Source organism: Ovis aries, chromosome Y (genome assembly GCF_016772045.2).
Source record: "Ovis aries strain OAR_USU_Benz2616 breed Rambouillet chromosome Y, ARS-UI_Ramb_v3.0, whole genome shotgun sequence".
Taxonomy (NCBI): Eukaryota; Metazoa; Chordata; class Mammalia; order Artiodactyla; family Bovidae; genus Ovis; species Ovis aries.
Window position 1 is genome coordinate 2,009,873 of NC_082741.1, and position 288,358 is coordinate 2,298,230.

At 44.0% G+C, this 288,358-nt stretch overlaps 1 protein-coding gene and 1 long non-coding RNA gene across 7 annotated transcripts; both read right to left on the reverse strand.

The window, feature by feature from the left end:
* Positions 1 to 45,486: 45,486 nt before the first annotated feature.
* On the reverse strand, positions 45,487 to 173,904 carry LOC105605322 (uncharacterized). The gene is made up of 7 exons (XR_009598983.1): positions 141,033 to 173,904; positions 132,242 to 140,663; positions 130,766 to 131,571; positions 121,195 to 129,927; positions 114,399 to 114,462; positions 51,386 to 51,477; positions 45,487 to 48,379 (listed from the first exon to the last, which is right to left on the reverse strand). It is a non-coding gene; the product is annotated as an uncharacterized LOC105605322 (long non-coding RNA).
* Positions 173,905 to 194,798: 20,894 nt separating this feature from the next.
* On the reverse strand, positions 194,799 to 218,995 carry LOC101117055 (zinc finger protein 160-like). 6 transcript variants are annotated; one of them, XM_060408623.1, is made up of 5 exons: positions 218,933 to 218,995; positions 216,432 to 216,490; positions 209,718 to 209,800; positions 204,060 to 204,186; positions 194,799 to 196,843 (listed from the first exon to the last, which is right to left on the reverse strand). In XM_060408623.1, exons 3-5 carry the CDS (start codon positions 209,730 to 209,732, stop codon positions 195,435 to 195,437), a joined length of 1,551 nt encoding a protein of 516 aa, XP_060264606.1. In that variant the 5' UTR covers positions 209,733 to 209,800; positions 216,432 to 216,490; positions 218,933 to 218,995; the 3' UTR covers positions 194,799 to 195,434. The 6 variants fall into 6 exon arrangements, with proteins under 6 accessions (XP_060264606.1, XP_060264607.1, XP_060264608.1 ...); XM_060408624.1 differs by lacking the exon at positions 209,718 to 209,800; XM_060408625.1 differs by having other exon boundaries at positions 200,326 to 209,800.
* Between the last annotated feature and the right edge of the window lie 69,363 nt (positions 218,996 to 288,358).

The following is a 288,358-nucleotide window of genomic DNA, read 5'->3' on the forward strand; positions in this document are numbered from 1 at the left end:
TTCTTATTTTTTGGGGGGTACATGCTCAGGAAATACCAGGGGGAAAACCTGAGATCTGACTCGACCTTGCCCATCAGAGCTCTGCCGCATGACCTTGTCACGGGTGGAATTCCTCACGCTGGCTCCCGGCACCTTGGAGAAGGGAAAGGCTACCCACTCCAGTATTCTGGCCTGGAGAATTCCGGAATGTATAGCCCATGGGGTCACAAAGAGTCGGACACCACTGAGGGACTAATATAATAAATATATACAAAATTAAAGGAGGTTTCTTTTAAAATTCTAAATTTAAAATTCAGAATTTTAATTTGACATGATGACGCCTGGTTCCACCTGAACTTAACTTTTTTCAAACCTTGAGCTAACCAATGCATTTTCTCATAGAAATGGTTTTCTTAAGCTATGTGAACAAACTACGTGTTTACCCTAGACTCTGATTTCTCCAGGTCAGTTCCACTTAAGACTCAGAGCTGATAAGGGCTCAACAAACCAGTAATGTTTTACTCACAGATTGTTCTCCTAATGTATGTTAATGAAACTATATTTGCCTATAAACCTGCTTTCTTTGAGATTCAGGCCAACTGTTTAATGGCCCGGGATGACTAACCAGGTGCCAATGTTATCTCAAAATGCAGGTTGTGGGTGAGAGGCCTGGTGCCACTCTCTGAGTTCTGAGACACTTCATTTCTCTAAATAACAGCGTGCTCATAGGTATATAACATACTGCTAAGGTCTAGCAGGGGGATACTCTTTCTGCCCTCTTCTAATGTCTATGTCAGAAGCTTTCTCTATGTTTTTTACACTTTATTGAAACTTTATTACACAAAAGCTCTGAGCGATCAAGAGCTGGCCCCGGATTGAATCCTTCTTCTCTGGATGCTGAGAATCCTGGCATTTTTCATAGGTCAGCAGCAACCTTTCAGTCGGGAAGATCCCCTGGAGATGTTATAAATCATAAAGGAAGAAAATATGAAAAAGTAGACAGCATATTAAAAAAGAGACATTTTTTACCCACCAAGGCCCATCTAGTCAAGGCTATGGCTTTTCCAGTAGTCATGTATGGATGTGAGAGTTGGACTATAAAGAAAGCTGAGCGCTGAAGAATGGATGCTTTTGAACCGTGGTGTTGGAGAAGACTCTTGAGAGTCCCTTGGACTGCAAGGAGATCCAACAGTCCATCCTAAGGGAAATGAGTCCTGAATATTCATTGGAAGGACTGATGCTGACGCTGAAGCTCCAATACCTTGGCCACCTGATGCAAAGAGCTGACTCAGATGAAGAGATCCTGATGCTGGGAAAGATTGAAGGTGGGAGGAGAAGGGGGCGACAGAGGATGAGACAGCTGGATGGTATCACTGACTCAATGGACATGAGTCTGAGCAAGCTCCGGGAGTTGGTGATGTATGGGGAAGCCTGGGGTGCTGCAGTCCATAGGGTTGCAAAGAGTCGGACACGACTGAGCGACTGAATGGAACTGAACTGAACAGATACATACACCAGCATTGGAGGCCGTTTCTTTACAGTCTGAGCCAGCAGGGAAGCCCATACAATGATTCGGTTAGTTCAGTTCATTTCAGTCGCTCAGTCGCGTCCAACTCTTTGTGACCCCATGAACCGTAGCACGCCAGGCCTCCCTGTCCATCACCAGCTCCCAGAGTCCACCCAAACCCATGTCTATCGAGTTGGTGATGCCATCCAACCATCTCATCCTCTGTCGTCCCCTTCTCCTCCTGCCCTCAATCTTTCCCAGCATCAGTGTTTTTCTCAAATGAGTCAGCTCTTCGCGTCAGGTGTCCAAAATATTGGAGTTTCAGCTTCAGCATCAGTCTTTCTAATGAACACCCAGGACTGATCTCCCCTGGGATGACTGGTTGGACCTCCTTGCAGTCCCAGGGACTCTCAAGAGTCTTCTCCAACACCACAGTTCAAAAGCATCAATTCTTCGGCACTCAGCTTTCTTTATAGTCCACTTCTCACATCAACTTAGCGCTACATTGGAAACTAACACAGTATTACAAGTCAACTATACGTTGATAAAGTAAATTTTAAAAATGTAAAATGAAAATGTGTTCTCTATATTGGTCAATTCAGACAAATGTGAGCGATGTCAGGTGTATTCTCTTCTTCCCCTACTTGGTGTGCATGTATGTATGCTCAGCCATGTCTGACTCTTCTGTGACCTCAGGGACCTTAGCCCCGCCAGGCTCCTTGGTCCACGAGGATTCTCCAGGCGAGAATATTGGAGTGGGTTGCCATGCCCTCCTCCAGGGGATCTTCCCAAACCCAGGCATGGAACTCCTGTTTCCTGCTTTACCACTGAGCCACCATACTGTATTCCAGACAATTTCCTTTTGCTCTCTTTCTTTTTTTTTTTTGCCAGAAAAAGTGAATAGTTTTAGAGTTCACTCTGGAGAAGCCTCTATTTAATCATCCACATTAGCAGGACTAATTAGACCCTTCTGCAGGAGAAGCTCCCAAACCTCTTAGTAGAATTTACCTTCGAGAGTTATTCATGACATGGCATTAGCATTCCAAACCGGTGGTATAATTCTGCCAAACTCCCAAGCTTTTATAGCTATCATGTCTTTTTATCTGACTTCCACTTTCTTTCAGTAAAGAAACTGAAGTAGGATTTTCTTGGAGACGTCTAAAACCCATCCAAATTGATAATCTCTGAATGACTCGGGTTTGAGATGAATAAGAACCAGGGTCTTTATCATGCAAAGCATGCCAAATCTATTCATCTTCAGAGAGTATTTTTTAGATAAAAATCCAGTAGAGGCTTTCATAAGTTTTAAGCGTATGGGCTGGGCTCATTAATATGTTAAAGTCTTCACATCATTCATAGATGCTTGTCTTGTTTTAAATTGGAGTATAACTGCTTTATAATGTTCTGTTAGTTTCCATTGTACCACAGACTGAAGCAGTCAACATGTACATATATCCCATCGCTGTTGAACCTCCCTTGCACCCTGCATCCCACCCCTCTAGGTCATCACAGAGCACCGAGCTGAGCTCCCTGAGACAGCTGAGCCATCTATTTTACACACAAAAATCTCAGTGCTATTCTCTCAGTTCATCCCACCATCTCCTTCCCTTGCTGTGTCCACAAGTCTGTTCCCAACATCTGAGTCTCTTGCCCTGCCCTGCAAATAGGTTCATCAGTACTGTTTTTCTAGATTCCAAACATATGTGTTAATATACAGTGTTTGTCTTTTTTTCCTCTTACTGACTTTCTTCACTCTGTATAACAAGCTTTAGGTTCATCCCCTTCAATTCAGCTGACCCAAGTGCATTCCTTTTTTATGGCTGAGTAATATTCCACCATGCGTATGTCCCATACCTTCTTTGTCCATTTATGCGTCAATGGATATCTAGGTTGCTTCCCTCTCTTGGCTATTGCAACTAGAGTGTCAGTGAACATTTTCATTTATATATACCCTGGCTTTCTCAGGGTGTATGTCCCACAGTGCTGCAATTGCTGGGTCATATGGTAGATTGGGGTCTGAAGGCAAGAATCTAACCAGTCCATTCTAAAGGAGATCAGCCCTGGGATTTCTTTGGAAGGAATGATGCTGAAGCTGAAACTCCAGTTCTTTGGCCACCTCATGAGAAGAGTTGACTCACTGGAAAAGACCCTGATGCTGGGAGGGATTGGGGGCAGGAGGAGAAGGGGACGACAGAGGATGAGATGGCTGGATGGCATCACTGACTCGATGGACGTGAGCCTGAGTGAACTCCGGGAGTTGGTGATGGACAGGGAGGCCTGGCGTGCTGCGATTCATGGGGTCGCAAAAAGTCGGACACAACTCAGCGACTGAACTGATGGTAGATTGATACAGCTACTGTGGAGAACACCGTGAATGTTCCTCCAAAACCTAAAAATAGGTCAACCATATGGCCCTCTTCTGATGAAAAGGAAAGAGACACTCTTATTAAATAGCACAGAAAGAGCCTTTATTTTTTCAGTGAGTCATTATGCCAGCAAGTCTTTCTCCAATTTTCCTCTCTCTTTCATTTTGTGTGGTAACGAAAACCATTAGTTTGCAATATGTAACGGGTCATGAAGAGAACAATCAGAGAACTGAGATAATTTTGCCTAATGACAGAAAACGGGGGGAATGATTGAAGTTTTAAAATATCATGCAGAGAATAGCCACTTCCACATTCTTAAAAGTTGCCGGAATCAGAAACCAGGCCAGGATTAGTGGGAAAGTTGTACGTTTTAGAAATATTTTTAATAGAATGCATAGTGTTTTGTTTTTTTAAATGTGTGCTTGTAGGGTGGTTATTGTAACTTCCTTTTGGACATCTCTAAAGCCTTTATTGATTGTGGTTTAGTTGCTCAGCCGTGTCTGACTCTTTTGCAACCCCGTGGACTATAACCCACCAGGCTCCTCTGTCCACAGGATTCTCCAGGCAAGAATACTTGCAGTGGGTTGCCATGCTCTCCTCCAGGGGATCTTCCTGACCCAGGGATGGAACCTACGTCTCCTGCATTGGCAGGTGGGCTGTTTACCACTGAGCCACCAGGGAAGCCCCTAAAGCGTTTGCCTCATCAATGAGTTGGTCATTCATGCAGTCAGCCAAGGAAAACATCTGAAGAGTTGCTTTCTGTCACATTGTCCGTTTTAGCAAAGAGCAGTGCTATAAGGATCCCAGTTCAATTTGCCTTTCAGATACATAGTGCATATTTTTAGTAGGAATGTCCATCACGGTATGCAGAAATTTTTTTTTTCTCCCCCAAAACAATGTGCTATCTAAGATTCAGATGTAACTGGGTGTCTTGATTTTTATCTGGCAATTCTTTGTTTTTACAACTTAAAAAATATTAGCTGGTCGACTAATTATCTGGGGCTGAGCTGGGACTTTGTCGCGGTGTTCAGGCTTTTCTCTAGTGGTGGTGTGTGGGCTTCTCATTGTGGTGGCTCCAGAGCGCAGGCTTCTGTACTTGTGGGACACGGGCTTATTCGCTCTGCAGCATGTGGGATCTTCCCCGACCAAGGGTTGAACCCGTGTCCCCCCTGCATTCGAAGGTAGATTCCTAACCATTGGACTGCCAGGGAAGTCCCCATTTGGCAGTTCTTGCTGTCTTTCTTGCAGGGTGCCATGTTGCTGAACAGACCAATAAAGCTGTAATACCCAGTTCAAAAATTCTGTGTGGGGTGTGTGTGTCCCTAGTCTCTCAGTCCTGTCTAACTCTTTGTGACCGTTTTGACTGTAGCCCGTCGGTTTGGGTTTTTATGTAACGGCTTAGGGAAAACCCAAGCAAACTTTTTGGCCAACGCAATATATCTGGTTTTTAAAAAAATTAACAAAAATGTTTTTTAAAATTATGAAAATATGAGACACATATTTCCAAAGGAGCCTTGGAAAATACAGAACAAAGTTACCTATAGTTCCGCTGTATATTGCAATCACTTTTTTTCAAGTAGACAAATTAAGATTTGTAGCTGGCGTTTCAATATCAAATTCTCAAAAATTAATAGAATGAGTATACAGAGAAGTTGAAGGATATAGTCGGCCTGAAAAGCACCATGAACTAATTCAGCACTGTTACGATTTTCACACAACAGTGGGGTACAAATTCTGTTCAACTTCCCGTAGACTATAAACCTAGAGACCCTGGAACATATCCAGGGACAGAAAACAAGGTATAAAACTTTCATGGTCTGAAAGTACCAAAATCACACAAAGTCGATTCTCTTATCATGGCGGAATTATCTTAGAAATCAATATCAAAAGATATTTGAAAATAACCCACATGTTTTCAAGTTGTGCTGGTCAATTTTATGTCAATGGGCTGTGAGAGGTACCCACAGTATCTAATCTCTGAAATGAGTTTTCTTACATGCTATGTTCTCCTGGTAAGGAGGACTGAACGTCTTTATCGTGATCATGTCTCAGAAACGTACACACCCCTGTTTCAATGCAATATGGCTGCCTGAAGAAAACATCATTTTTAAAACATTTTATTTTAATTTTTAAAATTTATTTTAATTGGAGGTTAATTACAATATTGTATTGGTTTTGCCACACATTGACATGAATCAGCTGTGGGTGTACATGTGTCCCCCATCCTGAACACCCCCTCCCACGTCCCTCACCATCCCATCCCTCAGGGTCATTCCAGTGCACCGGCCCTGAGCGCCCTGTCTCATGCATCGAACCTGGACTGGCAATCCGTTTCACATATGATAATATACATGTTTCAATGCTATTCTCTCAAATCATCCCACCCTTGCCTTCTCCCACAGAGTCCAAAAGACTGTTCTTTACATCTGTGTCTCTTTTGCTGTCTCACATACAGGGTCATTACCATCTTTCTAAATTCCATATATATGCGTTAATATACTGTATTGGTGTTTTTCTTTCTGACTGACTTCGCACTGTATAATAGGCTCCAGTTTCATCCACCTCATTAGAACTGATTCAAATGTGTTTGTTTTCATGGCTGAGTAATATTCCAGTGTGTATATGGACCACAGCTTCTTCCTCATCCATTCATCTGCTGATGGATATCTAGGTTGGTTCCACATCCTGGCTATTGTAAACAGTCCTGCGATGATCACTGGGGTACACGTGTCTCTTTCAATTCTGGTTTCCTTGGTGTGTATGCCCAGCAGCGGGATTGCTAATTGTTTGTATGTAATGCAAGATGGGTGCTAATGCTTCCACTTGGGTTTAGAGAAGTAGAATGTGAGGGCTCAAATGTTGCTGAACAGTGGTCATAAAGTCCTTGCTATATATTGGTAAGAAAGTGAAAGTGTCAGTCGCTCAGCTGTGTCTGACTCTTTGCAACCCCATGGACCGCATGTCCTTGGGATTCTCTAGGCAAGAATACTAGAAAGGATTGCTGTTCCCTTCTCCACCGTATTGGTCTGCTGCTGCTAAGTCACTTCAGTCATGGCCGACTCTGCGACCCCATTGATGGCAGCCCACCAGGCTCCCCCGTCCCTGGGATTCTCCAGGCAAGAACACTGGAGTGGGTTGCTGTTTCCTTCTCCAATGCATGAAAGTGAAAGCGAAAGTGAAGTCGCTCAGTCATGCCAGACTCTTAGCGACCCAATGGACTGCAGCCTACCAGGCTCCTCTGCCCATGGGATTTTCCAGGCAAGAGTACTGGAGTGGGGTGCCATTGCCTTCTCCGAATGTATTGGTATATTTGCATATCATTTTTTTTCAGGCACATACATATTATATACATGAACAGATAATATGTATCTGTGTCTATGTATGTATATACAGGTAGTCAGACATGCATGCATACTATTTATCTTTGAGAAGTAAACATATGTACATACACATATGCTGACAAAGATCCGTCTAGTCAAAGCTATGGTTTTTCCAGCAGTCATGTACAGATGTGAGGGTTGGACCATAAACAAGGCTGAGCACTGAAGAATTGATGCTTTTGAACTGTGGTGTTAGAGAAGACTCTTGTGAACTGCATGGAGATCCAACCAGTCCATCCTAAAAGAAATTAACTCTGAATACTCATCGAAGGACTGATGCTGAAGTTGAAACTCCAATACTTTGGCCACCTGATGCGAAGATCCGACTCATTGAAACAGACCCTGATGCCAGGAAAGATTGAAGGCAAGGATGAGATGGTTAGATAGCATCAGTGACTCAATGGACATGAGTTTGAGCAAGTTGCAGGAGGTGGTGGAGGACAGGGAAGCCTGATGTGCTACACTCCATGGGGTCGCAAAGACTCAGAGAAGACTTAGTGACTGAACAGCAATATATTTAGTCATACACGCAGGACACATTGTCTATATATGCGTGTCATATATTGGAATAAATAAAAGAATTATAGAAGATATATATTTTTGTGGAAGTAAAAATAATCCAGGGAATTTAGCTCCTTCCCCCATTAAAAAATAAGGAAATGGGGACTTCCCTGCTGGTGCAGTATTTAACACTCCCTGCCTGGTGGGCTGCCATCTATGGGGTTGCACAGAGTTGGACATGACTAAAGCGACTTAGCAGCAGCAGCAGCAGCAGCAGCTCCCAATGAAGGAGACACAGGTTCAATCCTTCACCGGGGGACTAAGATCTGAGATGCCAGGCAGCACAGTCAAAATATTAGAAGAAGAAAAAAGAGCTCTGGAAATAACTAGCTGCAAAAAGTCATCTCTGAAAATCCCATGGGCAGAGGAGCCTGGTGAGCTGCATTCCATGGGGTCCCGAAGAGTCCGACACCACTGAGCGAATTCAGTTTTGCTTTCCGCTTTCATGCATTGGAGAAGGACATGGCAACCCACTCCAGTGTTCTTGCCTGGAGAATCCCAGGGACGGGGAAGCCTGGTGGGCTGCCGTCTATGGGGTCGCACAGAGTCGGACACGACTGAAGAGACTTAGCAGCAGCAGCAGCAGCAGAGCGGTAGGGGAACTCTGCTTAGTATTCTGTAATAAACCTAAATGGGAAAACAATTTGAAAAAGCAGAGATACGTGCATATGTATTTCGGAATCCCTGTGGTGTGTTCCTGAAACAACACAACGCTGGTAAATCAATGATACTCAAATAAAAAAGGAAAAATTTCTAAAGAGCATCTCACGCCACTTACAGAGTTATGCAAGCCAAGTCTTTAATTTTTAAAATCGCTTGGCCTAAGACGATGTTCAACACGAGCTGAACAAGAGAAAGACAAAGACGCGGAGCCTGCAAAGATCAGGCAGAATAAGTGAGATGAGTTTGGGTATTCGTAGTGAAACTGCACCCTGCCCCGCTCCCCTAAATGCTAGTCGTAACGCATGCTACATCCTACAAGCCGGAACACCTCCCTCTCTTTTAGGAGACACAATCACGTTTGGTCACATCTGGAGGAAGAGCGATGGCAGAATGCAGAGTGTTGTTCTCTTTCCTGCCCAGCGGCGTATAAAGTGGTGGCTGACTCTCTAGCCTGCCGTCTGGGATGTAATCCATTAACAAACGACATTTTTTTTTTTTCTTTTGCAATGTACAGAATCTTCCTCGATTCTTAAGCCTTCCTGCCAGAAAGATCTGAGTTGTGATATCCACGCCGCAGTGTGCGTGTGACAACTTCACATGGGCTGTTATGGAATTTGAGCAAATTAATCAATCCTTAACGACGCGGCTGAAGGCAGCCCATCAGAGAAATTCCCGGTGTGACTTCCCCTTCCGTGTCCTTCACCTCACTGCAAAACGCTTTTAAACAGCGTTCCTTCACCTCACTGCAAAATGCTTTTAAACAGCCTTTGTTGGATATGGGGTGAAAAGACAACGTGAAATGTAATGAGGTAACCCTAGAAAACTTCTCCAGACCAACATGCGTGGTTTTCAATTATGGGATAGGGCAGGCTGAGACGGTAAAGAATCCGCCTGCAATGTAGGAGTCCTGGGTTCGATCCCTGGGTCGGGAAGATCCCCTGGAAAAAGGAATGGCTACCCACTGTAGTGTTCTTGCCTGGAGAGTCCCATGGACAGAGGAGCCTTGTGGGCTACAGTCCATGGGGTCACAAAGAGTCGGACACGACTGAGCGACTCACATACACACACACACACACACACTAGGTAAGTGGACATGAATTTCTACTGATTTCCCAAAGGATGTCAGAAGGCTAGAAGGATCTCGATGAGCCTTCTACATGTGAGGTTCCTTGAGAAACATCTCCAAGAATAAGGGAGGTGTAGGACCTGCCTCATGGTCCAGTGGCTAAGACTCTGAGCTCCCAATGCGGGGGGCCTGGGTGGCACCCTTGGTCAGGGAACTAGATCCCAAGGGCCCCAACGAAGAGTTCGTAAGGCACAACTAAAGGTCCTGTGTGCCACAACTATAGGGGGAAAAAAAATAACCCACATGCGGCAGGAAAAGACGGAAGATTTCCACACCACAATAACACCCAGAGTTGTTTTTCAGTTGCTCAGTCATGTCAGACTCTTTGCGACCCCAGGGACTGCGGCATGCCAGGCTTCCCCATCTTTCACCATCCATAGTAAGTTAAATAAATGAATAGTTTAGAAAAAATAATAAAGATCTATTTTTAAAACTGCGAAGTAAAGCTACAGGAACACAGGGAGTGAGAGGTACTTGAAGCCCAAACATTTCTGCGGAGACGCATGGCTCTGTGTGGCAGCCAGCCTTGAAAAGAGAGGCATCAAAAGTGTGCAAATATACCGCGGTCCGGCAGTCAAGGAAGATAAAAGGTCAGACATAATCCGCCTCCACCCCCCACCCCCAAGGAACTCCAAATAGGCACCGACGTGATGAGGCTGGAGTACTGCAGAGAAGCTCAGCTAATGTTTTCAGAGACTCCTGAGGGTGCAATAGAAAAAGTAAACAAAGGCAGCCTCCACACAGAGAGCCAAGCGCCCTGAGGATGTTTTATAAGGAAGAGAGATAAGCCCTGCTTCTAGCCTAACAGACAGAAATGCCAGGAGAGTGTGTTTATAAGAAAGGAGAACAGGCAAATCGAACAAACAGTCCCTTGAACTGATTTACAAAACAGAAAGAAAGTCACAGACTTTGTGGATTTATGCTTACTAGAGGGGACTAGGGGGAGAGAGAGATTTGGAGTTGGAGATGGACCAAGTCAAGTGTCAAAGGAACTAGTCAACTAGAACGTACTTAGATATGAGCGCACACTGAAGCGTGTGGCTCGGTGAGCCGTGCTGAAATCCAAGGCTAATCTCTGCAGGACTGGCTGCCTGGCCTGCGTGTGGGCTTGTGCTGAGCAGACCAATGGCTGGTGGGGAGCCCCAAGGAGAGGATGCTGACCCAGCTGATAAGCCCAAATCTCCTCGGTCTTCAGCCAGGGGCTGAGCATCCTGCAGTTCCCTGGGACCCAAGCTTTCAGCATGCTTGGCGGACCACCCACGCCCGGGTAGCCCTGAAGGTTCAGGAAGTCGGTGCCAATTAGCACACCAGCAGCTCAGGGACTCTGTGGGTGTGATAGGACACTCATGTGCTACGGCTGGACGAGAAAAATGTAACCCATTTTCTCTGCCCTTGGACGCCCTTTCTCCCTCCACTGCACTTTTTGTATCTGCATTAGAAGTCAACCAGATCTGAGATACAGGAGATGTGGGTTCGATCTCTAGGTCAAGAAGATTCCCCTGGAAGAAGAAATGGCTACCCAGTCCAGCATCCTTGCCTGGAGAATCCCACGGATGGAGGAGCCGGAGGGCTACAGTCTGTGGGGTCACAGAAGAGTCAGACGTGAGTGGACACACATTCATTCTTTCCATTGGCAGAAACACCTGCTCAACCATAAAGAGCAACATTCTCCCGGAATCAAGAAGTTGTTGTTTAGTCGCTCAGCCTTTGCGAGGGGTTGGAACGAGTATGGATGGATGTGATTTGGGTTTTTTTTTTGGCTGCACTGTGAGGCTTCAGAGATCTTAGGCCCCCGAACAGGGATGAAACCCAGGCTCAAGGCAGTGAAAGCCGGAGTCTTCACCACTGGACTGTCCCTGCCCTTGGATTTTTCAAAAGTAAAAGGCAGGGAGTTTCCTGGTGGTCCAGTGATTGAGAATGTGCCTGCCAGTGCAGGAGACACGGGTTCCAAGTCTGGTCAGGGGGATCCCACCTGCCACAGAGCAGCTAAGCCCATGCACCAAAATTATTGAGCCTGTGTGCCTAGAGAGTGTGCTCTGCAACAAGAAAAGCCACAGAAATGAGAAGCCCACACATGCAGCAGAGAGTAGGCTCCACTGCTGCCCTGCAAATAGAGAGACAGACACAGAGAACAGACTTATGGACCTGGGGGGAGGAGAGGGGAGGGTGCGATGAATGGAGAGCGTAACCTGGAAACTCACATCAGTTCAGTTCAGTTCAGTTGCTCAGTCGTGTCCGACTTTCTGCAACCCCAGGAATCGCAGCACGCCAGGCCTCCCTGTCCATCACCATCTCCTGGAGTTCACTCAGACTCACGTCCATCGAGTCAGTGATGCCATCCAGCCATCTCATCCTCTGTCGTCCCCTTCTCCTCCTGCCCCCAATCCCTCCCAGCATCAGGGTCTTTTCCAATGAGTCAACTCTTCACATGAGGTGGCCAAAGTACTGGAGTTTCAGCTTTAGCATCATTCCTTCTAAAGAAATCCCAGGGCTGACCTCCTTCAGAATGGACTGGTTGGATCTCCTTGCAGTCCAAGGGACTCTCAAGAGTCTTCTCCAACACCACCGTTCGAAAGCATCAATTCTTCGGCGCTCAGCCTTCTTCACATTCCAACTCTCACATCCATACATGACCACAGGAAAAACCATAGCCTTGACTAGACGGACCTTTGTTGTGTCTAACTCTTTGCAACGCCATGGACTGTAGCCTACCAGGCTCCTCTGTCCATGGAAAAATCCAGGCCAGAATACTGGAGTGGGTAGCTGTTCCCCTCTCCAGGGGATCTTCCCAACCCAGGGATCGAACCCAGGTCTCCTGCACGGCAGGCAGATTCCTTACCAGCTGAGCCACAAGGGAAACCCATAAAGCTACTCATACTCCAGTACAAATTAAAAAAAAAAAAGCTACCAACTCTGCAGAAGCCACAGAGTTATAAAGTTGTGTCTCATGGAGAAAACGACGGTAAATGTTATACCTAGAACTTGGAAGGAGACAGACTTCGTGGCGTTGCTAAGGTGCAAATTTCTGAATGGAGATGTCAATGTATCTGGGTGTTTCTATAAAAAATCTTCCTCCCCCTAAAATTTAAGCGTCACCAATCGTAACGCAATACAATTATGCATTTTCAAAGGAAGGGGGAAAAATCGAAACCAGAATCTGCTGTGCTTGGGAGATGAATAGCACTCTTCTAAATCATTGTTTTCCGGCCAACAATTAAAACTGTAATGACGATGTCAGCCAACAATACTTAAGCCGTAAAGACAGACGCACGTCAGAACCTCTATCATGCGGTACATGTGGGATGAGCTGGAGCTTAAAACAAGGAATCAAGAAATGATTTATTAGGGATCAAGAAAGAATAAAATTCAGGGGATTGTGCCTTGCATCTGGGAAACTAGAAACAAATGAGGCCAGCTAAATCAAAGAAAAGAGCGGCAGGGTTACACAGAAGAGAAGAAAGAAAGGAAAAATAAATGAACACAAAGCTCTTAACATCATTGTGCAGAGGATTTAATTTTGCCTCTAAACCGAGACGAATTCTGCAAAAGCTGAGATACTGATGGGATCACACTTTGGCTCTGTGACAGTCATGGAATACACATGAGTTTATTTGAGCAAATAAACGAATAAACTGACCGTGACAGCTTCCTTCGTGGCTGTAGATAGCAATGAAGAGCAAGCTGAATCTGGCTTAAAGGCTCGGTGGGGGTGTGTGTGGGGCTGGGGTGGGGTGGCCTGGAGCGGGATCTGGAATAGATTTCCTGTGTTTACACCCTCAGTTCTCCAAGCAGGCTCTTTGACATTCCTTGACCTTCCTTTTGTCATTAAAAAATGAGCAGATTAAACGCACGGATGCACAGGCTTCTAACAAATGGAGACGTGTGTGGAATGCACAGAGGAGCTGACGCAGAGCACGAGGTCGAGCAAGGTGAAGTCTTAGGGAAGCGTATTCCTTCATGTTGGGGAAGATCGAGGTGGGAGGAGAAGGGGGCGACGCGGTGGGGGGGGGCGGGGATTAGATGGTTGGATGACATCACTGACTCAGTGGACATGAGTTTGGGCAAACCCTGGGAGATGGTGATGGACAGGGAAGCCTGGTATGCTGCAGTCCATGGGGTCGCAAAGAGTCAGACATGACTTAGAAACTGAACAACAACATTGAGAGACCTCCCCCCCCACCGCTGGCCCACCCCACCTTGGGGTATTACGTATCCAGATTTCCATTCCAAACTGACAAATCCTCCGGGTTGAATGGCATGGCAAAAATAGTAGAGAGGAGGAAATGGAACATATACAGCCTTGGGAAAACAGCTGAGAGTGGTTTAAAGAGAAACACAGAGGCTTTGGTGGGCCTGCGTTTTTACTGTGGGAGTGAACACAAGGAAGCAGATTTAACATCTCACTGGCCAAGAGCTGTAATATAACCTCTGATTCAGCTGTCGAGAAAAAGCGCATTTTCCATCGAGTCCAGCAAAGGGGTAAACACATTCCTCCAGTCTGTAGTTTGCATTAAGCCAGGGGTCTCCCAGCCTCCAGCACCTAATACCTCATTATCTGAGGTGGAGCTGATGTGTTAATAACAGAAGTACAGTGCACGATAAACGTAATACCCCCGAGTCACCCTGAAACCTTCCCCTACCCCTCCCCGGTGCGTGGAAAAATTGCCTTCCACGAAACAAATCCCTGGCGCTGCAAAGGTTGGGGACCTCTGCTCTACGGTATTAATCAAACAACTGGTTTTTTGAATTTTGCTTCCAGTGGACTCTCATGGAGACAGGATGTTAAGGAAATACGTTCCTTAAATAAGCCACGTATGGTTTCACCTGTGACAAAACTTGGCAGTTAGCCTTTGACCGTGGTGCCCATTTTCATCCAGGAGGGATTTGGTCACTTGCCCGAAATGGACTGAGATCGTTACATGTGCGTAGAGAGTGAAATAATATCTAATACTTAAATAAGTGTAAGTGATAGTTATTTCATCTGTTTTGGCTCACTCCTATGAAAAAAAAGTGGAGGTAGGCATAAATTAGGACTTTGGGATTGATGGTATATTTGCTGCTGCTGCTGCTGCTGAGTTGCTTCAGTTGTGTCCGACTCTGTGCGATGCCATAGACAGCAGCCCACCAGGCTCCCCCGTCCCTGGGATTCTCCAGGCAAGAACACTGGAGTGGGTTGCCATTTCCTTCTCCAATGTAGGAAAGTGAAAAGTGATAGGGAAGTGGCTCAGTCTTGCCCGACTCTTATAAAACAACGAATAAGTACCTATCGTATATTACAGGGAACTCGACTCACTATCTTCTGATAACATATAATGAAAAATAATGTGAAATATATATGTGTGTGCTAAGTTGCTTCATTCGTGCCTGACTCTTTGCGATCCCGTGGACTGTAGCCCACCAGGCTCCTCTGTCCGTGGGATTCTCCAGGCAAGAATACTAGGGTGGGTTGCCATGCCCTTCTGCAGGGGATCTTCCTGATCCAGGGATTGAACCCACATTTCTTATATCTCCTGCGTTGGCAGGCGGTTTCTTTATGACTAGCCAAACCTGGTATATCATGTGTTTAAGTCACGTCATACTCTTTTGCAACCCAGTGGACTGTAGCCCACCAGGCTCCTCTGTCCATGGGATTTTCCAGGCGAGAATACTGGAGGGGGTTGCGTATACATATACATATGTATATATTTATACGCACACTCAGGTATATAGGCTTCCCTGGTGGCTCAGCTGCTAAAGAATCCGCCTGCAAAGAATCGACCTGGGTTCGATCCCTGGATTGGGAAGGACCCTGGAGAAGGGAAAGGCCACCCACTCTAGTTTACCTGCCTGGAGAATTCCGTGGACCGTGTAGTCCATGGCGTCGCAAAGAGTCGGACACGACTGAGCGACTTCACTTTCGTATATATGTAATTAAATCATTTTGCTGTCCTCCTGAAGCTAACACAATAATGTAAATCAACTATAGTTCAATTTGTTAAGACAAGAATTCTTATTTCCCGATTAGCCGGTAGAAGATGCAATCAATTTAAATCACCTGCGGTACTACAAATTTGGGTTCTTCAAAAGCAGAGTTTAAGCTTTGTCCTTTTTTTGTATGTAGATGAACTAGTTACCCAGCATACGAGAAGCTGAGCCATAAACTGCATTTCCAATGGGAGCATTTCATTCTTATTTAAAGGAAATAATGGAAACATCATAAATGGAGGAGGAAGGGAAAAAAAAATAAGACGAATGCTAATAAGCCTTCAGCTATGTTGTCTGTTCAATCAGCTAACAGCCAGACTTTGTAAAGTATGATTTTTTTTAATAATGAAATTTTTTTTAGATGTGGACCATTTTTAAAGTCTTTATTGAATTTTATACAATATTGTTTCCATTTTATGCTCTGGTTTTCTGGCCTTTGGAGAAGGAAATGGCAACCCACTCCAGTATTCTTGCCTGGAAAATCCCATGGATGGAGGAGCTTGGTGGGCTACAGTCCATGGCGTCGCAAAGAGTCGGACACGACTGAGCGACTTCACTTTCACTTTCTTTCTGGCATCGAGGCACGGGGGATCTTGGCTCCCCATCCAGGGATCGAGCCTTCACCCCTTGTGCTGGAAGGGAAAGTCTTAACCCCTGGACCACCAGGGAAGTCCAGTGACTTCCTATGAAGATAGTCTTTACGTCTGAATCCCTCTACTGTTTGCTTCTGGTCATACCCTCTTGCTTCCCTGGTGGCTCAGATGGTAAAGAATCTGCCTGCCAGTGCAGGAGACCTCGGTTTGATCCCTGTGTCAGGAAGATCCCCTGGAGAAGGGAAAGGCTACCCACTCCAGTGTTCTTGCCTGGAGAATCCCATGGACACAGAAGCCTGGAGGGCTACAGTCCATGGGCTCGCAAAGAGTCAGACATGACTGACTGACTAACACTTTCATTTTTCATACCCTCTTAGATTAGGCAAGCACTTGTGTTTCTTGTTCTAATTTTCTTTCTTTTTTTTTTTTTTATTTTTGGTAATCTTCTGGAAAAAGAATAGGCTTTCCTAAAACTCAATACCTCATGTTGTTAAAGGCTGTGTGGTTACAGCAATTAAATTAAATCCAAGAAAAACGTAAAGATTGTAAATTCGGTGAACGTGAAAGTGAAGTCGCTCAGTCGTGACCGACTCTTTGTGACCCCATGGACTGTAGCCCTCCAGGCTCCTCCGCCCATGGGATTCTCCAAGCAAGAATACTGGAGTGGGTTGCCATGCCCTCCTCCAAGGGATCTTCCTGACCCAGGGATGGAACCCAGGTCTCCCGCATTGCAGGCAGACGCTTTACCATCTGAGCCAGCAGGGAAGCCACAGTGTATATATGTCTATCCTAATTTCCCAGGTCAGCACACCTCCCCACCTTTACCCAACCTTGCTGTAAATTTGGTATATTAAGATAAAAGGGTTCACATCAGGTATGTTGTAAATCACTAAATGGAAACGCTTTTTAATTAAAATATAACCAGGCCCACTTGGATGGCTGTAATCACTAAGATGGAAAGTCACAAGTCTTTCCAGGTGTGGAGAAATGGGGACACCTCCACTTCATTGGTGGGGATAGGAAAAGTCAGCTGCTGGGGAAACCAGCTTAACTGTTCCTCGAAAAGTGGACACCGTGTGTGAAGGAGGAGGGGTGGGACGAAATGGAGAGAGTGGCCGTGACATATACACACCTCCGTGTGTAAACCAGACAGCGAGTGGGAAGCCGCTGTGGAGACCGGGAGCTCAGCTTGGGGCTCTGTGATGATCCAGAGGGGTGGACGGGGCGGGGGCGGGCGGCGCGCAAGAGGGCGGGGACAAATTCATACATATGGCTGATTCACGCTGTTGTACAGCAGAAACCAATACAATATTGTAAAGCAGGTCTCCTCCCACTAAATAAATTAAGAAAAAAGTTACACGTAAAAGTAATATATAACGCGCCAAGTCTGCTCTCATATATATGCCAAAGAAAAGCTGAACACAGGTGCTCCAGCAAGCACTTGTAAAATGGTCATGAAAGCATGGCTCACAGCATCCAAAAGGCAGAACCAGCCGACATGTCCGTCCACGGAGGAGTCGATTAACAAAGTGCGGTGCATGCGTGGAATGGAATGTTGTTCAGTCGCAGAACAGGAACAGCTCACACAGGCTATTGCACGGATGGACCTTGAAACTATTATGTGACGTGAAAGAAGGGTTTCCCTGGTAGCTCAGTTGGTCAAGAATCTGCCTGCAGTGCAGGAGACCCTGGTTCGATTCCTGGGTCAGGAAGCTCCACTGGAGAAGGGACAGGCTACCCACTCCAGTATTCTTGGGCTTCCCTAGTGGCTCAGACTGTAAAGAATCTGCCTGCAATGCAGGAGACCTGGGTTCCATCCCTGGGTTGGGAAGATCCCCTGGAGAAGGGATGGGCTACCCACTCCAGTATTCTTGGGCTTCCCAAGTGGCTCAGCTGGTAAAGAATCTGCCTGCAACGCCAGAGACCTGGGTTCAATCCCTGGGTTGGGAAGATCCCCTGGAGAAGGGAAAGGCTACCCACGCCAGTGTTCTGGCCTGGAGAATTCCATGGACTGTGTAGTCCATGGGCTCACAAAGAGTTGGACACGACTGAGTGACTTTCAGTGTGAAAGAAGCGAAACACGCAAGGCAAACAGCGATAAGGTTCCATGTATGTGAGATGTCCAGAATGTATGTGAGATGTCCAGAATTGGAAATACAGACAGAAAGTCTGCTAGTGGTTGCCAAGGGTCACACAGGCAGGAAAACGCGGAGTGACTACAAACAGACTTTACTTTTGGGCTGATGAACATGTATTGCGTTGGCCAAAAAGTTTGGTTTTGGTTTTCCATATGGTCTTACAGAAAAAAGTCTCAAACAAACTTTTTCTGGTCAAGTATTTTAGGACTACAGAGAGATGGTGGTTGCATAAATGGATGGTACTAAAAACCATTTTTTGGAGTAATTATTTTGGTTTGCTTTCAACTGAGGTATAGCTGATGGTGTACAATGTTATATGTTTCAGGGGTACAGTGTAGTCATTGACAGTTTTTAAAGTTTATGCTCCATTTGTTGGAGAAGGGAATGGCAACCCACTCCAGCGTTCTTGCCTGGAGATTCCCACAGACAGAGGTGCCTGGCAGGCTACGGTCCATGGGGTCACAGAGAGCCAGACACGACTGAGTGACCGAGCATATATATTCCATGTATAGGCATTATACAATGTTGCCTCTATGCCCTGTACTGAACAATACATGCTTGTAGCTCACATTTTACACACAGTAAAAATGAAAGTTGCTCAGTCGTGTCCGACTCTTTGCGACCCCATGGACTGTAGCCCACCAGACTCCTCTGTCCGTGGGATTCTCCAGGCAGGAATACTGGAGTGGGTTGCCGTTTCTTTCCCCAGGGGATTTAACCCGAGCCAGGGATGGAACCCAGGTCTCCCACACTGTAGGTGGATTCTTTACCATCTGAGCCACCAGGGAAGCCCAAGAATACTGGAGTGGGTAGCCTTTCCCTTCTCCAGGGGGTCTTCCCGATGCAGGCATCACACCTAGGTCTCTGGCACTGCAGGCAGATTCTTACCAGCTGAGGCACCAGGGAGGCCCTTAATACACAGACGCTTCGCCGTTGCATTTAATGCGTCACGGTCCCTTCTCCCCTTTCCTTCTCCGTACTGGTCAACTACTAGCTTGTTCTGTGTTATTTATGAGCTTGCTTCTGGTTTGTTATAGTCAGTAGGGTGTTGCTGTTTAGATTTCACGTATAAGTGATATCACGATGTTTGTTTTCTGTCTGCTCCCTTCACTTACTAACATTATCTCTAGGCCCGTCCCTGTTGCAGCCGATGGCATTGTTTCCTTCCTTGTTATGGCCGAGTGCTAGTCCACTGTGTGTGTCTACCATGTCTCGGTTCATCCATTCCTCTGCTGATGGACATTCAGGTTGCTCCCACGTCTTGGCTGTTGTGAATAGTACTGCTATGAACGTTGAATTGCGTGTTATTTTTTCCAGTGAGCGTTTTCATTTACTTTGGATATAAACCATTTTCAACATTAGAAAACCAAAGTTGCTCAGTCGTGTCTGACTCTGTGCCACCCTGTGGACTGTGGCCTATCGGGCTCCTCGGTCCATGGAATTTTCCAGGCACGAGTACTGGAGTGGGTTGCTATGTCCTCCTCCAACATTAGAAAAACATTTTAAAAGCATGCAATGCAGAATTGTGTTGACTATTTTAGTCTGCTCTCTTCTCCCAAGAATACAGTGTAAGTAAGTTGAACAAGAGTAAAATCTGGTCATATTGAAATGTCTGCAAATAGTGGAAAATAAAAAATAAGAGGGAAGGCATGGCAGGGAGCTCTCATGAACAATAAACTTGCTAATTTTAAGTAATTGGAATCAGTGGAAAAGAGGTCTGAAAAAATTGTATTTGGGGATAAAAATCATTCTAAACCCAGAAAACAAAGCATATTAAAAAGCAGAGACATTACTTTGCCAAAAAAATCTTCATGTAGTTAAAGCTATGGTTTTCCCAGTAGTCAAGTATGGATGTGAGAGTTGGACCATAAAAAAGGTTGAGCACAGAAGAATTAATGCTTTTGAACTGTGGTGTTGGGGAAGACTCTTGAGAGTCCCTTGGACTACAAGGAGATCCAACCAGTCCATTCTAAAGGAAATCAGTCCTGAATGTTCACTGGAAGGACTGAAGCTGAAGCTGAAGCTGAAACTCCAATCCTCTGGCCACCTGATGGGAAGACTTGACTCATTACAAAAGACCGTGATGCTGGGAAAGATTGAAGGCGGGAGGAGAAGGGGTTGGCAGGGGATGAGATGGTTGGTTGGCATCACTGACTCAATGGACATGAGTTTGAGCAAGCTCCAGGAGTTGGTGATGGACAGGGAGGCCTGGCGTGCTGCAGTCCATGGGATCCACAAAGAGTTGGACATGACTGAGCGGCCGAACAAAAAAAAAACACATCAATGAATCTCAGAAAGAAGCGCTTGGTCCTGATTTCAGCAAGGGTTTGGCTTTGCTGTGAGAGTTGAAGGAGAATCCCGAAACTGGAGATGAATAGCCCACGATGGCAGGGTAACTGAGAAACGGAGATGTGTGGACCCCAGTGCATCCAGAAAGGCCCGGCATGATTTCAGAATTCACCCCATGGTTCTCATCGTCCTGTTTTCTGAGAGTCAACAATGAGGACTCGTGCGTGTAAGCCCTGATGTCACCATCAGTGGTGTGTTATGGATGGCCACAGCCGTGGGTCTGGTTTGAATTCCAGTAACATTCATAATGGAAAGTGATTCAGCGCTGGGAACTTGCCCGCCCAAGATACTACCCCAGTCCCAACACTGCCCTGCCTGTCAACGCAGGGAGTCCCTGACAAATTACACCAGCCCAGACTCTTACGTGTTCCCAGGCTTTTAATGGAAACCGAAGCCCGTGGAGACGCTTGATGGATTCACACGGCATATCTTGGCGCCTTGGTGCAGCTGACTGTGTCTCAAATCTTTGCATGGAGAGATGTCACCCCCCAAAATCAGTGACCCGGCCCGAAACGGGAAGAGGTGGTTAAGACGCCGGAGCCCGTAAAAGTTACAAATACGGTTCACGGAGATGAGTCTCTGCTGAGAAAACTGTGAATTTCAGTACCGTGTGTGTTTGTTCCTTTGCTCAGTCGTGACTCTCTGCGACCCCATGGGCTGCAGCCCACCAGGGTCCTCTGTCCATGGGATTCTCCGGGGAAGAATACTGGAGTGGGTTGCCATGCCCTCCTCTAGGAGATCTTCCCAACTCAGGCACTGAACCCACATATTCTGCATCGCAGGTAGATTCTTTATCAGTGAGCTGTTATGGCCAATTCAACCCAGTTCATCAGAAAAGGTCTGAAAATGTATTTTCTGATCATTTCAACATGCATTCGCTCTATCACCAATGAAAGAGCATGGTTTATTCATTTATTTTCGTGTAGTCAAACTGTCACTAAGAATTTAAAGTGCTATTACCTTGAAATGTATCTAAAGTGTCTTGCTTTGCCAAAGATGTTACACTGATTTTTTTTTTCTTTTCACCTGGGAGTGAGAATAATTTGCCCTTTCATTCTGCCATTATCTTTTCTGTTTTCTGAAGTGCTACTATATATATATAAAAGTTGATGCTGTGGCTTATCTGGTCATCATCTCTACAGAGATAATTTACAATACAGTTGACCTCCCAGAGGTCAAGATTACCTGGAAAAAAAGTAAACTGAAGAGACAGTTATAATCACCCGGCGATTCCAGTGGTGCAAACAGCGTTAACAGAAAAAAAACATTCTTAGAAGTGAAGTTGCTTTTTCTGGTTCAGAGTTTTCCATCCACCTACAGGTTTGATGTGAAATGCTCTTGAAATATCACGAATTCAGTAGGATTTGGGGGCAAAACAACAATATTGCTATTAAGACAATATGCTGTCAGTTTTGTTTTTTTTTAATTCATCTATTTGAAGTGTTAGTTGCTCAGTTGTGTCCGACTCTCTGCAACCCCAAGGAAGTGTAGCCCGCCAGGGTTCTCTGTTCATGGGATTTCCCAGGCAAGAACACTGGAGTGGGTTACCATGCCCTCCTCCACAGAATCTTCTCAACCCAGGGATTGAACCTGGGTCTTTTGCATGGCAGGCCATTTCTTTACCGTCTGAGCCACCAGGGAAGCCTAAGCTCCTTTGCCTTACTTGACTTTGCTGGGCCTTAGTTGAAGCATGTAGGGGTCTAGTTCCCTAAACAGAGGTGGGACCCAGGCCTCCTGCATTGGGAGCAGGGAGTCTTAACCACCAGGAAATTCCCAGTGAACAGTTTTATGAGTTTCAAACTTGATTTGGATATCAAAGACATTTAAGAAGCCAGTTTTCTTAAAAAAAAAAAGGCTGAATTTTCCATACAAGCTGATCTAAGGGAAGTTCACTGAGTAAATAAATACACAAGATAGAGCAGACATTTACAAAACAATGATTTGTGGGAATGCAGAAGGTATTGGACAAGGTGGGAACCCAGGGGATGAGGGTTTGATCCCTGAGCTGGGAAGATTCCCCAGGAGAAGGAAATGGCAACCCACTCCAGTATTCTTGCCTGGAGAATCCCATGGACAGAGGAGCCTGGTGGGCTACAGTCCAGGGGGTCACAAACAGACAGAGATGACTGAAGCGACTTAGCAGGCATCACAGAAGGTATCATTGGGAAATGGACCCCAGACTTTGGTTCCATGGGAATGGCCCAAACATTTTGCAGAGAACTCCTCCTACATTTAATCAATGTAATTGCTCTGTAACATGTATTCTTGCCAGTAGAGAAGCAAAATAGTCACACTCAGATTCTTATAAATTATTTTACTGGTACCCTCCCAGGCTTGATCCTCTAGGGAAAATATTCTGTGAAGATGACCTCACATGTTCAGTATTGAAATTCTAGCCATTGGCATTGAATTTCTTCCTTTGTACGTATGTTGCACAGCGTGTCATTTAGCATGGAAATCTACTTTCTTTATTGTGGGTTTATCCTTTAAAATGAGTAGACGTTAGATCGTAATTGCAAAAATGCTACGATTAATTAGTTCTTTTTTGTCCTTTAAAGTCTTTTATTTGGGTAATCATAATCATTAATCTGTTCCGACAGAGTAATTGTTGTCGTTAGATTGTATTCCTGGAACTTCATACAGCCTAGCGGCTTGGATTATTCAGCAGTTTCCTGATAATTAACGGCTGCAGATTGAATCTGGTTATCGCCCTGGTTTGGCAGTGTTTTGGTTTGGGTTTTCTTCCTGAACGAATGACCTAGGCAGCTACATTTGGAAGCAGAAATAGAAGCAAAAGAATCAACTCAGTGTTTCAGTAGCTAAAATGTTTCTGGGAGACAATATGCAATGGTTGTAGATTTTAAGATGCCTTAAGTAGAGTCTTGAAACAGACAAGGAAGTCTGAATTTTAACACATGGGTGACTTTTCTGTTGTAGCCTAGCAAGATACACGTGACTTGCATTTTTCTTTTTGGCCGCCCTAGGTCTTTGTTGCAGAAAGTGGGCTTTCTCCAGTTGCAGCGAGTGGGGGCTCCTCTCCAGGAGTGATGTGCGGCTTCTCATGGTGCTGTCCACTCTTGCTGTGGACCATGGGCTTTCAAGCATGCAGGCTCAGTTGCCCTGTGGCACCGGCTTCGTCCCTGACCAAGGATCACACCCGTGTCCCCTGCAATGGCGGGCAGACGACTCTTAATCACTGGACCACCAGGCAAGTCCAACTTGCATTTTTCTCTAGATGAGTGAACACCTTCAAGGGCTGCTTTGTACTTCGGCAACCTGTGTGCTGCCCAGAGATTCCACTTCTAAGGAGGAGAGTGTCTGTGAGTGTGTGTGTGTGATTTGTTAGAGATGCCACGGGTGTTATTTTTTTTTCCATGCATCTTACATTTCGGTTAACTGAACTTCCCCACCACTTTGCTGTTTTAGTTACATTGCTCAGTCCTGTCCGACTCTTTGCGACCCCATGGACTGCAGCACGCCAGGCCTCCCTGTTCATCACCAACTCCCAGAGCTTACTCAAACTCATGTCTGTCGAGTCGGTGATGCCATCCAACCATCTCATCCTCTGTCATCCCCTTCTCCTCCCGCCCTCAATCTTTCCCAGCATCAGGGTCTTTTCCAATGCTTCAGTCCTTTGCATCAGGTGGCCAAAAGGATTGGAGTTTCAGCTTCAGCATCAGTCCCTCCAGTGAATATTCGGGACTGGTTTCCTTTAGGATGGACCGGTTGGATCTTCCTGCAGTGCATTTTTTTATGCCTCGTTTCATTAATGCGGGTGTGCGGCACTGATCTGTGGAGACAGCTGCAAGTGAAGCTTGAAAGGTGCACAGGACAGAAATCAGAGTTCTCCAAACCGATGACGTCACCACAACTGGAAGGCGTGGGGTGAGAGGAGATTACAGAGGTGGAGGGAGGCAGGGAGGATTTCTCACATGTATTGCATTTAAGGAGACACATGCCCTCATTAGAACTTAAATGAGGATGGGCGCTCCTCTGTTCTAGGGAACGATCCGGAAGCACACACTGGGGAGATCAGCAGATAAATGTTTCAGCCGTTTCTATTATGCTGTTGTTTATAAATGATCATTTTCACCCATCTTTACCATGTTGATTGCTTTCAGTAGGTAAACCTCAAAGTCACTCCAAACAGAAATGAACTTGACATATGGAATGAACAAGCGTTAGAGATTCTCTTGACGTGTGTATGTGTGTGTATCTGTGTGTTATTTTGTTATTGTTGATTTATAAGACTGTGAGAAGGATGAGGGAAGGGATAGTCAGGGAGTTTGGGATGGACATGCACACACTGCTGTATTTAACAAGGAGAACCAGCAACAACCTGCTGTCCAGTACAGGGAACTCTGCTCAACACTCTGTAATCACCTTATGGTCACCAGGGGGAAGGATGAGGAAAGGGATAGTCAGGGAGTCTGGGATGGGCATGGACACACTGCTGTCTTTAATGTGGAGAACCAGCAAGGACCTGCTGGGCAGCACAGGGAACTCTGCTCAATGTCATGTGGCAGCCTGGATGGGAGGGGAGTTTGGGGGAGAAAGGATACATGTGTATATATGGCTGAGTTGCTTTACTGTCCACTTGAAACTGTCACAACACTGTTTATTGGTTATAACCCAATAAAAAATACAAACTTAAAAAAAAAAAGTACTCTATAGACTTCGACAAATATTCTTTTATCCTCAGCCCTGGGCTTTGTTCTTCTCTGTACTTAAAGGCAACCACTTCTGTGAGGCTGGGGTTCACTGTTCCTACCCCTGATTTTATTAGTTTAATTGTAAAATTTAGATGCATTTCTGTGCAACTAATCTATAAGCATTTGTTGACTTAACAGTTGTCTTCCAGCATCTAACTATGTTAGTAGGATTGTATCAATTTGTAGTTGACACACACACATATATACTAACGGGGATAAGTATTATAAGAGATGCTCATTTTGGAGTGGTGGTTTACATTGAATTGTGTTCCTGCCACCCCTCAAAAAAAGAAAGATCTTCTGACATCCTAACCTTTAGTAGTTGCAAATGCAACTTTAGTTCACACTAAGGTCTTTGCAGATGTAATCAAGTTAAGCTGATGTCATTAAAGTTGACTTGAATTCAATCTGGTCTATAAAAAAGGGAATGTTAGATATAAAGATGTATTTTGGACAAAAAAATGTCATTAGGGCTTAGGCAAATGTTACTTTTTCCCTGTTTCTGTTTAAATTAGTTTTTATTGGTGTATAGTTGCTTAATAACGTCAGTTTCCATGGGATTCTCCAGACAAGAATACTGGAGTGGGTTGTCATTAACTTCTCCAGGGGATCTTCCCGACCCAGGGATCGAACCCAGGTCTCCTGAGTGAGTTGCAGGCAGATTCTTTACCGTCTGAGTGACCAGGGAAACCCCTACATTAGTTTCCATTGTACAGCAAAGTGAATCAGTTATACATATATCTCCCATTTTTAAGATTTCCTTTTCGTTTACGTCACCCCAGAGCATTGAGTAGAGTCCCCTGTGCTATATAGCGAATGTGGAAGCGGCTCAGACGTGTCCAGCTCTTTTGTGACCCCATGGACTGTAGCCCGCCAGGGTCCTCCGTCTAGGGGATTCTCCAGGCAAGAATACTGGAGTGGGTATTTCCTTCTCCAGGGGATCTTCCCAAGCCAGGGATCGAACCCACGTCTCCTGCACTGCAGGTGGATTCTTTACCACTCAGCCACCAGGGAATGTGCCAAAATCAAGTGAAATCTTAAAAAAAAAGAAAGAAAAACGGTGATACAGGGGCTTGCAAAATACTGATGAATTGATAATGAAGACTCACAGTCTTATTCCTAATCAGTCTAGCACCTCTGTCCATTTTCATTACACTTTAATTTTAATTCCTGCAGAAGCCTTCCTCTCATCAGAATGGAGAGAGGAGAGCTGTGTTGATCCATCCCCAGAAGAAAAGAGTTGGCACCATCCACCCCCAGAGGGGGGCAAAAGGTGTGAAATTGAGGCGGATCGTTTACAATGAAGTCATTTTCACATCTCTTGATGCCGCATAATTCAAACCCTCTATGTGTTCAACTGGGTATTTTAATCTTTAGAGCCAGCCGGGGGAAAAACACGACCTCTTAACAGCAAATCTTCAGGTGCTAATGTTCACCTGTTGGCCTGAAAACGCGTTCCTTTTTGCTTCAAGCAGACAATTTTGTGGCAGGCAATCATTTCCATCTCAGGCAGGAGATTGAAAAATAAAAACTGGAGATGAGAGTTTTCCATGCGGCATCCTCGAGGTGTGAGGCGGTCATCCTGGGGAACGGGATATTTTACGGCTTGTGTTACCCTGCCCTTTTCTACACCCGCGGTGTTTGGATTCCCTGCCACGTGGCTCTCAGGCTCAGATCCCAGTGAAGGTGGATTTTTGCCCACACTTTACTTTTGATTGGTGCATAAGGGCAAGCAGTCTTCCTCGCGGTTTGCCAACTACTCAAAAGTCTCCAAATGGGGATGGCAAATCGGTTGATTTCAATCTGAAAGGAGTTTTGTGTAAACCCCCACCCATACTCCTCCCATGCTGAGAGCATCCAGGCTTTGCTGGCAAGTTATCAGAATCTAAAGCTTAGTTCCCTGTGTATCTATAGGAGAAAAGGGAGTTCCCTTCCTTGGTTCCTTTCTTAAAGGTCTCCATTAGCACTTGTGTAAACAGTTTACCGGCCTGCCCCGAGGTGGAGGGGGTGTGTAAACAGTTTACCGGCCTGCCCCGAGGTGGAGGGGGTGAGGGACAGTTTGCTGGAGGAAAAAAAAGATTCCTGTAACTTCCTATTCTTTTTGTTCAGTTGCTCAGTCTGTCTGACCCTCTGTGACCCCGTGGACTGCAGCACGCCAGGCTTCCCTGTCCTTCACCAACTCCCGGAGCCTGCTCAAACTCATGTCTGCTGAGTCGGTGATGCCATCCAACCATCTCACCCTCTGTCGTCCCCTTCTCCTCTTGCCCTCAATCTGTCCCAGCGTCTGGGTCTTTCCCAGTGAGTCAGCTCTTTGCATCTTTTAACACGGATGAATTGGCCAGTGCTTGCTGGTGCTACCAACTCGAACTTGACCTGCTGGTAGTACACCGGTTTATGGATCCTGTAGACAGAACGTGGCTTCGGAAAGCTGGCAAGTCTACAGAGTGATCACGGATCACCGGATGAGTTTGGGAAGGGTTGGAGTAAAGGCTGGAAGCCCGCTAGCCACGGGCTGAAGAGCACGTGGCTTCAGGTCTTCCCATGGTTTCATTTGCTGCTTTCAGGTTTAGCACGCAAGGATCCCTGATTGTCTGGATATGCCCTAGCTCGCTCATCTCTTCACCCACCGAAGGATGTCGCCATTGCTTCCAGATTTCGGTGGTGATGAGCAAGTCTGGCGTCAGCGTTCCTGTGTGGAACATATACCATGTTTGTGGCGTATTATATCCAGCTGAAGTGCTGAAGTTGATGTCATGTCTCAGGTGTCCTGCACGAAATCCACAGAGGGAAAATATTCTCCTGATATGCCTAATTAAAATATAGGTATGTGTGTGTTAGGCACTCCGTTGGGTCCAACTCTTTGCGACCCCTTGGACTGTAGCCAGGCTCCTCCGTCCATGGGATTCTCCAGGCAAGAATGCTGGAATCGGTTTTAATTTCCTTCTCCAGGAGATCTTCCTGACCTCGGGATTGAACCCACGTCTCCGGCGCTGGCAGGAAGATTCTTTACCCTCTGAGCCACCACAGAGGCCCCAAATACACACAGCTGATTCGCTGTGTTGTACAGATGAAAATAAAACAATATTGTAAAGCAACAAGAGTCCAAGAAAAATTTTCAAAAAAATAAAGAAATGGATAAATAAAAAATGGATGCAGTCAGTGATAGAACCAAAAAAAAAAAAAAAAAAAAGAGGCTTGATGGCAGGCATTTAAAAAATGCTTCCATATCCACAATGCCTAATACAACGTATGTCATATTTTCGATGTTAAATTTTATAGACGTTAAACATTACATGACTGACTGATACGAGTTGAAAATTATTAAGAAATTTTACACACTTTTAAAAAGGATAGAAGGCTGAAGGAGAAGGGGGTAGCAGAGGACGAGATGATGGGATGGCATCACTGACTCAATGTACATGAGTTTCAGCAAACTTGGGGAGATGGTGAAGGATGGGGGGGGCCCAGCATGCTGCGGTCCATGGGGGTGGAAAAGCGTCAGACACGACTTAGCAGGTGAACACCACACACATATACATACACACACACATACATGTAATATATAGAATCTATCCAACTTTTGCTTTAAATAGAAAGCTGGTTCCTTATGATGTGAAAAACGAAATATTTAACAACAGGTTATGTGAATACGTTTGTATGTACCCTTCTGCCACGGACTGTCCATCTTGGGTTTAATTCATTGTGTTCACTTCTCTGGGCATCATAGATATTATAATTTTTAATTGACCCTTTTGTAAAGGGTTGTGCATAAATACAGAATTATTTAAGTCATGAGCAACCTATAATGAATGATTCAGTCTTTTCGCCTCACAGCTATTCCTGTGTCTTTTCGAGACCACACAGAACATCCCTGGTGGTCCAGTGGTTAAGGAAAACAGTGTTAGTTGCTCATTTGTGCCCAGCTCTTTGTGACCCCATGGACTGTAGCCTGCCTGGCTCCTCTGTCCATGGGATTCTCCAGGCAAGAATTCTGGAGTGGGTGGCCATTTCCTCCTCCAGGGGATCTTCCCAACCCAGGGACCAAACCCGGGTCTTTTGCATTGCAGGCAGATTCTTTACTGTCTGAGCCCCTCAGGGAAGCCCCCAGGGGTTAAGAATCTGCCTGCAAAGGCAGGGGATATGGGTTCAGTGTCTGGTCTAGGAGGATCCCACATGCTGTGGAACAGCCTACCCACGTTGACTATAACTATGTTGCCTGTTCTTCATACAAGAGAAGCCATCTCAGTGAGAAGCCCGCCCACCACAAGAAAGAATACCCTCCACTCTCTGCACCAGAGAAAACCCACACGCAGCAACAAAGACCCCGCACGGCCAAGAAAAACCCCCCAAAGCAACCCACATAGCACCCCCCTGATGACTGCCTTAGTGCCAAAGCCCCATTCGGGTTTTCAGTCGACGGTTTTGACAGAATCATTAAGGGCTTCTGATTGTCAGGTATATTTAAACATCTGACCCACTGCTAACTATCAGTTAGGACTCTCTCCATTTCCCCAGGCTGTCACTCTTGCAAGTTACACTCCACATTTCGTCTCGTAAAACATTCAACATGACGCAGAAAACCCATCCGGTCCTTTTAAACAGATGGCTTTGAAGAATGTTCCCTATTTTGTATTCTGTGTATATATATATATATATATATATATATATATATGTATTTGCTGCAAGCCTCCTGGGACACTTTGACCAAAGCGGGAAAATGACCCATCTGAATCGACAGGCAGGACACGTTTTCCTCTCACCGTCGTGAGATTGCTTTTTGGAAACTGGCTCGCTGGCCACGTGGATTGTCTCCTGTGCGAACAGAAGGGCTTCCTGCCAAACCCAAAGAAGGGCAGAGACCGGTCAGACCAGGGCTATCCCCAAGTAACAGCATTATGCCAAAGATGCCTGCACATGCTAAAGGAAATGTCAGCGGGACAGGGAAGACGGGCTCGGGGTCTCACCTGTTGATCAAGCGAGATGCAAGCCAGAGTAGGCACTCTGAGCTTCTGAAGCAAAGGGCTCCGTCAGTCCACGCCACGCTGTGAATGGCATTTGGGGAAAGAGGCGCAGAAGTGTATGGATACATCACATCCTACCATCTTGCTTCTTCAAAAATGGACAGCTGTACACGCCGCTCTCAGCTACAAATCGGTACTTGCCCTGGACACTTGCAGGGATTCCCTGGTGGCTCAGTGGCAAGGAATCTGCCTGCAGTGCAGGAGATATAAGAGAAGGGAGTTTGATCTCTGGGTTGGGGAGATCCCCGGAGGAGGAAATGGCAACCCACTGTAGCTATTCTTGCCTGGAGAATCCCGTGGACAGAGGAGCCTGGCGGGCTAGTCTGCTGGTCCATGCAGTTGCAAAGAGTCAGACATAACTGAGAGACTTAACAACAGCTCCTTCACCAAAATCACCTCTACCCGGACCTCCTTCCCGACCCCTGCCTCTTGGGAGCCACTTCTCAGAGCTACCCGAGGTGCTGTCTCCCGGGCTATAGTCCTCATTTTGCCCCCAAATAAAACTTATTTCAGAATTCTCACCTTGTGCATTTTTTAAAAGTTGATATTATGTATGAAATAGATAACAAATGAAAACCTACTGTAGAGTGCAGAGAAGTCTACTGAGGGCTCTGGTGACCTAAATGGGAAAAAAATCCAAAAAAGAGGGGATATATGTATCAGTTCAGTTCACTTGGTCAGTTGTGTCTGACTCTTTGTGACCCTATGAATTGCAGCACGCCAGGCCTCCCTGTCCATCACCAACTCCTGGAGTTTACTCAAACTCACGTCCATTGAGTTGGTGATTCCATCCAACCATTTCATCCTCTGTCGTCCCCTTCTCCTCCCACCTTCAATCTTTCCCAGCATTAGGGTCTTTCCCAATGAGTCAGCTCTTCATATCAGGTGGCCAAAGGCCTGAAGTTTCAGCTTCAGCATCAGTCCTTCCAATGAATATGCGGGGTTTATTTCCTTTAGGATGGACTAGCTGGATCTCTTTGCAGTCCAAGGGACTCCCAAGAGTCTTCTCCAACACCACAGTTCAAAAGCATCAATTCTTTGGTGCTCAGCCTTCTTTGTGGTCCAACTCTCACATCCATACATGACTACTGGAAAAACCATAGCTTCTACCAGACAGACCTTGGTCAGCAAATAAAGCAAGAAAAAATTTTAAAAAAGAAAACGGAGCTCCCTGGGGCTGGGAGCTGTGGAAGGCTGAGGTCTGCAAAGAGAAAGCACTGCCAACTTCAGCAGCCAACGTGGAAGAGGAAACCTTCCTCCTTTGTGTTCACTCAGCAAACAGAGGGTACACACAACTCAAAGGGTTGTGCCTACCGAGAGGATAAAACGGACCTGCAGACAGGGGTGTGGGGTCCTTGTGCTGTTGGTCACCTTGAGACAGAGACACGGACACCACAGGCCCATCTGCACTGCACTTTCTTGCACGTGGAATTTGTCAGGAAAATCCCACTGTCCACCGTTTCCCTTCCCTACGAGTTCATACCCATCTTTTAAGACTTGCTAAAGGTGTAGCCTTCCCTCTTAGCTCAGTTGGTAAAGAATCTGCCTGCAATGCAGGAGACCCCGGTTAGACTCTGGGTAGGGAAGATCCCCTGGAGAAGGGAAAGGCCACCCACTCCAGTATTGTGGCCTGGAGAATTCCATGGACCATATAGTCCGTGGGGTCGCAAAGAGTCGGAGGCGACTGAGCAAGCTTCACTTTCACAGCCTTCCCAGGGAAAGCCTTTCATAACATCCTCTGCCCTAGAAATGGCTCAGCGGCTACTGCAAACTGTGATCCTACCACTTGATGTGGCGTTTGCATTTGAGGACCTTCTCGCTGCTGAGTTTCTTTCTGTTTGGTAAGAAGGTAGTTGATCTTGTTTGTGCCCCCGCTACGGCTTGCTTGCTGCTGTGAGTGGGCTTTCTCTAGCTGTGGTGCGTGGAGACCACTTTCAGTTGCAGAGTTCAGGCTTCTCATTTTGGGGGCTTTCCTTGCTGCAGACCTCGCGCTCTATGGTGCACTGGCTTCAGTAGGTGGAGCCTGTGGGTTCAGTAGTTGCAAGCCCTGGCTCTAGAGCAGAGGCTCAGTGGTCGTGGGGCCTGGGCTTAGTTGCTACACAACATGCGGCATGCTTCCAGAAAAGGGATTCAACTGTGTCTCTGCACTGGCCAGTGGAGGAGCCGCCTGGGAAGTCCCTGATTCTGTATCTTTATAAGACATGTTCTTGTTTAGTCGCTATATTGTATCCAACCCTTGGGACCCCACAGACAGTAGCCCGCCAGGCTCCTCCATCCATGGGATTATCCAGATGAGAATACTGGAGTGGGCTGCCACGCCCTCCTCCAGGGGAGGTTCCCCACCCAGGGATCGAACCTGCGTCTCTTACGTCTCCTGCGTTAGCAGGGGGGCTCTTTACCACTGAGCCAGTAGGGACGTCTCTGCATTTGTTTCTTCATAAGACTGCCGGTGAGTGAAAATCAGAGGCATTCCAGGAGCACAGTGTGCCTGGCTAAGAAAGCTTTGAAAGCTGAGCTCGGTGTGATAGGGAAGTTAGACGGTAGCACTGCTTATCACAGAAACACTCCAGAGAAGTGTGGCTTAGCAAATAAATAACATCTTTCGGAAAGTCTCCAAGGTGATCAGGATGCAGAAGAACGCTCTGGACCTCATGTTATCGGTCTCAAAAAAAGGAAGTTTCGAGGAATGTGCAGTTGAAGATTATAAATGAGGATATATATATATATATATATATTTACATTAAAATGTATTTATTTATGGGACTTCCCTGGTGGTCCAGTGGCTAAGATTTCTCCTTCCAGTGTACAGGGTGTAGGCTTGATCCCTGGACAGGGAGCTAAGATTCCATATGCCTCTTGGCTGGAAACCAAAACATAATAGAAAGCCAATATTGTAACAAAGTCAATAAACAATTGTTTTAAATGATCCACATTAAAAAAATTTGTTTTACATTTATTTATGTACTTATGTCAATACACATAAATTTGTGTACAATGTATACTAGTATGCACACACAAAATATATACAATACATAGAATATATACAATTTATAGTATATAAGGTGTATCATAATATATCTGTATAATAAAACATATAGTATAATTATATTAATTCAAATAATATGCTTCTATATTATATAAAATGTATTACTTTATTTTATACAAAATATGACCTATTATATATTATATTACAATATATTACATATAAATAATATGTGGGTTAATATATGTTATATATTACATATACATTGTTCAGTCACTCAGCTGTGCCCAACTCTTTGTGACCCCATGGACTGCAGCCCGCCAGGCTCCTCTGTCCATGGGATTCTCCAGGCAACAATACTGGAGTGGGTTGCCATTCCCTTGTCCAGGGGATCTTCCCGACCCAGGCATCAAACCTGGGTCTCCTGCATCAGCAGAGAGGTTCTTTACCATCTGAACCACCAGGAAGCCCATCTATGAGATGGTGTAGGAGCAAATATTCTTCAGAATATAAAGTTTCCCATATACTTGTAAAGGGCTTCCCTGATGGCTCAGTTGGTATCTTTCTCCGCCTGCAGTGCATGAGACCCCAGTTCGATTCTGGGGTCGGGAAGATCCACTGGAGAAGAGAAAGGCTACCCACTCCAGGATTCTGGCCTGGAGAATTCCATGGACTGTATAGTCCACGGGGTTGCAAAGAGTTGGACAGGACTGACTGACTTTCACATACTGTAATACAATATCACTCTGTTTTAAATTACTGACATGTCTCAGGAAAATAACCAGGGAAGATTTTCAGCTTTGAGATGCTAATGTAACATAGAATATCAATGAACTTCCAAGATTCATAAGTGTGCAGTGCACTTGTATTTGTGTATTCTATGATAATGTGAAGCCACTGTGTAGCATGGGTTTCCAGCATTTAATATGATCCCTTTAAAGCACCTATACCCAGCAAAAAAAAAATGGTCAGGAGAGCTAAACAGACGTGTCTCCAAAGAAGACCTACAGATGGCCAACGGGCAGTTGAAAAGATGCTCAACATCACTAATCATTAGAGAAATGCAAAAATACAGTGAAAAAACCCCCTCACACTGGTCAGAATGGCCCTGATCAAAAAGTCTACACAGAATAAACGCTGGAGAGGGTGTGGAGAGAGGGAAACCCTCCTACAGTGTGGGTGGGAATGTGAATCGGTGCAGCCACTGGGGGGGACAGTATGGACGTTCCTGAAAAAAACTAAAAAATCAAGTTACCGTGTGATCCAGCAATGATTATTCACTGACGTCCCTTTGCATAAGTGAACAGGTTCATAAAATATTCAAAATTATGTGAATTGGAAATGCTAATCTCTACCATCTTTTGCTACTAAAGAAAACATGCAAGGATCAATCACACCAGAAATAGAGGGCGTGTCATTAATACGAGGAGAATACATTAACACATTACATTAATACATTAATACGTGGATAGAGTGTTGTCTTCAGTTGGAAGCAGCGTGCGGCGTGCATGAGATTAGCTGTTGTCTCTAGAGCAGAAGCCAAGTCACAGGTACCTTTGAGCCACCCCAGATGGCGATCAGAGCATGGAGAACCGATAATTCCCAAGTCCTCTGCCAGCAGGTCTCAGAAAACAGTCTCTTCTCACCAAGCACAAAGGCAGACTTGGATCCATGCCCACTTCTTTCTCCTGAGTCCATCCCAACCTTGCATTCACCTCACCGGTCTCTGTTATCTCTGAAGCATCACATCATACGTTATTTTCTTCACTCCAAAGCCCGTGCATTTTTCTCTCTGCCCAGAATAAAAAAATCAGCTTGGCTTACCGTCTACATGCTCTTTAGACAGTGGCCCAGCTCCTACAAGAACAAGGAGGGCGTGTCACACGTCACCATTGCCATTTTCACGTGGGAAATTTGTTAACATTAATGTTTGCTGTGATATAGTTGCTTTACAAAAGCGTGTTAGTTTCTGCTGTATGGCAAAATGAACCGGCCACACACATACCCGCCTCTTTTTTGGATTTCCTTCCCATTGAGGTCACCATGGAGCGTTGAGTAGCGTTCCCTGTGGCGTACAGTTCTCATTAGCCATCTATTTTATACAAAATATCTCTTCAGTTCAGTTCAGTTCAGTCGCTCAGTCGTGTCCGACTCTTTGCGACCCCATGAATCGCAGCACGCCAGGCCCCCTGTCCATCACCAACTCCCAGAGTTCAGTGTAAGCTACAGTTCATCTCCCCCTACCCCTCTTAGTCCCCCTGGTGTCCACGTTTGTTCTTTTCATATGTGTCTCTATTTCCGCTTTGTAAAGAAGGCCGTCTGTACCAATTTTTTCAGATTCCACATGCACGTGTTAATATACGATATTTGTTTTTCTCTGTCTGACGTCACTCTCTATGACAGACTCTGGGTCCATCCACGGCTCTGTATATATGTGTGTTTTAAAAATAATTTGGATAATAGTAGTCTTTTTGTTAATTGTAGGGTAACTGCTTGATAACGTTGTATTGGTTTCCGCAGGACAACGTCGATCAGCCGTGTGCACATATACGTCCCCTCCCTCTTGAGCCTGCCTCCCACCCCCACCACTCTATATATGTATTTTTTAAAAATTTTTATTTTTACTTTATTTTACTTTATAATACTGGTGCACAGTGATGACCCAGAGAGATGTTATGGGGAGTGATGTGGGAGGGGGGTTCAAGTTTGGGAACGCATGTACACCCGTGGTGGATTCATGTCAATGTATGGCAAAACCAATACAGTATATATGTATTTTTATGATAAGATGACATACCTTCGTCACCCTGTCCGTGCATGCTGAGTCGCTTCAGTCATGTCGCACTCTCTGTGACTCCATGGACTGTAGCCCGCCAGGCTCCTCTGTCTGTGGGATTCCCAGTCAGGAATACGGGAGTGGGTTGCCATTTCCTTCTCCAGAGGATCTTCCTGATCCAGGGATCAAACCCGGGTCTCCCGCATTGCAGGTGGATTCTTTACCGTCTGAACTACAACGAGTACAATACGAGCAGTTTTCTTATCACCATGAGCAGAATTTCTTGCCAATATACTGGGTTGGCCAAAAAGTTTGTTTGTGCTTATATATAACATGGAAAACCCCAACAAACTTTTGGGCCAACCCAATCCTTAGTTTTACGGATTTAACACTTAAAAGTCATTATTCTGAATTTGGAGGAAAGATAGGAACTAGATTAGAAAGTGTATATAATTAATCATCCTTAGTGCAAAGTTACCTTTAAATTAACTTGGAAAACATAAATATTATCTGATTTGATTCTGGCCATAGCTCACATCCATCTGTCTTATTATTGGAAAAGACCATGATGCTGGGAAAGATTGACGGCGGGAGGAGAAGGGGACGACAGAGGATGACATGGTTGGATGGCATCACTGACTCCATGGACGTGAGTTTGAGTAAACTCTGGGAGTTGGTGATGGACAGGGAGGCCTGGCGTGCTGCGATTCATGGGGTCGCAAAGAGTCGGACACGACTGAGCTGCACTGGGTCTTAGTTGCTGCACGGGGCTCAGCTGTCCCACGACATGTGGGGTCTTAGCCCCCTGATCAGGGATGGAACCTGTGTCCCCTGCATTGGGGATTGTTAACCACTGCTCTCCCAGGGAAGTCTCTATCCTTCTGTTTTAAAGAGAAAATGTGTTTGGTGTCAGTGTCATTTAATTTAAGTGTCATTTAATGTTTTAGGGACCGTAATCGAGGTCCTGAGTTTAGCGTGTGTGCAGACTTGCCTGGTGGCTTGGACGGTAAAGAATCTGCCTGCAATGCGGGAGACCCGAGTTCCATCCCTGGGTCGGGAAGATCCCCTGGAGAAGGGCATGGCAACCCACTCCAGTCTTCTTGCCTGGAGAATCCCCGTGGACAGAGGAGCCTGGTGGGCTACAGTCCGTGGGGTCACAAGGAGTCGGGCAAGACGGAGCCACTGAGCAGGTAGGTGCCTTCAGGCCACTGGTGAAGAGGTGCGGGGGCAGGTGGACCAGAAAGACTTGAAGGCACGATGGTTAATTCTGCGTTTGTGCAGTAATTTTGCAGGTGTGTGGTAGGGACCAAAAAAGGAGGCGTCGGGCTCATGGAAGGTGGAGGTGGCTCTGTGAATTGCTTTGGGGATGGAGGAGAATGTAAGCGCTGACGATGGAAACATTGCCATGTTCTCATCAAGTAATAAATGAGCTGTCATCGTTAACAGACCCCGGCAAGGGTTGGTCTCTCAAGCAGGATAAGTAAGAAAAGCACATGATGGCTTGTCCGGGACTAATGAAGCCGAGAGACTGAAGCTACTCCATCATCCCGTTTTCCTAGTACACCTGGCTTCTCTTGATTAAAAAGGCGTTTATCTAACGATCCATTGCGAACCATTACCAGAAATGAAGAACGGGGCCGTTATTGAGGGAGAGAGAAATTGAAAGGCATTTGAGGAAGGAATCTTTTCTTATTGTAATAAACCCCGAGAAAGCATTGATCTTTAAAGGAAAAATTGTTGGTTTTGCAGCTGGTGCCGAGCTGTCGAGAACAGTTATGGAGAGAATTATTTAGCCAGATTGCCAGCACTCTGTGCTCACAAAGTCAAGACATTTCTATTTCTTTTATCAAGTAATTTTTTATACAAAAGAGCACCTCCATGATTGGGATAATGCTGAAAGAAAGTTCCATGTTATTAAAAAAAAAAGGTGCTAGGATTACTATGAAAGAATCCATTACACAATTGGTACCTTATTCCAGAATATGACAGTGTGTCTGATGAAAATGGCTGGTTGCAGCTGTAAAAATTACCTTGCTGTTTTCAACCAGCACTGTGGGGGAGGAGACATATTCTACACCCCAGACTAGTTCATAATATTACAGGTTGTTACTGGATGATTAAACAGTTCTCTGAAAGATAAGCACCAAACATACACTTAGCCAAAAAACGTTAAGAGAAGTTTGAAAACAGAAGAAAGCGGCAGAATTAGACATCTGGAATTAGGTTTGTTGTTCAGGTGCTCAGTCGTGTCCGACTCTTTCCGACCCCATGAATTGCAGCACGCCAGGCCTCCCTGTCCATCACCAACTCCCAGAGTTCACTCATACTCATGTCCATCGAGTCAGTGATGCCATCCAGCCATCTCATCCTCGGTCGTCCCCTTCTCCTCCTGCCCCCAATCCCTCCCAGCATCAGGGTCTTTTCATATGAGTCAGGTCTTTGCATCACGTGGCCAAAGTACTGGGACTTCAGCATCACTCCTTCCAATGAATATTCGGGACTGATCTCCTTTAGGATGGACTGGTTGGATCTCCTTGCAGTCCAAGGGACTCTCAAGAGTCTTCTCCAACACCACAGTTCAAAAGCATCAATTCTTCGGTGCTCAGCTTTCTTTATACTTCAACTCTCACATTCATATATGACTACTAGAAAAACCATATCTTTGACTAGGCTGACCTTTGTTGGCAAAGTAATGTCTTTGCTTTTTAATATGCTGTCTGTGTTTATCACAGCTTTTCATCCAAGCAGCAAATGTCTTTAATTTTCATGGTTGCAATCACCATCTGCAGTGATTTTGGAGCCTGAGAAAATAAAGTCTGTCACTGTTTCAACTTTTCCGCCTTGTATTTGCCTTGAAGTGATGAGACCAGGATGTGATGTGAGAGTTGGACCATAAAGAAAGCTGAGGGCCAAGGAATTAATGCTTTTGAACTGTGGTGTTTGAGAAGACTCTTGAGAGTCCCTTGGACTGCAAGGAGATCCAACCAGTCCATTCTAACGGAGATCAGTCCTGGGTGTTCTTTGGAAGGACTGATGCTAAAGCTGAAACTCCAATACTTTGGCCACCTCATGCAAAGAGTTGACTCATTGGAGAAGACCCTGATGCTGGGAGGGATTGGGGGCAGGAGGAGAAGGGGACGACCGAGGATGAGATGGCTGGATGGTATCAGTGACTCGATGGATATGAGTCTGAGTGAACTCTGGGAGTTGGTGATGGACAGGGAGGCCTGGCGTGCTGCGATTCATGGGGTTGCAAAGAGTCGGACACGACTGAGCGACTGAACTGAACTGAACTGAACTGAAGCACTGTGCTTGGTGAAAGAAGCCCATCACACAAGACAGAATGCGTTTGATTTTGTTTATGTGGAATGCCTTATGTACATATGAGAACGTATAGACACAGAAAATAGGTTAGTGATTGCCGTCTGGGAGAGGGGGTATAGAGCAGGCAGGGGGAGGGACTGCTAATGGGTAAAAGATGTCTTTTCAGGGTGAAGAAATATTCTGGGATAGATGGTGGTGAGGTTTGCACATCCTGAATCTACCAAAAGACCACTGAATTGCAAACATTTTCAAGAGTGCCTTTAAAAAATTGTATTTTATTGAAACATGGTTGATTTACAATGTGTTAATTTCTGCTCTCAGGCAAATTGAATTGATTACACATATATATATATTAATACCTATATATCTGCAGTTTTCATATTCTTTTACACTGTGGTTTATCACAGGACATTGGATATAGTTTCCTATGCTATGCTCTTGGTAGGACCTTGTTTATTCACCCTATATATCATAGTTTGCGTCAGCTAACTCCAAACTCCTAGCCCATTCCTCCCCCAATCTCCTTCCGCTTGGCAACCACAAGCGTGTTCTCTGAGACCTGGTTTCTCTCAAAGGTAAGTCCAGTTGTATTATTATTATTTTTGATTATGCATGTAAGTGATATCGTATGGTACTTGCCTCTTGTCTTCACTTAGTGTGATAATGTCTAGGAACATCCAGGTTGCTGCAAATGGTATTACTTCATTCCTTTTTTATGGCTGAGTAATATTCCATTGGGCTTCCCTGGCAGCTCAGCTGCTCGGGAATCCACCTGCAATGCGATACAATATTCCATCGGATATATGGACCACGTCGTCCTTACTCATTCTGCTGTTGACGGACACTTGGCTTGCTTTCGTGTTGTACCTACTGTGAACAGTAAGACTGTCTTTCATGACACGTGGATTGCCTCTGAACAAAAGCTGATAAGACACATGAAGCGTTCTTACCTAGCACCAAAGCTGAGGACAGTGTCTGCATGTTTTGATGGCTACATCTGCAGGTGGAAATGAACACTAGTCCCTCAGGCATGGCCAACTCCGTGTGACCCCATGGACTGCAGCCCACCAGCCTCCTCTGTCCGTGGCATTCTCCAGGCCAGAATGCTGGAGTGGGTTGCCACTTCCTTCACCAAGGGGATATTCCCAACCCTGGGATCAAACCCACCTTTTGTGTCTCCTGTATGGGCAGGTGGATTCTTTACCACTAGGGGCACCTGGAAAGCTCCAAAGCTTTCAAAACCCAACATTTTTGGTTTTGGTCCTCAAAGTGTGGTCTTTGAATCAGCAGCATCGGAATTTGGTCGGGGGTGAATTTCACGGTTGTATCTCAGCTCGTGAATCAGAACCTGCAGTTTGGCAAGACTGCAAAGGGATGATCCGCACATTGATATGTATATTTAGAAAGCAATGGACTCAAGGGACATGAGCAAACTCCAGGAGATGGTGAAGGACAGAGGAGCCCGGTGTGAAGAGTCCATGGGGCCCCAAAGAGTCAGACACGACTTAGTGAGTGAACAAGATCAACAACAGTGGATAAGACTCTATGCTTCCAGTGCAGGGGATGGAAGTTTGATATCTGGTTGGGGAAGATTCCCCCATGCCTCATGGCATGGTGGAAGACTATATATGGGCCTCCCAGGTGGCTTGGTGGTAAAGAATCTGCCTGTCATGCAGGAAACGTGGGTTTAACCCTGGGTTCCCTTCTCATGCCTTGAGAAGGGCCTGGCAACCCACTCCAGTACTCTTGCCTGGAGAACCCCATGGATGGAGGGGCCTGGCGGGCTGTAGTCCACGAGGTCACAATTTGGACACAACTGAGCGTGCGTGCGTGCGTGCATGCGTGCGTGTGTGTGTGTGTGTGTGTGTGTATCTCCAGGGGAATTCCCTGGTGATCCATTAGTTAGAAGTCTAAGCTTTCACTGGTGGGGTCAGGAACCCAGGGGGCTTCCCTTGTGGTTCAGCTGGTGAAGAATCCACCTGTCATGTGTGAGCCCTGGGTTGGGAAGATCCTCTGGAGAAGGGAATGGCTACCCACTCCAGTGTGCTGGCCTGGAGAATCCCATCGACAGAGAAGCCTGGCAGGGCTACAGTCTATGGGGTCGCAGAGAGTCAGACACGACTGAGCGACTTTCACTCAATTTACTTCAGAGAACTAAGATCCGATGAGCCGTTAAAATAAAAAAAAGCATCTAAAAACAAACACAATTTTGAGCAAACTATTTAAAAGAACTCACCCTCAAAGAATTCCAATATATCCTGAATACAGCCTCTTTGTGACCCCATGGGCTGCAGCCTGCCAGGCTGTCCATGGGATCCTCCAGGCAAGAATACCCTCGGGGGTTGCCGTTCCCTCCCGCAGGGGATCTTCCCGACCCAGCGTTTGAACCCGGGTCTCCTGCACTGGCAAGCAGATTCTTTACCATTTAGGGACTCTAAACGTGCAACTGTGGACTTGGAGGTAAATAATCTTAGGACGTGTTAGTGGTCTCTGTGTTGGTGGCTTGTGTGTGAATTTGACAAATTTCAGTATTTATGAGTTGCTGTATTCTGTGGAATGGAGATAAGGCCCAGGGCCCTTCTTCATTCCAAAGGGGTTTTGATCAAAGAAATGGAGTGTGTAAAAACGTTGCATAAATTCTAGCATGAGCTGAAGACGACTGGTGTTTTGTTAACAAGAATACTTCAAAGTGAATTGCACCTTTGTGGAAAACACTCCAGACAATGATACTGTCATCAACTGGCAACTGTTTCTAGTCTTTCTTGCTCAAAGCAGGCTTGGACACAGAGTCTTGTATCTTTTTGTGTGTTAATTTGGATTATGAAGCATTGTCTGAAAATGTTATTTTCTCTGAGGCTGATTGCCTCGTCTTTCATGGTGTTTACATACCGCCTGGCACTCAACGTCCCATGGATGGGCTTTGCCAAAGAGAAACACAATTTCAATAGAATTTTAGAATCTTCTTGTTGCATAATTTTTGGACAATTTTTTGAGTCTTACTGTTTCAAAATAATTACGCCATCCTCACCCCCTCTTCAAGCTTCGTTGAACAGTTCAGGCAGACATTTGTTGCCATGTGTTCAAATTCCCTCATCCTAACTTTCTGTGTTGCTACTATTTAATTCATTTTGCCCTTACCATCTGTTTGTAGTTGCTAACCGGTTTTATTAGAGAAGTCTTACAGGTATTACCTTTATAAACTCGTGTTTCAGTTCAGTCGCTCAGTCATGTCCGACTCTTAGTGACCCCATGAATCGCAGCACGCCAGGCCTCCCTGTCCATCACCAACTCCCAGAGTTCACTCAGACTCACGTCCATCGAGTCCGTGATGCCATCCAGCCATCTCATCCTCGGTCGTCCCCTTCTCCTCCTGCCCCCAATCCCCCCCAGCATCAGAGTCTTTTCCAATGAGTTAACTCTTGTGTCCAACTCTTTGTGACCCTGTGGACTGCAGCCCGCCAGGCTCCTCTGTCCATGGGATTCTCCAGGCAAGAACACTGGAGTGGGTTGCCATGCGCTCCTCCAGATAAGCTCTTTAATTTCTCTTTAATTACAAGCTCTCTTTTATTGAGAACCTACTGTAGAGCACAAAAAACTCCACTTAATGCTTTGTGGTGACTTAAATGGGAGGGAAATCCAAAAAAAGAGGGGATATATACATACACGCGTATAGCTGATTGACTTTGCTGTTTGCTAGAAACCAGCACAGTATAAAGCAACCATACTTCAATAAAAATAAACACAAAACCAAATGTAGCTGAATCTCCAAAAAATTATCTTTAATTCAAGTACAGCTGACGTACAATGTTGTATACATTTTAAGTAAACAATATAGCGTCTCACAATTTTTAAAGGTTGTGCCCCATTTGTAGATAGTACAAAGTAATGGCTATACAATATACACAGTATTGTATATCACTGGTACCCCACTCCAGTGCTCTCGCCTGGAAAATCCCATGGATGGAGGAGCCTGGTGGGCTGCAGTCCATGGGGTCGCTAAGAGCTGGGCATGACTGAGCGACTTCACTTTTCACTTTCATGCATTGGAGAAGGAAATGGCAACCCACTCCAGTGTTCTTGCCTGGAGAGTCCCATGGAGGGCAGAGCCTGGTGGGCTGCCGTCTATGGGGTCACGCAGAGTCGGACACGACTAAAGAGACTTAGCAGCAGCAGCAGCAACATATATATACACATATACACACAATATATACAGTGCTGGCTGTATAATATATACAATATTGAATATATTATATATATTATATATATAATATCGACTATATAGTATATAGAAAACAATATACCTTTGTAAGTTATTTTTTAATCTACTAGTCTGTACCTCTTAATGCTCTAAATTCTTATATTTTTTGAGAAGCTCCGCTTTACCTGTTCTGAACATAATCGCCTATTCACGCTGTGTGAAAATACTGAGAAAGCACAAATGCTCTGAACGATAAATAATGTGGTTTTATATAATATGTGGTAATGTGAGCAGTGGCTTCATTCAGCCATTATGGCAGAAATACTTTGAATCTCTATAGTTTATGTTCAATTGGTAAAGAATCCGCCTGCAATGCAGACACACACGGGTTCGATCCCTGATCGGGAAGATCCCCTGGAGAAGGAAACGGCAACCCACTCCAGGATTCTTGCCTGGAGAGCCTCACGGACAGAGGAACCTGGTGGGCTACAGCTTGTGGGGTTGCGGAGAGTCAGAACACGACTCAGTGACTAACACCTCCCTTTATATATATATATATATATATATATATAAATATATATAAATTTTAATCTAAATTTACAGGTATATACCCCAGAATGGAATTACAGGGTCATATGGTAGCTATATTTTCAGTTTTTTAAGGACCCTGCATGCTCTCGTTGAGTCACCAAGTCATGTCCGACCCTCTTTGACCCCTGTGGACTGCAGCACGCCAGGCCTCCCTGTCCTTCACCTGCTCCTGGAGTCTGCTCTAACTCGTGTCCGTTGAGGAACTGCCAAAACTGTTCTCCATAGTGGCAGAGCCAGTTTCTATCCCCATCAACAGTTTAGGAGGGTCCCTTTTCCCCCCACACTGTTTGGCATTTGTGTGTGGGCTGGTTGATGGTGGGTGTGAGGTGGGACCTCAGGGTAGCTTTGCTCTGCATCTCTCTAATAATGAGTGACGTTGAGCATCTCTTCACGTGCCTGTTGGCCATCTGTACGTCTTGTTTGGAGAGTGTATATTTATTGGTTCTGCTCATTTTAAAAAATTATTTTTTTGAAGGATAATTTCAATAAAACATTTGAAAATTTAAACATTTCATTTGAAAAGACCCTGATTCTGGGAAAGACTGAAGGTGGGAGAGGGGGACGACAGAGGATGAGATGGTTGGAGGGCATCACTGACTCAATGGATATGAGTTTGGGTGAACTCCAGGAGTTGGTGATGGACAGGGAGGCCTGGCGTGCTGTGATTCATGGGGTTGCAAAGAGTCACACAAACTGAACTGAAGAATAATTGCTTTATAGAATTTTGCTGTTTTCTGTCAAACCTCAACATGAATTAGCCATAGGTATACACATGTCCCCTCCCTTTTGAACCTCCCTCCCACCTCCCTCCCCATCCCAGCCCTCTAGGTTGACACAGAGCCCCTGTTTGGGTTTCCTGAGCCAAACAACAAATTCCCCTTGGCTCTCTATTTTACATATGGTGATGGAAGTTTCCATGTTACCCTCTCCATACACCTCGGCCTCTCCTCTCCTCTCTCCATGCCCATAAATCTGTTCTCTATGTCTGTTTCTCCATTTGCTGCCCTGCAAAAAAATTCTTTGGTGCTATCTTTCTAGATTCTGTATGTATGTGCTCAGTTCAGTTCCGTTCAGTTGCTCAGTCCTTTGCGACCCCATGAATTGCAGCACGCCAGGCCTCCCTGTCCATCACCAACTCCCGGAGTTCACTCAGACTCACATCCATCAAGTCAGGGATGCCATCCAGCCATCCCATCCTCTGTCGTCCCCTTCTCCTCCTGCCCCCAATCCCTCCCAGCATCACAGTAGAATACGGTATTTTTCTTTCTCTTTCTGACTCACTTCACTCCATATTATAGGCTCCAGGTTCATTCACCTCATTAGAACGGACTCAAATGTGTTCCTTTTTTATGGCTGAGTAATATTCCATTGTGTATATGGGACCACAAGTTCTTTATCCATTCATCTGTTGATGGACATCATCCTAAAATTGGGTTCTTTCTTTTAATGTAGAGTTGTAGGAACTGGGTACATACATTGGATATTAACCCCTTACTGGTTACAACATCAGTAAATACACAACCTGTGATGTAGGTCGTCTTTTCATTCAGTGGACGGTTTCCTGTGCTGTGCAAAAGCTTTTAAAACGCAAATTTGAAAAGATATCTAAACTCTAACGTGGCACTAGTGGTGAAGAACCCGCCTGCCAATGCAGGAGATGTGGGTGGTTCCCTCCCTGTGTCGGGAAGATCCCCTGTGAAGGAAATGGCAACCCATTCCAGTATCCTTGCCTGGAGAATCCCACGGACAGAGGAGCCTGGCGGGCTACAGTCCGTGGGGTCACAGAGAGTCAGATGTTACTGAGCAACTAAGCACAAAATACTATAAACGAACACTCTCCGGCACCAGCGTGGAAAATTCCACCGACAGAATTTTCCTACGGCAAAAAGATTATAAACTGCTTCTGCAATCGTAATAAAATTTTGGAGTAAGTTTTGACCAGAATTAATGGTCTTGTGAAAATGTACAATCAATTCATTATGTTACAATTTAGCTTAAAAAAAAAAAACCCCAAATAAAATGCCAAGTTTCACGCCAGGTTTTAGGTTTCATGCTCAAAATAAAGGTCTTTGTATACTATTTGTGATACTCTTTCGAGCCACAGGTATAAATCACAGGCTTGTCAAGAAGGAGCCGAATGTATGATTAAGGTAGGAAGAAAAAAAGGCCATTAAAAGTTCAAGACCGTCTCAAATGAGATTCCTGACAGAGGATTTTCTAGAAGTCAGTTAAATTTTATTGGCTCTATTATCATCTTTATAGGAGCTGGGAAACCTCTCGAGAAGTGAATTTAAAGTTGATTCTTTTGCTTGTAATAAAAAATAAAGAACATCCTATTTCACCTAAGGGGATGTCTTCAAAATGACTTTTAAAGTAAGAATCATAAAAGTAAGGAAAAAGAAAACCCAGGGAGGTTGTCCACATCATTTTTCTTTTTCAGAAGGAATTCTATCATTAATGCTCTTTAATAAACTTGGGACCTGTCCGTTGCCCTGGAGAGATGGGTAGGTTTGTTACCTAATGAGGAAATGTTAGTCTCTCCGTCGTGTCCGACTCTTTGCGACCCCAGGGACTGTAAACACCCTGTCCGTGGGATTCTCCAGGCAAGAATACTGGAGTGGGTTGCCATTACCTTCTCCAGGGGACCTTCCCGGCCCAGGCATCAAACCTGGGTTTCACTGCAGGCAGATTCTTTATCATCAGAGCCACCAGGGGAGCCCAATGTCTCTGGGGAGAAAACGCCCGCATTCAAATCTACAGAGAGTGAGCGGCAACTCTGCCTTCTGATTTGTGGAAACACCCTTCTCCACTGTTCCTGCCTGCACACGCTGCTGCTGCAAACCCCATAACCTCTTTCTGCCTGCAGGGAGCTCACGGGTGGCCATTCACACAGGCCTGATCGGAGCCCAAAGCCCCGTGATTCATGGCCTCCGCCGTGTCAGGGCTGACGTGGAAATGCGGATGGTGACTTGTCATTTTCAGCTTCAGAGCTGGAGCTGTCTGGCTAAATGGATTTCTGACTGTTCGTGGCCTCGTCTCTGGCTGACAGGGAAGGCTGCGTTTTGTGGGGTTCCCCACTCCCCGTCTCTCCTTGTACCCCAAGAAATGGATGAGTGTGTTTGTCTCTTAAATGCTTTAGAACAATGGGCTGCCTCAAGTCTCCTTGCATGCATTTTCCCTGAATATGATATTTTTCCCCCTCCCCTCTGCGAGTTTATGGTGACATTTTCTTTTTAACAGTTAGGCAATAGGTAGTCGTTTCTCTGAATTCACTGATACATATAGACATATATAGATGAGAGAATAAAAACTTATTTGGGGTTATCAATCAGTAGCGGATATGACTTGATGGCTTTTTTTCCCTCTTCTAGGGATCTGTGACGGAGAAGGCAATGGCACCCCACTCCAGTACTCTTGCTTGGAATATCCCATGGACGGAGGAGCCTGGTAGGCTGCAGTCCATGGGGTCGCACAGAGTCGGACACGACTGAAGCGACTTAGCAGCAGCAGCAGGGATTTGTGGAATTTGCATTCCTGGCTCCGATGTTGAAGGCTGAAGACAGATGCCAAAGGTGCTTGAACTTGCCCGGGGTCTACACCATTAGCTGTCGTGGGGTGAGAGTGGGTTGGTTCACCACGGACTCTGCACAGAACACGTTCTGTCCAAGTGTGTCTCCCTCTTCATCCTTTTCATTCACTGCACAGGGCTGACCTTGAGCTTACACAGTCTCATTTCTGGTTTTCCTCTCCTTTATTCTTGTGTGTATGAACACAGCGGGTCCAGAGACCTTGGGTATTTGCCTGTTCAAGTATGGAAACTTGCTAAGTAGTGCATACGCAAGACATGCATCTTGTTTGGAAAAAAGAAAAACATATATATACCATTCTCCATATTTATTTTACTCAAAAATGATATATTTCATACATACTGTACTATATAATACAGAGTAAACAACTGGATTGGGTAGGTAGATAATAAATAATACATGTTACTTATTACTTTATTTTAAATTGTCATATACACATGTGAGGCAAAAAATAAGACAACGTAGGGACTTCCCTGGTGCCCTGGTGGTTAAGACTTCAGCTTCCAATGCAGAGGGTGCAGGTTCGATGTCTGGGTCAGGGAGGTAAGATTCCCCCATGCTCTGTGGCCAAAAAGAAAAAATACCCAGAAGCAATACTGAGCAATATTGTAACAAGTTCAATGAAGATTTTGATTAAAAGAAAAAAACAGTTAAAAAAAATGAGTGTGTTAAGAGCACGAGGGGCATCAATGAATGAGAAATACACACAGGAGTAGTTTCAAAACGAGTTATGTTAGGAATATTCTTAACCTCATACTATGTCTTGGAGCAGGAAATGGTACCCACTCCAGCATTCTTGCCTGGAGCATCCCATGGACAGAGGAGCCTGGTGGGCTTCAGTCCATGGGGTCGCAAGAGTTGGACACGACTTAGTGACTAAACCACCAATACTGGGTCTATTTATTGATTCATTATACTGTGTCTATTTATTGATCCATCTGTAAAGAGAAAGACAGGATGCTTTTGTCTCTTCCCCTAATGTAATGTTATCAGGAAGTGAGGCGGTGATGAGGGTGTAGCCTCCACGAAGGGGACTGCTTTCCTCCAAGTGAGGACCAGCCTGAAGACACCATCTACAAACCAGCAAGATGTTCACAGTGAATCTGTCTTTGCCAGGATCTCGGACATCCAGCCTCCAGAACTGTGAGACAGTAACACCTGTTTTTCATGTGTGTTTACTCGCTCGGTCTTGGACTGCAAGGAGATCTAACCAGTCCATCCTAAAGGAAGTCAGTCCTGAATATTCAGTGGAAGGACTGATGCTGAAGCTGAAACTCCAATCCTTTAGCCACCTGATACGAAGAGCTGACTCACTGGAAAGACCCTGATGCTAGGAAAGACTGAGGGCAGGAGGAGAAGGGGATGACAGAGGATGGGATGGTTGGATGGCATCACCGACTCAGCAGACATGAGTCTAAGTAAACTCTGGGAGTTGGTGACGGACAGGGAGGCCTGGGGTGCTGCAAAGACAGACGCATTAATCTACACTTGCCTCAATGACAAAAATAATGTAATTTTGACTTGTTTTCATGATACGAGATTATTATGAAGGATACAAAGTGTACAGTTATTTGGAAGGCCTGATTTTTTCAAACTGTGGTAATCCCGTGTTTCCATTTTCCAACACCACTACTAAACTAACATCATAACTTCATCTTGGTTCTTGACCTCATTTTTTTTTTAATTGGAGGATAATAGCTTTATGATGCTGTGTTGGTTTCTGCTGCATAACACTGTAAATCGGCCACACGTATACATATGTCCCCTCCCTTGTGAGCCTCCCACCTGCCACCCACCCCTCTAGGTCATCACAGAGTTCCCTGTGCTATACAGCAGCTTCCCACTGAGTATCTATTTTACACACGGTAGAGTATATATGTTAGGGCTGCTCTGTCAATTCACCCCCCCCCTTCCCCCATCGTGCCCATTCTAAAGTGCTCAGAAACTTTAGGGAAGTCATCTCTCCCCCCTCAGATCCTGTTTTAATTCTTCATTTCAAAGAGTTGCAGAGGAATTAAAAATAATGAAAGTGAGACTTTAACCTCGCCGCAAAAGAGCTGAGGCAGCAGGTGAAAAGAGCTTGATTTTCATTCTCTAGGTAAGAAGCGAAAAAAAAAAAAAAAAAAGTTCAGGTTTTGGGGAAGGGGAAGGACATGGTTACAATCCATCTTTCTTAGTGAATGCAGGCTCCCTAAGCAGACATCGGCAAATGAAAAAGGAACTGCCAGCCCAAAGCGTCAGAATATCAAAAGACCACATTTACACAGAGTGAACTGAAGACATCTGTTGAGATCCTCTAAACCGAAAAGCAAGGATTCAATTTTTCATTTGCAACCTGACATGGGAATTTCAAACTCATCAGAGAAGCAGTAGAAACGATTAAAAAAAAAAAAAAGATAAAGACGCAGATGATGCTTCTGCAGAGTCTGACTTATGCAGCTACTGCTATTATCTTGAAGACAAAAACTGACCTTGAAAATGACAACCCATCCCATGGCGAATTTTACTAAGCCTGGTAGAGAAGTTCGACTTACCTGGGTAAGACATGATACAGTTCGTTTTCTCTTTTACTCAGTTAACAGATACTGAGTAAGACTCTCCAATGTGCCAGAGGCCATGAGAAATAGCAAAATTCATACACTGGGTCCCCCAAGAGAATAAAAATTCAGTGGAAACACAAAATATTCAGTAAAGGATAAGCCAGATGTGGTGAACTGTGGTGTTGGAGAAGACTCTTGAGAGTCACCTGGACGGTAAGGAGATCCAACCAGTCCATCCTAAAGGAAATGAGTCCTGGGTATTCACTGGAAGGACTGATGTTGAAGCTGAAACTCCAATACTGTGGCCACCTGATGCAAAGCGATGCTAGGAAAGAGTGAAGGCAGGAGGAGAAGGGGACGACAGAGGATGACATGGCTGGACGGCATCACTGACGCGATGGACATGAGCTTGAGCAAACTCTGGGAGTTGGTGATGGACAGGGAGGCCTGCATGCTGCAGTCCATGGGGTCACAAAGAGTCGGACACGACAGAGTGACTGAATTGAACTGGAGAAAATCACGAACAGTAATAGCCAGGGAAATGCAACAATCCGAGGGAAGAAATGGATGCAGCTTTGGTGAGGAAATTGTTCTCTGGCTGAAGACGCAAGGAAAGCAGTGTGCGAGACAGGCTTGCCACCGTCAGCCCAAAGGATTTCAACCCTGAGGGTAAACGTGATGGAGCTGTCAGAAGAAGGGGGACTTAGGGAGGAGGGGCTGGAATTGGGGACTGCGCTGGTTCCTCTATTCTGCGACCTGCAGGAATGGAGAGGCTGCAGGCGCAAGCTGGTCAGAAACCACCTGAGAGACTTCGGGAAATGCGAATCTTGGGGAAGCTGGGGAATTAGGGAAGAACCTGCCTCTAGGTGTTAGCTACAGCTAGGGAGACAGTGGGGGTTCAAAGCAGGAAGACAATGAGAACATCAAGGCTTCGAAAGAGGTCTGTTGTATCGCCTGAGCCGGCTGCTAAGTCTGTGGGGGAGAATGTGGACTCGGGTAAGGCTGAAAGCATGGATCAGTCACGAACCTGATGCGGGTCCTGTTCTCATGTCTCTGCCTGTCTTCGCTGCTTCCCTCTGTCTCTCCGTCATCTGCTTCTCCATTGCCTTCTCCTTCTCCCTGGGGAGAAAAACAACCAAAGCTTTGTGTCTGGAGCTTGGTGCATCCGAGCTCTTCTCAGAAGACCAGACGACCTGGTGGGTGACAGTGCGAGGGGTTGTGCAGACTCAGACACAACTGAGCGCGCACCGAATGGGGAGACCACAGAGTCAACCGATTTTTAGGAAATTAGAGGGGCTTCGGAGAGAGGCCACTGCACGTGATAAATGAGAAACGAACTGATATAGAGACGGGACTTAGAGCATAGAGTAGACACAACCGTCAGGACGTGGGTGTAACCCAAGTGTCCGTGGGAGAAGAACGGAGAAGGAAGATGTGATACACATATGCCGTGGATTATTACTCAGCCATGCAAAAGGATGAAATAATGCCACGTGCAGCAGCGTGGATGGACACAGAGAAGTCATACCAAGTGAAGCGAGTCAGACAAAGACAAACATTATATGCAATCAGTTTTACGTGGAATGTAAAATATGATACAAATGGTCTATTTCAGGTCTGCAGCGCCCAGCCTTCTTTATGGGCCAGCTCTCACATCCATACAGCTGACTTCATGTTCTCCCCAATACAGCTGACTTTGTGTTCTCCTCATTTGCTCAGAAATAGACCCATAGACATAGAAGACGATTTTACAGTTACCGAGAATCACAAACTTATGGGTTACTTCCAAGGTAACTTCCAAGGTTACAAAGTTATGATTGGCATTTCCTCGGAGGAGGAAATGGCAGCCCACTGCACAGTTCGCTTGCCTGGGAAATCCCATGGACAGAGGAGCTTGGCGGGGCTATAGTCCATGGGGTTGCAAAGAGTCGGGCATGACTTAGCAACTGAGCACTGAGCAAGTAAATAACCACCACAGATGCTTACCAAAGGGGTAAGGGGAAGAACAAGGGATTCGGGAATAACACACACGCACACACACACGCACACACACACACACTACTATATATAGAAAAAGCAAGAAGGATCTACTGTTATAGCACAGAAGTTATATCAATATCTTATAATAACCTATACTGGGAAAGAATCTGAGAAAATGTATACATGTATAATTGAATCAGTTTGCTGTAAATGGAAATTTACAAAAACTTGTAAATCAACTGTACTTCAATTTTTCAAAATGCACGAGAATGGACGTCTTGACCTAGAGACAGGGTGGAGGGACCGGAGTTCCAGAGCAAGTCAATTGAACACGCTCTGAGCGCGCACGCACCAGATGACCAAATGCGGAGAACACAAAGTCAGCTGTATGGATGTGAGCGTTGGACCATAAAGAAGGCTGGGCACTGAAGAACTGATGCCTCCCAACTGTGGTCCTGCAGAAGACTCTTGGAGTCCCTCTGAACTGCAAGGAGATCCCACCAGTCAATCCTAAAGGAAATCAACCCTGAATATCTACCAGAGGGACTGACACTGAAGCCGCAATACTGTCGCCACCTGATGGGAAGAGCTGACTCTTTGGAAAAGACCCTGATGCTGGGAAAGATTCAAGGCAGGAGGAGAAGGGGATGACAGAGGATGAGATGGTTGGATGGCATCACCAACTCAATGGACATGAGTTTGAGTGAGCTCCGGGAGTTGGTGATGGACAGGGAGGCCTGGTTTGCTGCAGTCCATGGGGTCGTAGAGAGTTGGACACGACTGAGCGACTGAACTGAACTGAATAATAAAGAAAGAAACAATGCCATTTACAGCAACATGGGTGAATGTAGGGATTATCATAGTTCAGTTCAGTTCAGTCTCTCAGTCGTGTCCGGCTCTCTGCAACCCCATGAATCGCAGCACGCCAGGCCTCCCTGTCCATAACCAACTCCCAGAGTTCACTCACACTCATGTCCATCGAGTCACTGATACCATCCAGCCATCTCATCTTCTGTCGTCCCCTTCTCCTCCTGCCCCCAATCCCTCCCAGCATCAGAGTCTTTTCCAATGAGTCAACTCTTTGCATGAGGTGGCCAAAGTACTAGAGTTTCAGCTTCAGCATCATTCGCTCCAAAGAAATCCCAGGACTGATCCTGGTTGGATCTCCTTGCAGTCCAAGGGACTCTCAAGAGTCTTCTCCAACACCACAGTTCAAATGCATCAATTCTTCGGTGCTCAGCCTTCTTCACAGTCCAACTCTCACATCCATACATGACCACTGGAAAAACCATAGCCTTGACTAGACGGACCTTTGTTGGCAAAGTAATGTCTCTGCTTTTCAATATGCTATCTAGGTTGGTCATAATTTACCAGGGGAAAATGTCCTGGAGAGGCATAAATCAGGAGTTTCAGATGAACACACACACGGCTGTATATAAAAGAGACAACCAACAAGGGCCTACTGTACACAGCACAGGGAACTCTGCTCAACATTCTGTAATAACCTGAGAGAAGAGTCTTAACGAGGATGAATATATGTATATGTACAATGGAATCACTTTGCCACAGGCCTGAAATTAACACAAGTCAACTTGCCGTAAGTCAACTGTACTCCAATAAGGAGTATGAGATGATAAAATGACATTACGATAGTCCAATCAGGCAACATTTCAAATGAAATTGTCCGTAGAATTGTTTTTAATCCCTATGCAGACACGTACTGCTGTCAACTTAAAACAAAAAGGAACAAAGCACAGCCTAAAGGGTGAGAATCATGTTTCACTTGGCAGTCTTTCTGAGGACTTAAGCGCAGGAAGCACCATCTCAGGCTGCTGGCATGGACTGCTCCAAAGAGGCCAGGGAGGAGCCAGGAAATATGCGAGTTTTTGCAACAAAGACCAGGTCATTGGAACATCAAAAAATTACTGTTAATTAAGGGGGGGGGCAGTGGGAAACTCAAGTTAAAGATGTCTGGGAAGATGCAAGAGTCTGGGCTCACTGAAATTATTCCCTACATGTGCACCTCAGCTCTCTGGGGCCAGCACCCTAATTTTCTCCATCATGAATCCCCTCAGGGTACCAGTTAGCTGCTGGCCTGTCAGCTGTGCCATCCTTTGTTTACTGATAAGGCAGAGGACATTCTTTATCTCTACATAAATGCTAAGCTCTTTACTTCCTTTTTAATTGAGAAGACACACACACACTTTCCCTGGCAAACAGATGAGGAAAAAGTGGAACCAGTGGCAAATTTTATTTCCTTGGGCTCCAAAACCACTGGGGATGGTAAATGTAGCCACAAAATTAAAAGACGCACGCTCCTTGGAAGAAAAGGTATGACAAATGTTGACAATGTATTGAAAAGCAGAGACATCACTTTGCTGACAAAGGTCCACACAGTCAAAGCTACGGTTTTTCCAGTAATTGCGTACTGGTGAGAGCTGGACCATAAAGAAGGCTGAGTGCCAAAGAATTGATGCTTTTGAACTGTGGTGTTGGAGAAGACTCTTGAGACTCCCTTGGACTGCAAGGAGATCCAACCAGTCCATCCTAAAGGGGATCAGTCCTGAATATTCTTTGGAAAGACTGATGCTGAAGCTGCAATGCTTTGGCCACCTGATTCGAAGACCTGACTCACTGGAAAAGACGCTGATGCTGGGAAAGATTAAAGGCACGAGGAGAAGGGGACGACAGAGGATGAGATGGTTGGATGGCATCACCGACTCAACGGACGTGAGTTTGAGCAAACTCCGGGAGTTGGTGATGGACAGGGAAGCCTGGTGTGCTGCAGCCCATGGGTCACAAAGAGTCAGACACGACTGAGCAAGTGAACAACAATTAGAACACACACACACACGTGTATATATTTCAACTTCCTCTCTGCTGCTGCTGCTGCTAAGTCACTTCAGTCGTGTCCGACTCTGTGCGACCCCACAGACGGCAGCCCACCAGGCTCCCCCGTCCCTGGGATTCTCCAGGCAAGAACACTGGAGTGGGTTGCCATTGCCTTCTCCAATGCATGAAAGGGAAAAGGGAAAGTGAAGTCGCTCAGCCGTGTCCGACCCTCAGCGACCCCATGGACTGCAACCCACCAGGCTCCTCCATCCATGGGATTTTCCAGGCAAGAGTACTGGAGTGGGGTGCCATCGCCTTCTCCAAACTTCCTCTCTAGACTATCTTTTAGAGAATTTTTGAAGCTTCAGAGAACACTAAACACAGCTATGCCTACAGCTAAATTGCTGAAAGTAACGGGGCTAATTTTTCTAAAGTGCAATGTGACATCTTAATTGCTTTTCTTGGTCCGAGATTACTCACGTCTGCCATCGCCACACTCAACCTTCTTTGATGGAATAAAATCCCACTGCCTGAAATCCTCCATTTTCTTAAGGCAGCCGGTTCCCTTGACATGTCTTTTTAATGAACGGTTATGATCAGAGCCCATGTAATTCAGTCACTGTTTTCAAAGAAGAAAGTTTAATCTAATAACTTCTTATTAAATTTTCAGTTCTCGCCGAAGCACGTTTGAAGGATATTCAAGGTAAACCATCTCGTGTCAGAATTCGATTGCTGGTTACCTTCATCCGTTGTTAATGAAAATTTATTTCAGGCTAATAACACATCCTGCTGTCTATTGTATTGTGGAGGAGGTCTGCACACGAGCTTTTTGGATATGCTAAGTTTATAACCGATAGTTTATCCTTGCCTAATTTCCAATGACAAGTAGGTGCAGCCCTAAAGAAGAAAATTGCATTTAAAATCACTTGGTTGTCTGATTACACATATACAAAAAAAAAGAACCAACCAGGTGATGGTTTAGACTTGGAGCTAAACTAGAAATGGGTCAAGTCTACCGAAGCTGGACTTTACACTGCCAGCATTTAACTTGCCATGTCTTAACCTGTCTTGCTTTTTCTGTACCAAGTAAACAGATTTACAAAATTATCAAGTGACACAGCAGTCTATCCGTGGCAGCGGTTGGGAAATAAAACTCTTTTGGGGACATAGCTAATCATAAGAGAGATGATGGGGATGGTACAATATTGATGATGTATGTTGGGCTTAAAGTACCCACTGGTTCAATATTGTAAAAAAATCCAATTTGCAGCCTGATGAAATATACTTGTGAACAAAGACAAATGGTGTGTCACTCGCCTTGAATCTCCGATGGGCATTTCAACCCATCCATTTTTTAAAAGATTTTTTTTTTTTTGGGTGGGGGTGGACCATTTTCAAAGTCTTTCTTGAATTTGTTACAATATTGCTTCTGTCTAGGTTCTAGTTTCTGGACTGTGAGCCATGTGGGATCTTAGCCCTCTGACCGGGGAACGAACTTGCAGCCCCAGCATTGGAAGGTGAAGTCTTCCTCATTGGAGCAGCAGGGAAGTCCCATTCCATCCATTCTTGTCTGCACCGTCTTGCATTGACATTCCTAATATCCTACGGCTTTGTGTTTTTTTAATGCCCCCCCTGTCCCAATGCTCACAAAGATGGCTTCCTATTTTCATCTTTCTGTGCTAATGTCTATAAGTCTCGGGAGGGTAGGGGGACTGAACGAAGACTACACGGTTGTAAGCTAGCGGAACAGTCGTTGCAAGAGCAAAAGCCGGACTTACATGAGCCATATTGCTATTTTGGGAGAAACCCGTTATGCCGCTGGACACGCTGCAGATTGTTGATCCTTGCACACACTGGCACAGTAGGAATATGCAGTCATTTGCCTCCATCTGGGAGAGGGGCAAAGACACTTCCCTACGGCCTAGGTAGTGTGTGTGTGCGTGAGTCCTCAGTCGTGTCCGACTCTTTGCAACCCCATGGACTGTAGGCCACCAGGCTCCTCCGTCCATGGGATTTCCCAGGCAAGAATACGGGAGTGGGTCGCCATTTCCTCCTCCAGGAGATCTTCCTTAGGCTTGGGTAGCAGTTCATCTTATTTCTAAACAATATTTGCCTGTGACACCATAAACTACAGCTTCTGACACATTCTTCGGGCAGAATCTTGAATCTGCAGGCACTGAAAAATGGAATTCTGTCACGGGTGCTGATCTGCTTTGGGCCTCAGTGAGTTATTTCCCCTTGGAGGCTTTAAAACGTTGTCCTAAGATGTGGTCTCAGAAAGAGGAGAGCTTGCCGGTAAGAAGTTTTATGAAATTCATAGATGCATACCAGCACCCAGCAAATACTGACCTTAAAGGCGGTGTAACCTCACTCTATCATTTTAGAAGTACGGAAAGAACAGGCTGCAAGGAATGGTTGGTGGTTCTTAATATCTGGGGATCACGGAGCCTCTGAGCATCGGAGTAAAACTACGAACCTGTCCCTGAACCGCTGCATTTGTGCACCAAACAATGTACACTCTCTTCGGGGCTCAGGGCAGGGTCGGGGGGACTTGTTAGAGAATTTTATCACTGACTCGGGAACCCTGAGGTTGGATGATTCGTCAAGGGTCACTCAGGCGGGTCTCATGAGATATCCTTGGAAGAAGAGTCTTTGGTTGGAACGGAAGCTACGTGATCTCAGGAATATGCTTCCCGGGTGGTTCGGCAGTGAAGAATTCACCGCAGATGCAGGAGACGTGGGTTCCATCCCTGCGTCGGGAAGATCCCCTGGAGGAGGGCATGGCAACCCACTCCAGTGTTCCTGCCTGGAGAATCCCATGGACAGAGGAGCCTGGCGGGCTACAGTCCAGGGGGTCTCAAAGAGTTGGACATGACTGAGTGTGTACACATGTGTATATATATACACATATATAATATACACATATATATATATACACATATAGCTCAGGGATAGACAGCCATAATGTACGGCTTCATTACTACTGGTCCCCATAGCGTGGATGGAACCTTCAAACTCTGTCCCAAATATTGACACACTTACCTCAAACACGCTCATTTCCAAATGACTGTTTAAAATTTATAATTGGTTTGGGATTTTATATAAAATTTATAAGCAAATTGGGATTTTCAGAAAGTCCTAACCGCTTGCTTTGGGTGCTTATTTTTGCTTTCTTCTTTATTTTCTGTAGGCGATTACATTCCTAGAGTGTGTCATTAAGAATAAAAAAATAAATTCTATTTTAACCAAGAAGAGGTCACCACCTCCTGGGGAGAGCAGGATACAATATCTAAATTAAAGGCCTTTCCCCAAAGACCCTGAGGGACATTCTATTCCTCAAATCTGAATGTGCTTTAATATTTTTAATATTGATATTAATGTTAAATATCAATGTTAACATTCAATAAGAGTTAATAATAATCAATAAACATTAATATTCATGTAATATATACTATAAATAACATTAATATTTACAATTATAACATATTAATAAATATAAATATGTCATAAATATTATATAAACATTAATAATCAATAATACACATACTACTTTAAAATAACCAATACTTAAAATCAATATTTTATAAGTTTGATAATAATTAACATTAATATCATTAATATTGATATTAGTATTAAATATCAATGTTAAAAATCAATATTTAATAATAATCAATAATGAATAAACATTAATATTTATGCAATATATACTATGTAGCATTAATGTTTATAATTATATAGATATTAATAAATATATTTCATAAATATTATATAAACATTAATAACCAATAATATAAATACTATTTTAAATAACCAATAATTAAAATCAATATTTTATAACAATTTGATGGTAATAATATCAGATATTACATTGATTGATGTTCTCATGTTATTCAAAGAGGTGAAAATGAAAACTCTGCTAGTCAATATCAATCTGTCTCACGCCAAGGGCTTTTCCGGTGTCTCAAGACGGTAAAGAATCTGCCTGCAAATGCAAGAGATGTGTGTTGGATCCCTGGGTCAGGAAGATCCCCTGGAGGAGGGAGGGCAACCTACTCCAGTATTCTTGCTTGGAGAATCCCATGGATAGAGGAACCTGGTGGGCTATAGTCCATGGGGTCACAAAGAGTCAAACATGACTTAGCGACTTAAAAGCAACAGCAACAACATCATGTCAAAACCTGTATACATCTTTCTGAGAATGGGACATTTCATATTACTTCAACCAAAGGTACCCATCATTGTCACTATTCAAAAGGGATGTCAACCAAGGAATTGCCCTGAGACTCTCAGGGACAATCTATTATTATTATTCTGCATCATTTCTGCCAAGGTCTAGAGTCTACCCTTTAGAAACAAATGCACAATATGGGACAAAAGTCACTGGCTGCCTGTGACCTCACCTCTCACTCTGGACAGGTCTTCAAGTCTCTCATTCTTACAGATTACTTGCATGGTATATAAATATACCACTTATATTCAGTCGGTTCAGTCGCTCAGTCGTGTCCGACTCTGTGACCCCATGGCCTGCAGCCCACCCGGCCTCCCTGTCCATCACCAACTCCCAGAGCCTGCTCAAACTCATGTCCATCAAGTCGGTGATAACATTTACATTAGTAAATATTTGTATCTATAGATATAAAATCCTTATATTTTAAAAATGAAGTTGAATATTCAACCAATGAAATGAGTCACTCCACTTTCGCCAAGAACTTACTACATCTTCAGTAGTAGCAATAATGTTAACCGTTCAGTGGTGTCTGACTCTTTGTGACCCCATGGACTGCGGCCCGCCAGGCTCCTCTGTCCATAGAATCCTCCAGGCAAGAATACTGGAGTGGGTTGCCAGTCCCATCTCCAGGGGACCTTCTCAACCCAGGGATTGAACCAGGGTCTCCTGCATTGCAGGCAGACTCTTTACCACTTGAGCTACAGGGAAGAACTTAATACTTCCTGAGAGTAAGTAAAAAAAAAAAAAAGAAAAAACCAACAACAACAACAACTCAAAATGGCTCAAAGACTTAAATAAAGACCTGACATCATAAAACTCTTAGAAGAGAAGATACATAAAAAAGTGCTGACATAAACAGTACCGATGTTTTCTTAGGTCATCTCCTACGGGAATAGAAATAAAAGCAAAAATAAACCAACGGAACTTAATCATACTTTGAAGCTTTTGCCCAGCAAAGGAAACCATAAATAAAAGCACGACAGCCTACGGACTGGGAGAAAATATTTGCAAAGGATGTAACTGACAGGGACTTAATTTCCAAAATATACAGGCAGTTCATACAACTTAACAACAATAAAACCCAATCCACAAATGGGGCAGAATACTTAGATAGACATTTCTCCAAAGAACACGTGCAGATGGCCAAGAGGCACCTGAAAAGATGCTCAGCATCACTCATTTATCAGAGAAATGCAAATCGAAACCACAGTGAGGTACCAGCTCACACCAGTCAGAACGGCCATCATGAAAGAGTCTGCAAACACTCAACGCGGGAGAGGGCGTGGGGAGAAGGAAACCGTACCACACTATGGGTGGGGATGAAAATGGACGCAGCCGCTGCGGAGGCTCCTTAAAAAACTAAAAATAAAACCACTGATACCGTCGTATGATCCAGAAGTCCCATTCCTGGGCACATAACTGGAGAAAACCATCGTTTGAAAAGATACGTGTACCGCAGTGTTTATAGCAGCACTGTTCACAACAGCCAAGACATGGAAGCGGCCTGAGTGTCCATCAACAGAGGAATGGATGAAGATGTGGACCGACAGACGACGGACTCTTAGGCGGCTGCAAAAAAGCAAAATAATGCCACCTGCAGCAACATGGGTGGACCCAGAGATGATCATACTTAAGCGACCCACATTGAGAAAGACAAATATCCCCTGACATGACGTACACACAAACTCCAAAAACGATACAAACTTACAGAGATAAAAGTGATGCAAATGAGCTTATTTATAAAACAGACTCAGAGTTCGGAAACAAACTCTGGTTACCGTAGGGGCAAAGCAAGCAGGGATAAGTTAGGAGTCTGGGACTAGCAGATACGCAAGACTGTAGATAGAACAGATAAAAATACCAAGGACCTACTGGGCAGCATATGGAAGCATATTCAATAGCCTCTGATAAACCATCATGGCAAAGAGTATCAAAAATAATATACATGTATAACTGAATCCCTTTGCTATACACCAGAAACTAACATAACATTGTAAATCAACTATGAAGTGAAGTGAAGTGAAGTCGCTCAGTGGTGTCCGACTTTCTGCGACCCCATGGACTGTAGCCCACCAGGCTCTCCGTCCATGGGATTCTCCACTCCACTGGAGTGGGGTGCCATTGCCTTCTCCAGGGGACCTTCCCAGCCCAGGGACTGAACCCGGGTCTCCCGCATTGCAGGCAGACACTTTAACCTTTGAGCCACCAGGGAAGACCTCAATTTTAAAAGAGTATGTGGTTATTTCTAATGAATATGATATAATATTTGAAAAACTCGAATGTTCCAAGCATTATCTTAATACTCACGATTTCTTTAAAATTAAATAGAACATAACAGAGTCTTCATTTTAACGAAATCTGTTTTTAACTTTTAGCAGAATGGGTAATTCCTGATGTATACTGATTTAAAAAATGTAGAATTGGGTGTCAAAGCAATTTCATTGACACTGTGCAAATCACACTGTAGAAAAAAATTAAGCCCATTGAAGCTTAAACCAATAAAAACTTCACTTTCTTATGATCGTCACAAAAATAAAGGCCTTGGAAAGAACTGAGGAGACTTTTAATAGCTGTGCAAACACAGAAATCTAATAATCAGATTGCAGCTTGACTAAAGACTTAAAGTTTGTATTAGGAATTATGAAACGACCGTAGTCATCATATTAGGGATTGTATGCTATACTCACAAAGGTTTCCAATATGTCCTTAATGATCATCAATCATTATCAACAAGTATATGGTGGTTTAAAAAAACAGTATGTTGATATATGCCACAAACCAACACAATGGTGTAAAACAATTATCCTATTAAAATTATGGCTGAAGAATTCAGTTCAACAATTTTTGGAGGAAAGAAGTCACACAATATGCCCAATTCTTCCAAGTCCCCATTTTTTAAAACCTCTGAAGGAAACTGTGTAAGTTCAAAACCTGGCTTTATTCTACATTGCCCCCTGCTAACATGATGCGGCAGCGTGGATGGGAGGGGAGTTTTGGGGGAGAATGGATACTCGTGTATGTATGGCTGAGTCCCTTCGCTGTCCACCTGTCACAGCACTGTTGATCAGCTATACCACAATACAAAATGTTTTTGGTGTTAAAAAAGATCAAAAATTTTTTTTTTAAAAAGGACAAAAAAATCCTGGCTTTATTCAACTCACTCATTTTCAAGTATGTTAAGTCACAAACCACAAGGGGGAATAGAAGACATTAATATTTAACAATCTACTGAAATTTCTATGAAATCCACTTTTTAGCATGTCTTATACGGGAAAACAAGACACGCACGGGAGAATAATTTAATCTCACAGGTTTTCACTTCCACTGGGAAAGAAAGACACAGAAATAACAGTTTCTTTTTAAATGCAAATGTTGCATTTCAAGTTTAATAAGATCACGGCTCGTTGGATGGTGTTGGCTTTAAATTCCTTCAGCATATACACAAATTGTTTGCAGATCTAGGAAAATACTCTGGTCATTGCGAAAAATAGATTCTCTGTTTGGAAATATGTAATTCGGGTAAACAGATGAACAAATCAGGACAAATGGAACCCAACGTTTAAGGGCTGTAATTTTGAAACTAAGCCTGGAATCTCAAATGGCAAGGGTAGTGACTGACCTTAACTTACTGACCTTGAGTAAACTCTGCGCACTGGTTTCGTTTTAAGAACGTTCTCCAAAGCTCTGTCAGGGTCTGTCTTAAAATTCTTATGCCTGTAAGTATTTTCTGCATTATTATCTGTCAGTTAAACAAGGATGACTCCTCAAGCCTTGATCTGGTCCTTTCTTGGTTTAAAAGTCATGGGCACCTTATTCTTTGTTCCTCAAGGCCTGTTTGCTGATCAACCTGCAATTCTTTAAAGCCTTCTTAAGAAACTGAATGCAACCCATCCTTCAAAAGTTCCCGCAAATGTCTGCAAAATTTCCAGAAAGTGCTACACCTGCCCGTTGTCCACGCTCAACATACACACGACGGAATATTACCGAGCCCTAAAAAGGGGAACGAAACTGAGTCAGCTGCGGTGACGACGTGCATGGACCTAGAGCCTGTCGTACAAAGTCAGAAAGAGAAAAACGAGTATCGCGTATTCTCTCTAGGAGGAATCTACAAAAAGATGGTACAGATGATCTTCTTTGCAGGGCAGAAAGAGAGATGCAGACAGAGAGAACGGAAATGTGGCAACAGCGGGGGAAAGGGGGCGGTGGGGTGAACTGAGAGAGTAGACCTTCCATATACACAGCACCATGCGCAAAACGGCCAGCCAGCGGGAAGCTGCTCTGTAGCACAGGGCGCTCCGCTCGGGGCTCTGTGATGACCCAGAGGGGTGGGTGGGGCTCGGAGGGAGGCTCAAGACGGAGGAGATATGTGTGTACTTAAAGCTGAGAGTCCCTGGGACTGCAAGGAGATCCAACCAGTCCATTCTGAAGGAGAGCAGCCCAGGGTGTTCTTTGGAAGGAATGATGCTAAAGCTGAAACTCCAGTACTTTGGCCACGTCATGCGAAGAGCTGACTCACTGGAAAAGACTCTGATGCTGGGAGGGATTGGGGGCAGGAGGAGAAGTGGACAACAGAGGATGAGAAGGCTGGATGGCATCACTGACTCGATGGACGTGAGTCTAAGTGAACTCTGGGAGTTGGTGATGGACAGGGAGGCCTGGCGTGCTGCGATTCATGGGGTCGCAAAGGGTCGGACACGACTGAGTGACTGAACTGAACTGAACTGAACTGAAAGCTGATTCACTTTATTGTACAGCAGAAACGAAACATTGTAAAGCAATTTTACTCCAATTAAAAAAATTATAAAATTGATTCCTTTTACGTGCCAACATGTAGCAGGATTTTTAACATGTTATTTGAAAAAAAAAAAAAAAACAAAACCCAAAATGCTAACCTATTGTGTTTAGCTATGGCCATCAGGATCATATATCTGCTTCTTGTAAATGCAACGTGTTCAGGATTTTATACTTGCTCTGATAGGCTAGATGAGTCTTTGCTGAGCTTGTTTGGGAAACTTGCCATTCTTAACACCATGGTTTTGGAGAAACAGGTACTTTTATTTTCTCCCAAAGTCCTCTTTGCAGGCAGGACGCAAACACACTTAAAAACTTTGAAGCCTCTATGGTTTGTAATTGGTGGGGCAATGAAAAAGAGCCAAATCGTGGGCTGTTTTAGGGTATACATGACACCATCCCAGCTATTCCCCGTCTTAGATAATATTTCTCCATTAAACTGTGCAGTGTTTTTTTTTTTTTAAAGACTTAAAATTTTTCTAAAATTTATTTATTTTTAATTGAAGGATGATTGCTTTACAATGTTCTGCTGCTTTCTGCCGTATGACAATGTCAGTCAGGCACAGGTATACACGTGTCCCCTCCCTCTTGAACCTTCCCCACCCCGCCCCCCCAACCCCATCCCACCCCTCTAGGTTGCCCCAGAGCATAGGTATCAGTTCCCTGAGTCATACAGCAAATTCCACCTGCCATCTGTTTCACATGTGGTAATCTATATGTTTCAAAGCTACTCTTGCAGTGAAGAGATGGGAATACCAGGCCACCTGACCTGCCTCTTGAGAAATCTGTATGCAGGTCAGGAAGCAACAGTTAGAACTGGACATGGAACAACAGACTGGTTCCAAATCAGGAAAGGAGTACGTCAAGGCTGGATATTGTTACCCTGCTTATTTAACTTCTATGCGGAGTACATCATGAGAAACACTGGACTGGAAGAAGCACAAGCTGGAATCAAGATTGCTGGGAGAAATATCAATAACCTCAGATATGCAGAGGAGAGTAAAAAAAGTTGGCTTAAAGCTCAACATTCAGAAAACGGAGATCATGGCATCTGGTCCCATCACTTCATGGGAAATAGATGGGCAAACAGTGGAAACAGAGTCAGATTTTATTTTCTTGGGCTCCAACATCACTGCAGATGGTGACTGCAGCCATGAAATTAAAAGACGCTTACTCCTTGGAAGAAAGGCTATGACCAACCTAGATAGCATATTCAAAAGCAGAGACATTACTTTGCCAACAAAGGTCCGTCTGGTCAAGGCTATGGTTTTTCCAGTGGTCATGTATGGGTGTGAGAGTTGGAGTATAAAGAAAGCTGAACGCTGAAGCATATATGCTTTTGAACTGTGGTGTTGGAGAAGACTCTTGAGAGTCCCTTGGACTGCAAGGAGATCCACACAGTCCCTCCTAAAGGAGATCAGTCCTGGGTGTTCTTTGGAAGGACTGATGCTGAAGCTGAAGCTCCAATACTTTGGCCACCTCGTGCGAAGAACCGACTCATTTGAAAAGACCCTGATGTTGGGAAAGATTGAGGGCGGGAGGAGAAGGGGATGACAGAGGATGAGATGGTCCTATAGCATCACTGAATCAATGGACATGACTTTGAGCAAGCTCCAGGAGGTGGTGATGGACAGGGAAGCCTGGCGTGCTTGGACAGAACTGAACTGAGCTGAACTGATTTTTACACTCTTTACTGAATTTGTTACAATATCGCTTCTGTTTTGCGTTTTGGCTTTTTAGCTGCAAGGCATGTGAGATCTTACTTCCCTGACCAGTGATCAGTTCCACACCCTTCTTTGGAAGCCCAAAGGGTGTATTAATTCAAGCTTCAATTCAACCTACAAAGAAAACGTTTAAAAAACTATTTGATCACCAGCAACAGTCATTTTCCTTTCAAAACTGATGAACATTCTGGGGGAGGTTGATTATAATAGGCTTAAAATTTTATAACAGTCCTTGATGATAACCCCAGGCACAGTTTTTGAAAAGAAATTGTTGTTTTACGAATTAGTCCTTTGGTTGTTCAGAAATCCAACAAGTCCATTTGGGTACGTGCAAAATTAGAGAATGATGACTCTTCCATAAATAATTACATGCTGAGAAGCTCTGACTACATTAAAGATGGTGACTTATTTGTAAATTAATGAATTTTTAAATGACATGTTCTTTTTTCAAGAGGTGTCATTATCTAATTCTCATTAATTTTCCACACAAATAGCTCGTTTCTTATACCCAAAGGATTTGCATGGTTTTTCTTGTGCATTTCTATAATATCTCAGATCCTTGAAAACCTAACCAAAATACATAAGCGAGTGATGCATGGGTTTAAGAAACCCATGATTCTTTGCTTCCCATTATTATTATTATTTTTTAACCATTTATTTTGTATTTGAGTATAGCCTATTAACACTGTTGTGATAATTTCAGGCAGACAGCAAAGGGACTCAGCCACAGACACACATGTATCCATTCCCCCCCAAACTCCCCTCCCATCCAGGCTGCCACGTGACACTGAGCAGAGGTCCCTGTGCTGTCCAGCAGGTCCTTGCTGGTTCTCCATGTTAAATATCGTCAGAGTGGACAGGTCCATCCCAAACTCCCTAACTATCCCTTCCCCCATCTCTCCCCACTAGTGACCATAAGGTTATTACAGAGGATTGAGCAGAGTTCCCTGTGCTGGACAGCAGGTCCTTGCTGGTTCTCCATGTTAAACACAGCAGTGTGTCCATGCCCATCCCAAACTCCCCGACTATCCCTCCCCTCATCGCTCCCTGCTGGTGACCATAAGGTTATTACAGAGTATTGAGCAGAGTTCCCTGTGCTGGACAGCAGCTCCTTGCTGGTTCTCCATGTTAAACACAGCAGTGTGTCCATGTCCATCCCAGACTCCCTGACTATCCCTTCCCCATCCTTCCCCCTGGGAACCATAAGGTTATTACAGAGGATTGAGCAGAGTTCCGTGTGCTGTCCAGCAGGTCCTTGCTGGTTCTCCATGTGAAACACAGCAGTGTGTCCGTGTCCATCCCAGCCTCCCTGACCATCCCTTCCCCGTGGCAAGCGTAAGTTCATCCTCTGTGTCTGGGAGTTCCTTTCTGTCTCGTCAGTAACTTCTTTTCTGTCACTTCTTTTTAGGTTCACATATAAGGGATGTCCTGTGATATTTCTCCTTCTTTGACTAACTGACTTCACTTAGTATAATAATCTCTGGTCAAATCCATGTTGCTCGACTTCCCAGGTGGTTCAGATGGTAAAGAACCCTCCTGCAGTGCAGGAGAGACGGGTTCAGTCCGTGGGTGGGAACTTCCCCTGGAGAAGAGAATGGCAACCCACTCCCATACCCTTGCCTGGAAAATCCCCAGGACAGAGGAGCCTGGCGGGCTTCGAGCCATAGGCTTGCGCAGAGTCGGACACGACTGAAGCGACTTAGTGCTACGTTTGTGGGAGCTGGGTCGTCTCTGCTTTTGCAGCACCTCGCGTTCTAGGTTTGACACCTTGCATTCTTCCTCATTTCCTTAATTTCAACAGAAGAGTGGCTAACGGCAGGGCAAGGTGCACACAGCGGGCTTTGTGTAGACCCAGTCTCTGTGTGTCTCTGATGCCTGAAGGATGGTCCTGATTACTGAGGGTAAAGAAGTGATTTAAAAAAAGAAAGAAGAACCCAATCAAAGAAGCTGCGATAGATCTAAGTAGACATGTGTCCAAAGACGACACACCAGCGGCCACAAAGCACAAGAAAAGATGCTCAAAATCCCCGATGATCAGCGAAATGAAATCAAAATGACAATGACGTATCAATTCGCACCGGTCACAGTGGTCACCGTTAAAAAGTCTACACACAGTAAATGGTGGAGAGGGCGTGGAAAGGAGGAAACACTCCCACACTGTTGGTGGGACTGTAAATTTCTGCAGGCACTATGGAGAACAGTATGGAGGTTCCTAAATATTCTGTGCAACAGAAGGTACCATATGATCCAGAAATCCCATTCCTAAGCACGTATCTGCAGAAAACTGTCATTTAAAAAGATAACATGCACTCCGATGTTCACAGTAGCACTATTTACAAGAGCGAAGACAAGGAAGCAACCTAAATGTCCATCAAAGGAAGGATGGACAAAGATGACGTGGCAAAGACACCGTGGAATCGTACTCAGTCACGAAAAATGTAATCATGCCCTCTGCAGCAACAGAGATGGACCTAGAGACTACCCTAACAGTGAAGCGGCAAAGAGACGTATCATATATCACTTATCTATGGAATCTAAAAAAAAACCGATACAAATGAACTTATTCATAAAACAGAAAGTGAGTCACAGAGAAAACAAACTTATCATAACCAAAGCAGGCACTGGGAAGGGATACGTTAAGAACCTGGGAATCAAGAGACACACACTATTATATATAAAATACAAAATCAACAAGAACCTGCTCGATAGAACAGTGAAGTCTACCCGATACTCTGTGATAAGCTATATGAGAAAAGAATATATTAAAAAAATAGTGTACAAATGTCTATGTATGATTCACGCCAGTCTATGTCCGACGCAGGATACAGCATGCTTGGGGCTGGTGAACGGTGATGACCCAGAGAGATGTTATGGGGAGGGAGGTGGGAGGGGGGTTCATGTTTGGGAACGCATGTACACCCGTGGTGGATCCATGTCAATGTATGGCAAAACCAATACGGTATCGTAAAGTAAAATAAAGTAAAAAAAAAAAGTCTATTATGATTCAGTTTGTTAGTACAGCTGAAACTAACACAACATTCCAAATCAGTGCTATTCTAATAACACTTAAATATTAAATAAGAAAGGTGTTTACAACGTGATACCTGTGAACAGCCACGTATCCCACTTTGGTTTTGCTCCATCACGCTGAACACATCCCTTTGAGCCTTAGTTTACTCCCCAAAGCTGAGTTAGCAACACAGGTTTCACAAAGTAGATACATTCCAAAGGAAGAGCGTTATAAAAGTAAGAAAAGGCACAAGAAGCATTGCACAAGTTATGGGCCAAGTCACGGGTGATGAATGAATGCTGTTAGGACCTTCCACTCAGGCCATATAATCGCCCAAAGTCTCTGTGCAGCTTTATCACAGCCTCCCAAGTGTGCGCCTGTGATTTTCCTGAAAATGTTAGCAATCAGATGGGCTTGCATGCCTGGAAAGGCACGCAGTCACACCTTTGCAAGGACTTATGTCTGATCACGATCAAGGTAAAACTGTGCGACCCTCTGCCTCTGTCAAAGCTCAGTGATACACCATCCTAAACCAAGGGCCGTGATCTCCTCTGGACGATCTTTCTCAGATGAGAGAAACAGGTGTAAGGAGAGTCTGTTCAATGAGTCTGAGGCATGATTTCATGAGTAGATGAATGGAAGATACTCAGCACGGGGTCCAAAGCACCGGAGGCACCCAGTGACTGGTAAAGATTTTAACTGGAGGGCACTTGCTTTACAGTGGTGTGTTGGTTGGTTTCTGCTGTACAAGAACACGGGAAAATTGCTCAGTCGTGTCCGACTCTCTGTGACCCCATGGACTGTAGCCTGCCCGGCTCCTCTGTCCATGGAGGTTCTCCAGGCGAGAATACTGGAGTGGACTGGCTATTCCCTTCTTCAGGGGATCTTCCCAAACCCAGGGATCGAACCCAGGTCTGCCACACTGCAGGCAGATTCTTTACCACCCGAGCCAGCAGGGAAGCCCCAGAATCCTGGACTGGGTAGCCTGTCCCTTCTCCAGGGGATCTTCCCGACCCAGGAACCGAACGAGGGTCTCCTGCACTGCAGGCGCATTCTTTATCAACTGAACCTCTGGGGATCAGTCAGAATTATACGAGAGGCTCCCTCTGAGGCCTGCCTCCAGGCCACCCAGGTCATCACAGGGGACTGAGCTGAGCTTCCTGTATACAAACAGCAGCTTTCCAAAAGCTATCTATTCTATACGTGCATACGTGTGAGAGCCACCATCTCCAATCGTCTCCCTCTCCTTCCCCTGCACAAGTCTGTCCTCTGAGTCTGTCTCTGGGTCTGTGTCCCTGCAAGGAGGTTCATCGGGACCATCTTTCTAGATTCCTCACACGAGTTAATATATGATACTTGTTTTCCTCTTTCCGACGTCTTCACTCTGTACAGCAGAGTCATTCAGAGTTGTGGGTGGACCTACCTTCATTTCTTTTTTATGACTGAGTAACTATATCTTTAAGGGATATAAGTGCCACGAATTCAAGCCATTAGGTCTTGTCTCTCTATGACTTGCTATTTACTGTGAATGAAATAAATCTCAAGTGCCTTGTAGACGGTATATGCCTCTGGAAGAGAAATAGAAGCAAGGCTTGGTGGCTGACCTCAACAGCTAAAATCCAAATGTGAAATAATCAGACTAGATTTAATTAGCAAATATTCATTTTCTAGTTAGGTCCAACAGGCTTATAATTGAATGAACAGTAAAGGTTATTATGGGAATTGTCATATTCCATCTATTGCATGTCATTCTATGTATTGCATGTCACGTTCTGTGTGTATTACACACACACACACACACACACACACACACACAACTGTAGAATCAAAGGATGGTCTCCGTACTATTTTACCCTGACTTGCAAAATCAGTGAAAATTCTCCGTTTGTAAGAATGGTCATGTTTCGTATTTTTTTACCTTTCTCACCTTACACTTTGTTGAAGCATATAGAAATGATTTCCTTTGTGCTGTAATTTATCTGTCTGTAAGCTGTCCAATTAAAAGCAGAACTGCTTTAAATTTTTATCCTCAGATGCCTCTGTTGTACCTTTCGACTGGCTGTGATTGAAACACAGAGCAGGTGTTAAGTTTTTCATTTGGGATTTATGACACTTCAATTGGAAAAGAAGCAGGCACCCCACTGCACAAATTGTCATCGTTTACAATGGCCGAGATCTGGAAGCAAATATTGCAAATATATTCTCATGTCAAAGCCATCACAGGAATCTTGGGGAAACGTTAAAGGCGATTTCTCTCTGCACGCGTGTGGTGAATGTCGGGGACCACAATTAATGCCGGTACAAATATTTTCAGCGTCCCTGATGTGAGGCTCCGGGTTCTATTTTGAGCCATCTGATGGACAAGCCCATAATTGCATTGGACACGGGCTTTCAATCAACGCGCCTGCAAGCTGTGCATCAATGATTCGCAGAGACCGCGATAATTAATCATCGACTTTCCTAGAAGATAATGTTCCCAACAGCCTGCAGGAGACACCTAAGTATACCTCCACCTCTTCCGGGGGAGGGTTAGTTGCTCCCAGGGCAAAAACCTGTAACTGTATCCTGCTGAACGTTACAAGTGTGCCCTGTCAAAGTCTTCCCCTCAAGGTAACTTTTCTTTGGGCCTTGGAGGAGAGTCTGATTAATTATTGTCATCACCTTCCTTGTAGACTCCATCCTCACCATGCAGGGAGAATCCATCCTCACCATGCAGGGAGCATCCATCCTCACCATGCAGGGAGCATCCATCCTCACCATGCAGGGAGCATCCATCCTCACCATGCACGGAGAATCCATCTGAGGAATCATAGTCACACTTAAAAAAAAAAAATCACATTCCATTTGCCCAGGATTGTTTTTAGCATCCACCTTATCACAAATTCTTCAGAGTAGATGAAAGATATTGGTTAAGGCTTCCCTGATAGCTCAGTTGGCAAAAAAAGCTGCCTGCAATGCAGGAGACCCTGGTTTGATCCCTGGCCTGGGAAGATCCCCTGGAGAAGGGAAAGGCTACCCACTCCTGTATTCCTGGGCTTCCCTGGTGGCTCAGCTGGTAAAGAATCTGCCTGCAATGTGGGAGATCTGGGTTCGATCCCTGGCTTTGGAAGATCCCCTGGAGACGGGAAAGGCTACCCACTTCAGTAATCCTGGGCTTCCCTGGTGGCTCAGCTGGTAAAGAATCCACCTGTAATGTGGGAGACCTGGGTTAGAAAGATCCCCTGGAGAAGGGAAAGGCCACCCAGGGCGGTACTCTGGCCTGGAGAATCCCATGGACTATACGGTCACAAAGAGTCAGACACGACTGAGCGACTTTCACTGAGGTGGCAGTAATGTTTGGCAAAGATGTAGCAGTGATATCTGTTTTGGATTCTGGGTATTGTGGGGAGGGGAGAGCTGGGTCAGGGTAAGGTCAGAAGATGAATGAAAACCAGGACAAGAACTGACACTGGAATAAACAGGATTTCCCAGTAAAACAAGACTATCCATGGAGACAGAGGGGAAAGCAGGATGCGAATTTCACCAGGAAACACACACTCGTGGGGAAAAAAAAAATACAAACCGTAAGGTGGAGAAGGGTATTTGTAGACGGATGTCAAGCACGTGATGTGGGTTAAATAGATTCTTCTTTGTGAGCATTCACCTGTGAGTGTATCCAACTGGCTCTCACTGAGGAGAGGGCTTTTGAGTTGATGTGGGTGAACCGCTCTCTCTGCCTGCGGGCTCTGATGTCGCCTGTGGCTGTCGGCTTCAGGGAAGGATGGTGCTCCTTGCTCAGGTGTTTGCCAGCTGTCAGGGTGCGTGGTGAGCGTTGTGTGCTTGCCAACCATTGGGGGAAGTCATTCAGGGCACCCTGTACGCTTGACGTCCACAGAGTGCTTGCTTGGGGCGCCTTCAGAGGGCTGTACCTCCGGGGAGAAGTCAAGCAGACTGGGGTGGAAATGTAATCGTTAAATACACCTCAAAAGGAAGGCAGACAGCCCAGTGAAGGCTTAGTTGCTTGGTCGTGTCCAACTCTCTGGGACCCCATGGGCTGTATAGCCCACCAGGCTCCTCTGTCCATGGGATTCCCCAGGCAAGAACACTGGAGTAGGTAGTCTTTCCCTTTTCCTGGGGATCTTCCCCACCCAGGGATCAAAATCTGCATTGCAGGCAGATTCTTTACCATCTGAGCCACCAGGGAAGCCTGCAAATATTTCTATATTGAAATTCTAACTCATAGTACCTGTGGATGTGACCTTTGGAATGAGGACTTATTTAAACTCAGAGGTCATTGAGTTTAAACAAACAACCTTTGTGCATCAGGCTGGGTCCTGACCTCATAGGACTCGGGTCCTCATAAGAAGAGGTGATCAGGATACAGACACACGGAGGGAGGACCATGTGAGGACTCAGGGAGGGGACGTCCGTCCACATGCCCAGGAGAGAGTCCAGCCCTGCCCACACCTGGGTCTCAGATGTCAGCCTCCAGGAGAGACATAAATCTCTACTGTTCAAGACCCCAGCCCTAGGAAACTAAGATACCTGCTGATTTCCTCTATAGGGTGACCCCTCCACTGTGAAGGGGAAAGATGACTCCCACAGACACACAACCTCATACATACATATGAACCCACCCACACACACTGTTCTGGACTGTGGTGTCTTGCTCTTTAATAAGCCTCATTCACCGTTAGGGGAAAACTGCCTTTTTGCTAGCAAAGAAATAAAGAGAGAAATATTTTTCCCCTGGAAATTCTTGCTTAAAAAAAAAAAAAAAAAAGAACTGTGTTTCTGGGGTTGAACATAGAAAAAGATAGAGACATTATTTTAGAATGTAGTATCACTGAAGGGAAAAAGTGAGGTGAAGGTGTTAGCTGCTGAGTCCTGTCTGACTCTGCAAACCCCTGGACTGTGTAGCCTTCCAGGCTCCTCTGTCCAGGGGATTCTCCAGGCAGGAATACTGGAGTGGGTTGCCATTTCCTTTCAGGGTGGGGAGGGGGGCGGTCCTTCCAGACCCAGGAATGGAACCCGAGTCTCTTCTGCATTGCAGGCGGATTCTTTACCATCGCAGTCACCAAGGAAGGCCACATTTTCAGGGTTAAATGTTATAATCCCAGGAGAGAGAAACACACTTTGTTTCAGAAGGCAGGATCAGTAAAGTGCCATAAATAGGAAGAAACCCCCTATCCATTTCAGCCTGCGGTTTCCACATCCTTTGACAGAATTTCAGCATCCTTTCAGGAGTCGGTAACAAGGGTGTGATTCACAAAGCACCGGCAGGAACAGCCTCTTGCTAATTCTCTGGACACAATGACTCAACGCAATGAGTCAAATACAAATCAGCAGATGGAAGAGCTTATCTTGAAAACTGTTTTATTTTAGCCACAACCTTCCTGCAGGGGTCACTCCTGCTCCCCAGAATCGTCCGCAAGTTTCAGGAACACAACGTGAAATAGAACATGCCCTGCATTTAAGTTCAAAACAAATTCTTCTCTACTTAAATATTCCACGAACACGATTTTACATCACCGAATCCACCTTCTGCACGCTTAATCTGTTCACATTTTTCACTTCAGTTATCTAGAATTTATTTGCTTGGGGAGGAGAGATTTTCTTAAATCTCTGTGAGTGTTACAGACTGAGGGTTGCCATTTCTTTCTCCAAAGCTTCCAGGGATGGAACCGAGGTCTCTTAACACTGCAGACAGATTCTTTACTGTCTGAGCCATCAGGCAAGCCCCTAATAGCTGACGGTATAGCATAAACCTAACTTTTAGGTCCAATGATGAGTAGTTTGTTATCTGCCTTATTACAGAGGTCTTGAATTGGATCCCAAATACCTTCGAGGTCCATACGCCTTTATGCGTCTTAGAGGTAAACTCAACCATGTAGAACACAAAAAGATTCAAGGCCGAGCAGGGTTAATTTTTCCATGTCTGCCATCCAAACAAAAATTTCCAGCCAGGAGAAGCAGTTGGAAAGCACAACCGATCAAGCAAAGAGTGAAATAAAGACATCAACAGTGTTCTTGCCTGGAGAATCCCAGGGACGGGGGAGCCTGCTGGGCTGCTGTCTGTGGGGTCGCACAGAGTCAGACACGACTGAAGCGCCTTAAAAGACATCAACACGGACCCACAAATGACCCAGATAGAACAATACACACAGAGTGACTTTAAGGAGTTACTATAACTGCATTTAATAATGCCCACAAAGTTAGGGACATGTAAGTCATAAAAAGATCCAAATTAAACATCGGGACGTGAGAACAATACTGTGTGGAATGACAAATTCGTTGAATGGAGTTACCAGTTGCTTAGACTCGACAGGACAAATGACCCGTGAACATGATCCCTAAGTCCTGTCCGACTCTTAGTGACCCCATGGACTGCAGCCCACCAGGCTCTGCCATCCATGGGATTTTCCAGGCAAGAGTACTGGAGTGGGGTGCCATTGCCTTCTCCAGTAAATCAACTATATACGTCAATAAAAATTAAAAAAATAAAAGCTCAAAATATCATACAACAAAAATGTATTTAAAGATGAAAGATAATGTTGGAATTGTCAAACATAAAAGTGCAGAAAGAATCCATCAGGACGGACTACACTGCAGTTAATGTTAAGGGTACCCTTCAAGGGAAAGAAAATATTATCAGGTGTGACGTTGGATATATGGATTTATACAATGGAATGAAGGAAATCAGTAGTTGGAACTATACTGAAAACACGTGAGATTTCTTTATTTACATCTCTTTTAAAGATAATAGACTGCTTAAGCAAATATTACAAAAATGTGACAGTTTACATACATGGTAAATATTTCTCTTATTATTTCTCCTATAATTGATTCTTTAAGCAAATAAGATCTAGTAAATGGAATTTAACATAAAATGCAAAAATCAGTGGGACAGTAGCACAAAATTCAAGAGGAGAGAAGGCTAGGACACTGTGGAAATATTCTTAATCTGTGTGTGAAATACATTGTCACTTAAACGTAGCCTGTCATAAGTGAATCATATTTATTATGAATTTGAAAGCAACCAGAAAAAAGACAGAATAAAGTATTACAACTAACGAACTTGCAAAGGAAATGAAATGGAATCATAAACAAAATTAATGCAAAAGAAGACAAAAAACCAATGAGACAAAAATTAAGAGACAAACAGTTTATCTTTCAAACCTTGTTGTATCGATAATAGCAGTGAGAGCTTTATTAGCTCAGTCGTGTCTGACTCTTTGTGACCCCCGTGGACTTTAAGCCCGCCAGGCCCCTCTGTCCACGGGATTCTCCAGGCAAGAGTACTGGAGTGGGGTGCCATTGCCTTCTCCATACACCATGCTACCTCAATTAAATGAAATTTGATGCGGTTCTATAGTTCAGCTGGTAAAGAATCCGCCTGCAATGTGGGAGACCTGGGTTCGATCCCTGGGTTGGGAAGATCTCCCGGAGGAGGGAAAGGCTACCGACTCCAGTTTTCTGGTCTGGAGAATTCCATGGACTATATAGTCCACGGGGTTGCAAAGGGCTGAGCACGACTGAGCGAGTTTTCATTTTGACTATACCCAACACACAGTGTTTCATAGCAAAGACTACTACCAAAGGGAAAGAGTTACTTCTTGACAGTAAAAATGTCCGTTCACTAGGAGGATATAAAATACTCAACGCTTATGCACCTACTGCGTGCGTGCGTGCGTGCGTGCGTGCGTGCTCCGTCGCTTCAGTCATGCCAGATTCTTTGCAATCCCACAGCCTATAGCCCACCAGGCTCCTGTGTCCATGGGGTTTTCCAGGCAAGAATACTGGAGGGGGTTGCCATACCCTCCTCCAGGGGATCTTCCCGACCCAATGCAAACAAAGTCTCTTACATTTCCTGCATTAGCACGTGGGTTCTTGACCACTACCTGGGAAGCCTGTTACCAGAGTAACAGGCTCCTTGAAAAAGGAATAGACAAATTTGAGGTTTGTCAATTGGAGAGGTGTATGGAGAGAGTAACATGGAAACTTATATCACCATATGTAACAGAGAGAGCCAACGGGAATTTGCTGTGTGACTCAGGAAGCTCAAACTGGCGCTCTGTGTCAACCTAGAGGGCTGGGATGGGGAGGGAGATGGGAGGGAGTGTCAAAAGGGAGAGGGCATTATGTATACCTATGGCTGATTCATGCTGAGGTTTGACAGAAAACGGCAAAATTCTATAAAGCAATTATGCTTCAGTTAAAAAATAAATTAAAAAAATTAAAACCTGATAGATAATGCACGGAAAACCAGAGAAATTCACAATTTAAGTTTAATTAATATAATCATGTTAACACGTAAGTAGTCCCGCATAATTGATAGAAAAAGGAAACAGAAGCATTAGTAAAAATACAAGAGATTTGTTCAAGACGGTCAAACAACTTGTCCTAATTATTGCAATAGTAGCCAAACTGTAAATCAGCTATACAATTTTTAAAAAGTCAACATTCTTAAAAAAAAAAAAAAGAGAGAAAATTACAAAACCACTGCTTTCAAATTTTACCCACTGCATGGAATCTTAAAATGCTAACTTGAAATTTTATTACCATTAAAAAAAAAAAAAAAACCCAGCCAAATAGGCATCATTTTTAAGAGAATACATTTAGCATGTTAGATTATATTCCAGATGATAGTACTTTCCTTAATACATTTAAAATGACCCTGCTAATACCTAGACCTTTTTTTATTTTGATTTTGAAGTTCACATAGTAAGAAACAGAATTATAGTTGATTTACTATTTTATTTTTGAAGAGAGATTTCTAAAACCCATTCGAAGAGTAAAGGGAAATATTAGTTCCTTTTTAAATCAGTTTATACTGGCTTCTCTCTCTCTGTTTCCCTAATTTTTAAATTAATATTTATTGGAGTATAGCCGCTTTCTAGTGGTGTGCTGGTTTCAACTATACAGTGAAATGAATCAGTCATACATTCTATTTGAGGCTGTCAGACACTCAATCCTGACCGACTCTTTGCGACCCCATGGACTGCAGCAAGCCAGGCTTCCCTGTCCATCACCAACTACCGGAGTTTGCTCAAACTCATGTCCATTGAGTCGCTGAGGCTACACCTAATTTTGTAGTTAGAATACTTACCTTTTTAAAACTTACACTGAGTTAAATAGTAAACAGTTCTGAAGCTGTATCTCCTTTTATGTTATAACTATCACCTGGTACCACCAGACAAAAATCTAGTGAAATGCATACAGAGTTAATGATTGCCAAATTTCTGCAGCCTAGAATTCCCATCCTTAAGCAATCCGACAACTGTTTATTTTCCTTCTTCAGAGGTAACATCCTGAGGAATTTTGTGTAAAATTTCAAGCATGACAAAAATGCTATCGGGAGCGTTGAAAATGATCAGACTTCAAAAGACCCTGAAAAGCAGCTTTGCTCCAGTTTAAAGGGACCAAGTTTGACCGTAGGGCACAGAGAATTGTGTATTAACAGAGCAGAGAAATTCGATACAAATACTGACATGGAAACACAGCGAGACAGAGGAAAAAGAAAAGACTGGAGCAGCTGCATAAAGGATGGCCAAATATTTCTATATATAACACACATATATGTTGTTAGTTTGCCGACAAAGGTCCGGACAGTCAAAGCTGTGCTTTTTCCAGGAGTCATGTATGGATGTGAGAGTTGGACTATAAAGAAAGCTGAGCACTGAAGAACTGATGCTTTTGAACCGTGGTGTTGGAGAAGACTCTTGAGAGTCCCTTGGACTGCAAGGAGATCGAACCAGTCCATTCTGAAGGGAATCAGTCCTGAATATTCATTGGAGGGACTGACGCTAAAGCTGAAACTGCAATACTTTGGCCACCTGATGCAAAGAGCTGACTCATTTGAAAAGACCCTGATGCTGGGCAAGATTGAGGGCAGGAGGAGAAGGGGACGACAGAGGATGGGATGGCTGGATGGCATCGCTGATGCTAATAGACACGAGTTTGAGCAAGCTTCGGGAGTCAGTGATGGACAGGGAGGCCCGGTGTGCTGCAGTCCACGTGGTTGCAAAGAATCAGACATGACTGAGTGACTTAACAAGAACAGCGTCACTACTCAATACGCTGAGATGTGGACACTTCTTATATACAGAGCCCTTAAAAGGAAAGGCTCAGAGATGATCCTCAAAGAGCAGGTTATTGGCCTGTGGCTCTAGCATCAGTCTCACACTCTGGGGATTCAGTAGCCAATACAACCTGCACACCTTAGAGCCTGACGTCCTCTGGACTGTGAGAAGCAATGGTGTCGGGAGAAATTAACGGTGGCATCTGGACTTCAGAGCGGAAAGAATGCACCTTCCCTGCTGGTACCTGGCTTCAAGACTTTAAACTGAGAATGAAATAATGCCAAGTGCTGCCACCTGGGTGGACCTAGACGTTATCACCCTGAGTGAGCCTGGTGGACTAAGGTCCATGGGGTTGCAAAGACTTGGACATGACTGAGTGAGTAACCACACAACACCAACTATTGTACATATGATGGATAAACAATAAGGTCCTACTGTACAGCACATGGAAGTATATTCAGTGCTCTTGGATAAACCACAGTGGAGAATCATATAAGCAATAATGGATATCTGTATCTATCTATAACTGAATTGCTTTCCTCTACAGCAGAAACTAACAGCATTGAAAAGCAACTTGCTGCTGCTGCTAAGTCTCTTCAGTCATGTCCGACTCTGTGCGACCCCATAGACGGCAGCCCACCAGGCTCCCCTGTCCCTGGGATTCTCCAGGCAAGAACACTGGAGTGGGTTGCCATGTCCTTCTCCAATGCATGAGAGTGAAAATGGAAAGTGAAGTCCCTCAGTCGTGTCCAACTCCTAGCGACCCCACGGACTACAGCCCACCAGTCTCCTCCGTCCATGGGATTTTCCAGGCAAGAGAACTGGAGTGGGGTGCCATTGCCTTCTCTGGAAAAGCAACTTATATATCAATAAATTTTTAAAGACATGTAAAAGGAATTAAAGGCAGAACACAGTTTTATTTCTAGACGATATTAACTCGATCATTCGCAAGGCATGCCACAACAGCAAAACCATGGCTTTGCTATCCGAGACCATCTCATGTTTTCCTAAAACACGTGGCAAATTATTTCTGTCAGCTCAATGCAGACAAGAGTGTAGGTGTGAGCATTCTCTTAACCTGGGTGGGTTAAGGTGGATCCATTGCGGGTGCTAAACAAGTAGACACAAGCCCAAGGAAGAACTCTAGCTCCTACAGCTAGAAAAGTACGTCTACATACTTTTCCTGTTTGTTTTTCCTTTCAGAACAGGAGTTGTGTGTGAAAGGTTTACAAGACAATAAACATTTCAAAAAGCATGTATTTATTTGCACACATTTCCCAACTGCTGGGTATTGGAAAGAAATTGTGGTGCTGGAGAAGACTCTTGGACAGCAAGGAGACCAAACCAATCAACCCTAAAAACAGCCAGCCCTGAATATTCATTGGAAGGGCCGATGCTGAAACGCCAGTACTCTGGTCACCTGACGCAAAGAGCCGACTCATGGGAAAAGACCCTGAAGCTGGGAAAGGCTGAAGGCAGGAGGAGAAGGGGATGAGAGAGGAGGAGATGGTTCGATGGTATCACCGACTCGCTGGACATGAGTTTAAGCAAGCTCCGGGAGACAGTGAAGGACAGGGAAGCCTGGTGTGCTGCAGTCCATGGGGTTGCAAAGAGTCGGAGATGACTTAGCAACGGAACAACAGGAGCAACAAGATGGTTCAACACTCCCTTTTTAATTATTTGTTGTTTTTTTTTTTAACACTTCAGATTGACGTGGCTTCTATTAAGCTTTGCTGGAGCCCCCATCACTTTGCCTGTCAAGACGTCAGCCACCTGTTAGAAGTGATTTAGATGACGGTGGCCGGCTGACCTGAAGTCAGGCAATTAATCAGAAACATTCTTACTAACACAGGCAAGTAATTGAAACATCCCTGAAAAGCTGTAATCAATCTCCTCCTTTCTCAGAAAAGATGTGGGTATTGAATAAGTAAGTCACCACCTCCAAAAGCGGAAAACCTTTGGGTGAGGCTTATCTGCATATTTTACTTTGTGTTATCAGGCTTTTAGTCCCAGCTCTCAAAGTTCCCTCCCATTCACCCTTTCCTCTCTCCCAAAGACAGGTAGAAATAAAAAAAACCAAGCATCGAAATGGGAAGAGACAGTTTTATTCTTTTTAGAACAAACTAACCTAGCATTCATTTCTGAGGATCCATAGTTTGCAATGCAATTTTCCCCGAGGAAGAGGTAGAAATCCTAGGCTGCATTTAAAATAAAGCAGAAGAAGACTCAAACAGACATTTCTATAAAGAAGACAGATGGCCGAGAGGCATCTGAAAAGAGGCTTATCAAAAAGATGCTTATCATCCCAACTATTGCTCAGTTGCTAAGTTGTGTCCGACTCTGTGTGACCCCATAGACGGCAGCCCGCCAGGCTCCTCTGTCCCTGGGATTCTCCAGTCAAGAAGACTGGAGTGGGTTGCCATTTCCTTCTCCAGTGCATGGAAGGGAAAAGTGAAAGTGAAGTCGCTCAGTCGTGTCTGACTCAGGGGCCCAATGGACTGCAGCCCCCACCAAGCTCCTCCATCCAGGGGATTTTCCAGGCAAGAGTACTGGAGTGGGGTGCCATTGCCTAGTGCCCAAGAATGGATACTTTCCAGCTGTGGTGTTGGAGAAGACTCTTGAGAGTCCCTTGACTGCAAGGAGATCAAACCTGTCAAACCTAAAGGAAATTAGCCCTGAATATTCATCGGAAGGACGGATGCTGAAGCTGAAGCTCCAATACTCTGGCCACTGAAGAACTGACTCATTGGAAAAGACCCATGATGCTAGGAAAGACTGAAGGCGGGAGGAGAAGGGGACGACAGAGGATGAGATGGCTGGATGGCATCACCGACTCGATGGACATGAGTTTGAGTAAACTCTGGGAGTTGGTGATGGACAGGGAAGCCTGGAGCTGCCGTCCATGGGGTTGCAAATTGTCAGACACGACTGAGCAAGTGAACAACACACAGACTTCTATATATAAAATAGTCAATAAGGACCTACTGTATAGTACCGGGAACTCTGCTCATTATTATTTAACAACCTAAACAGGAAAGCAATTGAAGAAGAGATACAGGTTTAAGTAAAAGTGAAACATTGTGCTGTACACCAGAAACGCAACATTGTAAATCAATTTAATCTAGTGTCAAATAAGAACTACAAAAGGACAGGAATTATTATTTATGCACAAGAAAAAGGAAAATCAATGGATTAGTTCTTCAGTAAAAGTGGCAACAGAGATGGTACATTTGGAGGGTTCAAGTCTGAAACCACAGGACCGATTTCATAAGTAGGCAGTGCAAGGCACAGTCCAAGAAGAAGATGGACAAGTTTGGAATCAAAGAAGCCTGATTTCCATACGGTATCAGGTCTCTGAGTCATTTCTCTCCTTCACCTTGTTTCTTTACAGCTCAAACAGTAATGATCTCTGAGAGGATTCCCTGTAGGGCTTCCCTGGTAGATGAGTCGGTAAAGAATCTGCCTGCAGCGCAGGAGACCTGGATTCGATCCCTGGGTCAGGAAGATCCCCAGGAGAAGGCAATGGGTACCCACTTCATTGTTCTTCTCTGGGAAATCCCATGGCCAGAGGAGCCTGGTGGGCTACAGTCCATGGGGGTAGCAAGAGTCGGATGCAACTTAGCGACAAGACCATCAAACTACTACCTATAGGCTAGAAAATACCCACAATAATTGCACAGTAATTATTTGGCATGGATGTACAGTCACTTAATGTGGGCTTTCTTAATGATCAAAAGATTAAAATAAATTTACTCACTTTTTTTTTTCTTTTTCTGGATAATCAGATTACATGCTTCTATACTGTTCAGATTCTAACACACTTCCCTAGAGGAGGTGGCGGGGTTTTTTGCCTTTCGATTTTAAAAAAAGAAAAAGCCATGTTTCAAAGTCAGGAAAGGGTGAAAAAAAGGAAAGGTTAAAACAATGTTTAAGTTCCCTCATGACATCGTCCGATAATTATACTCGCGGTCCCTGAAAGATGGAAAGGGCACGTCATCCAGGGGGAGAGTTTGTTTCCTCAAGTCTGGGAAGTAATCACTTTTATTTTCAGGGTGACGGACTGTCCATGACAAACTAGCTAACTCCAGAGCACACTCTGCCGTGGCTCACGTGGGCATTTTCCCCCTCACCAGTGTCAGGGAGTGGACAGTGGGGAACACTTGACTATCTTCTTTTTTTTCTTCTGCTGAGTTTTGTTGTTTCCACCTTCTGGAGATGTTTCTCATTGTCATTTCAACATAGATCTCAAAGCTGCTGAATACATTTTCAGACGGCAGGGTTTAAATGCCATTATATCCTGTTGGGAAGATTCCCCTGGAGGAGGTAATGGCAACCCACTCCAGTATTCTTGCCTGGAGAATCCCACGGATGGAGAAGCCTGGTGGGCTACACTCCGTGGAGTCGCGAAGGGTCGGACACGACTGAGCGACTGAACAAGTTAGGAAACTGTGACGTCCCAAAGCTGACCATCCACAGAGTGTCCGGCAAACCTTCAACTGCACTCCTGGGTTCAACGACACCACCAGGAAAGCACCGTGAGGACAGCAGTTTAATTTTAAAATCTCGAGTCCAGCAAGATTATAGATGTCATGGGACCCTTTCTTTGTAAAAGGCAGTGAAAATGTAAAATGCATATCCACTTAAGAATGCCTATCTGCGCAACACAACTTCTTCGAGATAAAGAAGACCCTAAATGGGATTTCCAAAGATGTTTGAACTCGAGATGGGCGATGGGTTGGTAAGCAGGTCACTGAATATATCCAGGTCGTTCAATGTTTTGTGACACTGTTTTGGGCATGTGCCGAGACATGAGGGATATTAATCATGAACCCGGGACTGAACCTGTGCCCCTCTGCAGTGGAAGCTCAGACTCTTAACCACTGGACCATCAGGAAAGCCCCAGATTACATGTTCTTTGTCCTTATCCTGGCTTTTGTTTGGGACAGTGGGCTGGGGATGGTAACTGACTGGTGTACCGTGCTGTGACTGAATGAAATCACTACGTAGTTGCAACCACACGTAGCACACCATTCAGGAGCCAGTGAATGAGAAGCTTGAATGAGCCAGCTCTGACGAGGGACCAAGTTCTGTATCCATGGGCACCGAGATAAACACGACAGAAAAGGTTGCCGGGGGGAATCTGGGAAGAAGCTCATCCCCGGAGGACAAGCGTCACAGAGGAAAGGCTTAGGTCCCCACAGTTATGCACGGTTTGTAAGCTTGTGGTGTTTGCGTGTGTGAGTGTGTGTGTGAGTGTGTGTGTGTGTGCGTGTGAGTGTGTGTGTTCAGAAGGTTACTGCCGCCATCTGTGGATACCTACAAAGCATTGAAGACGACCATTCAAGAACCAGATTTTCTGGGAGACACAGTACAAATATTTTCCGTGCAAATGCATCGTTTTGTTGAGTGTCCTGACAGCTGAAATGATGAATGATTGGACTTTCGGAATTGAGAAATTTCCCTGGTCAACCAAAGAAATGGAGAGTTGGCCCTACCTTATGCCCACAGCGTGGACACAACACGTGTTTATGTGAGTTGAATGTGAAATGGTCACTTTGCTATATCTTATCATTTTTCCTCATCTGTGTATCTGTGGGGAGCCTGGTTTCAGAAAATTAGAAAAAGATTCCTAGTCGCTGCTCAATGTATTGACACGGCTCTAAGAGAGTGCCCCAAACTAGATGTTTGGAAATTTTTTTTTTTTAAAGGCTTTTTCTTACAAAACCTTTTCCTATCTTTTTGAAAGCACATTCTGTTAACATGACATTTAGCTTGGGTGTTGGAGAATATTTTCTGATGTTGGTAGTTTCAAAATAATAAGCACCTCAGGCTGATCAATTGAGAGCTAGCAAAGAGAGTCGCTCAGAGTTGTAGATTCAAAGTCTTAAAAATATTATAAAGTAGTTAGCCTCCAATTAAAATAAATAAAATAAATTTTTTTGAAAAAAGGGACGACGTAGAGGTTTCCCTGGTGGTCTAGCGGTTGAGGACGCGCCTGCCAGTGGAAGGGACATGAAGTGAATCCACGGTACGTGAAGACCCCACCTGCTACAGCTCCTGAGTCTGTGTGCTCCAGCTTCTGAAGCCTGCTGGCCCAGAGCGCGTGCTCCGCAACGGAAGCCCCCACAGCGAGACGCCTGAGCACCACAGCCGAAAACAAATAAATCTTAAAAAAAGAAGGATGGCTTCCTTAACAGTCTAACTAGCAATTAGGAACCCCACTGATCAATATAGACTTTGGAAAGTCAGTGCCTCGATGGGACTATCTCCATAAATTTTCTGCAAACAGTGCAATCTTTCAAACTCCTGTGCTGACTAACCTGAACCAAGAGTCTATTATATAGACAAAGTTAAGTTGGGAAGGGAAAAGCAAATATCGTACTTTAACACACACATTTATATATATATCAGCTCAGCCTTGTCTGACTCTTAGCAACCCTGTGGACTGCAGCACGCCAGGCTTCCCTGTCCATCACCAGCTCTAGGAGCTTGCTCAAACTCATGTCCATCGAGGCGGTGATGCCATCCAACCATCTCATCCTCTGTCATCCCCTTCTCCTCCCGCCTTCAGTCTTTCCCAGCATCTGGGTCTTTCCCAGTGAGTCCGTCATTTGCACCAGGCGGCCAGAGTGTTGCGGCTTTTCCTTCAGAAGCAGTCCTTCCAGTGAACATTCAGGACTGACTTCCTTTAGGATGGACTGATTGGAGCTCCCTGCAGTCCTAGGGACTCTCCAGAGTCTCCTCCAACACCACAGTGCAAAAGCATCAATTCTGCAGCGCTCAGCTTTCTTTATGGTCCAACTCTCACATCCATACGTGACTACTGGAAAAACTATAGCCTTGATTATATACAGAATTCCATATATACATACATATATATATATATATATATATATATATAAAATTCCACCTATGAAAGTGGTACTGATGAACCTATTTTCAGGACAGGAACAGAGAGACAGATGTAGAGAGCAGACTTGTGGACACAACAGGGGAAAGAGAGGATGGGATGAGCTGAGAAAGTAGAACTGATACATACACACACACAGACACAAATTGTGTGTGTGTTAGTCACTCAGTTGTGTCCAATTCTTTGCAGCCCCATGGACTGTAGCCCATCAGGCTCCTCTGTCCACAGAATTCTCCAGGCCAGAATACTGGAGTGGGTTGTCATTCCCTTCTCCAGGGGATCTTCCCAACCCAGGGATCGAACCCAGGTCTCCTGCACTGCAGGCGGATTCTTTACCGTCTGAGCCACCGGGGAAGCCGATACACACGACCACGTGTAACACAGACAGCTAGTGGGAAGCTGCGGTATAGCACACAGAGCTCAGCTTGGGGCTCTGTGATGACCTAGAGGGGTGGGGCGAGGTGTGACTCAGGAGGGAGGGGATATGTGTGTTCTGTGTGTATATATGTACATATGCACAGAACACCCACATATATAGTTATGACATATTCATGATGTTGCACACCAGGAACTAAGGCAACATTGTAAAGCAATTATCCTCCAGTTAAATTTATTTTTAAAGTAAAACAAAGAATCAACATGAACAGATACTAAAAATCCAGCTTCTCCTTATCCTGAGCAATCGTCACCAGGGAAGAGGGATGCCTGCTGAGTGGGAAGACTTGAGCCTCTGCTAGAGTTGAGCTCAAAGCCTTTTATCCCCGCCCCCCCTCAAGTTGGTCTCCTTGCCTTGCTGAATCTCTCCTCCTGGCAGCGCACAGAATGTATTGATTATATTCCATGTGCAGAAGCCTCCTGTGTCCACACCAAATACGCTCTTCAAACTATGCGCTTCCTCTTCATTCTTCCCAAAAAAGATGAATAAATAACATTTCTTATTGTTGTTATTTAAGAGGTATCTAACAGCGGTACGTTCACCCAGGAAAACTTTTCGTTTCAAACATAAGTAAAACATTTGTAGTTTATTTTGATGCAATGCCAATATACTTATGTTTGAAAACTTATGTTTTCAATGTCCAGAACTTTGAAACCATAATTTGCTGCAGCTGAAAAAAAAAATGTTATCTCTATTTTTGAGACGCATGATTGCTTTTTTCCCTCTGATGTCTCAACTAATACTCAGTATTATCAGTGGCCCTCTGTTTTCACAATTTAATGATAATGTAGGTGGAAAGGGCCCTGATGCTGGGAAAGATTGAGGGCAGGAGGAGAAGCGGGCAGCAGAGGATGAGATGGTTGGATGGCATCACTGCCTCAATGGACGTGAGCTTGAGTAAGCTCTGGGAGATGGTGATGGACAGGGAAGCCTGGCGTGCTGCAGCCCATGGGGTCACAAAGGGTCAGGCACGACGGAGTGAGTGAACAATGACAAATATCAGTTAAGGGTCTTGGGAATGGGAGAAGCTATTGCACTTATAAATGGTAACCGTTCCCCTCAATGATCTTAGATAATTTACCTGAGTGCTGGACTTTTTGGAACACTTTCAGAGGGAAGAGAAAGGGTTTAGATGCCTTCTGCTTTGCACCTGTTAAGATAAGCAACATTAAATTCTGCAGACTACAGACTTTTCATGCAATATCCCAGAGCCTTTAATAAGGCAGCCTCGTCTAGCTGCTTTGGGGATCGTGAGAAATGGCATTGCTTTCAACTGTTTAAGTGAAACTGAAAAAACGCCTGTTAAGTGTCTAAAATCGCCAATTACAAGTCTGAAGGCATATCTTACTGTATACTCATTTCTACTTGTGATCAAACAGACATCAGAAATAGAGCAAAATAAATTAGTAACTCGGAGCAGAAAATGAGGTTTGATTTATGACATGAAATCTGGGCCCCGTCTGCGACGCTGAATGTTTCTTTCGATTGAAATTGATTCTCTTTTCGCAAAGAGTGTAATTTGAAACACCTTTCAACCAATTATCCTGAAATGAAATTATTTAAAATGTCCACTGGACAAGGTGCATTTTAAAATCTGTATCTGGTGCATTTGTTAATGAAGACCATATTTTGGAAAGTATCTATAGAATGGATGTGACATTACTTTGCCAACAAAGGTCCGTCTAGTCAAGGCTATGGTTTTTCCAGTGGTCATGTATGGATGTGAGAGTTGGACTATAAAGAAAGTTGAGCGCTGAAGAATTGATGCTTCTGAACTGTGGTGTTGGAGAAGACTCTTGAGAGTCCCTTGGACTGCAAGGAGATCCAACCAGTCCATCCTAAAGGAGATCAGTCCTGAATATTCATTGGAAAGACTGATGTTGAAGCTGAAGCTCCAATACTTTGGCCACCCTGATGCAAAGAGCTGACTCACTGGAAAAGACCTTGATGCTGGGAAAGATTGAAGGCAGGAGGAGAAGGGGATGACAGAGGATGAGATGGGTGGATGGCATCACCGACTCGATGGATACAAGTTTGAGCAAGTTTCAGGAGATGGTGAAGGACAGGGAAGCCTGGTGTGCTGTGTTCCATGGGATTGCAGAGTTAGACACAAATTAGTGACTAAACAACAATACCTCATCATATAAGAAGGCAAAGAAACACAAACAGGAGCAGCAGTGGCAATCAGGTACCAGAAAACAGGATGAGGAAAACGCATTCCACTCACTGGGATGATATAAACAAGAACAGTTCGGCTTCAGTCTTGGAGCAAGTATTTGGAAGAAAAGATTTCATTGCAATCCCTGTGGACAGAACCTCCCAGTGTAAATCTCTGAGGGTATCTGCTTGGATCAGACTATTTTCCCCCTCATATAATCTGCCAATGTTTGTGTTTTTGTCAGTGACCTGCCCTCCCATTGGAGTAGCGAGTTCACATCAATTCGACAGCAGTAGTTGTGGTCCCATAAATAAATAAATGCACACAGATGAGTCAGGCAGAAAACTCCACACACCCCATTAATTTGGACGAGCTGAGAACTGCATAACACTCGTAGGCTTTAACCTTCATGGGGCACCTGCAAACTTCACAGGGGGAGAAAGGGACCTGCCATTCGGTAGTACTTTGGCTGACAGGACTGCAGAGATTCCTTTAAGCTATTTTGATGCAATACTTACCATTATTGAGTTAACCATGTAAAGCAGGGGTCCCCAAATGCTAGGATCTAACGCCTGGTGATCTGAGGTGGAACTGATGTGATAATAATAGCAGTATAGCGCATGATCAATGTAGTACACAGGTCCTCCTGAAACCATAACTCCTGAAACCCACCCTGATCCGGAAACGTCATCTCCCATGAAACCAGTCCCTACTGACAGAAAGGATGAGGACTGCTGATGTAAAGCAACCCATGGTCCAAAGCATTTTCCATCTAGAGGAATACAAGAAGGATTATAGGCAAGCTTGGTTCATTTCAGTCACTCAGTCATGTCTGACTCTTTGCGACCCCAAGGACTGCAGCACACCAGGCTTCCCTGTCCATCACCATCTCCTGGAAATGACTCAGACTCATGTCCATCCAGTCGGTGATGCCACCCAACCATCTTATTCTCTGTCATCCCCTTCTCCTCCTGCCATCAATCTTTCCCAGCATCAGGGTCTTTCCCAGTGAGTCAGCTCCTCACATCAGGTGGCCAAAAGATTGGGGCTTCAGCTTCAGCATCAGTCCTTCCAATGAATATTCAGGACTGATCTCCTTTAGGACGGACTGGTTTGGTCTCCTTGCAGTCCGAGGGGCTCTCTAGAGTCTTCTCCAACGCCGCAGTTCAAAAGCATCAATTCTTCAGGGCTCAGCCTTCTTTAGGGTCCAACTCTCACATCCAGACTGTGGATTCCTGACAAAACATGGTCCAGCGGAGAAGGAATGGTGAGCCACTTCAGCATTCTTGCCTTGAGAACCCCGTGAACCGTATGAAAAGGCAAAGAGCTATGATACTGAATGATGAACTCCCCAGGTCGGTAGAGGCCCAAAATGCTCCTGGAGATCAGTGGAGAAGTAACTCCAGAGAGAATGAAGAGATGGAGAGGCAAACGTGGTAACTATATTTAAATAATGATGACTCTGTCCTAGCAGGAATGCATTTGTTCTTAATCTCAAGAAGAAGACCAAGAATAAATATGGGACATCCCAGGAGGCTCAGTGGTACAGAATCCACCTGCCAGTGCTGGAGACACGGGTTCAGTCCCGGGTCTGGGAAGATCCAACATGCCTTGCAGCAAGAAATTCTGTGTGCCACAACTACTAAGCCTGTGCTCTAGACCCAACTAGAGACTTGCCCCCACTCTCTGAAGCTAGAGCAGAGTCCATGTGGAGCAAGGAAGACCCAGCCCAGCCAAAAATTAAAAAAAAAAAATTACACAATACATAAAGAATAACTGTTCCACCCCCATGTCCTAATGGGAAAGTCAACACGTGGTACTTTCTAATATCACCTTTCAGTAAACATGCAGAAATGGTTTAAATATACACATGCAGCTATGGATCGAGAAAGACCTCTGGTCAGCGTGGGCATTTCTCGGGAGACGTGAGGACAAATTCTAATAGGAGACAGGAAGCAGCTTAAGATGGATATCAGAGGAGAAACCAAGTGAAGGGTGCTACAGGAGCTTCTAAGCAGATAAGTTGCCAGGTACTGGGCAGGAAGCAGCCTTTAATTTTGGGGGCTCCAAAATCACTGCAGATGGTGATTTCAGCCATGAAATTAGAAGACGCTTACTCCTTGGAAGGAAAGTTATGACCAATCTCAGTTCAGTTCAATTCAGTTCAGTTCAGTTCAGTTGCTCAGTCGTGTCTGACTCTTTGTGACCCCATGAATCGCAGCACGCCGGGCCTCCCTGTCCATCACCATCTCCCAGGAGTTCACGCAAACTCACGTCCATTGAGTCGGTGATGCCACCCAGCCATCTCATCCTCTGTCGTCCCCTTCTTCTCCTGCCCCCAATCCCTCCCAGCATCAGAGTCTTTTCCAATGAGTCAACTCTTCACATGAGGTGGCCAAAGTTCTGGAGTTTCAGCTTTAGCATCATTCCTTCCAAAGAACAACCTAGACAGCATATTAAAAAGCAGAGATATTGCTTTGTCAACAAAGGTCTGTCTAGTCAAGGCTATGGTTTTTCCAGTAGTCATGTATGGATGGGAGAGTTGGACTACGAAGAAAGCTGAGTGCCAAAGAATTGACGCTTTTGAACTGTGGTGTTGGAGAAGACTCTTGAGAGTACCTTGGACAGCAAGGAGATCCTTCACAGGCATGCTGCTGCTGCTGCTGCTGCTAAGTCGCTTCAGTCGTGTCTGACTCTGTGCGACCCCAGAGACGGCCGCCCACCAGGCCCCGGCATCCCTGGGATTCTCCAGGCAAGAACACTGGAGTGGGGTGCCATTTCCTTCTCCAATGCACGAAAGTGAAAAGTGAAAGTGAAGTCACTGAGTCGTGTCCAACTCTCAGCAACCCCGTGGACTGCAGCCTACCAGGCTCCTCCGTCCATGGGATTTTCCAGGCAAGAGTACTGGAGTGGGGTGCCATTGCCTTCTCCGTTCACAGGCATAGGTCTGATCAATTACCTTTTCTGGGAAAGATTGAGGGCAGGTGGAGAAGGGGACAACAGAGGATGAGATGGTTGGATGGCATCACCAACTCAGTGGTCATCAGTTTGAGCAAGCTCTGGGAGTTGCTGATGGACAGGGAAGCCTGGTGTGCTGCAGTCCATGGGGTCGCAGAGAGTCGGACACGACTGAGTGACTGAACTGACCTGAACTGATGGATAAATGGATGTAGATGATTCATATAGAGACAGAGATATAGATATATGATGGAGATGCAGATGGTCCAGAAATAGATATCCAGATGCAGATGGAGATGGAGATGGTACACACAGAGGCATACAGACATATGACGGAGAATGCAGGTGTAGGTGGTATAGGCATAGCCACAGATATATGGGTGTAGATGATACACGCAGAGACAGAGATTAGATACATGATGGAGGTGGAGATGCGATAGAGACAGGTATGAATATACGGATTGAGAGGTGGGCGACACAGAGATACAGATCTGAGACGCAGGTGTAGATGTGGACGGGATACGCAGATACAGACTCACGGATGGAGGAGATGTAAGTGCAGAGGATGACAGAGCCGCAAACGGAGACCCAGGTGGATGTGCATACTTAGACTTACACACGGTGCCTGCAAGCTCAGTCGCTCAGTCCTGGCTGACTCTTTGTAACCCTATGGCCTGCAGCCCACCAGACTCCTCAGTCCATGGGATTCTCCAGGCAAGAATACTGGAATGGGCTGCCATGCCCTCCTCCAGGGGAATCTTCCTGGCCCAGGGATTGAACCCTCGTCTCTTACGTCTCCTGCACTGGCAGGTAAATACTTTACTGCTAACGCCACCTGGGAAGCCTGTAGACTCGCATGCCTAATTCTATAAATCCAAGTCTCTATCTATGTCTGTTTCTAATCAGTGTCTATACTTCTCTAGGTCAGACTGGAAGTGAAAGTGAAAGTGGCTCAGTTGTGTCCAACTCTTTGTGACCCCGTGGACTGCAGCACGCCAGGCCTCCCTGTCCATCACCATCTCCTAGAGCTTGCTCAAACCCATGTCCATCAAGTCAGTGATGCCATCAAACCATCTCATCCTCGCCATCCCCTTCTCCTCCTGCCTTCAGTCTTTCCCAGCATCAGGGTCTTTTCCAATGAGTCAGCTCTTCGCATCAGGTGGCCAAAGGATTAGAGCTTCAGTTTCAGCATCAGTCCTTCCAGTGAATATTCAGGCCTGATTTCCTTTAGGACACACTGGCAGGATCTCCTTGCAGTCCAAGGGACTCTCAAGAGTCTTCTCCAACACCACAGTTTGAATGCATCAATTAACATGACATAATTCCTTCATACTAAACACCGATCGTTAAGTTTCAGGTTAAAATGAAGAATGGGTGCTTGAACGATTTTGAGGAATGACCTCGAGGTCTCTTAGAATGTACAACAAGCCCTACCCTTAATTAAGAGAATCAATTCAAGTTTTGATCAACTTTAGATTAAATCTGCTTGCTCATTTAACTCTTTGTGGGAAGAAACAGATCAATGAGGAATAATTACACAGTGATTACTTTTATTAAAATACATCTAATGTATCCTTATAAAATCATATCTCAGCTTTCTGTTCTACCTGTAGAGTTTAAATCAGACCCCTTGAACAGAATTTGGATGGAGATAAAAATTTTGAGAAAATGGATACTATCCTTAATTTTCTGTAGAAATACTTTTATACCAACAAGCTTTCAGAAGCAGTTAGCAAAACGTTTGCATTACAGAAAAAAAAAAAAAAATGAAACCCAACACACCCACATAGTCATGGTAAGACCAGCAGTCCTTGAGTGTGGAATAACATTTCGCTGTGAGATAGCATCAATTTTTAATAGCATTTTCCCCTAATCTAGATGAAAGTACAATGCATTTTTCATGCAGAGATGCTGCAAATAAATATCAGTCACGGTCTGTGACAGGACAAAATGCTAGCAAGCAGTCGGCAGAAAAGGGCGTGAAATGGACACCTTCTGTGCATTTTGCTGCATCTGTGGTTTATGGCACCCATGCCATCTTATGTCCCAAATTATGTATAGGGGAAGACACAGCAGGTGAATTTAGTAAGCGTGCCGACTATCTCTGGCTAAGTGACACGTTAGGCATGCATCGTGGTTCCATGAGCATCTTTCTTCATGCATAAAAGAGAAATAAGGTAAGCTGGATAAACACGTGCATCACAGAGCTCAGTGGCAAGGCCCATATCTGGTCAAAGAAGATGGAGGTGGAGGAGATAGGTCCTCTCTGAGAAATGGCTCATTACAGACATTCCAAAATTTTATGTCCTGTGTGCGCGTGCCACATAGCTTCAGTTGTGTCTGAATCTTTTCGAACCCTGTGGACTACAGCCCACCAGGCTCCTCTGTGCATGGGATTCTCCAGGCAAGAGTACTGCAGTGGGTCGCCATGCCCTCCTCCAGGGGAGCTTCCCCACCGAGGCGGCGAACTCACATCTCTCACGTCTCTTGCCCTGGAAGGTGGATTCTTTTCCACTGGTACCACCCGGTCACGAGGACTCTCAATCCTTCCCTAAGGTCTATTACACAGAGGATTGAGAGGACACTCAGGTAACGGATGGGACGCGCCAAGGAGGTGATTGAGTGTATTTGTCTTGGGAAGTTTTCAGTAGATAAAGGTGGGGGTCAAGACTGCCCAAGGCTCTGGCCTGCTAAGTGCTTGAACCACCTTGGTGTCAGGGGATGAGGCTGAATCCTTCAATATATCTTGACATTCACCTCAGCAGGGACAGACAGATGACTCAGTTCAGTTCAGTTGCTCAGTCGTGTCCGACTCTGCGACCCCAAGAACTGCAGCACGCCAGGCCTCCCTGTTCATCACCAACTCCTGGAGTCCACCCAAACCCATGCCCATCGAGTTGGTGATGCCACCCAACCATCTCATCCTCTGTCGTCCCCTTCTCTGCCTGCCTTCAATCTTTCCCAGCATCAGGGTCTTTTCAAATAATCAGCTCTTCGCATCAGGTGGCCAAAGTACTGAAATTTCAGGTTCAGCATCAGTCCTTCCAATAAACACCCACGACTGATCTCCTTTAGAATGGACTGGTTAGATCTCCTTGCAGTCCAAGGGACTCTCAAGAGTCTTCTCCAACACCCCAGTTCAAAAGCATCAATTTTTCAGCACTCAGCTTTCTTCATAGTCCAACTCTCACATCCATACGTGACCACTGGAAAAACCATAGCCTTGACTAGTCGGACCTTTGTTGGCAAAGTAATGTCTCTGCTTTTGAATATCCTATCTAGGTTGGTCATAATTTTTCTTCCAAGGAGTAAGCGTCTTTTAATTTCATGGCTGCAATCACCACCTGCAGTGATTTTGGAGCCCCCAAAAATAAAGTCAGGCACTGTTTCCACTGTTTCCCCATCTATTGCCCATGAAGTGATGGGACCAGATGCCATGATCTTCGTTTTCTGAATGTTGAGCTTTAAGCCAACTTTTTCACTCTCCTCGTTCACTTTCATCAAGAGGCTCCTTAGCTCCTCTTCACTTTCTGCCATAAGGGTGGTGTCATCTGCAGACCTGAGGTTATTGATATTTTTCCCAGCAATCTTGATTCCAGTTTGTGCTTCTTCCAGCCCAGTGTTTCTCATGATGTACTCTGCATAGAAGTTAAATAAGCAGGGTGAAAATATACAGCCTTGATGTACTCCTTTTCCTATTTGGAACCAGTCTGTTGTTCCATGTCCGGTTCTAACTGTTGCTTCCTGACCTGCATAGAGGTTTCTCAAGAGGCAGGTCAGGTGGTCTGGTATTCCTATCTCTTTCAGAATTTTCCACAGTTTATTGTGATTCACACAGTCAAAGGCTTTGGCATAGTCAATAAAGCAGAAATAGATGTGTTTTCTGGAACTCTCTTGCTTTTTGGATGATCCAGCAGATGTTGGCAATTTGATCTCTGGTTCCTCTGCCTTTTCTAAAACCAGCTTGAACATCTGGAAGTTCACGGTTCATGTATTGCTGAAGCCTGGCTTGCAGAATTTTAAGCATTACTTTACTAGCGTGTGAGATGAGTGCAATTGTGCTGTAGTTTGAGTATTCTAGACAAACAGATAGATGTGTACACACCCAGACAAATAGGTGTGTACATAGGTGACAGATAGATTAAAGTAAATACATAGACAAATAGACGCTAGATAGATGGCTGGATATGTAGCCACACAGAGCTAATGATACAAAGACAGATGACGGATGGAAAGACAAGAGAGATGTAGACACAGACAGATTGACACTAGGTATTAGACACACTTTGGGCGCCTGATGTGAAGAGCCAACTCATTGGAAAAGACCCTGATGCTGGGAAAGATTGAGGGCGGGAGGAGAAGGGGACGGCAGAGGATGCGATGGTTGGATGGCATCACCGACTCAATGGACATGGGTTTAAGCAAGCTCTGGGAGATAGTATAGGACAGGCAAGTGTGGTGAGCTGCAGTCCACGGTGGTCGCAGAGTCGGACAGGACTAATCAACTGAACAGAGAGCTATAAAGACAGACAGCTACAAAGATACACAGAGAGATAAACGGTAGACAGATGGATAGATGCTGGACAGAAATGAAGCGATGACTGTGAGCTCGCCAGATAGCTCGCTGGATACTACTGATAGACAGAGAGAGCTCGATGATAGACAGAGGATAGATACATGATGGACGGATGATTAGACAGATAAGAGAGAAAGCAGGGAAAACCCAAAATCTACTGAGAAAATTTAGTGTACAGAGTACTATATTTTCCAGCGCTATTGATATACAATTTTTAGACAGTCACCCGCCTTCTTGAAGTATAAAGCTTGTGAGTTTCACTGACTGTATTATTTGGGTGTCATCGCTGCTGAGATCAAAACATAAAAGCCTATAAACATCCTCCCAAGTTTCTCTAGCCCCCTGGCAGCCTGGCCGTTTCTTCCTCTCAGCCCTGGGGCCAGCATGCATCCATGCGCTGTGTTTTTCTAGAATTTCATGTAAATGACTCTTGACGTTTTGATTCTTTCCCTTGGTGTAGAGTTTATTGAAATTCATGTCTAATGTTGCATTTATTAATGCTTTGTTCTTCTTGACTGATGAATACTATTCATGGTATGACTGGATAAAGAATATAAGCTGATCTGTTCTTGATGAATATTTGGTGAATATTTGGTGAATATACTTGATGGATATTTGGTGCTTCCAATTTTTCTTTTCTGTTTTAAATAAAGACACAATGAATTCCTATCCAAGTCTTCATGTGGACACATGGTTTAATGTCTCTCAAAATTGTGAGTGGAACTGCAGGATCATGCAATAAGAATACGTCTAAATTTGACACGGTCCCACTGTTTTCAACACGGGCAAAACATATCATGAAGTGAAGTGAAAGTCGCTCAGTTGTGTCTGACTCTTTGCAACCCCATGGACTATACAATCCCTGGAAATGAAGGCGGGAGGGGAAGGGAACGACAGAGGATGAGATGGTTGGATGGCATCACCGACTCGATGGACATGGGTTTGGGTGGACTCTGGGAGTTGGTGATGGACAGGGAGGCCTGGCGTGCTGCAGTCCATGGGGTCACAAAGAGTCGGACACAACTGAGCAACTGAACGGAACTATAAGAATTCAATGTGAGGTTTTATATCACTACTTCCCCCCCCCCCAAAAAAAAACACCTTAAAAACTCTCTTCCTTTTGAAGGTAAATTACACTCTGTTTATCATGCTGATTGAACAAATGAAATCGAATTGAGTCTTCTTTAGTCAAAAGGCAAATTATTTTGTGCTATCCAGTCAAGCATCTTTTTTCTTGGAAAAGCAAAGTCAATATAAACCGTTAAAAGAATCAGGGGTTGTTCTGTTTGACTGTGTAATTGCAGCTACAGTTCATAGAATTCTCAATTTAAAGCATCCTCAGTGGTTAAGAGCTGAAGAATATACACAAAACACCAGCTACCAAGGACAGAAACTTTCACGTTTCTGCATGAAAGTAGGGCAGGAGAGAAATAACACTTTAGAAAGTAATTACCCAATAAAATACCTTTAAATGCATAACGCCTTTATTTTTTAATCTTCTTTGTAATTAATTTATGTGAACCTTCCATTTAAAATTAGTTTTTTGCTGTGTATCTGATGAATGGATGCTTAGTTACACAGTATGTTCACATGACCCATTTCCTTGCCAAATAATTGGCTTTAAAGTCAGAAGTCAGCATACCATGGCAAGGGTACGTCCCACTAAAGAAAATAACCTTGTGGAGTGAGTTTGCTGACATGTATGCTGAAGAGTCTGAAGTGTATTTCATTATACTTTTGTCTTTAATCCATCGTTGAAGACGTTGCAAAGAATCCCCAGATATATTTACAAGCCTTGCTAACTGCTACCACAATAGAGATATGACTTATTTGGAGGGGATAAATCAATCATGGCACAGCAAATATTACAAAGAGAGCTGATATTTTAAGAAGGATATTCATTTATGGATGTGAAGATGTCATGTGATATATACGGACAACCAGTAGGTAACGAATGGCTTGCTTTGTGGTTCAGATGGTGAACAATCTGCCTGCAATGCAGGAGACTCGGGTCACATCCCTGCGTCAGGAAGGTCCCCTAGAGAAGGAAATGGCAACCCACTCCAGTATTCTTGCCTGGAGAATCCCATGGACAGAGGATACAATGCATGGGGTTGCAAAGAGTCAGAGGCGACTGAGTGTCTAACGCAGCAAATATTACCCCTTACATGATTAACATACAGTGGTTACCGTGAGTGTAGAATGGGTATTTTAACTAGTAATATGTTTATTGTACATATGCTTTAAGTAGTAACATTTTTTTCCTGTATTCCTATGCTTCTTGTCCTATATTCCAAAATTCTAACTGGTTAAAAAAAAAAAAAAAAAGGTTTCTCCCTAAAATGGCTCCTTCTTGCCAGCCCAACCTCCCTGATGGGAGTCACAAACCTCTACTTTTTAAAAATGCAGTCTCTTTTGTACTTTTGACAAATCCTTGATCTTTTCAAATAGCTAAAGATCTCTTCATTGATTTTTTTTCACCCCTGAATGGAATGAATCTTCTTATTTTAAGTTAAACAGAGGTAGGATTTTGACAGGGATTTTTCCCCCTGGAAAAAGTCTGGTTTGCTTCATCATGTCCATCTTATTAATAAAAGAAACATACTCGCCTGTAATCTCCATCACCGTTATTTGACAACACCCCTGTGAGAATCATTATACATCTTCACAAACATTTTTGATGCTCTTTACCTGGATTACATATATATCCCATATACAAAAGTTGAAAGAAATATGCATTATTACTGTTGTTCAGTTGCTAAGTCGTGTCTGACTTTGTAGGCCTAAGGACGGCTGCACGCCAGGCTTCCCTGTCCGTCACCATCTCCTGGAGCTTGCCCACACTCGCGTCCATCGAGTTGGTGATGCCATCCAACCATCTCGTCCTCTGTCGCCCCCTTCTCCTTTTGCCCCCAACCTAATAGTGAAATATGCAATATTGTTAACATCTAAGGGATTCTTAGTGACATTAGCTTTGGTGTTTTATTCCGCTTCTACTGATGTAGATTCGAATTTGCCTATCTGTGGGGATAGTTTAATGAAGTATCTTTCAATACTACTTAGCACCTAGCCTGTGTACTAAGAGGACACCTTGAGTTGGGGGTTCTGGGTAGAGCTAACTTATGCCAGACAGGTGGACTACAGGGAAATTGAAAGCTGAACTTCAGGTGAAGTTTTGGTACCCCAGGGGGTGAACGTGACATATATGAGAACAGATGCTGATGAATAATTTTCTAGGCATATGAATTATTGGGACGAGGTACAGCCATTTGTGGAGAAGGCAGTGGCACCCCACGCCAGTACTCTTGCCTGGAAAACCCCATGGACGGAGGAGCCTGGTAGGCTGCAGTCCATGGGGTCACGAAGAGTCAGACATGACTGAGCGACTTCCCTTTCACTTTTCACTTTCATGCATTGGAGAAGGAAATGGCAACCCACTCCAGTGTTCTTTCCTGGAGAATCCCAGGGATGGTGGAGCCTGGTGGGCTGCCGTCTACGGGGTGGCGCAGAGTCGGACACGACTGAAGCGACTTAGCAGTATGCAATATTATTAACATCTAAGGTATTCTTAGTGACATTAGCTTTGGTATTTTATTCCGCTTCTACTGACGTAGATGAGAATTTGCCTGTCTGTAGGGATAGTTTAATGAAGTATCTTTCAATACTACTTCAGTCCTGAGAAACTTATCTGTGTATTAGGAGACCTTGAGGTGGGGGTTCTGGGGCTAACTTATGCCAGACAGGTGGACTACAGGGAAATTGAAAGCTGAACTTCAGGTGAAATTTTGGTACCCCAGGGGGCGAACGTGCCATATATGACAACAGATGCTGATGAACAGTTTTCTAGGTATATGAATTATTGGGACGAGGTGCAGCCATTTGTGGTTTATGCTTTTCTGTGGGGACGGTTGATGATTATGTCTCCTGTGTGGTTCACTTGGAGTTCTGAAATATCTCCATCCGTACCCAACTAGTGCAGCTGATATGAAGAACGGCACGTAGGTTCATTAAAAAACGCAACCTAGAACTATCATGTGATGCTGGAAGAATCCCACTCCTGGGCATATATGCAGAAAAGGTGGAAACTCTAATCAGCAAAGAGACACACACTTCAATTTTCATAGCGTAGCAGTGCTGTTGACAACAGCCAACACCCGGAAACCACCCAAGTATCCGTCCACAGATGAAGGGAGAAAGACGTGGTATAGAGTGGAATAGTACTCGGCCGTAAAAAGGAATGCAATAACCCCAACAGCAGCACATGGGTGACCTTGGAGGCCATCACACTATGGGAAGTAAGTCAAAGACAAGTATCATATGCCATCACTTATGAAAGGGAAAGTCGCTCAGTCGTGTCGACTCTTTGTGACCCACCCCCTTCTTCCCCACCCAAGGACTATACAGTCCATGGAATTCTCCAGGCCAGAATACTGGAGCGGGTAGCCTTTCCCTTCTCCAAGGGATCTTCCCAACTCAGGGATCGAACCCAGGTCTCCCGCATTGCAGGTGGATTCTTTACCAGCTGAGCCACAAGGGAAGCCCTAGAATACTGGAGTGGGTAGCCTATCCCTTCTCCAGGCGATCTTCCTGACCCAGGAATCAGACTGGGGTCTCCTGAATTGCAGGCGGCTTCTTTACCAGCTCAACAATGAGGGAAGGCCCAGATATCACTCATGCGTGGAGTCAAAAACAACAAGTGAGTAAATATTACAGAAAGGCCGTGGACTCATCGATGTGAAGAACAAGCTAGTGGTTCCTCCCAGTGGAGAAAGGGAAGGGGTAGGGGATAAACCTGCTGCTATTTCAACTGCTCAGTCTTGTCCGACTCTCTGCAACCCTGAGGACTATGGCCAACCAGGCCCCTCTGTCCATGGGGTTCTCCAGGCAAGAACACTGGACTGGGTTGCCTCTTCTCCACCCAGGATCCAACCTGCATCAGGAGGCGGATTCTTCACCCCTGAGCCACCAGAGAAGCGCACGCCAACTGTTCATCCATCGGGAAAACAGCGAAACCAGACAGTGAGCCCCTGGAAGGCAAAACTTCCAAAGTCAACTCGCCAGGAAGAAGGGGCCTTCTGTTTGGCAGGGCTCCCCCTCCTACTTTCTGAGGATGTTAAAGCAGTTGGTTATACAGCTGAAATCAGGGCTTCCCTGGTGATCCAGGGCTAACGCATTCGCCTGCCAATGCAGGGGACTCGGGTCCGATCCCTGGTCTGGGAAGACCCCCACGTGCTGTGGAGCAAACTACGTCTGCACACAGTGAGTACTGAGCGTGTGCTCCACAACTAGAGAAACCATCTCCGTGCGAAGCGTTTGCCCTGCACCTTGGGAGTAGCCCCCACCTCATGAAACCAGAGAAAGCCTAGAGGCAGCTATATAGACCAAACACAGGCCCCTCCGCAAAGACAAACTCAATAGGTAACCAGGTGTTTCCTTTGTCTGCTCGCAAGACCTGTGCGTGGCTTATGGTTTGTGCCGTCTGGGTTTTTGGTGAACAAGAGGCCAGATTCAGTTCATTTCAGTCACTCAGTTGTGTCTGACTCTTCGTGACCCCATGGACCACAGCATTCCAGGCCTCCCTGTCCACCACCAACTCCCAGAGTCCACCCAAACTCACGTCCATCGAGTTGGTGATGCCATCCAACCATCTCATCCTCTGGCGTCCCCTTCTCCTCCAGCCTTCAGTCTTTCCCAGCATCAGGGTCTTTTCAAGTGAGTCAGCTCTTCGCATCAGGTGGCCAAAGTACTGGAGTTTCAGCTTCAACATCAGTCCTTCCAATGAACACCCAGGACTGATCTCCTTAAGGATGGACTGGTTGGATCTCCTTGCAGTCCAAGGGACTCTCAAGAGTCTTCCCCAACACCACAGTTTGAAAGCATCAATTCTTAAGCGCTCACCTTTCTTCACAGTCCAACTCTCACATCCATACATGAGTACTGGAAAAACCATAGCCTTGATGAAATAGACCAGATTAGGCTATAGTTACAATGATGCCCACTGATATTCTTTACCTTGTCCCAGAAACTACCACAATTAATTCTAATGACTGTGAGCTACCCCACTGTAACTGACTGAGCTGAGTTTAAAAATTCACCTGTGGGGGGCCTCTTTGGTGTTCCAGTGGGTAAGACATCACCTTATAAGATTCCACATGCCTTGAGGCAAAAAAGAAAAACCAACAAAAAACCCAGAACATAAAACAGAAGCAAAAATGTAATAAAGTCAATAAAGATTTTAGAATTGATTCACATCAAAGAAAATTTTTTTCATTAAAAAAAATAATTCAACTGTGAGTCACGGAAAATACAAAATTTGAGCTTTAATTTTTTCCAATATCACTTCAGGTGAGAATCATACACTTCAGGTTGTTGCAGAAAAAAAAAAGAAATGATACCCGGAAGGGGTAATTGATCAGACCTATGCCTGTGAAGGAAATTCCATTGGATTTTTTTTTTTTCTTTTGCTACCCATTGAAATAGGCTATCACGTTTATTGCAAACCCTTTGTGAAAAAGCAAGATCTTTATATTCAAGGCTAAGTAGCACAAGAAAAGCTTTTTAAAAATGTTTTTGAATTCCTCTTGCTCAGGATGGATCAAACTCCTCCTTTTCTCCAACAGGGCAGCTCTGAAGACAGTAGGGATGAAGGCAATGAACAGTTGTTACATGTCTGGGCGGGAAAGCAAAGAGGTTTTCAACAGACTCGCTTCTGTTTTATTTCTCAGATGTTTTCCTCTGCCTTGCTGTGTGACCCAGGAAGCTCATCCCAGGGCTCTGTGACAATGTAGAGGGGTGGGGTGGGGAGGGAGGTGGGAGGGAGGCTCGGGAGGGACGGGACACATGTATACCTGTGGCTGATTCATGCTGATGTATGGCAGAAACCAACACAATATTCTAAAGCAGTAATCCTTCCATGAAAAATAAAATGTACTGAAGACCTGTTAAGTAGAAAGCCTTGGAGCCAGCAAGAGACTAGAGGCAAAAAGCCAGACATCAAGACCACAGTGAGGTACCACTTCACACCAGTCAGAATGGCCGCGATCCAAAAGTCTGCAAGCAATAAATGCTGGAGAGGGTGTAGAGAAAAGGGAACCCTCTTACACTGTTGGTGGGAATGCAAACTAGTACAGCCACTATGGAGAACAGTGTGGAGATTCCTTAAAAAATTGCAAATAGAACTGCCTTATGACTCAGCAATCCCACTGCTGGGCATACACACCGAGGAAACCAGAATTGAAAGAGACACGTGTACCCCAATGTTCATCGCAGCACTGTTTATAATAGCCAGGACATGGAAACAACCCAGATGTCCATCAGCAGATGAATGGATAAGAAAGCTGTGGTACATATACACAATGGAGTATTACTCAGCCATTAAAAAGAATACATTTGAATCAGTTCTAATGAGGCGGATGAAACTGGAGCCGATTATACAGAGTGAAGTAAGCCAGAAAGAAAAACACCAATACGGTATACTGACACATATATATGGAATTTACAAAGATGGGAATGATGACCCTGTATGCAAGACTGCAAAATAGACACAGATGTGTGGAGTGGACTTTTGGACTCAGAGGGAGAGAGAGAGGGTGGGATGATTTGGGAGAATGGCATTGAAACATGTATACTATCATGTAAGAAACGAATCACCAGTCTATGTCCAAAGCAGGATACAGGATGCTTGGGGCTGGTGCACTGAGATGACCCAGAGAGATGATATGGGGTGGGAGGTTCATGTTTGGGAACTCATGTACACCCGTGGTGGATTCATGTCAATGTATGGCAAAACCAATACAGTATTGTAAAGTAAAATAAAATTAAAATTTAAAAAAAGTAAAAAATAAAAATTAATAAATAAAGAGGGGGAAACAGAGAGAAAGAGAGAGATCCTGATAATAGCAGATAAATGACATGATGTGACGATTTCCATCACAGTCAATATTGACTGGAAAAAAAAAAAAAAAAAAAAAGACCTCTGAAAATGTCCCCAGCACAGCCAGTTTGAAACTTGGATGGCGAGGTTTTGCAGACCTTGGAGAAAACCTACACACGTGAATTGTTAATTGCACAACTCGGACCCCACACGAATACAAATGGGAAAGAGCGTCCCTTTTTATCCTGCCAGGTTGCTAAGAACTGGAATGTTCTCATTCTTCCTTTCTCTTCCTCCATTATCTGGTGATAGGTAGAGACATCTAAAATTTATTATGCTGTTGAACTGTGGTGCTGGAGAAGACTCCTGAGAGTCCCTTGGACTGCAAGGAGATCCAACCAGTCCATCCTAAAGGAAAGCAGTCCTGGGTGTTCATTGGAAGGACTGATGTTGAAGCTGAAACTCCAATCCTTTGGCCACCCGATGTGAAGAGCTGACTCACTTGAAAAGACCCTAATGTTGGGAAAGATTGAAGGCAGGAGGCGAAGGGGATGACAGAGGATGAGATGGCTGGATGGCACCACCGACTCGATGGACATGAGTCTGAGCAAGCTTCTGGAGCTGGTGATGGACAGGGAGGCCTGGTGTGCTGCAGTCCACGGGGTTGCAAAGAGTCGGACACGACTGCGCAGCTAAACTGAAAATGTATCATGCTGCTGAAACTAAAGGTGAGCTCTTCAGTTCGGAAACCTGCTTTGGCCGCGATTTGCGCAGGTTGCAAAAATATGGTGAGACTCTGGAAAACGTCTGAGCGTGCGCGCGCGCACACACACACACACACACACACACACACTCTGATTCACTAAGTATTGCATTCAGAGAGTGAGAACACCCATTTGCCTCAGAGGAAAAAAAAAGACTGATAACCTTATCATTTTAGTGCTGGTTTAGTGGCGGTTTAGCCGCTAAGCTGACTGCGACCGCATGGGCTGGAACAGGATCACTCTAGCTGATTGTTTTCTGCCTCTGGCCATATTAATCAGGATGTCCAGCCTCCCTGGATAAGGTCTCTGGGCTGCTTGCGTGCATGTCTGCTAAGTCACTTCAGTCGTGTCCAACTCTTTGCCAACCCATGGACTGTAGCCCACAAGATTCCTCTATCCATGGGATTCTCCAGGCAAGAATACTGGAGGGGGTTGCCATTTCCTTTTCTACAGGATCTTTCCGACCCAGGGATCAAACCCGGGTCTCCGGCATTGCAGGGAAGCCTCAAACTTAACAGGGTTATTACGAAATCTTGGAGGCAGACACATACCAAATTTCAACTTTTTTTTTGAAGACTTTTATTTTTTTTTTTAATGTGGACTGTTTCCAAAAAAAAAAAAAAAAAAAAAAAAAAAAGAAGACTTTACTGAATTTGCTACAATACTGCTTCTGTTTGATGTTTGGGTTTTGGGGCCCGAAGGACACGGTAGCTTAGCTCGCCAGTCAAGGATGGAACCCTTACTCCCTGCATCAGAAGGTGAATTCTTGGCCACTGTTGGCCAGGGAAGCGCTTCAGATTTCAACCTTTACAGTTAAGGTTTAATTGAACACTGATGCCCTGTCTGTCTGAGGTTTTCCTGTACCTACAGGATGGTGCTGGGTAAGTCAGACGGATACCAGTCTTTCTTCTGAAGGAGGTATGGGTGTAATCCCAATAACAAGCTTGTGAACGGACTAAACCCACTTCCTGTTCATGCGGGACCATCCAGGTTTGTTGGCTGGATATGGTGATTGGTAAGTATTTACTGGAGAAGGTGTAAATCCTGACCCCCAATGTGCCCTGTGTTATAATACTATGAGTCAACAGTCCATTATAGCCTAGGACAGACTTAAAAGACACTTTCACCATTTCTTAATTCATTTAATCTGCTCTCAAAGTCAGTTGCATTGCTCTGTCTTTATATTCAGAAGAGCGGGGAAATCGTCCATGATCTCTGTTGTTGAGTCATGTCCGACTCTTTGAGACCCCGTGGACTGCAGCACGCCAGGCGTCCCTGTCCATCACCAACTCCCAGAGCTTTTTCTAACTCATGTCCATCGAGTCGGTGATGCCATCCAACCATCTCATCCTCAAACTCATGTCCATCGAGTCGGTGATGCCATCCAACCACCTCATCCTCAAACTCATGTCCATCACGTTGGTGATGCCATCCAACCATCTCATCCTCAAACTCATGTCCATCGAGTCGGTGATGCCATCCAACCATCTCATCCTCAAACTCACGTCCATCGAGTCGGTGATGCCATCCAACCATCTCATCCTCAAACTCACGTCCATCGAGTCGGTGATGCCATCCAACCATCTCATCCTCAAACTCACGTCCATCGAGTCGGTGATGCCATCCAACCATCTCATCCTCAAACTCACGTCCATCGAGTCGGTGATGCCATCCAACCATCTCATCCTCAAACTCATGTCCATCGAGTCGGTGATGCCATCCAACCACCTCATCCTCAAACTCATGTCCATCGAGTCGGTGATGCCATCCAACCATCTCATCCTCAAACTCACGTCCATCACGTTGGTGATGCCATCCAACCATCTCATCCTCAAACTCATGTCCATCATGTCGGTGATGCCATCCAACCATCTCATCCTCTTCCTCCCCCTTTTCCTCCTGCCCTCCGTCTTTCCCAGCGTCAGGCTAGAAACACTCTCATTTTTGTATCCTTTTTTTTTTTTTAAACCCACATAAGGCAGTCTGAACGCTGACTTTTCTACATTCCTGCACCCGTATATAGCGCTGGGACATTTCCTTTAATTTTTTTCTGTCTCCTCTGCGGTCTTATCTGTATGCTGTGAGAACTGGGTCGGGTAATCTTATGTTCATTTTAGAAGTCACAGCTCAGACGAACATAAAATTACCTGACCCAGTGAACTCTATGCTCTGCTATTTGGAAGCGTGCTTAGGCAGCAAGAAATTTCTGGGAGCTTTTGATGTTCAGTGAACTATCGGTAATTATTTTCCTAATGCAGTTAAGTTGATCCAATTGGCCTGATTAACTTAAAGAGTTCTCTATAATATGGAAATTCATTAACGGCTGACCCTTGGTGTCATACAGTACGATTACTGCTGATGAACTGGGAGCTCTGACCTACACGTACTAAGGTCCAAGGCCCAGCCTGGCTTGCCTTTCTGCTCTCATCTGGCCTGCCATTATTATTCTCCAGTGGAGAGAGATGAACAGGATGTTTAGTCAACAAATCCTTTAGAGAAGGCAGAGCCCATAATCCCTTAAACAAGGGAAATAGGAGCTAGCTAAGTGTGGCCTGACCCATGCCAAGCAGCTGTCACTCACAGAAGCGAAACTAGAAATGTTGTTGCTGAGATCCTAATGTAAGGAGGCTTCCAAAGCTTCTTTCGATGGCAACATCTATGGCAACTGAGTAATTGCTGCTGTTGTTTACCTGTTCAGTCACCTTGGACTGTTTGCGACCCCATGGACTGTAGCCTCGCCAGGCTCCTCTGTCCAAGAGATTTCCCAGGCAAGAATACTGGAGTGGGTTAACATTCCCTTCTGCAAGGGGATCTTCCCAACCCACAGATTGCACATGGGGCTCCCACACTGAAGGCGGATTCTTTACCATCTGATCCACCAGGGAAGCTGTAACAAGGTCTCCAAAGCTTCTTTCAATGGCAACAGCACTGTGGCAACTAAGTAACTGATGTTGCTGTTTAGTTGCTCAAACAATTCAGACACTTTGTGACCCCCATGGACTGTAGCCCGCCAGGTTCCTCTATTCATGGGATTCTCCAGGCAGGAATACTGGAGTGGGTTGCCATTTCCTTCTCCAGGGGATCTTCCTGACCCAGGGATTGAACCTGCACCAATAGCATCCCCTGCTCTGGTGGCCAGGTTCTTTACCATATCTGAGCCATCATAGTTCCAAATGGACATCCTTCTTAGCTGAGCCTGCAAGAACTGAGATGCAGCCTGTGAGCATAGCTGCCCCAGATTCCCAGGAAAGCTTTTAAGCTTTTAAATCTACAAAATGCTAACTGCCACCCTCAGAGACTTCTTGAACTGATCTGAGATGCACCCCTGGAAAGGGAATACTTGAAAAGTGCCTTGGACAGAGGAGCCTGGGGCGGGGGGTGGTGGTGGTGGGGGCTACAGTCCATGGGGTTGCAGAGAGTCGGACACCAGTTAGTGACTAAACAGCAAGAGCACTAGGGGAAGTCTTATACACAGAAATGTCCAGGAAGGTGCCTCTCTTCCCCAGCTAAGAAGGGTGCATTCACCGTCACCCAGGAAGCCTTCTGCAGGGACAATGTCTAATGTATGTAAGATGCAGGAGCCTTCATCTAAGAGAAATGATGCGCGTTAACACTCTCGGCGACAGAAGTAGCTTCGCTGATACTCAAGGAATTGGTGCAAAATATCACCCTCAACATCTCTGTCGCCTTTTTACTGGAAAAGACCCCGATGCTGGGAAAGATTGAGGGCGGGAGAAGAGGGCGACAGAGGATGAGATGGTTGGATGGCATTACCGACTCAATGGTCCTGAGTTTGAGCAAAGTCTGGGAGATGGTGAAGGACAGGGAAGCCTGGCGTGCTGCAGTCCATGGGGTTGCAAAGAGTTGGACACAAATGAGCAACAGAAAAAGAACAACGTTAAATTTGTAGCCTATGTTTGATAATGGTGATCCCAAATACCGAGGGGACGCAGTGATTATGCTGTCAGAGAAGGCTTGGCAACCTTCAGTTCTGCAGGGCGGCCAGCAAGGGGAGATGCTGATTTGGGTGCTGAGAACTGACCTAGGTTGTTTTGCTCTCAGGCATATAGGTTTATCCTTAAAATCTCCCCTCTCTCTGGGACCAGGCTTCCCTGATAGCTCAGTTGGTAAAGAATCCCCCTGCACTACAGGAGACCCTGGTTCGATTCCTGGGTCAGGAAGATCCACTGGAGAAGGGAAGAGGCTACCCACTCCAGGATTCTTGGGCTTCACTGGTGCCTAAGCTGGTAAAGAATCCGCCTGCAATGCGGGAGATGTGGGTTCCAACCCTGGGCTGGGAAGACCCCCCTGGGAAAAGGAAAGGTGATCCACTCCAGTAGGCTACCTACTCCAGTATTCTGGCCTAGAGAATTCCATGGACTGTATATAGTCCAAGGGGTCTCCAAGAGTCAGACAAGACTGAGCAGCTTTCACAATGTAAGCCCTGAGACCAACCTGCAAGGACTTCACTTCAAAGGCTTTGCTCTGTTTTGACTACACCTGTGGCTACAGACACCAGGAGAGACTCTGCCAAGGCATTATTCCTGATAGTGTTCCTACCAGGGGTGCGGAAACCACATTTTGTTAACTGTTTTTGTCCAAACCATACGAATGTGTATTACCATAGGTATTTGATCTCTGTGCCATGCGTCATAAACAGATATCTGACGATGCCCCTGGATATCAGACAAGGCACATCCTGCAACTGGAGGCTGAAAGGAGAGACAGCGGGTGAAGTTTTGATGGGAAATGCTCCCTTCTGTGCAAGGAAGAGAAGAAAAGCAAAAAGCAGACAAACAAAAAACTCATGATCTGAACAGAAAAAGGAAGCTGAATGTTCACCGCAGCACTATTTAAACTACCCAGGACATGGAAGCAACTTAGATGCCCATCGATAGAAGAATGGATAAAGAAAATGTGGTACAGACATGCGATGGAATATTACTCAGCCATAAAAAAAAAGAAACAGAAACACAGATTTCAAGAAAAAGCTTATGGTCACAAGGGGCGAAGGATGGAGGAAGGGAGAGTCAGGGAGCCTGGGATGGACATGGACACAATGCTGTATTTAACATGGAGAATCAGCTGCTGGACAGCACAGGGAACTCTGCTCAATACTCTGTAATCACCTTATGGTTCCGAGGGGGAAGGATGGGGGAAGGGACAGTCAGGGAGTCTGGGATGGACACAGACACACTGCTGTATTTAACATGGAGAACCAGCAAGGACCTGCTGGACAGCACAGGGATTTCTGCTCAATACTCTGTAATAACCCAATGGTCACCAGGGGGAAGGGTGGGGGAAGGGATAGTCAGGGAGTCTAGGATGGACATGGACACACTGCTGTATTTAACATGGAGAACCAGCTGCTGGGCAGCACAGGGAACTCTGCTCAATACTCTGTAATAACCTTATGGTTCCCAGGGGGAAGGATGGGGGAAGGGATAGTCAGGGAGTCTAGGATGGACATGGACACACTGCTATATTTAACATGGAGAACCAACAAGGACCTGCTGGACAGCACAGGGAACTCTGCTCAATGTCAGGTGGCAGCCTGGATGGGAGGGGAGTTTGGGGGAGAATGGATATGTGTATATGTGTGGCTAAGTTCCTTCACTGTTCACCTGAAACTACCACCATATTTTTAATTGGCTATACTCTAATACAAAATAAAACTTAAAAGACATAAAAACAAACAAAAAAAAAGTCCACATCAGGCTGGAATTTGAATCCAGATGAAAAAAGATGCATTTATCCCCTTGGAGTCAAAAGACCCTTCGGAGAGATGAACAGAACTTTTAGTTACTGTCCATTAAAACCTGGAACACCACCAAGAAATGCTAATGGAAGAGAAGCTGAGTTTCACCTCCTACCAGACGTCAATTCATACTGCAAATAAAATCAGGTCAATGCAGGTACAAAATAACACTCCCAACAATGGTGCATTATTTTAATTTTCAGATATAGTGATTACAGATAGAGCTGTACATATTACCTGTATTTTTCTTGCACATAGAGTATTACACACATTAAGTGTTATCACCCACTCACGTCCTAAGTCTTTTGCAATGCCATGGACTGTAGCCCTCCAGGCTCCTCTGTCCATGGCAATTATCCAGGCAAAAATACTGGAGTGGGTTGCCATTCCCTTCTTCAAGGGATCTTCCCCACCCAGGGATCAAACCTGGGTCTCCTGCATTGCAGGAAGATTCTATGCTGGCTGAAACTCCTGGAAGGCGCTATTACTATTATAATTACAGGCACTAGTATTACAAACATTAGGCGTGGTATACCGCATCCTCACTACACACTAAATGGATATCAAAGGAAACAACTTTTCGTCTCTGCTAAGAGTTCTCCTTCTATCTTCAAGGCTGGATCTATGATAAATTACATCTAAGGCGGCCTCCGCCTGTTATCTCCCCGTTGATAACAAACATTTGATGCCTCAGCTGTCCTCTAGGTGCTCATGATTATGGAAGAGTAAGTGAGGGTTGAGACATGGTCACAGGTGAGATGAAACGTTGGGGACGTGACATTCAGCGCCAAGTGACAGACTTTCTCGGTGGTCCAGTGGCTGAGAATCCGCCTGCCAATGCCAGGGACATGGGTTCCATCCCTGGTCCGGGAAGATCTTGCCTGCCTTAGGGCAACTGAGCCTGTGCGTTACAGCTACTGACTCCATGTGTGGCAATGACTGAAGCCCCATTTTCCTCAATGAGGAAAATCACCACAGGAGAAGTGCACGTCTTGCAACTCAGAGTGGCCCCAACTGGCTGCAACTAGAGAAAATCCCTTACCCAGCAACAAAGACCCAGGGCAGATAAAAATGTAAAAAAAAAAAAAAAAAGAGAAAAAAAAAAAAGCCACATGACGCTGAATGTGGGATTCTTGAATGGGCTGGGGTGGGGGGAAGCATTCCTTCATTCACGCGGAGGTGAGTTCCATTCACAGTGATGGAATCGGACACATTGGAATTTAGTCACAAGGTACTCATGTCATTGCTTAAGCTGACCCTCCAATACCTTGGCCAGCTTATGGGAAGCGTCAACTCATTGGAAAAGACCCCGAAACACTGAAGGCAAGACGAGAAGGGGGCGACAGAAGGTGAGGTGGTTGGATGGCATCACGAACTCAATGCACATGAGTTTGAGCACACTCTGGGAAATACTGAAGGGCAGGGCGGCCTGCTGTGCTGCAGCCCACGGGATCCCAAAGAGTCGGACACGACTGAGCGGCGGAACTACCACCTCAGCAGAGACTCAGGTTTCTAGGTTTATATAGAGTTTTACTTTTCTAAAACCAACTCTCCCTGCCTTTTTGCTTCTGCTCCCAAACAGCTAATCTTCTAGTATCAAACTTAAAACTCCCTCACATATTGAAACAGATTTAGAATATGCTTGTATTTTTCTCTGCGGTGGAAATAAAATTGCCAGAGGGAAATCTTCACTGACAGTCTCATTCCAGTGCTATTTTCCCCCTGGTTTTTCATTTATATTACATTCTAATTTCTAACCTGCTTCAAAGTGTGTGGTTCAAGAAAATTCAAAAGCAAATGCGATTCTCTCTGTAATAAGCATTATGGGATTTGGTTTCCCATAAAGAAGCTAGTATTATGTAAAGGTGGCTTAAGAGGAGTTGAATAATATATATATATATATTTTTTAACATCACTGAAGGAAGCTGTTTAAAGCCCCACTAGGATTTCAGTTCAGGATTAAGTAAGAGCTGAAACAGTCACACATTCTATTGTTCTGAAATTCGGTTCACTCAAATATGAAACGGAAAGTCCAATTTTCAGAAGTAATGTCCCAAATTAACTATCCATCTGTGCGGGTAGTAAATATGATTACTTCTGCTGTCCATATTTCTACTCTTCACTGATTATTAGTTATATACGTCAATAAAAGAGGAAAGAAATGAAGATGACTTTCTAAAAATATCTCATTTTCCCTAATAAGACAGTTTTAAATGCCAGCTGGACTTTTGAAGTATTACAGTCATTTAAACATTACCCGACAGGTTATGGATTTCAACTAGTCTTTTACTTGGATTTACTGGTGGCTCAGTGGTAAACAACCCACCTGGCAATGTAGTAGACGTGGGTTCGATCCCTGGGCCAGGTAAGACCCCCCTGGAGGAGGAAACGGCCACCCACTCCAGTATTCCTGCCTGGAGAATCCCATGGACAGGGAAGGCTGGCGAGCTACAGTCCATGGGGTTGCAAGGAGTCAGACGCCACTGAACAATGAGACTATTACCTATGCTCTTTTGTATTACACTTAAATTCAGCGTGTGATATTCCACCACCGCCCCCCCCGCCCCATGTTTACTAGGCTTTTGTATCCAATCCACATTCGTATAATGAATTGGGATTTGTTTCTCGTTTCTGTTTCCTTAGCCTCTCAATACCACAGTAAGCTCTGTTGGCTTTATCCCTTTCATGAAAAGCCTGCCAACATGATGAGTTAGAAACTCCATTTTGCAAATGGGATCTAATCAAACTTAAAAGCTTTTGCACAGCAAAAAAAAGAGACTATAAACAGAGCGAAAAGACAATCTATGGGACGGAAGAAAAATTTGCAAACAATGCAAATGACAGGAGCTTAATCTCCCAAAAAACACAAGACAGCTCATACAGCTCAATAACGCACAAAACAACTCACTCAAAAAAATGGGCAGAGACCTGAACATACATTTTTCCACCGGAGAATTATGGATGACCAAAGGACACATGAAAAGGTGCTCACCATCGCTGATTATCTCAGAGAAACGCAAATCAAAACTACAATGAGCTATCACCTCACACGGATCAGAACGACCATTATTTACAGTTTACAGACAATAAATGCTGGCAAGGGGAAGGAGAGAAGGGAACCCTCCTACAGTGTTAGTGGGAATGCAAAGTGCTGCCTCCACTAGGGAAAACAGTATGGAGGTTCCTTAAAAAAAAATAGAGCTACCATATGATTCAGAAATCCCACTCCTGGGCACGTATCTGCAGAAATGCATAATTCAGAAGGATATACGCACCCTAATGTTCATAGCAGCACTTTTTACGATAGTGAGACGTGGATACAGCTGAGTCATAGTCTCCTGTATATATTTACCGCAACTTCTTTATCCATTCCTATGTGGGTGGACACTTAGGTGGCTCCCTGCTGCTACTGCTGAGTCGCTTCAGTCATGTCCGACTCTGTGCGATCCCATAGATGCCAGCCCACTAGGCTCCTCCGTCCCTGGGATTGTCCAGGCAAGAACACTGGAGTGGGTTGCCATTTCCTTCTCCAGCGCATGAAAGTGGAAAGTGAAAAGGGAAACTGAAGTCGCTCAGTCATGTCCAACCCTCAGCAACCCCATGGACTGCAGCCCACCAGGCTCCTCCATCCATGGGATTTTCCAGGCAAGAGTACTGGAGTGGGGTGCCATTTCCTTCTCCAATGCATGAAAGTGGAAAGTGAAAGTGAAGTCGCTCAGTCGTGTCTGACTCTTTGCGACCCCATGGACTGCAGCCCACCAGGCTCCTCCATCCATGCGATTTTCCAGGCAAGAGTACTGGAGTGGGGTGCCATTGCCTTCTCCTACATTGCTCCCACGTGCTGGCTATTGTGAATGGTGCTATCAGTATGTCCTTTCAAGTTATGGTTTTCTCTGGAAATATGCCCAGACTCTAGCACATTTTTTTTTTCCCCCAAAGAACCTCTAGTTTCCAGAAATAATTCATACATTAAAGACTTACAGGTATGCTTCCATCTGTTTCTTTCTCAGGACTCAGGAAGTCCTGCTAACGACCATCAGCCCACCTGGAAGGGAAACAGAGTTTGGCTCAATTGTAGTCTTCCTCCAAAATACTTCCGCTGTGCTGGTTGGGATCCCGTTTTGAATATTTGCCGCAAAGACGCTTTATTATTCAAACACTTGAGGTTTCAAAACATCACATGCTTGTAGGTGCCATTTATAATCCACTGAGATACGTTCTAAGCTTACAGAAGATGAACTTTTCACGTTGAAACATGTTTACAACGGGAAAGAAAGAAGGAAGATGGTGGAAGTCCAGCAACCATAATCCAGCGTACATACGTTTAAAGTTGAGACTTTCCACTCAAATGTTTACTTAAAAAAAAAAAGGTAAGAGGAAGTATGCATTATTCTAATAGCATATTTGTCCTCCTCTCAGCCTAGACAACCCTTTTCATGAAACTGTCTTGTATCACTCACGTGAAGACAGGGTTATTATTCATTGACTCATGAATAATACATAGGATTTTTGTGTGCAATTTTTTACATTCTGATGAATGTATCATTCTGCATTGCCTCATTTGCACACAACACTGACTCCTACATAACTAGTTTGTTCGATGAATCCATTCTCCATGTTTCACCATTTCTACATGTAGTGTTAATTCTGTCCCTGTTCCTAGGTAAGTAACGTGAAGGTTCTGTTTTCCTTTCCTATTCCTCTCTGTCTCACGGCCCCCGCTGGACTGATCCAATTTTGATCAGCCCTCTTATCCTCCATGGGTTTGTAATTTGATGTTTGTTTTCTATTCTTCAGTGGTTAATCCTCACATTTTAATTCATGCATACAAAATATATGTAACTACTTGACACATCTAACTTTCTCCTCAAAGACTGAAGAATCTGAAAGTATTTTAAACCTTATCTTCACCTGCCGTCTTCCATGCATTGTCTTCTAGGATTGTAAATCCAACATTTTCGCACATTATAAACAAAAGCAAACAATTATTTTGACCACTGTAGATATAAGGTCATGGCTCAAAAGGGCTCCATACACAATCACATATTTTGCTCCTAGGTTTAACTGTCATGGACTTCCCTGGCGGCCCAGACGGTAAAGAGTTTGCCTGCAATGAGGGAGACCCAGGTTTCCTCCTTGGGTCGGGAAGATGCCCTGGAGGAGGGAATGGAAACCCACTCTGCTACTCTTGCCTGGAATTCTGTGGACAAAAGAGTAGCTGTCATGTTCTACAAACATACAGGCATATTTCTGCATTGTGTGTTGTAAAGATTTATGCCACATTTTCATGTTTTGCGAATAATTCCCCCCCCTTTTTTTTATAAATTGAAATTTTGTGGCATCCTGCAGTGCCAAGATATTCACTATCTTTTAGCAATAAAGTATTTTTAAATTATGGTATGTAATTTGTTAGCTATAACACTCCTGCACGCTTAATAGATTGTACTATATTAGAAACACAACTTTTGTATACGCTAGGAAATTAAACTTGCGTGACTCGCTTTACTGTGGTATTCTAGACTCAAGCCCGCAATATGTGGGCATGCCTATATTCTCTGGAAATTTTATTTACCAGAGTCCCAGGGAGCTCCAGTAGCTTGAGCGTGTACATGCCTGAAAATATTTTATGGGCTCTTCGATCCTGAGTGACATTGTAATTTGCTAATCAATTACTTTTTGGTGTTTATTTCCATGCAACTCTTTGAAGCTACCTGTGCCCCGGTGGTCTAGTGGTTAAGAATCCACCTGCAAATCCAGGGGATGAGTTCGATCCCTGGTCTAGGAAGATCCCACATACTACAGGGCAGCTCAGCCTGGGGGCCACAACTACTGGGCCTATGGGCTCTAGAGCACATGCTCTGCCACAAGAGAAACCACAGCAACAAGAAGCCCCCGTGCCACGAAAGAGTAGCCCCCACTCGCCACAGCTAGAGACAGCCTGAGGATGGCAGCAAAGATTCAGCTCAGCCAAACATACGTTAAGTGGAAAAAGATATCTGTGGTATCTTGGAACCTACCACTGAATGAAATAATGTTTTTTTATTTCTTTATATGTAATTTTTTAAAATAACAACATTTCAGCTCACAATAGTTTTACTCTTTTATTGCATTTTATGCTTCTGTGTTGGCATTTGGAATTTCCTTTTCCTGTTTCTCAGGCAAGTAATGGTTTAGAATATTTTCAATCCAGTTTCTATGTGTCTGCAGTTCAACAGGGCAGGGTTCCCCAACCTCTGGGCCACAGACTGGTATGTCCTCTCAGAATAAGCTTAGAAATAAAGTGCACAGTAAATGCAATGTGCTTGAATCATCCTAAAACCATCCTCCTTCCCCGGTCCACGTAAAGATGTCTTCCACAAAACTGGTCCCTGGTGCCAAAGATGCTGGGGACCACCGACACCATCTGGGTTCTCCCTCATCCTTCTCAAAGGATGCGATACAGCTTTCGCTAAACTGAGGCAATGATTTCTGTTTTCACTTTCGACTTTATGAACGTGTATCCATGCCTGGATGCAAAGTTTCTGTTCATGTATCAAGCGCTTTACCAGAAACAGGTTTATCAAGTCAGCAGAATCTAGGTCATTTCACTCAAGGAAGTTATACTATCAGTTCAGTTCAGTTCAGTCGCTCAGTCGTGCCCGACTCTTTGCGACCCCATGAATCGCAGCACGCCAGGCCTCCCTGTCCATCACCAGCTCCCAGAGTTCACTCGGACTCACGTCCATCGAGTCCGTGATGCCATCCAGCCATCTCATCCTCGGTCGTCCCCTTCTCCTCCTGCCCCCAGTCCCTCCCAGCAGCAGAGTCTTTTCCAAGGAGTCAACTCTTCTCATGAGGTGGCCAAAGTACTGGAGTTTCAGCTTTAGCATCATTCCCTCCAGAGAACACCCAGGGCTGATCTCCTTCAGGATGGACTGGTATATGCATCAACGAATCTGTGGTTTTGATTTGATGCAATCATTGCTAGGAGGCTGCAGGAATGCTTTCTAGAGAGGAGAAGAGTGTTTACCTAACACTGGCCACCTACCAAGTGCTTACTGCGCAAGTAAGTGTGAGTGGGTGCACTCAGTCAAGTCTGACTCTTTGCAGCCCCATGGACTGTAGCCCCACCTGGCTCCTCTGTCCATGGGGTTCTGCAGGCAAGAATACTGGAGTGGGTTGCCATGCCCTCCTCCAGGGGATCTTCCCGAACCAGGGATAGAACCCATGTCTCTTGCATCTCCTGCACTGGCAGCTGTGTTTTTTACCACGGAGCCACCTGAATTTCAAAACGAGTGGTATCTGAGCAGGAGAGAAAGACAGCTGGGAAGAGAAGCAGGCTCAGGTAGGTTTATGGAGAAGGGTGAGTATACAAGGGTGTTTGGCCCAGTGGGTGAGGGGTAGTTAACTACGGTTTCTCATTTCTTTAGCAGTTGGGAGGCAGGGTGGGTCCCCACATTGACAGTCTTTTCCTGAAGCCTGGGATAGGCAGGGTAATGACCGTTATACTCACTGAAATGATCCTCTGAGTATTGCAAATCATATCCTTATAACACTCATAATGACGCTGTGATTTATCTGTATTTTTCACGTATTCTGGGGAAGGACAAGCCCCCACACCACAACCAGAGAGATGTCCCTGCTTGCTGCAACCAGAGAAAGCCCGTGTGCAGTAACAAAGACTCAGCACTGCCAAAAATAAATAAACAAGTAAGTAAAATAAAATACACAGCAGAGAAAAGTGACTTGTATCACGACTGGTTCATACAAGTCCCGGGAGAGGTGAATGTCTTTGCAGTTATGATGTGTGTCTAAAGGAGGGCTTAGGAGATCCAACCAGTCCATCCTAAAGGAAATCAACCCTGAATATTCATTGGAAGGACTGAGGCTGAGGCTGAAGCCCCAATCCTTAGGCCACCTGATGTGAAAAGCTGACTCATTGGAAAAGAGCCTGATGCTGGGAAAGATTGAAGGCGGGAGGAGAAGGGGACGACAGAGGATGAGATGGTTGGGTGGCATCACTGACTCGATGGACATGAGTTTGAGCACGCTCCGGGAGATTGTGAAGGACAGGGAGGCCTGGCGTGCAGCAGCCCATGGGGTTGCAAGGAGTCAGACACGACTGAGCGACTGAACGATAGCAACGAAGCACGGCTTTCTCATGACATTTCGTCACAGACGGGGATCATCTGGTGTGCATGCCCGTCTGAGCTCAAACTTCATCCACATGGAACTGCTGGTCTTTCCCACAGGAGCAAGCAGTTCTGGTTCCTCTTTGGTCCCTGTTGGGTTTGCATAACAGAGGAATAACACCTCTCTGAGTCCCTGCCTTGGTCAGCTGTACGAGTGGACAGGCCAGCGGCTTGGGGTATCCGAGTGAGACTAAGGTTTCCAATCAGAGTCTCACCTAGGTGCCGGAATGGAGGCATTCAGTAGATATGATCAAGCCCATGAAGAGATGAATGGATAAGGAAGATGCAGTCCATATATACTGGACTTCCCATACACAACTAGTGGTGACGAATGTGCCTGTCGATGCAGGAGACGTAAGACACACAGCTCGATTTCTGGGCTGGGAAGATTCCCTGGAGGATGAAATGGCAACCCACTCTGGTATTCTTGCCTGGAGAATCCCATGGACAGAGGAGCCTGGTGGGCTACAGTCCATGGGGTTGCAAGGAGCTGGACATGACTGCTGTGACTTAGCACACACAGTCCATATATACAAATGAATATTACTCAGCCAAGAAAGAAGGAAACTTTCCCATGTGCAGCCACATGGATGGGCTTGGAGGGCATTATACTAAGTGAAATAAGTCAGTCAGTCAGTTCAGTCTCTGTCATGTCCGACTCTTTGCCACCTCATGCACTGCAGCACGCCAGGCCTCCCTGTCCATCACCAACTCCCAGAACTTGCTCAAACTCATGTCCATTGAGTCGGTGATGCCATCCAACCATCTCATCCTCTGTCGCCCCCTTCTGCTCCTGCCTTCCATCTTTTCCAGCATCAGGGTCTTTTCCGATGAGTCGCCTTTTTGCATCAGGTGGTCAAAGGATCGAAGCTTTGGCTTCAGCTTCAGTCCTTCCCATGAATATTCAGAACTGATTTCCTTTAGGATGGACTGGTTGGATCTCCGTGCAGTCCAAGGGACTCTCAAGAAATAAGTCAGAGAAAGACAAATACTGGATGACATCACTGAATGAAATAAAGCCATTTGAAGCCACACGGATGGACCTGGAGATGGTCATAGGAAGTGAAGTAAGTCAGACGGACAAAGACAAATACCATTTGACATCACTTATGTGCGGCATCTTAAAAAATGGTTCACATGAACTCATTTACAAAAGAAACGGAGGCACAGATGTAAAAAACAAACTTGTGGCTGAGCGCCGAAGAATTGACGCTTCTGAACTGTGGTGTTGGAGAAGACTCTTGAGAGTTCCTTGGACTGCAAGGAGATCCAACCAGTCCTTTCTGAAGGAGATCAGCTCTGGGATGTCTTTGGAGGGAATGATGCTGAAGCTGAAACTCCAGTACTTTGGCCACCTCGTGCGAAGAGTTGACTCATTGGCAAAGACTCTGATGCTGGGAGGGATTGGGGGCAGGAGGAGAAGGGGACGACAGAGGATGAGAGGGCTGGATGGCATCACGGACTCGATGGACGTGACTCTGTGTGAACTCCGGGAGTTGGTGATGGACAGGGAGGCCTGGCGTGCTGAGATTCATGGGGTTGCAAAGAGTCGGACACGACTGAGCTGAACTGATGGTGACCAGGGGCTAAGGAGGGAGAGGGACAGATTTGGAGATGCGGATTGACATATACACACCACTATATATACAACTGATGAGTAATATGTCCTTACTGTAAAGCACAAGGAACTCTACGCAATACTCTGTAACGATCTATAAGGGAACAGAATCTAAAACAGAGTCGATATACGTGTAACTCGGTCACTTTGGTACAGAAAAAACTAACACAACATTGTAAATCAACTAAACGCCAATAAAAATGTAGAAATGAAAGTAAATAATGCAAATGAATGAGCCAAACCAGAAGCTGACCCACTGACGCAGAGAACGACCTTAGGGTTAGCAAACAGGGAAGGGAGGGAGGGATGAGGCAGGAGTTCGGGATTAACATACACACACTCAAGCTGAAAGTCAGTTAGTCGTGTCTGACTCTTTGCAACTCCATGGACTACAGTCCATGGGATTCTCCAGGCCAGAATACTGGAGTCGGGTAGCCTTTCCCTTCTCCAGGGGATCTTCCCAACCCAGGGATCGAACCCAGGTCTCCCACATTGCAGGCGGATTCTTTACCAGCTGAGCCACCAGGGAAGCCCAAGAATACTGGGGTGGGCATCCTGTCCCTTCTCTTCCTGAACCAGGGGATCTTCCTGACCCAGGAATTGAACTGGGGTCTCCTGCACTGCAGGCGGATTCTTTACCAGCTAAGCTATCAGGGAAGTGTACACATACCACTCTGTTCAAGACAGATAAACAACAAGGATGTACTATGGAGCACAGGGAACTAGAGTCAGTATCCGGTGAGAAATATTCAATATCCTGCTTTTTTTCCATAGTGGAAAAGAATATGGGAAAGTCTATCTATCGCTCAATCACTTTGCCGAACATCTGAAACGAAGACAGCATTGTACATCAAGTATCAGTCCAGTTCAGTTCAGTCCAGTCGCTCAGTCGTGTCCGCCTCTTTGCCACCCCATGAATCGCAGCACACCAGGCCTCCCTGTCCATCACAAGCTCACATAAACTATGAAAAAAAAAAAAAAAGGCTACCATCTTTGTTGCATCATATTGGTGACGCTGCCGTGACGCTCCGTGGTTCTGAGTCCGGTCCTCCAGGCCTAAAATGCTTGTTTACCATTTTCCAGGTAGCGCAGTTACGTTTCTCCTCTCTGAAGGGCATTTTCTTGGTTCCCATTGCCTACAAACGAGAATGTGAGTGTCACTTATCCTGGCCACCAGCCTGAGCTATGCTGTCTATTTGCACATCCTTCCATGGAGGTTCCCGAAAAGCCTATTTACACCTTCCCAAGGAGCAGGCTGTTCAGCCTATGTGGGCTTCTCAGTCTGGATTTTCCAACCCTCTGTCATCATTTTTCATCATGTTTTCCTTTTCATTTTTAAACTTCTATTTCTTTTTTATTATGAAAAGATGATTAACGCATGTAGAGGAGACTTGGAAAATACAGAACAAGGCTACATATACTTCCAATGCATCCTGCAATTATTTTTAAGTAGGTAAATTAAGGCTTTTAATTAGAATTTTAATAGCAAACTCTTTAAAAGTAACCGTGAATATAAAGAGAAGCAGAAGAATACAGTAGACCCGGATAAGCAGTATGAAGCCATTCAACATAAAGAAGGTTTACACAATTTTCACACAACAATGGGATACAAATTCTATTCAAGTTCCCACACACAACAAACCTGGAGCCACTGGAACATATCCAGGGACATAAAACCCGGGGCAAAAATTTCATGGCCTCAAGGTGTTGAAATCATACAGAATCCGTGTTGTTATCACTGTAGAAGTGTGTTATGAATGGATATCAAAAGATGCTGGATGATAACCCACACATTTTCAAGTGCAATGGGACATTTGCCGTAAGAGATCTTTGACATAGCCAACAAAAACCTCAAGAGTTAAAAGACAGAAGGAAAACCAGAGGGTGACTGCAGAGAAGAAAGCATTGAAATAAGAAGTTAATATCAAAATGAGAAATTAATTTCAAAGCATGCTTTTGGTTCAGTTGACACTCTTTCTTCTCTTGGCTGCTACTTGAGTAATGATCAGGTCTCTACCTTTCAAAAACTTTGCATCTGAGGAAGGAAGCTGAGATGGACCTGGTGTGAACAGGGTCCCACACAGGCCTATTGGGATAACAAGAACAGCAAAAAACCAGGCTTTGTTTTCACGAGCAGACGGATCCATTCAGAGGGGGCAAAGCTCTGCTTTCCAAATGTAGAAAATCTGGAGCTCAAGGCAAGACTGGAGACCGTATAGAACTGGACATGTAGCCAAGTGCTTCCTCAGATACTTAGGGTCTGGTTCTCTCTCCTGTAGGGAATGGCCCCACTCCAGCATGTTTAAAGGAAGTGGCTCTGTTCCTATTACACTTTCCAAGTGGGCATAAAGTTTACCGAAAGGAATTCACACCTGTGACCCCGTGGATTATATTCCACCAGGCTCCTCTGTCCCTGGGATTCTCTGGGCAAGAATACTGGTGTGGGTTGCCGTGCCCTTCTCCAGAGGATCGTCCCAGACCCAGGGATCGAATCTGTGTGTCCTGTTACTGCTGCACTGACAGCTTGATTCTTTACCACTGAGCCCAATAAAAGGAATCCGTTGTTCAGTCGCTCAGTTGTGTCCAAATCTTTGCGACCCCATGGACTGCAGCACACCACAATTCCGCGTCCATCACCATCTCCCAGAGTTTGCTCAAATTCCATGGAGTCGGTGATGCCATCCAACCATCTCATCCTCTGTCGTCCCCTCCTCCTCCCGCCTTCAACCTTTCCCAGCATCAGAGTCTTTTCCAATGAGTTCTCTCTTCACATCAGGTGGTCAAAGTGTTGGAGCTTCAGCCTTTCTTAGAACCCAGGCCCCTACAACTCCTGACCTCCTCCAGGCTCCTGTTGAAAGACTTCTCTTTATGGGATCAGTCCTGCCAGTGGCATCGCACCAGCTCCCAAACGCTTTGGTATGAAACCTCACTTTTCGTTTTGCTTACATTGCTAAAAGACAAACTGATGAATTCCTGGTGAACTGAATTGAATACTTACAGAGGAATTTTTATTAGAAGGTTTTACAACAAGATCTACAAATCACTGTTATGACGGGTCATTTGCTGGGGTGCAGAAATAGCTCCGTAATACGGAAATGGATGTTATAATGGTAACTATTCATATGATGCTGAGTGTCGTATTTTATTTCTATATAATCTCTCTCATTGGGATACATTTTCCTTGCTTTACAAATATAAAATGAGAAAGCCTGAGTGCCAAAGACTGTGAACTTTTCATGTCCGTGACCAAGTTCAACGCTGACTCTCTTTTCCGTGGACGATAAACTGGCTAATACCGATTCTTTGAGCTTTAATTCCTCCATCTCTATGACAGTTGAGAAAGCTACTTATCTCATAGAGGTTGGGCTTCCCAGGTGGTTCAGGAGAAAAAGAATCTGCCTGCCAATGTGGAAGTCCTGGGTTTGATCCCTTGCATTGGGGAGACCCCCTTGGAGAATGAAATGGTAACTCACTCCAGTATTCCTGCCTGGGAAATCCCATGGACAAAGGAGCCTGGCAGGCTACCATCCATGGGGTTGCAAAGAGGCAAACATGGCTGAGTGACTTGGCACGCACCCACAAGCAATGTGGTAGTATTTCTTCTGAGTCCCCTTTGGACTCTAACAGCTCTTGTAATGGTTTCCATTTCTTAGGAATCTATTTTCATCAGTTTTTAAATTTTAACTCCATAAACAAACTGTTTAATCACCCTTGCATATTTTGAAATTTAAATCATAAGCAATTTCCATCAAACCGCTGCCTCCTACTCTTAAGAAATAGGTATGACCATCCAGGTGGTTACATGGTGGCTCAGATGGTAAAGACCTTGCCTGCAATGCAGGAGACCCAGGTTGGACCCCTGTGTCAAGAAGATCCAGTCCATGGATTTGCAAAGAGCTGGACACAGCTGAGTGACCACACTTTCATCCTATACCTGCAGACAATATGTAGACGACTTGATCACTGATCTTTTCAGACACCTATTATTTGTGTTGTTGATGTTTCTCTGTGGGTTTCCTGTTTTTTTTTTTTCTTTTTTTTAAAATTTATTGATCTCTGCCCTAATTTATATAACTGATTTTCTTTAATTTGCTTTGGATCTAAATTCACCTTCTATGCTTCCCTAAGACACTTAGGTTATCCTTTTTATATCTCTCTTCTTTTCTAATATGTGCATTTGATATTGTAAAAGTCCCATGAAACCCAGCTTTCACTGCACCGTACATGTTTCAATAAGCTGTATTTTTTTTCCCACGAGTCATTCAGAACTGTGTCATTTAATCTCCAGTGAGTTGAGAATTCTTGATCTATCTTTCAGTCCTTGCTTTCTAATTTAGATCCATGTACACTAGGAAGCTATTTTCTATTTTTGTTCTTTCACTTAGGATATGTCATGTTTTATCACCCAGAATGTGTTCCCAGTTGCATGTGAACTTGAGAAGAATGTGCTTGCTGCTATGGTTGGATGGAATATTCTATAAACGCCAATGAGATCAACTTGAATGATACAGCTGTTACGCTGAGCGACGCCCTTACTGATTTTCAGCCTGAGGGATCTATCAGTTATTGATGAAGGTAAGTGGAATTCTACAGCTAGAAAGAGGGAATTTTTCTCTTTCTTCTCTCACTTCTGTAAGGTTTTACCTCCTATATTTTTATACTCCTGGCGAGTACACATTTCAGACTGATAAACCTCCAAGGAGAACTGTCCACTTTAACATATTTTCACCCTCAACGCTTTTCCTTGTCCTGAAATCTAGTCTCTCAAAAATTAACGCATCTTTTGATTTCTCTTTCATTGATTAACGCAGGCCTGCTTAAATCTTCATTTTCTATCTCTGAGTTTACATTTCAAATGGGTTTCCTTTACACAATATGTATGTGTCCCTTAAAAGAAAATTAAACATGCTCTTACAACCTTTTTCTCTTAATCACTATATTTAAAACCTTAACATTTAAAGCAGTTTTTGATATAGCTGAATTAATAGCTAAGATATTTGTGGTGGTTTAGTTGCTAAGTCATGTCCGACTCTTGAGACCCCCTGGACTGTAGCCCGCCAGGCTCGTCTGTCCATGGGATTCTCCAGGCAAGAATATTGGAGTGGGTTGCCGTTTCCTTCACTTCATTTATTCTATTTGGGTTTTAAAATATTTCCCTCATTTGCAGCCTTCTGTTTTCATTTGCGGGTTTAAAATCATTTCACTGTCTCTTCTCTCAACATTAAGTTAGATCCTAATATCTCCCCAGGCATTATCAATATGCATTTTTATCTAATATAGATCCATCTTCAAACACCACGCTATACAGACCCCAAAGACAGCCACAGCATGGAAGAATTTTATCATATTTATCCTGATGGTTTGCCTACATTAGAAGCCTCTCAATTCAATTCTTTCATTAATTCAATACCATTTAAAGAACACCGTCTCTACTCTAGACATTTCCTAAGGTGTTAGGGATACATTAGAGGAGAAAAAAAGATTGACAAAGACCTCTGCACTTGTGGAAATTGTTTTTGAGTTACAAGACACAGAGAGTATAACAAACGCGCTGTATAATATCTTAAGAAGTTATGAGAGTTGCGGAAATGCATACGCGGAGTATGAGCGACCAGAAGCGGATGGGGGTGTCAGATTTCAAACAGCATGATCAGGAGAGGACTCTGAAAATAGGGTGTCTGAGAGTTCCCTGGTGGTCCAGTGGCTAAGACTCTGAGCTCGCAATTTAGGGGGCCCAAGTTCGATTCCCGCTCAGGGAGCTAGAGTCTAAACGCTGTAACTAAGGCTTCACGTGTGGCAACCAAGACCCAGAGAAGTCAGATTTTAAATATGATAAAATAATTAAATGCATTTTTAAAAATGGAAAATGTGATGTTTGATGTGAGACTTGAAGAGGAAAGGAAGCTGAGTGTGACTCTGGTTAGAGGGAGACGTTTCAGGGAAAATAAATAGCAAGGCTAACGTCCAGAGGTGCAGACCTGGCAGGCTTATTTGAAGCACAGCTGGGAGGTACGTGTGGCCAGGCAGTGGAGGCTAGTAACAACAGCAATGGCTGACGTCAGCCCTGCGGTCATCTAGATGGCTTCGGCCGTGACCCTACAGAAAGAGTGAGCCACTGCAACGCTTTGAAGAAAAGAGGGGCACACACTGCTTTTTCTTTCTGAAGAGGAACCCCAGGCACAGCACCGACGAGAGGGACAGGAAACAGTGGAGATGGAGAGGCCAGTTAGTTGTTCAGTTGATCGAGCTGAAGCTGTGGGATGGATCCACTCAAGGGAAGCAAGACACAGTCTGTCTTGGTTATGCCTCTGGGGTGTGGCTAATGGATGCAGCGGGCAAGAGAGACAGAGAGATCGACAAGGACCTAAAGGATACTTTGGCTGAGACACTGAAATGATATATGGGATTGCCAGGTGGCTCCGTGGATAAAGACTGTGCCTGCCAATGCAGGAGACCCAGGAGACGTGGGTTCAATCCCTGGGTCAGGAAGATCCCTAGGGGGAGGGAATGGCACCACTCCAATATTCTTGCCTGGAGAGTCTCATGGACAGAGGAGCCTGCCGGGCTACAGTCCATAGGGTTGCAAAGAGTAGGGCACGGCTTAGTGACTGAACACACACACATATACACATACACACGTAAGAAAGCACAGAGGTATTTGCATCTATGTTCATCAGTGATACTGGCCTGTAATTTTTCTTAATTTCTTTTTTTTGGTAATATGCTTGTCTGCGTTTGGCATCACCAGGGGGAAGGATGGGGGAAGGGATAGTTAGGGAGTCTGGGATGGACATGGGCACACTGCTGTATTTAACATGGAGGACCAGCAAGGACCTGCTGTCCAGCACAGGGGACTCTGCTTAGTACTCTGTAATAACCTTATGGTCACCAGGGGGAAGGATGGCGGAAGGGATAGTTAGGGAGTTTGGGATGGACATGGACACACTGCTGTATTTATCATGGAGAACCAGCAAGGACCTGCTGGACAGCACAGGGAACTCTGCTCAATACTCTGTAATAACCTTATGGTTCCCAGGGGGAAAGACGGGGGAAGGGATAGTCAGGGAGCCTGGGATGGACATGGACACACTGCTGTATTTATCATGGAGAACCAGCAAGGCCCTGCTGTCCAGCACAGGGAACTCTGCTTAATACTCTGTAATAACCTTATGGTCACCAGGGGGAAGTATGGCGGAAGGGATAGTTAGGGAGTCTGGGATGGACATGGACACACTGCTGCATTTAACATGGAGAACCAGCAAGGCCCTGCTGGATGGCACAGGGAACTCTGCTCAATGTCAGGTGGTAGCCTGGGATCAAACCCAGGTCTCCTGCATTGTAGGTGGATTCTTTACCATCTGAGCCACCAGGGAAGCCCATTGGAATGGGTGGGCAGCCCATAAATCCTTGTTAAATCAATGTGAAAAAGACTAATTTGGCACAGGCCATTAAGAAGGGTTTAATGATGCAGGCAGTCTGACTCCTTGGGATTCAGTCACCCGGAACAAGAAGGCATTCCAAACACTTGGTTGGTAGCTGTGAAATCAGTGCCAAGAAGCAAATGTGTAAGTTAGAAGGTACTGGGAATTTGAACGTATGCACGTGTGCTAAATTGCCTCAGTCACGTCAGACTCTCTATGACTCCATGGACTGTAGCCCACCAGGCGTCTCTGTCCATGGGATTCTCCAGGCAAGAACACTGGAGTGGGTAGCCATGCCCTCCTCCAGGGGACCCCGTAGCAACTGGACCCGCGTCTCTTGTGTCTCTTGCATTGGAAGGCAGGTTCTCTATCACTAGGACCACCCGAGAAAGAGAAGCCTAATCGAGAATGCGAATGTTATATCTCTGAGCAATGCAAAAACGAGCTCTTGTGTGTTGTGGGTTAAAAGACAGAGGTTCAGACTTCCCTGGTGTCCCAGGAGTTAACACTTCACACCTTCCAATGGAGGGGGCACAGGTTTCATCCAAGGTCAGGGAGCAAAGATTCCACGGGCCTCTCGGCAATAAAACCTACAATGTATAACAGAAGCAATATTGTAACGGATGCAAAACAGACTTTAAAATTGAGGCACATTAAAAAAAAAAACAACAGAGTGGCTTTTTCTTTCACACATGCTAGGATGCTTCATGAGACTGGACCATGCCTGAAGGTCCTGGACCTTACGGATGAGTGGAAGGGAAGTTGCCATGGCAACGAAGGCCAGCACACCAGTGGCTGTGCTGGGTGATACAGAATGCTTCAGAGAAAAGCTGCCTGCAGCTGTAAAAAAAATGTCTGAGACGGAAGTAACACAGCAATGCGGTCTTTTTTCCAACTGGGCATCCATGAACCGTTCTATTCAAGTAGCCACTGATGAACCCCAATCTTGTGCTGCGAGTTAAAAGTTAAAGAGACTGTAAAGTCCGACTCTCTGCGGCCCCATGGACTGTAGCCCATCAGGCTCCTCTGTTCATGGGGTTCTCCAGGCAAGAATACTGGAGTGAGTTGTCATTTCCTTCTCTGGGGGATCTTCCTGACCCTGGGATTGCACCTGGGTCTCCTGAATTGCAGGCAGATTCTTCACCACTGGGCCACCTGGGAAGCCTCAATTGAGAGGACGGACCTCCTCTGTTCAACCGTCTATCCATCCACCCATCCGTCGATGGATATTTGGTTTGTTTCCGCCTTCTACCTCTCATGAATAATAATGCGATGCATGTTCCTATGTGAGTTTACTCTGTACTGTCATTTATCTTAGATACACATCAAGGGGTTAAATTGTTGGGTTGTGTGGTAACTGTGTGCTCAACCGTTGAGAAAGTCCCAGACTGCCTTCCGACGTTGCTGAGACAAGAGTCCAGAGATAAAGGGGGTGATTCTGCTGGAAACATGATCAAACCGAGCATCAAGAATTATTAAACCCGTCCAACACTTGAATTATTACCATATGCTTCCTTTTGATTTCTGATTGATATTCTATAAATCACAAGCAGCTATTGACCCAGATCATCTGGGTGATGTCCTAATTGATCTCCCAGGGATCTGATTTATCCACGAAGCTTAACGTAGCTCCTTCAGTGGGACACAGTGGATGTGTTAATGAGAGTGAGAATACCGTTTTTCTTCTACAATCAAAAAAGGCACACCTCATTACACAGATATAAAGAAAAGATGGTGATGGTTAACCTAATGTCGATAGAAATGAGCTCCAGGAATCATTTCTTATTAAATACATTCAAGTTGAAAGGAGCAATGTCAATTTAGGTGGAGATAGCATGATATCCAATGAAAGAAATGACTGTATTTATTAAACCACTTTCCTTTCCTGAGGACTGAATGATGAGACAACAGAAAAGGTGCATACGTATATTTATTAAAGTGAAAGTCGCTCAGTCGTGTCTGACTCTTTGCGACCGCGTGGGCTATACAGACCATGGGATTCTCCAGGCCAGAATATGGGAGTGGGTAGCCGTTCCCTCCTCCAGGGGATCTTCCCAACCCAGGGATGGAACCCAGGTCTCCCGCGTTGCAGGCGGATTCTTTACCAGCTGAGCCACCAGGGAAAGCCCAGGAACACTGGGGTGGGTAGCTGTTCCCTCCTCCAGGGGATCTTCCGAACCCAGGGATGGAACCCAGGTCTCCCACGTTGCAGGCGGATTCTTTCCCAGCTGCGCCACCAGGGAGGCCCATTTATATGTACGGACGCTTTACACTGATGTATGGCAGAAACCAACCCAACGCTGTAAGGCAATTATCCTTCGATTACAGCTCTAAAAAAAGACAAATCCTGCGGATGTGGCGTACGGACTGGTGTCTGTAACTAACAACACTGTATTGTGTATTTGATAGTTGCCAGAGTGGACCTTACAAGCGCTCATTATAAAAAAAGATTGCAACTAGGTGAGGTGATGGCTGTTAACTAGATTTCCTGTGGTCATCATTCTCAATATATACACATATCAAGTCAGTATGCTGTACACCTAAAATTAATACAATACTATAGGTCAGTTCTGTTCAGTTCAGTTGCTCAGACGTGTCCGACTCTTTGCGACCCCACGAACCATAGCACACCAGGCCTCCCTGTCCAACACCAACTCCTGGAGCTTGCTCAAACTCATGTCCATGACATCAGTGATGTCATCCAACCATCTCATCCTCTGTTGTCCCCTTCTCCTCCCGCCTTCAGTCTTTCCCAGCAACAGGGTCTTTTCTAGTGAGTCAGTTCTTGGCATCAGGTGGCCAAAGTAATGGAGATTCAGCTTCAGCATCAGTCCTTCCAATGAATATTCAGGACCGATTTCCTTTAGGATGGACTGGTGGGATCTCCTCACAGTCCAAGGGACTCTCCAGAGTCTTCTCCAACATCACAGTTCAAAAGCATCAATTATACGTCATACATTATGCATCTGTTTTATCTTAATAAAACTAGATAAAAAAATGTCGTATATGTCGTATATTATACATCAGTTGGTTCGGACGGTATAAGCATTTGTCTACAATGTGGGAGACCTGGGTTCAAGCCCTGCGTTGGGAAGACCTCCTGGAGAAGGTAATGGCAACCCACTCCAGTGTTCTTACCTGGAAAATCCCACAGACGGAGGAGCCTGGTAGGCTGCAGTCCATGGGGTCACAAAGAGTAGGACACACAAAGAGTCGGACATGACTGAGCAACTTCACTTGTATCTTAATAAAGGTAGATGAAAACAAAAAAAGAGGTAACTTGGTATATTCGAAACAGAGAGAAAAGATGTCTGCTACCATGAAAAGATGGAAGAGAAACTTGCTACATATTTTTTCTTAACAATGTGAAGACTTGCAAATAAATAACCAGGAAGAAATGAGCAGGAAAGGGTGGGTGCCCTTTTATAGGGTGGGGCCAAGTTCTCCTGACCCCAGCATGAGTGTTTTTAATTGCGGTACCCAATTAATCACACTTAATTATGTCCATAACTGAAGGTGTTCAGAGGGGTCACTCCTGGATGTGTAAGAGTTCTGAGTTTAATTACTCATCTGCCCTTTTTGTAATGAAACAAATTAGCCATTATCTAATCAAGATATTCAACCAAAAACGTCTAGAGAGATGATCCTGATTCTTTTCACATATAAATATATGTAGAAATGGCTATGTGCATAGCTGATGGGCCTTCACGGAATTTCGTGAAGGAGAAGGAACACATCCTTAGCACATTGCCACATGATTCTCTCAGGGTTGTGTCTGTATTTCCGGGAATTTACTGGTTGCGTACTGAGTACTGATGAAGCTAATAACTGAGTTCATTAATTCAAGAAATCTGGGATAGCAGTAATGACTATGTCATACTCGCCTCCGACTGACACATATCCTTACGACACCGGGCACTTTGAACGATCAAAAGTGGCTATTCCTAGAAAATACAAAAGGAGTTGGGAAAAAAATACATTTTAATTGAATATGAATTGTAATGAGGGAATAGGAACTTTTGGGCAACTAGGCCCACACGTCTTACAGCCCACACTCTGAAAAGAGAGATGGTAACACAATGAGAAGCCTGCACATTGTAACAAGGAGTAGCCCCCATTCGCCACTAGAGAAAGCTCTTGCAAATGCAAAGCCCGGCACAGCCATAAATAAATACACAAATAGAATTCAAATAAAACATTTATGAGGCACGGTACAGACGAACAGGAGCATAGCATAGGCATAAAAAGACGAAACAACCCAACAAACAAGACACTGTGTTTGGTTTCAGTGTCAACAGAGCCATTAAATTACACTGGATATTTATGGTCTAAATATTCCAAATTCTATTAAACGAACATATGCCCAGATTACATTAAAGAAACTAGTTGCAATTATATGCTGTCTACTCTGTCGATATTGAAGGTGTATGAGAGTAGCTACATTCTAAGTAGAAGAATAGAAAAAAAAAATGTGTCATGCAAATATTCACTCCAGTCTAAGTAGAAGAATAGAAAAAAAAATGTGTCCCGTAAACATTCACCAAGGGGTAATTAGTCTCATGTTAGACTAGGAAGGCTTGAGGGTAATAAGGAGATTTTATAAAGGATACTGACCCATTCAGTAGAGACAGTACTATCTCAGACTGGGTGATTCCAACACAATGGTCACAGAACCTGGTAGTAATTAATAGGGGTGGGGTGGGGCAAATAGGATAAAGAGAATGTAATTGATAGGTTAACAATATCTGAACCAAAAATACAGAGTATGCACTCTTTTAAGGGATACTTGGAAAAATCACTTGATGTGAGAAATATACTAGAACATAATTCACGTCAACACACTGACAGCTCATATTCTACAGTCTGAACAAAGAAACCTCCATGTAAATGAAAATTGTAACATGTAATAATATAAAACATGCCATAATAAAAACGCAATGTAAGAAAGCAAATGTTACGCACTTCCAATTGAATGTGTTCAAAATACTCTGACACTAGTACATACGCCAGAAAAAGAGAGTCTGAAAAATTATTTTGGATTTAGCCTTGTATGTATGCTGCAAAAACAAACAGTCCCCCCCCAAATATAATATATAATATAGAAAATATTAAAAAATATATAGAAAATGTAATCCAAAAGAAAGTGAAAGTGAAGTTGCTTAGCCGTGTCTGACTCTCTGCAACCCCATGGACTGTAGCCTACCGGGCTCCTCTGTCCATGAAATTTCCCAGGCAAGGGTATGGGAGCGGGTTGCTGTTTTCCTTTCCATGGGAACTTCCTGACCCGGGGATCGAACCTGGGTCTACCAAATTGCAGGCAGATGCCTTACCATCTGAGCCACCAGGGAAGCAAATAACCCAAAGACTACATATATAAATCCAAGTTGCGGTTGCTTCGTTGCTAAGTCATTCCTGACTCTCTGCGACCCCATGGACTGTAGCCTGCCAGGCTCCTCTGTCCATGGGATTCTGCAGTCAAGGATACTGGCGTGGGTTGCCATGTCCTTCTCCAGGGAAGCTGGGTGTCCCACACGGCAGGCAGCTTCTTTAGCGTCTGAGCCACCAGGGGAGGCCACCTTTTGGGAAACAATCATGCACTTTATAAATCTCTCATGAGGTCACAGCAGAATAAAAGAAAGATGACACCATAACTAAAGTAAAATCTACCAAAGACAATCTCTTGTTTACACGCTGCTGGCATGAGTGATATATTAAAAGGACACCACGTGCAGATTGATGCTAATTTAACTGACAATTTAGATGACATAGACAAGTGCTTTTTATAAGTTATCAAAACGATAAGTGAAGAACAGAAACTCACTGACTCCCATTCACTTTGCAATGATTTTTTTTTTTAATATTATCTTTAAAACTTCCACAGAAGGAATTCCCAACCCAATGGATAGAGTGGTAAATTCTCCTGGCATTGAATGACAAAACAAATTTGCAGACAACAGAAAGAGAGGAAAAAAATACCTCCCCATTATTTTCTGAGGACGTTAACAAATTTGCAGATAATAGAGAGAGGGAGAAAAAACTTTCTACTTATTTTATGAGAACTGTACATGATCCTAAAATCAAATCTAAAAATGGCATTAAATAAAATGTCCCTCAAGTATGGAGAGACACATATTGTAGATAAGATATGAGCAAATTAAATCCAGGGGTATTTACAAGCAGAAACGTATCTTATTTAAGTAGGTTTTGTTTGAGGAATGCAAGGCTGATTTATCACTTAAAACCCTTCAATACAATTCTCCACACAGCAGAAGCAAAAACACATATAAATAATCATCTAAAGAGATGGAGATAAAGCATTTGATAATATCCATCACTGATTTCTAATAAAACTCTTAACTATCATGGTAAGAAAAAAACTCTCATCTGACAAAGGGTATTTCCAACATCTGCATATTTAGAATTATTCCTAATAATTTATTAAAGCTTCTGCATAAAAATTTGAAATGGGACAAGGATATCTGCTAGTGTAATTTTATTACTTCTATCTATACTGAGGTTGTTTTCAATTTGAAGTTTTTAAAGCAAAATTTGAATGCAGACATGCATGTAACCGACTTAATGGACATGAGTTTGAGCAGACTCAGGGAGCTGGCAACGGACAGGGAAGCCTGGAGCGGTGCCGTCCATGGGGTTGCAAAGAGTCGGACACGAATGAGCCACCGAACAACAGGAATAACTAGGACTGAATATACTATTTTAAAACAAAAATATCATTCATAGAGGCCGTGAAGAGCTACTCAGAACGTATAAAAGAATCTGTAGAGAGACCACTAGAAATAATAAGCTCATCTAGTAAGGTGTCTCAGCAGAAAGCAGTATAAAGACATCAATTTCCATATGACAGAAAAGCAAATAAAAATAAATAATAAAACAATTTGTTAAAATATCGAATATTTGAAAGTAAGTCTGAGATCTACTAGCCGTTTAGGCTCTAAACTGCAAAACACATTGTAAGGGAAAGAAAAAAAAAATCTAAATTAAGGGAGGAAATTACCCTGTTCATGAATTGGGGTATCTCGCCCCAAAATTTATAGAGTGAGCCTAAACTATTAAAAATGTCAGTTTATTAAATACATATTGGTAAGTTTATAGCAAAACTCACATGGAAATATAAAGAAAGGTGCATACACAAGATATCTTTGAAACTTCAGGACTGTATGAAAAGCTTTGCACAAGCAGCTATGTCTAAGCTATTACAATTCCATGGTGTTTTGTGGCCAGAAATGTAAATTAATTGAGTGATGAAACAGAGCAGAGAGAAACAGATATGATCTGAGATGGAAGACCTATGAAGACTTTTGCAAAGAGGAATATGGCCCGGAAAATAAACGGTGCTACTTCAGCACGACAGTCTTGTGGGCGAACACGCATCTTTACTAGAATTTTACATCTTTTCCATCGATTCACTCTAGTTGTATTGTCATCCAAAGGCACAATATAAAATAGGGACGGTTTCAGGAGAAAACAGGAAATAGATTTATGACACTGATCAGGCAAAATTCCTGAAACAGAGCGGCCTCGTGATAACCATGATGGGAAGTGCTGATAAACTGCGTTGAAATAAAATCAAGCTCTTCCATTTATCACACACACACACCTCTGCAAGAGTGGAAATGCAGCCCTCTAGGTGGGGAGAATACAAGCTGGAACAGACGCGTGCTGTTCTCTCTCTACTTGTGTTCCGATCCCTCTACCATCTGCTTATCATCTTTTTATCTATTATCTACGGGCGCCCCTGGTGGCTCAGCTGGTAAAGAATCTGCCTGCGATGCAGGAGACCCTGGTTCAATCCCTGGGGTGGGAAGATTCCCTGGAGAAGGGACAGGCAACCCAGTCCAGTATTCTTGGGCTTCCCTGGTGGCTCAGCTGGTAAAGAATCAGCCCACAGTGTGGGAGACCTGGGTTCAATCCCTGGGTTTGGGAAGAACCACTGGAGAAGGGAAAAGCTACCCACTCCAGTCTTCTGGCCTGGAGAGTCCCATGGACTGTACAATCCACCGATTTACAGAGTCGGACACGACCGAGTGAGTTCACTTTTCTATGTAACACCACCTAGCATCCATCAGTCTATCTATCCATCCCATCCCTCCTATGAAAACCTCATGAGAAGACAAAGATGCCACTGTAAGTAGAAACTGACATGCCAACAGACACCTATGAATGGGCTGTCCACATGACCTGTCACCGAGGTAACGGGATTTAGGGGCTTCCCTGGTGAAATTAAAAGATGCTTACTCCTTGGAAGAAAAGTTATGACCAACCTAGACAGCATGTTGGAAAGCAGAGACATTACTTTGCCAGCAAAGGTCCGTCTAGTCAAGGCTATGGTTTTTCCTGTGGTCATGTATGGATGTGAGAGTTGGACTGTGAAGAAAGCTGAGTGCTGAAGAATTGATGCTTTTGAACTGTGGTGTTGGAGAAGACTCTTGAGAGTCCCTTGGACTGCAAGGAGATCCAACCAGTCCATTCTAAAGGAGATCAGCCCTGGGATTTCTTTGGAAGGACTGATGCTAAAGCTGAAACTCCAATACTTTGGCCACCTCATGCAAAGAGGTGACTCATTGGAAAAGACTCTGATGCTGGGAGGGATTGGGGACAGGAGGAGAAGGGGACGACAGAGGATGAGATGGCTGGATGGCATCACCGACTCGATGGACATGAGTTTGGGTAGAGTCTGGGACTTGGTGATGGACAGGGAGGCTGGCGTGCTGCAGTTCATGGGGTCGCCAAGAGTCGGACACGACTGAGCGACTGAACTGAACACTACTATACTGTTACCTAGAGCGTGGGGATAAAGTGGTAGCCAGGACCAAGTTTCAGGGAGGTTGAAGTTGAACTGGAACTATCTCACAAATGTTAATCAAAGGGTAACATGGTGCTTGGTGCAGTCACATTATACTGACAGTCCTTTTCTTATGCATTGTCACCTAGCAAGGGCAGTTCAGTTCTGTTCAGTTCAGTCGCTCAGTCGTGTCCGACTCTCTGCAACCCCATGGACCTCAGCACGCCAGGCCTCCCTGTCCATCACCCACTTCCGGAGCTTGCTCAAACTCATGTCCATCGAGTTGGTGATGCCATCCAACCATCACATCTTCTGTCTAGCAACCCCACCCTTTAGTATATAGCTCCTAGAAATATATCCATTTGCCAGGAAGCTTCCCTAAGAAGCTTTCCTGGTGGCTCGGTGGTAAAGAATTTGCCTGCCAATGCAGGAGACGCAGGTCTGATCCCGGGGTGGGAAGGTCCCCTGGAGGAGGGCATGGCAACCCACTCCTGTATTCTTGCCCGGAGAAACTGGACAGAGGAGCCTGGCGGGCTACAGTCCATGGGGTCGCAAGGAGCCGGACACGACTAAAGGGACAGAATAGAAAATGCAAGCTGCCCGCTCCAGTGCTCCCCGGGGCTTGCTGTGGAGGAGGAAATTTTTGAAGCTGTATTGACTGGATGAGGCCCCCGGGGGACCGCATGGGATGCCAGTGCACTCGTTTGCCATAAAATACCTTAATGGCCTGAAAAAGGTAATGCCTCTCTCAAATTACCTGCAGGAGAAGAAGAGAATCATAGCCTGAAAGAATTGGTTTCAACACATGACTCCCCTGGCGTCTCCCACACAAGCAGCAGAAACCTCATTGCCACCAGCTCTTTAGGAAATGCCGACGTTCCCAGCCCTCAAGGTTGGTTCAACACGCTCAGGTCCACCTCAGGGACCCTTGAGCGGAAATTTGAAAACCTAGCCGAGAGAGAAACTTGGCAACAGTTTCTCTGAAACAAGGAAAACAGAGGTCGACCCTGTTTTCTCACTCCCCTAAATGGATATCAGGCTTCAGATCTATTTCATTCTGAAGACAAAATGAAATACATATTTAAAAGAGCGGGGTTTGGTGGAGAATGGATATGTGTTCTATGTAACGGCTCAGTCCCTTTGCTGTTTACCTGAAACTATCACAGCACTGTTAATCGGCCATACCTCAAGGCAAACTGTTTTTGGTGGTAAGTAAATAAAAATAAAATTTAAAAAATTAAAGTGCATACAGAGAACTCTGGTCAATATCCTATGAGAAACGATCATGAAAAAATAATTTTAAAAAGAATGTATATGTATGTATAAATGACGCACTTTGCTCTAGAGAAGAAATTACTACATTATAAATCAACTGCACTTCAGTAGAATATAGGAAAGTCGTGTTCAACTCTTTGCAACCCAATGGCCTGTGCTCCATACAATTCTCCAGGCCAGAATACCGGAGCGTGTAGCCTTTCTCTTCTCCAGGGGATCTTCCCAACCCAGGGATCGAACCCAGATCTCCCACATTGCAGGCTGATTCTTTACCAGCTGAGCCACAAGGGAAGCTGAAGAATACAGGAGTGGGTGGCCTATCTCTTCTCCAGCGGATCTTCCCGACCCAGGAGCCGAACTGGGGTCTCCTGCCTTGCAGGCGGATTCTTTACCAGCCGAGTTAGCAGGGAAGTCCAACACTGTAAATCAACTACACTTCAATAAAATAAAGACTGATTAAAAAAAAAAAAAACTGCTTAGCGACTTCCCTGGTGGCTCAGCGATTAACACTTTGTCTTCTGATGCAGGAGGTTAGGGTTCGATCTCCTGAGGAACTAAGATCTCACGTGACTTGTGGCCAAGAAACATAACATAGAAAGAATATTATTTATATAAAAAAAACTCAACAAAGGCTTAAAGTAAAAAAAAAAAAAAACATTTAAAAGGTATAAAGAAGACTGTTTAGCATATAGTTGGGAGGTTCATGAATAGCTGGAAACTCTTATGAGTTCAGAAAGTACTTCTGAGAACTTATTTATGGGCTGCTGCCCATCTTGGAAGACATAGATAGGGCATGTGGTATCTGTTATAGTGCTTCTGAATCAAACAAGATTTTTTACACAATTCATAGTAGAATTTTAGTTTTTAAACATTTTAATGGAAGGACAGTTGATTTACAATGTTGTGTTAGTTTCAGGTCTAAAGAAAAGTGAGTCGGTTATATATACACATATATTCATCCCTTTTAGATTCTTTCCTCATATATAGGTTAGCACAGAATAGTCAGTAGACTTCCCTGCGCTATACAATAGGTCTTTGTTGCTTATCTATTTGATATTTAATAGTGGGAATATGTTAATCCCAATCCCCTTATTTACCCCCCAGCCCTTTCCCCTGTGGCCACCGTAAGCTTCTTTTCTATGTCTGTGACGGCTTCTCTTTTATAAATAACTTTATCTGTATCACTGTTTTTAGATTCTGGGTATAAGTGTATACTACGATATGTGTCTTCCTCTGCCTGGCTTACTTCACTTACTCTGATCATCTCTAGGTCCATCCATGTTGCTGAAAATGGCATTATTTCATTCTCTCTCTTTATGGCAGAGTGATATTCCACTGCATACATTTGGAATGCATTTCTTCTATCTGTTTATCGACATCTTCCTCATCTGTTGATTAACATATAGGGATTTGACCACTTCTCGAGGTCACAGCTCGGGGTCAGGTAGTACTGGCATCTGGTGAGAAGCATCAAGGATGCTACAACACTGTACAGTGCAGAGGACATACCCTGCAAACAAATGATTATTCTGCCCAAATACTATTGATAGGGCCACAGCTGAGAAGTCTCATCTTGCAGGTGGTATTACGCTCAGTGGTGGTAGAAGCTGCTGAAACAGAGCTGGTACACAGACGAAAAGGAGAGAGTTATCAAGCAGGTGAAAAAAATCCTTCTTCACAAACTGATGCCTTCTGCTGCTGCTGCTGCTAAGTCGCTTCAGTCATGTCCGACTCTGTGCGACCCCATAAATGGCAGCCCACCAGGCTCCCCCGTCCCTGGGATTCTCAAGGCAAGAACACTGGAGTAGGTTGCCATTGCCTTCTCCAATGCGTGAAAGTGAAAAGTGAAAGTGAAGTCGCTCAGTCGTGTCTGACTCTTTGGGACCCCATGGACTACAGTCTACCAGGCTCCTCCATCCATGGGAAGACTAACCAAATAACAGATTTATCGTCTCTCCTGAAATGATATTTGCACAGGAAATGCTAAAAAACCAAGCTGATCCTGGGCAATCGCATTAGTGGTTTGAAATCTCATGAGTTAGTGCAAAGAATATGCAAAGTAAGTCAGAAATCCAGCATTTCTCTGGAGGTCAACCTGCTCACAGAAGTGTGAACAGGAGAAAACATTTGCATGCTCCTGCAATTATTGGTCTTCTTAGAGTCTGATTAAATCACTGGCCAACTATTTTAGCTACCGTACATTTCACAGAAAGACAAGCTTATCAGGATTGTTCATGAGTAAAGTCATCCAGTGGCAAGATGTTAGCTTAGGATTCAATATTAACCTGGCATGTGACCAAAGTCAGCTTCTTAATGTTATGGGCTAAAGTGAGTCTTCCATAAAGATATGCTGAGTTCCTAACCACCAGCTCCGTGAACGTGACCTTACTTTGAAAACTGAATTTTGCCAAAGAGACCGTGTTAAAATACAGATATCTGGGTGGGCTTTAAAAACTGATATATGTGGGGTCTTTAGCAAAAGGAGAAACTGGGAACAGATTTGCAGACAGAGACAAAGTTATATGAATGGAGCGATGCCAAAGAATGCCAAGGATTTCCTACATTTTCCAGCAGAGAGAAAAGTTGAGGAAAGATTCGCCCCAAAGTCTCAGAGGGTTAGGGTTACTTGGAGCACGTTTTGAGTTCAGATGGCTGGTTTTCACAACTGCGCTGTTGTGGGCAAGCCAGTTTGTCATCTATTGTTACAGAAGCCCCAAGGAAAATGATGCACTTGAAAAATACATGCCCGTGTGCTAAGTCGCTTCAGTCGTGTCTGACTCTTTAAAACTCCATGGACTGTAGCCCACCAGGCTCCTCTCTGTCCATGGGATTCCCCAGGTAAGAATCCTGGAGTGGACTGCCATTTTCTTCTCCAGGGGATCTTCCTGACCCAAATATCAAGCCCGTGTTTCTTATGTTTCTGGCACTGGGAGGTGGGTTCTTTCCCACTAGCACCACCTGGGAATCAAAAAAATACACACGTGTGTGCGTGTGTGTATATATATATATATATATATATATATAAATACATATTATATATTAAAATATGTATATTTTAATAATATTTCAACATTTTAAAAAGCCAGTGCTGTTTCTTAACTTTAATTTTATCAACACACAGATATACCTGACTTCATTAAGCATATTCAAATTTATATAGAAATTCTGGCAAATACTTGGCTTTAAAATTCTACTTTATGCTTCACTTACAGCCACAGTAAATTTTTAAATAAATAAATTTATATTAAAAATAAATAAAATGAAACAAACGCTCTGCTTTTAAAACAACTTAGGTATATTTTGAAATGGTAATAATTTTATCTGTACCTTGAAGTGGGAGATTGAACACAGAAGCGAAACAGGAAGAGAGGCATTATCAGATCATGCAACTTGTGGATTTCTGCAAGTAAACAGAATCTTGACAGAACGGTCAATTTTGGATCACGAAACTGTTGGCAGCAGTGTTCCAACCTCAAATACAAAGTGAAAAGTAAAGAATGTCAGGAAATCTAATGTAGGATTAGAATGCAGACACTTCTTAAAACTGGAGATTTATTTCTGTCCAAGTGCAAATAAGGATAATCCCTGACCAATTCAGGGCTTCCCTGGTGGCTCAGAGGTTAAAGCATCTGCCTGCAATGCGGGAGACCTGGTTCGATCTGTGGGTCAGGAAGGAAATGGCAACCCACTCCAGTATTCTTGCCTGGAGAATCCCATGGACGGAGAAGCCTGGTGGGCCACAGTCCACCGGGTCGCAAAGAGTTGGACATGACTGAGCGACTTCACTTTGACAAATACTTGTTTGCGTTCTGGATTCCTGAGCAAGATTTAAAGAACTGAGAATCAGAACACAAAATAATAGAAGTTTTCTGACTTCTGGAATCCTTCTGGAAAGTGTGGGCTTCCCTGGTGGCTCAGATAGTAAAGAACTTGCCCGCCAGTGGAGACCTGGGTTTGATCCCTGGGTCGGGAAGATCCCCTGGAGAAGGAAATGGCAACCTGTTCCAGCATTCTTCCCCGGGAAATGCCATGGTCAGAGAAGCCTGGCATCCTGCAGTCCATGGGGTCACAAAGAGTCGGACACGACTGAGCGACCGAACCACAACAACCCGGAAGGCGTAAGCCCAGGAACACTGCTTGCAAGACTCAGCTCTGGTTTAGAAGCAAAAGTGTCCACAGAGCTAAAACAAAAAAAATGTTCCTAAAACAATACCACTGAAAGCTATGCTGCGCCATGCTCAGAAACACAAACTGTTCCCTGTTCAACGTGTGTTAAATCAACGTGCCTGTCTTGCAGTTACTTGAAAGCAGAAGAATAAGTGATCTGATTAATTTGAATTTATTTGGTCTATGTTTACAGTGGTGATGCCCGTGTGGAAAAAAAAAAATGCAACAAATCAGTATTCATGTAACTGGGAAGCCTGATACAACGGTAGACAGTAGTTGAATGAATATTTGCTTTGAACGTCTGATACACAAATAACAAAATTGACATGAAACCCATTCCACTGTGCCTTCTTTGTGGTTCTGCAGTTGCTAAGTCACATCCGACTCTTTGCAACTGCGTGGACTGCAGCCCGCCAGGCTTCTCTCTCCATGGAGTTGTCCAGGCAAGAATACTGGAGTGGGTTGCCATTTCCTCCTCCAGGGGAATCTTCCCGACCCAGGGATAGAACCTGCATGGTCTATGCTGTGGGTGTATTCTTTCCCAAGCAGTCACTAGGGAAGCCCCCTTGGTAACTTTACCTTCTCTCTTTCATACGCTTCGACTCTTATGTAAATATTGTGACACTGTTGATATTAGATGACATAATGTCTATAAAGTGGTCTGAACAATGGATCCAGATCAAACAGTAACAAAACAAGTAGATTTCCATTCACATGGATTTCCATCCACATGCTCCCATATTCTCATGGTTCTAGTCTCAGATTTTCTCACACTCAACAACTGAAAGACCCTTTTGCCAGAGTAGGAAATATTAACAGGTCAGTCGAACAATGGTAATAATAGACTCTCTTATTTTACCAAACGTTAGACACGTTAGATGCCCAGTCACAACATATTTGTTGCAAGTACCTCTGATTATTCATAAATTAATTTCCACAAATGTACAGCAAGGAAAGTATTTGTGATGGTTTAACTCTATGTGCCCTCAAGGTACTCAGATATTTGGCCAAATACTAGTTTAGAGGTTACTTTAGAGTTTAGAGCTTACTTTAGAGTTGAGAGGTTACTTTAGAGTTTAGAGGTTACTTTAGAATTTAGAGGTTCCTTAATAGAGTTTAGAGGTTTAGAAGGTATACGCTGAAAGTGAAAAGTCAAAGTTTAGGGGCTCAGTCATGTCTGACTCTTTGTGACCCCATGGACTGTAGCCTACCAGGCTCCTCTGTCCATAGGATTTTCCAGGCAAGAATACTGGAGTGGATTGCCATTTCCTTCTCCAGAGGATCTTCCCGACCCAGGGATCAAATCCGGGTCTCCCATATTGTAGGCAGACACTTTACCATCTGAGCCACCAGGGAAGTCCTCATGATGAGTCCTTAAAGATGAGACTGAGATTTCAATTAGAAGGCTGGGAGTAAAGCAAATTGCCCTCCATAGTATGCTGGTGGGTCACATCTTCTCAGGTGAAGTCGTTAAAACAGGAAAAAAAAAAAAAAAAAAAAAAAAAACCAACAACAACTGAGGCCCCCTGTGGAAAAGAGAATTCTGCCACCAGACAGACTTTAGACTTGAACTGAAATATTAGCTGTTGGGTTTCTGGACTGCTCTTTGTCCAGCAGATTTCAATGCATCAATCTCCACAATCATGTAAGCAAACTCCTTAAAATAAATGTCTCTCTCCATATATAGGAAAGCTACAACGAAACCAACAGCCTATCGAAAAGCAGAGACATCAGTTTGCTGAGAAAGGTCCACATACCCAAAGCCATATGCTTTTTCCAGTAGTCATGTACGGATGTGAGAGTTGGACCATCAAGAAGACTGAGCAATGAAGAATTGATGCTTTTGAACTGTGGTGTTGGAGAAGACTCTTGAGAGTCCCTTGGGCTGCACGGAGATCCCACCAGTCCATCCTAAAGGAAATCAACCCTGAGTATCACTGGAAGGACTGGTGCTGAAGCTGAAGCTCCAATACTCTGGCCACCTGATGCAAAGAACTGACTCATTGGAAAAAAGCTGGGAAAGATTGAAGGCGGGAGGAGAAGGGGACGACAGAGGATGAGATGGCTGGATGGCATCACCGACTCGATGGACCTGAGTCTGAGTGAATTCCGGGAGTTGCTGATGGACAGGGAGGCCTGGCGTGCTGCGATTCATGGGGTTGCAAAGAGTTGGACACGACTGAGCGAGTGAACAAGAAGAACATACATGCGCAGATAATTCCGCTTCTTTGGGGAACCCTGACCAATACAGTAGCTAAAAGTCAGATTGTTGGTATGCGACCTGATAGATTCACGAGATTTCAGCGACATTTCTGATACGGACAGTGCTATTCTGCATAATTGGCCCTGAAATGAACAGAGGCATCCACAGAAGGAAACTCATTTTCCTGAAGTCTCAGATGACTTTGCACTAGTTCACGACATTTTCTTCTCCACATACAGCTCTCATTACAGTTCTTTAGAAACACAACTAAGCAAACATCAGTCTTTAAATAACCCGAGCGGTGCTTGAAGTGATGGGAATTTCAAGTTACCGCATTTATCTCTCCCATAAGCTGAGGCTGGCGTGAGGCACGCTCTACTGTGCACTCAACAAGCTCTTTATTTTTTCCCTTTCTTTTTCAATCAGAGGGTATAAATCCCACAATGTCTTGACATTTTGGAAGAAAGGAAAAAAGTGGAGGATGGTGGGGCAGGGAGGAGGGGGTGTTAGAGGAAATCAAAACACAGCCTGTTATATTCTTGAGAAGACGTCCTTGAAGTTCTGAGCTGGAAAGTGTGAATTTCGAATTCAAAGAGGAGACGCACTTTAGGAAGCTTACTGAACTGTTTACATTAAAACGGATGCTGAAGAATTGTGAACATATATGCTCAGTCGTGTCTGACTCTTTGTGACCCCATGGACTGTGGCCCACCAGGCTCCACTGACCACTTGATTCTCCAGGCAAGAATACTGGAGTGGGTTGCCATTTCCTTCTCCTGGGGATCTTACTGACTTACGGATTGAACCCATGTCTCTTGTGTCTCCTGCAGGGGCAGGCAGATTCTTTACTAACACATCACTTGGGAAGCTCCCAAGAATCATGAGTAGTACTAGGAAAATTTAGTCTGAAGCACTCCACTCAGAAATCCAATGCTACATATAGATAACTAACTATACATTGCTCTACACTGGTTTTCCTGTTGGCTCAGCTTAGTAAAGACTCCACCAGCAACGCGGGAGACCTGGGTTTGATCTCTGGGTTGGGAAGATCCCCTGGAGAAGGGAAAGGCTACCCACTCCAGTATTCTGGCCTGGAAAATTCCAGGGACCGTATAGCTCATGGGGTCGCAAAGAGTTTGGACCCGACTGAGTGATTGTCAGTTCACTTCACTTCCTCCAACTATGCCAGTTGGAAGAGCAGTCACGGGATAGTAATTGCACACCAAGGGTCAGGTGGCTTATTTTAATCCCTACGTAAGAGACTGGGATACTTTGTAACCTCAGACCCTGCAATGGTGGAGACACTGATGGTGGTGTCTTTACTATGATGGTGGTATCTTTACTATGATGGTGGCATCTTTACTACAACCAACAAGGAGTGTCAGGGACTTCCCTGGTGGTCTAGTGATTAAGAAGCCACTGTGCTATGCAGGGGACATGAGTTCAATCCCTGGTCGGGGAACTAAGATCCCACATACCAGGGAGTGAGTACGTCCACACTCTGCAACTAATGATGCTGTGTGCAACTCAGGCGTGTCTGACTCTCGATCCCATGGACTAATTCAGTCCGTGAAATTCTCCAGGCCAGAATACTGGAGTGGGTAGCCTTTCCCTTCTCCAGGGGATCTTCCCAACCCAGGGATCGAACCCAGGTCTCAGCTTCTTTATCAGCTGAGCCACAGGACAAGTCCGTGTAAACCAAAGCACTGCAAAATAAGGCCAACCTGTAGTAAGTGCTGACATGATAACCTGAGTCGTCAAATCTCTTTTTAGTGTCCTTTACCAGAAACTGGAGTTAAATCAGAATGTCACGCTTTTAGACGCTGGTCAGAACTTTTGGCTGGCAGTAGAGAGATGTCCAAGGGTCTGTCTCTTCTTACGACTTCATATATTATTCACTTTATTACAGCAGTAAAGAAATAGTGGCAGACAAAAAGTAGAGGCAATTTTGACAAGATACTGGGGGTCTTAACAACTGCCAGGCATGCTATGGAGAACCATTTTATTTCCCACTCACAAGTGCATCTTAGAAAGGTGCTTAAAACCGTGAGGTACTCCACCCATGGCATAAAACCATACAAGTGTATCTAAACTCACAAACATAAAAACTAGATGCTATTTCCACTTCTGTGTTCAATGTGTAGAGGAAAAACAAAAAACACGTTCTGGTAGCTGTTATCTGCCTGCCACTTCCTATCAATATTCTGGGCTCTTTGATTTTTTAATTATATTTTCTGGCTATACTGAATGACTTATGGGATCGCAGGTCCCTGAGCAGGGATCAAACCCAGGCCCTCAGCTGTGGAAGCTCAGAGTCCTAAGGACTGGACCGCCGGCAATTCCCGTTACTCTGTATTCCTTTACATACATGGCACATTCCTTGGTTACTTTTTCTTCCAAGTGGTTGAGAGACGACAACTATGATTACCACCACAAGAGTCCGTCCTACCCCATGAAACTTAAGCAAAATGCAATGATCTAATCAAATAATCTGATGAAGAGATAGCATAATGTGTTTAGCAGAGTGTTTTCAAAATAATGATCCCTTTGAATATATTCCCAAGACCCATTTCTATATTTATATATGTATTTCAACACATTTTAATTAACTTATTCATTAAAAGTTGTTAGAAATTTCCCATTTCAGTTATATAAAAACTTCAGGCAAAATTTACTGGAAAAGAAAAGCTTTAATTACTCTTAACATTCAACACAGCTTTGAATTAAAATAAATAAATACCTCTTTAGTTATTTAAATTTGCCTGCCTTAAAAATACACTGAATATCTACAAGTTTCTTCCTATATGAAGTCTGTGAATATGGCAACACGTGTTTACCTTTTTATAAAACCTTCTCACCAAAAATTAATACCGTTCATTTATTTTTTAACCTGTCACTGCATTGTAATAGGACTTCAACTCTGCCTGGAAGTTTTATAGAAGTAGGCAACTGTAATAAAACCAATGAAAATTATTTTCCTGAAAATACAACTTAGTGAGATTTCACTGCAAAGCGCAGTCCCTTATAAAAGTACAAGGTGGGAGATTGTAGTAAACTCACTCAGAACCACTTAACCATTAACACTGGTTTCAACACACACGGATGGAGGAGCCTGGTAGGCTACAGTCTATGGGGCCACAAAGAGTCAGACACGACTGAGCGACTTCACTTTCTTTTCTTTGAACACACATAGTCAAACCAGCCGAAGTTTTCACTTTGTAGGACAAGCATGGAAACATTCCATGAATACAATGATATCAGAGGATGAGACGGTTGGATGGCCTCACCGACTCGACGGATTTGAGTTTGAGCAAGCTCTGGGAGTCGGTGATGGAAAGGGAAGCCTGGTGTGCTGCGGTTCATGGGGTCGCAAAGAGTCGGACATGACTGAGCGATTGAACTGAACTGAAAATACTAATGTTTCCAGTATCTAGCATACTGGCCAAGGGATCTTCCAGATCCAGGATGGAACTCGGGTCTCTTGCATTGCAGGCAGATTCTTTATGTTCTGAACCACGAACAGTAATATTTCTGACATTTAGCATGCCGGCCAAGGGGACATTCCCCACCCAGGGATGGAACTCGGGTCTCCTGCACAGGAGGCAGATTCTTTATCATCTGAACCACAAATAGCAACGTTTCTTATATCTAGCATACTGGCATATACACTATATCCACGTAAACATAATTACAATGAGGGTTTTAATTTTTGGTAGAGATTTAGAATCAGTGAACAGGATTTTTATCACGGAAGCATATTAAGACAGAAGTGATGCTATATGTGTCTGTTTATATGTGTGTGCTAAATTGCATCATTTTTGTGCCCCCTTGGATGGTATCTCACTAAGTCGTATTTTCAGGAAAATAATCTTCATCGGTTTTATTACAGTTGCCTACTTCTATAAAAGTTCCAGCAGAGTTGAAGTCCTGTTACAATGCAGTAACAGGTTAAAAAATAAATGAACGGTATTAATTTTTGGTGAGAAGCTTTTATAAAAAGGTAAACATGTGTTACCATATTCACAGACTTAATACGGGAAGAAACTTGTAGATATGCAGGCTCCTCAGTTCCTGGGATTCTCCAGGCAGGAATACTGGAGTGAGTTGCCATTCCTTTCCCCAGTGGATATTCCCAACGTCTCCTGCATCTCCTGCACTGGCAGCTGCATTCTGAAGCATTTAATCATAAAGCAGAACATTATAATTTTATTTTATTGTATGCTTAGCTTATATGCACATCCTTTTAGGTTCTTCTAGAAAAATGTATAGAAAAACAGACGCTACTTTCTTTCCAGTAAACATTGCATTTCCATCTGCAATCCGCTAGGGCACAGGGCGGCCAGCCTTTTCCTTAAGGGGTCAGCATAAACAAAGAAGGAACACAGTAGTCATCCCAGGACGGTTTCCGGTTACAGCCCAAGAATGGAAGTCCTAAGACTTCAGCTCGGGGCAAGGAAGATGCTACGCAGTTTCCATTCTGAGCGCCACAAGGAATTGTTCCTAATGGAAACACAAAAACCCTGACTCAGAAATCATGATTGGATCTTTTCTACTCTGTCCTCACTTGCGAATTTTACATGTGCTTGAGAACACATTTCTTCGTCAGAGTTCCTCGAACAGCAAGGAGATCAAACCAGTCCACCCTAAAGGAAATCAACCCTGACTAGTTACTGGAAGGACTGAGGCTGAAGCTCCAATCCTTTGGCCACCTGATGGGAAGAGGTGACTCCTTGGAAAAGACCCTGATGCCCGGAAAGATTGAAGGCGGGAGGAGAAGGGGACGACAGAGGATGAGATGGTTGGCTGGCATCACTGACTCGATGGACATGAGTTTGTGCAAGCTCTGGGAGATAGTGAAGGACAGGGAAGCCTAGCGGGCTACAGTCCAAGGGATCACAAAGACTTGGACGCGACTGAGCAACTGAACAACAACATCTCTTCTAATGGACACTTTAATAAATCTTACCACTTTCTCTGCAAAGTGGAAAAGTTGCTTTCAGTAGCTGGCATTTAACGATGAATGGTGATGTAATATTCTTCTTTTTTTTTCTAAATTGGGGGAGGGGTCTCAGATTTCCTTTCCTCTCCTACAGCAGGCATGTATCAAAGAGCCTTTTATTCCCACAGCCAACTTTTGTTGGCATTATATCCTTCTTGCCTACCCTTATTTTTTCTTTGCAAACTTTAACCACCGAAATGCAACGCGTTTTCCTTTTTCAATCCTCATGTTCACTGCTATCGACCTTAAGTTATCATTTAGGCTTTCTTTCTTTGGATGAGAGTTGAGCTTTTGAAAGAAAGAAGAAAATAGCCCTATCTTACTTCTTTCGCTGTGATCTAACTGGGCGACTCTGATATCTCTTGGCATCTGTGACCTTTCGGACCATTTCACCCAGTCTCATTTACAGTCAACAATCGGTTCTAGAAATAAGTACGATTCTATCCATGAAAGCTCATACACTGATGCCACGGCTTACCATCAAGTTTAACGAAATAACCATAGGGCTTGTCAAATGAGTTCCGTTAATGTCAATCTCAACTTCCTGTTTTCAGGCAAGAATACAGGTGTGGGTTGCTACTTTCTCCTGGATCTCCCCAAGCCAGGGATCGAACCCACGTCTCCTGCATTGGCAGGTGGGTTGTTTACCACTGAGCCACCAGGGAAGCCCTCAGGGTTGTTTGTTAACTCCATAATGAATGAAAATCTAAATGACATATCTCAGCTTTCATTCCCAAATGGCCCTGAACTATTGCCATGACCATTATCACTCTTCTAATTATTGTTATTCTTACTTACCAAATTCAGTGTTCTGACTTGCACTGTTCAATGACCAAAATGAAAATGAAGGCTAGACCTGGAATTTGAAAGTAGTTAACTTAAAGCTCAACATTCAGAAAACTAACATCATGGCATCCGGTCCCATCACTTCATGGGAAATAGACGGGGAAACAGTGGAAACAGCGTCAGACCTTATTTGGGGGGGCTCCAAAATCACTACAGATGGTGACTGCAGTCACAAAATTAAAAGACCCTTACCCCTTGCAAGGAAAGTTATGACCAACCTAGATAGCATATTCAAAAGCAGAGACATTACTTTGCCAACAAAGGTCCGTCTACTTAAGGCTATGGTTATTCCAGTGGTCATGTATGGATGTGAGAGTTGGACTGTGAAGAAAGCTGAGAGCTGAAGAATTGATGCTTTTGAACTGTGGTGTTGGAGAAGACTCTTGAAAGTCCCATGGACTGCAAGGAGATCCAACCAGTCCATCCTAAAGGAAATCAATCCTGAATATTAATTCGAAGTACTCATGCTGAAGCTCAAACTCTAGTACTTTGGCCACCTGATGCGAAGAGTTGACTCATTGGAAAAGACTCTGATGCTGGGAGGGATTGGGGGCAGGAGGAGAAGGGGACGACAGTGGATGAGATAGCTGGATGGCATCACCGACTCAATGGACGTGGGTTTGGGTGAACTCCGGGAGATGGTGATGGACAGGGAGGCCTGGCGTGCTGCAATTCATGGGGTCGCAAAGAGTCAGACACGACTGAGCGACTGAACTGAACAGTCCCTCTGTATTTCACAACCAGGCTTCTCAATGTTTAGAGTTCTTTATCCAACACTTGTGTAATTGAAAAGAATTGTAAATACTGTGATAGTCTTGTGTTTCTGTTTTCATTGTGTTAACCCCAGTGGAAGCATCTTGTGAAGTTTTCTTCTAATTTTTTTTTTTTTACTATTACTGGCGAATCAGGTTTAACTGGTAAGAGTCGTTTAGTTAACTGTGAAGAGACCTCTTTTATATATGTGGTGTTTAGAGCTTACTCACTCAGTCGTGCCCGACTCTTAGCAACCCCACGGACTGTAGCCCACCAGGCTTCTCTGTCCATGGGACGCTCTAGGCAAGAACACTGGAGTGGGTTGCCACTTCCTCCTCTATGGGGTCTTCCCAGCCCAGAGATTGAACCCACGTCTCTTGCAGCTCCTGCATGCCAGGTTAGTTCTTTTATAGCTGAATCACCCCCAGGGAAGCCCCTATTTCAGTTTTTCTTAGCTAATTATTCTTGTTTGGATTTAGCTGGATTTTCATTTCTGTTCTACAAGTCTATCGTCTCATTCTGATGAGTTACTCCGTGTTAAACCAACCGTCCCTATTCCTATCTTTAAACCCAACGTAGACACTAATTTTTATACATTGCTGCATTCTCCTTAAAATATTTAGCTAAGGATTTTTCAACGAAGATTTACTAGGGGTATTCATCTACAGCTGCCTTTTATTGTAATGAATTTTTCATGCTGTGTTGGTATAATATTCGCCTCCTCAAAGGAGTTTGAGAGCATTTTCTCATCTTCTATTTTCTAGGTGACTTTGCATGCATTTTGCATTTTTATTTCATAAATTTTCATTTTATGTTTCACCTGATAAGCCATTTCTTCTTCAAGTCTTCTTTGGAACCTATTTTTTTTTTTAACTGCAAATTATATTTGTTAAATATACACAGGCTTATATGCTTAATGTTTTCTTCTTGCATGAATTTTACTAATTTGCATCATTAATACTTCTTCATTGATTCTCCAGGTTGTCAGATGTATTGGTATTAACTTGTTCACAATATTCACTAATTATTACATCAATATTTATGAAGCCCTTAACAGTGACCCTTTTTCATCTATCTGTGTCTTATCTTTTATTTTCCTGACCAGATGGCTAGAAACGACATAATTTTGTTGAACTTTCCCAAGGACCAGCTTTTGATTTAATTGGTTTCATCCACTGTTTAACCGTTCTTTCTCTCACTGATCTTTTTTTCCTGGTCTTTATAATTCATTTCCTTCCATATACTTGGGATTTAATTTGCTCTTGTTTTTATGGCTTTAAAATCAGAAGTTTAGCTATTTTTTCTGAGACTCTTCAATCACAGTGTGTTTTGTTTTCATTTTCATTCAGCTCAAAACAGATTTCATATTATAAATCCCATCCCAAATACACTCATTTTTATGAGAAAAAGAAAAGTGCAGCTCCCTCATATAATAACGGAATAATAAAATTTACAAAGGGAAAGAATGCCACGTGGTTATTTTTCTACAGACCATCAGCTCCAATTCTTTCGAAATTTTTAAAAAAGAGTATTTGTTTGTTTGGGGGCTTCCCTGATGGCTCAGGTGGTAAAGAATCTGCCTGCAATACAGGAGACCCCGGTTCGATTCCTGGGTCAGGAAAATTCACTGGAGAAGGGATAGGCTACCCACTCCAGTATTCCTGGGCTTCCCTGGTGGCTCAGGTGGCAAAGAATCTGCCTGCAATACAGGAGACCCCGGTTCGATTCCTGGGTCAGGAAGATTCGCTGGAGAAGGGATAGGCTACCCACTCCAGTATTCCTGGGCTTCCCTGGTGGCTCAGCTGGTAAAGAATCCGCCTGAAATGCGGGAGACCTGGGTTCGATCCCTGGGTTGGGAAGATCCCCTGGAGAAGGGCAAGGTACATGGGCTCAGTAGTTACGGCCCCCAGGCTCTAAAGCACTGGCTAAGTAGCTGTGGTTCACGGGCTTAGTTTTACCAGGGCATGCGGGATCGTCCCAGACCAGGGATCAAACCCGTGTCCCCATCAGCAGGTGGATTCTTAACCACTGGGCGGCCCGTGAAGTCCCCAGCTCCAAACCTTGTGAAAGAGAGGGGCAACCGATGACTAGCTTCCAGTCTCCTAATCAGCAGACAGGCTGAAACATTGAACACCCAGGAGCCAACTCCCGCCAACTGCTCAGAACTCCCTTTGAACGGAATGGTTTTACCTGGTTATCTTAATTGCGGATCACACCACAGTGAGATAAATTACAGGCTGGTGTTTCGAGGTGTAAACCAGGTTTGAGGTTTGCTACACGCAGAGAAGAGATATTTCTCCCCTGGGCTCTTTTCTGCTTCCTCGACTCCCCGCAGGTGAGTGCAGAGTAACCCGTTCCAAGAAGGATGGTGGTGATTATACTGTCCGACTGGCTTCCCTGTGCTGTGGAAACAAATGCAAGCAGTGGGGAAACAGAGAACAATGGCCAGTCAGCGTCTCCTTAAACTCTGCTCTCCCCTAATTTATGGTGTCCTGGGTGGAAGACGGATCTGTTGAGTCTACCGGGAGGGCGCTTTCTGCAGGGGCTTCGAGCCATGCTCTTCATCTTCATTTATCCCCTCAGGAATTTCTTTTTCTTTTTTTTTTTTTTTTAAATCAGAACCTGTGATTTTCAACTACAGGTCAGTGGACATTCTTTCCTAGATCTTTGTATCAAGTTAATGCATGATTTTTTTATTATTACTAAAACTTTTATTGGAGTATAGTTGATTTACAGTGTAGTGTAGTTTCAGGTGTACGGCAAAGTGAATCAGTTATACATATATCCACTCTTTTTTAGATTCTTTTCTCGTATAGGCCATGACAGAGTTCTGAGTGAAGTTTCCCATGCTGTACAGCACGTCCGTATTAATTATCTATTTTATATAGTAGTGTGAACATGTCAGTGTCAATCTTGCAATTTACCTCTCATCTCCACTTATCTCCAGGTAAGCATAAGTTTGTTTTCTACATCAGTAACTCTATCTCTGTTTTGTAGATAAGTTCATCTGTACCCTATTTTTTTTTAAGATTCCACATATAAAGTTAGTGCATTTTAATAGAGCAACAAAAAAGATACATTCAACTTGTAGACATTTAACTAAATGTGGCTGTTCAGTCACTAAGCAGTGTCTGGTTCTTTGAGACCCTGTGGACTGCAGCACGCCAGGCTCCCCTAGCCTCTACTATCTCCTGGAGTTTGCTCAAACTCACGTCCGTCGAGTCGGTGATGCCATCCAAATATCTCATCCTCTGTCATCCCCTTCTCCTCCTGCCCTCAATTGTTCCCAGCATCAGGGTCTTTAAAAATGAGTCAGCTCTTCGCATCAGGTGGCCAAAGGACTGGAGCTTCAGCTTCAATGTCAGTCCTTCCAATGAATATTCAGGACTGATTTCCTTTAGGATGGACTGGTTGGATCTTCTCGCTGTCCAAGAGACTGTCAAGAGTCTTCTCCAGCACCACCATTCAAAATCATTACTTCTTTGACACTCAGCCTTCTTTCTGGTTCAGCTCTCACATCTGGACATGACTACAGGAAAAACATCACAGCTTTGACCATATGGATCTTTGTCAGTTAACTGATGTCTTTGATTTTTAATATAGTGTCTAGGTTTGTCATAGCTTTTCTTCCAAAGAGTAAGCATCTTTTAACTGATTTTGCATTTACTTAAATAAGTGTATTTATTCAATTGGATTTATTTCAGGCCAAACATTTGGATATATCTCAATCCAAATATTTGGATTTTTTCAATTCAAAATTTAAATAAATGTATTAATCCATAAATAATTCAATGTTGCCATACTTTCAGCATTAAGACCTAACACACCACATGCAGATGTCTGAAGACTTGTAACACTTGTCAGATAATAAAGTGATAATTGCCATGAGTATCGCTTGTGTGCCACAGACATCATTTTCAAAATGGCTTAAAATTCCTAATTCTTTTTTAAAGTGTTGTTCTTCATACCTTTAAGGGAATTTTACTATTTATTTCTGCTTCATTTAGGAGTAAATGAGAAATAAAATCCTGCTTATATATATAAGCTTCACAACATGATCGAATGGTCTGTGAACACATTCGGACACGATTACCACAATTAAGCTAATTAACACATTCAGCACCTCACTTTGTTACCACTCTTTTCAGTTAAGGGAAATCTTAACGTGATCTTGATCTGATGTCCATCTGTGATTAGGAACAGCTGATGATGACAAATAGTACGTCCACATAAAAAGACACGTTGCTCATATTTTCAGAAACCCTATTTCTCTCTACCGAGCGCAGTGTAAAATGATGATTTTAAAGGAGTGGTCATTTGATAACGAGAAAGAATAAAACTCAAAAGTAAGTTCATCTGCGCTTGGGGAAACCGGGTTACGTTTGTTGGAGCATGACCATAAATTGCAAAAGTTAGTAGAAAGCCACATAGCAATTCTGGGTTAGGAATACAGACCCCCAGAGAAGGCGGCTCAAATGGCAAAGAATCTGCCTGCAGTGCAGGAGAGGGTTGATCCCTGGCTCAGGAAGATCCCCTGGAGAAGGGCATGGCAACCCACTCCAGTATTCCTGCCTGGAGAATCCCATGGACAGTGGAGCCTGGCGGGCTACAGTCCATGGGGTGGCAAAGAGTCAGACACAACTGAGCGTCTAAAACACAGACACACATTTAAACAAATACACGTCCACGGAAGATCACAGAATTAGGATGCGTAATAGTGAAAGCTGGAAGCAGTTCGGATGATCATCAGATGAAGAATATTCCAAATGTGGTCTGCACCTTCAACAGAACGCAGGTCACACACAGAAAAATGGGTCCCTACAAATGTTTTGAAAACACGAGCTGAGTTACATGAGCCAGACACACAAGAGCAAGGCCAGACACACAAGACACAAAGAATAATTGCATTCCTATGGAAAGTCCTCAAGAAGGGAACCTACAGAGACAACACACACTGCTGACTGCCAGGGGTTGCAGAGGTTTTGTTTTTTTTTTTTTTTTTTTTGCAGTCAGACATGGTCCCGGAAGATCCCACATACCGTGCAGCAACTAAGCCTGCACACCGCAACGACTGAGTCCGCTTGCTACAGCTACTGAAGCCCGTGTGGCTCCAGTCTGTGCTCTGCAACGAGAAAAACCACCGCAGTGAGAAGCCCAAAGCCTGCACAGCGAGAGAGACCCAGCACAACCAAAAACGGACGGGTGACGAAAAGAAAAGAAAGCCGTTCCATTTTCTCTTCGCCAGCTCCGGGCAAACCCTGGTCTGCCGTCCCATGTCCTTGCGTTCGGCGGTCCTGCAGCTAAAACAGCAAGGTCTGCACACGCTCACCGACAATGACGAAGTCAGAACAGAATGGGGAAGACCTCGTGGCTTTATGACTGCAAGCCGGTAACGTCAGGAAGGGAGGAATGTCCTACACGAAATGTTACTCTACTCCCAAGAAAGGCACAGCCCGCCGTGTGGAAAGCTTCCCGCTATATTCTGACCTGCTCTGGACTATGTAACAGCGTTCTGAGAGTCATGTTTGCGTCTAAAAGCAGAAGGGGGAATCTCCTTTTTCATTTCCAACGGCATGATAACATGCATAGACATGTGATCGTGAAGCCAGCTCCCATGCCATCCAAAGTTAAACAGACTTTGTCTCCTACCCTGTTGGTAAGGTGCAAATTAGCGCAGCCACTATGGACAAGAGTTGGGAGGGTCCCTGAAAACCTAAAAGTAGAACCATCATACAACTGGGCATATATCGGACAAAACCATCATTCAAAGAGATACAAGCAAGCCCATGTTCACGGCAGCGCTGTCTATAACAGCCAAGACGTGCAAACAACCTAAGTGTCCATCAGGAGATGAATGGATAAAGAAGATGTGATACAGATATGCAAGGGGATATTGGTTTAGTCACTCAGCCGTGTCCAACTCTTGAGAGCCTGTGCACTGTAGCCCGCCAGGCTCCTCTCTGTCCATGGGCTTCTCCAGGCAAGAATATGGGAGGGGGTTGCCATGTCTTTCTCCAACAATGGAACATCACTCAGGCATTAAAAAAAAAAAAGGAATGAAATAATGCCCCTTGCAGGCACCATGGATGGACCTAGAGACTGTCATTTGACGCGAAGTAAACCAGAAAGATAAGATCAATATGATATGATATCACTTATACATGGAATCTGAAAAGAGCAGATTCTCAGACTTACAGAATGAATTCATGGTTGCTGAAGGGGAAAGGATGGCGGAAGGGATAGTCAGGGAGTCTGGGATGGACATGGACACACGGCTGTATTTAACATGGAGAACCAGCAAGGACCTGCTGGACAGCACGGGGAACTCTGCTCAGTGTCACGCGGCAGCTTGGATGGGAGGGGAGTTCGGGGAACAATGGTTACATGTATATGTATATATGCCTGAGTTCCTTTGCTGTCCACCTGAAACTATCATGACATTGTTAATTGACTATACCACAATACAAAATAAAATTTAAAAAAATTTAACAAAAAGGAGTTTGTGTTATAACATTATGGTGTGATGTTCTCTGAACTGGATTTTATCAAAATATGCTGTAGATTCTCAGACATTTCAAGACCAAACTGTCTGCAAAAGCATACTGATTTAATGCAATCAAAAGCACTAGTGAAATGAAGCCCAGTGGAGTTACGCACACATCATGAATCACTTCATCCGAAAGATTCTCAAGTGTCTTTCTGTTACATGACTTCATAAGAATTCCTTCTTTATCTTAGGGTTCACTCTCATAAACGGGAAAAAAATCTAACGTGAAAAACTATGCAAAAAATAGTGCAGTTTCAAATATTCCTAAACTCCATTTTAATTTTAAAAAGTCTCGATTTTCAAATTTTATTTACGATGAAACCATTTGAATCCTTTCTCGTGATGACCCTCTCCAAATGTCTCTTCGTTAAGCGCGTTTGCACTGATTTTCAAATTTTAAAGTGCTATTTTACTGAGGCTCTGAACATTTTGCACTGTGAAAACATTTAATGGTTCTTCAGGCTGCTCCTACAGCTACTGAAAAACTGGGGAGGAACATGTACTCTGGCAGGACCCTAGGAGATCGTAAAGCCTACGTTTAATGCTAGGAGATGAAGTCCCATCGTAACATTTGCTCTAATCTCCTTTTCTAATTTATGATAAATAATTTCTCCCAGTTAACTGGCACCGCACTCTCCAAACAAGCTATAAAGCAAATCTGCTGCAGGTCCAGAAGGCTCAGAAACACCATACATTCAAACTGCTATGCATAAAATAAATAAGATACAAAGTTGAACACAGCCAATCATTTGTAATAACTTTAAATGGATTATAAGCTACCGAATACTGAATCACTATGTTGTCCACCCGAAAGGGACATCATATCATAAATCAACTCCAACGTTTAAAAAGTCCATAAAGTCACAACTGAAGACGCTGTCGGACGTCCATATGAAACAGGGCGATGCTTAACCTTCCGGAAAAGAATGCAGATACTGAGGAAGGTCTGGGTTGGAGACCAGAGTCTGGGAGCAGATTTTGGAAGGAGTTGAATGCACAGCGTTAGCAAAGGTATTATCAGGATGGATGCATGAGATTAAGGGAAATGTTACGATTCAGAAGGACTCGGAGCTATTCCAACATTTTGGTGGCCCTAGTGGTAAAGAACCCAGAGGCCAATATAGGAGATATGGGAGACGCAGGTTCAATCCCTGGGTCGGGAAGATGCCCTGGAGAAGGGCATGGCAACCCACTCCAGTATTCTTGCTGGAGAACCCCATGGACGGAGGAGCCTGGCGGGGCTACAGTCCATGGGGTCCCGAAGAGGCAGACACGACTGAGCGCCTAACACAAGACTAACTTTGGTAAAGAATCTTTCTGCAATGCACGAGATGTGAGTTCGACCCCTGAGTCTGGAAGATCCCCTGGAGGAGGGCAGGGCAACCCATTCCAGTATTCTTGCCTGGAGAATCCCATGGATGGAGGAGCCTGGCGGGCTACAGTCCATGAATGTTGCAAAGAGTCGGACATGACTGAGCATGCACGCACACACACACACATACACAGACAACATCTTGAGAAGGATAAAGGGAAAGCAGAAGCAGATTTGACTACAAAGAAATCAGGTAAATACATATTGAGACGGGCTTCTGCATGTGTTCATTATAATCTATCGAGAGGATGAAATCCAGGACGAAATGGAAATGACACAAAAACAGCACAGTGTCGCTCCCCGATTATCACGAGCCTCATGAAGAGCGATTCCTTCAAAGCAGGTGAGCATAACACAGGGGTGCAACAAGGAAGAAGGGCAGACGGTGGGGAAAAAGGTGAGGGCCGCTGTGCTTGACATTTCTGTAGAATTGAGAAGCCTGGGGTTGGCATGGTTTAGACTTGCTATGAAAGGCAATCTTGTGTGACTGGTGATCTTGTGTGTAAAATGGAAGCTATGACCTGGGGATGTTCATAAACGGGGCGCAAGGACAGAAAGAAACCAAGGGGCAAGGACTGAAACAGCAAGTGTGCAAGGAACAGAAAAATGATACCGAGAAGGCAGTTCTCTTGTATTGTACGTAGAAATATAAGTTGGTATGGCAGCGATGTAGGGCACCATGGAGGTTCCTGAAAAAACTAAAGTATAGCTTCCATATGACTGACCCAGAGGGGCTGCCCAGGTGGTCCTAGTGGTAAAGAACCCATCTGCCAATGCAGGAGACCCACAAGATGTGGGTTCATTCCCTGGGTCGGGAAGATCTCCCGGAGGCAGGCATGGCACCTCACTCCAGTATGCTTGCCTGGAGAATCCCATGGAGAGAGGAGCCGAGTGGGCTACAGTTCGTGGGGTTTGTAAAGAGTTGAGCATGACCTAGCAATTCAACTCTTGGGCATATATGTGGAGAAAACTATAATTCAAAAAGATACATGCACCCAGTGTTTACTGAGGAACTATTTACAAAAAGCCAAGACATGGAAGCAACTTAAATGTCATTCAAGAGATGGATGCATAAAGAAGACGTGGCCCATGCAGACAATGGAATATTACTCAGCCATGAAAAAGAAAGAACGCCATCTGCAGCCGCACGGATGGACCCAGCGATTATCAGCCCAAGTAAGTCAGAGAAAGACAAAATGTATGACATCACTTACAGGCAGCATCTCAACTATGACACAAAGGAAGTTATTTACAAAAGCAGAAAGAGGCTCTCAGACATCAGAAATAGAGCTGCCGTTGCCAGGAGGCAAAAGGGAAGAGGGAGGGATGAAGTTGGGGCCTGCAGTTAGCAGAGGGCTATATTACATGTAGAATGGACCAACAGTAAGGTCCTGCTGTACAGCACGGGGAACTACATGCAATATCCCGTGATAAACCACCGTGGAGAAGAATACTGAAACAAGAATATGCATGTCTGTCTATAGCGGGGTCCCTTTGCTCTATGGCCGTGACACTGTAAATCAACTACGATGCAGGAAATTAACTTAAAAAAAAAAAAGAAAAAAAAATCCCACTGCCGGGAGCCAGCGTGAGGAATTCCACCCGTGACAAGGTCACACGGCAAGAGCTCTGATGGCAAGGCTAATCAGACCTCAGGTTTTCCCCCTGGAATTTCCTGAGCATCTACCCCCCAAAAATAAGAATCTGCCTGCTTTTCCATTCTTCTGACATTCTCTGGAAAAAGTCAATTCAGGGCTTTAGTCTTCTGCATTTGAAAGGGTGTTTCAATCCAAAAACCCCTCTGATGGCTTTCTAGCCTGCCTGCAGGACTCGTACAGCCGCGCGTGTGATTGTTTGAGGCCTCCTGACCGCAGGAGGCACAGGAAGCTTAAAACATCCTAGGAATGTAGGGGCTTCCGAGGAGTCAAAATCTTTAGAATAGGACTGATTAAAGGTTTCATTTGTTGAGCCAATACTTGCTGCCAAATTTTCATATCCTTTATTTTTAGATAAAGTTGGTATATAGGAAAACAAGTAGTAGACCTGGTATTAGCAACATTAGATCTTTGAGTTAAGTACCTTCTTTGTTATAACCCACTGTGCCTTTGTTCTACAGAGATGTAACTTTAATGCTTTAAGGAGATGCAGATTAAAGAAAAACACTTCAGGGGAAACGAAATTAACATTCATTAAGAAAGAGAGCCAAAGAAGTGTTAACAAGCCTCCTGGCCAGAAGATAATGTAAATCACCTGAGACCTTTTGTACACAAAAAATATACAGAAAGAGTCTGGGCTGTGAACACTACATAATTTTGTATTACCCATTGATCTCTATGTATAATCAAAAGTATAAAAGGCCTTGAAGGACAATAGAAGGGGAACCAGTCGCTGGACTGGTTTCCCCCGTGTCTCCTCTTTACTCTAATTTCAGGCTGAATTCCCATCTGGGACGTGGAGGCTCACTGTGTCTACTTACTTGTCCCGGCTTTTAAGATCCGTAAGAGAGAGAGCCCAAGGCGGGGCACTCTCCGATATTCAAATGGGCGCCGGCGGCCTAACGTAGATGGTGCAAGCTCCTTGTCTGGAACTTTATTGGTTTTCCACATAACCCAAGTTAATCAGCCTCTTCTCTCCACTTAATCTTCCTACTACACTATTTCTTCCTAATCTAATCTTATATTAATAAATAAATAAGTTTTCCTCGCCGACTCCGTCCACCCTTCGAATTCCCTGGATCCACCGGGGCTGGACCCCGGCACCCCACCAAGGAAAGAGTGAGGCTCATTTGACCCAGTGGCTTTTGTTGAATCCTCTGTAGTACAGTTTATTATTATTTTTCTCTCAAGTCTGATTTCCAATGAAAATTCTTAAACGCAGTGAAAGCAGCGTGGTCGTCTCACTCCTTGTCAACCTAAGTCCTTGACTCTGAACAATTAACTCAGGAGGCCTTCATTAATTTAACTTATGAGTGTTTGACACTGCAGTCTCTAAGTCAACGTAAAAATGCAGATTACATCCTAGAAAATTATCTGGCAATTATGCCAAATCATATAACACACATTAGTATCATTTAACCCGTATATTATGAGCAGAGAATTTGCAGTAGGGGAAAAATAGATGCGTTATGGACCCAGTCTCTCGTGTTCAGGCAAGAATCTCCTGCAGTTGATTCTGCACTGGATCAGAGAAAACAGCGTTCACTGCAGGACTGAATCCCTCTGTCAGTTTAATGCCTCGGAGACCTTGTCTTCAAAAGCAAAATTTTGGGGAGACTATTTAAGCTTAAACTGTACTTTATGTGTGTGGAAATGTCTTAGTGGCTCAGTTCTGTCTCATTCTCTGTGACCCCATGGACTGGAGCCCACCAGGCTCCTCTGTCCAGGGGATTCTACAGGCAAGAATACTGGAGCGGGTTGCCATGCCCTCCTCCAGGGGATCTTCCCGACCCAGGGATGGAACCCAGGTCTTCTGCATTGCAGGCAGATTCTTTACCATCTGAGTCACCAGGGAAGCAGCAAATGATCATATAAGAGGTTAGTAACAAAGCTTCTTTTATGGACAAATAATTCAATCAGTTGGGCTTCCCAGGCATCCAAGGGATGAAAATCCACCTGCCAAGGCGAGAGACACAAGAGACGTGGGTTTGATCCCTTTCCAGTCCACCTGAAACTACAACACTGAGTCAGTGATTCTCTCCAGCCATCTCATCCTCCACTGCCTCCTCCTTTTGCCTTGAATCCTTCGCCACATCAGGGTCTTTTCCAATGAGTCGACTCTTCACATCAGGCGGCCAAAGCATTGGAGCTCTAGCATCAGTCCTTCCAATAAACCCCCAGGACTGATTTCCTTTACGATTGACTGGTTTGATCTCCTCAGAGGCCAGGGGCCTCTCAAGAGTCTTCTCCAACACCACAGCTCAAAAGCATCAGCCTTCCTCTGGTGCTCAGCCGTCCTTATGGTCCAACTCTCACATCCGTACATGACTGCTGGAAAAACCAAAGCTTTGACTAGATGGACTTTTGTCGGTTAAGTAATGTCTCTGCTTTGTAATATGCTGTCTAGGTTGGTCATAGCATTTCTTCCAAGGGGCAAACTATCTCTTATTAATTTCACGGCTGCAGTCATCGTCTGCAGTGATTTTGTAGGCCAAGAAGATAAAGTCAATCACTGTTTCCCTATCTATTTGCCATGAAGTGATGGGACCAGATGCCATGATCTTAATTTTATGAGTGTTGAGTTTTAAGCCAGCTTTCTTGTTGTATGTGTATGTGTGAGTCGCTAAGCCATGTCTGACTCTTTGCGACCCCATGGACTGTAGCCTGCCAGGCTCCTCTGTCCATGGGATTCTCCAGGCAAAAATACTGGAGTGGGTTGCCATGCCCTCCTCCAGGGCATTTTCCCAGCTAAGGGATTGAACTCAGGTCTCCTGCATTGTGGCCAGATTCTTTACAATCTGAGCCACCAAAGATAATAATTCCCTAATATGAATCTACATATTTTATGTAATTCTGATGCCTCAGCTGCTACTACTGCTGCCAAGTCGCTTCAGTCGTGTCCGACTCTGTGCGACCCCATGGACTGCAGCCTACCAGGTTCCTCCGTCCACGGGATTTTCCAGGCAAGAGTACCGGAGTGGGTTGCCAATGCCTCAGAGTAAATGGTAAATTTACGCTTTCCAGGGGGGTGACAAGCCTCTCTGAGGTCAGAGAATTCAAGATCAGGCGTCTCCTCTACAGAGTAAACACAAAGCTTCAATATCTGGGTTTCCAGCAGGTCACCTGCCTTCCTCCTTCTGACTCCACTTTATCCTGTACAAACGCTGCCAGCGGTGGCAGAGTGTCTGAAGATATAAAACCTTCAGGAAGAAAACATATTTCAGTCCTTTATTAATGTTCCAAGGTCTGTGTATTTTTCATGCCTGACGCGTTCTGAATGGTATGAAATGCAGGCATGAAAGATGGTAGACAAATATATCTCAGGCGATACATCACATTTGGTGGTTCCTGGTGGGAAAAACTAGCAGTGTTTCTAGGAAGGTGATGATGTCAGTTTGCAGACATCTTTATGAAAGTGAGAGTGTTAGTCGCTCAGTCGTGTCTGACTCTCTGTGACCCCATGGACCGTAGCCCGCCAGGCTCCTCTGTCCATGGGATTCTCCAGGCCAGAATACTGGGGTGGGTTGCCATGCCCTCCTCCAGGGGATCTTCCCCACCCAGTGGCTGAACCCAGGTCTCCTCCATGGCAGGCAGAATCTTTACCATCTGAGCCACCAGGGAAGCCCAGACATTTTTAAACCTACTTCTAATTATACTATTCTTTGGGTTGGCATTGATCCATGTATGCAGACTTTGCCCAAAGGACATCTGACCCAGAGTTTACTTAGTGAAGCTGTATTTTTTTTTTTTTTTTTTTACATTTGCTTTGCTGGGAATTCTAGAGAAGGAAACCTGTAGATGATTTCTGCTAACAGAAACACAGAGAAGGTAATGGCACCCCCACTCCAGTACTCTTGCATGGAGACTCCCATGGATGGAGGAGCCTGGTAGGGCTGCAGTCCATGGGGTCCTTGCGAAGAGTCGGACACGACTGAGCGACTTCACTTTCACTTTTCACTTTCATGCATTGGAGAAGGAAATGGCAACCCGCTCCAGTACTCTTGCCTGGAGAATCCCAGGGATGGCGGAGCCTGTTGGGCTGCCGTCTATGGGGTCGCACAGAGTCAGACACGACTGAAGCGACTTAGCAGCAGCAGCAGCAGCAACAGATACACAGATGGCTTTGAGGTGGTTCTTAGCCGTGTTTGTTGGGTTTCAAAGGGGTAGCGTCTTACTGAGAAACAGAAATCATGGCCATGCTGTGGTACGTATGCGTTTATTCAGCATAAAAGTCATCTCCTTTATAAACCCATAGGAAAGAATTTCCCTGGTGGTCCAGTGGTTGAGAATCTGCCTGGCCACACAGGGGACGGGGGTTTGATTCCCGGTCAGGGAACTAAAATCCTGCATGATCTGGGAAAACTAAGCCAGCATCACAACAAAAGATTAGGCATGACTCATGAAGACGCCAACTGCCGCCACTAAGACTTCTTTACAAAGCCAAACAAACAAACGTTTTCAGGAAACAAGCTATATAAAAACGAGAAACACACATGTACACAGACACGTCCCTCTGACAACGTTCTCCTACCCCCAGTAGGATGGAACTTTCAAAGGGGCCAGGTTGGGTGTTCCACGAAATATCTGCTCAAAAACTATTTAAGACAGTGAACAGTCACTCTATGACATTTTTAGATGCAATACAAAAGTTTATAAAATGTTTAATCATCTACGATTAGAAAAAAGTTTTATAGGATGAGCTTCAGTGTCCAAGTGGTTAAGCAAGCAAAGCAAGAGCAAATGCGAAAAAGAAAAATGTAAACATGGCTACAAATGCAGGAGATGACCTTGTATCAAGAAAACAAGAAGGCTGATCCTGCAACTTACGGAGATAGAGAGTCATTAACTGGTTTACAGGAAATAGGAAGAACGTTTTAAAATATTCAGAATGAGTAAATTCTCTCTATGATCACAACTTGAAATCAATTAGCATCCACATCACATCTATTTTTAGGATGTGATGGATATTGTGTTGTATTTTGATGCATTATAGAACATTTATTTTTTCTTTTTAATGCTCAATAAAGTTGAAATTACCAGCCAATTTGTATAAAGTATATACATCATTGATCAACAACTTTTCCTAACAGTTTCCATGACTGCAATGTGCTGGATTTATAGCAAGGATGAAAATTCAAATGGGGAGTATGACAAATTTAAACTGTACCACAACTGTGATCAGAAATAGTTATTCAAAATGCAAGTCAAAAGTACCCATGCTCAAGATGGTGCATATTGGGAGTAACATGCTTCTGTCAAAAGTCACATGGTTAAGAAGGAAAAGACACCCTGCAAATAGTAACCCATATCTGTTTTACTTAAAATGAAAAATTCACCATAAATATCTGTATCTTTTTCATGCTGAAAAATAGCTATTTCCTAGTTTATGGTAAAAGTTGTAGCCAAGATAAACACAAAGAGTCAGACATGGCTGAAGTGACTTAGCAGCAGCAGCAGCAGCAGCTTTCCAACACAGCTTTCTATTTCTCCCTTGCTGCTGCTGCTACTGCTGCTAAGTTGCTTCAGTCGTGTCTGACTTTGTGCGACCCCACAGACGGCAGCCCATCAAGCTCCCCCGTCCCTGGGATTCTCCAGGCAACAGCACTGGAGTGGGTTGCCATTTCCTTCACCAATGCATGAAAGGGAAAAGTGAAAGTGAAGTCGCTCAGTCGTGTCCGACTCTTAGCCACCCCATGGACTGCAGCCCACCAGGCTCCTCCATCCATGGGATTTTCCAGGCAAGAGTACTGGAGTGGGTTGCCGTTGCCTTCTCCAATTTCTCCCTTACTCCCACTTAAAAATGAAGCAGTTGAAAATGCTGGAGAAGGCATGGAAAAATGGGAACCCTCGTACACCATTGGTGGCAATGTAAATGGGTGCAGCCAGTATGGATTAACAGTATGGAAGTCTCTCAGAAAGCTAAAAGCAGAATTACCATATAATCCAGCAATCCGATTCTAGGGTATATATATTCAAGGCAAAAGCTTAACTAGAAAATACACGCACCCCAGTGTTCATCGTAGCACTATTTAAAACAGTCAAGACATGGAAGGAAGCGTCCAGTGACAAAAGAATGGATCAAGATGCGCATGCGTGCTATGGAATATGACTCAGCCGTGAAAAAGGAAGAAACAGCGCCATTTGCAGCAATGCGGATGGGCCTAGAGATGATAATACTAACTGAAGGAAGTCAGAATCAGAAGGACAAATACTGTCTGACATCACTTATACGTGGAACCGAAACTACGTCCACAGTGAATGCATGTACGAAACAGAAATAAAGTCGCAATCAGAGAAGAGTTTTGTGGTTGCTAAGGAAGCAGGGGGAAGATGCAGCTGGCAGTTTGGGATTAGCAGATACAAACGATTATAAACAGGGTGGATAAACAAGTTCCTACGGTAGAGGACAGGCAGCTATATTAAACATCCTGGGATCAACCATCAGGGAAAATAATATGGAACAGACTATTTCTAAAACGGATTCACTGTGCCGTAACACAGAAAATGCATGCTGAGTTGCTCAGACACGTCCAACAGTTTCTGGACCCATGGCTCTTCTTTCCATAGGATTCTCCAGGCAAGAATACTGGAGTGGGTTGCCATTTCCTCCTCCAGGGGATCTTCCAGACCCAGGGGTCGAACCCTCATCTCGTGCATTGCAGAAAGATTGAGGGCAGGAGGAGAAGGGGATGACAGAGGATGAGATGGTTGGATGGCATCACCGACTCAATGGACATGAGTCTGAGGAAGCTCTGGGAGTTGGTGATGGACAGGGAGGCCTTGCATGCTGTGGTTCGTGGGGTTGCAAAGAGCTGAACATGACTCAGTGCCTGAACAAAAACAACAAATACAAAAGGCTTCACTTACGCACCACTGTGCTGGTTTCCTTGGTCATATCGGTAACAGTGTGAAAACTCCTTCACCAAGTTGCAAATAATGCAACCTGTTTCTGTTTAAATATTTTTAAATGTTATCACTCTGATGTATTCTGCCAAGTACTCTGAAGTGGTAGAAACCAACCATACTACGTTTTGTAAAAATGAGTGATTCAACTCATTTCTGGTTTTTATTTTCTCAAAGCCTTCTTTAAAAACAGTATATGATCTTGAGGGGGTAAGCAAAAATAAACTGAGGTCCCCTGATCACTGAGGCAAGCTTTCTTTCTTTATAAATAGGATTATGTTTCACTGTTGGTGGCTTATAACAAAACTCACTTCTTCAAAGCTGCATCTATTTATATCAAAACGACTGTTTCACAGAAGACAGACTGTGAACATCTGAATAAATGCCAAGAGTTCAGATCAGACTCCTTTAAAGGCAAGATGGATTTTCTGCCCCGGTTTTATCTCAGCATCTCACACAACACAATCTTTGAAGATCCATCTCTTTTACAATTAAATTGCGCCCTTAAAACTTCCTAGTCTTAGTCTTCATCTTTATCTAATTTCAGAGCAGTTCTGGCAAAAGCACACAGCTGATCATAAAGAACACTTCAACACAGACTTATTGACTGAGAGAGCAACTTATGGTTCCAAGGGGGAAGGATGGGGAAGGGATAGTTAGGGAGTCTGGGATGGACATGGACACATTGCTGTGTTTAACATGGAGAACCAACAGGGACCTGCTGGACAGCACAGGGAACTCTGCTCAATACTCTGTAATAACCTTATGGTCACCAGGGGGAAGGGATAGTTAGGGAGTCTGGGATGGACATGGACACACTGCTGTGTTTAACATGGAGAACCAACAGGGACCTGCTGGACAGCACAGGGAACTCTGCTCAATACTCTGTAATAACCTTATGGTTCCCAGGGGGGAGGATGGGGAAGGGATAGTCACGGAGTCTGGGATGGATATGGACGCACGGCTGTGTTTAACATGGAGAACCAGCAAGGACCTGCTGTCCAGCACAGGGAACTCCGCTCCATGTCACGTGGCAGCCTGGATGGAGGGGAGTTTGGGGGAGAATGGGTACATGTGTATGTATGGCTGAGTCCCTTTGCTGTCCATCTGAAACCATCACAACACTGTTAATTGGCTACACTCCAAGACCAAACAAAAGTTAAATAAAATAAATGTGAAAACCCATAAATGATCATAGGAAACAGAACACTTTGAATGGCATGGCAAACGTGAAGATTTCTTGAAGAGTTACAGCTTGAGTTCGGCACTGCTGCTGCTGCTGCTAAGTCGCTTCAGTCATGTCCAACTCTGTGTGACCCCATAGACAGGAGCCCACCAGGCTCCGCTGTCCCTAGGATTCTCCAGGCAAGAACACTGGAGTGGGTTGCCATTTCCTTCTCCAATGCAGGAAAGTGAAATGTGAAAGGGAAGTCGCTCAGTCATGTCCAGCTCCCCGTGACCCTATGGACTGTAGCCCACCAGGCTCCCCCGTCCATGGGATTTTCCAGGCAGGAGTTACTTGAGTAGGGTGCCATTGCCTTCTCCGGAGTTTGGCACTAATTAATAATACATTAATACTATATTAATTATGTTTTCAACTACTATGCTTTCTCTGGGGAAGCATTTCTGTCTTGGGTGGTTATCAGCTAAACACTTTACAGGTGATGAACCATTCTTGAGAATATTCCCAGGTGAGTTTGCACTGGGGGCCCAGATTCTTACGTTAGTGTCTCATGGAAGCTCTCACGAATTCTTTATCCACAGTGAATGTCTATCCTTGTGTATGGAAACAGATGGGTAGAGTCCAGTCCATGGAGGGCATCCTTCTATGTCATTTCAGGACATTCTCTCCTGCACTTTTCTCTCTGTATCTGCCTGAGAGTGGGCTTCCCCGGTGGCTCAGCTGGTAAAGAGCCCACCTGTCTTGCGGGAGACCTGGGTTCGATCCCTGGGTTGTGAAGATCCCCTGGAGGAGGTACACGCTGCTTCTGCTGCTAAGTTGCCTCAGTCGTGTCTGACCCTGTCCAACCCCATAGACAGCAGCCCACCAGGCTCCCCCATCCCTGGGATTCTCTAGGCAAGAACACTGGAGTGGGTTGCCATTTCCTTCTCCAATGCATGAAAGTGATAAGTGAAAGTGAAGTTGCTCAGTCGTGTCCGACTCTTCACGATCCCATGGACTGCAGCCCACCAGGCTTCTCTGTTCATGAAATTCTCCAGGCAAGGATATTGGAGTGGGGAGCCAGTTCCTGCTCCAGACTGTCTCTTGTAAAAGGCTCTAAATATCAAACTGAAATTGACTTTATAGGTAGATAATAAATAGAGGACACATAGATACCTAGCGAGATAATGGAGAATGCCCTTCCCCAGATGGAGAACAGGCAGAAGATAGACAGGGATGTTTAGATCATGTAGCGTTTACTTTTGTGCATGACCTGAAGGTCCAAGCACCTATTTCTTCAGAAGAAACCAGTCTGTTCCTCTGAACATTGTTATTTCATAAATATTTGAAGCCCTACACTTCTTCCACATCCAGCTGCCTTGAAGCCTCTTCTTAAGAACCTCTCTGGTGCTTCTCAAGCGCTCCATTTAATATCACACACACACGCGCGTGCACACACACACACACGTATCACTCATTCTCCCCACTGAAGCCGTAGCAGCAACAGACGCTTAGCAGGATGTGTTTCTCCACACCCCGGACCCCAGAGGGGGCAGCAACACACAATCCCAGTTTGCTTTCCAGCTCAGCAGACAAAGAGGAAAACGAGCATGTGCCCAAAGCTAAAGGTAGGAGGCATCCCCTTCCCCGGGTGCAGAAACGCTGCACCATGTCCCGGGAAAGCAGCCTCTGTGGGAGAAGAACAGTCAGCGAGCGAGCACATCCGTCACGTGAGAAAGAAGTGCTTCACACACACAGAGGACTATTACTCAGCCAGCAAAAAGAATGAACTGATGCCAATTGCAGCAACATGGACGGACTTAGAGACGATCACACTGACTGAAGTGAGTCAGATAGAGCAATGCAAATACGATACGAGGCCGCAGATAGGTGGAATCTAACACGTGGCACAAAGGGATCTACGAGACAGAAAACAGACTCGCAAACCCGGGGGATGGACTCGTGATTTCCGTGCGGGAGGGACGGGATGGGAGGCTGGGATTAGCAGAGACAGACTGGACAAATGACAACGCTCCACTGTAGGGCACAGGGAACTATACTCAATATCCCGGGATAAGCCGTCACGGAAGACAATGCGAAAAAGATCTACAAATATAAAACTGAATCACTTTGCTGTACAGGAGGAAGTCACGCAACTTTGTAAACTGACTGTACGTCAACTAAGCAACGCGTAAACCGCCTGCACGTCAACTAAGCAACGCGTGGGCTGCTGTCTCTGGGGTCGCAGAGTCGGACACGACTGAAACGACTTAGCAGCAGCAAACCGACTATACGTCAATTAAGCAATGCGTAAACCGACTATACGTCAATTGCTAAGCTGCTTCAGTCGTGTCCGACTCTGTGGGACCCCATAGACAGCAGCCCACCAGGCTCCTCCGTCCCTGGTATTCTCCAGGCGAGAACACTGGAGTGGGTTGCCATTTCCTTCTCCAATGCATGAAAGTGAAAAGTGAGTGAAGTCGCTCAGTCGTGTCCGATTCTTAGCGACCCCACGGACTGCAGCCCACCAGGCTCCCCCGTCCCTGGGACTCTCCAGGCGAGAGTACTGGAGTGGGGTGCCATTGCCTTCTCCATACGTCAATTAAACAACGCGTAAACCGACTATACATCAATTAAGCAAGGCTAAAACATGAAATACGGCCTCAGCGACTCAAAGGGAGTGAGTTTGAGCGAGCTCCGGCAGATGGTGAAGGACAGGGAAGCCTGGCGTGCTGCAGTCCACGGGGTCACAAAGAATCAGACATGATGGAGCGACTGAACTGGACTGCAAACGTGAAAAGAGAGCAAGTACATCCATCCTGGCTACCCTGCGATGGTGGAGGTGCCATGCCAGAGAAACCATGCACCCATTAGGTTTGAAGAGTTCAATGTAAAGCGATCTTGAAATAGTTAGATGGCTTCCCCCTTGATTCCAAGTTTTCAAAGAAAGCACAGAGGAGACCAGAGCTCCTAGGACAAGCCCTGATTTACGGCTTTCAGAGTAAAGGTCATACTGGTGGAGGGCTGACAACGGTGAAGAACAGACCCTGCAGTCTGCAGTCTCTAGCTAGAGAGTCCTGTCCCTTGTGGACAGAGGAAAGAAATATGCCAAGAAATATGGAAACAAGGCAGTGAGCAACTTTTGTGGCCCGTTTCTATCAGAATGTAGGTATTTTTCAGTCTTCTTTTGAACGCGTTTCTCTTTCACCACCAGTCTCTTTGCATCCCTTCAATTTTCTGCAGTCTCTCTGTTGCTGCTACACATTTGTATACATTTACATAATTGAGACTACTTGAAATGCTCTGTAGCAGACTGTTTCACTTAAAAATCACATCACGAAACGCTCCTTTAATTGATTTCTTGTTGTTCAGCCGCTCAGTCGTGTCCAACTCTTTGAGACCCCGTGGACTGCAGCACGCCAGGCTTCCCTGTCCTTCACCATCTCTCCGACTTTGTTCAAATTCGTGTCTGTTGAGATTTATAATTGGACACTGAGATTATGTGTAGCAGGTTTGCGTTCAAAATGCTGTGAACCTTCTATAGTAAAGAACACTTGGCTCTTGGGCACATTTCTAACGATAAATTCCTAGGCGTGGAATAAGAGAATTTTACGAAAATAACCATTTCTGAATGCCTTCATTATCATGAATTTCTCTCAAAAATATTGGTGATAGCAATACATATTACATTCACACTGATACACTCTTTGGATTCACTGGTTTGCAAATATAGCAACTGACATTATCAACAGTTAAACTTAAAATTGTATTTCTTTTAAAGCATCAGTGATGGATTCTCAGGTTCATCAGACAGAAGGAGGACAGCATTTGATACATATATGAGCACCGTGAAACACCACTATATTTCTGAACCAGTAGCTGTAGAAAACAAAATTATTTTCACCATGTTGACAAGCTTAAAACTAACAAGCACCTGAAGCTGCTGACATTATTAATTAATGTCAAGTTTGACCTTAAGTCCTTAGCCTCAGGGTGATCAACATGAAATTCGGGGACTTTGACAACCTCCCCACCTTGGGTGTGAATTACTATGCAACAGTTCTTCAGGTTTAAAACTGTGTCTCCAATTTAATTTCTTATAAAGGGTCAAACTGGTGTTTGTTCCATATCTTTTCGGCTGTGTAAAAATTTCATGTTTTATTTACAATGAGGACATACCATTTATATATATTTTTTCTCCTTGTACCAGTGACCAATCTCCAGTGAAACACGCTTAGCCACAGTCATTTTGCTAAACATCACCCCCGCTCCACCCAATCCAATTTAATCCCAGAGATAAATCCCTGCACCAGCGAAAAAGCTGGCCATGTATCATTGCACACATTTCTTTCACATACAGACATAAAACATACAGAATACTGAATATTCATTGGACGGACTGATGCTAAACTTATAATACTCGCTACCTGATGCTACCTGATGTAAAGAACTGACATATAGGAAAAGACCCTGAGGAGGGGAAAGATTGAAGGCAGGAGGAGAGGGGGGCAACACAGGATGAGATGGTTGGATGGCATCACCGACTCAATGGACATGAGTTTGAGTAAGCTCTGGGAGTTGGTGAAGGACAGGGAGGCCTGACATGCTGCAGTCCCTGGGGTCGCAAAGAGTCTGACAGGGCTCAACAACAACGATATCATCAGCACACGTCTGATCTAGTGGAGAGATGAGTGGTGTACCATTAATTGTCTGGAGCAGAGATTCTTAACAGGTGCAACTCTGGTCCCAGAGCCTGCAGTAATTTAGCAATGCGGGGGTGCAGTTTAGGTTGTCCCAACTGAGGATGCTACTGGCATCAGGGGGGAAAGAGATCAGAGATGCTGCTAAATATACCCAATCATGTGCATCTCCCCAACACAGCATAGAATTATCCAGCATCAAACCCCACCACCGTTAAAGCCCAGAAACCCTGCTTTAGCACTAAAGGAAAACAAGACATGTGCAAAAGACGCTTATAAACACCATATGTCTGTGAGCGTCTATAAAGAGGAGCAAAGGTCTGGGAGATTTCAAAAGACACCGAGGGTGAATATACAGACAGGAAATCAAACTGTAGCTGGATCTTCTTACCTTTGGGTCCTCAAATGAGCAGTCTGAGATTCATGAAAAGATGAGCACTGAAGGTAAAGAAAACCGGATTCAGGGGGCTTGGGGTTCAATGGACTGGGCTTACCTTTGCGGGAGTGCACGCCCAGAGGTGCACGGTTGCAAATGGACACTTACTTCCTGGCAGAGTCGCTAAGTGGGCAGAACCTTGTGATCAATGTGAAGCTACGGATGTTAAGAGGGCATTGCATGAGCCCCCGGAAAACGGACACCCAGCGGCAGGCAGACAATGAACCTCAGTCATATTCCAGTGTTTCCCTAGGCAAAGTCCTATTTGTAAGGACAGGAGTGGAGTCAGCATGCTGTCTAACCAACAGGGGTTCCGTAAGAACCTAGAGGGGATGGCTGGGGAGGGAGATGGGAGGGAGGCTCAAGACAGAGGGGACTAATATGGCTGATTCATGTTGATATTTGGCAGAAAACCACAGAATTCTGTGAAGCAATTATCCTTTAATTTAAAAAAAAAATTCGTAAAATCAGGTAAAAAAAAAAAAAAACAAGTGTTGTAGACTGAATTACATCTTAACTAGAGGCAGCGAGGGCTTCCCTGGTAGTTCAGCTGTTAAAGAATCACAGAGGCAGTGAAATCTTTCAAATGGTGCCCCTTATCCAAGGCGGGGCACAGACTCCACCCCAGTGGTCTAATGGCTAAGAGACTCCGTGCTCTCAGCGGCAAGGGGCCTGGGGTTCGATCCCGGGTCAGAAAACCATGACCCTATATGCCCCAAATAAGACTCAGCACAGCCAAATAAATAAATGTTTTCTTGAAAGAGCAAGAGTGAAGTCCAGTGGTTAGACGGCAAAGATGCAGGTTTTCACGTTTCACTTTTCCCTGACGACACGGGCAGAATATCTTTTTTTGCACAGGCATGGTTGAATCTAATGTAGACTTCCTTCCTTCACCTTGCCTACACATTTCGAATTCTTGGTATGTATGATTGCTATGGGCTCAGTGGTAAAGAATCTGCCTGCAACGTAGGGAATACAGATTTGATCCCTGGGCTCGGAAGAGCCCCTGGAGAAGGGAATGGCAAACCACTGCAGTAATCATGCTGGGAATATCCCATAGACAGAGGAGCCTGGCGGGCTACAGTCTACAAAGAATTGGACACGACTAAGCGACTAATACTGTCAGTTGTTTTTTCTTTGAGTATAAAACTGAGCTGCAGAGTGTGTACCTGCACACACACACACACACACACACACACACACACACACACAGACACGAAAGTTATACCAAAGCAACGCTCTTCCCATCAACTAGGTAAATGTGAAAGAGGGACCATTGTCATATGATATCATTTATATGTGGAAACTGAAAAAAATGATACCGATCAACTTTTATTCACAAAACAGAAGCAGACTCGGAGACAGAGAAAATAAACTTATGGTTACCAAAGAGGGGTGCTTGGGACAAATTAGGAGTTTCGGATTGAGACATACAGACAGCTACAAGATAACCAACAAGGACCCTCCATAAGCACTGGAATTACATTCAATAACCTATAATGGTATAGGATCTAAAACAAAGAATTATGTATATTTTGCTTTTCTTTAGCCACTTCAGTTATGTCCAACTCTGTGACCCCATGGACGCTAGCCCGCCGGGCTCCTCTGTCCATGAGACTCTCCAGGCAGGAATCCTGGAGTGGGTTGTCATTTCCTTCTCCAGGGCATCTTCACAACCCCCCAGGGATCAGACCTGAGTCTCCTGCATTGCAGGCAGATTCTTGACCATCAAGGAAGCCCCAAGGACTGCTATTACCATCTATGAGATCATCTCATTTTCTGCCCCAAATGGGCTGCAAGGACGCATTCCTTTCAAAGCCAACACTTCAAAGACAATAAACCCTATAAGTCTTTGTCATGGACACAGCCTACACTCAGCAGACACAGATGCTCAGTTGCTTGGAAAAGGTTGGATCCAAAAAAATTAACCCAAACCCTACCTGTCTCCTTCTCAAATCTCAGGCTGTAGGCACAAAAGACACTCTATCCTAGTTTCATATGTAGATTTATATGCAAAACCTGGAATATACTTTGCTTAATGCGCTGATACGCTTGAGTGATTCTGAGCCTAACGTTTTCAATACTGCGGTGAAGAGCTTCATCAAGTTACATGTTAACGTGATCTCCTACACATGCCTGCTTATTAAGCCCTGTTCCTTAGCCTCCAATGGGTCCAAAAGTGACTGTTTACCCTGAAAAAACAGAGGTCCTTGCTTAGGCACTAAACACAGGACCTGCTCCTCCTTGTGACTTTCCATTCTCTACCACTGATGCTAAGTAATAAGACATACTATATATGGAACACCTGACAGGCCTTTCCGTTGCTGGATTTGCAAGAAAGAATTTGCTTTGTTGCTCACTGGCTAAGTCGTCTCCGACTCCTGGCGACCCTGTGGGCTGCAGCACGCCAGGCTTCCCTGTCTTTCACCACCTCCCAGAGTTTGCTCAAATCAAGCCCAGTGAGTCTCTCGATTTTCATGACTTTATAGGATGCTGTGCGATGGTTACAACTCCGCGGGTGCAATCCAAGCATTTTGCTGTGTGTCTTACGCATCCAAGAGGAGGGATGGAGGAGCCATCAGGCCCGATTTAAACAGGCGTCTGCTACGTTCATACCAGCTTCTGGAATTGAGCTTTTAAGGTTTACTGACAGAGTAGTAAACACTGCTTTGGAGAAAAAAAAAAAATTGAAGTAGAGCTGTTTACAATATTTCAGGTGAACAGCACAGTGTTTCCATTATATATATGTGTGTGTGTGTGTGTTTTCTGATTATTTTCCATTATAGCTTATTACAGTATGTTGAGTATAGTTCTCTTTGCTATGCAGGAGGTCCTTATTTTTTATACAGTAGGATCTATCTGCTCATCCCAGACTCATGCCCCACTGGTAAGCAAAAATCTGTTCTCAACGTCTGTGTCTCTCTTTCTGTCTTGATATAGTCACTAGTTTTTTTGCAGTGATTCACTGTGTGTATAGATATGTGTGTATATATATATATATATAATTGAGTCACTTAAAAAATTTAAACTACATACATACATTTAAAAATACTTCAAAATACACACATTTATTCATATAAAATATACTTTAAAATACATACATACATACACTTATAAAAATACATGTATACATATAGGTATCATATAAATACATATATACCAAGTGAAGTCGCTCAGTCGTATCCGACTCTCTGCGACCCAATGGACTGTAGCCTACCAGGCTCCTCTGTCCATGGGATTTTCCAGGCAATAGTCCTGGAGTGGATTGCCATTTCCTTCTCCAGGGGATCTTCCCAACCTAGAGATAGAACCCAGGTCTCCTGCATTGTAGACAGACGCTTTACCATCTGAGCCACCAGGGAAGTCCATACCTATAGGTATATACCTATAATCACTGGAAGGCCTAATACTAAAACTCGAATACATTGGCCACCTCTTGGGAAGAACTGACTCATTGGAAAAGACCCTAATGCTGGGAAAGGTTGAGGGCAGGAGGAGAAGGGGATGACAGGGGATGAGATGGTTGGATGGCATCTCTGACTTGATGGACATGAATTTGAGCAAGTTTCAGGAGTTGAGGATGGACAGAGAAGCCTGCAGTGCTGGAGTTCACTGGGTCACAAAGAGTCGGACACGATGGAGCGACTGAAATGAACTGATATACTTATATAATGACACACACACACACATCTTTCCACAAACTCCAGCCCAGATGAATTTGACCAAATATTTTCAAATACAGGAAATTCATAAACTCTTCCAAAAAGGAGAAAAGGAAGAAACTCTCCCCAAATTCATTCCATGAGGACCACACTGCCCTGATACCAGGGCCAGGAGACACCACAAGAAGACTAGTGAAATACCTGATGAACATACACGTAGAAGTCCTCTGTAAAGTCTTACTCATCAAAGGCACGTGTGGTCAGTCGCGTCCGACTCTCTGCGACCCCGTGGACTGTAGCCCACCAGGCTCCTCTGTCCGTGGGATTCTCCAGGCAGGAATACTGGAGTGGGTTGCCATGGCCTCGTCCAGGGGATCTTCCTGACCCAGGGATCAAATCTGGGTCTCCTGCATTGGCTGGTAAGATTCTCCACCTCTGAGCCACCAGGGAAGCCCCAAATCCCAAATGGCATGGTTCTCTGTGTGTAAAGTAGGCACGTCCTCCGCTGTACTTTAAACCACTCCTAGATTACTTATGGAGAAGGCGATGGCATCCCAGTCCAGTACTCTTGCCTGGAAAATCCCATAGATGGAGGAGCCTGGTGGGCTGCAGTCCATGGGGTTGCTAAGAGTTGGACACGACTGAGTGACTTCACTTTCACTTTTCACTTTCATGCATTGGAGAAAGAAATGGCAACCCACTGCAGCGTTCTTGCCTGGAGAATCCCAGGGACGGGGGAGCCTGCTGAGCTGCCATCTATGGGGTCGCACAGAGTCAGACACGACCGAAGTGACTTAGCAGCAGCAGATTACTTATAACACATCATATAACATAAATAGCATGTATATAGCTCTAAAGACAATGCAAATGATGGTTAAAGAGTTGCCACTATGTGGTGCTTTTTAGAGCGTTCAGTTTTTTTTTTCCCCCAAATATTTTCAAGCCGTGGTTGACGGCTCATTGCAGTCTAAACCTAAGGGCACATCCTGCTGCTTTATATGAATACTTCGATGCTTTCTAGAACACACACTTGCTTCCTTCTACCCTTTATGTATTTCCTCATGTTTCGCATACCTTGACACCCTCATCCACAGTTTATTCTTTGGGAAGTAAAATTCCAAATTGGAAATAACTCACTAAATCATTAAGAGTACTGTTTATTTTCACCTGCGATGCCGGACACAGACCCTCTGGTTTCTGAGTTTCTCTGCATCTCCTTCTCTGTCTGCACCTGCTTCCTGCTCCCCACCCCCGACACCTGCATGGCTTTCTCTTGTCTCTCACCAACCAGCTTCTAAGTTTCTCTTTTGTTTCCTCTGCTTTAACTTACTGTAAGTTAGTTTAAGGAAGTTTCAGTTCAGTTCAGTTCAGTTCAGGCTCTCAGTCGTGTCCCACTCTTTGCAACCCCATGAATCGCAGCACGCCAGGCCTCCCTGTCCATCACCAACTCCCAGAGTTCACTCAGACTCATGTCCATCGAGTCAGTGATGCCATCCAGCCATCTCATCCTCTGTCTCTGTAAGTAACTGTTACCCTAATTTACTTCAACAGTTACTCTAAATTACTCTAAGTAAGTCTAAGTTACTCTAAGTAACTCTAACAGTGACTCCAAGAGTTACTCTAAAAGTTTCTCTAAGAGTTGCTCTAAGAGTTACTCTAACTTACTATAAAAGTTACTCTCACCAGGTCCGATGCAGGATACAGGATGCTTGGGGCTGGTGCACTGGGATGACCCAGAGGGATGGTACAGGGAGGGAGGTGGGAGGGGGGTTCAACGTAGGGAACACGTGTACACCCATGACAGATTCATGTTAATGTATGGCAAAACCAATACAATATTGTAAAGTAAAAAAAAAAAAAAAATTTATCCAGTGAACACAACAAAAAATGTACAACAGATGTGAACACAAGGTCCGCTCATCACAGTGTTAACTGCAATAACAAAATCGTGGAATAATCTTTTTGTTCAATAAAAGGATATAGATTAAAAAAAAAAAAAAGTTAGTTCAGTTCAGTCACTCAGTTGTGTGTGACTCTTTGCAACCCCATGAATCGCAGCACGCCAGGCCTCCCTGTCCATCACCCGTTCACTTAAACTCATGTCCATTGAGTTAGTAATGCCATCTAGCCATCTCATCCTCTGTCGTCCCCTTCTCCTCCTGCCCCCAATCCCTCCCAGCATCAGAGTCTTTTCCAATGAGTCAACTCTTCACATGAGGTGGCTAAAGTATTGGAGTTTCAGCTTTAGCATCAGTCCTTCCAAAGAACACCCAGGACTGATCCCCTTTAGAATGGACTGGTTGGATCTCCTTGCAGTCCAGGGGACTCTCAAGAGTCTTCTCCAACACCACAGTTCAAAAGCATCAATTCTTTGGCGCTCAGCTTTCTTCACAGTCCAACTCTCACAACCATACGTGACCACTGGAAAAACCATAACATTGACTAGACCGACATTTGTTGGCAAAGTAATGTCTCTGCTTTTCAATATGCTATCTAGGTTGGTCATAATTTTCCTTCCAAGGAGTAAGCATCTTTTAATTTCATGGCTGCAGTCACCATCTGCAGTGATTTTGGAGCCCAGAAAAATAAAGTCTGACACTGTTTCCCCATCTGTTTGCCATGAAGTGATGGGACCAGATGCCATGATCTTCTCAACAATGCTTAAAAGCTTCTAAATTAATTATTGCCCCTGAAAAGATTCAAACATCTACACGTTACTAATTAAGATTTGTTAATAGACAACATATTACTCCCCAACTAACACAGATTCATGTTAATAAATTAGCAACCTTGAATGATTTTCAAAAACTTTTAGGCGATATAAATTGGACTAGACCCTCTTTAGACATTACAAATTATCTCCTGACTAATTTATTTAACACTTTGAAAAGAGATCCTGATTTAAATAGCCCTCATTCACTTTCACAAGAGGCACGAGGAAAACTCTGTTTAATAGAAACTAAATTGCAGAACCAATTTCTCACTCATATGAGACTTGATTTACCTCTAGAATTACTTATACCCCCCTCTCCCCATTCTCCCACAGGACTTCTTACCCAACAGAATGGATCTATACCCATTTCAGAGGGACAAGGTCACTTACACTCTATCTTGATTTGATCACTCGAATCATTATCAGCGGAAGAAATAGAGCTAAGGCTCTAATTGGCTCCGGTGCTCATAAAATTGTAGTACCTATTAATAAATATCAAATCGAGAATGCATTACAAACTTCTACCGATTTTCAAACAACCTTTCTGGAATATTTTGGAGAAATTTCATTTCATTATCCTTCTAACAAACTCTAGAATTTCTTCAAAAATACTGAATTTATTCTCTGTCACATCACAACCTATTTCTCAAACTGATATTTTCTATATAGATGGGACTAAAAACACCAAAGCCTCATTCTGATCTCTCAAAGAATATAAAGTCTTTTATGCTAAATTTCACTCTGCTCAACAAATTGAATTATATGCTCTCAATCACGTTATTCACCTACATTCTTATCCTATTAATATAGTTTCTGACTCCTTATATTCAGTTTTTGTATTAAGAAATATAGAAACTTCTACCATAAATTCTAATCATTCTATTATCCAACAACTTTTTCTTGAACTACAATCTGTTGTGAAGAACCGCACTTCCCCTATTTATATTACCTGTATTCAAACACATTCTTGTCTTCCTGGCCCTATGCCTCATGGTAATGAACAAGCTGATAAACTTGTCTCTCTTGCTACTCCTGCAGAGCATCATGCTCTATTACACAATAATGCTGCCTCATTACATCAAATTTGAAAAATTCCATACCGACTTGCTAAAGAAATGATTAATAACTGCTCTACTTGTAGGCCCCTACATCTTCCACCCATCGCACAAAGTATCAATCCTCGAGGATTACAACCCAATGAACTATGGCAAATGGACGTAACTCATTGCCCTGAAGTTTCTCCGTCTTCCTTCTTACATATCTCAATCAGTACAAGTTCTTCTCTTATATGGGCCACAGCTCCCTGAGGTGAAACTACACAACATGTTATTACCCACCTATTAACTGGCTTTACAATAATGGGAACACCTAGTTCTGTAAAAACAGACAATGGCCCTACCTATATTTCTATGCAATTTTAACAATTTTTACAATAATTTTCTGTTAAATATATTACAGGTATTCCTTACAATCCACAAGCACAGGGCATAGGTGAACGAGCACATCACACACTGGAACTACAAATAATAAAAAAAAAATTTTAAGAGGGGAATACACAGGAACGTGTCTATCTTCCTTATCTGTTATGGTCTTTACAGACCAGGACCTGGGGACTGGAGTCAATGCAAAGAAGGGGAAGAAAAGAAGCACGCAGGGCACCCAAGTCCCCAGTGAAACAAGGGTACTTTATTTGCAGAAATGCATGCTTATAGATCTTCAATAAAATGATTACTCAGCCATTAAGAATGAAATTCCATCAGTTGCAACAAAATGGATAGTCCTGGAAGTAAAATATCACTGAAGAGAGTGCCTGAAGGGAGTCACTGAAGGGAATCCAAGCAGGTGCTCTTTCCCAGGATCTCAGTCCTGAGAACCACGTGCAGCTCTGCTCATTCCTGTTTTCCAGAACTGATAAGGAACAGAGAGTCCTTGAGAAATAGCACTCAAAGGAAGGAAATGCAACATACTGGATCCCTTAAAGTTGAACATCCTCTGACAATTTCCCTTTTTCTATTTTTTCATAATTGGTGATGACTGCAGATACTTTTGTGAAAAAGGCCTTGACCAATTGAGTTTGCTTAGTTTGAACAATTTTAGTTGAAAGGCATTGGTATACTACAAATATAATCACCAGGATAATTATCAGCGTTATAGCTCCAGATCCAATACTAAGTGTAATGCTTTGAAACCATGCTCGAGGGTCTGCTGCTGCTGCTAAGTTGCTTCAGTCGTGTCCAACTCTGTGCGACCCCATAGACGGCAGCCCAACAGGCTCCCCTGTCCCTGGGATTCTCCAGGCAAGAACACTAGAGTGGGGTGCCATTTCCTTCTCCAATGCATGAAAGTGAAAAGTCAAAGTGAAGTCGCTCAGTCGTGTCCGACTCTTAGCGACCCCATGGACTGCTGCCCACCAGGCTCCTCCATCCATGGGATTTTCCAGGCAAGAGTACTGGAGTGGGGTGCCATTGCCTCGAGGGTCTAGCCCAGATAATTGATCAGCTAGCTGTTCCACTAAGGTTTCCAAACTGTTCCAAGAGAGTAGACTCTTAGAGAAGGTTTCAAAGGTTTCCTTTTGTAATAATTGTACATTTAACGAAGCATTATCATGTATGTCTTACAAATTAAATTTGATTTGTTCCCAATAGTAGGCACTATAGTTGAACCGAATAGGAGTAGTACAAAATTGAGGAGCATTCCAGTCACATTTTAGTATAATTTGTTTTTGTAAATCTATTAGTTGATCTCTGACCCATTGGATGGCTGTTTTTATTTCCTGTATTTCATCTTGAACTTCCTCATTTATCTGAGCCTGAGTGGTCCACACAGTATGAGCATCTTTGGTCCACTTTTGAATAAAGTTGTGTGTTTGAACTGAGGTTTGTAAAGCAGTGTCTGCGACAGCGGCAGTCGTGCAAATGGCTATTAATCCCCAAATGCCAAGAATTAACCATCCAATGAATCGTTTAGATCACTGAAGTAATTTACTAAGTAGCAGGGAGGCAAGTCCTGCCATGGGATCCTCTTTGCAGGGTCGCTGGAGCTCTACTGGCAACCATAGATTACGTCGAGATTGAAGGATCCAAAGGGATTTGTTTTGCAAAGAAACAGAGGAATTAAGACAAGTATACAATTTACACAAGTCATAGAATGTAAAGTCTTATTAAACTGCAAGTTCCCTATAGCTATAACAAACGGAAGGGGAACACAAGCTTGTATGAAATATGAATGATTCTAACAAAAGGAAGCGTTACTATGACTGCGGCTGGTCCCCACGAAATAGCCAGTCCAAGTTCCAGGTTCTTCGGTGCTCGTGGCAAGTTTCCGGATTTCCACTGTTCAGGCCCAATCCATTTACTGAGGACGATTTGAGGGCGAGGGGGTGCCATCCCACTGTCAAGCCAGCACGAAGTGCTCTGTCATGTAATGTTCCATCTTAGTATAACCTCCTATGCTGCCTGAGTAGCGTAATCACACACAGCGCTGTTAATACCATCTGAGCACTTAGACAACCACATACCATGGGGTCCCCAACCAAAAATGGTGTAATTGGCCACAAACATTAATTTTCCTGATTTAGCTTGACATCTGGAGTATACTTAAAGTTCTGATATGTAAACCCTTTGCATAATGATTTTTGTCCTTTTCCCGGAGTTTCAGTAGTGATGACATGGTTCTCATAGAAAGAAAGGGCAGTAAACAGTCCAAGCAACGTCTGAAAGTTCTTCTTTGGAGGCGGAATGAAAGCCCATGTTTGTCAGCTAATGCATAATTCTCCTGGACTCATGCATAGAGGAAGGACTTCATACCCGAGAGAAATATTAATTAGCCTCCCTTCTACCTCAGGATGAAAGGGCCCCTCCAACCTCTGAGGAGGAGGCATACGTACTGAGTCATTGGTGGATACAATTCGTTATCTGTCCATTCTACAACCTGCAGTAAAGGGGGGTTGGATATATAGGCCCAGTAAGTATGATTAGTTAATTCAGCTTGAGCAGGGGAGGCAAAGGCAAGCAAAGCAAGCATAGCCACAAAAATATTTTCTGGATTCCGAGGCATTCCCTATTGAGAAACAAGATTTTCAGCTTGATTAGTAAGGGTTTTTATTTGTCCCCAAGTAGGGACATCTTGAGGTCGATGACGTTGAGGGTGGTGCTTCTTGGAAATTTTTAGAGCCGCCATGGCCTGTGTTGGAATTTTTTCATCACGGGGGTTTTGACTTTTCACCTTTATTTTGAACACCGGAGGCTCCCCTGGGGCAGATCTTCCAAAGAAGCCAACTGAGTTCGTTGGATACATCTGGAGAAATACAAACATACCCCTTTCCCTGTAAGATTAATTTCCCAGATTTCCATCACTTACTTGATACCAAATAAGGCAGAGGAAGACAGTTCAGTTCAGTTCAGTCGCTCAGTCGTGTCCACCTCTTTGCGACACCATGAGTCGCAGCATGCCAGGCCTCCCTGTCCATCACCAACTCCCAGAGTTCACTCAAACTCATGTCCATGGAGTCGGTGATGCCATCCAGCCATCTCATCCTCTGTCGTCCCCTTCTCCTCCTGCCCCCAATCCCTCCCAGCATCAGAGTGAACTGAGTCAACTCTTCGCATGTCCATGGAGTTGGTGATGCCATCCAGCCATCTCATCCTCTGTTGTCCCCTTCTCCTCCTGCCCCCAATCCCTCCCAGCATCAGAGTCAACTGAGTCAACTCTTCGCATGAGGTGGCCAAAGGACTGGAGTTTCAGCCTCAGCATCAGTCCTTCCAATAAATACCCAGGACTGAGCTCCTTTAGGATGGACTGGTTGGATCTCCTTTCAGTCCAAGGGACTCTCAAGAATCTTCTCCAACACCACACTTCAAAAGCATCAATTCTTCGATGCTCAGCTTTCTTCACAGTCCAACTCTCACATCCATACATGACCACAGGAAAAACCATAGCCTTGATGAGATGACCTTTGTTGGCAAAGTAATGTCTCTGCTTTTTAATATGCTCTCTAGGTGGGTCATAATTTTCCTTCCAAGGAGTGAGCATCGTTTAATTTCATGGCTGCAATCACCATCTACAGTGATTTTGGAGCCCCCCCCCAAAAAAAAAATTTAGTATAAAAGTCTTTATATTCTTTGAGAGACCAGAATGAGGCTTTGATGTTTTTAGTCCCATCTGTATAGCAAACATCAGTTTGAGGTATAGGTTGTGATGTGACAATGTGAGGGATAATTCAGTATTTTTGAAGAAATTCCAGAGTTTGTTAGAAGGATAATGAAATGAAATTTGTCTAAAATATTCCAGAAGGGCTATTTGGAAATCGGCAGAAGTTTGTAGTGCATTCTCAAATTGAGATTTATTAATAGGTATTACAATTTTATGAGGATCGGAGCCAATTAGTCTTAGTTCTAATTATCCCATTGATAATTATTAGAGTGATCAAATCCAGATGGGGTGTAAGTGACCTTGTCCCTCTAAAATATGTATAGATCCATTCTATCGAGTGTTCTTGGGCAAGAAGTCCGGCTGTGGAATGGAGAGAAGGGAGTATAAAAAACTCTAGAGGTAAGTCAAGTCTAATACAAGTAAGAAACTGTTTTGCAATTTACTTTGTATTAAAGGAGGAGCACTTGGGGTAGGGTTGGTGGGGAAATTTTGAAATATTTTATGTTGTTCTAATTGAGCCTTTTGTAAAGTTTCATCATCTAATTCATATTCATGTAACAAGCGTTCCGCCTCTTGTCAAATATCGGGGGGAGACTAGAATTACCTTGAAATGGCAGAATCCCAGCTTTAATAAGAGCCCATAAGGGCCAGAAATCTATTGGAATAGTTCTTCCCTGTCTTGAGGCTCGTTTAACATTCTCTTTAATCTGGTTCCAAATTTCTAAATTGAAACTGCCTTCACTGGGGAACCAGGGATTATGTTCAACCACTGTTTGGAGATAAAGCCTCTATTCGCTGATGTGAAACCAAAAGTCCTTGAACTTTAAATAAATGATGAAGTACAAAAGTGGTGGGGCTTTCCAGCCGTTTGTCCCATATCCCCACACTTAGCAACCTCCGTAGGTGCAGTCACTCCGTCCGCTTGCCAAGGGCATTCTCCAGGTCCCTGTTTGGGCACCATTTTTTACGGACTTTACAGACAGGTACATGGGGACTGGATTCGATGAAAAGAAGGCAAAGGAAAGAAAGACATGGGCACCCAAGTCTCCAGTGAAACAAGGGTACCTTATTTGCAGAAATGCATGCTTCTATACCTTCAATAAAATGATTACTCCGCCATTAAGAATGAAATTCCATCAGCTGCAACAAAATGGATAGTCCTGTAAGTAAAAGGTCACTGAAGAGAGTCACTGAAGGGAATCCAAGCAGGTGCTCTTTCCCATGATCTCAGTCCTGAGAACTGCGTGCAGCTCTGCTTGTTCCTGTATTCCAGGAACTGGTAAGGAACAGAGAGTCCTTGAGAGACGGCACACAAAGAAAGAAAATGCAACGTATTGGATCCCTTCAAGTTGAACGTCCCCTGACACTTATCAGACTTTACTAGATTCCAATGCAATATAGTCTTTAATCCTATAACTATTGTTAATACAGGCTTATTTGTTTTAAATTTTTTAAACTTACCACAAGGAGATATTTTGACAAAAGCAGAAAATCATTTCGAAGCATTGAAGGATACCTCCCTTCCTCTGCCCATTTGGTATCAAGACGGGTTGATTAAACAATGGAAATCTGGAAAATTAATATTACAGGGAAAGGGGTACGCTTGTGTTTCTCCAGATGTGGTCAACGAAATCAGCTGGCTGCCTCTTCGGAAGATCCGCCCCAGGGGAGCCGCCAGCATTCAAGACAGGGAAGAAATGGCGAAATCCCCAAGGGGAGGAGTTTCCAGTACAAGCCATGGCAACTTTAAAAATTTCTAAGAAATGCTGCACTCAAGGTCATCGACCTTATGATCTCCCCACTTGGGGACAGATAAAAACCCTGACTAATCAAGCTGAAAATCCGGCTTCTCAACAGGGAATGCCTCGGAATCCAGAAAATATTTTTGTCGCTATGCTTGCTTTGCTTGCTTTTCCTTCCCCCGCTCAGGCTGACCTGATTAATCACACTTATTGGCGTTATATATCTAACCCCGCTTTATTGCAGGTTGTAGAATGCACAGCTATAGGACTGGTCGTATCCAGTAATGACTTACTACATATGCCTCCTCCTTGGAGCTTGGAGGGGCCCTCTCATCCTGAGGAAGAAAGAAGACTAATTAACATTTCTCTAGGCTGTGAAATCCTTCCTTTATGCATGGGCCCAGCAAAATTATGTATTACTGTTGGTCAACAAACGTGGGCTTTCATCTTGCCTCCAAAAATGAACTTCTGCACATTTTTCAGACTGTTTACTGCCCTGTCCTTTTATTAGAACCATGTCAATACTACCAAAACTCCAGGAAAAGGACAAAAGTTGGAATGTTAGGTGTTTATTATAAGGATTTAAAATATACTCCTGTTTATTGAGAGAGATGTCAAGCTAAATCACGGAAATTAATGTTTGTGGCCAATTACACCATTGTTGATTGGGGACCCTATGGTATGTAGCTATCTAACTGCTCAGATGATATTAACACTATTATGTGTGATTATGTTACTCAAGTAACATGGAAGATTACCAACAGTTCAATGGACAAAGGACTCCTTGTCTGGCTTGATGGCAGAATGGCACCTCCTCGCCCTCAAATTGTCCTCAATAAATGAATTGGGCCTGAACAATGGGACATCTGGAAACTTGCTGCAAATACTGAAAAACCTGGAACTTGGACTGGATATTTCACAGGGACCAGTCATAGTCATAGTAACTATTCCTTCCATTATAATCATGCATATTTTATACAAGCTTGTGTTCCCTTTCCTTTTTTTATACCCATAGAAAACTTACAATTTAATAAGACTTAACATTCTGTGACTTGTATAGATTGCAAATTGTATCCATGTCTTAAATTCCTCTAAAAAAATGAACCCCTTTTGAGTCTTTGATCTCGACGTAGTCTGTGGTTGCCAGTAGATCTCCAACGACCCTGGAAAGAGGGTCCCATCGCAAGACTTACCTCCCAGTTACTCACTAAATTACTCTGACGATCTAAGCAATTCATCAGATGATTGATTCTTGGCATTTGGGGGTTAATAGCCATTTACACCATTGCTGCTGTCACAGACATTGCTTTACAAACTTCAATTCAAACACAAAACTATTCAAAACCGGACTAAAGATGCTCATACTACATGGGACACAGGTTCAGATAGATGAAAAAGTTCAACATAAAATTCAGGATTTAAAAAGAGCCATCCAATGGGTTGGAGATCAATTAATAGATTTACAAAAACAAGTATTATTAAATTGCGAATGGAACTGTACTCAATTTTGTATCACTCCTCTTCGGTTCAACCATAATGCTTAGAATTGGGAGCAAATCAGATTGCATTTGGAAGATACACATAATAACACTTCCTTACATGCACAGCCTGTTGCCGCCATCTTGAATTGAGTGTCGTGTGCAGCACGTGTGCACACCGCCCTCTGAACTGAGGTATCTGTGCAGTCATTTGGCACTAGGAACTCTGGCTTGAGCTCTGAAACATTTGAAACCTCAGCATGTGACTCTCTATGAGTGAGTGAAACTAAGCACAGAGAAAAAAGGGGAAAAAAAAAAAACAGTGGGGTGGGGGGTATGGATTTGATTCTCGGTTGGGGAACTAACTGCTCTGTCGCCAAGCTGCGACAGCACAGGAGAGGCCTAGAGGAGCTACTGCACGTCCAAGGTCAGCGGCGGCAGCCAAGAGGAGCTATCCTACATCTGAGGTCAGGGGCGCCGGCCGAGAGGAGCTACCCCATGCCCGAGGTCAGGGCGGCCAAAATGAGCAACCCTATGTCCAAGGAGGGGTGGCTGCATGAGTGCAGGAGGGCCGAGAGGAGCTACTCCATGTTCAAGGTCAGGACGGCTGGCCGTGAGGAGATACCCCTCGTCCAAGGTAAGGAGCACCGGCTGCATTTTGCTGGAGCAGCTGTGAAGAGATACCCACATCCAAGGTAAGAGAAACCCAAGTAAGACAGTAGGCACTGAGAGACGGCATCAGAGGGCAGACAGACTGAAACCACGATCACAGACAAATATCCAGTCTGCTCACACGGACCACAGCCTTATCTAACTCAATGAAACTAAGCCATGCCGTGTGTGGCCACCCAAGATGGGCGGGTCATGGTGGAGAGGTCTGATAGAATGCGGTCCACTGGAGAAGGGAATGGCAAACCACTTTAGTATTCTTGCCTTGAGAACCCCATGAACAGCATGAAAAGGCAAAATGATAGGATACCAAAAGAGGAACTCCCCAGGTCAGTAGGTGCTCAATATGCTACTGGAGATCAGTGGAGAAATAACTCCAGAGATAATGAAGGGATGGAGCCAAAGCAAAAACAATACCCAGCTGTGGATGTGACTGGTGATAGAAGCAAGGTCCGATGCTGTAAAGAGCAATACTGCATAGGAACCTGGAATGTCAGGTCCATGAATCAAGGCAAATTGGAAGTGGTCAAATAGGAGATGGCAAGAGTGAACGTTGACATTCTAGGAATCGGCGAACTTCTGGAATGGGTGAATTTAACTCAGATGACCATTACATCTGCTACTGCAGGCAGGATTCCCTCAGAAATGGAGTGGCCATCACGGTCAACAAAAGAGTCCGAAACGCAGTACTCTGATGCAATCTCAGAAACGACAGAATGATCTCTGTTCGTTTCCAAGGCAAACCATTCAATATCATGGTAATCCAAACCTATGCCCCAACAAGTAACGCTGAAGAAGCTGAAGCTGAACGGTTCTATGAAGACCCACAAGACCTTTTAGAACTAACACCCAAAAAAGATGTCCTTTTCATTATAGGGGACTGGAATGCAAAAGTAGGAAGTCAAGAAACACCTGGAGTAACAGGCAAATTTGGCCTTGGAATGTGGAATGAAGCAGGGCAAAGACTAATAGAGTTTTGCCAAGAAAATGCCCTGGTCATAGCAAACACCCTCTTCCAACAACACAGGAGAAGACTCTACACATGGACATCACCAGATGGTCAACACCAAAATCAGACTGATTATATTCTTTGCAGCCAAAGATGGAGAAACTCTATACAGTCAGCAAAAACAAGACTGGGAGATGACTGTGGTTCAGATCATGAACTCCTTATTGCCAAATTCAGGCTTAAATTGAAGAAAGTAGGGAAACCCACTACACCATTCAGGTATGACCTAAATCAAATCCCTTATGATTATACAGTGGACGTGAGAAATAGATTTAAGGGACTAGATCTGATAGAAAGAGTGCCTGATGAACTATGGATGGAGGTTCATGACATTGCACAGGAGACAGAGATCAAGACCATCCCCACGGAAAAGAAATGCAAAGAAGCAAAATGGCTGTCTGAGGAGGCCTTACATATAGCTGTGAAAAGAAGAGAAGTGAAAAGCAAAGGAGAAAAGGAAAGACATAAGCATCTGAATGCAGAGTTCCAAAGAACAGCAAGGAGAGATAAGAAAGCCTTCCTCAGCGATCAATGCAAAGAAATAGAGGAAAACAACTGAACAGGAAAAACTAGATATCTCTTCAAGAAAATCAGAGATACCGAGGGAAGATTTCGTGCAAAGATGGGCTCAATAAAGGACAGAAATGGTATGGACTGCTGGGAGCCAGCATGGGGAATCCCGCCCATGGCAAAGGTCATGAGGAAGGGGCCTGACATGCAAAGGCGGGATCAGGCCTCGTGGGGGCCCCCTGGAACTTCTCGAGCATCTACTCCAAAACCAGAATGTCTGTCTTATTATTTTATGACTTTCACCAACTCCTATGACATTAACAGGGGGCTATACTTGACCACCTTTCTCTGGAAAAACTTAACTTAGAGCTCCAGTTAAGAGTCTCCTGCATATAAAAGGAGTGTCTCAGCTCAAACCCCTCTGATGGCTCTCTAACATGCCTGACAGGTTTACCCGGACTTTTACAGCTAAGCATGTGATTGTTTATAGCCCCCCAACCTCGAGAGGCACGGGAAGCTTAAAACATCTTAAAGATATTAAAGTCTTTTTAAAGAGCTAAGAATTACATTGGTGAAGGGTTTCATTGTTGAGTTAATGATTGCCACCAGGCCTCCATATCCTTTATCTTTTAGGCACCTGGAGGATATTAATCAATGTAATTGGGATGTAGAAAAAGGAATATAGTTGTTTTGATATTAGCAATACTAGACTTTTGAGTTAATGAATTTTCTCTTTATTATAAATTACTATACTCCTCTTTCTTTGTTATAAATTGTTGTGTCCTTGCTATGTAAGAATGCCACCTTAATTAGTGCTTTCTGAGAGTGACACCAGACTTTAGTAAGAACTTTTAAGGCAAATAAGTTTTCTGGTTGACAGACCCTTATCAGAAAAGGGCCATAAAATGCTAATAGGCCTCCTGGCCAGAAGATGATGCAAATCACCTCTAAGACCTGTGTATACAGCTAGGTATGCAGAGAGAAAGCCTGGTCTCGATAAGGGTCAGGGCTGCTGACCCTGCATGACTTTGCATTATCCATTGATCTCTATGTACAACTTGAAGTATAAAAGCTTTCCTGGAAAACAAAGAGATGGACCAGTTTCTCGGAAATCTGGCTCCCCCTGTGTCTTCTTTTCTTACTCTCTTTTCTGGTTGATTCCCTTCTGGAGCATAGAGGCTCGCTGTGTCTACTTATTGCCTGGGCTTCTAAGACCCACGTGAGAGGGAGCCCAAGGTGGGGCACCCTCCGGTATTCAAGTGGGCGCCTGCGGCCCTACGTAGATGGTGCAAGTCCCTTGTCTCGGGGCTTTGTTGGCTTTCTATGTAAACCAAGGAATACAGCCTCTTCTTCTCCTCTATTTTCTCTCCTCTCTCTCACTACACTATTCTTCCCTAATCTCTCTTTATATCTCTAATTAAATAATTCTTTCCTAACCGCCGACTCCGTCCCTGTTTCGAATTACCCTGGATCCACCAGGGCTGGACCCCGGCAATGGACCTAACAGAAGCAGAAGATATTAAGAAGAGGTGGCAAGAATACACGGAAGAACTGCACAAAAAAGAGCTTCACGACCCAGATAATCACGATGGTGATCATTCACCTAGAGCCAGACATCCTGGAATGTGAAGTCAAGTGGGCCTTAAAAAGCATCACTATGAACAAAGCTAGTGGAGGTGATGGAATTCCAGTTGAGCTGTTTCAAATCCTGAACGATGATGCTGTGAAAGTGCTGCACTCAATATGCCAGCAAATTTGGAAAATTCAGCAGTGGCCACAGGACTGGAAAAGGTCAGTTTTCATTCCAATCCCAAAGAAAAGCAACGCCAAAGAATGCTCAAACTACCACACAATTGCACTCATCTCACATGCTAGTAAAGCGATGCTCAACATTCTCCAAGCCAGGCTTCAGCAATACGTGAACCGTGAACTTCCAGATTTTCAAGCTGGTTTTAGAAAAGGCAGAGGAACCAGAGATCCAATTGCCAACATCTGCTGGATCATGGAAAAAGCAAGAGAGTTGCAGAAAAACATCTATTTCTGCTTTATTGACTATGCCAAAGCCTTTGACTATGTGGATCACAATAAACTGTGGAAAATTCTGAAAGAGATGGCCATACCAGACCACCTGACCTGCCTCTTGAGAAAGCTGTATGCAGGTCAGGAAGCAACAGTTAGAACTGACATGAACAACAGACTGGTTCCAAATAGGAAAAGGAGTACGTCAAGGCTGTATATTGTCACCCTGCTTATTTAACTTAGATGCAGAGTACATCATGAGAAACGCTGGGCTGAAAGAAGCACAAGCTGGAATCAAGACTGCTGGGAGAAATATCAATAACCTCAGATATGCAGATGACACCACCCTTATGGCAGAAAGTGAAGAGGAGCTAAAAAGCCTCTTAATGAAAGTGAAAGAGGAGAGTGAAAAAGTTGGCCTAAAGCTCAACATTCAGAAAACGAAGATCATGGCATCTGGTCCCATCACTTCATGGGAAATAAGATGGGGAAACAGTGGAAACAGTGTCAAACTTTATTTTGGGGGGCTCCAAAATCACTGCAGATGGTGACTGCAGCCATGAAATTAAAAGACGCTTACTCCTTGGAAGGAAAGTTATGACCAACCTAGATAGCGTATTAAAAGGCAGAGACATTACTTTGCCAATAAAGGTCCATCTAATCAAGACTATGGTTTTTCCTGTGGTCATGTATGGATTTGAGAGGTGGACTGTGAAGAAAGCTGAGTGCCAAAGATTTGATGCTTTTGAACTGTGGTGTTGGAGAAGACTCTTGAGAGTCCCTTGGAGACTCAAGGAGATCCAACCAGTCCATCCTGAAGGACGTCAGTCCTGGGTGTTTATTGGAAGGACTGATGCTGATGCTGAAACTCCAATACTTTGGCCACCTCGTGCGAAGAGTTGACTCATTGGAAAAGACCCTGATGCTGGGAGGGATTGGGGGCAGGAGGAGAAGGAGATGACAAAGGATGAGATGGCTGGATGACATCACCGACTCTATGGACATGAGTCTGAGTGAACTCCAGGAGTTGGTGATGGACAGGGAGGCCTGGTGTGCTGTGATTAATCGGGTCACAAAGAGTGTGAGCGACTGATCTGAACTGAAATGTGTACAATTGTTGCAAAAGGAAATCCTTCAAACCTTCTCTAAAAGTCTACCCTCTTCCAAAGGTTTGGAAACCTTAGCTGAACAGCTAGCTGGTCAATTATCTGGGCGAGACCCTCGAAGATGGCTTCAAAGCATTACACATAGTATTGGATCTGGAACTATAATGCTGATAATTATCCTGGTGATTATATTTGTAATATACTGATGGCTTTCAACTAAAATTGTTCAAACTAAACAAACTCACTTGGTCAGGGCCTTTTTCACAAAAGTATCTACAGTCATCTCCAATTATGAAAACATAAAACAGAGGGAACTGTCAGGGGACGTTCAACTTTAAAGGATCCAATATGTTAGTTTCTTCTTTTGCGTTTCTCAAGGACTCTATTCCTTATCAGTTCCTGGAAAGCAGCAATGAGCAGAGCTGCACGTAGCTCTCAGGACTGAGGTCATGAGAAAGGGCATCTGCTTGGACTCCTTTCAGTGACTCCCTTCAGTGACCTTTCACTTGAAGGTAATCTATTCAGTTATGCCCCTCTTACTCAGCATATGGAATGCTTTCTTGGCCCTTTCAAGATTGTTATTTACTTGGCTTTCTTTTTCCTCATTTATTTTTTTTACTGCCTACAGCTGCCTTGTATGAAGATATAGAAACATGCGTTATTGCAAATAAAGCACTCTTGTTTCACTCGACACTTGGGTCCCCTGCTTCCTTCTTCTCGTCGACTCCCATCCCCAGGTCCCGGTCTACAAAGACTGTGACAGCTCTGTCTTCAATTTCCACAAATAAGAGTAACTCTTCTTTAATCATACATCCAATAGCTATTTCTATCCAATGGAGAACATGACCCTTTTCCTATGCATTGTTCCTAGCACACCATCAGTTCCTGGAAACTGTCCCTCTCCTCCAAGCCCAGGCCTTTTAAAATCTTGCCTGCTCTGTTCAAGGTCAGTTGGTAGAACATTATGTTTTATAACAGGCTGGACTACATAGAGAAGGGCTTCCTGATCCTACTGACCATGACGAGTCATGTACTAGTTTAACATTATTTCCCACCCTCCCTGTTGCTAATTCACACACGCTATTGAATTTCGTAATTTAGGCTGTGTATTTTTCCAGGAAACATGGATGTAATGATTCGTATCTCATGAAGTCAGCCCCTTCATCTCACTGATTCCTTCCCAGAGACCATCGTGAAACGCATGTAGCAAATGCGTCTGATCAATGTTTTACTAAAGTCAAGCTCTTAGAGCTCACCACACAGCACGCCAATAAACTGAGTGACTACTTGCTGGGCAAGGAATAGTGACTTTATTCAGAAAGCCAGGAGACCAAAAAGATGGTGGGATACTGTCCCAAAGAATCCTCTTTGCCAAGTTAGAATTCGGGTTTCTTTTACGTGAAAAGATCTCTATAGCTTCTCTTCAAATATGGACTTAACTGCAGTTGCTGAGTGTCTGAACTAAAATCATCAGAGAATACATATAGTGAAAAGGGTAAAGGATTTGCCACAACCACTGAGTCTGGGAAGTATGGCTCCACTATATTCCTGTCTTGTGACTTCTGGGTAAGATCCTTGCCACACACATTACATTGCTGTGTGTTTTCTCCAGGATAAATACTGATACTACTGGTAAGATGTTAGCTGTGAGGATGGTGTTTTTTTTTTTTTTTCTTTTTCCACATCTGTGAAATTGATGAGGAATCTTTCTAGAATGAATTCATGTCCTAAAGACCTGACTAATAAACACATATATATCTGGCTTCTATCCAGTATGAATTTTCTCATGAAGCCCAAGATGTTGCCACACTCGTGATATTTGTATGGTTTCTCAGCAGTGTGAATTCTCTGACCAACAGTAGGGTGTGAATTTTGAACTGTGAATTTTGAAGACTTCTACCATATACCACATTCACATGAGTTTCTCTCATGTATGGATTTTCTGATGTTTAGTGAGTGCTGAGACCTGAGTAAAGGATTTTCCACACTCGAAACACTTGAAAGGTTTCTCTATATGTATTCTCCGATGACTTGTAAGGTGTGAATTTCGACTGAAGAACTTGCCACACTCATTACATTTGAAAGGTCTCTCTCCAGTATGAATTCTCCAGTGAAGCCGAAGATGTGGTTTTTGACCAAAGACTTTTCCACACTCATCGCATTTGTAAGGTTTCTCTCCAGTATGAACTGTCTGATGACTTAAAAGGATTGACTTTACACGAAAGGCCTTGCCACACTCATCACATTTGTAAGGTCTCTCTCCAGTATGAAATCTCTTATGACTTATGAACTGTGAAGGCTGACTGAAGTGCTTGCCACATTCATTACATTTGTAAGGTTTCTCTCCAGTATGAACCCTCTGATGGCCAGCAAGGTGTGCATTTCGGATGAAGACCTTGTCACATATATCGCATTTAAATAATTTCTTTCCTGTATGAATTTTCTGATGTCTCCTGAGGTTTGAGCTGTCAGTAAAGGTTTTGCCACACTCATTACACTGGTAACTTCTCTTTCTTGCATGGATATTCTGATGACTTACAAGCAATGAATTCTGACCAAAGATTTTACCACATATACCACATTTATGTAAGTTTGCTCCTGAGTGGATTATCTGATGTTTAGCAAGGGTGGCGCTATCATTAAAGTTTTTGCCACACTCATTACATTTGTAACATTTCACTTCAGAATGAATTTTCAAATGACGTGCAAGCTGTGAACTTTGATCAAACAATCTGTCACATACTTCACATTTATGTGATTTCTCTCTTATATGGATGGCCTGATGTTTAATGAGGTATGAGCCCTTACGATAGGCTTTCCCACACTCATTACATTTGTAAGGTTTTTCCCTCTGTGCTTTGAGGTCTTGTGTTATTCCTGAAGGATCCACAACATCACTCCCATATATATTAGAAACACTGGTTTGGGCACAAGGAGGAATTCTCTGAAGTGGTGAAAATGAGGAACTGTTGTTGACAGATCTCTTAACTTCATTATATTCAGAAATTATCCCTCCAGTTTGAAATATCTGCAGTTTATCCTGGAAGTTAAATCCAAGCCTGTTTCCAAAGGGCTTGATTCCTGCATCCTTTCTATCATGCAAATCTCTTCCATCAGGCACATTTCCATTAAGGCTTACAGGCGCGCCTTTGTAATTTCTTTTGTCATCTCTCTGCAGACACTCAAAGTCACACATATTTTCCTGACTTTCCCAAAGATTAAAGCGTTCGATTTCACAGCTTTCAGGGCTTCCCAGCATCAATGTTTGGAATGTTTCTCGTTTATCACTGGTCGCTTTGGGTTGTAAATGCTTGGTCACATGTGTAGGAGAGATATCTACAAGATAAAAAGAACCACAGGTATCCTGCTCACAATATTTCAAAAATAAATCTTTCATGTTGAATATATATTACACCAAAAGTAATACTTACACCAAGTTATGAAACACCACAATGTTGACCTGAAGTTTCTAGAAACACTAAAGGAACAGAATTTTTAACTTAAGAAAGCATGATAACATAAATTCACTGTTCAGGTAGCCTAGTTTTAAAAACCATATGCCAAACACACCCACATTGGACAATCTTAGGCCAACTCTCAAAAACAGGGTATTTTTCTACCAGAACCCCTAGGAACGTGTCAAACCACAGTTGTCTCAAATTGAAAAGAAAAATATTATACTATCATTGTATTCTGCATATTTACTGTACATAAATAAATTATAAACAACATATTATGTAACAGTAAATAATCCAAAACCAAGCTTACCCAATTAATAATTAACTATTCATAATTGGTTGTTTACCATTGAAAACAAATGAGAAAATGAAGACTATGACTAAAACAAGTTTTTGGAAACAACACAGTTTTCTAAATCTGCTATAGAACCATGCACCCAAAAAGAAAAGGCACTTTACAATGTGAACAAGTAGTATGTGTCAGCTGTATTGCAGAATACATGCGAAAAGACCACCATCTATAAATGACATAAATTAAGATGTAAAATAGTCACCAGTTTTCTAACAGCAAATAAACAAAGCAATCCCCACCTATGTTGCTGTTGTTCAGTCGCTCAGTCGTGTTTGCCTCTCTGTGACACTGTGGACTGTAGCCCACTGGACTCCTCTGTCCATGGGATTACCCAAGCAAGAATAGTGGAGGGGGTTGCCATTTCCTTCTCCAATGCATGAAAGCGAAAAGTAAAAGTGAAGTTGCTCAGTCTCTTAGCGACCCCATGGACTGCAGCCTAGCAGGCTCCTCCATCCATGGGATTTTCCAGGCGGGATTTCCCAGGCAAGAATAGTAGAGCGGGCTGCCACTTCCTTCTCCACAGGACCCTCCCGACTCAGGGATCAAACCTGCATCTCGCTGCATCAGCGGGTGAATTCTTTACCACTGAGCCGCCAAGGAAGGCTTCTCTCTAGCCATGCACTATTCTTGATTATCGGGTTTAATGGCACCAAAATATAATAAAAAGTGAGTGCTTTGTGTATTTGTTGACTTGGGTCTGACACAATAGTGCTGAAAAATGTTGCCAGTGAAAAGCATACAAGATATAATGTAGCTGAAGTCTGACAGAAAACAAAATTCTGTAAAGCAATTACCCTTCAATTAAAAAATTAATAAAATTTTAAAAAGATAGAATGTAGATAGAGTCATATCATAAAGAACATGACAGAATATAGATATTACCTTTTTTAAACAAAAGTAAATTTTGAGTATTTACTATAAAACATGCATTACTATAAGCCAACTGACCGCACTCATTTGCTTTGAAAGGCTTGAGGTAAAATACCATGTTTTTCTCTAATCAGAGCAGGAGACACACCCAATTGGTACACAAAGTGGCAAGAGAAGCGGGAAATGAATCTGAACCTACAGACGGAGCAAACTTATTTGTCAACATGACCACCCACCGAAAGAATAGATTAGAAACTATTTTTTAAAAATACAAGGAACTCGGAAAATCTCAAGGAAGATACAAGACAGAAGTAGTCTGTTTAACTATTATTCAGTGATCCCATCTCAAAATGGGTTGTGAGTCATCACGGATGCACAGAGTGATCTAGGTCATGTCCTGAGAAACTTGTTCCATAAATGACCAGAGATGGTCTTTACAGTGAGAGTATGTAGAAGGTGGAGGGATGTCGTAGGTAAGAACGATGTTTCCGTCCATATCAAGGTACTATGTAAGGAATGGTCAGGACTAAGAAAGGGACTGCGTGGAGCATAGGGCACACAGGTTTATGTCAGATATCAGCTTGTGACTGCATGTCTTTGTGAAAATAACTGAGAGCACAAACTAATATACTGACCTTAAAAGAAAAGAACTGGTTCAGCAAGTTTATGGGCATTATACTATGGGTAGGGGACAGAAGCAAGAGAGATTTTAAAAGTGACTGTGATATATGGAAAAGCAGGATAATACCTGTTATACATACTATTTACAATGTAATGTATCCAACTGTGACTTTTGTAAGTTACAATGGAATGCTTATATTCAAGAAAAACATATACAATATTCCCAGATATTGTGTAACAATCTTATTAGCCGAAATTAGAAGGAAAATCCAGGAAAAGGCTATCTAAATCTGGGTTCCTCTGCCAAGTATGATTAACCTCTCTACTGGACATTTATTTCGTTTCTTCTTCCACACATGTTCATCTCAAGATTGAGGAGTATCAAAGAAAAGGAGGGATTGAAACTGACTCTGGAGGACCTTCCCAGTTACAAAAGCCTTTCTGAGGGATCCAACTCCTTTTTGTAGAAAAAGGCTTCATTCTCCTGGATCTTCCCTGAGTTCAAAAGAGCAGTTTCAAACAGTTACTAAAGCATAAAAGGACCACATCATGATCAAGCGGGATTTATTGCAGGGATGCAAGACCTCTCAATATCCACAAGTTAACCAGTAGGATGCACCCCAGTAAGAGCTGAAGACTAAAAACCTATGATGATCATTAGATGCAGAAAAGCTTCTGACAAAATTCAAGTGCCATCTATGATTAAAAAAAAAAAAACCCTTCAGAAAGTCAGCACAGATGGAGCCTACCTCAACATAATTAAAGACTGTATATGTCAAACACACAGCTAACATCATACTCAACAGGGAAAAACCAAAAGCATTACCCTTAACAACCTGAATAAGACAAGAATGTTCACTATTGCCACTTTTATTGAACACATTTTTGGAAGTCCTAGCCACAACAATCAGAAAAGGAAAAGAAATAAAAGGAATTCAAGGTAAATAAAAATAAAAAAGAAGCTAAACTGTGAGTATGGTGCTACACACAGAAAATCCCGAAGATGCCACCAGATGACTACTAGACCTCATCAATGAACAGAGGAACCTTGCTGGATACAACATATCCGAAAACTGCTGCATGTCTATACTCTAATAATGATACATCGGAAAGTGAAGTTAGTGAAACATCGGAAAGTGAAGTTAGTGAAACAATCCCATTCTCCATCTCATACGAAAGAACACAATTCTAAGGAATACACCTACCTAAAAAGTCAAAAGAACTGTACTCATAAAACTACAAGATGCTGATGACTGATACCAAAGATGACACAGACAGATGGAAACATACACCATGTTCTTGGATTGAAAGAAGTAACACTGTCAAAATGACCATACTGTCCAAGGCAATCTACATATTCAATGCAACCCTTGTCAAATTAACAATGACATATTTCATAAAACAAAGAAAAACTTAATCTGTACCAAATACAAAAGACTCTGATATCTAAAATGATCTTGAGAAGGAAGAGATGGAGGAATCATGTTCTCTCAGTTTAGACTATACTACAAACTTACAGTCATCAAAGTGGAAGTGAAGTCGCTCAGTCGTGTCCGATTCTTTGTGACCCCATGGACTGCAGCCTACCGGGTTCCTCTGTCCATGGGATTTTCCAGGCAAGAATACTGAAGTGGGTTGCCATTTCCTTCTCCAGGAGATCTTCCTGACCCAGGGACTGAACCTGGGTCTCCTGCACTGCAGGCAGGCGCTTTACCACCTGAGCCACCAGGGAAGTAGTATGATAATGGCACAAAACGGAAACAGAGATCAGTAGAGCAGGAGAGAAAACCCAGAAACAAACCAATTTACTTATGGTCAATTATTCTATAACAAAGGGGGAAAGAATATAGAATGAAGAAGTCTCTTTAATAAGTGATGCTGGGATAAATGGACAGTTACATGAAAAAGAATGAAACTATAACATCCTCTAACACCACATACAAAAATAAACCCAAAATGTATTAAACATCTAAATGCAAGACCAGATAGTATAAAATTCATAGTGGAAAACAAATGCAAAACACTGGCAATATGTTGCTGGATCTATGTCTTAACAGTCACAGTAATAAAAGCAAAATCAAACAAATGAGACCTAATTCAACTTAAAACCTTTTTGCAAAGTAAAGGAAACCAAAAAAGAACAAAATGACAACTTCTGGACTAGGAGACGATATGCAAATGATGCTACCTATAAGGGATTTATTTCCAACATATACAAATAGCTCATACAGCTTAATATCAAAACAAACAAACAATCCGATCAAAAAATGAGCAGAAGATCAAAACAGATATTTCTCCAAAGGAGACAAATAGATGGCCAACAGGCACCTGAAAAGATGTTCCACGTCTCTACTTATGAGAGAAATGCAAATCAAAACCACAAAAATGTATCACCTCCCACTGGTCAGAATGACCACCATCAAACAAACAAATGCTTGAGAGGGTGTGGAGAAAAGAGAACCCTCCTACACTGCTGGAAGGAACATAAATTGGTACTGCCACTTTGGAAAATAGCGTGGAGGTTCCATAAAGAACTAAAAATAGAGCTATCAGAGGAACCAGCAATTCCAATCCTGGGCATATATCCAGAAAGGATGAAAACTAATTCAAAATGATACATGCACACCAATGTATTTAGCAGCACTATTTACACCAGCCAAAACACGGCAGCAACCTAAATGTTCACTGACAGACAAAGGGAGAAAGAATATCTGGTACATATAGACAAGGGAATATTGGGAAGTAACAGTAGCTCGGCCGTGTCCAGCTCTTTAAGACCCCGTGGCCTGCAGCCTGCCGGACTCCCCTGTCCATGAAATTCTCCAGGCAAGAACACTGGAGTGGGTTGCCACCTTCACAGCATAAAACACAATGAAGTAATGCCTTTTGCAGCAATACAGACAGACTTAGGGATTATTCTAAGTGAAATCAGAGAAAGACAAATATCAGAGGATATTATATGTTGAACTGAAATGAATGATACAAATGAACTTATTCACAAAATAAACTCACCAGAATAAAAAACAAACTTATGGTTACCAAAGGGGATAGTACAGGATGGTGATGGGGGCTGGAAAGGGAGAGATAAATTAGCAGTCTGAATATATACAAACTAATGTATATACAAAATAGATAGATAACAAGAACCTACGATATAGCTCCGGGAACTACACTGAGTATCTTGTAAACTGCTGTGTACCTGAAACACAACATTGTAAATTAACTATACCTAAAAAGTGGAGAAGGAAATGGCAACCCATTCCAGTATTCTTGCCTGGAGAATCCCAGGGACAGAGGAGCCTGGTGGGCTGCCGTCTGTGGGGCTGCACAGCGTCGGACACGGCTGAAGCGACTTAGCGTGCCTGCATGCGTGCATGCACTGGAGAAGGAAACGGCAACCCACTCCAGTGTGCTTGCCTGGAGAATCCTGGTGGGCTGCCGTCTGTGGGGCCGCAGAGTCGGACACGACCGACGTGACTTAGCAGCCAGCAGCAGCAGCAGACCTAAAAAGAATGGTTAAAACAAAACCAAAAACACCTCTTGCGGAGATGTTCAAAAGATGTTTCACAAGGGCGTAAAAACTACTAAATGGGGGGAGCAGTCTATGAAACGAGACGTGTTGACAAAACTGAATACCCACCAGCGAAAGAATTTACTTGGAACATTATCTTACACTGCAGACAAAAACGAACTCAAAATGGTTCAAAGACCTAAACCTACGTCCCAAATGTATAAAAGTCCTAGAAGTAAACGTGCAGGAAATGTTTCTGGAAATTGGACCCACAAATGATTTACCAGATATAACACCAAAAGCACAGGCCACAAAATAAAACCAGATATTAATAAACTGGACTATATCAAAATTATAAACTACTGTGCATTAAAGTGCAGTGAGTTTGAAAAGACAATCAACAGTAAAAGAGAAAATATGTGGAAATCATACGTCTGATAATAAATGAGTACAAAGAATATATATATAAAAATTTTAAGAGGGACTGATCACCAGTTCCAACATACGGACCATTCCCCAATCAACCAGCCAACGCATTGCAGATGCAAAACAGAAACATGAAGAGTAACACAGAAATTTGAACTCAATGGTAAAATTAAAAAAAAAAAAATACCTACAATGCAGAGAACATCAGTGCAGCCAATAGCCCCATAGATATGAGAATGTGAACTTGGACAAAGTTGTCCTGGGATAAATTCCCATACCATTTACAGTAGACGCTAAAATATACGGTCCTTGATGCACATGAACAACACTGTCACGGTGCCCTTGACAGAGTCTCCAAAGCCAGAAAATAACCTGGGAAGATGTATCAGGCTCTCGTGATACTTTCTCTCTCATCATCCTAGAACATACTGACCACTCTGCTAGATAGCTTCAAGTGGTGACTTTGTACAGAGCAAGAAAATAACATTAGGAACAGTGTCTCCATCACAGTTTTCTATTGCCTAGTAAATCCACTCCACAGACACTCAGCAGAGGCTGCCAATTAAACATAGGTGGATTATCACAGCAAGGAAACCAGATAAAACTTCAGACCCTCAGGAATATATTTCAAAGAAATTCAAGACGTAAAATGATACAAAGTAAGGAGAATGGAACATTGGGAACAGCTGACATTCCCAGACTGGGTAGAGCAGCACAAGCGTAAAAATAATAAACACGAAGGTCAGACATTACAGGATCTGGAGCTGGGACCATGCACTCGACCTACAGATGGTAAGCTTAGAGCCCATGAGATTCACATATGCTGCCCTCAGGATCAAGGATCAAAAAGATGATCTCTCTACCTACTCTCTTTACATTTTTCTAAGTAACAACCACAGAGGATCCAATCCACCAGCTTGCCCCACTCCTAAACAGAAAAAACCAGCCCTTTTGAGATACTCATTTTTCTTTATGCATTCTATTTTTAGGTATTCTTACATCACTCCCCACTGTCCAGAGATTTTCTCGTGCTCCAATGTGGAGATGATATTCAGATCCGAAACAGAAATTCTGGGACTCCCCTGGTGATCCAGTGGTTAAGCCTCTGCATTTCCAATGCAGGGGGCGCAGGTGTGATCCTTACTCAGGGACATGAAACAGACACAGCGTCTGAAGACGGTCAGTTTAACCTCGTGAAGCTGTGTCATTCCCGAGTCACCAGAACTCTCAGATGAAAGACATCAGGGCCTCCCAAGGGGCACACAGGGAAAATGCAGATACCCAAGGGCAGCTCTGGGAGGAAGTCATCCTCACCCACGGACAGCAGGTTCCTATAGGTCTCCAGCATCACGTCCCTGTACAAGGCCCTCTGAGCAGCGTCCAGGAATTCCCACTCCTCCTGAGAGAATTCGATAGCCACATCCTCAGAGGTCAGTTGTTCCTGAAATGAAACAACACGTCACCAAAAGGGCCATGAACAGTTCTCATTTTCATGCAAAAGAGAAAGGTTGGTAAGGGGTAAGGATTGACTTGGTTGAAGTATGTGTTCTAACAGATCCCTGCAGGGGTATCTGGAGAAATTATGCATCTCTAATCTTAATTTCTAATGCTTTTTCCTAAGGCCTTATGAGATCCTCCAATTAATATGGATTTTTCATCATTGTTCAAAATCCATGAAATATATATGAATAAAACTCAACACTGTATTGTCTATACAGAAGTGTCAGATATTATGTTCTACCCAGTGAGTGCAACTCATTATCTAGATGACGTACAGCATGAGTGGTGTCTTCAGAGACGACAAAGTCCACGGCACTTTTAATGGAAAGGTCAAAAGTTTCAGTTATGACGTTGATAACAGCAGCAAGGACCAAAAGTGTCTGAAGGCTTCCTGTTGCCCTAAATTACTGTAGTATTACTCTAAGCATTAAATAAGTACTTTACAGGCAAGAACCTGTCATCAATATAATAGCTCATTAAAGAACGCTCTGTTCCCACCTTACAGAAGAAAACCTGTGTCACAGACACTCTGAGAAACTCGACTCAGATCAAGCAGGTAAGAAATGTTACATGAAGCACCTGAACTCAGAAGCTGGGGCTCAGCAACTGAAGCTTACGCATCTAACAGTTAATACAGAGAACATTACAAGTCCTTTGACAGGGGGCTCGTAAAGAAAACTTGAAAGAAGTCCAAGGTGAGACTCTTCCCTGCCCCTCTGTCTTGTCTGCACGGGGAGCAGCTCTCGGGCCTTGGGCCTTCATCCCTTGAAAATGGACACCTGCGCCAAATTCGTGTCTATCCCTTCCCTAATCGGGAGAACCTCTTCCCTCTGTGGAATGATCACTGTCCGCAGTGGTGGTGAAGGATCGGAGATACTGACTGATGAGAGCCACAGCAGCTTGGCAGCCCTAGGTCCCCGGACCATCTCACTTATCCCTAGCCACAGCTTCCAAATCAGTGCCATTTCAAAGGACTCTGACACAGCAGCCAAGTTCCCTGGAGCTGGAGCTGCCACAGCAGGGCTGGCTGGCTCCAGGGCTGGAAGTGGGACTGTGTTCGGGAGCCTCATCACTGTTACGCCAGGAACCCTTCCCTGAAACAGTAGCTCTTCTACGCCACGGGCTTGGCCCTCTCAAAGGCCATGGGGCTCTTTTGGCTGATGGTGGTCTGGCTCATCTTCTGCACGATGTGAAGGGGCTCTTTCCACCTCCCAGAGTTCTTTCTCCTGTGTCTGCCCTGTATGTTCCCTTTCCTGGAACTCCCCAGGCAGCCTGGGGAAAGTGGTGGGCTCAGGGTTTGACAGAAGGAAGACAAATAAATACTGTATTAATATTAAAAAAAAGAAAACAAACAAAAAAACCCCCACAGTCCAAGGTGAACAGTGTGGAACGGCACGAAAGGTCTTTAAAGATGTAGATACAGAAACACAACTGCTAGTAATTTACTACTTAAAACACTAACAGGATTGTTTAGAAAATTTCAAGGCCACAGATTATACTGATGACATAATTTCAACTGAAAAAAAAGGTGGTATGTAGTTTTAAAATCATGATGTCTTCTATCTAAACCACAGACTTGCACATGCATGCATACATATCTATAAAAAATTAACTGAAATGAGAGGATTTGTCTCTTGACAGATTCATTGGACAATTTTATATCACCCGCATGTATTTTTTATTCACATGTATTTTGGCATCTTTCAGACGATAAAAATGTATTTTCTGTATTCAGCTGAGTTTATCAACAGGATTCTATACTAGGCTACCAAAAGAAAACTGGTAAAAACATTAAAAAAAAAATACCTGAACTCAATTCATAATAAAATTACCATATACAGAACTACAAATACAATTTTATCCATTTAAATTTACATAGCAAGGCATTAACAGAAGCCAAAGACTTTCTTTGCTTTTTTTCCCATTAATGAAACAGTGATTTGAAATTAGAAGAGTCATTAGATTATGACAAAAAAAAAATAATCACAATAGTAAAGTAAAAAAACTTCTTGGAGAATTAAAAATCATGGCAAAAAAGAATATGGAAAAAAATATATAGTTATTAAGCAAGACTATCTCAAGAAACATCATGATGGGAAGGAAACATTCAATATATTCCTTCCGAAATTTCAGTGTCCAGGGTGCCTGTCTTTCACCACCCTACGATGCGCATGAGCAGGGGCCACTAGAAGTAACAGGAGGAAAAACCCAGGGCAAGAGACACAGAGTTTGTCAGAGAATTGAAACAGGTAGTACTCATACACCTAAGGACGCGGAAAGGCGAAAAGAGAAAGGACGGAAACAGACAGTCCATCCTAAAGAGAGCAGGGGAGACTGTCACATCAGACAGAACAAACTGAACAAAAACAAAAGTGCAATGAGATACATCGTATAACGGTAAAACCGTCACCTTACCAAAACGCTGTAACAAGTAAAAATATATACACATCTAACATTAGATATCTCAGAAAAAAGAAGCAGACATTAAGGGAAAGGAAGACAGAAATAGTGGCACAGGAACAGTATGAGATTTCAACGCCCAAGTTGAACAGGCATGTATGGATCACACAGCCCAACAAAAGCATAAAACACGTGCATCTCAAGGACACATAAAACATTCTCTATGAGAGGCCACGTGTTAGGCCAAAATTAACAACTTTAAGAGATTGATACCATAAAAGTATCTTCCCTAACAACAATGAAATAAACTCAAGAAAAAAAGAAAATTCCCCAAATGTGGACAAACAACTCACTCTTACACCACAAATGGGTCTAAGAAAAAAAATCACATGGAAAATTTTAAATACATGGATGAAAACAAAAAGACAACATTACAAAATTTATAACACAGAGAGAAGACTGTGCTAGAAGCAAAGTCTGAACTGTTAAATGCTTACAGTAAAAAAGAGGAAAGATCTTAAATCTGAACTCTATTTTTAGACCTCTAGGAAACAGAAAATGGAAAACAAACTAAACTCAAGTTTAGCAGAAGGAAACAGGTAAATAAGAAAGATTAAACCACAGATAAAATAGAAAGCAGAAAAATATAAAAATCAACAAACCAAGAGTTGATGTTTTGAAAAAACTGTATAGGAAAACCCACACCTAGACTTAGGAAAAGAGAAAAAAAGATTCAAATAACTAAAAACAGATATGAAACAGGAGTGATTACAACTGAGGTCAAAGAAAGTTTCTAAAGATAAGGAAGTACTATGACCAATAATGCCTATAAATGACAGAATATAGGAGGTACTGGCAAATTCTCAGAAACATACAAACCCTTTTACTTATTAAGAAATAAAAACATTGAGAAGTGTTGAAAGTGAAAGTGTTAGCCACTCAGTCATGTCTGACTCTTTGTGACCTCATGGACCGTAGCCCACAAGGCTCCTCTGTCCATGGAATTTCTCCAGACAAGAATACTGGACTAGACAGCCATTCCTTTCTCCAGGGAATCTTCCGACCCAGGGACAGAACCTGGGTCTCCCGCACTGCAGGCAGATTCTTTATGATCTGAGTCACCAGGGAAGCCCATTATAACTAGAGAGATTTAAAAAGCTGTCAGAAACCTCTAAGAAAAATACAGGACCAAAGTCTACCAAACATTTACAAAAGAATTACCACTAATCCTGCTAATTGTATGGAGCAAGCACGGTTCTAATGGTTTGATGATTTCCCAAAGACACAAGAAAGGAAAACTAGAAACCAATACTCCTGACAAATACTGATGCAAAATTAAAATACTTGCAAACCAACTTCAACACATATTAAGAAGATTTGGAGAAACAGACAGAGAGAACAGATGGAGGGGGAAGGGGAGGAAGGAGAGGGTGAGATGTATGGAGAGAGTAACATGGAAACTTACATTACCAGATGTAAAGTAGAGAGCCAATGCGAATTTGCTGAATGACTCAGGGAACTCAAACAGGGGCTCCTAGCAACCTACAGGGGTGGGATAGGGAGGAAGTTGGGAGGGAGGGGACACATGTATACCTATGGCTGATTCATGTTGGTATTGGGCAGAAAACAACAACTTCTGTAAAGCAATTATCCTTCAATTAAAACAAATAAATAAAAAGATCTGACACCATGACCAAGTGGATTTTATTCCTATAAGGCAAGGAGAAGTCAACATACAAAAATCAATTAATATGACACAGTACATTAACAGATTAAAGGGGGAAAAAAACCAGGATCATCTCGATACAGAAAAAAACATTCGACAAAAATTTGACAACCTTTCAAGATGGAACACTCAACAAACTACCGACAATAAATTATACCAACATCAACATAAGAAATGCCATTATGAAAAGAGCACAGCAATGGGGACAGAATGAAAGCTTTTCCTCTGAGGTCAAGAAGAAGGCAAGGACGCACACTCTGCACCGCACTTCAACAAAGCACTGAAACCCTTAGAGCAATTAGATGAGAAAAGGAAATCAAAGGTCCCCAGATTGAAAAAGAAGGAAATCTATCTTCTTTCCCACATGACAACGTTTCATAGGTAAGAATCATAAAGATTACAAAAGAGACAGGCTATATCAAAAAATATTCTTTAATAACCCCACAAAGGATCAATCAACCAATTAACTCATTATCAAAACTGCCGTGACAAGCTTTGCAGAAGCAGAATAAAACATGGTGAAAGTCACAGAACTATTCAAAGAGCAAACAGCGAAACTCTGGAAGAAGGAAGATGGAGGTCTTTCTATTTCAACACCTATTACAAGGTAATCGAGGTGATGTGGTGCTGCTATAAAAACAGACAAAGAAACCAGCTGAACAGAACACAGTACTCAGAAATAATTCTTTGTGCATATGTAAGGTATATTCACAAGCATGTCTAGGTACACAAAAGGGCAAGGGCAGGCTCAATAACCATGATGCTGAGAAAACAGATATCCACCAGCAAAAGAATGAAGGTGGAATCTTGCTTGCATTAAAGGTTAAACAGCTCTGTGTCAAAGGATTCAAACCACAGAGCGAAAGGACAACCTCTGAAGAATGGAGGTGATGAAAATTTCCACCTGCCAGAGACTTAGATTCATTTCATAGTTTAAATCTGATGATAAACTAGAAAACACTGTATCACTAATGTCTATTTCTCAACTTTCCACTCTATTAGCAAGAAGGATTTAGAGATTGACTCACGTTTTAGTTTGAACTGCCTTAAAAGAGTCAGAACAAACTGCCCCTAATTGATCTGATTCCCAGATTTTACCAGCTATTGTGCACATTAATACCTGACTTCCACATGCAGTTTCCTTACCCTGGTTGACAGAGCTCCTCACAAGGGCCAGGTCACCGGGTCACGGGGAGACGGGATCTAAGTGGAGACGACAGGCCCCGAGGGAAGGCCCCGGGTGAGTGTGCGTATACAGGAGTCAGACAGGACACTCCAGAGTCAGACAGGATTAGCAAGTCCAGAAAAGGGCATTTCAGGAAAGGACAGGCTAAATGTGACCTTACCTGAGAAAGAGCCATGCCTCACTCCTTTTCTTTCCTCTTCCGTAACTTCAGAGCTTCCTCAGGCAACATACGTCTTCAGAGGTCTATCGTGAAAGTCGAAAACATGCTGTTTGATGCTTAGAGTTAACACACCCCCTTGCGGAGCCCCAACCCCACACACAGGGAAGCCCTCACCATGAGGAACAGACAGGCCCCTGTGGCCACTGTCTCAGGAGGGACTCAGGACAGTCCACTTCCACAGAGAGACCAACACGGGACGTTCCCACACGTTCCCTCGGATCACACTCCCCTTCTGGTGAGGCCTCATGTCCCCAGCAGCAGGGGCCACCTCAGCTGACCAGGCAATCTCCTGCAGGTCACACAGCAGGCCCTGATCCATCCCCAGTCAGAACAGAGCATGCCCTTCTCAGCCCCGATCTCAGCCCTCAGGACTGGGAGGACTCAGAGTCCTGATGCTCAGTGAGGGATCCAGATTGGAATCAACTGGGGCATCTTAAACATTCTCGAGCTGTGGACCAACACAAACTACCCAAAGGGGAAATCTCTGGTCAGAGGGTACAAAACACGGGTATGCAAAATGCCTCCTGAATGAAACGTGGAGCCTGGACTGGGCACCGTTCGGAGAAGAGCACCCCCCAACTCTCTCTTTCTTTCCCAGCCTTACTAAGGTATAACTAACAAAAATGGTATAAACGTACTGTGTAAAAAGTGATCATGTGATAGATTCATACACTGAATAATTGTTATAGTCGAGTAAGTTACACTTCCTCCTATGAGTACACTACATTATTTCTCTCTGGGCGAATCTCAAGTATACAGAAACACTACTGGCAGCGTGCAGTACCTCACAACCCCAGAACTTACTTATTTTACAACAGAAAACCTCTACCCTTTGCCTACCAGTGCCCCACTCCCCCCTCCACCCAGCTCCTGGTAACAGCCTTATAACTCGATGGCTCTATGAGTTTGACTAGTTTCCACACAGTGTCTGTCCTCCTTGGTGAGGCTTATTTAACTCGGCATGATGTTCTCTAGGTTCATTCATTTTGGCATAAATGCAAGATTCTTGATTTTTATATTTATATAGAGAGACAAATAGTTCATGAATATACAGTATATAATAAATATTTCTATACCACACTTTGTTACCAATTCTTTCGTTCAGAGACATCTGGGCTGTGTCTATGCCTCGGCTACTGCAGAGCCAGTCACACTCATGGGACTCCGGACATATCTCTGAAAAACGGATTGCTCTCCCTTTGGATATCTGTCAGAAATGGGTTTGACAGACTGTAGAACTGTTCTATATTAATTTGCTAAGGAGCTTCCATTTTATTTTCCAACACAGCAGTACCATTAACATTACCACCAACAGTGCAGTTAAGATTCCGTGTTTTCTGTACTGTGCCTGTGTGTGTGCTTATTTTGGGAGGGACAGGAGCAGGTAACACAGAACCCAGCTTGGCAGCAAGAGAGTTGCAGCTGCATCTTCTAGAGGACGAGCCTCCAGGCTGCAGATCGCTGTAGAATCGCAGCCCTCTGATTTTTCGGAGCCATCTTCCCCTACGTCACAGGACTTTATGACTCTTCTCAGGTTGGGGCCAGAGATCCCTACCGAGCAGGACCACCTTATAACAAGCATTCTGCAATCTTAACCTTAGTACTCCTAATTTCCCAGCGGGCTTCAAACAAACTTACAAACTTTCATGATGTCCAACAGAGTGTCCACAGGGCCCATAATGAGCCCTGAACCCTCTTATACAAACACAAAGCATTCCAAGATGTCATAACTCATGCATGAGGCAAAATACAAAAGAGGACATCCAAGGGTCCGCTAGACACAAAACATCATATTTTCATTTACAGGGAGTGACCCAGGTCAGACACCGAAATCTCCAAAGACTATGAAAAAGAGGGATAATTCCAATGATGCACATGGCCCAGTGAGACCTCAGCATCTTCCAAGGAAACACTCCAGATTCTCTTGGTATCTTCCCAAAGGCACATGAACCTTTCTGCACCGGCAACCCCAAGTACACAATGATACCAAAGTTGATGCAAAAAATGACCTGAGATTTTCCCTGTTACTCTACGGTGCCTGCCTGCTAAAAGAGCCAACAGAAGCCAGGGAGTGCCGGCAGCCACCACGGGAGGTCCCACCCGTGACAAAGGTCATGCGGAGAAGACCTGACAGGCAAAGGCGGATCAGGACTCGAGGGGCTCCCTGGACCCGCTCGAGCATCTCCCCCCAAACCAGAATCTGTCTGTCTTACTGTTTTGTGCCTTTCACCAACTCTCCTGACATTAACAGGGGGCTATCCCCGACCACCTTTCTCTGGAGAAAATCAGCTTAGGGCTCTAGCTAATAAGTCTTCTGGACATGAGAGGAATATATCAAATTAAACCCCTTCTGTTAACATTCTAGCTTGCCTGGCAGGTTTATCCAGACTCTTGCAGCTGCACATATGATTGTTCACAGCCTCCCAACTGTGAGAGGCACGGGAAGCCTAAAACATAGAGCCTTTCAAAGAGTTAAAAACTATTGAGTAGTGCTGCTGTAAGATTTCATTATTGGGCTAATGCTTGTTGCTAAGTTCCCATATCTCTTATCCACTGTGCACCTGGGAGTGCAGTAGTTAACATAGTTGGAATGTAAGAAAAACAAGTGTAGCCTTGAATTTAACCACATCAGACCTTTGAGCTAATTGGTTCTTTCTTGTAACTCACTGCACCTTTGCTCCGTGAGAAATGTAACTCTGTTTAACATTTTCTGAGGCTGACATAGATTAGAAATATTAAAAAAAAAAAAAAAAAAAAAAACACTTTGAGGGAAAATAAGTTTCCTGGTTGAGCAGCCTTTATCAAAAGAGGGTCATAAAATGTCCACAGGCCTCCAAGGCCAGAAGATAATGTACACAACATTGTTTATGAGAAAGGTTTACAGAAAAAATCCTGGTTTCGATAAGGACAAAACTGCTGGAATGTCTGGGCTGACTGTATGAGCTTACATCTTTCGTTTCCCTCTATGTACAAGACAAGGTATAAAAGTCCCTTTTAAAAACAAAGTTACAGGGCATCACTCACCAAAGAAGCTTGGTCTCCCCGTGTTTTTCTTTTTTTTCTCTCTTTCTCTCTCTCTCTCTCTCTCTTACTCTTTTTTTCAGGCTGATCCCTGGCAAGGGAGTGGAGCAGATGCTGGGGGCACCTGCTAGAACCAGCCCCTCAAGCCCAAGGCTCCCATCCTCCTGCACCCACAGGTCCCTGTGGGCTCAGCCCAGGCCCCAGTTCTAACAGTGGAAAAGACTTCTCTTGGCTGAGTTCCACGTGCTTCATTGCTGCTCACGTGTGGTCACGAGGTGTCAAATCAAACCTGTGCAGGCACACGTCAGCCTCAGCACTGCTGTCCCGGGAAACACGGGCTCGGGCAGCAGAACCTCAAACCACTCCATGCGGGCTCTCCGACAATCCCGCTTCCAGGTGCTCCAGCCTGAATGGAGACATTCTCTTCCAACAGACCCACACACCTCTTGTCCCTGCAACTACACTTGGGATGGGCGCACGCTCCACTCACTGGGCTCACCTTGATGCCCCCAAGTACTGCCACAACCCTCCTGCAGACCCCACCAGGCTCCCTCTGCTTTCCCCATTTGTCTACCTCTCCGCCCTGCATGACTGGACTAAGCAGGACTAAAGCGCACAGGGGTTTCTTGGCAAAGGGGATCACAAGAGGAGTGCCCACGAGCTACCACCCAAAGGACACTGCACACGCAGAATGAAAATCAAGAGACCGGCCCTCCGGCGAAAGTCTGCCGCCACCTGGGGACATTATGGAGTCCGCGTACAAAGGTGCTGGAGATGAGGAAGTCTCAAAGCAAGGGTCTCCAGGTCCCACCATCTCCTGTTTTCTCCACCCACACCTACTTGGAAGCTATTCTAGCTCTTGGGGTTGGGGGGGCGGGCAGCGTCTCCTTCCTGCTCCATTAGGTTTTGGATTTCTGCTCATCCTCAGTGCACTGAAATCACAACGCTGACACTGAGCACAGGAACTCCTAGATGGCAAAGCTGCTGTCCACGATGGCGACTGGTCCCTGGATGGGCAGAGCTTAGATCTGGGGGCTGCAGAGGACTAAACGAGGGGACACCTTAGCCCACTGCTTGAGGACACCAGTCCTGTAGGGCTTTTCAGGACTTCCTATATTTCTCGGCTCTTCTTTTGAGTAATTAAGTAGTCACATGAGGTAAAGATCAATTACAGCTGAAATGTCCAGAACATGGGAAACATCATCACCTGCCCTGTTCTCTTGGTCTTCCCTGAGTATTATTCAGCCCAACCCATAGTCCTGTCATCTACAGACATTTCCAGTATCAGGTACTGCAGCCACGCTGGAAAGAAGAGGAACACTATGAGCCCTAAGAAGAAGGGAACCAGGAAGGACTCAAAATAACCCATGAAGAAGGGCACTAATTTCTGCTGATGGCAACTGATACACAGGCAATAAACCTGGGTAACAGGAGAGAGACTGTTAGGAGGGGGTGGGGAGGCCTCTCTGAGCCTAGACTTGAAGGGTGACAAACGGCCTGAGGCACAGTGACCTGATGGTGAGAAAAGGAACTACAACGTCAGACAGAAATGGTTTTGGTATTTGGAAACAGAGACAAGGTAAATGAGACCAGGACAGGCTGAACCACGAGCAAAAGGTCAGCTCCCAGGATGAGGCTGGACACACTGACAGGGCCTGAGCTTGACAGAGGGCTGTGGAGCTGCAGCGAGGGGTCAAGCTTTTGTCCCAAGAACAAAGGAAAGCCAGTGCAAGTCTGAACGTCAGGATGTAAAAAAAATCTCCCTTCAGATTTAGCCTTATTCATAGAAGTCATCTGATTCTGAGCCTGTGATCCTGCCTTCATGCTACAGTTTTCCTTTTCATTTTTCATTCAGGGAGGACTGGGATCTACTTAAAATTCTAATTATCGCCAGACACTCCCTCCAAACCAGAACTGCCACACATAGACACACAGCCAATTTGGCTAATCATTTCAGGGGTCAGTGTTGCTCACACTCAGAATTTCTGGTCTAGTCTCTCATCTCCATGTTACAAGTGGACTCCCTCAGGCCGAGAGAGAAGCCGTTTATGAGAAGGTCTGAGCTGAGTGAAAAGAACCGGGTGTAACTGAATAATGAGGTGAGAGGCTGAAGGGCAAGGGGGCTGAGTTTGTCCTTAATGCCCAGAGAAGCCGTTTATGAGAAGGTCTGAGCTGAGTGAAAAGAACCGGGTGTAACTGAATAATGAGGTGAGAGGCTGAAGGGCAAGGGGGCCGAGTTTGTCCTTAATGCCCAGAGAAGCCGTTTATGAGAAGGTCTGAGCTGAGTGAAAAGAACCGGGTGTAACTGAATAATGAGGTGAGAGGCTGAAGGGCAAGGGGGCCGAGTTTGTCCTTAATGCCCATCCCATTTAACACCAGGAACATCTGTCATGTACCTGAGAAAAGGAAACTTTTCTTTCAAGATTGGGTCAAACTGATACCAAGCAGGTAATTCTTTATTATAAGATTGCAGTAAAATATTTTAAAAATACAAAATTGCAAATATATGTCCACCAGTACAAAAAACATTTTAAGCAGTCAGCTTAGAAATAGGATCTGAGCAATCTTTTTTATCATGAATAGAGAGGCTCTGTTGGAAGGTTGCAGGTCAATCCAGCCCATCTTTACTCATTTTCACAGAAAAGTCAAAAAGGGACCTGAGGGAAACATCTTCCTATCACCTCACAGCTCATTTTTCACTGATCATAGAAAACAGAGAAAACAGACCATTAGACTAATCAGTTAAACTAGGTGTGTTTTTTTTTTTCTTTTCTTGAAAGGAAAGAATGAAGCATTTTATGTTGTTGGTTTTATCATGTTAAATGTTCTTTTATTTTCCCATTTCTCAAAGAAATGCCTTTAATTTCACAAGATCTAATGTCATACCTCCGTTATTCTCTGGTAAAGAGCTGAGACCAGAAATATCCATTTGTGTGTGTACATGTAAACACATACACACAACTCACGTCTTTGGTAAAACCACAGCTGAAAATATGTCTATGTTATTACACGATGTCCCATACATAAAACCCTCCAAAATGTATGTCTCTTTGAATTCAGAGAAAGGGAGGGGACGTGATCTTTGCTTATTAACTTGTCTTTTTTCCGTTTCCTCATTTTTAATTTTTAATTACTTTAATTGGAGGATAATTACTTTATAATATTGTGATGGTTTTTGCCATACATCAACATGAATTGGACATGTGTCCCCCTCATCCTGAACCCCCTCCCACCTCCCTCCTCACGCGATCTCTCTGGATTGTCCCAGAGCACGGGCTTTGGGCGCCCTGCTTTGTGCATTGAACTTGCATTGATCATTGTATTTTACACATGATAATATACATGTTTCAATGCTATTCTCTCAAATCATCCCACCCTCGCCTTCTCCCACTGAGTCCAAAAGTCTGTTCTTTACATCTGTGTCTCCCTTTCTTGCCCTGCACGTAGGATCATTGGTACCATCTTTCTAAATTCCATATGTATGCATTAATATACAGTATTTGTCTTTCTCTTTCTGACTTATTTCACTCTGTGTAACAGGCTCTAGGTTCACCTACCTCATTAGAATGGATAAACGAGGTGACATTTTTGCTATGTATGGCACAAAATAGTCTAAGATGATTTACTACTTACCAAAGAAAATTTCAAATGTACGAGACGAAGGGAAGAAAGCACTCAGGCAAGGAATAAATCTGAAAAAAATTTGAAAAAAAAATTGTGAATTATTTTTAATCTAAAAATCTGGTGTCAAAGTTTAAAAAAAACACTGAGAATAATCATATTTAGAAAAGGATGATAAGAGTAGAATACTGGAAACTAAAAAAGCTTATTTCTGAAGTTAAAAATGATTACAGAAACTGAACGAATTAAGACCTACTCCAAGCCACAAAAAGCACCATACATAAAGAAAGGAGAAAATGTGAATCCATTAAAAAAAAAAAAAAAAAAAAGCATTCCTTTAAAAATGCTACCCAATAGTGATACAGGGGATAAGAATCTGCCTGACAACGCAGGGGACATGGGTTCTACACCTGGTTCAGGGAGATCCCACAAGTACAAGCAACTAAGCCTGTGCACAACTACCAAGCCTGTGCACAACTACCGAGCCTGTGCTTTAGCACCTGGGAGGCACAGCTCCTGAGCCCACGGCACAGCACAGCCCAAAAAATTCATTGGAAAAAAAAAAAAAAAAAAGCTACCACAGAGCGACAGCCAGTCATTTCTTGCCCCACGTCTCTTCTTCCCTGACCTCTGTCTCATGATAGGACAAGGGAAGGGGGTCACTCACAACTCAGTGAAATCAAGCCACCGCCCCAGGCTCAACAGGATTTGCAAATGAAAGTCATCTTCTGCCACAAGTAATAAAAAAAAAAAGACACAAGCCTTACAGACAGGAGTTTTGAAATTCTCAGCCTCCTCTGTATAACTAACAAAATCATCTGTATTCAAACAACTGGCCACACCTGGATCGAGCTTACCCCTCTGTTCACCTATCTCCCTATTTCATCTGGGTCTCGGTGCCTCTTTCTCCCCCTCTGCTCTCCTGCTGCTCCTGCCCTATTTCCTCCCTCACACGTGTCCTGTCCCAGGCTGCTGCAATTGGTTCCCCCTCGAAATGCTCTCTCCCCAACCTTCCTGAGTCTTTCAGAACTCCATACCTAAGTCTGCCTCTTTCCTCCCCCATTTCGGCTCCCTCTCTGCGCTCCAGATTATTCCTCTTCTCTCGCTGTGACTTTTCCTTCCTCCCCACTCTCTGGCAGGCCATGTGGCTATGCTTCCTTCCAGCCCTTTCTTCCTCTGCTCCTTACGCTTTGGCCTCTCTCTCTGCCAGCACCATGATAAAACCAGCCACCTCAGATTCAGACTTGAACCGTTGTAGCAGAAAATCCCATGGACGGAGGAGCCTGGCAGGCTGCAGTCCATGGGGTCGCTAAGAGTTGGACACAACTGAGTGACTTCACTTTCACATTTCACTTTCATGCATTGGAGAAGGAAATGGAAACCCACTGCAGTGTTCTTGCCTGGAGAATCCCTTGGACGGGGGAGCCTGGTGGGCTGCCGTCTGTGGGGTCGCACAGAGTCGGACACGACTGAAGCGACTTAGCAGCAGCAGCAGCAGCAGCAGCAGCAGCAGCAGCAGCAGCGGCGGAACTCCATCCGGGTGAAAACACAACTCGGGACTCTAACCCAAGAGGCCTGGAGTCAAAGCCGGCCAAAACCCAGTTAGGGACTCTCCACCTCTGAGGTCCCTCATTGCCCTTCGCCTCCGCGCTCCCATCACTGAGACAGGGCAGTTCTCCCAATGCTGTGTTCCAGTCCCTGGAGATCTGGCTTTCTAACTGATTAATACTTCTCTATTTCACTCACTTGGCTATTTGCAAGGCTTAACCTCTTTGACTTGACTATCCCTTTGCAAATCCGTCAGCCATTCTCAGGGTTCCCATTGGTTCTCCCTGATGCTTTTCTCCTCAGCTTGAGTTATTTCCCTCAGTCCTTCTGACTCTGCTTCTCCTGATCCTCCTGCCTCCTGAAGTTAGAGTGGGCGACACAACGAGACGCCCCCGGACCGGAAGAGCACCCTTTCCCACCGAGCTGAACTGGGCCTGGGACAGCAGTGGCTGCCGCACGGCGGGCCCAGGTCACCTGCCCTACGCGGGGTGAGGGGACGGGCTGACAGGAAAGGGGGCTGCTGCGGGGCACAAGGAGCGGCCTCAGGAGGCGCGAGGGCGGAGCGGCTGGGAGGCCGGGGGCTCAGCAGCGGGGAACCCCGGGATCGAGAGCAGGCCGCGGCCTATCTGGGCTCTGCCTCCAGCGGTCGAGAAGGCGACGCGGCGGGGCGCGACTGCAACTCGCGAGAGGGGGCTCTACTTGGCGAGGCCAGACGTAAAACAAGGGTTTTAAGCAGGAAAAGGTCGCCAGAGGCGCTGTCTACGCGCACCGAGGGCCGAAACCGCCTCTGCAACACTTGAAACCCAAACGAAAAGGCAACTGGGCCGCAACGGCGGCGGCAGCGACTCTTCGGGGCCGAGCACCGGGTGCCAGGGTTCTCAGGTCGCTGGCAATCCCCGCACCGTGCGGACGAGTGAGCGGGGCGGCGGTGGGGCCTGCAGGGGCGGCGCGCTCTGCAAACTTACTCTAGAGGGACGCCCAGGCGCCGCTGGGGCACCTCGGCTCCGCGCTCTCCGACTTCCGGCTCTGCGTGCCGGCGCTTTTGGTGTTAGAGCCGCGGCTTCCGGTCAGGGGCGGGGCGAGCTGTGCGCAGAGCCCGCGGGAGGGGCGGGGCGCTGAGGGGGCGGGGCGCGGGGGCGGGGCCTGTTACCTTGACAGCACCAAGTTACCTCCTGTAACACTGCTCAGGTAAAAGCTTCAAGTTATGTCGGAAGCCAAGATACTTCCTCTTAAGAGTAAAAGGGCTTATTCTCAATAAAAAAGCTGTTTTTCACAGCATGTTGTGCTCAGCTCCTGGTAGTGACCATAAGCAAGTCAGGGATCTGGGAACTTGGACAGTTTTAAGAAAAAAGAATGGGACTAGTCTCTATGTTACAAATACAAAACTCTGCCTGGGTAGAAACGGGTTAGGGTTACATCAAACAGCAAACTCAGCATAGTGCTGAGTTCAGCAAACTCAGGGTCACCACCTGGGTGTCTGAGATGGAGGACTTCAGGGATGTGAACATTTGGGTCACTAACCACAGCCTTTAAAAGAGCAACACACTTTAAATGACTATAAACTGCGTTATTATTTCTTTTATCCGATGTGTTTTAATTATTTCCCTTTCTAAACCCACTCTTTAAACAGTGACATAAAGGGGGTTATATAAGCAACTCTTACAATGACAAATATCATTGTGTGCGTTTAAGCTACAGAGAAACGTTAACTGATACGTATACTATGAAACGATTATCATAATAACTTTACCTAGCATGCATAATTTCATATAGATAACCTAAAAAGAGAAAGCAAAATGGGAGAAAAAAAACATTTTTTTCTTTTGATGAGAAATCTATTATTCTTTAAAATACTCTATTATGTACTTTGGAGGAAGCGCTTAGTCGCTCAGCTGTGTTGGATTCTTTGCAACCCCACGGAGCATAGCCTGCCAGGCTCCTCTGTCCGTGGGACTCTCCAGGCAAGAATACTTGAGTGGGTTGTCATGCCATCCTCCAGGGGATCTTCCCAACCCAGGGATCGAACCCATGTCTTGTTCACTGCAGGCGAATTCTTGCCTGTCTGAGCCACCAGGGAAGCCCGACTGTTAAGTATCTTTCCCCAAAACTTGTTTAGGAAATTACACTAAATGATATCCATAATGTAATTTCAAGTTGATTTATATGTTCAGTGTGAACACACTTAGAATTTTTCACTTTCTCTTTGCAAGTTCTAATATATTTTAGGTCTTTATTTTCTAAAGCTAGGACAAATCTCAACAGCATATTAAAAAGGAGAGACATTACTTTGCCCACAAAGGTCTGTGTACTAAAGTTATGGTTTTTCCAGTAGTCACGTATGGATATGAGAGCTGGACCATAAAGAAGGCCGAGTGGTAAAGAATTGATGCTTTTGAACCGTGGTGTTGGAGAAGACTCTTGAGAGTCCCTTGGACTGCAAGGAGATCCAAACAGTCCATCCTAAAGGAGATCAATCCTGAATATTCACTGGAAGCGTTGATGTTGAAGCTGAAGCTCCAATACTTTGGTCACCTGATGTGAAGAGCCGACTCTTAGAAAAGACCCTGATGCTGGGAAAGATTGAAAGCGGGAGAAGAAGGGGATGACAGAGGATGAGATGGTTAAATGGCATCAACAACTCAATGGACATGAGTCTGAGCAAGCTCTGCGAGATGGTGAAGGACAGGGCAGCCTGGCAGCCCATGGGGTTGCAAAGCGTTGGACACGACTGTGCAACTCAACAACAACGTTCTCTCAAATGTGGGTAACAAAGTCTGAAACTACAGTCTTCTGAAGATTTGGGATTTACGGACGAACTGCATACCCCCATCAAATCATGGGATGTAATCAACATTTTCAAAATATTCAAAAATGGCAGATTACACGTTACTTTCAAAAACACGTGTCAAAATATATCAGTCTTAGCAAATATCTTCTTAGATGTGCTTCTAGTAGCCAACTCCCACATTTAGGTTTGTTTCAGAGCAGGCTGTTTGATTCAAAATCTCATAGGCATTCATTATTCACTTCAGTTCAGTCGCTCAGTTGTGTCCAACTCTTTGTGACCCCATGAATTGCAAAATGCCAGGCCTCCCTGTCCATCACCAACTCTCAGAGCTTGCTCAAACTCATATCCATTGAGTAGGTGATGCCATCCAACCATCTCATCCTCTGTCATCCCCATCGGCTCCTGCCCTCAGTCACTCCCAGCATCAGGATCTTTTCCAATGAGTCAACTCTTCACATGAGTTGGCCAAAGGATTGGAGTTTCAGCTGGAGCGTCAGTCTTTCCAATGAACACCCAGGACTGATCTCCTTTAGAATGGACTGGTTGCATCTCTTGCAGTCCAAAGGACTCTCAAGAGCCATCTCCAATACCACAGTTCAAAAGCATCAATTCTTCAGCACTCAGGTTTCTTCACAGTAAAACTCTCACATCCATACGTGACCACTGGAAAAACCATAACACTGACTAGATGGACATTTGTTGGCAAAGTAACGTCTCTGCTTTTTAGTATGCTATCTAGATTGGTCATAGCTTTCCTTCCAAGGAGTAAGCGTCTTTTAATTTCATGGCTGCAGTCACCATCTGCAGTGATTTTGGAGCCCCAAAAGAGTCTGCCACTGTTTCTGCATCTATTTGCCATGAAGTGATGGGACCGGATGCCATGATCTTCGTTTTTTGAATGTTGAGCTTTAAGCCAACTTTTTCACTCTCCACTTTCACTTTCATCAAGAGGCTTTGTAGTTCCTCTTCATTTTCTGCTATAAGGGTGGTGTCATCTGCATATCTGAGGTTATTGATATTCTCCTGGAAATCTTGATTCCAGCTTGTGTGTCTTCCAGCCCAGCATTTCTCATGATGTACTCTGCATAGAAGTTAAATAAGCAGGGTGACAATATACAGCCTTGATGTACTCCTTTTCCTATTTGGAACCAGTCTGTTGTTCCACATCTGATGCTTCCTGACCTGCATACAGGTTTCTCAAGAGGCTGGTCAGGTGGACAGGTATTCCCATCTCTTTCAGAATTTTCCAGTTTATTGGGATCCACACAGTCAAAGTCTTTGGCATAGTAGATGTTTTTCGGGAACTCTCTTCCTTTTTCGATGATCCAGCAGATGTTGGCAGTTGGATCTTTGGTTCCTCTGCCTTTTCTAAAACCAGCTTGCACATCTGGAAGTTCACAGTTCATGTATTGCTAAAGCCTGGCTTGGAGAATTTTGAGCATCACTTTACTAGCCTGTGAGATGAGTGCAACTATGCAATAGTTTGAGCATTCTTTGGCAGTGCCTTTCTTTGGGATTCGAATGAAAACTGACCTTTTCCAGTCCTGTGGCCACTGCTGAGTTTTCCAAATTTGCTGGCATAGCATGATTAGAAGCTCCCATCACTATGACTTGGCACATGGGATCCATATCCAGTCCATCCCGAAGACTCATAAACGGAGCTTTCATCATGGCTAGGCTTCATGGTTAGAAACTGAACATTCTCATGATCAGATGGCTCAAGTCCTAATGCCTGAACTCAACATAAAGGTTTTCCCACACTCATTCCATTTGGGAAGTGTTGCCCCAATATGTTCCGAGCTTGTGATCTTTGGGTAAAAGCCTTGCCACACACTTTACATCTGTGTATTTTCTCTTCAAGATAAATATTCTGCCATCAAGTGATAAGTGAACAATAACATGAAGTTTCACCATATTCACTTCAGTTCAGTTCAGTCGCTCAGTCGTGTCTGACTCTTTGCAACCCTATGAATCACAGCACACCAGGCCTCCCTGTCCATCACCAACCCCCAGGGTTCACTCAGACTCATGTCCACCGAGTCAGTGATGCCATCCAGCCATCTCATCCTCTGTTGTCCCCTCCTCCTCCTGCCTTCAGTCCCTCCCAGCATCAGAGTCTTTTCCAATGAGTCAATGCCGGGGTCCAGCCTCAGCAGAGTCCAGGGATACCCTCAGGTTGGATGACATTGGCGAATGAATGAATAACAGGGGGTGACCAAGCTTCAGTGAGCGAGGCCCGTCACTTTATTTTCAGAGCGGGCTTTTATACCCTGAGCTGTACATTGAGCAAAGTGAAAAACGCAGAGTCAACTCAACATTCCATCAGTATTAACTTTTATCGATACCAGGTTCTTTCCTGCAAGTCTTATTTTTTGTACATTATCTTCTGGCCCGGAGGCCTATTAACATTTTATGACCCCTTTTTGATAAAGGTTGGTCAGCTAAAACACTTATTTTCCTTTGAAATGTTTTTTCTTAAATTCTTTAGCATGCGTCACCCTTAAAGTACAGAGTTACATTTTTATGGAGCAAACATTCAACAGGTTACAGCAAAGAAAGAACTTATTAACTCAAAGTCTAATGTTGCTAATGCTAAAGCTGGAGCTTGTTTTTTCTACATCCTGACTATATGCACTCCCAAGAATGCAATGGATAAGGGATGTGAGAAATTGGCAGCAAGCATTGGCTCAACAATGTTGCAAGAGTCTGGATAAACCTGCCAAGTAAGCTAGAATGCTAACAGGGGGTTTGAAACACTCCTTTCATGCCCAGGAGATTTATCACCTAGACCCTTAAGTTAACTCTTTCAAAAGAAAGGGGGTCAGGGACAGCCCCCTGTTAATGTCAGAAGAATGGAGAAAGGCATAAGATAGTAAGACAGACAGATTCTGGTTTTGATGGAGATGTTCGAGCAGGTCCAGGGGGTCCATCATGTCCTGAAGCCTTGCTTATCAGGTCTCTTCTGCATGACCTTGTCATGGGTGGGATCTCCCATGCTGGCTCCCAGCAAGTCAACTCTTCGCATCAGGTGGCCAAAGTACTGGAGTTTCAGCCTTAGCATCATTCCTTCAAAAGAAATCCCAGGGCTGATCTCCTTCAGAATGGACTGGTTGGATCTCCTTGCAGTCCAAGGGACTCTCAAGAGTCTTCTCCAACACCACAGTTCAAAAGCATCAGTTCTTCAACACTCAGTTTTCTTCACATCCATACATCCATACATCCATTCATGACCACTGGAAAAACCATAATATTGACTAGACAGACATTTGTTGGCAAAGTAATGTCTCTGCCTTTTAATATGCTATCTAGATTGGTCATAGCTTTCCTTCCAAGGAGTAAGTGTCTTTTAATTTCATGGCTGCAGTTACCATCTGCAGTGATTTTAGAGCCCCCAAAAATAAAGTCTGACACTGTTTCTCCATCTATTTGCCATGAAGTGATGGGACCGGATGCCATGATCTTCGTTTTCTGAATGTTGAGCTTTAAGCCAACTTTTTCACTCTCCTCTTTCACTTTCATCAAGAGGCTTTACAGTTCTGCTTCACTTTCTGCCATAAGGGTGGTGTCATCTGCATATCTGAAGTTATTGATAGTTCTCCTGGCAATCTTGATTCCAGCTTGTGTGTCTTCCAGCCCAGCGTTTCTCATGATGTACTGTGCATATAAGTTAAATAAGCAGGGTAAAAATATACAGCCTTGATGTACTCCTTTTCCTATTCGGAACCAGTCTGTTCCATATCCAGTTCTAACTGTTGCTTCCTGACCTGCATACAGGTTTCTCAAGAGGCAGGTCAGGTGATCTGGTATTCCCATCTCTTTCAGAATTTTCCACAGTTTATTGTGATCCACACAGTCAAAGGCTTTGGCATAGTCAATAAAGCAGAAATAGATGTTTTTCGGGAACTCTTTTCCTTTTTTGATAATCCAGCGGATGTTGGCAATTTGATCTCTGGTTCCTCTGCCTTTTCTAAAACCAGCTTGAACATCAGGGAGTTCACGGTTCACGTATTGCTGTAGCCTGGCTTGGAGAATTTTGAGCATTACTTTACTAGCCTATGAGATGAGTGCAATTGTGTGGTAGTTTGAGTATCCTTTGGCCTTGCCTTTCTTTGGGATTGGAATGAATATGGACCTTTTCCAGTCCTGTGGCCCACTGCTGAGTTTTCCAAATTTGCTGGCATATTGAGTGCAGCATTTTCACAGCATCATCTTTCAGGATTTGAAATAGCTCAACTGGAATTCTATCACCTCCACTAGCTTTGTTCATAGTGAAGCCTGCTAAGGCCCACTTGACTTCACATTCCAGGATGTCTGGCTCTAGGTGAGTGATCATACCATCATGATTATCTTGGTCGTGAATATCTTTTTTGTACAGTTCTTCTGTGTATTCTTGCCACCTCTTCTTAATATCTTCTGCTTCTCTTAGGTCCATACAATTTCTGTCCTTTATCGAGCCCATCTTTGCATGAAATGTTCCCTTGGTATCTCTAATTTTCTTGCAGAGATCTCTAGTCTTTCCCATTCTGTTGTTTTCCTGTATTTCTTTGCATTAATCGTTGAGGAAGGCTTATCTCTCCTTGCTATTCTTTGGAACTCTGCATTCAGATGCTTATATCTTTCCTTTTCTCTGAGTAACTGTAAATTACTCTAAGTTACTGTAAGTAACTCTTAAGTTACTCTAAGTTACTGTAAGTTACTCTTTTTGTTCTTCCTTTTCAAACTGGGTTTCATTCTTTTTTTTTTTTTTTCCGTACCTTTTCCTTTTTCCTGCCCTAAGTGGTGAAGACGGAGCAGAGGACTGTGTTTACTCCAATTATTGTTTTCCCTGGTTTAACATCTCAGTATGATCCAGCAGTTCAGACAAGAAAAGAGGGGTGAATTTAAAAACACACACACACACACACACACACACAGTCAACAGTGGTTTTTACAGGTTCTGGACAGCAATAGAAAATACAAAGAAACAGATTCCCTCATGGAGGTAGCTTTTTGAGGTTCCAGTTTTGTATCATCCAAAAGTGGCATAAATACTGTAGGAAACACTGCCTGCCTGAGTTTGTAGTTAATGTTTTTAGAAGAGACTGTTAGATACACTTCTCTAAAATGTTCTAATTAGTGGATAATGGGAGGGGGAAAAAAAAAGCCTTCAAACCAAAAACAGAAATACTTGCATCTTTATTGCTGATTAACTACATTTAGCAATTGTACAGGAGAATAAAATTCAATTTAGACCACTAATAAGTCTAGGTAGAATTTAATTGGGAGACAAACTAAATTTCAGATTATTGTTGCTGTCTACAGTATGGGCTGTTTCTGTCCTTTATTGTGCCCATATTTGCATGAAATGTTCCCTTGGCATCTCCAAACAGTATGTGAGCTCAAAAACGGTCCTTTTGTTCCAGTTTAAATGCAGTATGGCTTCTTTTTTTTATTTTTTTTTTTAAGAGCAGAAAAATAAGCATAGATTTTTATATGCACAGAACAAAAGACTCACATATTGGCAAATGTTACTTCTCTAAATGAAAATATATGCCTAGAAATTCAACATTTATTCAAATAATTACTTATAATTGTATTCAGTACAGTAGCTCAGGCATGTCTGACTCTTTGCGACCCCATGAATCGCAGCACGCCAGACCTCCCTGTCCATCACCAACTGCCGGAGTTCACTCAGACTCACGTCTATAGAGTCGGTGATGCAATCCAGCCATCTCATCCTTGGTCGTCTCCTTCTCGTCCTGCCCCCAATCCCTCCCAGCATCAGGGTCTTTTCCAATGAGTCAACTCTTCACATGAGGTGGCCAAAGTACTGGAGTTTCAGCTTTAGCATCAGTCCTTCCAAAGAAATCCCAGGGCTGCTCTCCTTCTGAATGGACTGGTTGGATCTCCTTGCAGTCCAAGGGACTCTCAAGAGTCTTCTCCAACACCACACTTCAAAAGCATCAATTCTTCGGCGCTCAGCCTTCTTCACAGTCCAACTCTCACATCCATACATGACCACTGGAAAAACCATAGCCTTGACTAGATGGACCTTAGTTGGCAAAATAATATCTCTGCTTTTGAATATGCTATCTAGATTGGTCATAACTTTTCTTCCAAGGAGTAAGCGTCTTTTAATTTCATGGCTGCAGTCACCATCTGCAGTGATTGTGGAGCCCAAAAAAAAAAAAGTCTGACACCGTTTCCACTGTTTCACTCTCCTCTTTCACTTTCATTAAGAGGCTTTTTAGTTCCTCTTCACTTTCTGCCATAAGGGTGGTGTCATCTGCATATCTGAGGTTATTGATATTTCTCCCAGCAGTCTTGATTCCAGCTTATGTGTCTTCCAGCCCAGTTTTTCTTATGATGTACTCTGCATAGAAGTTAAATAAGCAGGGTGACAATATAGAGCCTTGACGTACTCCTTTTCCTATTTGGAATCAATGTGTTGTTCCATGTCCAGTTCTAACTGTTGCTTCCTGCATGCAGATTTCTCAAGAGGCAGGTCAGGTGGTCTGGTATTCCCATCTCTTTCATAATTTTCCACAGTTTATTGTGATCCACACAGTCAAAGGCTTTGGCATAGTCAATAAAGCAGAAATAGATGTTTTTCGGGAACTCTCTTGCTTTTCCCACGATCCAGCGGATGTTGGCAATTTGATTTCTGGTTCCTCTGCCGTTTCTAAAACCAGCTTGAACGTCAGAAAGTTCACGGTTCACGTATTGCTGAAACCTGGCTTGGAGAATTTTGAGCATTACTTTACTAGCCTGTGAGCATTCTTTGGCCTTGCCTTTCTTTGGGATTGGAATGAATATGGACCTTTTCCAGTCCTGTGGCCACTGCTTAGTTTTCCAAATTTGCTGGCATATTGAGTGCAGCATTTTCACAGCATCATCTTTCAGGATTTGAAATAGCTCAGCTGGAGTTCCATCACCTCCACTAGCTCTGTTCATAGTGATGCTTTCTAAGGCCCACTTGACTTCACATTCCAGGATGTCTGGCTCTAGGTGAGTGATCACACCATCGTGATTATCTTGGTTGTGAAGATCTTTTTTGTACAGTTCTTCTGTGTATTCTTGCCACCTCTTCTTAATATCTTCTGCTTCTGTTAGGTCCCTACCATTTCTGTCCTTTATCGAGCCCATGTTTGCATGAAATGTTCCCTTGGTATCTCTAATTTTCTCGAAGAGATCTCGAGTCTTTCCCATTCTGTTGCTTTCCCGTATTTCTTTGCATTGATTGCTGAGGAAGGCTTTCTTATCTCTTCTTGCTATTCTTTGGAACTATGCATTCAGATACTTGTATCTTTCCTTTTCTCCTTTACTTTTCGCTTCTCTTCTTTTCACAGCTATTTGTAAGGTCTCCTCAGACAGCCATTTTGCTTTTCTGCATTTCTTTTCCATGGGGATGGTCTTGATCCCTGTCTCCTGAACAATGTCACGAACCTCATTCCATAGTTCATCAGGCACTCTATCAGATCTAGGCCCTTAAATCTATTTCTCACTTCCACTGTATAATCCTAATTGTATTATGGTAAGCACTTTTAATGAAGGAAGTATAATACAGGAAAATAAATTACACTGTGCAGTTAAATTTGTAGCTTTCTTATCTGTCTTATAAAAATGTTTTCCAGGGTACTTTCCTGGAGGTCTAGAGGTTAAGACTAAGTGCTTTTACATAGAGGGCGTGGGGTCAATTCCTGGCCAGGGAACTAAGATTCCACATGTTACGTGCCTTTGTGGTCAAAAAGTCCCAAGTGATCATATGACATTTTTTTGTGGGGGGGTGTCTATTTTTGACCCAGTTTCTGTATTAAATTATTGAAGGCTTTCAGAAGTGTGTAGAACCAAATGATATCAATGTGTGTGTTACATTTATTTGTTGGAAGTAACATTCTTCTCCAGTAAAGAGTATCAATTTGCTCTGCTCCTAAATAGATACTAGGCCATCAAACATGAAGACTCAGAGACATTTTTTTCTGTTCCGAAGTGTGTTCACACTTTTCCAAGCTTAGCACAAGAAAGACTCTTCTTTTCAAAATCGGGAGAGCCCTGGCATTCAGGTGTTTTGATTGTTGGTTTTTAGTCACTAAGTCATGTCCAGCTGTTTGCAACGGCACGGACTGCAGTTCACCAGGCTTCCCTGTTCTTTACCATCTCCCAGAGTGTGCTCAAAGACAGTTCCTTGCAGCTCTGAATTCACAGTCTCCTGTCCCTGATGCTTAAGAAGCTAAGAGGTGGAAGAGGGACACGTGGGTGGATTCTTCCTTAGCACATGGGTGGTGCTAAGCCTGGAAAAGTGTGAGGACACTTAGGAACGGAACATTGCTATCCTGACACACTTGGAGAATATCACTGTCTTTAAAATCTGTTACCACGTTCAAAAATGATAGCGTTTCTTGAAAAAAACAAAACAAAACAAAACAGAAAAGGATGCCTGTGCTCCAAACTTCATAGCAGCACTATTTACAATAGCCAGGACATGGAAGCAACCTCAATGTCCATCAGAGGAGGAATGGATGAACAGGAGATATGTACACACAACGGAATATTACTCGGCCATGAAACGAATGAAATATTGCCCTTTGAAGCAACAGGCATGGACTGAAAGATACTAGGATACCACTTAGATATTTAGATTGGCCACTTAGATGAGATACTTAGATTATCCACTTAGATATTTAGATTGTCATTGCTTCCCTGGTGGCTCAGACGGAAGAGTGTCTGCCGACAATGTGGGAGACCCAGGTTCGATCCCTGGGTCGGGAAGATCCTCTGGAGAAGGAAATGGCACCCCACTCCAGTACTCTTGCCTGGAAAATCCCATGGACAGAGGAGCCTGGTGGGCTATAGTCCATGGGGTCACAAAGAGTCAGACACGACTGAGCGACTTCACTTTCATTTTCATGTATCATACTAAGATTCTATTCATATGTGGACTCTAATTGTTCCTTCAAAAAAAAAAAAAAAAGAAAACATTTTTACTTTTAAAAAAGAAATAAGTGCACCTATTCACAAAGCAGAAACAGACTTCCAGATACTGAAAACAAACTTATACTTACCAAAGGGGAAATAGATACATTTGAAGTTTGGGATTAACAAAAGCACAGTACTATGAACAAAACAGATAAACAGCAAGGGCTTATTGTATGACATAGGTAACTCTTCTCAATATTCTGTGATAAGTTCTGATGAAAGAAATCTAAAAAGGCGTGAATATATGTATAACTGAATCTCACTGTTGTACATCTGAAACTAACACAACCTTATAACTCAGCTATACACCCATAAAATAAAAAATGAAAAATACATTACAACAAGTGATAACCTTTCCCTACACAGGGTTACTGGGTTGAATGATGAGGCCTTTCTGGGTTTGAAAATCTATCAATATCAATATAATCTATTCATTCAACCAATGCAAGCAGAAAGCCACGGGATTCTATCCAGACACATGGAAAATGTACTTGAAACTCGTTAGGCAGCTCAAAGCCAAAAGGTAACAGGAAGATAATACAAAGCAAACAAACAAAAAATAAACTCACATTCAAAAAAGCATCTTCTAAAATCAATGCCTGGATCCGATTTAAAAACCAGACAGATGTACCTTCTCTTTCCATTATGCCAAACGATTTTTGAAAAAGATTTCTTGAAAATGCAACGAGGGGAGTAAATGAAAATGTGTTATCAGTATTGGAAAAGAACAAGCAAAATGTGACTCTTTAGCTCATAGCATGAATGTGTACCTAAGAGGGTGTATTAAAATCCTATTAAGAGGAAAAAGGCGATTTGCTTACAATGCAGAACAGGAAATAAATTTAAAAAAATTTTTTTAGTTGTTGCCCTATACTAGCAATAAAAGCCCAGAAAGAAATATGGACAGATTCCATTCAAAATCCAGTAAGTATATAAAATATTTGCAGTGCGTTTAATAAACAAAGGCGCTGTGAAGAAACAGATCAAATCTCATTAAAGGAAACAAAACAAAATTTGGGCCAATGACAGCACATGCTTTTCATATGCTTAAATTTCATCTTATGTAAACACCAATACGGATTAAAAAGCTTAAAAAGTAAACCATCTAATGGGAGATGGGAGTTCAATCCTTGTGTCAGGAAGATCCCCTGGAGAAGAGAATGGCAACCCCACTCCAGTATTCTTGCCTGAAAAATCCATGGACACAGGAGCCTGGTGGGCTACAGTCCAGGGGGTTGCAAAGAGTCAGACACAACTGGGTAACTAAGCAAGGGCCCAAATTAATACAGAAATCAGCTGCAATTCAAGTCAGATTCCTAACAAGGTGTTTTGTGTTTTTCATTGTCGAGAGTGGTCTTTAAAATCCTCATAAGGAAGATGTCTTTCCAACGACAGTTGAGAAATGCAATTTAAGCATCGATACCCAGGGTATATGTTCCTCTGTATCACACACAACGTAAACCCACTGTAGTCCAAAGCATCCCTTTGCTGACAACGGTCCCTCTGGTTAAGGCTGTGATTTTTCCAGTAGTCATGTATGGATGTCAGAGCTGGACCATAAAGAAAGCTGAATGCAGAAGAATTGATGCTTTTGAACTGTGGTGTTGGAGAAGACTCTTGAGAGTCCCTTGGACTGCAAGGAGATCCAACCAGTCCATCCTAAAGGAGATCAGCCTGAGTGTTCATTGGAAGGACGGATGTTAAAGCTGAAATTCCAATACTTTGGCTACCTGATGCGAAGACCTGACTCATTGGAAAAGACCCTGATGCTGGGAAAGACTGAGGGCAGGAGGAGAAGGGGATGACAGAGGATGAGACGGTTGGATGGCATCACCGACTCGATGGACAAGAGTTTGAGCAAGCTCCGAGAGATGGTGATGGACAGGGAAGCCTGGCGTGCCGCAGTCCATGGGGTCGCAAAGAGTTAAATGTGATTTAGCAACAACGCAATGCTTAGGTTACAGTTCTTGGGAGGAGGTGGCAATAGAGTGACCCAGGCTACCACACTGCAGAAACCTACCTCGGGTCTGGGGACTGCTTTGCATTATAATTCCTGATAATGACTCCCCTCCCCACAATGTGCATTAACTGGATTTTTTTTTCTGGGTGGCATCTCATGGTTTATCTGACCTTAGTTCTCCAACCAGGGGTCAAACCTGCATTGGGGGCTGTGGAAGCACATTCTGTTCAGCAGTGGTCCGCCAGGGAAGCCCTACACTAACTTGCTAGCATGCTCTCTACCATCGTTTTTTCTTGGGTTAGACTCGAACAGAGTATTTTCTCCTAATAATACACCTATAACTAATCACTAGATAAAGGTCCATTTTAACTCATTAAATTATGGCATATGGTAGGTAAGGCATTGTCAATCAGAAGTGTGGAATTTGAGGTTTGTCCCGATGTGTTTGGTAGTCAACTCTGTGGTTTGGACTTCCCTGGTGGCTCAGATGGAAAAGCATCTGCCTATAATGGTGGAAATCCAGGTTCAATCCCTGGGTCTAGAAGATCTCCTGGAGAAGGAACTTGCAACCCACTCCAGTATTCTTGCCTGGAGAATCCCATGGGCAGAGGAGCCTGGGGGGTTATAGTCCATGGGGTTGCAAAGAGTCAGACACCAGTGAGCGACTTCATTTTCACTTTTCTGTGGTTTGGGTAGGGAGTGAGTGGGCAGAGATAGACAGAGAGACAAAGAGGAGAGGGAGACAAAGAGGTGGAGAGAAACGAGAGAGATGGAGAGAGACGAGAGAGAGACAGAGAGAGATGAGAGAGAGAGAGACGGAGAGAGGGGGGAATGAGAGAGAGCCTCCTGGGGCTTCCTGTAAGGACGCAAGTTCTGTGGGATCAACCCCCGCCTCTCTGACCCTCTCACTTCCCAGATGAACACCCTAGGGTCTCCCCTGGGGGACTCTGCCCTCCCAGGCGGTGGGCCTGGGTTCAGGGCCTGATCAGGCAACCAGATCCCATGCGCCACCACGAAGACTGTGCGGTCAACAGCTAAAGACTTCGCATGCCTCGACTGCAAGGTCAAGTTTCCCGTGAGCAGCAAGAACAACTGGCACAGCCAGCTAAAATAAACGTTATGGAAGAAAACATCAATACTGGGGCTCAGGGCTTCCACCTAAGAATCCGGGGCGGGGGGCACATGTATTCCACCCGTGGCAGCAAACCACGTTCAAGACAAGATGACCAACTTTCCTTACGTAGAGACACCACTAAGCCTTTCCCACGGATGTACGTGCAAAGGGTACCCACCAGAGTCAGCACAAATGTCCAAGATGGACAGCTAACAGCCCATATGATGAAAATACAGATTTATGCTGTTGGTGTAAATTGGGTTATTATTTTTTGCTTTACTTTTATCAGTCCTCTAAAATCAGATGTGATTATAGTCAGAAGTAGGGCTTAATATTTCAAAAAAAAAAAAATGTCAGTATAAAGAGGGAGGGCTTCCCTGGTGGTTGAGCAGCAAAGAATCCACTTTTCAATGCACAAGACGTGAGTTCGATCCTTGGGACGGGAAGATCCCCTGGAGGAGGGCATGGCAACCCACTCCGGTGTTCTGGCCTGGAGCATCCCATGGACAGAGGAGCCCGGCGGGCAACGGTCCATGGGGTTGCAAAGAGTCAGACGTGACTTAGTGACTTAGCAGCAAGGACAACATCCTGTCTAATCAGGAAACTAAGCGTCTCCTCATCTCGAGGTGTCAGGTTTGAGAGGTTCCTTTAGACGTCACTTACTGCATCAGCAATATATCACTAACTACCTATGAGTTAAATGAAAAAAAAGAGAGCTTGATTAAAAATGCAATTACTGGGATGGACGAAAGGCTATTTGCCTCTGAATGAGCACTTCGAGATGAAAAAAAGAATCTACTTCTTTTTAAAAGCAGAGCCTTTCATCCCAAGCAGTGACGAAGCGGGCTGTTCAAGAGAAAAATAAAAGACCTCCAGATTAAGAGCAAGACTGGCCTGATCTGGTTTCTTGAGAAACTCCAGCCTCAAATCGAACAGAGCCAATGCCATTTGCCGATAAAAGCTTGTTTTTCTTTCCTCAGACGTCTGCTATTTGACATCAAGAGGATCTGTCTCCCAGATCTAAGTGTTCACCAGCGAAATCTCTTTGAACATGGCAAGACAAATCCCCATCTATTTAATGCCTTTTCATAAAGTTGTTTTTTTCTTCTTTGTGTGTGCCCCAAATTCTAACTGCCGGAGGGGCAAAGACGCATTCCAGCACTGGTTTCTTACATGTGATTTTTTTCCGGGCTGTGGTTAACTGGAACTGTGGCTGACCAGGTTTATGGAGCAGTGAATAATATCCGATTGCTGATGCAACCTGCTCATTAGAGGGGAAAGGACAGCACGTTTTTCCTGCATTTGTGTGGTTGTTTGATATCACCACTTTTGACGAACAGCGGTTGACATTCAAAGACAGCACTGCTGTGTCTCCAGGATCCACTTCTCTGCACGTTTCTGCATGGACACCGTAGAGCTTCTGGAGTTCTAATCCAGCTGACGATGCAGGAGACGGGAGTTCAATCCCTGGAGAGGGGAAGATCCCCCAGAGGAGGAAACGGCAACCCACCCCAGTCTTCTTGCCTGGAGAATCCCATGAACAGAGGGAGCCTGGCGGGCTGCAGACCATGGGGTCACAGAGAGTTAGACACGACTAAAGCAACTGACCACACACACGTGTACAACTTGCCTGTGAGGCTTCCTCTGGCACCCCAAGGGTTAAGTATCTGCCCACCACCACAGGGGACAAGGTTCAATCGCTGGTCGGGGAAGATTCCACCTGGAACTAGAGGAAAGTTCTTGCAAAACAACCAAGACCCAGCGTAGCCACAAGTTAATTAAAAACATGAAAACGTGCCAGCATTCTCAGAATCCACACCCACCTCATTTCCTCAACCATGACAGCTACTTAGGGCGTGGTCTGCCTCCTCAATCTCCCTGGTACCCTGACGCTGGGAAAGACTGAGGGCAGGAGGAGAAGGGGACAGCCGAGGATGAGATGGCTGGGTGGCATCACCGACGCGATGGACGTGAGGTAGAGCGAGCTGTGGGAGACGGTGACGGACAGGGAGGCCTGGTGTGTTGCAGTCCATGCTAAGAATTAGACACAACTGGGCGATTAAACAAGCACCTCTTCTTCAAGGAGATAACCGCCATTGGGTCCTGACCATCATCTCTGGACTGAGAGAGGCTCTTTTCCTTCTAACACTTCCGGAATTGAGGGGGACAGTGCTAACAGATCCAGCTCTGTCTCCAGCCTTCCTGTCTCTTAAAGGCAGGGTTCTTAACATCATTTTTTTGTTTTGTTTTGTTTTGTTTTTTTGTTTGTTTGTTTTTTTATTTTTTATTTTTTATTTTTAAAATCTTTAATTCTTACATGCATTCCCAAACATGAACCCCCCTCCCACCTCCCTCCCCATAACATCTTTCTGGGTCATCCCCATGCATCAGCCCCAAGCATGCTGCATCCTGCGTCAGACATAGACTGGCGATTCAATTCTCATGATAGTATACATGTTAGAATGTCATTCTCCCAAATCATCCCACCCTCTCCCTCTCCCTCTGTGTCCAAAAGTCCGTTATACACATCTGTGTCTCTTTCCCTGTCTTGCATACAGGGTCGTCATTGCCATCTTCCTAAATTCCATATATATGTGTTAGTATACTGTATTGGTGTTTTTCTTTCTGGCTTACTTCACTCTGTATAATCGGCTCCAGTTTCATCCATCTCATCAGAACTGATTCAAATGAATTCTTTTTAACGGCTGAGTAATACTCCATTGTGTATATGTACCACAGCTTTCTTATCCATTCATCTGCTGATGGACATCTAGGTTGTTTCCATGTCCTGGCTATTATAAACAGTGCTGCGATGAACATTGGGGTACATGTGTCTCTTTCAATTCTGGTTTCCTCGGTGTGTATGCCCAGAAGTGGGATTGCTGGGTCATAAGGTAGTTCTATTTGCAATTTTTAAAGGAATCTCCACACTGTTCTCCATAGTGGCTGTACTAGTTTGCATTCCCACCAACAGTGTAGGAGGGTTCCCTTTTCTCCACACCCTCTCCAGCATTTATTGCTTGCAGATTTTTGGATCGCAGCCATTCTGACTGGTGTGAAGTGGTACCTCATTGTGGTTTTGATTTGCATTTCTCTAATAATGAGTGATGTTGAGCATCTTTTCATGTGTTTGTTAGCCATCCGTATGTCTTCTTTGGAGAAATGTCGATTTAGTTCTTTGGCCCATTTTTTGATTGGGTCGTTTATTTTTCTGGAGTTGAGCTGCAGAAGTTGCTTGTATATTTTTGAGATTAGTTGTTTGTCAGTTGCTTCATTTGCTATTATTTTCTCCCATTCAGATGGCTGTCTTTTCACCTTGCTTATATTTTCCTTTGTTGTGCAGAAGCTTTTAATTTTAATTAGATCCCATTTGTTTATTTTTGCTTTTATTTCCAGCATTCTGGGAGGTGGATCATAGAGGATCCTGCTATGATTTATGTCTGAGAGTGTTTTGCCTATGTTCTCCTCTAGGAGTTTTATAGTTTCTGATCTTACATTTAGATCTTTAATCCATTTTGAGTTTATTTTTGTGTGCGGTGTTAGAAAGTGATCTAGTTTCATTCTTTTACAAGTGGTTGACCAGTTTTCCCAGCACCACTTGTTAAAGAGATTGTCTTTACTCCATTGTATATTCTTGCCTCCTTTGTCAAAAATAAGGTGTCCATATGTGTGTGGATTTATCTCTGGGCTTTCTATTTTGTTCCATTGATTTATATGTCTGTCTTTGTGCCAGTACCATACTGTCTTGATGACTGTGGCTTTGTAGTAGAGTCTGAAGTCAGGCAAGTTGATTCCTCCAGTTCCATTCTTCTTTCTCAAGATTGCTTTGGCTATTCGAGGTTTTTTGTATTTCCATACAAAGCTTGAAATTATTTGTTCTAGTTCTGTGAAAAATGTGGCTGGTAGCTTGATAGGGATTGCATTGAATTTGTAAATTGCTTTGGGTAGTATACTCATTTTCACTATATTGATTTTAAAATCGGCTGAGGGGGTGACTTCTCTGGTGTTCCCATGGTTAACACTCTGTGCTTCCAACTGCCAAGGCTGGGGGTTCCATCCCTGGTTGTGAAGCTAAGATTCTGCAGGCTGGTAGGGTGCAGCCCCCCAAAACAATTAAAAATAAAACAATGAAGTGAGAGTGTTCCTTCTTCAAAGACCAGTACGCCAAACAGATAACATGGACTCTGAGCAAGGTGTGCTGGGCAGACCTCTGTTCTCACTCACATTCTCATTATCTGGGTCACCCACCACCCATGATAATTTGTTGCCATCTATGGTATGACGTGGGCCTCCCTTGTGGCTCAGCTGGTAAAGAATCTGCCTGCAATGCAGGAGACCTGGGTTCGATCCCTGGGTGGGAAGATCCCCTGGAGAAGGCAAAGGTTACCCACTCCAGGATTCTGGCCTGGAGAATTCCATGGACTGTGGAGAATCTCAGTCTGTGGGGAGACTGTGGGAGATTCTGCGGAGAATCTCCATAGTCCATGGGGTCGCAAAGAGTCAGACACGACTGAGCGACTTTCACTCACTCACTCATGGTGTGATAGGGTTTGTCATAGACCAGCACTGAGGCTTAGAAATAAAAGGTCATTACATTTTCTAGCGGCCGTGTTAAAACATAGTAAAAATGAACATGTGAGACTAACTTTAAAGTATGTTATTTAACTGACCGTGCAGCGTTCAAGGGCTTCCCAAACACCACTGAAACAAGTTCACATAAAAGTGTTAATGAAATACTCTCTCTTTCATAGTATTTCAGAATAGGATTCTCTGAAATAACATCAGAAAAGAACTCGTGTAAAACGTTATTTCTCCATCACTGGTAAAAATATGCTTATCATTGCATACATGTGCATTAAGTAGCTCCATCCTGTGTTGACTCTCTGTGACCCCGTGGACTGTAGCCCTGCAGGCTCCTCTGTCCATGGGATTTTCCAGGTATGAATACTGGAGTAGGTTGCCATGCCCTTCTTTAGTGGGTCTTCCCGACCCAGGGATGGACCCTATGACTCTTGCGTTGCAGGCAGATTCTTCACCATTAGCCACTGTGGAAGTAATGATAATGTTTATCATTACAGAGTTTTAAATATTAGATTATAAAACTAATTCTTTTTTTTTCCAATTTGTATTTTTCTTTTAAAAAAATTTTTATTTTTTTTACTTTACAATACTGTATTGGTTTTGCCATACATTGACATGAATCTGCTACAGGTGTACATGAGTTCCCAACCCTGAACCCCTCTCCCACCACCCTCCCCATATCATCTCTCTGGGTCATCCCAGTGCACCAGCCCCAAGCATCCTGTATCCTGTATCGAACCTAGACTAGTGATTTGTTTCTTGCACGATGGTATACATGTTTCAATGCCATTCTCCCACATCATCCCACCCTCTCCCTCTCCCACGAGTCCAAAAGTCTGTTCTTTACATCTGTGTCTCTTTTGCTGTCTCGCAAGCACCATTGCTTCTCAGGTGATCAATCAAATATTCAGGAGAGACTAAAAACGTAGGAGCAGGAAGCAACATTTTTATCACACGGACGGATCTTTCTTTAGAAACAGAATATACAATTTTTCATTTAACAATTAAGTTGTGATGCAGTTTTCCCACAAGGATTTGAAGAAATAAGGCGTACAGAATCTTGTGAATTTTGATTTCTGAGAATCAGAGGAGAGTTCATTGTGGAGCTTCCTACAAATGCAGATAAATACAATGAAAATCAAAGCATCTATGAATACATCACTGAACAAGCAACTGGTGTTAAGTCATTTGTGTTTTTTGTAGGCTTCTTGCAGTGGATATACGAATTTTTAAAGTATATATATATATATATATATATATATATATATACATATATATATATATATAAACAAATACAGGGCTTCCCTGTTGGCTCAGTGGATAAGAACGTACCTGTTAATGCAGGAGACACGGGTTCAGTCCCTGGTCCAGGAAGATTCCACATGCAGGGGAGTGACTAAGCTCATGGGCCACAACTTCTGAAGTCCACGTGGCGTTAAAGCATGTGCTTCGCAACAAGAGCAGCATTGAGTCCCAAGTGATGGCAGCACTTTCTATTCATTGACTCGGCTTGGAAAACAAATCAAGCTAAGTCCACGATGATAATGCATTTAATGCATTTCATGTAAACTTTTTCTGCAATCCTTTTTTCAGACGATTAATGCCTGGCTTAGTCAGTACAGTGGAGGAGGAGATGGCAACGCACTCCAGTATTCTTGTCTGGAGAATTCCATGGACAGAGGAGCCTGGTAGGCTAGAGCCCATGGAGTCGCAAAGAATCAAGACTGAAGAATCAAGGCATTAGTCAACAGCTAGTGAGTGCAGGAATTGTCAGTCGAGCAATGTATTTGCTAACTAACCAATTTTAGCAAATTAAAAGTCAATCCTACAGGAAATCAACCTGAATATTCATTGGAAGGACTGCTGTTGAAAGCTCCAATATTTTGGCCACCTGATGCAAAGAGTCAAGTCATTGGAAAAGAGCCTGATGCTGGGAAAGATTGACAGCAGGAGGAAAAGGGGGGGACAGACGATAAGATGGTTGGACGGCATCACCTACTCAATGGACATGAGTTTGAGTAAACTCCGGGAGTTGGTGATGGACAGGGAGACCTGGCGTGCTGCAGTCCATGGGGTCGCAAAGAGTCGGACATGACTGAGCAACTGAACTGCACTGATATATTTATATACACACATACACAACTAAGTCTTTTTGCTAGACAGAAAAATCCTGGTATGACCTCAAAAATGTATGTGAAATCAAATACACACACAGGGTGAGACATTCTCAACGTACTGTTGACCAAAGATTCTTAACACATTAGCACATCTTTTGTTACCCAAACAGTATTGACTGAACACAGATCAATACATTTTTGGAGAGTGAGACAATTGACGTCCCTGTGAGAAGGTGTTTAAAACTGATCGAGTTCAAAATTGATACCGTATGTAATGTTGTTAACATCCACATTTTGCTCCACTTGAGTTTTGTACCAACCTTGTGCATACTATACACATGAAATTACCAAAAAATGAGGCATTGTGAAACTTTGAAGAATTATTTTTTGTGAACGTTCTCATGCTTTCTCTGCCTGTCTGAGCAACAAATAGAGTGGTGTCTCAGAAGACGACAGCTCTTCGGAACATAGCTCTGATTCAGATGATGCAAATGTTACTCCAACAAAAAGGCAAAAACCGTTGGCGATGGATTCTGATATGGAAAGGGAACAAGATACAGAGGTTGATGGAGAGTGTGCCAGCTATAATTACTGAATGTGATAACAAGTGTTACTGAAATAACAATTAATTTACGGCCAGCCAAAATAAAAAAATTGCCCGCCACAGGCTTTAGTTTCTGCCTAAACACCCTAGTCGATAATGAGTTGACAGACATAAATGCTGTGTAAAAAGTAGCAAATGTGACTGGATTCGTTTGAGGAAATATGCATTTAAATAATGTGATTTTATGATATCAGAAAAGTGAGCTTCATTTTCAAGAAGTGTGATAATAAAACTGCTGCCGGGGAGGAAAGTGAAGTGAAAGTCACTCAGTCATGTCCGACTCTTTGCAACCCCATGGACTATACAATCCATGGAATTCTCCAGGCCAGGACACTAGAGTGGGTAGCCTTTCCCTTCTCCAGGGAATCTTCCCAACCCAGGGATGGAACCCAGGTCTCCCGCATCGCAGGTGGATTCTTTACCAGCTGAGCCACCAGGGAAGCTCTCAAGAATCCTGGAATGGGTAGTTTATCCCTTCTCCAGCAGATCTTCCCGACCCAGGAATTGAATCGGGGTCTCCGGCACGGCTGGTGGATTCTTTACCAACTGAGCTACCAGGGCAGCCCCCAGGCAGGAAGGAGTCTTTTCCTTTTGGGAGATGGAGTACTAATGTATGTCGGGAATGAGATGCTATGATGTATTTACTTGACTTGGTTACGATGAACCCCATTCTACAGGTTTCCAGTTGCCAGAGGCCACCAGGCATGCTGACCCCTCTGCAATGCCCAGAACAGCCCGACAGAACAGATTCACCCTTTATCCTCCCATCCATCCAGCTATCCATCAATCACCCATCATCTTACATCATCTGTCTCTCTACGGCAGTAGTTTGCAACCAGGCAAAATGTTCCTTCCCTAGACGCACTGGGTGATGCCTACGGACATTTTTATAGTCACAGCCTGGAGGACCTATCGGCACCTGATGGACAGATACTAGGGACACCAATCCATACCCCTCAGTGCACATGACGCCCATGTATCCCCACATATGACAGCAAAGACTTTAGCACTCTACTTCTATCTCTGTCTGGCCATCTATGTATATGTCTACATAGCTATGGCTCTGTCTCCAGTATCTGTTATAAGTCTAGTATCATTTATCTCTTATCTATCACTTGGTAGCTCAGATGGTAACGAGTCTGCCTGCATTACAGGAGACACATGTTCGATCTCCAGGCCAGGAAGATCCCCTGGAGAAGGGAATGGCTACCCCCGCCTCCCCTCCAAGTATTCTTCCTGGAGAATTCCATGGACTGAGGAGCCTGGCCGGCTACAGTCCATGGGGCTGCAGAAACTCGGACGCGACTCGGTGACTAATGCTTTTACTATCATCTATGTATCTGTTTATCTGTCTATGATCTTATCTAATAATCAATTCACATACATATGTATGTATCTAGTAGCAATTATGGGGGAATGTTAACTTACTCTAGAAACTATCTGATGCCTGTTCAATGCAGTATTCCTTTGAGGTTTATTCAACTTTTAAAATTTAAGCAATTATCAAGGCAATTCTTGGCTCTAGAAAAATAAAAATAAAAAAACACTTATAAAGCAGCTTAGGTGGCCACTGAGAGAGGAATGGAATAAGATGTAATCACAGACACAAGTAAAGAGTGGAATATTGCTCAACCACAAAAAAGGGTGAAATAATACCATTTGCAGCAACATGGACGGACCGAGAGAGGGTCACACTAAGTGAAGTCAGAAAGGGAAAGGCAAATATCGTAGGATGTCTCTTAGATGTGGGATCTAAATGTGGGACATAAATGAACTTATACACAAAACAGAAGCATACTCATAGATGGGGACGACAGACTCGTGCTCGCCAAGGGTGCGGGCGGCGCTGTTGTGGACGTATGGAGTGGGAGTTTGCGATTAGCAGACTGCAAGTTACAACATACAGGATGCGCAAAACGTCAAGGTCCCACAGCACAGCACAGGGAACTATATTCCATACCCTGTGATTCAGCCATCGAAGAAAAGAATATGAGAAAACAATACCCTGTGATTCAGCCATTGAAGAAAAGAATATGAGAAAACAATACCCTGTGATTCAGCCATCGAAGAAAAGAATATGAGAAAACAATGCGTCTATGTGTAGAGCTGAATCACTTTGCGGTATAGCAGAAATTAACACAATGTTCAAAAAATCAACCCTAACTTTTTAAAGAAGAAGCCCTTATAAAAAACATATGCCATGAAGACAGAGTGTAAATGCAGACAGCAGTAATAAGTGTCTGCTATGTCAGGAAAATCAGATTATTTGGGACAGCTGGCATGCTGAGCAAATAGGAAGCACCCCAGAAGCTCCGGATCTGGGGCAAACACCATTAAATAACCACAAAATAAAATAGCTGCCACTTTGGTTTCCGGAAGTCAGAACATAGAACAAAGGTCCTGTAAGAACACCATACATATTTCAATCAAAGTGTGCCAGAAATAGGACCGAAGGAACGCTACCAGGCTTCACCTTGAACAGAGCTGCAGCAACACGGAGCAGGAAAAGAAATAACTGGTATTGATTGGACTTTGGAAAAGCAATCTCTGCCTATCTTTTTCTTTTTTCTTTTTTTTTTTTTGAGCACAGCTGAACCCAATTGAAGATATCCAATAGTTTCAGGGGACAGAATAAGGAAAGATTTTTTTCTTACAAAAATAAAAAAAAAAATTACAAAAGATCTAAACGTATTCAGAAGCATAATGTAAAGCATAGATGAAAGCCTGTTTCTACTAGTACAGAAAAGAAATCCTAAATTAGAACAATTCTGTACATTATATTGCTAAGCTGATAATTGGATGCCCTTAAGAGAAGGGTCCTGAAGCAACTGAGACAAGTGCCTCAAGTTCCAAAGATTAGTGACCTTCCCTAGTGGTCCAGTGGGTAAGAATCTGCCTTCCAGTGCAGAGGGTGTAGGTTCAATCCCTGGGTGGGCAACAAAGACCCCACATGACGCAGAGCATGTAAGACCCCCATGCCAGGACTACTGAGCCTGTGCTTTGGAGCCCCCGTGCCGCAACCAGAGAGGAATGGGTACACCCCAAGGAAGACCCAGTGCACTCAAATAAATAAATCAAATAAATTAAAATAAATTAAAAATTGGAGAAGGAAATGGCAACCCACTCCAGTATTCTTGCCTAGAGAATCCTGCGGACACAGGAGCCTGGTGGGCTGCTGTCCAAAGGGTCGCACAGAGTCGGACACGACTGAAGCGACTTAGCATAGCATAGCAAGTGAAACTGGAGATATATCCAACATATGACTCTAAACTAGCGATTGAACTTCCATACATTCTGTATATGTGGGTTTTCAAGGACTCTGGGTGAACTCTGATTGGGCAGCAATGTTTCCTGGCTTATCTGGCTAATGTGTGTATTCGTGTGCTTATGCCATTTGGGAGTAAAAAACGGAACCATGCGACTTTTTATTAAAAAGTGGACATAAGCGAAAAATCATGATTTGAATAAGGAGTCTACCCCGGTGGCTCAGCAGTAAAGAGCATACAGTGCAGGAGACCCAGGTTCAGTCCCTGGGTTGGGAAGATCCCCTGGGGAAGGGCATGGCAACCCACTCCAGTATTCTTGCCTGGAGGATCCCATGGACAGAGGAGGCTGGCGGTCTACAGTCCACGGGGTCGCCAAGAGGCAGACACTGAAGCGACGTAGCACACACACAATGAAGAATCTCAAATGTCTGCTCGTACGTGTACAGCTGTCATACCAAGAAAAGGACATTGCCACCACTCAGAAAAAAAAAAAAAAATCACCTTCTACTCAATGTCCTTATTCTCAGAAGTAACCACAGGCATTCAACACTCTGGGTTAGCTCTGCCCTGTCTTTTTTGTTTTAAGGCTCAAAGGGGATCTTTATTAGTCAAAATAAAAACCATTACAATCAACACATTTTTCACTAATGAGAAATAAGTTGGTTTATTCCTATAGCAGACATGAATCTGAGTGAACTCCAGGAGTTGGTGATGGACAGGGAGGCCTGGTGTGCTGCAATTCGTGGGGTGGCAAAGAGTCGGACATGACTGAGCGACTGAACTGAACTGATTCCTATAGCATAAAAAAATTGATTGTTTTGGGATTCTATGTACTTTTAGAAAGAATTTTCTGCATCCTGCAGGTTGTGGAATCTCCCCTATCTTGAAACGTGTATGAACACATACAGTAGACATTATGTTTTGCTCATCACCGGAGAATGTGCTGGAATTCATCCACTTTGCATCTACAAACCAGTTTTCCCCTTGAAGTACCAAAGTATTTGACCATGTGAAAACTATTACAACCTGGCTGTCCATTTTCCCATTGAAGTACATCTGGGTGCTTTTATTTTGAGGCCATTGAGAAAAAAATATTGAATTCATGAACAATCAACTTCTTTAAATTTTCTTATTTTGATCTGAAAATTTTTTATATGGACTGTTTTTTTTTTTTTTTTTTAAGTTTTCAATGAATTCTGTGACAGTATTGCTATTGTTTTATGTTTTGGGATGTTGGCCACGAGGCATGTGGGATCATAGCTCCCCGACCAGGGATTGAACTAGAAGGTGAACGCTTAAGCACTGGACCAACAGCGGAGTCCCGAAACTTTCTAATTTTGAGATGGAGACACACGACAAGCTGTGAAACGGATAGAGTCGCTTGTATCTTACCCAGCTTATCAAAGGATAATATCTCATTACTATAGTACAGTATCAATACCAGGACCTTGAAACTGATACGATACTCTGTTAACTAGACTACAGATTGTATTCAAATGTCACCGCTTTCTACGTTATAAAGCACTGTGTGTATGGGCGGGGAGTGGCTTCCCAGTGGGCTCAGTGCTAAAGGATCTGCCTGCCAACGCAGGAGACGTGAGTTTGATCCCTGAGCCGGGAAGATCCCCTGGAGGAGGGCAGGGCACCCCACTCCAGTACTCCTGCCTGGAGAATCCCATGGACAGAGGACCCTGGCGGTCTACAGTCCATGGGGTCATTAAGAGTCGGACACGACTGAGCGACTTCACTTTCACTTTTCATGTTCATGCATTGGAGAAGGAAATGGCAACCCACTCCAGTGTTCTTACCTGGAGAAGCCCAGGGACGGGGGAGCCTGGTGGGCTGCCGTCTATGGGGTCGCACAGAGTCAGACACGACTGACGTGACTCAGCAGCAGCAGCAGCAGCAGCAACAGCAGGTGAAAAATTAGTGCATTTTACATATTTTTATATTTCTCTGAAAACATTTAAAGAAACATTTTCTCCATGTCTCGCTTTGCTTACAAGCAATAGATTTTAACCCATTTTAATTTCAATTTGTTTCAGTTCAAAATACCTTTAAAATTTCCCTAAGGACATTCTCTTTTGATCAAAATGAACTCAGAAGTGTGTTAACTCCTAAATATGTGGAGAGTTTCTACAAATGCAATGTTCGTCAACTTCTCATTTAATCCCACTGTGATTTATAATTAGGATGAAATCCAAGAAAATGTTTGATTCAAGCTAACAAACAGAAAACCCCAGCAAAAGCAAAGAATGCTATTTAAAAGTTGAAGAGAGATTAGGAGAGAAATATAGAGAACATATATTCCAATTTTTGAAGAATGCCTGGCAAACTTTCAGGTGACTGTCTTATCAAGACCATGAAAAACCTTGAGCTTGATAATAGTGTAAATAAATTACAATGCAGGAGTTTGTGGATGATCTCCAGAAAGTGATGAGACGCGTATTTTACAGCTTGTTATCAAACTGCTGGAAAATCCTTAGGGTTGCAGAGAAAAGGTATTTTCCCCTGCTTTTCCCCCATTTCACATGACTGTCCACGGCTTGCATCAATCCAAAAAAGGCATGATCACACCATAAAGTTTTAGCTTGCTTGGAGCAATATTTTACCTTCTTGAGAAAGCCGAAATGACCAGCCAAATTACAATGAAAATCAAACCCACAAAGGGTAAAAACCTGCCTCTCATTTCTCAAAGGCAGGAGGGTAAAGTGCTCCTTTCACCGCTCGTTAAATCCGGTCCATAGATGCGTGACATGAAGGAAAAAGGAGTTTAGTAGCATCTGGCGAGAACAGAGCATGGCCGAGGTGTTGCATGTCATTCCACTTACACATTTCAAGATGACCACGGAGAAACCGTCTAATCAAAGCGATGATTCTTCCAGGAGTCGTGTGTGGATGTGAGTTGGATCAAAAAGAAGACTGAGCACTGAAGAATTGATGCTTTTGAAGTGTGGTGTGGGAGAAGACTCTTGAGAGTCCCTTGGACTGCAAGGAGATCCAACCAGTCCATCCTAAAGGAGACCAGTCCTGGGTGTTCATTGGAGGGACTGATGCTAAAGCTCCGATCCTTTGGCCACCTGATACAAAGAACTGACTCACTGGAAAAGACCCTGATGTTGGCAAAGACTGAAGGCAGGAGAAGGGGATGACAGAGGATGGGATGGTTGGATGGCATCAGTGACTCGATGGACATGGGTCTGAGCAAACTCCAGGGGTTGGTGACGGACAGGGAAGCTTGGAGTGCTGCAGTTTATGCAAAGAGTCAAACATCACTTAGTGCCTGAACAACAAGGAATAACCATAGCGAGTCCATCCAAAAGCTACCAAACGTGTTAAAACGACTGGTCACTGTGTTTACAGAGAAACTGAGAGACACTCCATCTAAGGACAGACTGCATGGTTGTGAAAACTGTCCTTGAGGAGAGGGAAGAGTTTGGGGAGGCTGATTCCTGGAGTCCGTTTCTAAGGCAGACCCCCGTAGCATCCATTTCCCTCCAGCTGTGACCCTGAGAAATAACTCCAGAATACAGACTGAAGCCAGCCAGAAAGACTGAAACAAATATAATCTATGAACACAGGTATCTGGAATCTAGAAAAACGGTACAGGTGAACCGATTTGCAGGGCCGAAGTAGACACGAAGGCACAGAGAACCGAGTTGTGGACCCAGGGGGAGAAGCAGAGTGTAGGATGGATGAAGAGTGTAGCCCTGACCTATATATACCACTGGGTGTAAAAGGTGGCTTTGTCCTGCTATTTCCTTCTGTGGCTGCACGGTTCTGCTGTGACCGTGATTCAGTTCCTTTTTTGGCCTTTGGCTTGAAAACCTTGTACAAGATGCAAACCTATCGTGACAACTTCAGCGCCACATGCTCTGAGTCTGTGGAAAGTTTTTGCATCCTCGCCCCACGCCTGCTCGGTTTTGAAGGCAGCAACAGGGCAGTTGAAATTAAACCCAGGGTTGGAGACAGTGTCTGTCTGCAACAGTCCCTGAAAGGCAGCGAGATTATCCATTTTGGGTCCAAGGCGTTGTAAATATCAGCAGTCTCTTAGAGTGATTGTGTTGTGTTTGGTCACTTGTCTGACTCTTTGCAACTCCATGGACTGTAGCCCTCCAGGCTCCTCTGTCCATGGGATTCTCCAGGCAACAATACTGGAGTGGGTTGCGATGCCCTCCTCCAGCAGATCTTCCTAGGGATCGAACCCAGGTCTTCCACACTATAGGTGGATTCTTTAACGTCTGAGGCACCAGGGAAGACCCTTAGAGACTGGGACCCTCAAATGAAGCTGTGCTGAGGAGTCAATTGTGATGTCAGCTTCAATGAGCCCTTTTATCTCTTCCTGTACGTAATAATGTGTGTATCACTAAATCTATGAGGTTCGAGGTGAAACTGGCCAAATACCTCATTTACTTTGACGCGGACACTTATTGCTTTACCCTACATGTACCTTGGAGCAGGAAACAGCAACCCACTCCAGCACGTTTTCCCTGGAAAATATCGTGGACAGAGGAGCCTGGTGGGCTACAGTCCAAAGGGTTGCAAAGAGGTAGACACAACTGAGTGTCTCAGGAGCAAACGTGAACCAATATTCAAAGCATTAGGACAGTTTGTCAATTATGAAAAAATTGGGGTCATTAGTTATAATGAATGGAAAACTGTTCCCGGGTGAAAACAACCAGAAGTCTGGGTTGGGACTCATGGCATATGGAATATTATGGCATGGATCAGTATGATATAGGCTGTGTTGGAAGTGTTAGTCACTTATTCACGTCTGACTGTGTGACCCCATGGACTGCAGCCCGCCAGGCTCCTCTGTCCACGGGATTCTCCAGGCAAGAATACTGGAGGGGGTTGCCACTTCCTTCTCCAGGGGATCTTCCTGACCCAGGGAGAGAACCTCAGTCTCCTGCACTGCTGGCAGATTCTTTACCATCTGAGCCACCAGGGCTCAGATACAATGTTATGATACATGCTATGATACAATGTGTATCAGAAATAAATGTACTACTATGGGAAAGTAAATGGCAACCCACTCCAGTATTCTTGCCTTGGAAAACTTCCATGGACAGAGGAAGCTGGCGAGCTACACTCCACAGAGTTGCCAAGAGGGGGACACCACTGAGCAACGAAATCACCACCACCACTTGGATTACTGTGATACAACATAGACATAAACAGGTTCAAGTCATCCTCTTTGTCTAAATCTGGATCAAGAATACTAGCGTAATTCCCGGCTACAATTGATTCTGTTTCTTTTCATATGAAACAGAACTGATCAGCCGCTCAGTCGTGTCCAGCTCTTTGCCGCCCGTTGGACGTTAGCCCACCAGGCTCCTGTGTCCATAAATATTTTCCAGGTGAAAATAGAGGAGCGGGTTGCCGTTTCCTCCTTCGTGGCACACATGTAGTGAAGCAGTATGTGTCCACAGTGAAAGGAAATGAGCTATCTGGCAGTCCAGTTTCACCTTGATAAATTTAACACATCAACTCTTTCCTGTTTATATACAAGACTGACTCATTATCACGGGCTTACTCAGTGGCTCAGTGATAATCTGCTTGCAATGCCGAAAACACAGAAGGCAGGGGTTCCATTCCTGGGTTGGGAAGATCCCCTGGAGAAGGGAATGGCGACCCACTCCAGAATTTTTGCCTGGAGAACCCCAGGGACACAGGAGGCTGATGGGGTGCGGTCCAAAGGGTCACAAAGAGTTGGTCACAACGGAAGTGACTTAGCACGCACACACACAAACACACACATTCGTGTTACTAGTAGTGTTCCAATTTGCAGATGAGGAACTTGAATCTCACAGCGTAACATTTTCATCTAGCTAGTAAGTGACATCTCAGTGCGGGAGTTCTTACCAAGAATTCTGCGCTCTGACGAGAATTACCTACTGAATTACATATTAAATGACAGAGTTAATGATACATTTCTAAAATTCGTTATGCTGACAAAAAAATGATGCTTTTGAACTGTGGTGTTGGAGAAGACTCTTGAAGAGTCCCTTGAACGACAAGGAGATCCAACCAGTCCATCCTACGGGAATTCGGTCCTGAATATTCACTGGAAGGACTGCTGTTGAAGCTGAAACCCCAATCCTTTGGTCTCCTGATGCAAAGAGCTGATTCATTTGAAAAGACCCTGATGCTGGGCAAGATTGAAGGCAGGAGGAGAAGGGGATGACAGAGGATGAGATGGATGGATGGCATCACCAGTCCAATGGACATGAGTGTGAGTAAACTCTGGGAGTTGGTGATGGACAGGGAGGCCTGGCATGCTGCAGTCCATGGGGTCACAAAGAGTCAGACATGACTGAGAGACTGAACTGAACTGACTCAATGCTAACTATGGATCTTGTGGCCATTAGAACTCCATAGGAACTATACTTTTAATAAACTGGTACTCTTAGACAACGTGATTTAAGAAGCTAATGCAGGCCTGGTGGCTCAGGGGTAAAGAATCTTCCTGCAAATCCTGCAACTAGAGAGTAGCTCCCATGTAGCAACAGAGACCCAGTGTTAAGAAAAGCTAATCCAATCAATCCTAACAATTTAAAAAAAGAAAAAAAAGATGCAATCCTCTTTCTACTGTCATGGAATGTAATTCCACTGTCTTCCCAAGTTAAGACACCAACAACTCAGAAACTGTAGCAAAGGAAAAGATTGGAATTGAGTCCATGAGTATTTGCCCTCCAGTGGACACGGCTGGCCGTGGGCAGTGCGGAAGTCTTAGGTTCTACCTGAGCCATTTCCAGCCACAAAGCAATTCTTGGCCAATGTTCCAGAGTCCAGTTTTCTGACAAAGCTCAGAAATAACCAGTCATTTCCCCCTTTGTATTCAATGTATCTGCAGTGCCATTTTACCATGTAGGGTTCACTGGTAGCTCTGAGGGTAAAGAATCTGCCGGCAATGCTGGAGACGGCGATTTGATCCCTGGGGTCAGGAAGATCCCCTAGAGAAGGGAACGGCACCCACTCCTGTATTGTTGGTGCTGCCCTGGTGGCTCAGTGAGTAAAAATCCGCCTGCGATGCAGGAGACTCGGCTTCGATCCTTGGGTGGGAAGATCCCCTGGAGAAGGAAGTGGCAACCCACTCCAGTGCTCTTGCCTGGGAAATCCCAAGGACACAGGAGCCTGTTGGGCTATGGTCCATGCGGTCGTGAGAGTCGGACACGACTTTGAGACTAAAGCACTGTCACCAGCACCAGAATTCTTGCCTGAGAAATCTCATGGACAGAGGCGCTTGGTGGGGTACAGTTCATAGGGTCCCGAGAGTCCAACACAGCTGAGCAACTTTCACTTCAAGCACTGTCTTAGACAGTGGGTGGGAAATGCAATCTTCACAGGGAGCCTAAAATCGACCTCTTATAAAAGCAAAGGGAACAAACGGGAACATCGCACGGCCATGATCTTTACTACTGCGTCTTAAAGGGCATGGCCATCTAGTCCCAGGCACCGAGCAAGGCAGGGTTTAAGGAAAGCGTCGTGTAGAAGAATGCCAAAGGGGAATGATATTCCAAAATACAAGCTGAGTCTTCCAAAAATCACGTCAACACTCCACGATCACATTTCTTCTGACAACTGTGTTTTTCTTTTCTCTCTGTCTCACTTGCTTTCCCTGCCTGCTTCCTTGCATCTCTCGAAGACTCTCTTTCTCTCTCGATCTTTCCTAAATAGAGCACGTAGCGATCTTTCCTAAATAGAGCACTTAGCGACATTCTCTGTGATTGTTGGCCTCATCCTTTACAGATTCTGCTCAAAACACCTACCCATCAGTCACAAGGGGGCTTGGCACTTACCTGGTGGTTCAGCGGCTAAGATTGTACATTCCCAGTACAGGGGGCCCAGGTTCACTCCCTTGTCAGAGAACTAGGTCTTACACTCTGCACTAAAGCTTCTACATGCTGCAACGAAGACCCAGCTCAGCCGAGTAAATATTCAAAAAGAAAAGAAAATGGCGGTGCTGGGCAAGCCAGTTCTTTCCTCCATGGATATAATCCAAGCTGCATGAGACAGAGTCAACACAGTCTGCCCTGAGACATCTCTAACATAGCTCTCCCTTCATCCTCCAGTGCAGTAGCCTTGGGGTGTTCTCATAAACTGATTAGGGTTTCTGGGTCAGGAAGAGCCCCTGGAGGAGAAAATGGCAAATTGCTCCAGTAACCTTGCCTGGAGAATCCCATGGACAGAGGAGCCTGGCAGGATACAGTCCTTGGGCTCCCAAAGAGTTGGACAGAACTGAAATGACTTAGCACGCACGCATGCAAACACAGCTTCACAATTCAGACTCTGGCATTTAGCGGGCTCCTGCTGGACCACCATGCAGGTTCCTTTAACACCAAAGTGTGTTCCCTTTCACGTTGTATTGGAGGAAGCGAAGCCCACACACTCTCCGTATGTCCTTCTTATTTACCTACTGTCCCCTTTGTGACCCAGGATCCACGTTACCTTTAGTCACCGTTGCTCCTGAGGCTCCTCTTGGCCGTAACAACCTCTCAGAGCTTCCTTTGTTTTTGGAGATCCTGAGACTGAAGAAGGACCTGGCAAGTATTTTGTAGAATGTCTGTTCCTACTGGGATGTGTTTGAGGTTATTCTCACGACTAGATTGGGTTATAGCTTTTATTTTGGAAGGAAGACTTCAAAGGCACCACATTCTATCAAGGGAATACATGACCTACAGGTCTTCTAGTGGGGCTAGTGACAGACTCTGTGGCTGAGGTCTTAGCTCTTGGGTTTCCTAGCTCTTAAGTTACTTGCTAACTGCTTTCCTTGTTTCAACCACTGGAAGAGACTCACTCGCCACAGCCTGTCAGTAAGGAGTTACAAATTCTATACCACATCCTCAAGTGGGGAGTCATTCCATAAACTACTGGGAGTTCTTTTGTGCCTCTGTGTTTGAGCTTCACTAATCATATGATGAGATGAGATGGTTGGATGGCATCACCGACTCAATGGACATGAGTTTGAGTGGACTCCGGGAGTTGGTGATGGACAGGGCAGCCTGGCCTGCTGCAGTCCATGGGGTCGTAAAGAGTCGGATGCAACTGAGCAATTGAACAACAATCATATATTTATATGTCTTAAACGTGGGTAACGCCGACTGCCATATGTCAACTCAGAAAAAATTATTCAGTACACGCCTGCATTCCTTATTCCACTCACATGGTCTGATCTCTGCGGAAGAGATAAGACATTTAAAACCAGAGTTCTGGAGACTTTCCTGGATATTGGAGGGTTAGGACTTTGCCTTTCAGTAGACGGGGGTTTGGGGAACCTAAGATCCCACATGGCTGGAGGCCAGAAAACCAGAACATAAGACAGCAGCAATGTTGTAACAGATTCAATAAAGACTTTAAAAATGGTGCACATCAAAAGAAAAAAAAATCTTAAAAAAACGTGTGTGTGCTCACTTGCTCAGTCACGTCAAACTCTTTGCAATTCCATGGACTGTAGCCCACCAGGCTCCTCTGTCCATGGGATTCTCCAGGCAAGAATACTGGAGTGGGTTGCCATGCCCTCCTCCAGGGGATCTTCCTGACCCAGGGATCGAACTTATGTCTCCTGTGTCTCCTGCATCCGTAACAACGGCACCAAGCATCCTGAGACCATACAAGATTAGAGGGGAGGGGAGATGTGATTCTTGGCTAGATGGTAAAGATATGTGAGATTCACAGTAACTAGAGGGACCAGCCCATCAGTGTCCCAAACGATCCTGTCTTTTACAAAGTCTCAGTTATCTTTCCACCCTCCTGGTGCTGTGGCTTTCTGTAGGCAGCATGTTTAGGGTCCCCAGATCTCACACACACACACACACACACACACACACACACACACACACATACACATCCTAAAAATCAGTAAACTTTGAGACTGTACACAAGAGGGGCCTGACCCACAAGGTCAGAAATGCTACCTGTCAATAATCAGAGAGAATCCTACTAAGAAAGTAGGAAATCTAGACTGAGTGGCAATCTTTCACTTTTTTTTTTTTTTTTTTGGCTAATCATATACACATCTTTGATTCAGGAAATCAACCCTGAATATTTGTGGGAAGGACTGATGCAGAAGCTCCAATCCTTTGGCCACCTGATGCAAAGAGCCGACTCATCAGAAAAGACCCTGATGCTGGGAAAGATTGAGGGTGAGAGGAGAAGGGGATGACAAAGGATGAGATGGTTGGATGGCATCACCGACTCAATGGAAATGAATTTGAGCAAACTCCAGTAGTTGGTGAAGGACAGGGAGGCCTGGCGTGCTGCAGTCCGTGGGGTCACAGAGTCGGTCATGACTGAGTGACTGAACTGATACCCATCTTGTATTGCCATTAGTAACATTACTGGACATCCCCTGGTGGGTCCAGTGATTGGGAATTCGCCTGCCAGTGCAGGGGACACAGGGTCAGTCCCTGGTCTGGGAAGATCACACAGGCTGAGAAGCAACTAAGCCCGTGTACCACAATTACTGAAGCTTTGCTCTACATCCTGGGAGCCACTACAAGAGGAGCCTCTGAAATGAGAGGCCTACACATCCCAACTAGAGAATAGCCCCTGCTCGCCGCAACTAGGGAAAGTCCACACGCAGCAAGGAAAACCCACAGCAGCCAAAAAAAAAATTCTTTTAATAAATCAATTTTAAAAGTAACCTTGCTATACAGAAAAGGATCAGTGCTTTTCTAAACAAACGAGGAATCTGCTTTCTCCTATGAAACACTACTGCCTGAAAGAACAATGATAATAATTAAACATTTTTGAAATAGTTTCATGGCAGTCATTTCTATAATAAATGACTTCCCCGGCTGTCGGAAAAATTACATTAAGCAGTTCATTAAGCTAAAATGTCAAGGAATTTTGCAAATATTTAGTTTGTGCATTGTATCTGCCAAACACTGGGTTAACACCTCAGAGACACAACACACACACACACACATGAAAGCAATAATCTATCCTAGGAGAGTTCCCTGGAGACAGTGGCTAAAACTCCATGCTCCCAATGCAGGCCGCTGGGGTTTGATCCGTGATCAAGGAACTAGATCCCACATGCTGCAAGTGAGGCCCGGCACAGTCAAATAAATAAATAAAAATAGATATGAATTTAAAACAAAATAATCTATCCTCTTTTACCGTAAGATGGCTTCTGACGTTCTCCGAGTTTTTGTCATGAATGAGAATTAATGCTCAAGTTTTGCCCAACAGAGCTTATTAGGTCAATCCTCAAATCGAGTTTACCACGTCATTTGGAGGGAGCTGAAATTCAAGGGAAGTTTAATTGCCTGTTTTCCAAAGAATACATTGCTCTTGGGGCAGGATCACTCACTTAGGTGGGAAGGAAAACACAGTGGAATGTAATCTCTGAAGGACTTCCCTGGGGGCTCAGAGGGTAAAGAATCTGCCTGCAATGCAGGAGACCTGAGTTCGATCCCTAGGTCAGGAGGAGGGCATGGCAACCCACTCCAGTACTCTTGCCTGGAGAATCCCACAGACAGAGGAGCCTGGCGTGCTGCAGTCCATGGGGGTCGCAAAGAGTCGGACACGACTGAGTGACTGAACTGAGCTGAATTGATGGCTGATTGATGATGCTGGACAGCATAAACCAACAGCACATTGTAAAGCAATTATCCTCCCATTAAAAAAAAAAATTTAATTTAACTTTAAAGACACTGGCATGGACTTTCCCTGCTGGTCCACTGGCTAAGAATCTGCCTGCCAGTGCAGGCAACAATCATTTTGATCCCTCGTTTGGGAAGATTCCACGTGCCATGGCACAACTAAGCCTATGTGTCATGAGCACTGAGTGTGTGCTCTCGAGCCCGTAGTCTGCGACAAGCGAGGCTACCGCAGCGAGAAGCCAGGCCGCCACAATTAGAGAGTAGTCCCCGTTTGCTGGAACTAGAAAACCGGAAACAAAATTACCTGCACAGCAATGAAGACCCAACACAGCCAAAATTAACACAAATTACTTAAAAAAGAAGCAATGGCACATTCATTAGCACCCAAACTATGAAATACTTAAGGATGGATCTAGAAAAATAAGTGCAACAAGATGGGTATGAGGAAAGCTACAAAATCAGACAGGAAGAAAACCAAAGAGCCAAATACATGGACATATGTCCCATGTGTGCGGGTAGACCATCTCAATACTGTCAAGATGTCAGTTCTTTCCACTTTGATCTTCAGATCTAAAGCAATCCCAGGGAAAATTTCAACAAGGCCTGTTTTGCGGACATCAATTTTGTTGTTGTTCAGTCACTAAGTCGTGTCCAAGTCCTTGTGATCCCAGACTACAGCCCACCAGGCTTCCCTGTCCTTCACTATCTCTTGGAGTTTTCTCAAACTCATGCCCATCGAGCCGGTGATGCCATCCAGCCATCTCATCCTCTGTCGTCCCCTTCTCCTCCTGCCCTCAACCTTTCCCAGCATCAGGGTCTTTTCCAACGAGTCAGCTCTTCACATCAGGTGGCCAAAGGATTGGAGCTTCAGCTTTAGCGTCAGTCTTTCCAATGAACACCCAGGACTGATCTCCTTTAGGATGGACTGGTTGGATCTCCTTGCAATCCAAGGGACTCTCAAGAGTCTTCTCGAGTACCACAGTTCAAAAGCATTGTTGATGATGCTAAAGTTTATATCACTGAGAAATAAAATTTATCCACATCTCACCAGACTTTCTCCCAGATAATTCCAAATCCAGAATCAGATTTTACTTTTTTCTTTCCTTCTTTTCCTTCCTTCCCCTGCCCTCTTTTCCCCCTCTAAAGAAGCAACATTTTGTTTCTTTTTTGAGGGGCACAAAACCCTCTTCCCCTAAATATATCCATGGATTTCTCTGATACTTAATTCCAGAGTCTGCCTCCCAGAACTCACATATTCACAGAGAACTCCTGTCTGTCTTGTAATAACACTTAAGCATCAACAAATCTCTACACCAGGGGTTAGCAAACTATTTCTATAAAGGATCAGGTATTGACAGTACCTCTTTTAAGCTTCACAGGTAAGGCTGTCTGTCAATGTTTTGAAAGGTTTTAGCACTTTTTTGAGGTCAAAGTTACATACCATATGATTCACCCATTCTCAGGTATGGTTCAGTGTTTTTTTAAAGTTAATCTATATCACCATCTAGTCTTCACTATTTAAATCCAGCTGACTTCCCTGGTGGCTCAGACGGTAAAGCCTACAATGAGGGAGACCAGGGTTCAATCCCTGGGTCGGGAAGATCTGCTGGAGAAGGAAATGGTAACCCACTCCAGTACTCTTGCCTGGAAAATCCCATGGACTGAGAAGCCTGGTAGGCTACAGGCCATGGGGTCGCAAAGAGTTGGACACGACTGAGTGACTTCACTTTCACTTTTCACTTAGAACATTTACATTCCTATGAAAAGTCCTCTCGTGCCCATATTCAGGCGATTGCCCTTCCAACTCAGGCAACTGCTATTCTCTAGGGGGGAAAAAAATGCCTTTGCCTACATGTCAAATGAATGGAATCATATGCTTTTTTTTTTTTTTTTTTGCCCAGCATACTGTTCTTATGGTTCATCCAGCTGTAACATGTCCCTGTGAGGTGCTCCTTTCTTTGCGGAATAGGATTCATTCAGATGGACATACCACAGTGTATTCATGCAGCGATGAACATTTGGGATTTTTTCCAGCTTCCAGCTATCAGGAAGAATGCTTTGAACTTTGGTCAAAAAGTATAAATGGGCAGTTAGGAGATGAATAAGTTCCGGGGAACTGATGCCCAGTGCTGGGGTTAGAGTAACAGACACTGTGTTGTTTTACTTGAAAGCTACTACAAAGTTGCTGTTGTTCAACTGCCAGGATTGCCTCTCCTTCACCATCTCCCGGGGCTATCTTTAAAAAAAAAAGAAATAAAGGGAGGTGGTGGAGGGCTTAGGGAGTGCTATGATGCAAATCCTCTTGCCAGGTATAAATGTATCAAATCATTAAACTGTGCCACTTAACCTCACACAATGAGGCATGTCGGACAAATCACAAAAGTTAACTCCCATGTGTCAATGCAGGCATCCATGGCCGATGCACGCATGAATGAGTATGGCTCTGTTCCAATAAAACTTTGTTTGCAAAAGCGAGACAGGGGCCATATTTGCCCAAAGGGCTGTTTAACTGTCTTGCCTCTAGCTGTTAGCCACATTCTTGAGTGCCTGGAAATAGGAAGCCGTACAGCCACGCCATATGCATTTATCTGTTAATGCCTCTCTCTTCACATAACCTTGAACCCTGTTAGGGCAAGACAGCGTTTTGTTGGATAATTTTCCAATGCCTTGCTAGCTCCTAACACAACAGGCACAGAATAAATAGCTGTTAAATGTATGCTTGAGTTCGCTCAGCTGTGTCCAACTCTTTGCAGCCCCGTGGACTGTAGCCCACCAGGCTCCTCTGTCCATGGGGATCCTTCAGGCAAGAATACTGGAGTGGGTTGCCATTCTCTTCTCCAGGGGATCTTCCCAACCCAGGGATCGAACCCAGGTCTCCCTCTTTACAGGGAGCTTCTTTACTGCCCAAGCCATCAGGGAAGCCGCAGTAACTAATAAGTCATACTCATTAAGCCCAAGAAAGAGAACTAGGCCTAATTGTCAGAATTTGATTCAACACTCACGACGGCAGTACTCTGACGATAAAACAATCAACAACGCAATAGGATTCTTCTTTTTGAGCTATATTTCTTTCACAAGGATTTAGAGTCATTCAATACGATTCAGTTGGTGAATTATGTCTCTCTCTCCAATGTAAAGGTTTTCTTCTTTTTATTCAGTGGCTAAGTCATGTCAGGCTCTTTGCAACCCCATGGATTGTGGCAGGCAAACTCTTAAATTTTCCAGTTACTCTTAAGGCATTCTAGAAAATCATTTGCATGTTCAGAACATCATCAGAAAAGAAATACTGTTAAAACTGCCTTGATGTTTACAAGGAATAGATAACAGGAATGCCACTGGGTTTAAATGACATTTTCCCAGGAACTTATAAGATGATGAAGGCAATGAATTTAAGCATTAACTGTCATTATTAACATTCCCTTCATCTCTAATATGGTTAATTTAGGGATGTTCTACAGCGACGTATTCCCAAGCCAAAACAATTTCTTTTTAAGAATATATTCCAAATGCCAGATGCATAATTCTTTTTCGGAAATATACTCCTGACAAAGCAACGGAATGCTCTTGCCATTCCGAATAGCTTTTGAAACCCCAGCTCAGACCTTAAAAGGACTGACTCATGGCTCAGATAAACGCAATAAAACTGAATTGAATTAACAAAATGATACCCAGAAGGGAAAATAAGGCTGCCTGTGAATAAGTATATGTTACACAGTGGGTGATTCTTGGTCAAGAAGTGTAATTTATACTCTGTATCAACTTGCTTTTATGGCGTTTTTGAAAGTTCAAGGTTACAGGCAGATTCCTACATAAGCAGCCCAAATTCTCAACCCTTTCTCATCCATGCTATCGTGCTAATAATTCATGGCAATATTCGGAATGAAGGTCTTTATTTTGAGGTATAAATGGGTTGGTGACATAATTTAGCAGTCATTCGGGGACAGGTCTGTGGGTGGAAGGAATGAGCAATAATTGTATGGAGCACTTATCATGATTTAGGGTCAGCAAGAATGAAGGTTTACTGTTAAGTAAAACCAACCTGTCCTCATGTTAGAAAGCTATGAACATGATAATAAATTGGTATTACATAAAATAACACGTGCATGCTCAGCTGTGTCTCTTTATCAACTCATGCACTGTAGCTCACCAAGCTCCTGTGTCCATGGGAGTTTTCAGGCAAGTGTGCTGGAGTGGGCTGCCATTTCCTTCTCCAGGGGAATCTTCCCGACCCAGGGATCAGGCCCAGGTTGTGTGAATTGCATCGCAGGCGAATTATTTACCCACTGAGCCACTGGAGAAGCCCACGTAAAATAATGCCTCCAGAACAGCGCCGAGTTTAAGGAAAAGAAACAAAACAAAAAGGGCGTTTGGGGAAGAGTGGATATGTGTATAGGTATGGCTGAGTCCCTTCAGTGACCAGCTGAAACCATCCCAATGTTGCTAATCAGCTGTTGTTCAGTCGCTCAGTGGTGTCTGACTCTTCGCGACCCCATGGACTGTAGCCCACCAGGCCACTCTGCCCATGGGATTCTCCAGGCTAGGATACTGCAGTGGTCTGCCATTTCCTCCTCCAGGGATTAAACCTGCATTTCCAGCATCGCACCACTGAGATAGCTGGGCTTCTCACTACTCGGCTATACCCCAACATAAAATAAAAACTTAAAAAGAAAATAAGACATCTGTGAAGGGTTGTCTATCAACTGTTCAGAGATAATGAAACAACGTGTTTACAAATTGAGTCAACAAACCAAAAAAATAGGAAAATCGCTGATCAGCTTCAAAGTGCCAGGAGAACTGCCAATCCCACTCCTGGGCATACATCCAGAGAAAAACATGACCTTAAAGAATGCAGGCACCCCGGTGTTCACTGCAGGCCTGTTTACAATACCCTAGATATGGAAGCAACCTCAACGTCCATCACTGGAGGAATGGATAAAGATGTGGTTCAGATCAGTTCAGTCGCTCAGTCGAGTCCGAATCTTTGCAACCCCACGGACTGTAGCACGCCAGGCCTCCCTGTCCATCACCAGCTCCCGGAGATTATTCAGACTCATGTCCATCGAGTTGGTGATGCCATCCAACCATCTCATCCTCTGTCATCCACTTCTCCTCCCACCTTCAGTCTTTCCCAGCATCAGGGTCTTTTCCAATGAGTCAGCTCTTCGAATCAGTTGACCAAAGTATTGGAGTTTCAGCTTCAGCATCAGGCCTTCCAGTGAATATTAAGGAGTGATCTCCTTTAGGATGGACTGGTTGGAACTCCTTGTGGTCCAAGGAACTCTCAAGAGTCTTCTCCAACACCACACAGTTCAAAAGCATCAATGCCATGTGTATACAATGGAATATCACTCAGCCACAAAAATGAAATAATGTCATTTGGAGCTGCACAGATGGACCTAGAGATGGTCACACCAAGTGACATCAGACAGAAAGACAAATGTCTCGTGATACCAATTATATGTGGAATCTAAGTGATACACATGGACTCATTTACCAGACAGAAACAGAGTCACAGACGTAGAAAACAAATGTCTGGTTACCAGGGGGATAGGGGTGGGGAGCAGAGGGGTAAATTGGGAGACTGGGGTTAGCGTACACATACTGCTTCGGTCGTGCCCGACTCTTTGTGACCCCATGGACTGCAGCACCCCAGGCTTCCCTGTCCATCACCAAATGCCGGAGCTTGCTCAAACTCATATCCATCACATCGGTGATGCCTTCCAACCATCTCATCCTGCGTCACCCCCTTCTTCTCCTGCCCTCAATCTTCCCAGCATCAGGGTCTTTTCCAATAACTTCAAATCTACACATTTCCTTCTTAATTTACAAGCATTATTTGGGACTAGTATATATGGGCAACTAACTCGATGTCGGATATGGGGTTGGAAGTTAATATCCAACACAATGCAGGCAAATAAGAACCTGGACCATTGAGCTGACATTTTTCTTCCAGGCTGGCAGTTCTTATCAGAGCTACTTAATTGGAATTGCTAACCTAATTATTGGAGAAGGCAATGGCACCCCACTCCAGTACTCTTGCCTGGGAAATCCCATGGACGGAGGAGCCTGGTGGGCTGCAGTCCATGGGACTGCGAAGAGTCGGACACAACTGAGCGACCTCACTTTCCCTTTTCACTTTCATGCATTGGAGAAGGAAATGGAAACCCACTCCAGTGTTCTTGCCTGGAGATTCCCAGGGACGGGGGAGCCTGGTGGGCTGCCATCTATGGGGTCGCACAGAGTCGGACACGACTGAAGCAGCTTAGCAGCAGCAGCAGCAGCAGCAGCAGGCATAAGGTAAATTTTAGTAGCTCAGTGTCTCTGATTCTTTGTGACCCCATGGACTGTAGCCCACCAGGCTCCCCTGTGCATAGCATTTCCCAGGCAAGGATACTGGAGCGGGTTGCCGCTCCCTTCTCTATTGCCGCTACTGTAATATATAAGACAGATAACTAGTAAGGACCTCCCGTACAGTGCAGGGAACTCTACTGTACACACTGTAATGAGCTATATGGGAAATGAGTCTGGAAAAGAGGGAATAAACGTATATAGATATACAAGACTGATTCACTGTGCTGTATACCTGAAACTTACCCAATGTTGTAAATCAACTATGCTCCAATAAATATTAATAAAAATAAAGAAGAGACATGCCTTTTGGAAGGTTAAAAATGACAGCATCAGACCTACCGGAGGAACGCTGTCTCGTGCTATGAGGACACCGTTTATTAGAATGACACGCAGAGAAAGCGCCCTGTGCAAACGTGGGTTCCAAGCGCATTGGTGAGCTGAAGTGTGCTCCAGGCAAGAATAGCGGTGACAATCTTTGAACAGTGATGATGGCTCTTTGAGACCGACATAATCCGCCCCCTGCCATCTGTTCCTCTCGAATGGCGGATTCATCGTTTCCCGAAGAAAAAGCCATAGAGAAGATATTTCTTCAATGAATCCTCAGTTCAAAAATTTAAAAAAAAAAAATCACAAAGAAAACTTGATAAATTTTAAGTGGCAGGGGCTTCCTTTGACAAGCGTGGAATTTTCTTTCTTTGGGGGTCAGATGATTCCTTTGGCGAGGCCCCGTGATTCAGCCTGTGTGAGGTATAGAAGTGGACATGCATTTCTACATAATACTCTCCTTTCAGAATGGGGAATGCTGTCCAATTTCACAGGATTTCTAGTTTCCGCTAAGAAGGTTCTGGAAAGAGCTCACGGGCAGTGACCTCAATCAATATGATTTCAACAGGTGGCCTGGCCATCAGTCACCTACGTCTGATAAGAGCAGTTGGCCCGAGGATGATGATCAGACAGAAGGCAGCTAGAAAGAAATGAAACGCCCGAGTCACTCTAGAGGGGAGGATTAATTGCCCAAGACAATGTCACCTCATAGTTGATCTAGACTTCATTTCCGTTACTCAGTCGGACTTGATGTTCCTATAGAAGAAGAGAAGATAAAATACCCTTGCATTTTTTTTTATTGTCTCATATCTTTCTATTATTATGCTACCTGAGTAAATCTTCTTACCAAGTGGCAGGCTTCATATTACTTCTGCCACGTACAGTATTTTAGGCTTCTGTTTATGCTATCATCACTTCACAATGTCTTGTGTGATAGTGCAATGTGTTATCTCAGTTTACAAGGCAGTAGTATGTGCAGCCCAGATGATTCAATATCAAAAAACAACTCTTAAACATTGGGGCTTCCCTCAGAGCTCAGTTGGTAAAGAATCTGCCTGCAATGTAGGAGACCCCGGCTTGATTCCTGGGTTGGGAAGATCTGCTGGAGAAGGGATAGGTTACCCGCTCCAGGATTCCTGGGCTTCCATGGTGGTGGGCACAAGACCTCAATAGACGTTTCTCCAAAGAATACATACAGATGGACAACAGGTCCATGAAAAGATGCTTCGGATCATTAGTCATTAGAGAAACGCAAATTAAAACAGCAACGAGGTTATCAACCCCCACAGGTCAGAATGGCCATCAGCAAAAAATCTGCAAACAATAAATGCTGGAGAGGGTGTGAAGAAAAGGGGACCCTCCTACACTGTTGGTGGGAAAGTGAACTGAGGCAGCCCCTGTGGAGCACAGCACGGAGGTTCCTTTAAAAACCGAGCCAGCATATGATTCAACAATCCACTCCTGGACGTATATCCAGACAATAGTATAAACCAAAATGATACAGGCACCCCAGTGTTCATAGCAGCACTATTCACAATAGCCAGGACATGCAAACAACCTGTCTACTGAGCGATGAAGGCCCGAAGAAGAGGTGCTACCCATCCACAGTGGAATAGGACTCGGCCATAAACAACACTGAAATGATGCCGTCCACAGCATGGACTTCGAGACCGTCACACTGACTGAAGTCAGTCACACAGAGACAGACAAGTATGTAATATCACCTAGACATGAATGGCACCCCACTCCATTACTCTGGCCTGGAAAACCCCACGGCGGAGGAGCCTGGTAGGCTGCAGTCCGTGGGGTCGCTAAGAGTCGGACGTGACTGAGCGCCTGAATGGAACTGATTATAATACTCAAATCTGGAACTTCCCTCATGGTTCGAGGGCTGAGACCCTGAGCGCCCGATACATGGGACCTGGGTTCTATCCCTGCTCAGGGAAATAGATCCCAGATGACGCAATTAAGCGTGTGCATTTCACAACAGAATCAAAGAAATCAATGCCAAAATAGTAGCATCTGAATTGTGTCTACAGTTATCACTGGATCCAAGTTAACTCCTTAGATTTTATACATGGCACCAAGGTTAAATAAAGGGTATAGTTCAAGAAAGCTGAATGAAAGCAAACTCCCGTTACCCTGTTTCCTGTCAAAAATCCACACAATCAAAAAAAAAAAAAAAACAATTTGAACGTCTCTTTAGAAAACAGTGACCTATGCTTGGTGCAATTTCTGAGATCTGTTTATCTTTGCAAAGTTCTGTGTTTTCTATCTTGGCAGCAATACCGGGCTGATAATTTAAGTTGAACTGTGGCTGAGGACTGGGAATTCAAGTCTATTTAAAGACTTTGTCTTCTGGATACCACAAACATCCTGACACTTGCTGGTAACTGGTTTTCTCGCCAGCTTGAACAGCACACACATTACTAACATTTTGACCTAACCAAAACAGCAAAACAAATGAAAGTTAAAAAAAAAAAAAAAACCAAAGACCACAACAGAAGATTTTAAATTAAAGGGGGAAAAAAACAATCAAGACACCTTAAACTCCCATTCCATCAAGGAAAGCCGAATCCTTTCACCATGCAAAGTGGATCTAAACAGGGAATACGAACCATTTGTTTTCATGAAGAGTAATGAAGCTCTTTAAATTCAGATTTATGGAATCGTGTGGAAAATGGGTCCTTACCTTCACCTCATGTGATGGCAATCACCATTTGTCATGGTTGAAAGAAAAAAATGGTTGTGATCTGTCTTAATTCAACACAGAGATGGCAGGAAGGTATTCAGTCTCTGGATACTTCCAAAAATGTGAGTGGCCACTTCCTGCTACTCACGTGTTATGGAAATCAGTAGAGCTTGGATAAGATGAGAAAAGGAGATGGGCTAAAATTGCACCAGACACACTTCTGACCTTGGGATGCCGAGGGTACTCAACATTTCCAGCGTTCGTCTGTTATAAACACTAGTCACCATTCCATATTTCATCCAAAGATAAAAAGTCAGCATTTTTCCCTTTCACACTGAATGCATTACTAGATGGGTTTTTTTTTTTTTTTCCCCTGTGCTCTTAGAATTTCACTCCTGTGCATGACTCTAATTTTTATTTCTCAGGAGACAAAGAATGAGTTGATTGCATACTCAGCTTTTTTTTCCCTCTACATCTGAGATTCAGTCAAGGAATATGTATATTAAAGTATCCAATAAGGTAAATAAAGTATCCGATAATGTCAAAAACCCTGGAAGAGCTTTGGCAACAATTTCTGCTCCTTAGGAACACTGGAGAGGTAAGCAGTCTGCTGTTTGAGAACTTGATCCTGACCAGGAGAAAGAGAACCTCAGAAGGTAAGTATGGTTTTCCCAGTAGTCATGTAAGGATGTGAGAGTTGGACCATAAAGAAAACTGAGCACCAAAGAATTGATGCTTTTGAACTGTAGTGTTGGAGAGGACTCTTGAGAGTCCCTTGGACTGCAAGGAGATCCAACCAGTCCATCCTAAAGGAGATCAGTCCTGAAGAATTGGAAGGACTGATGCTGAAGCTGAAACTCCAATCCTTTGGCCACCTGATGCAAAGAACTGACTCATTGGAACAGGCTCTGCTGCTGGGAAAGATTGAGGACAGGAGGAGAAGGGGGACAGCAGAAGATGAGATGGTGGGATGGCATCACCGACTCAGACGTGAGTTTGAGCAAGCTCTGGAAGTTGGTGATGGACAGAGACGCCTGGTGTGCTGCGGTCCATGGGGTTGCAAAGAGTCGGACACAACTAACCAACGGAACAACATTCAGGTAGAATTTAAGGCATATTCACAAAAAGTAGCAACCCCAATAAATTGAACATCAATAACAGAATTTATCAAGCCTCCAACATTGTACAGGTATGATTGAAAGGAATGTGTTCATTATAACAGGAGGTATTATACCTTAGTAAATTTAATGCTATAAAGTATAAGGAGAAATTGAAGACTCTAAGCTCTCACACAATGATGAGAGAATCTGAGAGGTGGTGAATTCACCTTTCTCCTGCTTGCTTATCTATCTAGAATTCTGACTTTGCTATTTTCTACTCCTGTTTATTAGACGACACTGTGGGTCTTATGGAGAAGGCAATGGCACCCTTATCCAGTACTCTTGCCTGGAAAATCCCAGGGACAGAGGAGCCTGGTGGGCTGCAGTCCATGCGGTCGCTAAGGGTCAGACACGACTGAGCAACTCACTTTCACTTTTCACTTTCATGCACTGGAGAAGGAAATGGCAACCCACTCCAGTGTTCTTGCCTGGAGAACCCAGGGACGGTGGAGCCTGGTGGACTGCCATCTGTGGGGTCGCACAGAGTCAGACACGACTGAAGCAGCTTAGCAGCAGCAGCAGCAATGGGGCTTAGCTCAGACATGAGATATTTGAAGGCCATACAAAACTGAGGGCTTCCCTGGTGGCTCAGTGATAAAGAATCCGCCTGCCAACGCAGGAGACACAGGTTTGATCCCTGGGTTGGGAAGATGCCCTGGAGAAGGAAATAGCAACCCACTCCAGCATTCTTGCCTGGAGAATCCCACGGACAGAGGAGCCTGCAGGGCTATAGCACATGGGTTCACAGAAGAATCAGACACAACTGAGCGACTTTCATTTTTCATTGTAAGAACCTGGAGAGTCACAAATTAATGATAGAATTGCCCTTTTTCTGATGTAGCCAAATTCCTGAAAGGAAAATGTTAATCTCTCAGTTGTGTCTGACTCTTTGGGACCCCATGGACTGCAGCCCACCAAGCTCCTTTGTCCATAGAATTCTCCAGACAAGAATACTGGAGTGGGTTTCCTTCCCTTCTCCAGGAAGCCAAATTCTTAGGCATTTCTAATTGTCCTCTCTTTGTCAGATGGTTTCGTTCAAGCTCTTTTTTCTTGTCCTGGGAGGTAAGGTTATGCCTCAAGCAGTACTATTCACTGTTATCTCAAGGCCACTAAAATTTCCTGTGGAATTAAAGGGGACACAATTTCCGTGGAAGATAACAGTTTGCTGTGCAATTTAGGAGACAACGTTCTCTGCTGCTACACACTGGGGATATTTTTTTTTTAATCAAATGGATTCTTTCTTTCTACAAATTTAGATTTTTCTTTGAGTAAAACTTCATAAAGTCTGTTTTACGCAAAAACGGACTTTTGATTGTGAAAACCCTCAATCTCTATGGAAGCTAAATTTTTTAAAGATACTTTTTTTTTGTGGCTGCGCCACATGGCATGTGAGCATCTTGAGTTCACTAACAGAGATGGAACCCGAGCCCTTCAGGAAGTGCAAGTGTTAGGCGCTCAGTCATGTCCAACTCTCTGCGACCCCATGGACTATAGCCCACCAGGCTCCTCTGTCCGTGGGATTCTCCAGGGAAGAATACGGGAGTGGGCTGCCGTTCCCTTCTCCAGGGGATCTTCCTGATCCAGGGATGGAACTCAAGTCTCCTGCACTGCAGGCAGATTCTTTACTGTCTGAGCCACGATGGAATCCCGAGCCCCTCGGAATCACTGTTGCTCCATCTGTGTGTGATGGGCATATCTGTGTGTGATGGGCGTATCCTAGGAAACTGGAAACACGGAGCCTTAACCACTGGACCGCCTGCAAAGCCCCTAACATACCTCTAAGATGCTTTCTTTACCTTGAGTTCATGACTACCACACTCGCTGTCCCCGCTAAATTCCAGCAAAGAAATCTTTAGCTCCTTATAAACCTGAGTAGTTTTTGCTGGAGGCAGCTGCAAGAATTCACGGAGAATCAAACACAACAGGACGGCTACTTAAAAGGAAGACGCAATGAATTACCAAAGGACAGCAACCACTGGTTCCTTGAACTGAACCGTCGTCACCGAATCTTCTCCCCTTTCTAATTGACAGGAAGTTTCATTATCTGACAACACTCTCTGGAAGGTGGGCTGTACTGTATTATCAGCTAAAGAGACTGATGGAAAGCTGAACCAGCCTATAACCTGCAGATGGCTAAAAGCTTGTTTTTCATATAAAACTGTTGTGTGCAAACTAAATTTAATTTCCCTGCATCAACACAGAATGGATTTTTGTCTTCTCAGGGGCACAGACATCCTGATGACCCCTGCCATCTTTTGAGATGGAGCTTCAGCCATTTATTTCTCCATCATCTCCTTTCTCAGCAGCCAGATTTCACAGGAAAAGAGAGTTAATGTTCCCGAATTAAAAAACGAGACTCTGAAAGCATCCATCACAGTCTTGGTGGGGGCTGGGGTGAGCGATCACAGGAATGAGCTAAACCGCCAGTCATTCCCGACAACACTCCGTGGGTCAGAATGTTACTGTTGCTTAGTCATTCACTCTTGTCCGACTCTTTGCGACCCCATGGACTGTAGCCCACCAGGCCCCTCTGTCCACTGGAATTCTCCAGGCAAGAATACTGGAGTGGGTTGCCATGCCCTCCTCTAGGGGATCCTCCAGACCCAGGGATCAAACCCTGGTCTCCTGCAATGGCTTGAGTGGGTTCTTTATGACTAAGGCACCACGGAAGCCCTGAGTTATTAACACAAATTAAATGCAGAAAGAAAGGTTAAGGTCGCCCTCTCCTTTCAACTGAGAGCCGAAGAATTGATGCTTTTGAACTGTGGTGTTGGAGAAGACTCTTGAGAGCCCCTTGGACTGCAAGGAGACCCAACCAGTCCATTCTAAAGGAGTTCAGTCCTGAATATTCCTTGGAAGGACTGATGCTGATGCTAAATCTCCAATCCTTTGGCCACCTCATGCGAAGAGTTGACCTATTGGAAAAGACCCTGATGCTGGGAAAGATTAAAGGCGGGAGAAGGGGACGACAGAGGATGAGATGGTTGGATGGCAGCACTGATTCAAGGGACATGAGTCTGAGTGAACTCCAGAGTTGGTGATGGACAAGGAAGCCTGGCGTGCTGCAGTCCATGGGGTCACAGAGTTGGACAGGACTTAGTGATCAAGCAATGCAACTTCTTTCAATAATGGATTTCTGTCATCAGTGGGAGGTACACATTCATCCCCATCTTTCCAAGTTCCTTTCTTTATTCTGCTTTGTTAAACGCTTGCACATTTGAGACCTTCCCCCAAGACACTTTGTAGGACTTCCTGTCCCTCCCAAAATAATAAAGTTGCTTTGAAACATTCTTTTTACGAGATTTGGCTGAATGCTTTTGTTTCATTTGTTTGGTTTTTTTTGGTGATTCAGCTTCTCTGCAGTAGCCCTGAAACAAAGGCTCAGCTTCTGATTCACTTGTCAAATTTTCTTCCCACCCCAGGATGAGAAGCAAGACATTAATGGGAAAAATATATGTATAAATAACACCAAAGACACAGTCATGGCTTCCAGAGTACCAAGCAACTACGGTATCTAAAGTTATGAGAAGTCCAGAGAATGTCCTGACCAAGGGCTCTTGGGTTTATCAGGGGACAGTGTTACAGGGGAAGGCCAGGGTTCCCTGTAAATGCAGAAAGAGAGATGTTCCCAGCATCACTATTCTTTTTTTTTAATTTATCATTTTTTTAATTGAAAGATAATGGGTTTACAGAATTTTGCTGTTTTCTGTCAAACCTCAACAACAATCAGCCATAGGTATACATATTTCCCCTCCCTTATGAACCTCCCTCCCCATCCCACTCTTCTAGGTTGATAGAGCCCCTGTTTGAGTTCCCTGAGACACAGAGCAAATTCCTGTTGGCTCTCTATGTTACATATGGTGATGTAAGTTTCCAGGTTGCTCTTTCCATACATGTCACCTTCTCGTCCCCTCTCCCCAGGTCCATAAGCCTATTCTCCTACCAAGCATAGCTTTAAAAAAAAAATTAATGTTTTTTGTAATGGGGTGAGGGAGAGAAAAAAGAGAAAGACAAACACCATATCATTCATGTGCAGAATCTAAAATATGACACAAATTAATTTATTTACAAAATACAATGACTGAGATATAGAAAACAGGCTTAATGGTCACAGAGGATAAAGGGCAGGGCAGGGGTAAACTAGGAGCTTGGAATTCATAAATATAAAACTACTATTATAATAGTAATTTATATAATAATGTAATACTATAGAGTAATAATGTAATATCAAATATAATAATATATAATCAACAAGGAGTTACTCTGTAGCACAGGAAACTCTACTCAGCATCTTGTAATAACCTATAAAGGATGAGAATTTTAAAAATATATATATTTGTGTATATCCACATACGTGTGTATAGAACGGAATCACTTTGCTATACACCAGAAACAACATTGTAAACCAACTGTAATTAAAAAAAAAAAAAAGATACATGCACCTCAGTGTTCATAGCAGCACCGTTTACAGTAGGCAAGGCAGGGGATATATGCATTAACATACCTATGGTCATTCATGTGGATATCAAAAGAAAGGAGACATATATAATAGTATACTTATGGCTGACTCCTGTTGGTATACGGCAAAAACACAAGATCGTAAAGCAATTATACTCCAATTAAAAATGTTTTAAAAATGTAAGTTTTCTTTTTGAGGTGGACCATTTTTACATTAAATCTTTTATAACACTGCTTCTGTTTTCTCTCTTGGTTTACGGGGGCGCGCTATGTGGCGTCTTAGCTCCCCAACCAGGGATTGAACCTGCAGCGTCTGAATTGGAAACCGACAATCACTCAGCAGTAGCCAACTTGCTGCAGCCCCATGGACTGTACAGTGCATGGAATTCTCGAGCCCCCCTGCACTCAGGGATCAAACCCAGGTCTCCCGCATCGCAGGCGTATTCTTCTTTACCAGCTGAGCTACGAGGGAAGCCCTCTGAATTGGGAAGTGAACTCGTAACCACCAGAGCACCACCAGAGATCCCTGAGCATGGCTTTTAAAATCTTCTCTGCATGTTACTCTGGATAATAACCATTGTCCTGCATGGAGCCCTAGGCACACCAAAACGTCTAGGATGGAATCTTCTAGAATGGGAGGAAACCACTTCCTGTTTGTCCAGCTGTCTTCCTAAACTTCCTGTCCAAGCTGGCCACTCTGCTGCTAAAAGAACCTCAGGAGAGTTGCCTCTTTAAAGTGTGGTCATTTGGTGACTGGTCAGGTGAAATCTAAGGGGAAGACGCTGCTGTTGAACTGACAGCCGATGAAAAGGGTCAACTGGTCTACAGGATGCTCTTCTACCATCTGGCAATTGACCTGGTAGGTCACAGTAGGGTTTGACCTTCAGTAACTCCTCATGTTACAGGAGGGTTGGGAGTAACAGGAGCCTGAAACTGGGAGAAGAAACCAAGAGGTGTCTTTCTTCCTCTTTACTGCCCCAGAGTGGATGTTGGTTCTGGTGGGTCCGGCTTCCTCGGTCACGTTTATCATGCAACTCAGATACACCAGAAGAGCCAGCTAAGAGTTTCCTTGAGCCCCTCCTTTGGGTCTGTCCTTGTCCTGGGAATGGCAGCATTTTCCTGTGGATGTTGGCCCACACCTTCATGATCTCAAATCAGTGCTTTCAGCCATGAAGCATCTCTCTGACCAATCCTTTTTTTTAAAAAATATCAAATCCCTCTACTGAAATCCCCGATGGCTCAGCAGGTAAACCAGCAGCTTACCAATGCAGGAGACGCCGGTGTGATCCCAGGGTTAGGAAGATCCCCTGGAGAAGGGAATGGCAACCCACGCCAGTATTCTTTCCTGGAGAATCCCATGGACAGAGGAGCCTGGCGGGATGCAGTCCACGGGGTTGCAAAGACTTGGACACAGCTCAGCACTCAGGCAGCTACTGAAATGCATAGTGGGGATTTTCGAATCCTGAATGGACCTGGACTTTTACTGATGCCTTGAAAGGTAAGTTACCAATAGAAATGGTGCAAGTGCTTCAAGAACTATTATATTTGCTGATAAGTCTGTCTGTAAGATTTTATATATACACACATATAGCCTGTATAAATTGCATATATATATATATCTGTCTACATATATGCAAATTGCAACTCAAATTTCTTTTTTAAAGACTATTCAGACATTTTTTTTCCAAAGAATACATATAGCCTGTATAAATTGCATATATATATATATATATCTATGTATATCTATGTATCTGTCTGCTGCTGCTGCTGCAGCTGCTGCTAAGTTGCTTCAGTCATGTCCGACTCTGTCCGACCCCATAGATAGCAGCCCACCAGGCTGCCCCGTCCCTACATATATGCAAATTGTAACTCCAATTTCTATTTTAAAGACTATTCACAGACATTTTTTCCAAAGAATACAGTCTTTTTTAAAGACTATTCACGAACATTTTTTCCAAAGAATACATAGAGCCTGTATAAATTGCATATATATATATCTATATATATATCTGTCTGCTGCTGCTGCTGCTGCTGCTGCTGCTGCTAAGTCACTTCAGTCGTGTCCAACTCTGTGCGACCCCATAGACGGCAGCCCACCAGGCTGCCCCGTCCCTACATATATGCAAATTGCAACTCAAATTTCTTTTTTAAAGACTGTTCACGGATATTTTTCCCAAAGAAAACAGATAGCAAACATGTATCTTCAAGAACTGTTACACAAGCATGGCAGTAGGATTTTATACATACTACACACACATGCATATATATGCAATTTATACAGGCTGTATCTGTCTACATATATGTAAATTGCAACTCAAAAATTTCTTTTTAAAAAACTATTCATGGACCTTTTTTTTTTTTTTTCTAAAGAAGACATACAGATAGCTAACATGTGCATGAAAGGACACTCACCATCACTAGTCATCAGGGAAATACAAATCAGAACCACACCTGTCAGAACGGCCATCAGCAGAAAGAGCACAAATAAGTGTCAGAAAGTACGTGGCGCTAGGGAACCCTTGCATACTATGGAGGTTCCTCAAAACACGAAAAATGGAGCTACCACATGATCCAATAATTTGACTCCTGGGTATTTATTCAAAGAAAAACAAAAACTTACTCAAAAAGATACGTGTACCCCAATGTGCAAAGCAATACCGTTCACAATAGGCAAGATTTGGAAGTGACCCAAATGTGCACCGACAGGTGCTGGATGAGGAAGATGAGGTTTGCATACACGATGGAATGTCACTCAGCCTTGAGAAGCACTGCCGTTTGCAGCAGCATGATGGACGTAGAGGCTGTCATACCAAGTGAGGCTAGTCGGACGGAGCGACAAACACCATGTGATGTCATTCACATGCAATCTAAAATAGGACACAAACGAACTTATCTACAAAGCAGAGACTCAGAGACCCAGAAAATAAAACTTATTGAAACCAAGGGAGAAAAGAACAGGGAGGGATAAATTGGGACTTTGGGATGGACGTATACTTGCTGCTGCTGCTGCTAAGTCGCTTCAGTCGTGTCCGACTCTGTGCAACCCCATAGACGGCAGCCCATCAGGCTCCCCCAGTCCCTGGGATTCTCCAGGCGAGAACACTGGAGTGGGTTGCCATTTCCTTCTCCAATGCATGAAAGGGAAAAGTGAAAGTGAAGTCGCTCAGTCGTGTGAATTCTCAGCTTTGTAATCTGACCCTTAACTTTCTTTCATTACTTTTTTTGTTAAAAAAAAAAATTGTAAACTGATTTACAATATTATAAATATGTTTCGCATGGACAACATAGGGATTCACTGTGAATATGTTTTTTTTTACAAAAAAAAAGTATTGAAAGAAAGTCAAGGGTCAGATTACAAAGCTGAGAATTCACAGTATGGATATTGTTTGCAGATTTCAAGTTTGCATGGACTTACATCTAGACGAGTAGAAAAAGGAACAGATTAAATGCAGACAAATATTTGAAAAAAATCTTAATGAGTACAGGGCAATAGAAACATGAGAATCAAGAGTGGCAAATTTGTGTAGAGCAATACAGAAAGCCGATAAAACTGAGCTGAGTCAACATAACTAAGTCAAGACTATTTATGCTTATCCCAGTTTGGGCGGTAACAAAACTGAAGAGAGCAAAGTTGAAGGTTTTCAGTTAATTTTAAGACTTACTTTGGGGACTTCTCTGGTGGTTCCGGGGCTAAGAATCCACCTGCCAATGGAGGGGACGCAGGTTTGATTCCCGGTCCGGGAAGATTCCACATGTCTTGGAACAAGGAAGGCCACGTCACACAGCTCCTGGTGCCTGCACTCTGCAGCGAGAGAAGTCAGCGCAATGAGAAGGCTGCACTCCGCAACGACGGAGTTGTCTGCGTGCTTGCAATCTGTTCTCTACAGCTCCCCACTGCCCGCCACTGGAGAAAGACCACATGCCGAAATAAAGACCCAGCACCACCAAAAACAAATCTGTACAGAGACTCAGAGTCGTCAAGGTGTCTGCACAGAGAGCTCAGGGATGGAGCCACCCCGTTCATGGGCTCACTTCCCTTCCACAAAGGCACTGAGCCAGGTTCACGGAGAAACATCCTTTATGAAAATACAAGTAGATAAAACATTTTATACGTATGTAAAGGCACCTAATGCATATTTGTATCTTCACTAAGAAGTACATACTAACGTGAATGAATGAGGTTTTCACCCGTTCCGTTTCATCGATGGAAATATCCTGTTGCTGGACCAGGGATGGAAAAACGCTGAAGGATGTGTGCTCTCTCTGATCGAAGACCTGTTGTTCCAGAAAGGGACTCGAACACCAACCCAGGAGTCTCTGCTGGGGACCCAGGTGCAAGACCAGGGACCCTGGGGTGGGGGGAGAGCCACTTTGAGAAGACTGGTGGGGGAGGGTTAATGCAGAAGGGTTAATGCCAAACTTGGTGTTGGTGCTGAATGTGGCATCCTGAAATAGTAACCAGATTCAGTGTTCAACACACTTCCTGTGGAGACTTGCCTGGTGGCTCACGGGTAAAGAGTCTGCCTGCAATGCATGAGGCCCGGGTTTGATTCCTGAGCTCGGAAGATCCCCCGGAGGAGGGCACGGCAACCCACTCCAGTATTCTTGCCTGGAGAATCCCATGGACGGAGGAGCCTGGCAGGCGACAGTTCGTGGGGTTGCAAAGAGTCAGACACGACTTAGGGGCTAAATACCAATACTTTTTGATGCAAAGCAACAGTTGCTCAAAGCTGAAATAAAAATCTGCTTTCTATTTGTAGTGTAGAAGAAGAGGGTTTCCATTTCTTTTTTGTGGAACAGTTTTAGGTTCACAGCAACACTGAGAGGAAAGTACAAAGAATTCACATATAATCCCATCTGCTCCCACACAAGCACAGTCTCCTGCCCCCCGTTATCAACATCCCCCCTTCCGATGAAAGGTTTATTCCAATGGATGAGCCTACCTTAACATGCTATCATCCCCTCGAGTCCACAGTTTACATGAGGCTTTGCTCTTAATGTTGTCCATTCTGTAAGTTTAGACAAATTTATAACAGCATGTATTTGCACCCGTAGTATTGGGCAGACCTTGTTGTGAGAAGCCATGAAGAGCTGTTACAGAGGAGATGTAAGTGGGAAGGATAACACGTCCTGCTGGGAGGTCTAAGGGCTTCCCTGGTGGTTCAGCTGGTAAAGAATCCCCTACAATGTGGGAGGCTTGGGTTCGATCTCTGGGTCAGAAAGATCCACTGCAGAAGGGAAAGGCTACCCACTCCAGTAGTCTGGTCTGGAGGATTCCATGGACTACCGTCAACGGGGTTGCAAAGAGTCACACACGACTGACGGACTTTCACTAAAATCACTAACAAGTCTTCACCTGAACTATCATGAGAGAGTCACAGAGAAGCCGAGACAGAGAGGCAGAAGGCGAGAGCCAGCGATAGAGAGAAAACAGAAGAGAAAGGAAAAATGAGAGCTCTAGGACGAACTGTGGTGTTGGAGAAGACTCTTGAGAGCCCCTTGGACTGCAAGGAAATCCAACCAGTCCATTTTAAAGATCAGTCCTGGGTGTTCTTTGGAAGGAATGATGCTAAAGCTGAAACTCGAGTACTTTGGCCACCTCATGCCAAGAGCTGACTCATTGGAAAAGACCCTGATGCTGGGAGGGATTGGGGGCAGGAGAAGGGGACGACCAAGGATGAGATGGCTGGATGGCATCAAAAGAGTTTGGGTGAACTCTGGGAGTTGGTGATGGACAGGGAGGCCTGGTGTGCTGCGATTCATGGGGTCGCAAAGAGTCGGACACGACTGAGCGACTGAACTGAACTGATTATGTATATGGACTCTAGAAAGACGTTACTGATGAACCTATTTGCAGGGCAGACTTAGAGATCAGACTTGTGGACACAGCAGGAGGTGGAGATGCTTGGACGCGTGGAGAAAGTTGGTGTATATGTAAACATATACAGACACCCAGGGGGGAATTTGCTGTGTGACAGAGGAAACTCAACCCTGGGCTCTGTGACCACCTAGAGGGCTGGCCTGGGGTGGGAGTGGGGAGGGGGGCTCGAGAGAGAGGGGAACATATATATAGCTATGGCTGATTTATGCGGATGGATGGCAGACACCAACACATTAATGTCAAGCCATTATCCTCCAATCACAACAGAAGTGAATTAATTAAAAAGATGGTGAAACAAGGCAGGCGTGTGAAAGAGGTCACTACAAAAACAAAACTTTTATATTTGCTCCAATATTTTGAAAATTTAAAATAATCTTCATCACATTTACCCAAACACACACCTCTCTAATTTCATCACTTCTGTTTATAATGGTACCACCCCCATCTTCTAGAGAAGGAAACGGCAACCCACTCCAGGATTCTTGCCTGGAAAATTCCACACATAGAGGAGCCTGGTGGTCCACAGGGTTGCAAATAGTTGGCCAGGACAGGGCACCCCATGTTGGTCAAAGCTTTCAAAATTATGTAATGCTCTTTTCTATGTCTGCATTTTTCTAGCATCCATATTATAATTAACCGCTTACCCAAATGTAACACATGCTTCTTATCATCTTTTATATTCTTATGATCTCGCCTAGTTTTTTTCTAATAGTAAATGCGTATGTAAACTCCTGTCTTATAATCACTGCTGCTCCTTGAAATTAAAATACAGGGAGGGCTGCACTGCATTTGCCCAAAGTGCCAAGAGAATCTCACCTATTCAAGAATTTTTCCACCCAGAGCACGAGGTTCAGACTTAAACTAGCCTGTGGCCTTTGCACGGCCCAGCTCCAAAATGCTAACTCGAAGCAATTTCTTCCTCTCCAGTTATGTTTTAAACATCCAACCAGAGGGAAAAATTATTAGGAGAGGGAAAAAAAGATAACAGAGATTTGTAAGACGCTGTGACTTCATAACCACATCCTCTTGTGTTCTAAGAATCTCGCTGGCTGAAAAATATGGAAAGAGATCATGGGGACTGAAAACCTAAGAAAACACAGCACATCACAGCGGCATAGAAGGGGCAGCTCAGATAACCCTAAAAGGAAAATTTCCCCACGGATTTTCAGTAAAAAGGTCAAAATTGGGTTCTCTGTCTTCTGTACTGTTGTATGCTTCTTTCTGGAGTAAACATGCCTTTTTTTTTTTTTTTAAACCTTATATCTGGTTCCCTGGGTTGGGGAGATCCCCTGGAGGAGGAAATGGCAACCCACTCCAGTATTCTCACTGGTGGCTCAGATAGTAAAGAATCTGCCTCCAGTGCAGAAGACCCGAGTTCGATCTGTGTGCCAGGAAGATGCCCTGGAGAAGGGAAGGGCAACCAACCCACTCCAGTCTTCTTGCCTGGGGAATCCCGTGGACAGGGGAGCCTGGCTGTCTATAGTCCACGGGGTTGCAAAGAGTCGGACATGACTGAGTGACTGAGCAGACAGATATATCGCCATATATATATAAATAGAGTAAGTATAATAGCATATATAAATACAAATCCAATCACAGATTCTAAGATGAAATAAAGGAAAAACGGGGCTTGCATGTTTTTCTCATTCCACACCTTATTGCATTTAAACACTTGCTTCTCCAGAATGAGTTATTGAATCTCAAATAAACTGTCTCAAGTCTCAACGACTGAGCCCCAGGTGAGAGGTACCCTTCCTCCACCAGCGTTTATTCATTTTCCATTTTCAGTCTAGGAGTTCTTGTTTCAGCTTTTATTAACTTGGAGACGGCTGCAGCAAATGAAATGTAATTTGGCCACAAGTTAGTATGAAACGAGCCGATCCTTTTAACACCGAGAACCAGCTGCTAATCCAAGGGGTTGATGAACTCCTGCTGATGCTTATGGCTGCCTTCTCAGGAGCATCAGAAGCAAGATTTTACTTTAAATCCAATTCCCCCACCGTCAGAGAGGTAAACTTGGGGAGAAACCAACTCAGCTTGTAAAAGAAATTTAAAATAATAATAACATCTGAGCACTCCAGCCAGAAGGGAGAAAAAGAGATGAGAGAAGAGAATTAGCAAGCAGCAACCCCCAGGAGATAGAAAGAGAGGTGTGCGCATGGTCAGGCATGTCCGACTCTCTGCGACCCCACGGACTGTAGCCCACCAGGCTCCTCTGTCCATGGGATTCCCCAGGCAAGAAGAATGGAGTGGGTTGCCATGCCGTTCTCCAAGGGGTCTTCCCGGACCCAGGGCTCCAACCTGTGTCTCCTGCATTGCCAGGCAGGTTCTCTACCAGCTGAGCCATCTACTTGTATTTATAAAGAGGGGTCTGGTGGCCCACTCCAAACCTGTGTGCGGAATTGGGGGTGAGGGGAGGGGTCATCACCGGCAACCAGTTCAAGTTGGTTCTGAGACTTTCTATCTGAAACACCAAAAGGCCCCAGGGGTTAAGGTCTCAGCCCTTCCAGCATCTCCCTGGCCCCCACCACCATTCAGACGCCAACCCAATGTTCAAGCTGTTACCTGGGCTTTTTCAAGCACCTGCCTAAAGGTGACACCCCCCAAGCCCGCCCCAGCGGAGCTCACAGAACTCACCAAAACCTTTCACTCGGTAGTGGACCCATTTGCGCCACAAGGAAGGAGAAAACTCACCGGGTTAGGAGAAAGAATGTTCAGGGAAGGTCTAAGAGCGTCTATGTGGCCCTTCCAAGCTGCCCTGGGACCTGAGACCCGGAAGCTCCCCGCTTCCCTTGCCTTTCCGGCTTTAAGGAGGCTTTTCTGCCCTGCTGTGATCAATGCAGTCATTAACCAATGGGGGTGGATGTGGCCTCTCCCCTCCCCGTAGGCCCAAGGGGTGGGGTTGCAAGTCCCAAATCTCCGGCCACCTGGGTGGTTGCCCTGGCAACCAACCCCCATCCCCCAGGTGATGGATGAATCCTGAAGGCACCTCATTAAGGTAACAAAAGACCCCTTAAGAGTCAAGTGCAGAAAATTCTAAGGGACTTTGTTAGGAAGCATAAGCTAGGATGAAGACCAAATATGTACTCCTTGTTCTAAACCACAGAATCACAGTATTTTGGCTCTGGATCCTCCTCTTCCAAAGCTCATAAGGTTGCATTCAGACAAAAGGTATTTATTAAAACTAAAAAACAAAAAGCCTGGGGCTTCCCTGGAGGCTCAGTGGTCAAGAATCTGCCTGTGAACCCGCCCTTATGGCAGACAGCAAAGAGGAACTAAAGAGCCTCTTGATGAGGGGAAAAGAGGAGAGTGAAAGAGGTCAGTTTAAAACTGAACATTCAAAAAGTAAAGATCATGGCATTGGGCCCCATCCCTTCATGGCAAATAGATGGGGAAACAATGGAAACAGTGACAGACTTTATTATGGGGGGCTCCAAAATCACTGCAGACGGGGACTGCAGCCATGAAATTAAAAGACGCTTGCTCCTTGGGAGAAAAAGCTATGACCAACCTAGACAGCATATTGAAAAGCAGAGACATTACGTTGCTGACACTTTGACTAGTCTGTCTAGTCAAAGCTACGGTTTTTCCAGTAGTCATGTATGGATGTGAGAGGTGGACCATAATGAAAGCTGAGCACCAAAGAATTGATGCTTTTGAACTGTAAAAGGGTTTCCCAGTAAAAGCCTCCTTAGCTTTCCTATATCTAGTTTCTGCAATCAATGTGTGAACATCATTTAACTGTGTTTGCATGGGGTCCTGTCTGAAAGAGGGCATGGCAACCCACTCCAGTGTTCTTGCCTGGAGAATCCCAGGGACAGAGGAGCCTGGTGGGCTACAGTGCATGGGGTCTCACAGAGTTGGACATGATTGAAGCTGCATCAGATATTGTGTTTAAAAACTGCTGCCTGCCATTTCAGTAAACAAAGAATGGCTCAAGCCTTGTGCATAAACCCAGGATATTCTGGCCATCAAGCCATCAGCCTCTGCAGACACCCCTGACTGTGCACCCCAGGAGATTCAGGAAAGGACAACAGGATTTTGCTTGCTTGCGCTCAGTCTGTGATTCCAGGGACTGCAGCCCCCCAGGCGCCTCTGTCCATGGAATTTTCCAGGCAACAATACTGGAGTGAGTTGCCATTTCCTCCTCCAGGGGATCTTCCCAACCCAGGGATTTAATCTGCATCTCTTATGTCTCCTGAACATTGGCAGGCAGAGAGGTTATCATATAAAGCCAAAAACCATTCTGAAAGCTGCTGCTGCTGCTAAGTCGCTTCAGTCATGTCCGACTCTGTTCGACCTCATAGATGGCAGCCCACCAGTCTCCCCCGTCCCTGGGACTCTCCAGGCAAGAACACTGGAGTGGGTTGCCATGTCCTTCTCCAATGCACGAAAGTGAAAAGTGAAAGTGAAAGTGAAGTCGTATCCGACTCCTAGCGACCCCATGGACTGCAGCCTACCAGGCTCCTCTGTCCATGGGATTTTCCAGGCAAGAGTACTGGAGTGGGTTGCCATTGCCTTCTCCAATTTTGAAAGCACATTAAGAATTAATTGTAAGTGATATTTGACATAGTGTTACAATATGTGGATACACATCGGGTTAAATGTTTCATTAGCCAAGGTGCTAAAATAGATGAAAAGTTTAGGGCAAGGGATAATCATGGGACCACAGGAAGATTTGCGCCAGACTGCGAGCCCCTGTTTGCTCCAGGCATTAGTTGAAAATTGCCAAGTACGGAATGAACCTTCTGTGTTACCCATCACAACACAGTCCGTGGGATCGTAAAGAGGTGCACACACCTGAGCGACTTTCACTTTCCTTTTCACTATCAGAACACAGAGACTTGTAATATCACGAAAACTGACCTCTTTGCGTCCCTGGTGGTTCAGCCCATAGGGAATTCACCTGCAGTGCCGGAGACCTGGGCTCTATCCATGGTTTGGGAAGATCTCCTGGAGACGGGAACGCCTACCCGCTCCAGTACTCTTGCCTGGAGAATCCCATGGACAGAGGAGCCTGGCGGGCTGCAGTCCACGGGGTCGCAAAGAGTCAGACTCGACTGAGTGACTCAGCACACGAGCGCACCCTGTCTGATCCAAGTCAACATTATTTTAGTTTTTTTTTTTCTTTATCTGAGGACTCTCTCTTTCACCCTCTCTTGCTACCTTTTTCATTAATCAAATGACAATGTATGTCCGCATCTTTTTCTCAATGCACCATTATTTTCCACTGAACTCTGTATTTCTTTTTGCAACCATATCACATTGCTGAATTATGGCAATAATTCCCAGCGGTATAACTTCTCCACACTTTTTTAAAATTCTCAAGATTGTCTTATCAATTTTTCATCCTTCCATTATATACTATATCATCCACATTGATTTCTACAGAAACCCCGCTGTAACGTTCATTTTTTTTTTCTGTTGCATCTAGAGATAAATTTAAGGCAATTTGACATCTTGATACAACAGACATTTTAATATGTAGAGTAAAACTCAGGGAGACCAATATATCTTTAATACACTTAACAAATCATTCCATGCCTTAACATTTTTGTTTGTTTTTATAACTTGAGGAATGACAGATGTATTACTTTAGATTTCATGTGTTAAAATCACGCATGCATGGTTTTTACAATTAACTGTGAAATTTTAGGTGTGTGGACTAGCATAGAAGACCTATTCATCTCTGCAAAAGTTTTTATTCTCAAATCATAGTATACCATTTGTCATATCTGTCTCTTTCCTTGAGTTTTAGTGAAACATTCGTTTTGAACTTGCATTGGTTGATAAAAATGCTCTTTCATTCACTTTTGAAAAAAAACTTAAGGATGGAAGGAATACATCCACTTTGATGCCCGCATTTGAGCTGCATATTTCCCTGTTGTGTAGCTGAGCCTTCAAAGTAAGACTGGCAAAATAGATAATAGGTTAGTGGAATCTACCGATGGCACAAGATTGTAAATGGAAAAAAAATTGTTCTTGATGAAGAGGCAGAATACAGATGCAAGAATCTACCAGGGCGATGAACGCAGAGTCTGCTGCACAGAGGGAAGTACGTCAGGAGAAAAACAAATATTGTGTAGCAATGCATATATGTGGAATCTAGGAAAATGATCCTGATGAACCCAGTGTCAGGGCAGGATGTGTGGGCACAGTGGCGAAGGGAGAGGGTGGGATGAATTTAGAGAGCAGCTCTCACATATACACACATCCATAGGTAAAACAGACAGTGAGCAGGAAGCTGCTGTATAACCCAGGGGGCCAGCTCGGGGCTCTGTGATGACCTAGAGGGGTGGGGTGCAGGGAGGGAGGCTCAAGAGGGAGGGGACATGTGTGTACAGCCTGCAACGCGGGAGACCTGGGTTCCATCCCTAGGTCGGGAAGATCCCCTGGAGAAGGGAAAGGCTACCCACTCCTGTATTCTGACCTGGAGAATTCCATGGACTGTATATAGTCCATGGGGTCACAAAGAGTCGGACACCACGGAGTGACTTTCACTTTATGGCTTATTCCAGTAGTCACGGGTGGATGCGAGAGTTGGACTAAAAAGAAAGCTGAGTGCCAAAGAATTGATGCTTTTGAGCTGTAGTGTTGGAGAGGACTCTTGAGAGTTCCTTGAACTGCAAGGAGATCCAACCAGTCCATCCTAAAGGAGATCAGTCCTGAATATTCGTTGGAAGGACTGATGCTGAAGCTGAGACTCCAATCCTTTGGCGACCTGATGCAAAGAGCTGACTCATTGGGAAAGACCCTGATGCTGGGAAAAATTGAAAGTGGGAGGAGAAGGGGACGACAGAGGATGAGATGGTTGGATGGCATCACCGACTCGATGGACATGAGTTTGAGTAAACTCCGGGAGTTGGTGATGGATAGGAAAGCGTGGCCTGCTGCAGTCCATGGGGTCACAAAGAGTCGGACACGACTGAGCGACTGAACTGAACTGAACTGAGAGGTCTGGAATAAATGGCACTGGGTGTTGTTTTTAAAGTTAAGGGCTTCTTACCCGGTGGTTCAGATGGTGAAGAATCTGCCTGCAAATGCTCAGTTTTATGTTGGAATTATATAGCAACAAAACCTGATGGAGTCTTACAAACCCAAAGCAGAATCGGAAGGTATCATGAGAAGCCTAGTGGACACGGGAACCTAATTTTATGCCGGACTTCCGTCGAGGAAACGTACGGCTTTCTGAAAATTAGCTCCTTCTGATGTGTTTCTCGGAGTTGCCTCAGGTTAATTTGGAATGAGAAATGTGTTCATTTTTATGAACTTCTCACCAGAGACTGGCTCTTCACGGACATGTTCACTGAATTATTAATCCATGTTTCTTCCCTTCAAATAATTGAAGGCATTACAGCAAGAATTTCTAACAGATGGGGAGAATTTCGGGGTTAAAGAAAAATGTCTTGTCTCTTTCAAAAGACTCCCAGTGTTACTTTCTTCTGCATGTTGATTTAAAAGATCCACCTTTCAGGTAGTAACATCAATGCTGCTGCTGCTGCTCCTAAGTCGCTTCAGTCGTGTCCAACTCTGTAGACCCCATAGACGGCAGCCCACCAGCCTCCCCCGTCCCTGGGATTCTCCAGGCAAGAACACGGGAGTGGGTTGCCATTTCCTTCTCCAGTGCATGAAAGTGAAAAGTGAAAGTGAAGTTGCTCAGTCGTGTCCGACTCTTAGCGACCCCGTGGACTGCAGCCCACCAGGCTCCTCCGTCCATGGGATTTTCCAGGCAAGAGTACTGGAGTGGGGTGTCATTGCCTTCTCCGACTGACATCAATAACATGGAGAAAACGTATGAGCGATGCATTTTTGTGAAGTTTTTTAAGCACAAGAGACCCTCCAATTTGGCGTGTAAGTATACGTCATCGTACTCCATTTCATTTTGTATACTTTTTCCCTCCTGACTAATTTATCATCACTGCAAAATTATTTAGCTAATTTGTTTGGAATCCACGTACATTCATGTAAATGTGAGCTGTTTTGTAATTAAGCAAATAATTTTAACTTAAAATACTAAGGCCTGAAGCTTCTAATCAACTTTATAAATGTTGGACTAACGGTTGATTACCATGAAACTTTTATGGTTATTTTTCAGGAAATACAGCATCTGGCACTTTATACCACGTGGTAAGTTTTCTTCTCTTTTATGCTTTTTTTCGGTGATGTTTCCAACAAAATATTATGTCCTCTGTGCTTTGCTTTTTACTCTCAAAACAGCTATACTATGTACTTTTTCTTTTTTTCTCTCTCCTCACTCCCCTGGGCTGGGAACGTTAGTCTCTGATAAATCTGGCATTTAATTTTCCTCCTATAAACTTTATTACCCCAGGCTCGATTAGGTAAGTTCATAGAGAAGTCTAAGTGCCAGCTTGTAAATAAGTTTAGAGCCCCTTGAAGTAAGTTGATGTCGAAGTGTTCTTGTTCCCAGGCTGGAATTTCACCGTGGAAAATAGTTTGGATTTCTATAATGTGTTTATTTTCCCTAATTTGATCTTTATCATGTTTTTACATTACGGGAGCAATATACGTTCACCGCAGAAAAAGAAAATGTTTATTTTTGTTCTCATATTTTCACGTGCATAATCTAAGTGAAATATAACTAAGGTAATATAGGGTAAACATGTAATCCGACTTGGCACACTTTATACTCCTGAGCTATCCATGTCTGTCAGTAAATATGCAGACTATTATTCGTTAATATAATCTTATGTAAATATACCTCAGTTCGTTAAACTGAGGCTTCATTTCAGGAGATCTTATGTTACCCCTGTCTTGAATACTAAAGTTACACTGAGATAATGTACTTGCTATCCAAAGTGGTGGACACGCTTACTATTTCCGTGAGAGAATTTTTTTAACTTGTTTTATATGGAGAATAGGCGATTAACAATGCTGAGAGAGTTTCAGGCGGACAGCAAAGAGACTCAGCCAGACATACAGATGTATCCATTCTCCCCCAAACTCCCCTCCCACCCAGGCTGCCATGTGACACTGAGCAGAGTTCCCTATCCTTCCAAGAATTCTTGAGAAGTGCACTAAAAAAATTAAAACAAGTCACCAAGGGAAACATCGACACATTTAACTATACTAAAATTAACAACATTCTTAAACAAAAGATATCATGAAAAAAAGGAAAATACAGCCTTACAGACGAGGTGATATTTGAAAACAGGCTTAAAATGACAAAATAAGTACTTGACATCTGTAATACAGAAATATGGTAAAGGTTAAATTAAAAAGAAAACACTGCAGAAATATACAAAATATTTTCCAGCATCTTATTCTGGAATGATTACTAGAACACTTTGATATCAGCTTAACTGCTGTACATGCAAAGGTTTAGAAGATTAAAATATTTCAGAAAGGTATAATAGTGTTTATAGTACTACTTTTAATTTTTCTCATGCTGGCTTTTATAAGTTTCAGCAATAAATTTAAAATATTATGGTCAACTCAATTATTTTACCTGTTACCCAACCTTCAAGTTTCTTAACCACTGCTTTGAACAAACAATTTTAGATGCCTATCATTTCCATCCTAAACGAAATCAGTCCTGAATATTTATTGGAAGGACTGATGTTGAAGCTGAAGCTCCAATGCTTTGGCCACCTAATGCAAAGAGCTGACTCATTTGAAAAGACCCTGGTGCTGGGAAAGATTGAAGGCGGGAGGAGGAGGGGGAGACAGAGAATGAGGTGGTTGGATGGCATCACCGACTCGATGGACATGAGTTTGAGTCAACTCTGGGAGTTGGTGATGGACAGGGAGGCCTGGCGTGCTGCAGTCCAGAGGGTCGCAAAGAGTTGGACACGACTGAGTGACTAAACTGAACTGATCATTTCACTGTATTCTATAAATATATGTCAGTGCCCCCCTCTCTCTCTCTTTTTTTTAGGATGTGTCTTGTAGCAAGGGGGATCTTATTTCCTCAACTAGCAATTGAACCCAGGCACTTACTTGGCAGTGAAATCTGAGTCCTCCTAACAGAACCTCCAGGGAATTTCTTGTTTCTTTTCCTTTTTTTTTTTTTTTTTTTTTTTGAGGATTTTATGGAAGGGGGCTCTTGATTTAAGATTGAATCACTGCTTGAAATTCTCTTAACACAGAATAAAATTTAAACGTCTTGCTTATCAGTGGAAATATGTTATCGTTTGAAAGTTTTTTTTTTTTTTTCCTTCCATTTAGCCTCCTCCGCCCTGTTCTTTGTTGTAAATGACTGGCAAGCAACCCTTGGCTTGCTGCTTTCATCTCTGCATGCAAGCATGCCAAGTCACTTCAGTCCTGTCTGATTCTTTGCGATGCTATGGACCAGAGCCCACCAGGCTCCTCCGTCCATGGGGATTCTCCAGGCAAGAACACTGGAGTGGGTTGCCATGCCCTGCTCCAGGGCGTCTGCCTGAGCCACGCATCGAACCCGCGTCTCCTGTGTCTCCTGCCTTGCTGGTCGGATTCTTTACTGCTGAGCCATGTAACGGTTATACCTTGAATGCAGCAATTGCTTCCTAAGTGCTTTCTAACCTTGGATTCTGTGCTCTGTGATTTGCAAACGATCGCATTTTTCACAAGGGCTTATACTCACGTTAACGCCTCTGTCTCACTCACGAGTCACTCTCTCCTTTCTGTTATAAAATTATACTTGTTAACATGGATGGACCTAGAGACAGTCATAGTGCGTGAAATAAGTCACACAGAGAAGGATAAACATTACAAGACATCACTTACAGGTGGAATCTCAAATATGACACAAATCAACCTATCTGTGAAACACAGACAGCCTCGCGGACACAGCGGAACGAACCTGTGGTTACCAAAGGTGAAAGGGGGGAAAATGGATAAAATAGGAGTTTGGGGTTGGCAGATATAAACCGCTGTATATCAAATAGATGGACAACAAAGCCCCGGGAACTCTGCTTAATATTTTTAATAACTGATATGGGGAAAGAATCTGAAACAGAATATATAAAATTTATATAATTAAATATATATATATATATATACATATGGTGGTGGTGGTTTGATCACTCGGTCACGTCCTGCCAGGCTCCTCTGTCCCTGGGATTCTTCAGGCAAGAAGACTGGAGTGGGTTGCTATTTCCTTCTCCAGGGGATCGTCCCAACCCAGGGAGCAAACCCGGGACTCTTACGTCTCCTGCCCAGCTATACTTCAATTTAAAAATTAATTAATTAAGAAAATTATAATCTGTATCTGGAATTTTATCCTGCTAGCTGCCACACGTGGCATATTTGGAAATCTGCTCAGGGAAGCTTAAGAAAGAGAAAGTGTTAGTTGCTCAGTCATGTCCGATTTATTGCAACCTCATCGACTGTATAGTCCACCAGGCTCCTCCGTCCATGGGATTCTCCAGGCAAGAATACGGGAGTGGGTTGCATTTCCTTCTTCAGGGCATCTTCCCGACCCAGGGATCGAACCCAGGTGGTCCACATTGCAGGCAAATTTCCCACCATCTGAGCCACCAGGAAAACTTATTTCTACCAGTTCCCAGATATGATATCTATATTTGCATGCATTCGCCCATACTCACTACACGTCTTGAATAAATCGGACAGTCACTGCAGTCAGTTAGGTAATCAGTGAAGTCAGAGAAATACTGCAAAAGTCATTTTCATTCATTTCTGGGCATGAGAAAAGCAGAAGGATGGAACCAGCGCGTTACAAATTCATCCAGAAAACACCAAAGCTTAAGAAACTGTTAGATTTCCCTCTTGCTCAATTTTCCATTTTCTGCTGGTTGGAAATAGATCCAACGCTTTATTAAAAGGTTATGTACAGTTCAAGTGGTCTGTTTGTTATTATGATTGCCTTACCACAGACATAGAATTACTAATATTGTGAATTCCCTATACACAATGGATGCTTATAAATGAAGGGTGTGTGCTTTTGTTAAGTATATTTACTCTTTTTTTCAGGCCTGATTAGCTTCCCGCTTCACTCACAATCTTCTTAAATGCTTCTTAAGTTTTTGCAACAGCTACGCATCTCAACTGAATACATGGGGAATACCTATGTATGTTACAAATTGCCATCATCCATAAATGTGTTTAACGCCAATGAATTTCCAGAAATGTTCTCTGACTTGAATGAAGAAATGCTTTCACAGTTTTGCTCTAGCATTCCGATGCGTGTCCCTCTTTCCTAGCTTTCTTGTTTTCTTCCTTTTTTTGGTGCTCATAAACTGTCTCTTTTTCACTTGCTAGGTTGTGTCCGACTCTGTGACCCCATGGACTGCAGCACACCAGGCCCCCCTGGTCTCCACCGTCTCCTGGAGTTTACTCGAACTCAAGTCCGTCGAGTCAGTGATGCCAGGCAAACGTCTCATCCTCTGCCGTCCCCTTCTCTTCCTTTACAGAATCCAGTACTTACACTGCCAGCCTGGTCTATGGTGGCCCTGTGCGATGCGGATAATTCAGGCTGCTATGCCATATGTCGTAGGGTACAATCTCATCAAGCTACACTTTTCTCGTTGGCTAAGGACATCCTGTGGCCAGGCTCACAGCCTTTCCAGAGACAGA

Excerpts from the sequence above, each read along its gene's own strand:
- LOC101117055 (XM_060408623.1), bottom strand. Across the intron at positions 196,844-204,059 it reads TAGGAACCTGCTGTCCGTGG|ATATCTCTCCTACACATGTG; the intron begins GTGAGGATGACT and ends TTTATCTTGTAG.